Source organism: Paramisgurnus dabryanus, chromosome 4 (genome assembly GCF_030506205.2).
Source record: "Paramisgurnus dabryanus chromosome 4, PD_genome_1.1, whole genome shotgun sequence".
NCBI classification, from domain to species: domain Eukaryota; kingdom Metazoa; phylum Chordata; class Actinopteri; order Cypriniformes; family Cobitidae; genus Paramisgurnus; species Paramisgurnus dabryanus.
Window position 1 is genome coordinate 48,032,923 of NC_133340.1, and position 288,358 is coordinate 48,321,280.

Genomic DNA, 288,358 nt, shown 5'->3' on the forward strand with positions numbered 1-288,358 from the left:
GGGCCTCTATCAGACACAATGTCCAAGGGGAGACCGTGGATCTTAAAAACGTGATCCACCATAATCTGAGCTGTCTCCTTAGCAGATGGTAATTTAGGAAGCGGAATAAAATGGGCAGCCTTAGAAAAACGGTCCACGACAGTGAGAATAACCGTATTCCCAGCTGAGATGGGTAGACCGGTAACAAAATCCATCGCGATATGAGACCAAGGACGTGTGGGAATAGGAAGAGGTCTGAGAAAACCCGCCGGAGGGTTATTACTGGATTTAGTCTGGGCGCAAATGGAGCAAGCAGCGACAAACTGCCGGACGTCACGTTCACGAGTGGGCCACCAAAATCTCTGACGGATCGCGGCTAACGTACCTCTCACCCCCGGGTGAGCGACCAATTTAGAAGCATGACCCCAACGAAGGACTGACGGACGGACAGACTCCCCAGATAAAGTCCCCTTGGGAGAGGGAAGGGGTCTCCTGATTTGAGAGAGTGCTCGCTTAACCGTCCGCTCCACCCCCCAGACGGCTGCCCCGACCACACAGCTTGAGGTAAAATCCCCTCATGGGTCGGGACTCCCTCTGGGGGGTCGAACTGCTGGGAGAGAGCGTCGGGCTTCTGATTCTTCGAACCGGTTCTAAAGGAAATAGAAAAATCAAACCGGTCGAAGAATAACGCCCAGCGAGCCTGACGAGCGCTCAGGCGCTTAGCCGAACGAATATACTCCAAGTTGCGATGATCCGTCCAGACAATGAATGGAAAACTGGCTCCCTCGAGCCAATGTCGCCATTCACCGAGCGCAAGACGGATCGCCAAAAGCTCTCGGTTACCAACGTCATAGTTGCGTTGCGCGGGGGAAAGACGGTATGAATAAAAAGTGCAAGGGTGAATGCGATCGTCCTGGGGGGAGCGCTGCGACAAGACAGCCCCAACCCCAATATTAGAGGCATCGACCTCCACAATAAATTGACGCTTAGGATCCGGCGTGATCAGGATAGGAGCGGAGGTAAAAAGTCTTTTGAGATGATCGAACGCAAATTGAGCAGCCTCGGACCAAGAAAATAGGGTCTTGGATGAAGTGAAGGCAGTGAGGGGGGCGGCAACCTGACTAAAACCCAGAATAAAGCGCCAGTAAAAATTTGCAAACCCCAGAAATCTCTGAAGCGCAACTCGAGACTCGGGAACCGGCCAATTTAGAACCGCCTGGACCTTATCAGGATCCATATGAATCCCCTCAGCAGAAACAACCGAACCAAGAAACGTGACCGATTGAGCGTGAAAGACACACTTCTCAGCCTTAACAAAAAGGCGATTCTCTAGCAAGCGCTGTAAGACCCGGCGGACGTGTTGTACGTGTACCTGAGGAGACGGTGAGAAAATTAGAATGTCGTCTATATACACGAATACAAAGACGTTCAGCATGTCTCTCAGGACATCGTTAACTAAAGCCTGAAAGACGGAGGGGGCGTTTACGAGACCGAACGGTAGGACCCGGTATTCGAAGTGACCGACAGGGGTATTAAAAGCGGTTTTCCACTCGTCCCCCTCCCTAATGCGCACTAGATAGTAGGCGTTACGCAAATCCAATTTAGTAAAGATCTTTGCGCCCTGTAAGATCTCAAAGGCTGACGACATAAGAGGCAAAGGATAGCGATTCTTAACTGTTATCTCGTTCAGCCCTCGATAATCGATACACGGACGCAAAGACCCATCCTTCTTCTTGACAAAAAAGAAACCAGCATCGGCGGGTGATGAAGATGGGACAATAATCCCTGCGTCAAGAGACTCTGTGATATATTTCTCCAGAGCCTCTCGTTCGGGCGCAGAGAGAGAATAAAGTCTACCGCGGGGGGGCGTGGTGTTAGGATGGAGATCAATGGCGCAATCGTAAGGGCGGTGAGGCGGCAGAGAAGCCGCCCGGGAACGGCTGAAAACAGCTCGCAGATCATGGTACTCCTCCGGTACCCCAGACAAATCACCTGGTTCCTCCTGGAAAACAGAAACAGAGGTGACAGGAGACACAGCAGACACTAAACAATTAGAATGACAAGACAATTTCCATGAATGAATCCCCCCCTTAACCCAGTCTATCTGAGGATTATGAAGAACGAGCCAAGGATGTCCTAATACAATAGGGGTAAAGGGGGACTGAAAAATAAAAAAAGAAATAGTCTCTTGATGATTACCGGAAACAATAAGACTAACCGGACAGGTAGTACGGCCAACAGTGGTGAGCTCTCTGCCATCCAGAGCGAAGACTTAGGAGGCTTGAGGCAAATCGACCAATGGAATCTTGTTCCGACGAGCCCACCCCTCATCGACGAAATTGCCCTTGGCTCCCGAGTCAATGAGAGCGAGGCCAGCAGCGGAGCACCCAAACCAGCAGAGAGTAGCAGGGATCATTGTCCGGGACCGGGGGGTAGAGGAGATGACAGACGCGCTCACCAGTACTCCTCCGTCTACTGGCGAGCCCTGGCTTTTAAACTGCAGTTGGAGGCGAAATGCCCAGCGGTTCCACAATAGAGGCAGAGGCGGTTGATGATTCGGCGCTGACGTTCCTCCGGAGAGATGCGAACGCTGCCCAGCTGCATGGGCTCGGCGTCAGCCGGGTGACGGGAAGGGACAGCCGAAGATAAAGTGTCAACGACAGAACTCGGCATGCGAGTTCGTCTTCTCTGCTCAAAACACCGGTCCAGATGGATAGCCAGGTCAATCAACGGGTCGAGCTCGGCTGGAGCTCCTCGGGCATAAATCTCCTCCCTAAGCTCCAAACTCAGGCCCTCCGGGAAACGAGCGACCAGGGCAGGATTGTTCCATCCACTGGTAGAGGCAAGAGTACGAAACTCTATAGCAAAGTTGGCCACAGATCTCCTCCCCTGACGAAGAGTGGCGAGGAGACGGGAAGCTTCACTGCCAAACACGGACCGATCAAAAACCTTGGTCATCTCCTCCTTGAAAAGACTGTACTTGCTGCAGCATGGGGCATTCGCCTCCCACACAGATGTTCCCCACTCGCGTGCTCGACCCGTCAAGAGGGAGAGAACGAAGGCAACACGAGCTCGATCCTCCGCATATGTCTGAGGCTGAAGAGAAAAGACAACCTCATATTGGATGAGAAAAGCCCTGCATTCCGTGGGCTCACCGGCATAACTGGATGGGTTGTTAACCCTGGGCTCCGCGGGCTGGTGTCGATTAGATGGCACGGCCGCCTCCTGATGAAGATGGAGTCAACGGGCGGACAGATCGGCCACCTGAGCGGAGAGACTCCCCACAGCCTGATGCGCGGCGGCCAGTTGTTCCTCGTGCCTGCCAAGCATGGCCCCTTGTACTTCAACTGCTGAAAAAACTGATTTCTCCTCCGTAGGATCCATATTCTGGTCGGATTATTCTGTAATAAGTAAAAGAGTTCCAAAGGCAGATATCACAGGGAATGAGTCTTTAATTAAGGTAACAAAGGCAGTCTGGAGATATCACACAGTACTGGAATGTAACAAATGATACTTGAGTCCCGATCTGGGAAAACGACACAGAAATATTCCCTGGAGCTGGCCCGGAGCGCAGCAGAGGATAAATGAGGTACGTAGAACACTCCTCAGCTTCACACGCAGCTGAACATCAAGCACTTAGTGGAGGGACTGGACAGGACAGACAAGACAAGACTGGGTGAGTTTTTCCTAGACACGACACGACAAGGCTGTTGAGATACAGAGAACATGTGTAATTCAATAATCCGACAAAGGGACTGCCCAAAACAGCCACCAGATAAATGCTAAGGGCAGAGTGGGAACAGGTGTCAAAGCAATCAGCGCAAGCGCAGATTGCAATGACATACAGGTGAGCGGGGAGAGAGAGAGAATGATGTCCAACTAAAAATGAAGGGGTGTATGCGAGTGATAGCGTGTGTGTGTGTGTGTGTGTGTGTGTGACAAAAAGGCAGACAGAGAAAACCAAATTCATGACACTACCACCTCCCCTTGGCCTCACTCGGGGCACATTACGACATGCTGTGATTTGACAGTAATCAAATGTGCTGTGCTGTGTATTTATATTTACTGGGTTGATTTTATAGTGTGTATTTTGATATGGTTTGAGCTGACCAGCGTATGATATTTATTAGGAAAAGAGATATGTCAACAAGTGCTACTGAGCTGCTATTTTTGGAATAAAGTGATATTTTGCTAGTTGTGTTTGGCTGTGTGTTTGGCATTCTCCTCTCCCGGACCTGACCGGGTTATAATTTAAGGTGGTGGCAGTTTATTTAGCCTATATAAATTAAGGCTCCCCAGTACCTCAGGGACGAGGTTTATTACAGTATAGAGAGTTAGAGACCCAATAGTCTTTACCTTTCTCAATAGGAGCTCTAGCAAAAGGCTTTTTGTGCATTGTCTTTACCAGTGGCTTCCTCTATGAATGACAGCCATGCATGCCTCTCCTTTGCACTATACTTCTGTCGTGTGGTGTCACAGGAAACACCACAGATTGACTTTCTAATGATTTAGCCAACTGTGCTGAACTTGCATGATGACTCTTGACGAGATGTTAACTTCAGTAAAAGTCCAGGGGCCTCATTTATAAAAGTGCGACGTAGGAACTGTCCTACATTTCATCTAAGATCATTTCTGAAATGATCGTACGTGTGATTCAGAGAAAAGGAGTGTACGCACAAAAAAACGTGCGTAAGCCTCTTTTCCAGATGTGCGGTTTATAAATCACAAATGATCTTGAAATTGTGCGCAGCTGAATGCTCTTAGAACTCCGCCTTGTAAACGCCCCTAATTTAATTCATTAGCATATAAATAATCAATCATCAAAGGCTAATTTTCCGACTGCTACAATGGCAAGTGGTAAAAAAAAATGTCAGCGACGCAGAAATAGAAGTTCTCCTCGCCGAGGTGCAGATGCGGGCAGGAGTACTGTTTGGAAACCTCTCCAGTGGCATTTCCAACAAATCGAAATATGTGGCTTGGCAATGTGTTTGGCTGTGAATGAGGTCGGGGGGCAGCAAAGGTCCCTGAAGGAGGTAAAGAAGAAGTGGGCCGATTTAAAATTAAAATCTAAAAAACGTCTTGCACAACACAAGGCCAGTGTGCAGACCACGGGAGGTGGAAGGGGCAACACAAGCCTCACTCCAGAGGATGACCGGATCGGCTCAATAATTGGAGAGAGTGCTGTGATGGGAGTGTATGCAGAGGGCGACACGGATCTTTTGTCTGCTGCAGATTCAGATGGTACGTATGTGTGTTATAAATAAAGCCATTTTATTTTGCACAATTAAAAAAATTAAAAACATTACAATATTGTCGTAATTGTACACTTTATTTTCATACAGAAGAACCACCACTTCAAAGAAAAATAGCAGCACCGCATGGTCACACTCCCGGACCTCCCCAGCCTTCAGCAGCATCATCTTCGGGTTTCTCCGCACGGGTACCATCAGCACCGCAGGGCAGGGCCGTGCACAGACCTTTTGAGGGGCATGTGCTGAAACTGAAAAAGGGCACCCCCTCCAAATAAATATCACTTAATAATCATCTTAATAGCTGTATATTTATTCACTATTAATGATTGAAAAAAAATCACTATTAATGAATGAAAAATGACATTTTATGATAGCTTGGCATTATACAGTGCAAAGGATATCTGCCCTTGTAAGTTGGCTTTAACAATTTACATCCTGGGTGTTTGTCTGTATTAGGCCTATTTGTAGTCATGTGTTTGTGAAGTGCTCGTGTGTACTCGCTCTTATTTAATTGTAGAATATATTAATTTTAATTTTTTCCTCTGCTTACATAAATAAAGTTACATAAAAATATGTTTGAAGAAAAAAAAGTATTCTGTTTGGTTTTATAAGCTAATTTTTAATATTTGGTTAACATGTTTATGTATGTGATTGAGAAGAGGGGGAAATAGGATATTAAAGATCGAAATAGGATATTAAAGATCAAAATAGGAGATTATACCAACTATAGCCATACCATAAGCATATTCAACATGTATCTGCCTACCTGGTGCTGAGGACCAGGAACCTTTGTCTTTTGAAGGTGCAGATAACTGCATTACTAAAAAAATATACTAAATACTAAATAGACTTAACTCTATGCAGTTGATTTCAGAATAAAAAGTTATGAACCAAATAATCATACAACTCCCTTGACTAATTCAAGGCATAAGATACATGCATATACAATCAATTATATCCAGATTGCATACTGTAATGAGTGACAGGGCAATATAATGTACATACTTGTATCCTTTACACGTTTTTCGTCTCTATCCAGTTTTCCCAACTGGGCATCTGATGTCTAAGACCTTTCTAATCTGATATGTTTTTGGTGTTAATGTAGGCTAGACATTTACCCGCGCGGGCGCGTCTTCTCGCGTGAGATGTGTTGACTTTAGTTAAACGATTAATACGCGTCATGCAAAAAAAGCGGTAAAAACCCGACCGTGCATTCCGTATTGTTGTCACGGGTGCCCTTCACATGGGTGAACACTTGTTTAAAAACTCCTCGCGCTTTGTCAAAAACTCAATTTGGTCGCATTTTGCGCCAGCCCTTGCTTCAGTTTGGAGCCCTTAGTGCCCCCTGATTGCCCACTCGACCAATTCCGTCTATGGATAATTCGGCTCTGCTCAAATTTATAAAACATGCGCCGTTATATACATACTAGTGTTTCTTTCGTAATGAGACAGCATTGTACTCAAACAACAAGATACTTATTTACCGTTGCAAGACGTTCAGCTGCCTCTGACTGCTGTGAACTTCAGCTCGCTGCACTCAGGGGGCGGAGTTAAGAGGTTTGACAGACAGTTTGAGCGGATCCAAAAATATTTAGTTTTTTAATAATTTTATTTGATAAATATATTTGTAAAACACACAGACAGACGTAAATGTTTAACAATAGCATTAATTTATATATTTAAAAAAATAATAAAACACCTCCAAAAAAGGGCACTTCGCGAGTAAGGACAAAAAGGGCATGTGTTCTGCACAGGTTGAGCCCTATCTGTGCATGTGCCTGCCGCAGGGTCACACTCCCGGACCTCCCCAGCCTTCAGCAGCAGCAGCATCATCTTCGGGTTTCTCCGCACGGGTACTATCGGATGGCGTCCTACAGTCACAAAGAGACTTAAATAATTCTGTTGGGGAGGTCGTTGCCGAACTTCGGCTGGTACGACAGGTTCTGGCAAACATGAACCAAATGCTGTCCGCTCTGGTAGAGTGCATGCGCAAATAAATGTTTTTGTTGTGGAAATTAAAAAATGTGTAGTCTTCATTCTTATCACACTGCAAAAATGAGTCTTAGTATTTTTGTCTTGTATTAATAAAAATTCTTTAAACTTAAATTAAGATGTATTTTCTATATGAGCAAAATGACCGAGGAAAATAAGTCTAGGTTTTAGACAAAAATATAAACTTTAAGTAAATTAGGGCTTAAAACAAGCCAAAAATCTGCCAATGGAATAAGAACAATTTTCTTGACATACGTTTGCTTTTTTCATAAACACTTAATTTAAGAATTTCTTATTCCATTGGCAGATTTTTTTAAACTTGTTTGAAGCAGAAATTCGCTTAATTTTTTTTGTCTAAAACTACACTTATTTTCCTAGGTCATTTGCTCATCAAGAAACTAAATCTTAATTTAAGAATCTTTAGATATTTTTACTGAAAAAAGACAAAAATATAAAAGTCATTTTTGCAGTGTATCACATCTGTCATTCTTATAATTTAACAGAAACATTTACCTGTTGGTTTAGACGGTGAATCAACTCGCGTCGTCTTAGAGTAGTGGCATGGGTGTTCAATTCAGCAGGTAGCGGTGGGTGATCCTCTCCTCCGAGGTCCATGCGCATGTCCTCCTGTCGCATCTCAATACCATAGCTCAGAGATATGTTGTGCAGCACACAACAGGCCAAGATAATCTTGCACACCTTTTGGGGCTCATATAGCAGCTTCCCTCCAGATGCATCCAAACACCGCCACCTTCCCTTAAGCATACCGATAGTGCGTTCCACTACCGACCGCGCACCGGCATGGGCCGTGTTGAAATGGGCTTCTTTGGGTGTCTGTGGGTGCGCCACGGGGGTGAGAAGCCATGGCTTCAGAGGATAGCCTCTGTCACCTAATGGTGTAGAGGTAATTTGTTATATCTTTAAAGCAAGAAACGAGAAAGTAAAATATAAAAATTGTTTACCTAGAAGCCAACATTCTCTGCCTGCTCCAGCCTCTAGACGGTTCCCCACACGCGAATTGCGCAATATGAATGAGTCGTGGGTTGACCCTGGCCATTTATTTCTCAGTCTGCCACAAAATTTAAATTGGCCACCACAAATAGATGTTTGCACATCACGTTTATAACTACCTCTGTCTCACATGACAGTTTCTGTTCAAACACCCGACCCGTGTCGTCAGTCGACGGCACTCCGCTGAGCCTCATTCAAGTTGCATTTAAGCATATATAATGCGGACGTGCACGTCGCAAATGTGCCGCCACAAACTGCAAGTCTGGAAAAAACTGTTATGGTGTCCCGGATTCTCAACCTGCGGATGTTTTTCATCACTAAAAGGGTGTTTGGAAACTTATAGCAGAACACAGATAACAACATGTTTGCTTGAGACAGCTGTAAGACCTGTAAACCCTGACAAAAGGTATTTCTAAAAGCCAGCAGCAAATGGCTGAATCCACAGGGAACCACTTCCTAATTCCTGTTGAATTATCATCTGAAACCTTTCTCAAAGAATTCACATCTACCCCCCAAGACAGTTACCCCATGTGGTGAGACACCCTAGAGTCACACACCCTACCACACTTTCTCGTCCCCCTCTCCTCATGTTCTAAAAGCAAACTGTATACATTCTACATGCACAAAGAATCTGAAACTGGTCTTGTTTGGTGTTATATGAAGTGTTTTAATGCAAGTGGTAAATTTGGGTTTATTAACACTCTGGGGTCGGCTGCGGCGCGGGCGCCGCAAACTCTTTATTTTTCGATCACTCCCCAAAGAGACTTAAAGAGCACCAATTATGCTAATAAATTGGCACGTTAGCACGTTATTGCAATATCCCATAGTACATACATGTTATTAAAACTTGAACTAATGCATTGTGAGTCTTATAAATTGCTTACATACCTCACCGATTTCCCACTGTCTGGAAAACGCTCGGTTTAGTTCCTGTCTCCACCTCCCAAAATGTCTAGTGTAATCGGATTGGTCAGATGACTACTCAACTGTTATTGGTCAGCTGGGTTCGGCGTGTGTTTGAAAGGTTACGCCCCTGACTACGCGTGGGTTTTCCGGTTCTGACTGAGAGTCACAGGCAACGTAAACAAGCGCTATATTTCTCTATAAACGATGGTGTCTGTACTGCCTTACCACTTCGAGCTAGATCCAGAGAGTTCAGAAGGCCGTTACGATATAAACGATCTCCGTCAATGAATGCGATTGGATTTAACTTTTTTAGGTGTCCTTAGCTCTGCCAGAATGCTAAACGAAGACGAAAATGTGTTGCAAAGACATCCAAAAGGTAATTATAACGTACTACATAACTATATGGAAACACCAAATGTAGCACATAGAAAGTATTTGTTGAAATGATTATAAAACGATTTCACTTGGTAATTTCTACATTATTTTACTCTAGTAAAATTTATTATAAAATACTGCTTACATACTATTTTACTGTGCAAACTATATGGAAACACCAAATGTAGCACATATAAAGTATTTGTTGAAATGATTATAAAACGATTTCACTTGGTAATTTCTACATTATTTTACTATAGTAAACTTAATTATAAAATACTGCTTACATACTATTTTACTGTGCAAACTATATGGAAACACCAAATGTAGCACATAGAAAGTATTTGTTGAAATGATTATAAAACGATTTCACTTGGTAATTTCTACATTATTTTACTATAGTAAACTTAATTATAAAATACTGCTTACATACTATTTTACTGTGCAAACTATATGGAAACACCAAATGTAGCACATAGAAAGTATTTGTTGAAATGATTATAAAACGATTTCACTTGGTAATTTCTACATTATTTTACTATAGTAAACTTAATTATAAAATACTGCTTACATACTATTTTACTGTGCAAACTATATGGAAACACCAAATGTAGCACAAAGAAAGTATTAATTGAAATGAATGTTAGTTCTACATTATTTTACTATGGTAAACCTTATGATGAAAGACTGTGCTATGTTTTTACTTACTAGGTTTTAAGGAGATTGCAACAGGTTCCAGGGCCTCTTACCTGCGTGATTCATCATCCAGGTTTTGCACAAATTGTCTAAATCCCTACACACAGAACATTTATTGTACCGACTATAAGCCTTTGAGGTGCAGGACTAGAATAAGTTTTATTACATTTTTAAACCAATAACACTAAAGTATCATTATAGTAACAAAGTACCCAAAAGAACAAAATATGTAACTTTAAAGAAAATATAGTAGTCAGTCAAAAGTTTTTTATTTATTACAAATATATATTTAAGTGTTAAACAATATACAAATAAACATACTTTAGTAACCATATTGTGCTCTTCTTTCAAAAATTGTTCAATTCACTTCTTACAGCTATCTATTCAGATAAATGGCATATCAAAGCTTTGTCAGCTGATGCTATCTAAGATGACACTTTAGGGTTATCATCCTGTCGTGTGTTGTTCTCCAAATACGCTTGGAGCTTCCCGATCGGAATGTTGGCTTCCGACGACCCCTGCACTGAAGATGGCATGCAATCACGTCCTCCTTTGAAGGTCTCTCAAACTGTGATGCCAGGTCCATTGGAATCGGGGTTTCCTTCAGCTTATCTTCAAATACCTCAGCAAACACAAGCCTGATCACATCATCCACATAACTGTACAAATATTGCAGTCAATAAATCTTTTGTTTTGATAATTTATTTCCCTGCTTCATACATTAAGTTTTTAATTATGAATGTATTTGAAATAAAACATTACTGCTTACAGTATGTCACTTTTGTGTTTTGGGAACATAGCCTTGTACTTTCCCTCTCCTGCTTTTGTTACGGCTTGGTGACATTGTAATGGATGGCTGCAATATAAATAAGCAATACATTTATTTTAAAAGTAAATACTACCGTACTTTATTTAACACAGTTACTAAAATACTTAAATACCTGCACAGCATTCCAATAAATGGGAAAGTCACATTTTTTGCAGCAAATCTGAAATCTCAGGGTACGGACGGCAAAGGCATCCACTGATGATGGTGATGGAAACATTTTGAAACGATGCTACTGCGTGGGTTTCTATGATTATGCAGAGAAAAAAACTTTGTCATCATCAGTTATACATTTAAGACTGGTAGTGGTTTCACTGGCTAAATACATCATTTGTGTTACACACCTTTGCTCCTCATATGCCTGTCTGACTCCTTGTACTGTGTGTTATGATGTTGCATGTTTGCATACAGTGTTAGTTAGAAGGATGTGTCCAGCTGCGAATCTAGGATATAGACAAATAAAACAAACATGTATTCAGTCAAAAAGACATATTATAACAATAGAGTACAACGATTATAAATCGTTAGACTATTCATTAAAACGTTGATGTATTACATGGCCCAACATTAGCAACACACATTACGTGTTTACTTCGTTTCAAAATATAAGAACGCTTCAAGTAAATACAACAGTAAAATACATATAACGTTAAACAAATCATCTGTACTTAACGTTAGAGTTTCTTGACTTGAGTTTGATCATGAGAACAAACTTTACCGGTAACAGTTTAGCTGGAACAGCTTAGCAAGTTTGTAAACACATCTAAATAAACATCGATAAAAACGATAGTCTGCATAATTCAACATACACGTGTGTAAATATGGTACGTTGTTTATGAAATACATTATTACAACACAACACAATTAGCTTGCAAGCTTAGCTCTAGCTCTACACATAGATATATAATATATCTGAGCTCTACACATAATGTTAAGCTCCGGTTACCGGTAACATAACTTACAGTAAAGGCAAATAATAAACATGAATACTTACAGCCTGTGATCCAGAAGTGCACGGTAATCCAACTTTCAGGAGGAGACGTCGCGCAGCTTCGGTTCATGAGAAGCAGTTATTGTGAAAACTCCGTGAAGAACTTCTGACTGGATTTTTCCGGAACCGTATTAAACCTGATGTCCTCTGTGTAAGTCCATAAAGTGCTATTTTGCCCTTGCATCTAAAGAGACAGCGTCTACTCGAGAGATTTAATCACTTAAACAATGAAGCAAGAGTTTGCAAACACAGTCAAAGCAGGGACTCCCAACCTCCGCCATTTTAGCTCTCTTCTGACTCAGCGCTCTCCACCCCCGTCTTTGAGGGCGTACCCAAGCAAAGCAGAGAGGGCTGAACTATGATAATGTTGGTCTTATCTACGTCACCAATCCCAGGAAGTAAACTGTTGCCTACAATCCGAGTGTTTTTTGTAGTCTTCGAACGTTAGAGACGATAACTCGCGTCATCGTTTTCTTTGAGGTATGTACTTTTTGAATATCGTTAGCATGTACTAATACAAACTTACACACAAAAGGATGTTTAAAAACGTGTATCTCATAATAGGTGCTCTTTAAATAACTCTGCTGATTTTTGACATACAGATATGATTTATACATCATTTAAAACGTTAAATTGTCTAGTTTTTTTCTGTCCACTCCCAATAAAAACAGCATGTTGTGCTTTTCGCAAAATTAAGAAAATAAACATGATGCGCGTTTTGTTCTCTCTCCCTCAGTGAAGTCCTTTCAGAAACACGTCAGAAAAATTAACTCTAACTAAATGAATATTTGTCATATAAACAAAAGATAAATGTCTACATAATGCTTGGAATGTCTGCTTTTGGAAGATGTAAGTGAAATCGAAAACAAATATTGTAATTCGTTGTTAACTGTATTAGAAGAGAGAGATGTACCGTCTTTCTTCTGTTGCTTCATTATCTATAATGAGCCACGCCCCGCTCCATTGAAGAAAAGAGCAGAGATCATCCATATTCATTAGGCAACCCCACAGTCAATGGACATTCCATTCCGTCTCTGCAGCCATTCACTGCTGTGAATGAGTTTTAATCCGAGTGCTGGAAACATGACATATACTTGTTTACTCGTGACTGTAACTAAAGTTATCTCCAGACGCGAGTGTGACTCGATCGACGTCCAAACGCACACACAAACACACAATGCCTCATATTTGAAGCGCTTTGTGGTATCATTATAAAAGATGCGATTACACACATCACATACTTGTTTACTCGCGCCTAAATCTCCAGACAGACGCGAGTGTGTGTGCTTCGTCAGTGTGATGGGATCGATGTCCGACATATAAATCCTTATTTACTTGCGGATGTGTGTCAGTATCTCCAGACGCGAGTGTTTTCTTTGTCTTCCGTCAAACAGCTGAGGCGACGGGAACGCACATACACAAACACGCGAGTCAGGAAACTCGACGCGCTTTTTGGTATTCTTATAAAATACGCGATTGCAAACAGTACAATCCTTATTTAGTTGCGTCTAAGCGCATATCTCCGCACAGCAAGTTTATTAAACACAGGATCACTCGCATGTGCACACATTCACTGCTTTCATGATCAACACGTGAGGTAATGGCGGCGGCTGTAAACAAACATTGATAAGTTTATCACGCGTGTCCCTGGTTGTGTTTCTACTATAATGATTACAAAAACACAAATAGGAGTCCAGACAACGATAGGCAGTTGTTCTGTGTTCACTTTATGATGGCCAAACAGTACCTTTACCATGATTAGGCTACTATGGTTTTTAAAAGGTAACTTATAATTGTGATATTAATAGAAAATATTTCAATAGAAATATTGTGTGTGTGTGTGTGTGTGTGTTTACATTGTATTGAAAAGTAAACCTTATCATGGTTTTACTGAGGGTTACAGTCCTGTTGAACATCCCCACAAGGCTCATTAGTGGCTCATTATTCAACTCTTTTGTCTCTCAGCTGTCAATCACTGATTATTCAGGAGCTTTCCCGCCTCCACGCATACAGCCTTTCCCAAGCAAAAGTGTCTTAGAAATTGTAAATCAATGCATTGCTTTATGTGATTGAGTAGGCCATATGATTTTCACATCATTTTGAAGAATAAACTCTAGACTACTAGATCCTGTTTGGAAAGTCTTGGGGAAACATGTTTAGAATGAGTTTTGTGGAGTTATATCAGTGACTTAAAAATTTTGCTTTTTCAAAAACCACGCATAAACATTTTTCTCTCAAAAATACAAAGAACAGAAAAAGATCTGCACACTGTAAAAAGTCCCTTTATTAAAGTAGTTAAAACTGCAACGTTTCGGTCAAAGACCTTCGTCAGGCAAACACACACACACACACACACACACACACAAACAAGGATCATTATTAAACAGGAGTTCACATGTTCAAACAATTTCAATTAATGACACCTGTTAACAATCAAGGTCACTCAAGTAAGCAGCTAAAGTAGTCTCATTGAAGTAACATCTCAAAACATCATATAGCGCCCAAACATTCTCCCATCATCTTTTTGATATATTAAAAAAAAAAAAAAAAGATTAATCAATACTTAAATCACATGAAAAAAACAAAAACAAAAAAAAAAACCACCAACAACAACTCACTCTTAGGTACAAAAGATATCAATTAGAAACATGAATTAAAATCAAGTTCTAAATTCAATCCCTTAGGAGAAAGAGTAGTTAGTGTGTAAAAAGTAAAATACTCTTTCTCCTAAGGGATTGAATTTAGAACTTGATTTTAATTCATGTTTCTAATTGATATCTTTTGTACCTAAGAGTGAGTTGTTGTTGGTGTTTTTTTTTTTTTTTTCATGTGATTTAAGTATTGATTAATCTTTTTTTTTTTTTTTTTTTAATATATCAAAAAGATGATGGGAGAATGTTTGGGCACTATATGATGTTTTGAGATGTTACTTCAATGAGACTACTTTAGCTGCTTACTTGAGTGACCTTGATTGTTAACAGGTGTCATTAATTGAAATTGTTTGAACATGTGAACTCCTGTTTAATAATGATCCTTGTTTGTGTGTGTGTGTGTGTGTGTGTGTGTGTGTGTGTTTGCCTGACGAAGGTCTTTGACCGAAACGTTGCAGTTTTAACTACTTTAATAAAGGGACTTTTTACAGTGTGCAGATCTTTTTCTGTTCTTTGATTCATTTTTGATCTGGCACCTGGTCAAGACTTTTGGATGTGCGTATCCTGTTCTCTCTTCTCTCAAAAATACAAACATGTACATACATGTTGATTATATGATATTGTAGCCCAGTTTGTGATGAACACAGTGTTATGAGACTTTTGCCATTAATATGTTTTCAAGCAACTGAAAAAAGCACAAATGTCAGTGCATGTCAAAACTTCCCCAGGGCCCTAAAAACCCCTTAGACCCCAGAGGGTTAATATGACAACAGGATTCAATGTTAATCTGTGACAATAAATAAGTAAACTTAACCTAATGTTGGGAGACAACTCCTACCTTAGAGATGTTGACCAATCACCCACTGAATGTATATTAGGCAACACCCCTGAATTTTACAACAACCAATCAGTAGCAAACTCCTATATGCTTTGTCTCTCTGGATATTTGAGGGAATGATGTAAAATGGTTCAGCGGGTCTTTCTGTTCATGGAAGTTCACCCCCATGATGCTGTATCTTTGATACAGCATCATGTATTTTATTTTACTTTGAGAAATCTGTAACCAGATATTCATCATTTGCCAGGTATGCATTATTCTCAATTGATTATATTTGTTTTTTCTCGTATTTGAATTGGAATGTGAATTGGCTTCTGAATTATGTTTTACCTACCTGGTTAATAAATTGTTATATTTGATTTTATTCTGTGTTGCTCGGTAAATGTTGACACTGCAAGTAATATCGTTGTATCCGTAGTTACCGTAAGGACTGAAATCAGGCTAGGATCGGCCCAATCCCAGTTAGATAGTGAATAATACATCAGCTGAGGATTTGAGAGATACGACTAGCAATTGGCGTTAGTTTAAGTGTACTTAGAAGCGTGGAGGCTGTGTTTCCGTTTAGAGTAACATTTCTGATTACTCTAAATAGGGTCAGCCTCAACCTCTGTTTATTTCAATTTTATTCTATTTATTAATCTTGATTAGAAATAATAATTGTAATAATTAAGTGTCACCTCTAAGGGGACTAAATAAAGTATGTTTAAAGTTGAGCACGCAGAAGCGGCCGCTTAAGCGTATAGTCCAACCTCTGGCAGCGACCAACACTGATTCGCTTACGACCGTTGACCAGTATATTAATTATGAGGCCCGTACTAGGATCATATGCGACTGTGAGAACCGAATGAACGAGTGTAATACCAGAGCTTTATCAGAATAAATAAACAAACATCCATCTAAATTCTGTAAGCTTTAAAAGTAATAATCAATCAAATTTGTAATATAATATAAACTGAATCTTTGTCTTTGGAGTCAGATTAGAGATAAATATACCTAAATTACGTAATGCCAAAACGTCATCTGCAAAGCTCCGGAAAAGACCGAACGCGCTATCAATCCTTCCCATGCGGTTTGGACTTCGCCATTGGGCCAAACGGATGGATGGGGGATATAATATTTCACCCCCCTTACACAGCGCAAGCTAGCAGTAAGCTAAAGCTAATATTTACATTATAGCGATGACGTGACGATTCTCTCAGACCAATCAGTGATCTACAGTGTTTTCGCGTCACGTTTGGTATCAGCTCGGGTCGCTTGGAACCCCAACCGAGATGGTACGAAAAAAAGTATCGGGTACTACGTACTGCACCCAATGGAAAAGCTCCCAAAAGTAAGCTGACCCGACCCAAACTAAACTAAACCGTGGGGTACTATGCAATGGAAGAGCGCCAAAAGTGGCTCTTGGTAAGCGGTACCTGCTCATCAGCCATTCATCGCTATGTGCCAAGAAGTCGGCTCGGTCGCCAAAAATTCTCTCTCGCCTTATTGCGCGGTTGGCAATATCTTCTAACAATGCCAATGCTGCCATAGTTCCTCTCGCAAACCACGTCCCTATTGATCCTTTTATAGCATTAGATGGACCAAAATGTTTTACACGTGTGGACCTATTAGCTACATTAATTTCCTTCAATGATCAATTATATGAATGGTTTTTAGGAATGCGGGTTTGTGCTGACGTAAACTTAATTGATTAATAACTTGATTGTGCAAACCAAAATGTGGTCCGTCTGGCAATACACCTAAAATAGTAATACTACTAGTACTATTACTAATCAAAATGATAACAATAATAATATCACTTACAATACCATTACTACACTGTAAACCCAAATTCATAGTACTCAAAACTTTTGCAGAAACTGACTAGGCTACATTATAATTTTTGAGGTAAGTAAATTAATTTTTTTAAAGTAAGATTTTTTTAATTTTTTAAGTGCATTGTGCTTAAAAATATTGTTTAACATATGCAATTTTTTTATTCTCTAATTATGTTGATACAATGGTAACATTAAATAGAAATCGAATATCTCAAAAAGGCATATTATTAATACAGATGACGACGTGGAAACGGCTTGTTGACGTTGTAAAAGTTCCGAATACCTGCAATAATGCAATATTACCACAAGGAAACGTGCGTACGTCAAGTCGGAACCTGACGTGGAGGTAAGTACTTTTCCACGTCAAAGACGAGTTTTATAAATCTGAGCGTTAGAGTGGATTTGAGCGTACGCACGGTCTTAGATCAAATCTGTGGGTAAAAACGCTTTATAAATGAGGCCCCTGGAGATCGCAGAGAGCTTCCCACAAGTCAATCCTTTTTTAATTTTTGGATCACTTTCGTGACAGTGTTCAAACTTATTAGCAATGCTTAACTAATTATCTTGAAACCTTGACCATTTTGTGCTAATAAATTATTTTATTTCTCATGTCTTGAGACATTTCTTTACATTGTGGTGCTATTCTGTCACCATTACATGTGAGTGGATTTTCTCTCTTAAATTTCACTCTCAATTGCCAGTGATCCTGTGGCCACCTGTGTGATGATTAATTATATTCATCATTTCCTAGTGAATTCCTGTTAATTACACTTTATTTCATTTTTTGCAAACATATTCATCAGGGTGTACTTATTTTTGCATCACCCCATTTGATTAAAATTTGTTATTTTTTTGTGTCCTAAAGATGGTCAGTGACTTTTACTCTTTTGTTAATAAAAATAAATGTTTAATAAAACTGTTTTGTAAAAAAGAAATCAGATCTTAATTTTCAAAGGGAGTGTACTCATTATTATATATATATATATACATTGTCAAAGTGGATTTTAGGGAAACTCTTTGTTGTTATGTTTTAGGGACTCTTTGTTGTGATGTTTTTTGCATGAGTCTTGTGGGCTTGGATTACCACAACATTCACCCATCAATGTTAAACACTACATAATCTCAGGGTGACATCTTTCTGACCTGTTTATGTTTGGCAGACAAAAGAAACAGATGGTAATGTGACACTATATAACACTTCAAAGGTCAGTGATTGAACTAGCAATGAAAATACAATGATTATGTTCATTCACATTAAGTACACATGACCAGAAATGTATAAAATACGGCTTCTCAATTTTGTCCTTGGATTGACCTAAAAAGATTGCAATCTGTTAAGCTACTGCGTAGCACTTAGGCACACAAAACAAGAAAGGATCAACAGAGGCGATTCTAGGGTCTATGGGGGCCCCAAGCAGAAAATTCCCTGTGTGCAAGAAGTGTGCAAAACTTCTATACAATGTCCTTTGCTTAACCCACTATTCTACAGTGCAACAGTTATTGCGAAAGATACATATATACAAGTGTAATCTTCATCATACCTAAAATTATTAAAATGTTTGGATGCATAAATGGCATAACATGTTTGGAAATAATGACAGCAGAGAAATATTTTCTACATTATACAATGATAGCAATGATTAATAACTTATTTTTACAAGAATGTTTTAAGAAACCAGTCATTTTATGACTGCTATACTAAATAATCTCAGTCATAGTTACTGCTAACTGTTATGTAAGTTAGTGTCCTAGAGTTAAATATTAGTAAACTAAATATGAATTTCATATCTGAAAATACAGAACAGTATAACACATACATCTGTTCATTTTCTCAGCAACAATGCAATTCTATAGACTTGACAAGAGGTTTCCAGAGATTTGTTTGATAATGTTTGAGACCTGACAGGGTGAGGATGTAGTTTGTCTTACCTCCCTTAAACTCAACATCTCTCCTTTCTCCTTCTCTTTCCCTGCTTTGCACAAAACATTTCTGATGTCCATCTACAGAAGCCAATAGTGATCGAGTCAAAATAGGATTTGCATTATTTAGAAACTTCCTTTAGTCTCGTCATGTTTTCATAAGCTAACTTACTCGCGTGGCCTCTTTTGAATGCGGTTGTGCGCGAATGAACGCAAAGACGCGCGCGGACATGGATACGTGCGTGTACGCGTCATTGCGACTGCTTCGTTGCTTTTACAAGCGTAAATTGGTAACTACATTGCATATAGATCCGTTTTTGCCGCGATTGTCTTTGTAAAGGATTGCACTAGTTAACTGCTAAAATTTAAACTTGAGATTTACACTTGGGCACAAAAGATTTACACTTGGGCACGTGCCTGACTGGAACTGGACCGGACACATTAAACCACATGTGGGTACGAGGCTGCTCACTTTAGCACCTTTTTGCGGTTAAATTGTTTTAAATCACTTGAGTGTTAGCATTTGCAAGCCTTTGAAACACGTGCAAATGATAAACTTTTCCTATTTAAATTTGCGTATTAATCTGGCAATCGCAAGCCAAACCGTGGGTCGTGATCCGTACGGATCAACTGCGTCAGCATGACTGAATGATACAACGTCACCCATTCGCTACGTTCATTTTCGAAACTGGCAAGTTATCCACCTGGGTTGGATTTTGACTGGGCTAAGCCAATGTCAATCAACATTCCATCCAATCGGAATTTTGATATGCAGTCATGTTGAGTATCTATGTTCATCTACCGGGTGTAGCTGGCCATCCGAGAAACAAACTCGGGGGCCCTCTAGTGGCTCGGGGCTCCAAGCAGTTGCCTGCCTTGCCTGTTGACAAGGTGCGCCTCTGAGGATCAACCTACCTGCCATTCTGCGTCCAAATTTTTATCCTTCTGAATAACACTGGAAATCCCTTATTAAGATGAATGGAACAACAGCAATACAGTAGAAAGTGAGTTCTAAAAATAAATATTCAATGATTCAACACTTTTATGACAAGATTGCTAACAGAAGCACAAATTTGATCTACAACTGACAAGTAAAAAAGATCATTGATGTTAAAGTCAGGCAACAGTGGTCATTCAACCCCATTTATTTGGGTTAGGGTTAGTGCAACTGGACCCAAAACATGCACATAAGTGATAGTGAGATAATTTCCTTATTGGTAGAGGTGTAATCTAGTAATAAGTGTAAAGAAAACAAGTTAAACTTAATTGAACTAAATAACAACTAATATCAACCAAAATAAATTGACACTTTTTTGTAAATCTAGGAATGGCCAATTGCATTATTTTGTGGAAAACTAAAATATTTAAACAATTCAAAAATAAACAAAAAAAGGTTGCGAGTTTGTATTTAGGGGTTCACGTTAGTGAACTGTAAACTGAAATTTAAACCAGTAACAATGTATGCTAAATGCATTGAATGCAATTTAACAGTATATGAACTGCTTGAAAAATTATCAGTTCTTACTCTACCAGTATTTACAATAACAAAACAACACAATGGTTTTTACTTTAAATAAATAAAAATGTTGTCTAAAGCACAATGCCATGATTTTAAAGTAACTAGTAAGCAGTCCATACCATGTTATTTAGTTTAGCTGATGTCTTAAAACAAAATCACATTTTAGCCAGTGTTTATCACACCTATCATGTTCTTTTGTCTACCTGGGACATGCATTTTACATATATGTGCAATAATCTAATTCCTAGTAAAAGCATTTTTATATAACATGCCTAATGAACAAAGTCAAAAAAAGAGCTGGTGTTGCTTCCATGGTTCCACTGTAAAATGTCATTGTTGCAATTAATTTAAACTTTCTTGAGTAGTGAAGAGTTGCTTAGTTTATACAAATAAAATTGAAATAATTTAAGCTAATTCAACTTATTTTTTTTAAAGTAACAGCAACTCATGAAAACAAAAATGTCAAAATAAGATAAATCAGTTAGTTAAAAAAAGACAAAAATAAACTAAACAAAAAAAAACAATAATTCAAAAATGTTAAAAGCAGAAAAATCAATTCCAAAACAAAAAGTACAACACCCACACACATAAACACAAGGATTGTGAACACACTAAACTAAACAGCTTCTGACATACTGTTGTTTCTCCATAGGGTTAGACTCTTCATAGCTGTACATGATTCATATTTTTTTCATTTGGCATATCTGACTCCAAATTAGGATGAACTGAGCAGGTTGGAAAGAGCTTGGCGGGGGAAATAACAAATAAGGTCACATACTAAATATATAGTTAAGAATGGATAAAAATAATACCTTGAAAAATAATAAAAAAAAATCAGTAACAATTTAAAATAAGACTGTAAAATCACCCAATTAACAAAAATTATTTATTTTTATTATCTTTGTTAATGTTACTTGATACTAGTTCAGTTGTTTATGTTGGTTCATTGTGCATTACCTACTGTTAACAGATACAACTTAATAAATAAATAAATACAAAATGTAAATGCTGAAAAAACACAGTACATGCTGAAATTTACACGACTGACAATGAACAATACTATAACAGCATTTTTAAATCTTATTTCATGTCAGCTAATGCACTAATGTCAACACATACAACCCTTTTGTAGAGTTTTACCAAAAAGTCCTTATTTGTGTTAATAATGCTGAATTTAAATGCTTACCGTGATTATCAGAAGCACCACCATGTGGGTTTTTGCCACTCTCTGGGTCTTGTCCTGTAAGGAAAACCACAATTAATTTTATTTAATGAAATACATTTTTACACTCATCAAAATACTTTTAATTATATAAATGTTACTAATGTTGTCCCTACATCACTTTAACTTTTGGACAATGTAGTGCTAAATCAGTTTTTAACATATTTAATGTAGTTAAAAAAAACTCAACTCTGGTGGGCCTCGAACCCACACCCTTTGTATTACTTCTTCAATTATAGCTTAGAAGTCCAATGCACTATCTATTGCACCACAGAGCCACCTGTTGAGGCCTCGAGGGCTTTTGCAATACAAGCTTAGTTGTTGAGCTGCTTGCTACATCATGCACCCAACCCCCATTTTCTCTACATGAGCTGCTGTGCGGGTTGAGCTAACCAGTATACCATGAACTGTTGCTGTCAAATGTGTGCTGTATGTATAGTTTGTAAAACATTAAAGTTTAAATTACATTACATAATTACTTGGAAGAAAAATGCTGAGGAATGTAAAATCTAAAGCAAGTTAATGCTTATACAAAGAATCCAGGTCTTTTACCAGAAGGTGTCAAACTTACCGCCTTGTACTTTAAAACATAGTTTCTTCTTCTGATATGCAAAGTAACTTGAGGCAGCACCAAGAAGAGCAACGCCCACAGAGCTGATGATGGCAGCAAGGGCTCCGCCTCCCTCTGCATGAAATTAAGTTAAAGAGACAGAACACAAAAGATCATACCGGCTCAAGATTCAAATTTTTTAAGAATACGTAAACAAACTGAGTAAAATGGAAAAATACAAACTTCAAAATAAAATAATGTATTCTCAAAATTGCTACTCTCAGTTGGAATTGGAGGTTGCTGACAAATTACAGTAACAAAACTTACCATAAAGCCTTGCAAATACTTTATACTGCATATTGCCATTTAATGTTTGCAAGAGCAATATTACATTTACACATCTGTCAAACATTTACCCTGACTTACAGAGCAGTTGTGATATTATTTATCAATACTGTATGAATGTTCTTTAGAAACTGAATCCAATATGCTGCCATTAAAAGAGACACGCCCACACAATAAACAGAAACTGCAATGAGTACTGCTATAAAATTCTTTATAAAACGGTTGGTTCCAATCCTTGATTCTGATTGGTAATAGGTGTGCTTTATTCACAATAAAACACGGCTATGATCGCTTCACCCAACGGTTCTGTTTATCACTGCACCCTTAGCAACACCCTTAGCAACCACACATATCGGTTTGTTGTTTTTATTTGAGCTTTCATGCATATTACACATTGGAACACATTTTTGTTCATGGTCAGGGACTATTTTTTTCTAGCGGAAGGAATGCTTTTTATTGATTTAACTTCATGAAAGTTGCACTAATTTTTTTTACTTTAATATAACTGTTTTATAAAAGCAATAAGGTACTTGAGGCAAGTGCTGTATCGTGATTAAGTAACGCCCTTCAGCCGTTACTTATTCACGATACAGCACAGCCTCTCGTACCTTATTGCTTACATATTCTTCTTGTACATGTTAAAGGAATTCACTTTCATAGTATTCTGCTTTCCTACTTTAGAAGTGAATGGGGCTCACGAACGGTTTGGTTACAAACGTGAGTAAATTATGACAGAATTTTACTTTTTTCATTGATGTGGCCTTGAATAAGATGGTCCTATTTCAAAATCACCCACTCAGTCAATAATGATTTCAGAAAGTGACAGGTCAAAAATAGAAATTTATAATCAAAACATGTAATATGACATTAAGGTCATGTAATCTGACATTAAGGTCAATTCTGATTTATGTCTGTCTTGTTTTGTGTACGCTAGCTGGGTGTTGCCTGTATATGCCCATTTTATTTTTGTATGTGCAAGCAGTTTCTAAGTAGATTGTAAATAGAAGCATCTAGGGGGCCGTTCACACAGAGACGCATTTAGCTGTATACTTACAAATTTTGTATCGTATCGGCAGACGGATCCGGTCTTTTGGCAGCCTGAATCCGCAATTTTTTTACAGGGTCCCAGGGTGGAAAAATCTGAAACGTGTGTGCATTCAATCCATATATGTCCTATATATCCTTTTCTCACACAGATTATGGAAAATACACCAAAAAAATGTGTGTGTTTGTTTAAAAAAAAACAAAAATATTAACTAGAAATGCAATTCCCAAGGAATTACCAGTGCATGAAAATGCAAAAAAGTTGATTGACAGAAATGTAAAAGAAACTTAGTCTAGTAGTTTACCTGGCTGTTGACATGTTTTAGTGTGAAGCTAGCATGATTTAAAAAAGTTATCATGATGAAATATGAAGCTAGCATGAGTTAACATGATTTACCATGAAGTTAACATGATTTATCATGAAGCTAGCATGATTTATCATGAAGCTAACATGATTTAGCATGAAGCTAACATGATTTAACATGAAGCTAACATGACGTTAACATGATTTAGCATGATTTAGCATGAAGCTAGCATGATGTTAGCATGATTAGCATGAAGCTAACATGATTTAACATGAAGCTAACATGACGTTAACATGATTTAGCATGATTAGCATTAAGCTAGCATGATGCTAGCATGATTAGCATGAAGCTAGCATGATGTTAGCATGATTAGCATGAAGCTAGCATGATGCTAGCATGATTAGAATGAAGCTAGCATGATTAGCATGAAGCTAGCATGAAGCTAGCATGATTAGCATGATGGTAGCATGATTAGCATGAAGCTAGCATGATTAGCATGAAGCTAGCATGATGTTAGCATGATTAGCATGAAGCTAGCATGAAGTTAGCATGATTAGCATGAAGCTAGCATGATTAGCATGAAGCTAGCATGATGCTAGCATGATTAGCATGAAACTAGCATGATGCTAGCATGATTAGCATGAAGCTAGCATGATGTTAGCATGATTAGCATGAAGCTAACATGAAGCTAGCATGATTAGCACGAAGCTAGCATGATGCTAGCATGATTAGCACGAAGCTAGCATGATGCTAGCATGATAAGCATGAAGCTAGCATGATGCTAGCATAATTAGCACGAAGCTAGCATGAAGATAGCATGATTAGCACGAAGCTAGCATGATGCTAGCATGATTAGCATGAAGCTAGCATGATGCTTGCATAATTAGCACGAAGCTAGCATGATGCTAGCATGATTAACACGAAGCTAGCTTGATTAGCATGAAGCTAGCATGATGCTAGCATGATTAGCACAAAGCTAGCATAAAGCTAGCATGATTAGCACGAAGCTAGCATGAAGCTAGCATGATTAGCACGAAGCTAGCATGATGCTAGCATGATTAGCACGAAGTTAGCATGATGTTAGCATGATTAGCACAAAGCTAGCATGATGCTAGCATGATAAGCACGAAGCTAGCATGATGTTAGCATGATAAGCACGAAGCTAGCATGATGCTAGCATGATTAGCACGAAGCTAGCATGATGCTAGCATGATTAGCACAAAGCTAGCATGATGATAGCATGATTAGCACGAAGCTAGCATGATGCTAGCATGATTAGCATGAAGCTAGTATGATTAACATGATGTTAGCATGATTAGCATGAAGTTAGCATGATGTTAGCATGATTAGCATGAAGTTAGCATGATGTTAGCATGATTAGCATGAAGCTAGCATGATGTTAGCATGAAGCTAGCATGATGTTAGTAGGATTAGCATGAAGCTAGCATAATTTGCATGAAGCTAGCATGATGTTAGCATGATTACCATGAAGTTAGCATGAATTTAGCATGAAATTAACATGATGCTAGCATGATTAAGATGATGCTAGCATGATTAGCATGAAGCTAGCATGATTTAGCGTGAAGCTAACAAGATTTAACATGAAGTTAGCATGATTTAGCATCAAGTTAGCCAGATTTATTATGAAATTAGCATAAAGCTAGCATGAAACTAGCATGAAGCTAGTATGACTTAGCATGAAGCTAGCATGAAGCTAATATTACCCAAAGACCCAACCCCCATGTCTCTATGATGTTCGGATCCAGAGATATAAGGCTTTGTTTATTATGTTGCTAGGCTGCTCATATTTGGTTGCTAGGGGCGTGGCTTAATAGCTCAATAAGGATGGTGAGAGACAGATTGGATGCCTGAGTAAAATGAGCCCACCCCCATGTCTCTGTGACACTGTGCTGCAAAGATATCCATCTGGGCATTTTATAATGGCAGTCTATGGGAAATGTTGCTAGGGTGCCCAAAATGGTTGCTAGGGGCGTGGCTTAATAGCTCAATAAGGATCCTAAGGGACTGATTGGATGCCTGAGTAAAATGAGCCCACCCCCATGTCTCTACGACACTGCGCTGCAAAGATATCCCATCTGGGACGTTTTTATTACCTTATATGGGCATGATTCCTGCCCCATTATAAGTCTATGGGGAAATTTGGGGGCCTCTTACACCCCAGGGGTACAACTTACACCCCATTGTGAGGTATGTTCTTACAGAGCCTGCCAGCCTCTTCAAATGTGGCAAGTCACAAGTTTCTGTGAAATTTTAGGTCTGAGCTACGACTAGTCAAAGTTTGTCTCCATGTTAAGTCAATGGGATTTTTCGGCTGCTTTTTCGCCCCTGGGGCGAAGACCGTACCCCCGATCACTTATAAAAGTCATAGCACACTATTCCCGAATAGTCCGCACGTTTGAGAGTTTGAATGAAGTTTCTAAGTTAAGCGGTTCGAGCCGTATTAATTGCGGAAATTTGGTTGGAAGAATAATAATAATAACTAGATAGGTACATTTCCTGAAGAAAATGTGAGTGGTGCTTGCCGTGGCAAAATTCTGGGGACCATATATGATTATACTCCAAGCCAAAAGTTAAACGATCCAACTCCCGTGTCTGTACAATGTTCTGATGTGGAGATATAAGGCTTTGTTTATTCGGTTGCTAGGGTACTGTATTTGGTTGCTATGGAAAAATTTGGCATCCACTAGTGATTACACTCAGAGCCACGAGTTAAACGGTCCAACCCCCGTGTCTCTACGATGTTCTGATGCGGAGATATAAGGTTTTGTTTACTCTGTTGCTAGGGTACTGTATTTGGTTGCTAGGGAAAAAATTGGCACCCACTTGTGATTACACTCCAAGGCAGAAGTCAAACGGTCCAACCCCCGTGTCTGTACGATGTTCTGATGCGGAGATATAAGGCTTTGTTTACTCTGTTGCTAGGGTACTGTATTTGGTTGCTAGGGAAAAAATGGCACCCCATAATGATTACACTCTGAGCCACGAGTCAAACGGTCCAACCCCCGTGTCTCTACGATGTTCTGATGCGGAGATATAAGGCTTTGTTTACTCTGTTGCTAGGGTACTGTATTTGGTTGCTAGGGAAAAAATTGGCATCCCATAGTGATTACACTCCGAGTCACGAGTCAAACGGTCCAACCCCCGTGTCTCTACGATGTTCTGATGCGGAGATATAAGGCTTTGTTTACTCTGTTGCTAGGGTACTCTATTTGGTTGCTAGGGAAAAAAATGGCATCCCATAATGATTACACTCTGAGTCACGAGTCAAACGGTCCAACCCCCGTGTCTCTACGATGTTCTGATGCGGAGATATAAGGCTTTGTTTACTCTGTTGCTAGGGTACTGTATTTGGTTGCTAGGGAAAAAATTGGGATCCCATAATGATTACACTCCGAGTCACGAGTCAAATGGTCCAACCCCCGTGTCTCTACGATGTTCTGATGCGGAGATATAAGGCTTTGTTTACTCTGTTGCTAGGGTACTGTATTTGGTTGCTAGGGGAAAAAATGGCATCCCATAATGATTACCCTCCGAGTCACGAGTCAAACGGTCCAACCCCCGTGTCTCTACGATGTTCTGATGCGGAGATATAAGGCTTTGTTTACTCTGTTGCTAGGGTACTGTATTTGGTTGCTAGGGAAAAAAATTGCATCCACTAGTGATTACCCTCCGAGTCATGAGTCAAACGGTCCAACCCCCGTGTCTCTGCGATGTTCTGATGCGGAGATATAAGGCTTTGTGTACTCTGTTGCTAGGGTACTGTATTTGGTTGCTAGGGAAAAAAATGGCATCCACTAGTGATTACCCTCCGAGTCACGAGTCAAACGGTCCAAACCCCATGTCTCTACGATGTTCTGATGCGGAGATATAAGGCTTTGTTTACTCTGTTGCTAGGGTACTGTATTTGGTTGCTAGGGAAAAAAATGGCATCCCATAATGATTACACTCCGAGTCACGAGTCAAACGGTCCAACCCCCGTGTCTCTACGATGTTCTGATGCGGAGATATAAGGCTTTGTTTACTCTGTTGCTAGGGTACTGTATTTGGTTGCTAGGGAAAAAATTGGCAACCCATAATGATTACACTCCGAGTCACAAGTCAAACGGTCCAACCCCCGTGTCTCTACGATGTTCTGATGCGGAGATATAAGGCTTTGTTTACTCTGTTGCTAGGGTACTGTATTTGGTTGCTAGGGAAAAAATTGGCATCCCATAATGATTACACTCTGAGTCATGAGTCAAACGGTCCAACCCCCGTGTCTCTACGATGTTCTGATGCGGAGATATAAGCCTTTGTTTACTCTGTTGCTAGGGTACTGTATTTGGTTGCTAGGGAAAAAATGGCATCCCATAGTGATTACACTCTAAGTCATGAGTCAAACGGTCCAACCCCCGTGTCTCTATGATGTTCTATTGCGGAGATATAAGGCTTTGTTTACTCTGTTGCTAGGGTACTGTATTTGGTTGCTAGGGAAAAAAAATTACATCCCATAGTGATTACACTCTGAGTCATGAGTCAAACGGTCCAACCCCCGTGTCTCTACGATGTTCAGATGCCGAGATATAACTGTTTGAATTTTGTGTTGCTAGGGTGCTCAAAAGTGGTTGCTAGGGGCGTGGCTTATACCTATGTAAGTATCCTGAGAGACTGATTGGATGCCTGAGTAAAATGAGCCCACCCCCATGTCTCTATGACACTGTGGTGCAAAGATATCCATCTGGGCATTTTATAATGGCAGTCTATGGGAGATGTTGCTAGGGTGTCCAAAATTGTTGCTAGGGGCGTGGCTTAATAGCTCTGGGATGATCCTGAGAGACTGATTGGATGCCCGAGTAAAATGAGCCCACCCACTTATCTCTACGACACTGTAAAGCAAAGATATCCCATCTGGAACTGTTTTATTCCCTTATATGGACATGTTTCCTGCCCCATTATAAGTCAATGGGAATTTTCGGGTGCCTCTTACACCCCAGGGGTACAACTTACACCCCATTGTGATGTATGTTCTTACAGAGTCTACCCCCCTCTTCAAATGTTATAACCCACATGTTTCTACAAAATCCTCCAGCGGAGCTATGACCCGTCAAAGTTGGGCGCAATGTTAAGTCAATGGGATTTTTCGGGTGGTTTTTCGCCCCCCTTTCGGAAATCCTGCACCCGATCGCTTATAAAAGTCATAGCAGACGTGTCCTCAACAAGCCGGTCGTTTTGAGCCCTGTTTCATTGGTCTACGACAAACCGTGCGGGACGAGTTACGCGCCGAAAAAGTGTCCAGATATAAGAATAAATAAATAAATAATAATAAGTATGAGCAATAATAATAGTGATGCCTTGCATAAATGCAAGCACCACTAATAATAATAATAATAACTAGATAGGTACATTTCCTGAAGAAAATGTGAAGTGGTGCTTGCCGTGGCAAATTTCGGGGGACAATATATGATTATACTCCAAGCCAAAAGTAAAACAATTCAACCCACATGTCTCTACGATATTCTGATGCGAAGATATAAGGCTTTGTTTATTCGGTTGCTAGGGTACTGTATTTGGTTGCTAGGGAGAAAATTGGCATCCACTAGTGATTACACTCCAAGTCACGAGTCAAACGGTCAAACCCCCGTGTCTCTACGATGTTCTGATGCGGAGATATAAGGCTTTGTTTACTCTGTTGCTAGGGTACTGTATTTGGTTCTAGGGAAAAAATTGGCATCCACTAGTGATTACACTCCGAGATACGAGTCAAACGGTCCAACCCCCGTGCCTCTGCGATGTTCTGATGTGGAGATAAAAGGCTTTGTTTACTCTGTTGCTAGGGTAATGTATTTGGTTGCTAGGGAGAAAATTGGCATCCACTAGTGATTACACTCCGAGTCACGAGTCAAACGGTCCAAACCCCGTGTCTCTACGATGTTCTGATGCGGAGATATAAGGGTTTGTTTACTCTGTTGCTAGGGTACTGTATTTGGTTGCTAGGGAAAAAATGGCATCCACTAGTGATTACCCTCCAAGTCATGAGTCAAACGGTCCAACCCCCGTGTCTCTACGATGTTCTGATGCGGAGATATAAGGCTTTGTTTACTCTGTTGCTAGGGTACTGTATTTGGTTGCTAGGGAAAAAAATGGCATCCACTAGTGATTACCCTCCGAGTCACGAGTCAAACGGTCCAACCCCCGTGTCTCTACGATGTTCTGATGCGGAGATATAAGGCTTTGTTTACTCTGTTGCTAGGGTACTGTATTTGGTTGCTAGGGAAAAAAATGGCATCCACTAGTGATTACCCTCCGAGTCACGAGTCAAACGGTCCAAACCCCATGTCTCTACGATGTTCTGATGCGGAGATATAAGGCTTTGTTTACTCTGTTGCTAAGGTACTGTATTTGGTTGCTAGGGAAAAAAATTGCATCCACTAGTGATTACCATCCGAGTCACGAGTCAAACGGTCCAACCCCCATGTCTCTACGATGTTCTGATGTGGAGATATAAGGCTTTGTTTACTCTGTTGCTAGGGTACTGTATTTGGTTGCTAGGGGCGTGGCTTGGGAGTGGCCAATGATGTGCCCAGTGATTACACTCCGAGTCACAAGTAAAACTGTCCAACCCCCGTGTCTCTACGATATTCTGATGCGGAGATATAAGGCTTTGTTTACTCTGTTGCTAGGGTACTGTATTTGGTTGCTAGGGGCGTGGCTTGGGAGTGGCCAATTATGTGCCCAGTGATTACACTCCGAGTCACAAGTAAAACGGTCCAATCCCCGTGTCTCTACGATGTTCTGATGCGGAGATATAAGGCTTTGTTTACTCTGTTGCTAGGGTACTGTATTTGGTTGCTAGGGGCGTGGCTTGGGAGTGGCCAATGATGTGCCCAGTGATTACACTCCGAGTCACAAGTAAAACGGTCCAAACCCCGTGTCTCTACGATGTTCTGATGCGGAGATATAAGGCTTTGTTTACTCTGTTGCTAGGGTACTGTATTTGGTTGCTAGGGGCGTGGCTTGGGAGTGGCCAATTATGTGCACAGTGATTACACTCCGAGTCACAAGTAAAACGGTCCAACCCCCGTGTCTCTACGATGTTCTGATGCGGAGATATAAGGCTTTGTTTACTCTGTTGCTAGGGTACTGTATTTGGTTGCTAGGGGCGTGGCTTGGGAGTGGCCAATGATGTGCCCAGTGATTACACTCCGAGTCACAAGTAAAACGGTCCAAACCCCGTGTCTCTACGATGTTCTGATGCGGAGATATAAGGCTTTGTTTATTCGGTTGCTAGGGTGCTCAAATTTGGTTGCTAGGGGCGTGGCTTGGGAGTGGCCAATGATGTTCCCAATTGTTACACCCCTAGTCACAAGTAAAACGGTCCAACCCCCGTGTCTCTACGATGTTCTGATGCCGAGATATAACTGTTTGAATTTTATGTTGCTAGGGTGCTCAAAAGTGGTTGCTAGGGGCGTGGCTTAGTAAGTCTGTAAGGATCCTGAGAGACTGATTGGATGCCTGAGTAAAATGAGCCCACCCCCATGTCTCTGTGACACTGTGGTGCAAAGATATCCATCTGGGCATTTTATAATGGCAGTCTATGGGATAGGTTGCTAGGGTGCCCAAAATGGTTGCTAGGGTAACCTTACACCCCATTGTGGGGGACGTCCTGACAGAGTCTAGCACCCTCTTTAATTTTAGCAACCCACATGTTTCTACGAAATCCTCGCTCGTACCTATGACCCGTCAAAGTATTTGCAATGTTAAGTCTATGGGATTTTCGCCCCATTGACTTTTCATTGGGGCACTTTTGGGCGCCTCTTACACCCCAGGGGTACAACTTACACCCCAATGTGATATATGTTCTTACAGAGTTTACCACCCTCTCCAAATGTTGTAACCTACATGTTTCTACAAAATCCTCGAGCGGAGCTATGACTCGTCAAAGTTGGGCTCAATGTTAAGTCAATGGGATTTTTGGGGTGGTTTTTCGCCCCCCTTTCGAAAATCCTGCACCCGATCGTTTATAAAAGTCATAGCAGTCGTGTCCTTAATAAGCCCGTCGATTTGAGCCCTCTTTCATGGGTCTACGACAAACCGTGCGGGACGAGTTAGGTGCCGAAAAAACGTGCAGATGTAAGAATAAAATATAATAATAATTTACATTTCCTGTAATAATAGGTACATTTCCTGAAGAAAATGTGAGTGGTGCTTGCCGTAGCAAAATTCTGGAGATCATATATGATTATACTCCAAGCCAAAAGTAAAACGATCCAACTCCCGTGTCTCTACGATGTTCTGATGCGGAGATATAAGGCTTTGTTTACTCTGTTGCTAGGGTACTGTATTTGGTTGCTAGGGAAAAAAATGGCATCCACTAGTGATTACCCTCCGAGTCACGAGTCAAACGGTCCAAACCCCGTGTCTCTACGATGTTCTGATGCGGAGATATAAGGCTTTGTTTACTCTGTTGCTAGGGTACTGTATTTGGTTGCTAGGGGAAAAAATGGCATCCACTAGTGATTACCCTCCGAGTCACGAGTCAAACGGTCCAAACCCCGTGTCTCTACGATGTTCTGATGCGGAGACATAAGGCTTTGTTTACTCTGTTGCTAGGGTACTGTATTTGGTTGCTAGGGAAAAAAATGGCATCCACTAGTGATTACCCTCCGAGTCACGAGTCAAACGGTCCAACCCCCGTGTCTCTACGATGTTCTGATGCGGAGATATAAGGCTTTGTTTACTCTGTTGCTAGGGTACTGTATTTGGTTGCTAGGGAAAAAAATTCCATCCACTAGTGATTACCCTCCGAGTCATGAGTCAAACGGTCCAACCCCCGTGTCTCTACGATGTTCTGATGCGGAGATATAAGGCTTTGTTTACTCTGTTGCTAGGGTACTGTATTTGGTTGCTAGGGAAAAAAATGGCATCCACTAGTGATTACCCTCCGAGTCACGAGTCAAACAGTCCAAACCCCATGTCTCTACGATGTTCTGATGCGGAGATATAAGGCTTTGTTTACTCTGTTGCTAGGGTACTGTATTTGGTTGCTAGGGAAAAAAATTGCATCCACTAGTGATTACCCTCCGAGTCATGAGTCAAACGGTCCAACCCCCGTGTCTCTACGATGTTCTGATGCGGAGATATAAGGCTTTGTTTACTCTGTTGCTAGGGTACTGTATTTGGTTGCTAGGGAAAAAAATGGCATCCACTAGTGATTACCCTCCGAGTCATGAGTCAAACGGTCCAACCCCCGTGTCTCTACGATGTTCTGATGCGGAGATATAAGGCTTTGTTTACTCTGTTGCTAGGGTACTGTATTTGGTTGCTAGGGGCGTGGCTTGGGAGTGGCCAATGATGTGCCCAGTGATTACACTCCGAGTCACAAGTAAAACGGTCCAACCCCCGTGTCTCTACGATGTTCTGATGCGGAGATATAAGGCTTTGTTTACTCTGTTGCTAGGGTACTGTATTTGGTTGCTAGGGGCGTGGCTTGGGAGTGGCCAATGATGTGCCCAGTGATTACACTCCGAGTCACAAGTAAAACGGTCCAAACCCTGTGTCTCTACGATGTTCTGATGCGGAGATATAAGGCTTTGTTTATTCGGTTGCTAGGGTGCTCAAATTTGGTTGCTAGGGGCGTGGCTTGGGAGTGGCCAATGATGTGCCCAATTGTTACACCCCTAGTCACAAGTAAAACGGTCCAACCCCCGTGTCTCTACGATGTTCTGATGCCGAGATATAACTGTTTGTATTTTATGTTGCTAGGGTGCTCAAAAGTGGTTGCTAGGGGCGTGGCTTAGTAAGTCTGTAAGGATCCTGAGAGACTGATTGGATGCCTGAGTAAAATGAGCCCACCCCCATGTCTCTATGACACTGTGGTGCAAAGATATCCATCCGGGCATTTTATAATGGCAGTCTATGGTATAGGTTGCTAGGGTGCTCAAAAGTGGTTGCTAGGGGCGTGGCTTAATAGCTCTGAGATGATCCTGAGAGACTGATTGGATGCCCGAGTAAAATGAGCCCACCCACTTATCTCTACGACACTGTAAAGCAAAGATATCCCATCTGGAATGATTTTATTCCCTTATATGGGCGTGTTCCCTGCCCAATTATAAGTCAATGGGAAATTTCGGGTGCTTCTTACACCCCAGGGGTACAGCTTACACCCCATTGTGATGTATGCTCTTACAGAGCCTACCACCCTCTTCAAATGTTATAACCCACATGTTTCTACCAAATCCTCGAGCGGAGCTATGACCCGTCAAAGTTTGGCCCAATGTTAAATCAATGGGATTTTTCGGGTGGTTTTTCGCCCCCCTTTTGGAAATCCTGCACCCGATCTCTTATAAAAGTCATAGCACACCTCTCCTCAATAATCCGGTCAATTTGAGCCCTCTTTCGTGTGTCTACGACCAACCGTGTGGGACGAGTTACGCGCCGAAAAAGTGTGCAGACATAAGAATAATAAGATATAATAATAATAATAATAATAAGTATGAGCAATAATAATAGTGATGCCTTGCATAAATGCAAGCACCACTAATAATAACTAGATAGGTACATTTCCTGAAGAAAATGTGAGTGGTGCTTGCCGTGGCAAATTTCGGGGGACAATATATGATTATACTCCAAGCCAAAAGTAAAACAATTCAACCCACATGTCTCTACGATATTCTGATGCGAAGATATAAGGCTTTGTTTATTCGGTTGCTAGGGTACTGTATTTGGTTGCTAGGGAGAAAATTGGCATCCACTAGTGATTACACTCCGAGTCACGAGTCAAACGGTCAAACCCCCGTGTCTCTACGATGTTCTGATGCGGAGATATAAGGCTTTGTTTACTCTGTTGCTAGGGTACTGTATTTGGTTGCTAGGGAAAAAATGGCATCCACTAGTGATTACCCTCCGAGTCATGAGTCAAACGGTCCAACCCCCGTGTTTCTACGATGTTCTGATGCGGAGATATAAGGCTTTGTTTACTCTGTTGCTAGGGTACTGTATTTGGTTGCTAAGGAAAAAAATGGCATCCACTAGTGATTACACTCTCAGTCATGAGTCAAACGGTCCAACCCCCGTGTCTCTACGATGTTCTGATGCGGAGATATAAGGCTTTGTTTACTCTGTTGCTAGGGTACTGTATTTGGTTGCTAGGGAAAAAAATGGCATCCACTAGTGATTACCCTCCGAGTCACGAGTCAAACGGTCCAAACCCCGTGTCTCTACGATGTTCTGATGCGGAGATATAAGGCTTTGTGTACTCTGTTGCTAGGGTACTGTATTTGGTTGCTAGGGAAAAAAATGGCATCCACTAGTGATTACCCTCCGAGTCACGAGTCAAACGGTCCAACCCCCGTGTCTCTACGATGTTCTGATGCGGAGATATAAGGCTTTGTTTACTCTGTTGCTAGGGTACTGTATTTGGTTGCTAGGGAAAAAAATTGCATCCACTAGTGATTACCCTCCGAGTCATGAGTCAAACGGTCCAACCCCCGTGTCTCTACGATGTTCTGATGCGGAGATATAAGGCTTTGTTTACTCTGTTGCTAGGGTACTGTATTTGGTTGCTAGGGAAAAAAATGGCATCCACTAGTGATTACCCTCCGAGTCACGAGTCAAACGGTCCAAACCCCATGTCTCTACGATGTTCTGATGCGGAGATATAAGGCTTTGTTTACTCTGTTGCTAGGGTACTGTATTTGGTTGCTAGGGAAAAAAATGGCATCAACTAGTGTTTACCCTCCGAGTCACGAGTCAAACGGTCCAAACCCCGTGTCTCTACGATGTTCTGATGCGGAGATATAAGGCTTTGTTTACTCTGTTGCTAGGGTACTGTATTTGGTTGCTAGGGAAAAAAATGGCATCCACTAGTGATTACCCTCCGAGTCACGAGTCAAACGGTCCAACCCCCGTGTCTCTACGATGTTCTGATGCGGAGATATAAGGCTTTGTTTACTCTGTTGCTAGGGTACTGTATTTGGTTGCTAGGGAAAAAAATTGCATCCACTAGTGATTACCCTCCGAGTCATGAGTCAAACGGTCCAACCCCCGTGTCTCTACGATGTTCTGATGCGGAGATATAAGGCTTTGTTTACTCTGTTGCTAGGGTACTGTATTTGGTTGCTAGGGAAAAAAATGGCATCCACTAGTGATTACCCTCCGAGTCATGAGTCAAACGGTCCAACCCCCATGTCTCTACGATGTTCTGATGTGGAGATATAAGGCTTTGTTTACTCTGTTGCTAGGGTACTGTATTTGGTTGCTAGGGGCGTGGCTTGGGAGTGGCCAATTATGTGCCCAGTGATTACACTCCGAGTCACAAGTAAAACGGCCCAACCCCCGTGTCTCTACGATGTTCTGATGCGGAGATATAAGGCTTTGTTTACTCTGTTGCTAGGGTACTGTATTTGGTTGCTAGGGGCGTGGCTTGGGAGTGGCCAATGATGTGCCCAGTGATTACACTCCGAGTCACAAGTAAAACGGTCCAAACCCCGTGTCTCTACGATGTTCTGATGCGGAGATATAAGGCTTTGTTTATTCGGTTGCTAGGGTGCTCAAATTTGGTTGCTAGGGGCGTGGCTTGGGAGTGGCCAATGATGTGCCCAATTGTTACACCCCTAGTCACAAGTAAAACGGTCCAACCCCTGTGTCTCTACGATGTTCTGATGCCGAGATATAACTGTTTGTATTTTATGTTGCTAGGGTGCTCAAAAGTGGTTGCTAGGGGCGTGGCTTAGTAAGTCTGTAAGGATCCTGAGAGACTGATTGGATGCCTGAGTAAAATGAGCCCACCCCCATGTCTCTATGACACTGTGGTGCAAAGATATCCATCCAGGCATTTTATAATGGCAGTCTATGGTATAGGTTGCTAGGGTGCCCAAAATGGTTGCTATGGTAACCTTACACCCCATTGTGGGGGACGTCCTGACAGAGTCTAGCACCCTCTTCAAATGTAGTAATCCACATGTTTCTATGAAATCCTGGCTCGGACCTATGACCCGTCAAAATTTTTGCAATGGTAAGTCTATGGGATTTTGCCCCATTGACTTTTCATTGGGGCACTTTTGGGCACCTCTTACACCCCAGGGGTACAACTTACACCCCATTGTGATCCATGTTCTTAAAGAGCCTACCACCCTCTTCAAATGTTATAACCCACATGTTTCTACAAAATCCTCGAGCGGAGCTATGACTCGTCAAAGTTGGGCGCAATGTTAAGTCAATGGGATTTTTTGGGTGGTTTTTCGCCCCCCTTTCGGAAATCCTGCACCCGATCGCTTATAAAAGTCATAGCAGTCCTCTCCTCAATAAGCCGGTCGATTTGAGCCCTAATTTATCGGTCTACGACAAAGCGTGCGGGACGAGTTACGCGCCAAAAAAGTGTCCAGAAAAAGAAGAATAATAATAATAACTAGATAGGTACATTTCCTGAAGAAAATGTGAGTGGTGCTTGCCGTGGCAAAATTCTGGGGAACATACATGATTATACTCCAAGCCAAAAGTAAAACAATCCAACTCCCGTGTCTCTACGATGTTCTGATGCGAAGATATTAGGCTTTGTTTACTCTGTTGCTAGGGTACCGTATTTGGTTGCTAGGGAAAAAATTGGCATCCCATAGTGATTACACTCTGAGTCACGAGTCAAACGGTCCAACCCTCGTGTCTCTACGATGTTCTGATGCGGAGATATAAGGCTTTGTTTACTCTGTTGCTAGGGTACTGTATTTGGTTGCTAGGGAAAAAATTGCCATCCCATAGTGATTACACTCTGAGTCACGAGTCAAACGGTCCTACCCCTGTGTGTCTACGATGTTCTGATGCTGAGATATAAGGCTTTGTTTACTCTGTTGCTAGGGTACTGTATTTGGTTGCTAGGGAAAAAATTTGCATCCCATAGTGATTACACTCTGAGTCACGAGTCAAACGGTCCAACCCCCATGTCTCTACGATGTTCTGATGCTGAGATACAAGGCTTTGTTTACTCTGTTGCTAGGGTACTGTATTTGGTTGCTAGGGGCGGGGCTTGGGAGTGGCCAATGATGTGACCAGTTGCTACACTCTGAGTCACAAGTAAAACGGTCCAACCCCCATGTTTCTACGATGTTCTGATGCGAAGATATAAGGCTTTGTTTACTCTGTTGCTAGGGTACTGTATTTGGTTGCTAGGGGCGGGGCTTGGGAGTGGCCAATGATGTGACCAGTTGCTACACTCCGAGTCACAAGTAAAACGGTCCAACCCCCGTGTTTCTACGATGTTCTGATGCGAAGATATAAGGCTTTGTTTACTCTGTTGCTAGGGTACTGTATTTGGTTGCTAGGGGCGGGGTTTGGGAGTGGCCAATGATGTGACCAGTTGCTACACTCCGAGTCACAAGTAAAACGGTCCAACCCCCCTGTTTCTACGATGTTCTGATGCGAAGATATAAGGCTTTGTTTACTCTGTTGCTAGGGTGCTCACATTTGGTTGCTAGGGGCGTGGCTTGGGAGTGGCCAATGATGTGGCCAGTGATTACCCTCCGAGTCACGAGTAAAACGATCCAACCCCCGTTATTCTACGATGTTCTGATGCCTAGATATAACTGTTTGAATTTTATGTTGCTAGGGTGCTTAAAAGTGGTTGCTAGGGGCGTGGCTTAATAGCTCTGGGACTATCCTGATAAATTGATTGGATGTCTGAGTAAAATGAGCCCACCCCCATGTCTCTACGACATTGTAAAGCGAAGATATTCCATCTGGAACTTTTTTATTCCCTTATATGGGCATGTTTCCTGCCCCATTATAAGTCAATGGGAAATTTCGGGTGCCTCTTACACCCCAGGGGTACAACTAACACCCCAATGTGATGTATGTTCTTACAGAGCGTACCACCCTCTTCAAATGTTAGAACCCACATGTTTCTACAAAATCCTCGAGCGGAGCTATGACCCGTCAAAGTTCGGTCCAATGTTAAGTCAATGGGATTTTTGGGGTGGTTTTTCGCCCCCCTTTCGGAAATCCTGCACCCGATCGCTTATAAAAGTCATAGCACACCTCTCCTCAATAAACAGGTCAATTTGAGCCCTCATTCATGTGTCTACGACAAACCGTGCGGGACGAGTTACGCGCCGAAATTTTGTCCAGATATAAAAATAATAATAATAATAACTAGATAGGTACATTTCCTGAAGAAAATGTGAGTGGTGCTTGCCGTGGCAAATTTCGGGGGACAATTTATGATTATACTCCAAGCCAAAAGTAAAACAGTCCAACCCCTGTGTCTCTACGATGTTCTGATGCAGAGATATAAGGCTTTGTTTACTCTGTTGCTAGGGTACTGTATTTGGTTGCTAGGGAAAAAAATTGCATCCACTAGTGATTACCCTCCGAGTCACGAGTCAAACGGTCCAACCCCCGTGTCTCTACGATGTTCTGATGCAGAGATATAAGGCTTTGTTTACTCTGTTGCTAGGGTACTGTATTTGGTTGCTAGGGAAAAAAATGGCATCCACTAGTGATTACCCTCCGAGTCACGAGTCAAACAGTCCAAACCCCATGTCTCTACGATGTTCTGATGCGGAGATATAAGGCTTTGTTTACTCTGTTGCTAGGGTACTGTATTTGGTTGCTAGGGAAAAAAATGGCATCCACTAGTGATTACCCTCCGAGTAACGAGTCAAACGTCCAACCCCCGTGTCTCTACGATGTTCTGATGCGGAGATATAAGGCTTTGTTTACTCTGTTGCTAGGGTACTGTATTTGGTTGCTAGGGAAAAAAATTGCATCCACTAGTGATTACCCTCCGAGTCACGAGTCAAACGGTCCAACCCCCGTGTCTCTACGATGTTCTGATGCAGAGATATAAGGCTTTGTTTACTCTGTTGCTAGGGTACTGTATTTGGTTGCTAGGGAAAAAAATGGCATCCACTAGTGATTACCCTCCGAGTCACGAGTCAAACAGTCCAAACCCCATGTCTCTACGATGTTCTGATGCGGAGATATAAGGCTTTGTTTACCCTGTTGCTAGGGTACTGTATTTGGTTGCTAGGGAAAAAAATGGCATCCACTAGTGATTACCCTCCGAGTCATGAGTCAAACGGTCCAACCCCCATGTCTCTACGATGTTCTGATGTGGAGATATAAGGCTTTGTTTACTCTGTTGCTAGGGTACTGTATTTGGTTGCTAGGGGCGTGGCTTGGGAGTGGCCAATGATGTGCCCAGTGATTACACTCCGAGTCACAAGTAAAACGGTCCAACCCCCGTGTCTCTACGATGTTCTGATGCGGAGATATAAGGCTTTGTTTACTCTGTTGCTAGGGTACTGTATTTGGTTGCTAGGGCTGTGGCTTGGGAGTGGCCAATGATGTGCCCAGTGATTACACTCCGAGTCACAAGTAAAACGGTCCAACCCCCGTGTCTCTACGATGTTCTGATGCGGAGATATAAGGCTTTGTTTACTCTGTTGCTAGGGTACTGTATTTGGTTGCTAGGGGCGTGGCTTGGGAGTGGCCAATGATGTGCCCAGTGATTACACTCCGAGTCACAAGTAAAACGGTCCAAACCCCGTGTCTCTACGATGTTCTGATGCGGAGATATAAGGCTTTGTTTATTCGGTTGCTAGGGTGCTCAAATTTGTTTGCTAGGGGCGTGGCTTGGGAGTGGCCAATGATGTGCCCAATTGTTACACCCCTAGTCACAAGTAAAACGGTCCAACCCCCGTGTCTCTACGATGTTCTGATGCCGAGATATAACTGTTTGTATTTTATGTTGCTAGGGTGCTCAAAAGTGGTTGCTAGGGGCGTGGCTTAATATCTATGTAAGGATCCTGAGAGACTGATTGGATGCCTGAGTAAAATGAGCCCACCCCCATGTCTCTATGACACTGTGGTGCAAAGATATCCATCCGGGCATTTTATAATGGCAGTCTATGGTATAGGTTGCTAGGGTGCCCAAAATGGTTGCTATGGTAACCTTACACCCCATTGTGGGGGACGTCCTGACAGAGTCTAGCACCCTCTTCAAATTTAGTAACCCACATGTTTCTATGAAATCCTGGCTCGGACCTATGACCCGTCAAAATTTTTGCAATGGTAAGTCTATGGGATTTTGCCCCATTGACTTTTCATTGGGGTACTTTTGGGCACCTCTTACACCCCAGGGGTACAACTTACACCCCATTGTGATCCATGTTTTTACAGCGCCTACCACCCTCTTCAAATGTTGTAACCCACATGTTTCTACAAAATCCTCGAGCGGAGCTATGACTCGTCAAAGTTTGGCGCAATGTTAAGTCAATGGGATTTTTTGGGTGGTTTTTCGCCCCCCTTTCGGAAATCCTGCACCCGATCGCTTATAAAAGTCATAGCACACCTCTCCTCAATAAGCCGGTCGATTTGAGCCCTAATTTATGGGTCTACGACAAAGCGTGCGGGACGAGTTACGCGCCGAAAAAGTGTCCAGAAAAAGAAGAATAATAATAATAATAATAATAAGTATGCAAGATAGTAATAGTGATGCTTTGCATAAATGCAAGCACCACTAATAAGTATGAGCAATAGTAATAGTGATGCCTTGCATAAATGCAAGCACCACTAACTAGATAGGTACATTTCCTGAAGAAAATGTGAAGTGGTGCTTGCCGTGGCAAAATTCTCGGGACAATATATGATTATACTCCAACCCAAAAGTAAAACGTTCCAACCCCCGTGTCTCTATGAGGTTTTGATGCAGAGATATAAGGCTTTGTTTACTCTGTTGCTAGGGTACTGTATTTGGTTGCTAGGGAAAAAAATGGCATCCCATAATGATTACACTCTGAGTCACTAGTCAAACGGTCCAACCCCCGTGTCTCTACGATGTTCTGGTGCGGAGATATAAGGCTTTGTTTACTCTGTTGCTAGGGTACTGTATTTGGTTGCTAGGGAAAAAAATGGCATCCCATAATGATTACACTCCGAGTCACGAGTCAAACGGTCCAACCCCCGTGTCTCTACGATGTTCTGATGCGGAGATATAAGGCTTTGTTTACTCTGTTGCTAGGGTACTGTATTTGGTTGCTAGGGGCGTGGCTTGGGAGTGGCCAATTATGTGCCCAGTGATTACACTCCGAGTCACAAGTAAAACGGTCCAACCCCCGTGTCTCTACAATGTTCTGATGCGGAGATATAAGGCTTTGTTTACTCTGTTGCTAGGGTACTGTATTTGGTTGCTAGGGGCGTGGCTTGGGAGTGGCCAATGATGTGCCCAGTGATTACACTCCGAGTCACAAGTAAAACGGTCCAAACCCCGTGTCTCTACGATGTTCTGATGCGGAGATATAAGGCTTTGTTTATTCGGTTGCTAGGGTGCTCAAATTTGGTTGCTAGGGGCGTGGCTTGGGAGTGGCCAATGATGTGCCCAATTGTTACACCCCTAGTCACAAGTAAAACGGTCCAACCCCCGTGTCTCTACGATGTTCTGATGCCGAGATATAACTGTTTGTATTTTATGTTGCTAGGGTGCTCAAAAGTGGTTGCTAGGGGCGTGGCTTAGTAAGTCTGTAAGGATCCTGAGAGACTGATTGGATGCCTGAGTAAAATGAGCCCACCCCCATGTCTCTATGACACTGTGGTGCAAAGATATCCATCCGGGCATTTTATAATGGCAGTCTATGGTATAGGTTGCTAGGGTGCCCAAAATGGTTGCTATGGTAACCTTACACCCCATTGTGGGGGACGTCCTGACAGAGTCTAGCACCCTCTTCAAATTTAGTAACCCACATGTTTCTATGAAATCCTGGCTCGGACCTATGACCCGTCAAAATTTTTGCAATGGTAAGTCTATGGGATTTTGCCCCATTGACTTTTCATTGGGGCACTTTTGGGCACCTCTTACACCCCAGGGGTACAACTTACACCCCATTGTGATCCATGTTCTTACAGAGCCTACCACCCTCTTCAAATGTTGTAACCCACATGTTTCTACAAAATCCTCGAGCGGAGCTATGACTCGTCAAAGTTGGGCGCAATGTTAAGTCAATGGGATTTTTTGGGTGGTTTTTCGCCCCCCTTTCGGAAATCCTGCACCCGATCGCTTATAAAAGTCATAGCACACCTCTCCTCAATAAGCCGGTCGATTTGAGCCCTAATTTATGGGTCTACGACAAAGCGTGCGGGACGAGTTACGCGCCGAAAAAGTGTCCAGAAAAAGAAGAATAATAATAATAACTAGATAGGTACATTTCCTGAAGAAAATGTGAAGTGGTGCTTGCCGTGGCAAATTTCGGGGGACAATATATGATTATACTCCAAGCCAAAAGTAAAACAATTCAACCCACATGTCTCTACGATATTCTGATGCGAAGATATAAGGCTTTGTTTATTCGGTTGCTAGGGTACTGTATTTGGTTGCTAGGAAGAAAATTGGCATCCACTAGTGATTACCCTCCGAGTCACGAGTCAAATGGTCCAACCCCGTGTCTCTACGATGTTCTGATGCGGAGATATAAGGCTTTGTTTACTCTGTTGCTAGGGTACTGTATTTGGTTGCTAGGGAAAAAATTGGCATCCACTAGTGATTACACTCCGAGATACGAGTCAAACGGTCCAACCCCCGTGTCTCTACGATGTTCTGATGCGGAGATATAAGGCTTTGTTTACTCTGTTGCTAGGGTACTGTATTTGGTTGCTAGGAAAAAAATGGCATCCACTAGTGATTACCCTCCGAGTCACGAGTCAAACGGTCCAAACCCCATGTCTCTACGATGTTCTGATGCGGAGATATGAGGCTTTGTTTACTCTGTTGCTAGGGTACTGTATTTGGTTGCTAGGGAAAAAAATGGCATCCACTAGTGATTACCCTCCAAGTCACGAGTCAAACGGTCCAAACCCCGTGTCTCTACGATGTTCTGATGCTGAGATATAAGGCTTTGTTTACTCTGTTGCTAGGGTACTGTATTTGGTTGCTAGGGGAAAAAATGGCATCCACTAGTGATTACCCTCCGAGTCACGAGTCAAACGGTCCAAACCCCATGTCTCTACGATGTTCTGATGCGGAGATATAAGGCTTTGTTTACTCTGTTGCTAGGGTACTGTATTTGGTTGCTAGGGAAAAAAATGGCATCCACTAGTGATTACCCTCCGAGTCATGAGTCAAACGGTCCAACCCCCATGTCTCTACGATGTTCTGATGTGGAGATATAAGGCTTTGTTTACTCTGTTGCTAGGGTACTGTATTTGGTTGCTAGGGGCGTGGCTTGGGAGTGGCCAATGATGTGCCCAGTGATTACACTCCGAGTCACAAGTAAAACGGTCCAACCCCCGTGTCTCTACGATGTTCTGATGTGGAGATATAAGGCTTTGTTTACTCTGTTGCTAGGGTACTGTATTTGGTTGCTAGGGGCGTGGCTTGGGAGTGGCCAATTATGTGCCCAGTGATTACACTCCGAGTCACAAGTAAAACGGTCCAACCCCCGTGTCTCTACGATGTTCTGATGCGGAGATATAAGGCTTTGTTTACTCTGTTGCTAGGGTACTGTATTTGGTTGCTAGGGGCGTGGCTTGGGAGTGGCCAATGATGTGCCCAGTGATTACACTCCGCGTCACAAGTAAAACGGTCCAAACCCCGTGTCTCTACGATGTTCTGATGCGGAGATATAAGGCTTTGTTTATTCGGTTGCTAGGGTGCTCAAATTTGGTTGCTAGGGGCGTGGCTTGGGAGTGGCCAATGATGTGCCCAATTGTTACACCCCTAGTCACAAGTAAAACGGTCCAACCCCCGTGTCTCTACGATGTTCTGATGCCGAGATATAACTGTTTGTATTTTATGTTGCTAGGGTGCTCAAAAGTGGTTGCTAGGGGCGTGGCTTAGTAAGTCTGTAAGGATCCTGAGAGACTGATTGGATGCCTGAGTAAAATGAGCCCACCCCCATGTCTCTATGACACTGTGGTGCAAAGATATCCATCCAGGCATTTTATAATGGCAGTCTATGGTATAGGTTGCTAGGGTGCCCAAAATGGTTGCTATGGTAACCTTACACCGCATTGTGGGGGACGTCCTGACAGAGTCTAGCACCCTCTTCAAATGTAGTAACCCACATGTTTCTATGAAATCCTGGCTCGGACCTATGACCCGTCAAAATTTTTGCAATGGTAAGTCTATGGGATTTTGCCCCATTGACTTTTCATTGGGGCACTTTTGGGCACCTCTTACACCCCAGGGGTACAACTTACACCCCATTGTGATCCATGTTCTTAAAGAGCCTACCACCCTCTTCAAATGTTATAACCCACATTTTTCTACAAAATCCTCGAGCGGATCTATGACTCGTCAAAGTTGGGCGCAATGTTAAGTCAATGGGATTTTTTGGGTGGTTTTTCGCCCCCCTTTCGGAAATCCTGCACCCGATCGCTTATAAAAGTCATAGCAGTCCTCTCCTCAATAAGCCGGTCGATTTGAGCCCTAATTTATGGGTCTACGACAAAGCGTGCGGGACGAGTTACGCGCCAAAAAAGTGTCCAGAAAAAGAATAATAATAATAATAATAATAAGTATGCAAGATAGTAATAGTGATGCTTTGCATAAATGCAAGCACCACTAATAATAATAATAATAAGTATGCAAGATAGTAATAGTGATGCTTTGCATAAATGCAAGCACCACTAACTAGATAGGTACATTTCCTGAAGAAAATGTGAGTGGTGCTTGCCGTGGCAAAATTCTGGGGAACATATATGATCATACTCCAAACCAAAAGTAAAACGATCCAACTCCCGTGTCTCTACGATGTTCTGATGCGGAGATATAAGGCTGTGTTTACTCTGTTGCTAGGGTACTGTTTTTGGTTGCTAGGGAAAAAATTGCCATCCACTAGTGATTACCCGCCGAGTCACGAGTCAAACGGTCCAAATACCGTGTCTGTACAATGTTCTGATGCGGAGATATAAGGCTTTGTTTACTCTGTTGCTAGGGTACTGTATTTGGTTGCTAGGGGGAAAATTGGCATCCACTGGTCATTACACTCCAAGTCACAAGTCAAGTGGTCCAACCCCCGTGTCTCTACGATGTTCTGATGCGGCGATATAAGGCTTTGTTTACACTGTTGCTAGGGTACTGTATTTGGTTGCTAGGGGGAAAATTGGCATCCACTGGTGATTACCCTCTGAGTCACAAGTCAAATGGTCCAACCCCCGTGTCTCTACGATGTTCTGATGCGGAGATATAAGGCTTTGTTTACACTGTTGCTAGGGTACTGTATTTGGTTGCTAGGGACAAAAATGGCATCCACTAGTGATTACCCTCCGAGTCACGAGTCAAATGGTCCAACCCCCGTGTCTTTACGATGTTCTGATGCCGAGATATAACTGTTTGAATTTTATGTTGCTAGGGTGCTCAAAACTGGTTGCTAGGGGCGTGGCTTAATACCTCAATAAGGATCCTGAGAGACTGATTGGATGCCTGAGTAAAATGAGCCCACTCCCATGTCTCTGTGACACTGTGGTGCAAAGATATCCATCTGGGCATTTTATTATGACAGTCTATGGGATAGGTTGCTAGGGTGCCCAAAATGGTTGCTAGGGTAACCTTACACCCCATTGTGGGGGACGTCCTGACAGAGTCTAGCACCCTCTTTAATTTTAGCAACCCACATGTTTCTACGAAATCCTCGCTCGTACCTATGACCCGTCAAAGTATTTGCAATGTTAAGTCTATGGGATTTTCGCCCCATTGACTTTTCATTGGGGCACTTTTGGGCGCCTCTTACACCCCAGGGGTACAACTTACACCCCATTGTGATCCATGTTCTTACAGAGCCTACCACCCTCTCCAAATGTTGTAACCTACATGTTTCTACAAAATCCTCGAGCGGAGCTATGACTCGTCAAAGTTGGGCTCAATGTTAAGTCAATGGGATTTTTCGGGTGGTTTTTCGCCCCCCTTTCCAAAATCCTGCACCCGATCGCTTATAAAAGTCATAGCAGTCGTGTCCTTAATAAGCCCGTCGATTTGAGCCCTCTTTCATGGGTCTACGACAAACCGTGCGGGACGAGTTAGGTGCCGAAAAAACGTGCAGATGTAAGAATAAAATATAATAATAATAATAACTAGATAGGTACATTTCCTGAAGAAAATGTGAGTGGTGCTTGCCGTGGCAAAATTCTGGAGATCATATATGATTATACTCCAAGCCAAAAGTAAAACGATCCAACTCCCATGTCTCTACGATGTTCTGATGCGGAGATATAAGGCTTTGTTTACTCTGTTGCTAGGGTACTGTATTTGATTGCTAGGGAAAAAAATGGCATCCACTAGTGATTACCCTCCGAGTCACGAGTCAAACGGTCCAAACCCCGTGTCTCTACGATGTTCTGATGCGGAGATATAAGGCTTTGTTTACTCTGTTGCTAGGGTACTGTATTTGGTTGCTAGGGAAAAAATGGCATCCACTAGTGATTACCCTCCGAGTCACGAGTCAAACGGTCCAAACCCCGTGTCTCTACGATGTTCTGATGCGGAGATATAAGGCTTTGTTTACTCTGTTGCTAGGGTACTGTATTTGGTTGCTAGGGAAAAAAATGGCATCCACTAGTGATTACCCTCCGAGTCACAAGTCAAACGGTCCAACCCCCGTGTCTCTACGATGTTCTGATGCGGAGATATAAGGCTTTGTTTACTCTGTTGCTAGGGTACTGTATTTGGTTGCTAGGGAAAAAAATTGCATCCACTAGTGATTACCCTCCGAGTCACGAGTCAAACGGTCCAACCCCCGTGTCTCTACGATGTTCTGATGCGGAGATATAAGGCTTTGTTTACTCTGTTGCTAGGGTACTGTATTTGGTTGCTAGGGAAAAAAATGGCATCCACTAGTGATTACCCTCCGAGTCACGAGTCAAACGGTCAAACTAGCGGCGTGGCTTGGGAGTGGCCAATGATGGGCCCATTGATTACACTCCGAGTCACAAGTAAAACGGTCCAACCCCCGTGTCTCTACGATGTTCTGATGCGGAGATATAAGGCTTTGTTTACTCTGTTGCTAGGGTACTGTATTTGGTTGCTAGGGGCGTGGCTTGGGAGTGGCCAATTATGTGCCCAGTGATTACACTCCGAGTCACAAGTAAAACGGTCCAACCCCCGTGTCTCTACGATGTTCTGATGCGGAGATATAAGGCTTTGTTTACTCTGTTGCTAGGGTATTGTATTTGGTTGCTAGGGGCGTGGCTTGGGAGTGGCCAATGATGTGCCCAGTGATTACACCCCGAGTCACAAGTAAAACGGTCCAAACCCCGTGTCTCTACGATGTTCTGATGCGGAGATATAAGGCTTTGTTTATTCGGTTGCTAGGGTGCTCAAATTTGGTTGCTAGGGGCGTGGCTTGGGAGTGGCCAATGATGTGCCCAATTGTTACACCCCTAGTCACAAGTAAAACGGGTGGTTTTTGGGTGGTTTTTCGCCCCCCTTTCGGAAATCCTGCACCCGATCGCTTATAAAAGTCATAGCACACCTCTCCTCAATAAGCCGGTCGATTTGAGCCCTAATTTATGGGTCTACGACAAAGCGTGCGGGACGAGTTACGCGCCGAAAAAGTGTCCAGAAAAAGAAGAATAATAATAATAATAACTAGATAGGTACATTTCCTGAAGAAAATGTGAAGTGGTGCTTGCCGTGGCAAATTTCGGGGGACAATATATGATTATACTCCAAGCCAAAAGTAAAACAATTCAACCCACATGTCTCTACGATATTCTGATGCGAAGATATAAGGCTTTGTTTATTCGGTTGCTAGGGTACTGTATTTGGTTGGTAAGGAGAAAATTGGCATCCACCAGTGATTACACTCCGAGTCACGAGTCAAACGGTCAAACCCCCGTGTCTCTACGATGTTCTGATGCGGAGATATAAGGATTGGTTTACTCTGTTGCTAGGGTACTGTATTTGGTTGCTAGGGAAAAAATTGGCATCCACTAGTGATTACACTCCGAGATACGAGTCAAACGGTCCAACCCCCGTGTCTCTGCGATGTTCTGATGTGGAGATAAAAGGCTTTGTTTACTCTGTTGCTAGGGTAATGTATTTGGTTGCTAGGGAGAAAATTGGCATCCACTAGTGATTACACGCCGAGTCACGAGTCAAACGGTCCAAACCCTGTGTCTCTACGATGTTCTGATGCGGAGATATAAGGGTTTGTTTACTCTGTTGCTAGGGTACTGTATTTGGTTGCTAGGGAAAAAAATGGCATCCACTAGTGATTACCCTCCGAGTCATGAGTCAAACGGTCCAACCCCCGTGTCTCTACGATGTTCTGATGCGGAGATATAAGGCTTTGTTTACTCTGTTGCTAGGGTACTGTATTTGGTTGCTAGGGGAAAAAATGGCATCCACTAGTGATTACCCTCCGAGTCACGAGTCAAACGGTCCAAACCCCGTGTCTTTACGATGTTCTGATGCGGAGATATAAGGCTTTGTTTACTCTGTTGCTAGGGTACTGTATTTGGTTGCTAGGGAAAAAAATGGCATCCACTAGTGATTACCCTCCGAGTCACGAGTCAAACGGTCCAACCCCCGTGTCTCTACGATGTTCTGATGCGCAGATATAAGGCTTTGTTTACTCTGTTGCTAGGGTACTGTATTTGGTTGCTAGGGAAAAAAATTGCATCCACTAGTGATTACCCTCCGAGTCATGAGTCAAACGGTCCAACCCCCGTGTCTCTATGATGTTCTGATGCGGAGGTTTAAGGCTTTGTTTACTCTGTTGCTAGGGTACTGTTTTTGGTTGCTAGGGAAAAAAATGGGATCCACTAGTGATTACCCTCCGAGTCACGAGAAAACGGTCCAAACCCCATGTCTCTACGATGTTCTGATGCGGAGATATAAGGCTTTGTTTACTCTGTTGCTAGGGTACTGTATTTGGTTGCTAGGGAAAAAAATGGCATCCACTAGTGATTACCCTCCGAGTCATGAGTCAAACGGTCCAACCCCCATGTCTCTACGATGTTCTGATGCGGAGATATAAGGCTTTGTTTACTCTGTTGCTAGGGTACTGTATTTGGTTGCTAGGGGCGTGGCTTGGGAGTGGCCAATAATGAGCCCAGTGATTACACTCCGAGTCACAAGTAAAACGGTCCAACCCCCGTGTCTCTACGATGTTCTGATGCGTAGATATAAGGCTTTGTTTACTCTGTTGCTAGGGTACTGTATTTGGTTGCTAGGGAAAAAAATGGCATCCACTAGTGATTACCCTCCGAGTCATGAGTCAAACGGTCCAACCCCCATGTCTCTACGATGTTCTGATGCGGAGATATAAGGCTTTGTTTACTCTGTTGCTAGGGTACTGTATTTGGTTGCTAGGGGCGTGGCTTGGGAGTGGCCAATGATGAGCCCAGTGATTACACTCCGAGTCCCAAGTAAAATGGTCCAACCCCCGTGTCTCTACGATGTTCTGATGCGGAGATATAAGGCTTTGTTTACTCTGTTGCTAGGGTACTGTATTTGGTTGCTAGGGGCGTAGCTTGGGAGTGGCCAATGATGTGCCCAGTGATTACACTCCGAGTCACAAGTAAAACGGTCCAAACCCCGTGTCTCTACGATGTTCTGATGCGTAGATATAAGGCTTTGTTTACTCTGTTGCTAGGGTACTGTATTTGGTTGCTAGGGAAAAAAATGGCATCCACTAGTGATTACCCTCCGAGTCATGAGTCAAACGGTCCAACCCCCATGTCTCTACGATGTTCTGATGCGGAGATATAAGGCTTTGTTTACTCTGTTGCTAGGGTACTGTATTTGGTTGCTAGGGGTGTGGCTTGGGAGTGGCCAATGATGAGCCCAGTGATTACACTCCGAGTCACAAGTAAAACGGTCCAACCCCCGTGTCTCTACGATGTTCTGATGCGTAGATATAAGGCTTTGTTTACTCTGTTGCTAGGGTACTGTATTTGGTTGCTAGGGAAAAAAATGGCATCCACTAGTGATTACCCTCCGAGTCATGAGTCAAACGGTCCAACCCCCATGTCTCTACGATGTTCTGATGCGGAGATATAAGGCTTTGTTTACTCTGTTGCTAGGGTACTGTATTTGGTTGCTAGGGGCGTGGCTTGGGAGTGGCCAATGATGAGCCCAGTGATTACACTCCGAGTCACAAGTAAAACGGTCCAACCCCCGTGTCTCTACGATGTTCTGATGCGGAGATATAAGGCTTTGTTTACTCTGTTGCTAGGGTACTGTATTTGGTTGCTAGGGGCGTGGCTTGGGAGTGGCCAATGATGTGCCCAGTGATTACACTCCGAGTCACAAGTAAAACGGTCCAAACCCCGTGTCTCTACGATGTTCTGATGCGGAGATATAAGGCTTTGTTTATTCGGTTGCTAGGGTGCTCAAATTTGGTTGCTAGGGGCGTGGCTTGGGAGTGGCCAATGATGTGCCCAATTGTTACACCCCTAGTCACAAGTAAAACGGTCCAACCCCCGTGTCTCTACGATGTTCTGATGCCGAGATATAACTGTTTGTATTTTATGTTGCTAGGGTGCTCAAAAGTGGTTGCTAGGGGCGTGGCTTAGTAAGTCTGTAAGGATCCTGAGAGACTGATTGGATGCCTGAGTAAAATGAGCCCACCCCCATGTCTCTATGACACTGTGGTGCGAAGATATCCATCTAGGCATTTTATAATGGCAGTCAATGGTATAGGTTGCTAGGGTGCCCAAAATGGTTGCTATGGTAACCTTACACCCCATTGTGGGGTACGTCCTGACAGAGTCTAGCACCCTTTTCAAATTTAGTAACCCACATGTTTCTATGAAATCCTGGCTCGGACCTATGACCCGTCAAAATTTTTGCAATGGTAAGTCTATGGGATTTTGCCCCATTGACTTTTCATTGGGACACTTTTGGGCACCTCTTACACCCCAGGGGTACAACTTACACCCCATTGTGATCCATGTTTTAACAGAGCCTACCACCCTCTTCAAATGTTGTAACCCACATGTTTCTACAAAATCCACGAGCGGAGCTATGACCCATCAAAGTTGGGCCCAATGTTAAGTCAATGGGATTTTTGGGGTGGTTTTACGCACCCCTTTCGGAAATCCTGCACCCGATCCCTTATAAAAGTCATAGCACACCTCTCCTCAATAATCCGGTCGATTTGAGCCCTCTTTCATGGGTCTACAACAAAGCGTGCGGGACGAGTTAATTGCCGAAAAAAGTGTCCGGATGTAAGAATAAAATATAATAATAACTAGATAGGTACATTTCCTGAAGAAAATGTGTGTGGTGCTTGCCGTGGCAAATTTCGGGGGACAATATATGATTATACTCCAAGCCAAAAGTAAAACAATTCAACCCACATGTCTCTACGATATTCTGATGCGAAGATATAAGGCTTTGTTTATTCGGTTGCTAGGGTACTGTATTTGGTTGCTAGGGAGAAAATTGGCATCCACTAGTGATTACACTCCGAGTCACGAGTCAAACGGTCAAACCCCCGTGTCTCTACGATGTTCTGATGCGGAGATATAAGGCTTTGTTTACTCTGTTGCTAGGGTACTGTATTTGGTTGCTAGGGAAAAAATTGGCATCCACTAGTGATTACACTCCGAGATACGAGTCAAAAGGTCCAACCCCCGTGTCTCTGCGATGTTCTGATGTGGAGATAAAAGGCTTTGTTTACTCTGTTGCTAGGGTAATGTATTTGGTTGCTAGGGAGAAAATTGGCATCCACTAGTGATTACACTCCGAGTCACGAGTCAAACGGTCCAAACCCCGTGTCTCTACGATGTTCTGATGCGGAGATATAAGGGCTTGTTTACTCTGTTGCTAGGGTACTGTATTTGGTTGCTAGGGAAAAAATGGCATCCACTAGTGATTAACCTCCGAGTCATGAGTCAAACGGTCCAACCCCCGTGTCTCTACGATGTTCTGATGCGGAGATATAAGGCTTTGTTTACTCTGTTGCTAGGGTACTGTATTTGGTTGCTAAGGAAAAAAATGCCATCCACTAGTGATTACCCTCCGAGTCACGACTCAAACGATCCAACCCCCGTGTCTCTACGATGTTCTGATGCGGAGATATAAGGCTTTGTTTACTCTGTTGCTAGGGTACTGTATTTGGTTGCTAGGGAAAAAATGGCATCCACTAGTGATTACTCTCCGAGTCACGAGTCAAACGGTCCAAACCCCGTGTCTCTACGATGTTCTGATGCGGAGATATAAGGCTTTGTTTACTCTGTTGCTAGGGTACTGTATTTGGTTGCTAGGGGAAAAAATGGCATCCACTAGTGATTACCCTCCGAGTCACGAGTCAAACGGTCCAACCCCCGTGTCTCTACGATGTTCTGATGCGGAGATATAAGGCTTTGTTTACTCTGTTGCTAGGGTACTGTATTTGGTTGCTAGGGAAAAAAATGGCATCCACTAGTGATTACCCTCCGAGTCACGAGTCAAACGGTCCAACCCCCGTGTCTCTACGATGTTCTGCTGCGGAGATATAAGGCTTTGTTTACTCTGTTGCTAGGGTACTGTATTTGGTTGCTAGGGAAAAAAATTGCATCCACTAGTGATTACCCTCCGAGTCACGAGTCAAACGGTCCAAACCCCGTGTCTCTACGATGTTCTGATGCGGAGATATAAGGCTTTGTTTACTCTGTTGCTAGGGTACTGTATTTGGTTGCTAGGGGAAAAAATGGCATCCACTAGTGATTACCCTCCGAGTCACGAGTCAAACGGTCCAACCCCCGTGTCTCTACGATGTTCTGATGCGGAGATATAAGGCTTTGTTTACTCTGTTGCTAGGGTACTGTATTTGGTTGCTAGGGAAAAAAATGGCATCCACTAGTGATTACCCTCCGAGTCACGAGTCAAACGGTCCAACCCCCGTGTCTCTACGATGTTCTGATGCGGAGATATAAGGCTTTGTTTACTCTGTTGCTAGGGTACTGTATTTGGTTGCTAGGGAAAAAAATTGCATCCACTAGTGATTACCCTCCGAGTCACGAGTCAAACGGTCCAACCCCCGTGTCTCTACGATGTTCTGATGCGGAGATATAAGGCTTTGTTTACTCTGTTGCTAGGGTACTGTATTTGGTTGCTAGGGGAAAAAATGGCATCCACTAGTGATTACCCTCCGAGTCACGAGTCAAACGGTCCAAACCCCATGTCTCTACGATGTTCTGATGCGGAGATATAAGGCTTTGTTTACTCTGTTGCTAGGGTACTGTATTTGGTTGCTAGGGAAAAAAATGGCATCCCATAATGATTACACTCTGAGTCACGAGTCAAACGGTCCAACCCCCGTGTCTCTACGATGTTCTGATGCGGAGATATAAGGCTTTGTTTACTCTGTTGCTAGGGTACTGTATTTGGTTGCTAGGGAAAAAATTGGCATCCCATAATGATTACACTCTGAGTCACTAGTCAAACGGTCCAACCCCCGTGTCTCTACGATGTTCTGATGCGGAGATATAAGGCTTTGTTTACTCTGTTGCTAGGGTACTGTATTTGGTTGCTAGGGAAAAAATTGGCATCCCATAATGATTACACTCTGAGTCACTAGTCAAACGGTCCAACCCCCGTGTCTCTACGATGTTCTGGTGCGGAGATATAAGGCTTTGTTTACTCTGTTGCTAGGGTACTGTATTTGGTTGCTAGGGAAAAAAATGGCATCCCATAATGATTACACTCTGAGTCACAAGTCAAAAGGTCCAACCCCCGTGTCTCTACGATGTTCTGGTGCGGAGATATAAGGCTTTGTTTACTCTGTTGCTAGGGTACTGTATTTGGTTGCTAGGGAAAAAATTGGCATCCCATAATGATTACACTCTGAGTCATGAGTAAAACGGTCCAACCCCCGTGTCTCTACGACATTGTAAAGCGAAGATATCCCATCTGGAACTTTTTTATTCCCTTATATGGGCATGTTTCCTGCCCCATTATAAGTCAATGGGAATTTTCGGGTGTCGCTTACACCCCAGGGGTACAACTTACACCCCATTGTGATCCATGTTCTAACAGAGTCTACCACCCTCTTCAAATGTTGTAACCCACATGTTTCTACAAAATCCTTGAGCGGAGCTATGACCCATCAAAGTTGGGCGTAATGTTAAGTCAATGGGATTTTTTGGGTGGTTTTTCGCCCCCCTTTCGAAAACCTTGCACCCGATCGCTTATAAAAGTCATAGCAGACGTGTCCTCAATTAGCCGGTCGTTTTGAGCACTGTTTCATTGGTCTACGACAAACCGTGCGGGACGAGTTACGCGCCGAAAAAGTGTCCAGATATAAGAATAATAAATAAACTAGATAGTAAAGTTTGAAGACAAACTTTATGTTGGCTTGAGAAAGCGTAGCCTGAACGTTTAAAACGGTTTGACATAAGTTTAGTTTAGTAGGCTATCTGGCTGTTAGTATGTTTAAGTATGAAGGTAGCATGATTTACCATGAAGCTAGCATGATGTTAGCATGATTAGCATGAAGCTAGCATGATGCTAGCATGATTAGAATGAAGCTAGCTTGATGCTAGCATGATTAGCATGAAGCTAGCATGATAAGCATGAAGCTAGCATGATGCTAGCATGATTAGCATGAAGCTAGCATGATGCTAGCATGATTAGCATGAAGCTAGCATGATTAGCATGACGCTAGTATGATGCTAGCATGATGTTAGCATGATTAGCATGAAGCTAGCATGATGCTAGCATGATTAGCATGAAGCTAGCATGATGCTAGCATGATTAGCATGAAGCTAGCATGATGCTAGCATGATTTGCATGAAGCTAGCATGATTAGCATGAAGCTAGCATGATGCTAGCATGATTAGCATGAAGCTAGCTTGATGCTAGCATGATTAGCATGAAGTTAGCATGATGCTACCATGATTAGCATGAAGCTAGCATGATGCTAGCATGATTAGCATGAAGCTAGCATGATGCTAGCATGATTAGCATGAAGTTAGCATGAAGCTAGCATGATGCTAGTATGATTAGCATGAAGCTAGCATGATGCTAGCATGCTTAGCATGAAGCTAGCATGATGTTAGCATGATTAGCATGAAGCTAGCATGAAGTTAGCATGATTAGCATGAAGCTAGCATGAAGTTAGCATGATTAGCATGAAGCTAGCATGATGTTAGCATGATTAGCATGAAGCTAGCATGAAGCTAGCATGATTAGCAAGAAGCTAGCATGAAGCTAACATTTATTGCGTTGCTAGGGTACTAAGTTTGGTTGCTAGGGAGAAAATTGGCATCCCATAATGATCACCCTTCAAGCCACAAGTTAAACGGTCCAACCCCCGTGTCTCTACAATGTTCTGATGCGGAGATATAAGGCTTTGTTTATTCCGTTGCTAGGGTACTTAGTTTGGTTGCTAGGGAGAAAATTGGCATCCCATAATGATCACACTTCAAGCCACAAGTAAAACGGTCCAACCCCCGTGTCTCTATGATGTTCTGAAGCGGAGATATAAGGCTTTGTTTATTCCGTTGCTAGGGTACTAAGTTTGGTTGCTAGGGAAAAAATTGGCATCCCATAATGATTACACTTCAAGCCACAAGAAAAACGGTCCAACCCCTGTGTCTCTACGATGTTCAGATCCAGAGATATAAGGCTTTGTTTATTATGTTGCTAGGGTCTTCATTTTCTGTTGCTAGGGGCGTGGCTTAATACCTCAATAAGAATCCTAAGAGACTGATTGGATGCCTGAGTAAAATGAGCCCACCCCTATGTCTCTATGACACTCTGGTGCAAAGATATCCATCTGGGCTTTTTATAATGGTAGTCTATGGGAGATGTTGCTAGGGTACCCAAAATTGTTGCTAGGGGCGTGGCTTAATAGCTCTGGGGTGATCCTAAGAGACTGATTGGATGCTTGAGTAAAATGAGCCCACCCCCATGTCTCTAAGACACTCTAAAGTGAAGATATTCCATCTGGGACGCTTTTATTCCCTTTTATGGGCATGTTTCCTGCCCCATTATAAGTCAATGGGAAATTTTGGAGGCCTCTTACACCCCAGGGGTACAGCTTACACCCCATTGTGAGGTATGTTCTTACACAGCCTGTCAGCCTCCTTAAATGTGGTAAGCCACAAGTTTCTACAAGTTTCTCACTCGCAGCTATGACCCGTCAAAGTTTGTCTCAATGTTAAGTCAATGGAAATTTTGGGGTGTTTCAGCGCCCCGTTTAGGAATTCGGAAGGTCCCATCAGTTAGAAAAGATATAGCACACCTCGTCAGATCAGACCGAAAGTCTGTCCAAAGTTTGATGGCTGTAGCTTGAAAGCTCTAGGACGAGTTAGAGTTAGAAATTTTAGTCTCAGAAGAAAAAGAATAATAATAACTAGATAGTAAAGTTTGAAGACAAACTTTATGTTGGCTTGAGAAAGCGTAGCCTGAACGTTTAAAACGGTTTGACATAAGTTTAGTTTAGTAGGCTATCTGGCTGTTAGTATGTTTAAGTATGAAGGTAGCATGATTTACCATGAAGCTAGCATGATGTTAGCATGATTAGCATGAAGCTAGCATGATGCTAGCATGATTAGCATGAAGCTAGCATGATGCTAGCATGATTAGCATGAAGTTAGCATGATTAGCATGAAGCTAGCATGATTAGCATGATTAGCATGAAGCTAGCATGATGCTAGCATGATTAGCATGAAGCTAGCATGATGCTAGCATGATTAGCATGAAGCTAGCATGATGCTAGCATGATTAGCATGAAGCTAGCATGATGCTAGCATGATTAGCATGAAGCTAACATGATGCTTACATGATTAGCATGAAGCTAACATGATGCTAGCATGATTAGCATGAAGCTAGCATGATGTTAGCATGATTAGCATGAAGCTAACATGATGCTAGCATGATTAGCATGAAGCTAGCATGATGCTAGCATGATTAGCATGAAGCTAGCATGATGCTAGCATGATTAGCATGAAGCTAGCATGATGCTAGCATGATTAGCATGAAGCTAGCATGAAGCTATCATGATTAGCATGAAGTTAGCATGAAGCTAGCATGATGCTAGCATGATTAGCATGAAGCTAGCATGATGTTAGCATGATTAGCATGAAGCTAGCATGAAGCTAGCATGATTAGCAGGAAGCTAGCATGAAGCTAACATGTATTGCGTTGCTAGGGTACTAAGTTTGGTTGCTAGGGAGAAAATTGGCATCCCATAATGATCACCCTTCAAGCCACAAGTAAAACGGTCCACCCCCCGTGTCTCTACAATGTTCTGATGCGGAGATATAAGGCTTTGTTTATTCCGTTACTAGGGTACTAAGTTTGGTTGCTAGGGAGAAAATTGGCATCCCATAATGATCACACTTCAAGCCACAAGTAAAACGGTCCAACCCCAGTGTCTCTACAATTTTCTGATGCAGAGATATGAGGCTTTGTTTATTCCGTTGCTAGGGTACTAAGTTTGGTTGCTAGGGAGAAAATTGGCATCCCATAATGATCACACTTCAAGCCACAAGTAAAACGGTCCAACCCCCGTGTCTCTATGATGTTCTGAAGCGGAGATATAAGGCTTTGTTTATTCCGTTGCTAGGGTACTAAGTTTGGTTGCTAGGGAGAAAATTGGCATCCCATAATGATCACACTTCAAGCCACAAGTAAAACGGTCCAACCCCAGTGTCTCTACAATTTTCTGATGCAGAGATATGAGGCTTTGTTTATTCCGTTGCTAGGGTACTAAGTTTGGTTGCTAGGGAGATAATTGGCATCCCATAATGATCACACTTCAAGCCACAAGTAAAACGGTCCAACCCCCGTGTCTCTATGATGTTCTGAAGCGGAGATATAAGGCTTTGTTTATTCCGTTGCTAGGGTACTAAGTTTGGTTGCTAGGGAGAAAATTGGCATCCCATAATGATCACACTTCAAGCCACAAGTAAAACGGTCCAACCCCTGTGTCTCTACGATGTTCAGATCCAGAGATATAAGGCTTTGTTTATTATGTTGCTAGGGTCTTCATATTTTGTTGCTAGGGGCGTGGCTTAATACCTCAATAAGAATCCTAAGAGACTGATTGGATGCCTGAGTAAAATGAGCCCACCCCTATGTCTCTATGACACTCTGGTGCAAAGATATCCATCTGGGCTTTTTATAATGGTAGTCTATGGGAGATGTTGCTAGGGTACCCAAAATTGTTGCTAGGGGCGTGGCTTAATAGCTCTGGGGTGATCCTAAGAGACTGATTGGATGCTTGAGTAAAATGAGCCCACCCCCATGTCTCTAAGACACTCTAAAGTGAAGATATTCCATCTGGGACGCTTTTATTCCCTTTTATGGGCATGTTTCCTGCCCCATTATAAGTCAATGGGAAATTTTGGGGGCCTCTTACACCCCAGGGGTACAGCTTACACCCCATTGTGAGGTATGTTCTTACACAGCCTGTCAGCCTCCTTAAATGTGGTAAGCCACAAGTTTCTACAAGTTTCTCACTCGCAGCTATGACCCGTCAAAGTTTGTCTCAATGTTAAGTCAATGGAAATTTTGGGGTGTTTCAGCGCCCCGTTTAGGAATTCGGAAGGTCCCATCAGTTAGAAAAGATATAGCACACCTCGTCAGATCAGACCGAAAGTCTGTCCAAAGTTTGATGGCTGTAGCTTGAAAGCTCTAGGACGAGTTAGAGTTAGAAATTTTAGTCTCAGAAGAAAAAGAATAATAATAATAACTAGATAGTAAAGTTTGAAGACAAACTTTATGTTGGCTTGAGAAAGCGTAGCCTGAACGTTTAAAACGGTTTGACATAAGTTTAGTTTAGTAGGCTATCTGGCTGTTAGTATGTTTAAGTATGAAGGTAGCATGATTTACCATGAAGCTAGCATGATGTTAGCATGATTAGCATGAAGCTAGCATGATGCTAGCATGATTTACCATGAAGCTAGCATGATGTTAGCATGATTAGCATGAAGCTAGCATGATGCTAGCATGATTAGCATGAAGCTAGCATGATGCTAGCATGATTAGCATGAAGCTAGCATGATGCTAGCATGATTAGCATGAAGCTAGCATAATGCTAGCATGATTAGCATGAAGCTAGCATAATGCTAGCATGATTAGCATGAAGCTAGCATGATTAGCATGAAGCTAGTATGATGCTAGCATGATTAGCATGAAGCTAGCATGATGCTAGCCTGATTAGCATGAAGCTAGCATGATGCTAGCATGATTAGCATGAAGCTAGCATGATGTTAGCATGATTAGCATGAAGCTAGCATGATGCTAACATGATTAGCATGAAGCTAGCATGATGCTAGCATGATAAGCATGAAGCTAGCATGATGTTAGCATGATTAGCATGAAGCTAGCATGAAGTTAGCATAATTAGCATGAAGCTAGCATGAAGTTAGCATGATTAGCATGAAGCTAGCATGATGTTAGCATGATTAGCATGAAGCTAGCATGAAGCTAGCATTATTAGCAGGAAGCTAGCATGAAGCTAACATTTATTGCGTTGCTAGGGTACTAAGTTTGGTTGCTAGGGAGAAAATTGGCATCCCATAATGATCACCCTTCAAGCCACAAGTAAAACGGTCCAACCCCCGTGTCTCTACAATGTTCTGATGCGGAGATATAAGGCTTTGTTTATTCCGTTGCTAGGGTACTAAGTTTGGTTGCTAGGGAGAAAATTGGCATCCCATAATGATCACCCTTCAAGCCACAAGTAAAACGGTCCAACCCCCGTGTTTCTACAATGTTCTGATGCGGAGATATAAGGCTTTGTTTATTCCGTTGCTAGGGTACTAAGTTTGGTTGCTAGGGAGAAAATTGGCATCCCATAATGATCACCCTTCAAGCCACAAGTAAAACGGTCCAACCCCCGTGTCTCTACAATGTTCTGATGCGGAGATATAAGGCTTTGTTTATTCCGTTGCTAGGGTACTAAGTTTGGTTGCTAGGGAGAAAATTGGCATCCCATAATGATCACACTTCAAGCCACAAGTAAAACGGTCCAACCCCCGTGTCTCTATGATGTTCTGAAGCGGAGATATAAGGCTTTGTTTATTCCGTTGCTAGGGTACTAAGTTTGGTTGCTAGGGAGAAAATTGGCATCCCATAATGATTACACGTCAAACCACAAGAAAAACGGTCCAACCCCTGTGTCTCTACGATGTTCAGATCCAGAGATATAAGGCTTTGTTTATTATGTTGCTAGGGTCTTCATATTTTGTTGCTAGGGGCGTGGCTTAATACCTCAATAAGAATCCTAAGAGACTGATTGGATGCCTGAGTAAAATGAGCCCACCCCTATGTCTCTATGACACTCTGGTGCAAAGATATCCATCTGGGCTTTTTATAATGGTAGTCTATGGGAGATGTTGCTAGGGTACCCAAAATTGTTGCTAGGGGCGTGGCTTAATAGCTCTGGGGTGATCCTAAGAGACTGATTGGATGCTTGAGTAAAATGAGCCCACCCCCATGTCTCTAAGACCCTCTAAAGTGAAGATATTCCATCTGGGACGCTTTTATTCCCTTTTATGGGCATGTTCCCTGCCCCATTATAAGTCAATGGGAAATTTTGGGGGCCTCTTACACCCCAGGGGTACAGCTTACACCCCATTGTGAGGTATGTTCTTACACAGCCTGTCAGCCTCCTTTAATGTGGTAAGCCACAAGTTTCTACAAGTTTCTCACTCGCAGCTTTGACCCGTCAAAGTTTGTCTCAATGTTAAGTCAATGGAAATTTTGGGGTGTTTCAGCGCCCCGTTTAGGAATTCGGAAGGTCCCATCAGTTAGAAAAGATATAGCACACCTCGTCAGATCAGACCGAAAGTCTGTCCAAAGTTTGATGGCTGTAGCTTGAAAGCTCTAGGACGAGTTAGAGTTAGAAATTTTAGTCTCAGAAGAAAAGAAGAGGGAATAATAATAATAAGTTTAAGTGCAACAACAGTATGTTGGCTTTCTCAAGCCAACATAATAAGTTTAAGTGCAACAACAGTATGTTGGCTTTCTCAAGCCAACATAATAATAAGTTTAAGTGCAACAACAGTGTGTTGGCTTTCTCAAGCCAACATAATAATAATAATAAGTTTAAGTGCAACAACAGTATGTTGGCTTTCTCAAGCCAACATAATAATAATAATAAGTTTAAATACAATATCAGTATGTTGGCTTTGTCAAGCCAACATAATAATAATAATAAGTTTAAATACAATATCAGTATGTTGGCTTTGTCAAGCCAACATAATAAGTATGCAAGATAGTAATAGTGATGCTTTGCATAAATGCAAGCACCACTAATAATAAAAAGCCCAGTAAGAACAGTACAGCGCATTTTCAATGCACTGTAATAATAAAAAGCCCAGTAAGAACAGTACAGCGCATTTTCAATGCACTGTAATTAAGGGAAGCTTTTTGTGGATATAGCCTAAACTAAAGTCTCAGAGTAATGCAGATTTCCTAAGGCAACTTTATAAGCCTTAGACCCTGTTTACATAAATGCGTTTACTTTTTAAAATACATTATTCTGCCATGTTTAATCCTATCATCCAGAGTCATTAATAAAGGCTGCAGACCCTGTTAAATGAGAAAACAGAAAATCCCTTATTACAATGCTAAGAGAGATCTTCTCTGCACACATGACTGATACATTCTCAAAGTGCCATTGTTGAAGTTGTGAACCCAGACGGATCTACATGACAAATGACAACTACGATCAGTTATGCATAAGGGTGTCATGATTTCGATTTTAAATCTAAATCGATCGAAATTAAGTCACAACTTTGAACTTCAAATAAAAAAATGGAATCGTCGATGCTGCCACGCCCCCATGTCACATCCGATCGGCTTGCAAGTGGGAAAATAACACGTGTTGAGTGTTGCGAGTCAACCTCCTTTAAATTAGCCAGCTACAGCCAGTCAAAAGATAACATGGCATGGCATGCAGGAGACACCACGCAAGCTGCTCATGTAAAGCAAAAAAGCAAGCGCCTCTCGCCTTCAGCTGAACTCTATCAGAGGGCGCGACCGCTTGTGCACAGCAGAACAGCGTCTGACAGGACAGCTTGTTTCTCTGAACTGAGACCCGTTTAAATAAAACAACTAATTTCAGTTGATTAAGAGTTATGAAAACAGCATTTAAACACGACTTATTGGGGTATAGTCTCACAATCTCGTCTCACGGTAATAAAAGCGTGTTTTTAAAGTGTAAAGTACTGACAGGAATGTTCATCTGACAGGAAGTTTTGTTTTATCAGGTATGTGCGTGTATCATATTTTTCCACTGGCAGCACGACTAACATGGCAGGGCATCTCCGGGTTCAAGGTCAGATATTATATTTTGACCCCCCTAGTTAGGCGTGACTCGGACATGAACCAAAGAGAAAATTATCTTCATTTAAAGGTAGCACAGGAAAATGTAGCTTATTCTATGCTAACATCATTGAAATTAATTTAGCTCAGACAAATAGCCACCTTGGTGAAAAAATAACCTCAAGAGTCAAAGAGAAAATCTCAGCCCAAAAACAAGAAGACAGTCAAGAACCAATGCAGCTTACTTGAGAAAAAATACTTAGAAAAATTGTTGAAGGCATATTTTGTAGGACATAAAGAGTTAAATTTTCACCAGAAACATTCAGACGTTTAATAAAATAACAACATGATACTGATTGGTTTCTCCAAAGTGAGTTTATACTATAAAGATATACATGACTGCTGTGTGTTATGGCTCTGTCACTTTTAACCCATTTTTAGTAAAACCATGAAAGTTCCATGCTATGACAAGTGTCTAGATTTACAAACATCCACCTGTTTAAAACCTGAGTTTTTAGCAAAGTGTTTAGCAGAGACATAGACATGTATGAACCTTATAAGATTTTTAGACTCTTCTGATATAAAATTCAAATAGGCAACATGTTTGATAACTCATTGGTTTTATATAAAAAAGAGTGAACCATTGCACCCATAAAAAGTAAATGCAGTATGAACACAAACTTTAATGTTCAATAAGGCCTTGGCGTTAATGCACCATACCATAAAAAACATATAAAACCCTTGTTCTAATTTGAAAATATGCCATGCAAACATAATGTCAGTCTGCTAGCACAAATCAGAAGCCCTTTTCACACAGACATAACGAGAAAAAAATACACGGAAAATGCATCCAGGATTTGTCCAGGATTGTTTGATTTTTGGACACTGCCAATGAATTTCCGGAATCTGTGTGTGCGTTAACAAAGATACCGTAAAGATCCTGTAAAGACACGTGACATGTTTAAAGTCCTGCACTTAGTTGTTTTTCTCCGGAATGTCTGAAGTATGCTTATTATCTGTGATTCTTCTCTCGAGAAACTACGCATGTGTATTAAAGTATATAACAAGATCATAAGGAGCGCTGTTCTGTCATGCTGGTAAATGATCTCAGCTTAAGTCTAGTTTTCCAACATTTCTCGTCATGAATGTTAATCTGTATTAAATCTCTCATTTTAAAGAGCTAAACCATAACTTTATGTTGCCAGGACACACGTATCCTCACTCAGGCACATCTCTTACAACATTGTTTCTGCGTTTCATTCACACAGAGGGCTTTCTGGGTATGTTACTGCAATGTTCCTAGGTTCTCTATACGGTAGCGATCCTAGAACATTTAGTAGATGTGTTCACACAGAAGCTTGTCTGCCAATTTTAGGGGTATTTTCTGGGACCAAAGTGCTGTGTGAATAAGGTTAGAGTGCCTCTAGCAACTCTACAGTATGTGTAAAAATAACGGGAACAATTTTAAAAGGCAGGAAGCCATAAATGTCCTGAGGAAGAGGGAGAAGGAATAAGATAAAGCCCCTTCTGTTCACTTAAAATGTAATATTAAATAAAGTACAAGGTTTTCACAGCTAGAAATAAGCCCAACATAACACACTTCAGTAAACAACTATAAGTGGCCTCCACCTTCATTCTTATAGACCTACTCCAATCTGTTCCAACACTAAAACATCAAACCCCTCACAATAAAATCAGATCAATCAGTTAATCACTACCAAATTGGCATCCTAGGAAAAAACCTGATCACCATCAGTAACAAAGTATAAATCGCAAACCATGTAAACAACTGTTGTAAACCATTTTTAAGCCCAAACAGAAGCAGGTTATTTCTATTCAAGGAATTTAAAGCTCAGTCTTTTCATCGGCTACACTCTGTAGTTCCATAACCCGCTCTAGAAGGGGCACTAATATTTCTTTCAAGTTGGAAATCCAGACACTGAGGCCTTCTGGCATTTTATCGGCTAGAATCTTGATAAGATGGATCCAATTCAGGTTTAGATCTGCAACAACAGGCAATTGAAGCAGAGATTTAGGGCACAGCCATGAGCAGTCAAATCTATTAGCCTTCAGAAATAAAAAGCACTCCATTTCAACACAAAAGGAACCCAACCCCCTACTGAAAACTTTAGCATTTACTTCTGACAATAATTGTTTTGCTCTGTTGTTATGCAAGAATTGTGGGATAGTTTAGTCATAAGATCAACTCAGTTGTCAAAAGCTGATTCAGTCTATAAGTTAAAATGCTTAAGCTTGTGTGTTCAGACATAAAATGTAATTCATAATTACTTGGGGAAAAACTGTAGCTCTTATTTAAGAGCAAGGATAAACCAACTTGACTGCGAAACTCCATTCCACTTTTAGGCAATAGGGATGGGAAGATTCCCAGATTAGCTTAGTGCATTGGCAAAAAAAGTTTATAAACTGTGCATCGGACACTAATTAGCAGTTGCATCGTGTCTAACATATTGCATCATTAAAAAACTGATTTATTTACGTATAATAATTAGTAGATGCGCTTTACTTTTTATTTAGAAATATTTTAAGATTGTTTTCCCCTCTCCAAACTGTTGCTACGTCCTGCTGGTGTATCACAACAATACAAAAACCGAGGTGTGTCATGAAAGTCACAGAGCATAAAAAACACGAAATGGAGTTTAAATGATATGGATTCTAAATATACAGTCTATGCTCTAAATGAGTCAAGTGGAATGGATTTGAGGAAGCAGCCATGGGAAGGTCAAGGCTGTAGCTAAAATGCGTAATGGAGTTTAATTTATTAGGGCATTTCTATCTAGTGAAATGGATTTGACTGATGCTGCTCTGACAAGTAATCAGACATATGCGCTTAATTAGAGAAAAAGTGAGTGGAACCAATATCCTTTCTTTAAGGGTCTTAAAAAGTGGTCTTATAAGGATTCAGACACCCATGTATATATCCAATGTGTGGAAACTATCTGTACACTCTAAGAAAGTATGTGTTAATTTTTTACACATTGTTTTGTGTTTAACACATACCGGAAAGGGATTAGCTACAAACAGAACTAGGCCTTAGTTTAATTAGGAAATATAACTAGTTTTAACAAACATGTCTTACTAAAAACATTACTGGCGTGCATTTTGAGGCAAAACAAAGGGCATCAATGTATTTTAAGATATGTCAGTGCAAGTTGTGTTCAGTTTGGACAGCTCTTACATTTATATGTGTCATATGTGTCATTGTGTGTTGATTTTTTGTTAAAATAAATAAATATGACATGGCAAGATGTGTTTAAACAACAAAAAATGTGTTGTTCCAATAATAACACAGAGATGTGTCTAGTTAGGGACAACATAAATGTGTTTGAGGAAGCAGCCATGGGAAGGTCAAGGCTGTAGCTAAAATGCGTAATGGAGTTTAATTTATTAGGGCATTTCTATCTAGTGAAATAGATTTGACTGATGCTGCTCTGACAAGTAATCAGACATATGCGCTTAACTAGACACAAAATGTGTTGTTTTATCACAACCGTTTTAAGAGTGTACCATATTATATGGCATAGCATTATATTTTTTCATTGCATCAGACCCCATTGCATCGTAAAGGGGGGAATACGTCTCGGTTACTATCGTAACCTCGGTTCCCTATCGAGAGCGGTCTCTCGACATTGCGTCCGCTGACGCTATGGGGAAACTCCTCCCTCTTCCGGTTGTTTTGGTGAAGTGGGAGGAGTTAACCCATAGCGTCAGCGGACGCAATGTCGAGAGACCGCTCTCGATAGGGAACGTCTCGGTTACTATCGTAACCTCGGTTCCCTGAGAGACGGGAACAAGACATTGCGTCTGCTGACGCTATGGGTTAACTCCTCCCACTTCACCAAAACAACCGGAATAGGGAGGAGTTTCCCCATAGCGTCAGCCAACGCAAAGTGGAGTGACCACTCTCGAAAGGGAAGCATCGTATTGCATCGGTAGCTGCTTCATATGTATCTTTAATGTATCGCATCGTAGGCTATGCATCGGGATCAGTTATGGAGATGCACATCCCTAATAGGCAAATAACCAAGCTTAGAGGAAAGACAAACAACTTAAGACAGAAAGAGTCAAAGACAGACTTCACCTGGGCTGCTTTGTAAGGCCAAAAACACTCATTAGAATTATGTATGTTGTTTATATGCCACCTTACACTTTCACGATTAAACTACGCTAATTTTGTCTTTGGTATTTTTCTAAACAATAAAGAATAAAGGAAGAAACTACTTTACAGTACAAATCTGAACTTACTTAATAATAACTAAATAAAATATATACCTTGAGGTTGGTCAGAGGCACCACCTATGAAAAAATATACAAAAATTATCATCCAGTAAAAGAAAAAAATCTAAATTTAACTGAATAAAGAATTGGTTAAATGACTAATTACATACACAATACACATTTTTATAGAGTGTATAAATGTACTGTATACACTTAAACAACAAGTGATGCTAAACATTTGACTGGTGATGTACTGTATATTGAAAAATACCTTCATAACCAGGGCCTGATCCACGCCCTAAAAAAACAAACAAAAAATAAGTCACATTCAAAGACACAATTATATAATTTTACTTGTACAGTCTACTACATAATCTAAGGGTGTTTTCAGACCTGTAGATCAATTGCTTTGTTCCAAAACCGGGGATTAAATTGCTTCAATGTTGCAATTTTATGTTGGTTTCGCATTCACAAGGCAATATTTTAAAACAAACCAGACTTTGTTAATACAAGTCACATGTGAGTAAACTTTCTCTTAATCCATCAGAGTGCATCTGTTTACTTTCTGTGATTCCGCTTAAAGTTGTCCATCAGGATTGACAGCTTTGTAGGATTATTGTGTGGCTTTTTTGGTAATTGCGGTTATATTACTAAATTATTGTAAGCAGGAATCAAAACTTAGGTGGGACAACATTCTTACTAGGGGTGTAACTATCGGACAGTTCATTATGATTTGAAACATCAAAAACTTCTTCCATGCAATTCAATTAATGAATTAATAAATATATTGGTATTCCGTGCCTATGTAAGCAGTTACAATTTTACTTACAAATGCAAACAAAATATATAACATGAACTTTTATTAAACTCTTTGAAAATGGCACAATCTCTGTCCCAATTGTAACCTTTACAACAACAACAATGAACAAAAATACACTTTTTTTAAAATAAAGAAATATGAATAATGAGGGGCAAAATGTCACATAAAATCAAGCTTATGAAGGCAACAGTCAAAGTCTTTCAGTATCTTGTGCCAATATGTGCAATAGTGACAATACAGTTAGACATTTCTGTAATTTTTACAGTTATTCAGTGTACACCACATAGTATAGTACTGTAAACTATTTATACAGTATAAATAACTGCAGGGCTCCAGACTAACATTTGAGAGAGGTGGCACTGGCGCCACCAAGTTTTACAGCCGGTGGCGCTGGGCCTCATTTTGGTGGCACCAGTCACTGGGTAGTGTAAAAACAAAAACATCAACACTAAAACCAAGTCCAAACATGTCCAAACATTTATAAATTCATTAATAAATAGATAATTTTCTTTTTTTATGTACATATTTTTTATTTTATTTTACCATACTCTTAACATATATTTGCCTTACTGTAAACCATTAAACTTTCAATCCACTTTTCTTACTTTGTTGTAAAAGCTTTAAGCTACTTTAAGGCCTAGTCCACATGGACACAGGTATTTTTATAACCGGAGTTTTTCCTCCTGCGGTTAAAAAAAATCTACGCCTACATGAACACACAAAACACGTGATCACGCGCTGTCAAGAGCATGCTACACCAGCAAGCGGTGATATAACTCAAATTGTAAAGCCACATTTGCCAATCAGAAGCCTAACAAAAGTGACGTTGCAAGTCAAAAACCCTGGTTTTACTGTCTACATGACAACACCGCAACCAACATTTCTTAAAATACTCACCCTGGCAGGGGTTTTTAAATATGTTCTGTTTCATGTGATACTGCGTGTCCGTGTGGATGAACAGCTGAACCACATAAAAAGTCACGGTTATAAAAATACCCATGTTCGTATGGACAAGGCCTAAGACAGACTTGAGTAAAGAAATCACATTCTTGTGCTGTAATCAACACAAAATGTCTATATGCACTTTGGAGATAAAATTTGGCCAGGACTTGTAAACTCTAATCTGAGGTACTGAGCACAATGTTGTACATCTTTTCTGACTTCTGGCATGAACACAAAGTGTACAGCGCTAACTTTACATCGGTTTCACAGCACAGGTGTGAGCAGCGCGTAAGTGGCTCATGTTTTTTTCGGCGCCCATGTAAACAAGTTAAAGCATGCACAACACACGCATGAGCAGTGATGCAATAATTTCAGCGTCGGCTCCATTTTTGCTGTGCTGCTAACGCTCAATTAAAGTGACAGTGCATTGTTTATGGTTTAAATGGTCATGGCCAATGTCGGCTGACTCCCCGGGGTTGAAAAACCAACATTAAGCCTAGGAGGGAAAAAACCCTTGGGAGATATATAGATCGACTGTGTGTATATATATCAGCTGATATATATGGGATGTAAACGGTATGTAAACGGATAAGGACATTAAATGGGTTTCGTCGGTGGTCGTTGGTCAGGCATCGGCTGGGCATCACGTTTAAGGACAGCCAGTAGATCAGTAATGTGTTGACCTCCACAGCAGCCGGAACTGGGTCTGTTTGTCTCAATGTCCTCGGGTTAAAGTAAGAGACAGGGAGAGAGAAACAAAATCCTATTAGCGTAGGAGATTGAATGTAATGCAAGTGTCACACAGTGTTGTGATTTAATATCTGCTCGGTTCCAGACAGGCTAGCTATTGCGGCATAAGTATATTACCCAGACGAGTTATGTTAATGCTTTGTTTCATACAGGCTAACTACTGCGAGATAAGTACATTTACTAGACACATATGAATGCTTTGTTAAAGAGAAAAGTCTTAAGTTTAAATTTAAAGTAATAGACTGTGTCTGATTCTTGGAGATCAGTTGGCATATCATTTCAGAGCTTAGGGGCTAAGTAGGACAAGGATCTACCACCTTTAGACACTTTTGATACTCTAGGGATAGTTAAGTGTAACGACGGGGAAGGAGTTATAGGTCTTGAATTTAACGCGTGCATTAGGCTTGCTAAAAAACAAACAAATGTATTGTCCATATCTTAGGATGAAGTTGAATATGCCTGTCCGTTTATTATTATGGCACATAAATCAAATAAAGACAAATAAAATACTTTACAAAACTTCAACCTTCATAACACATAAACAAAATACTAACTTAACATTAGCACAACCGATTCACACGGTCAAAAAACTTTGACAGTCCATTCCTCACCACCTGCGGCTCATTAACACAAACTTAAACACATCAGAAAGGCTAATGGCGCCCTCTAGTGTCAAACAAAGAAACTCAATATGTAATGGCTCCAACAGTTAAAGGATAATCAACAAACACCACAAACCACTCGGTGAGTAGCACAGTTTTGAAAATGAACGTTAAGTGTTGTTTTAATGACATGTTTGTGCATGGTCATTGACTTCCATTCTGAAGCAGTCAAGAGACCCTTCTAAACGAGTCAAAAAGTCAAGACACGACCCCATTGTCAAAATTTTAGTGTTCATCACTGTAGTTCATCCAAAACAAACCAGAAATGAGACTCAAAGTGTTAAATACCGGAATTATCCTTTAAGAGAGCAGAATTCAGTTAGTAGTATTTTAAATTGTATGCGATATTTGACTGGTGTAAAGATGCCAGAATTGGGCTTATGTGGTCACACCCACCGACAGAGGGGGGCAAACGGGTCTGTTGTCCCGGGCCCAGGGTGGGGGGGCCCAGAACTGGAACCTAGTGTTTCCCATACATTGATTTATCTGTGGCGGGCCGCCTCAAGAGCGTGCACGCGCCCCTCCCCTCTCTCTCATTTTGCATGCAGCGCGCCTTTATCACATAACAGTGAAAAGTATTTTAACTCGGCGTTCCTCCGTGTACTTTCTTTTGCGCGTAAACATCAATGGTCACAGATGTCACTGACAGAGAAGTCGGCTGATCGAGTTCATCATGAGTGACTTAACAAAAGGTTAGCATTACCACACATACCCGTTCTGGTGTGAGTCTGTGTTTTCGAGCTCTTTCCCTACCTACGATGCAGTATGCCCGTGCACAGCATAGTAACAGCAACCGTGTATTCTCTCATATTTCTGAATTTGCAACAAATTGCGCTATACGCGATATACAATAAAACTACCACTCGTGTTTAAGATAAAAAGCATAACACTGATGAGAAGAGCAACATCAGTACAGCCTCAATGTAAATGTACAATGATTTTGTCAGATAAAAAAAGCAGTTAAAGAAAGAGCTGATTGGATTAAACAAGGAGTTACTTGGTCGTGGGTCGTTACTGGGTCCTGTTTAGTCACTATTTTATAGACAACAGAACAAATAGGGCCCTATCTTGCACCCAGCGCAATTGACTTTGTCAGTGACGCATGTATCATTCGTATTTTGCGCCGGCGCACAGCGGGGTTTTTCCCTCCACAGACGCACGTCAGCAAACTAGGGAATGAACTTGCGCTCCCTGGGTGGTTCAGCGCAAAAAGGAGGCGTGTTGCGGCGCAAACCATCTCTTATGCTATTTTGCAGTTTCAAAAAACAATTGCGCTACTAACCAAAAAAAACTAGTCTAAAGTCAGTGGCGCGTTGCGCGTGGTTCATTATGCTATTTTAAGGGCGCATGCTTGACCATAATGTATAGCGTGCACAACGCGCATACACTTTGCTTATCTAATCTACACAGATGCAACAGTTATTTTTGCAAATCATAAATTGTTACACTTAAAAATATTAATACACGAGATAAGGGGAATCATAGTGGTGAGCATTGTGGTGATAGTTTTTATTTATTCTCATGCAAATAACGATTAAAATATTTTCATAACTTTGTTGTGTGGCTGTATTACGTTTATTTTATGTAAATAATAGTTAAAATGTTTTCATAAGAAACCTTAATGTATATGAACTTGATTTGTAAGAGTACTTTGGGGTTGGACCTTGCTTGCGTTTCTTGGGTCCGATTTCAAAGCCCCCAAACCCTTTCAGCGGTGAGGGTGGACGCAGCGATGTCCTCTGCTGGCGTCAAGTCCTGAGGCAGATCCACCTCCCGTTACACGGCGTGCCCGATTTATGCTGGCAAGCGTGGGATTCCCCCGTACAAGGACGTCGGTCTCCTCGGCTGTGAACCGCTCCTGGCGTGCGCCTGGTAAATCCATCATAATAATAGCAACCCGCCATGGAACTTGCGCCCTTGCGTTTAAAGGGAATGTTGGCTAGCGTTCTGATTGGTTTATTTGACGTTACGCCCAAACCACACCTATGCATAATGAACCTACTTCAGACCAACCCCTTATTGATTTGCGCCCGGCGCAAGAGTTATTTCTCACGCCGGGAAAATAGCAACAGAGCCCAAGATCCGCCCACAAACTCACTTGCGCGTTGCGCTTCGCACTTGCGTTTCAGATCATTAAAATAGAGCCCATGATATGTAAAAATAGCATTCCCAGATAGCAGACAAACAGTGAATCAACATTGAAATTATGTTAATCCATCAACCAAATTATCATTGAATTAACATTGAAATTTTACATTGATTTTTCATCAGGTTTGCACCCTGGAATAATGTTATTTCATGATGCAAAATCAATCAAAAAGTGTTAAAAAACCATTCTTTCTTCAACATAAATTCAATCACTCAAGGTAGCAGACCAACAGTGAATCAACATAGAGTTGATGTTGATGCCATTAACCAAATTATCATTGAAACAACGTTGACATTTTTCGTTGATTTTTCATCAGGTTTGCACCCTAGAATAATGTTATTTCAATGATGGAAAATCAATCAAGATGGATATAAAATCAATGTTTATTGAACATCATTTCAATAGTTTAATTAACAATATAGCAACAATATAAAAAAAACAAGCTTTATCTACTGCAGGATTCAATGTTACTAAATCAAGTCTGTTTTGACTAGTTTTAAAATCAGAGACCATGTAGGGCTACAATTAACATACTTTAAAAGCAAAAAGTCACTAACTTGCAATACACCCAAGGCCGCCTTAATGCACGGGCTTACCTGGGCTGAAGCCCAGGGGCCTCTCAAGTTCAGGGGCCTCCCAAGTTCACGTTAATATTGTTTTGTAACTCGTCAGGTTATCTGTCAATCACTCTAATTGCACGTTACATGGCTGCTGATTGGTCCGTGGTAACTTACCGTGAAATAAAATATCAGACGTAACAGATTTTTCTATTCCGCGTAATGTGCGCGTTTTCAACTTGGCATTCCTACATGTTAGGCTGAGTGTGACAGAGAAACGGGAAATTATCCACCAACAAATGAAAGAGTAATTTCTGAAATTTCATAATAAGCACTGAGGTGCAGGTCTCTCTCTCTTTGCGCGCGCGCTCGCTCTCTCTGTGCTCGTGCTTTCTCTGGCATGCAGAAGTCTCTCCAACTGTGCGCAAGATACTGTGCCGCCAAATAAAGAAAGGAGTACCCGAACATATTAATGCTGTTCGTTGTTATAAAGTTTAAGTTTACTTGCGTTTATATCAGTGACGCGTGTGCAGCTGTTGCGATGTAGTTTGACGCGATGTTAGCTCACATCTGTTGGTTTAGAAAGACGACGCAACGGTAAATGTGCAAGTCAAAGCGCGACAGGACCATCTCTAATGATCATCCCCTGATCGCACCATTCATATTTATAATGTCCTTATCTATCTTATATACATGTATGTTCCCTGTCTGTTTTGTGCATATTCATACGTGTTCGTTTTACATGCGTAGTATGCATAAATACTAAATACAATGCATACCATATCTTCAATAGCCTACAAAATAAATAACTAATTAAAAAACAAGATTCCGTCTATAAGACTTATCTTTTGTTAACATTAATGCATTTTCACTTTAAAACTAACTTTAACTTCTTATATTTTTAAAACTGTGCTGAGCATTTAGTTAGTGAGTGGCACTTTTCTGCAAATTTGTATATTCTAAAAACTATATAAACATAAAGCTTATAAACATATATACTCTCACACATTTTGGTTTTATTTTCACCACAAGTTGCTGTGTGTGGTTGTTAAATAAACTGTCTTGTGTTTATGCTCAAGTGGGCTCAGTGATATGTTAATAATGATATTATGGTGTTTTCTGGGTCAAAGAGGAAAAACTCACTGTTGTATGTATTGAAAGAAACTAATGCATTTTGTGATGTAGATTACCTAGATATTAAATTTTTTTTAATGAGACTATAAATTGAGGCTATGGGGGGCCTCCAAAACCTCTCAGCCCCAGGGCCTCACATTAGGTTAAGGCGGCCCTGAATACACCCACACAGTTTAAACAGGATATCACGCTCAAGAAATTAAATACCACGAGCAAATTTAAACGTATATCGTAAAATACAATTGTATGATTCAAATTTTTTGCCATAAAATACAAAAGTACAAATTAAAATTATAAATATTATTGCCACTAGAGGACTCTGGAAAATTGAGACAACATCATAAACATACATCAGCAAAATGAATTTGGAAAAGCAATTCAATTTCAATTCAATTCAATTTTTGAAAGACCACATACAGGTACCATACAAAACTCAAAGACAAACACAACTGTACTTCTTGAAACATTTAGTAATTGAAACATTACCACAGTTCATTGTTTAGGACTATTCAGTAACTGAAGCTCCTCCTCTGATGCAAATGCGATGGATTTTCTTCACATTAAACAGAGACACTGTTGAATGCAGGCCCTTTTAAACACCAATCCGTTCACGCCACGGGCATAACATAGCTGTTTTTGCACAGTCACAGCAAGGACATCCTCTGAGGTCTCCCAGATTTCATTGGTTCTTGTGAGACATTCTAAAGAATTAAAAACAAGCAGGAAGTTAGAACTGCATACTGTGGCTACATGGAAAAAATATTTCCTAGACAACATAGTATTGTGTATTGAAGAGTGTGGTTCAAAATGAGATATATCACAGTATGTGTGTGTTTCAGCTTTATGTTTATATTGTTTTTGGAATACAAATTTGCCACTCACTAATTAGATTTTAACTAAATGCTCACCACAGTTTTAAAAATATAAGTTAAAGTTAGTGTTAAAGGGAAAATGCAAAAAATAAATAAAAGATAAGTCTTAATAGACAGAATCTCGTTTTTGAATCAGTTATTTTTTTGTAGGCTTTTAAAGATATACTAAGCATTGGAGATGCACCAAAAGTAAAATTCTTGTCCGAAGCTGACAATTTAAAAAAATATATTTTTCTAATTATTTTGCCAATTTTCTCACCATGATTGCACAATTAAAATTTTCAAAATGTCCTTTTTACTATATTTAGTTTACATTATTTAAAACATTTTTTTACATTACAGCAGTCATTAAATGTCCCTTTTACACCTGGCCACTTCTCTGATCAGATTCATTTGGTCACATAAATGAGTTAATGTTAAAGAGTTAATCCGATCTACTATTCTGCACAAAGTGCAAATAACATTTTCCCTTAGGAAACATTGTACTGTATGTTGAGCAGCGGACGCCGCTGGAGCGATGTAGTTTGACGTGCCATTTGCTCACAGGACAACAACTTTTATCAGAATGACAAAAGAAGAGACTGAACAGTTAAGGTGCAAGTCAAAGAAAGTAAAAAGCGACAAGACCACTTCGAAACAGACTCCATGATCCTTACCTCATAGCACCTTCATATTTATAATCTCCAGATTTAAAGATCTCATATACAGGTATTTTCCCTGTCTGGTTTTTGCATATTCATACTTGTTTGTATGCCTATTTTTAATGTAATGTATTGCATAAATATAAAATACAATGCATACTATACTTCAATAGCCTAGAAAATAAATAACTGATTTAAAAACAAGATTCTGTCTATCAAGCCTTAATCTTTTGTTATCTTTAGTGAATTCTCACGTTAACACTAACTTGAACTTAATACATTTGAAAAACTGTGATGAGCATTTAGTTTAAAGCTAATTAGTGAGTGGCAAATTTGTATATTCCAAATACAATATAAACATAAAGCTTAAACATCTATACCGTTACCATGAAATAAAATGACAAATATTTTTTTATACCACCTGCATTCACGGCATTTCTGCAACTTAAATCAGGCTCAGCAGAGCGTGTCGACTGCCACAGGTGTTTGTACAAAAACTATCATGCGAGACAGAGGTAGTGACAATAACGCCCCATTCAGACAGCCAACGACCAGCAGTAGCAGAGCGACGTGATCTCATTCATTTCAAAGGAAACATGGCGACTTCCGGTGGCACGAGCGAAAGCGAACATTGGCGGGCGTGTCCAGCGACGCGAGATAAAAAAAGTTTAACTTTATGCAAATGTTGAGTGAATTTCAAGAGCGACTACCAATGAGAATGAAGCAGTGGAGTTCACGTCATCCTTCTCTCGGCAGTTACTGGAGTGGATGGTACATATTTGTTTATGATAACCAGATTTAAACACGCCTCATTGAAAGAGACGGGCAAGACACAGCGATAACGTCGCTGGCTGTCTGAATGAGGGGTAATTCAATGTCGATATATGTTGCGGTATACATTTTTTCAATGATATGGCTTCTTAACACATTTCCGATATTTCGATATACATAACTGCGTCCCGTGGCCGTTCACATGTCACTTCCCACATTCAGACAGCCAGCGACGTTATCGCTGTGTGTCACCAGTCTCTTTCAATGAGGCATGTTTAAATCTGGTAGTCATAAACAATTGAGTACCATCCACTCCAGTAACTGACGAGAGAAGGATGATGTGAACTCCACTGCTTCGTTCTCATTGGTAGTCGTTTTACAAAAACAGTTTAACTTTTCTAAACTTTCTTGCTACACTGGACACGCCGAAACAGTCGCCAACGGTTACTTTTACTCGTGTCGCCGGAAGTCGTCAGATTTCCATTGAAATGAATGAGATTTACTGCTGGTCGCTGTCTGTCTGAATGGGGCGTAAAAACACGTGTTAAATGCCTGTCAATGCGGTTCTTTCTTTAAACACAGGGCGTCTTTTGCAGCTAAGCAACCATGAGCCGTGCATTCCAGAAAACGTAATACTTGATCGAATTTAAATCTCTCATCTGTTCCTCGCATCAAATCATATCATTGTTATTATGCGATCAATGAATCTGCTGTTCTCCCAGAGAAGAGCTATCACTCAGAATATGAGAAGGAGGTGCGGGGTTAGTTCCCGTCAAGTCACAGCTTCCAATGGTGACACCATATAGGGAGGGAGAACAGGAGATGTAATTCAACACAAACTGAACTACGGATGAGAAAAATCAGGTTCACGTGTTAAAAAGGGGGAAAGAAACGTGCAATAGATAAAAGTATGTAGGCAGCTATTGTTCTCGTTATGAGTATATGTATATGAAGTAGTATGCTAGTATCCAATATATGATTATGCAGCTTGCTATGCAATTACAAATAGAGCTTTGATATAAATGTTTCTGTCCAACTATCTTATCCCCTTGTATCATTAAATAGCCTACTACCATTCAAAAGTTTTAGGGTCACTTACACTCAGGCTATTTAATAATATTTTTCCACATATTACTACAATAGTAAATTGATCAAAATGATGGCACTATGAAAGTTAATACTGTGACTGAAGAATTTGTTATTAAAATTATCCATTAGTTTGAGAGCCCTGCATTACAGCATTTATCACTGACTGAACCTTATTAATATTAAAGGTGAAGCCCTAAAGTCTGATTATTTGACAGTGAGTTTACATTTAATTTTGTATGAAGGCTAAATACAAATAAGAAATGAATATCAATTTATTTATACAATTTTTATTTTTGTAAATATTATATAGTTTTATAGGAGGAGGCTTCATAGACTTGGTAAATTCAATTGTTTAGAACAGGGGTAGGGAACCTTTTTATCCAGAAGAGCCAAACAAACAAAACATTTGAGAGAAAATTTTCAAAAGAGCCACAGCAAAGTTTACACTCGTGTATTAGAAATGTTTGCACATTTTTATGTAATAACAACAGCAGTAATATACAACTTACACTGGTAGTTGTTCTGGAAGTTTTATACAACACCAGTAGGTGTCAATAACGCAGTTATTTTTAACTCATTTACACTCAAGCTAACTGTAGGGTACTACAAACAATACTACATTAAAGCACTATATTTTGTTCACTGACATAGTGCTGGTTTCTTCTAGCACTCCTAAGACACCACAAAAATTAGAAACAGGCATCATAAACAAGTTATTAACAAGAAGTGCATTGCACCCTGCTTACATTAATGAGATTTTTGTTGCTGCATCATTTTACTGAGTGCTTTGTAGTTGGGGTCATAACTGGTGAGATTCAGCTTCATGCAGGCATTCAGGCTTTCATCCGTTAACCTTGAGCGCAGGTTGTTTTTTATGTTGTTCAGATGTGAGAAGGACTGCTCGCATGTATATGTTGAGCCAAACATTGTCAGCAGAGCAACACTGACATGATGCATTGTGCTGAAAGTGGCTGGAAGTTCGTTCCAGGTTTTCAGGATGAGATTGTCTTCGTGTTGTAGTTTTCTCATATCTGCCCACTTATGTTGCTTTGCCAGTTCTGCCCACTGACGAGCGAGGCTTTCTAGTTCGGAAATCAAATTGATAAATTTTGACACCCACATATCTGACACCTTCAGTTCAGCAGCTTCCAGCTCAAAATCTCCAATGGAGATGCCAGGGATGACACTCAGGTTTTGTGGGTCCACGGTGCACATATGTGGATGACTTTGAACAAATCGGCATTTCTGCGAAAGTCCGCAAAACGTGATTTGAATGACATCAGTAAATCAGACGTAAAGGCTGCGAGCTGCCTGAGGTCGAAATGATGAGCGGGGTCCCTCGCTAAGCAATCCTCTCTGTATGCTCGCAATGCTTCGAAGTGCAGGAGACGGCCACTTTCAATGTCCCTGATAAACAGTTCCAGCTTTGTTTCAAATGCAAACACTGCCTGTTGAAGGGACAAGATTGTGTTTCCAATGCCTTGCATTTTCACATTGAGGTGGTTCATATGACTTGTATTATCAACCAGGTAGTGAAACTTCAGAAGCCACTTAATGTCAGTGAGCTCGGGATGAACATTTCCTTTCATTTCCATAAATGCCCTCACTTCATTTAAACAGGCAGCAAAGCGGGCGAGCACTTTTCCCCTGGATAACCAACGCACATTGCTGTGCAGTAGCAGCCCTGGATAATTACTCCCCACTTCATCCAGCAGGGCCTTAAACTGGCGATCATTCAAAGCTCGGGCCACAATGAAGTTCACAATGCGAACGACCAATGACATCACTTCGTGAAGATCCTCTCCACACGACTGAGCGCACAGTGCCTCTTGATGCACAATGCAATGAAAGCTTAAGATGGGACGCTTCTCTTGCTCACACAGAAGTGCAACGAATCCTTTATGTTTTCCTAACATACTGGGTGCTCCATCAGTACACACAGATATAAGTTTATTCAGTGGTAGCTTTTTCTCTGCAGCAAAATCCATCAGAGATTTTAACACATCCTCGCCTCTTGTTGTATCTTTCATCGGCAAAACAGCAATACTCTCTTCAAGCAATGTATCACCCGTCACATACCACCCGACTATGCTTAACTGTGCTATATTACTCACATCCGTAGACTCATCCAGGGAAAGAGAAAAGTAACTACCTGAACTGATGTCGTTGATCTGCATCTCCTCTATCTGGCGAGCCATCACGAGTGCACGATCATGAACAGTTCTTGCTGACAAAGGCATGTCTTCGATCTTTAGGATAATTTTATCCTTGTTTGGGAGGTCGTTAAACAGTTCTTTAGCCACACTGAGCATGCAACCCTTAATGTAGGCTCCGTCTGTAAATGGTTTCCCACTCCGCACAATCTCCAGAGCGCCAGCAAAGCTCGCAGAATTCAAATTCCCGCTTTTGTTGGTCCATGCAAGCAGCTGCTGCTGTCCCGTTTCCATTCTCTGCTAAAGCTCAGTGCAAGCTTTTTTCCTGCAATCCCCATCGGGATATTTTGCAACGAATGCTGCATGGTGCATCTCAAAATGTCTCTTAACATTTGACTTTTTGAGCGACGCAATACGTTCATTGCAAATGAGACACACTGCGGACCCCGACTTCTCCACAAATGCAAATTGATCCGTCCATTCGGGCTGGAATGAACGGTAATTATCGTCTTTTTTTCTTTTCGCCATCTTGCTCTCGTTGATGATGATTTTTAATTTTTAGTTAGGTTGTTGTTTAACTTGATGTGGACATGACACAGGCACGTCGTCCAATTAAAATTCAGCTCTCTGACAGGTAGGCTAGCTACAGGCCAAACGCCGCTGTCAATCATGTTAAGCTGCGAGTGTCTTACCTAAATATTTTAAACATATTTTATTTTATTTTACACATTCATAATTATACATTAATGGAGTATGCTAATAGTTTAAAAATAATTTTGTCATCTTGTTCGAGGGTGTCTTTTAAGTCAACATTTGAAAATAGGAGAGCCATATAAAATCAGGAAGAGAGCCATTTATGGCTCGCGAGCCATAGGTTCCCGACTCCTGGTTTAGAAGTTTGTATGTACAGACATTCGTTTTGGGCATTCTTTGCAGTTTATCCCAAGGCTTTTTTAACATTCATACCGATATCGGATTTATACCGTATCGACCGAAATTAACAAAGTATACCGGCAATAAACATTTTTGACCATATTGTCCAGCCTTATAAACACGATGTGCAAACATCGATTTTGTGGCAGACTGAGAAATGAATTAATGTATGGGAACGTATAGCATTCCAACACTGCTCTCACTTGTATGATGTCACAGCAGTAGGCAGCGCAAATATAACAACATGCCTATAATCTCTCCCAATTTGAAGTGTTACTAAACTCGATGGAAAATCTAACAAAGCCTAAGTGAAGTGAGCTGACTCGACCTGACCCTGGAGTAACATGCAATGGAAAGGTGCAAAACCCCTTTTAAACATAAAACGGCTAAAATGACGTGCTGTTATATCTACAACATAAAAACTTAAGATTTACATTACCATTCCATCTTCTCTCTGAAGAATCACTCTGAAGATTCACTCAGCTGCTTCTATCTTTGGCAAGTCTTTTAGAAAGAGTGATAGAGGTAATGTGATAGAGATTAGTTGCTAGCAAATACACTTCAGTTTATACATTTTGTACATTACTTAATTACTTGAGATTTACCTTTCATTATGTACTGTGACTGGATAATCCATTCGCTGACCTTTAATAAAAAAAACATAAAGATAAACTAAGTAATAATTAACAACACCTGTCACATCATGTATCAATTGGCAGAAATTCACTCTTACCATGTGTGAGAGAACTCAGGAAATCACTCTGATGGGCCTACAAAAAGAGAAATAATAAAAGGGAAAAAACTCCCATTAGGCAAGTTTTGAGCCAAACATTGGTTGTAATTTTGGTGAGTTATTGACTTCAGCCATGTCAAGCTATAAATGCTTAGCCTGCTGCAGTGTCTGCTTAAACACAAACATAACCCTCTTGCTAAAATATCTCAAAAAAGATAAAACACATATAATATATATATATATATATATATATATATATATATATATATATATATATATATATATATATATATACATACATATATATATATATATATATATATACACACATATATATATATATACTTTATTTATATATATATATATATATATATATATATATATATATATATATATATATTATTTATATATGTATATATATATATATATATATATATATATATATATATATATAAATAATATATATATATATATATATATATATTATTTATATATGTATATATATATACACACTTTATTTATATATATATATAATTTTTAATGGGTCGCAATTCGCAAATGTGCTACCTAATGTTTTAGACAATATGCTATGATTTTTCATTTTAAGAATACATTTTATAACGTGCTTTGAGCCTTCAACACATTGGCTTCATTTTGCGTGAAAGCACGTCGTGTCTCTCCCTATGAATGTGCGTTCGCGTGCTCAGCTGTTTCTCAATGAATTGGGTGGGACGCGAAGCAAGCGCAGTGTCTTCCATGTTTCTGAACTTGAGCAGAGGTCTTTCTTCACTGAGGACACGGGACCCGTATGGTTCCGGGTTTATATTTTAAATGGTTTGTCGGGTCAGGTTAGGTCCTAGTTTAATTACTTTTGGGTCCCAAGTCTGATTAATATTGTGTTTATAACCCGAGTCGATCGGAAAACGGCCATGAGCGCTACCGCGCTAAAGCTCGGGTGCGGTTTCAGCGTGCCTCCGGTTAATGGCGATGGTTCTTGTTACGACCACACGCTGCATTTTCTTTCTCACATTTTTTTAAATAATCTTATTATTAATAAACCATATCTTTTCTAAAACCATATCCATATTAAGTTTGCACAGAGATTGTAGCAAAATGGCAGTGCTAATGTCAAGCCCATTTTGCTGAACGAGCAAAGCAATGTAAAGTCTGTCACCGGGACAGCAAGTAGACTTTTAAATCTGAAATAATGAGTGGATTAAGCTTTTTAAATCGGCAAGAGAGAAATAGAAAGATAGGCACTTTTACTGCTTCTGCTCTATCTAATAGAAATTATTACCATGATAACATCAGTCATAACATCAGTCGCATTTATAATCTATAGACCTGCACTGTCTATTAATATACTATACATAGTATTGTATTATATTGAGTTTGATAAAAGGGGTCTAATTGCTTCATATATCAGTGCAAAAACATTAAGTGTTTTCGTGGTGCTTTGACAAACAGTGTCAGCTTTGTTAATGGCAAAGAAAGTTTGGGGTGGTTAGATTAATGAAATATAATGTAAAATTAATATTAATTTTCAATAAATCAAAATATTGTGTTGTGTCACACACTATTAGTTCTACGTCACATGTATAGTAGACCATTATTTGTCAGTGGGTAATGATTGCCCTTTTCACCGGGTTCAACACTGCAACGTTTAAAAAAACTAGAAGGCATGTGGTTTAAAAGATGGCAAGTAAAATAAAAAGCATCTGTATGCAATAGTTTCATTATTGTTCATTATTATCCAGAGCGCCTTAATATAACTTGAAAAAAATATGTGCGACCAAATCATATTTTGCGCCAGTAACTGAAAAAGTTGGTAGCGTAAGTGCCACCAGTGGAAAAGGTTAGTGTAGTTCCCTGTACATCGACTACATTCATTTCCAAATGTTTGATGTTTTTGTTTTGATAAGTTTCTTTGTGTTTCTGGCAAGTTTCTTTTTGTTTTGATAAGTTTCTTTTTGTTAAATGTTACTTTGACTATTTGATTTATTATGTGATTGTTATGATCAGGCTTTGCTGAAAGAAAGCTGCAAGTTCATCAAGCTCCTCTGAATAAGTATGGTTGATTAACTAAGGTCATAATCTCTGAGGTTAATGCATGTGTGAGGACTATACATGGCATTGCATTTATTCTACTTTATCGTCAACTCATGATCTGATTCAATAGGTTGTGTTAGTAAACTGAGGTTAATACACAGATGAGGTTAATACATGGTTTTGTTTTTTGTTTGCATAAAACACTGTGAATAAAACAATGCATGGTGCTTATATTCAGGAAATTACTATATATTGGGCCCTTAGAATGGTCCATCAGCCTCCTGTCTGTCATAAGAATTTTGCTTTGGCTAATATTCACATGTTTATTATCTAGGTCAGGTGTAACAAATAATCATCTTTGAGCTTACCTGCTTTAAGATATAACGCAAGGCTGCATTTTAAACTTCTCACATTTGATTTACTGTCTGTTAATGAAGTAATTTTAGTAAAAGTTGTTCAGGAAATCTAAATTCCATAATCAACCTTAAACTTACTTCAATAGAAGAGCTCAACACTAAGATTTTTTGACAAAAAAAGTAATTTATTTAAAATTAAATATGGATTAATCCTTTTTTTTTTACAAAGTTACAGAAGTTACAGACAAGAAAAGTGAGTGATTTTCTCTTCTTTTGTTTATGACTTCAAAATGGATAGTGTTTATTAGGCAGGCTTTAGACAGAATGCAATAAAATGTTTACATTCGGTTAAGACATAATCAGTTGTTTACCATGATACTCATTAAGACAGCTACATTCACAAATGTTATGTGAATTTGTCCGTTTAAGCAAAAAGAAGAACATGGGCTTATTTAAGCGTTGTGCCGCGCACAATGCGTCGGATTTACAAGTTCAAGGCTGTGAATCTAATCATTAAACAGCTGTATAATAGTCAGTGTTTCACTAGTTCGCCTGCGTATTCAGGTCTTAATGATTAATGGTAAACAAACTTGGCTTGCTGTCCTCGAAGGGAGCTCTGTACCTGAGCTCTGAACCTTCAGAGAGAGCGAACCTGAGGCTGGGGCTCGAGCCACAAGTTCAACCCCCTGCAACGGAACTGCAAAGAGGAAGAAAGAGAGAGTGAAGGAGGAGATGGGGAGGAGGAGGGATGTCGGAAAAGAAAGCAGCTGGACAGGAAGGCCTGAAGGCTGCCTTATATACGCCCATGATGATGATGATTGACAGGCCTGAATGTTTAGGCTCCTCCCGAACCTACGTTTAGAACTGCATTTCACTAGTTCGCCTGCGCATTCAGGTCTTAATGATTAATGGTAAACAAACTTGGCTTGCTGTTCTCGAAGGGAGCTCTGTACCTGAGCTCTGAACCTTCAGAGAGAGCAAACCTGAGGCTGGGGCTCGAGCCACAAGTTCAACCCCCAAAAGAGTGTTTGATGGACAGCAAGTTGAGCAGGAGCCTGTGAGTAATTAAGGTCTGTAAGGTTCATCCTCTCTCTCCCCCCCAAAAATGGGTAGAATATCATCAAACCATTTCTTCTTCCTCTTACAGAATTACTACTGCGGTAGTAAGAGCGAAGATGAAATCACGAAAGAATTGTACAGAAAAAGATGTGCAAAGTTTCAGCTTAAGACTCCTGCGGGAGTCAATGGGAAGCAAGCGGCCTGGGGCTCCTGCGGGAGCAAGGCTGAATCACTACTGTGGTAGTGCGAGCGTTATGAAATCACTGCTGCGGCAGTGAGCAAAGTTATACAGAAAAGCGGTGCGAATTTTTTTGGCTTAAGACTCCTGCGGGAGTTACTGGGAAGCGCACGGACTGGGGCTCCTGCGGGAGCAAGGCTGAATCACTACTGCAGTACTGCGAGCGTTATGAAATCACTGCTGTGGCAGTGAGCAAAGTTATACAGAAAAAGCTGTGCGAAAATTTTTTTGGCTTCAGACTCCTGCGGGAGTTACTGGGAAGCGAACGGACTGGGTCTCCTGCGGGAGCAAGGCTGAATCACTACTGCGGGAGTGCAAGCGTTATGAAATCACTGCTGCGGCAGTGAGCAAAGTTATACAGAAAAGGTGTGCGAAATTTGGGCTTATTTTAGCTCTAGCTATAAACTCTATATGCTACGCATCAGTTACAGGCTATGTATTGTAACTATGTTTGCTTGTATGGTCCCTGTCAAATAAACAAATAAATAAATAACTCCTGCAGGAGTAGGAAATGCGCTGTCTGGGGCTTCGGAGCGAGCGGGATAAGATCACTACTAAGGCAGTGAGAAAAAAGGTTGCGGCAACTGTTAAATAAGAGAGCGATCGGATGGGATCAATACTGTGGTAGTATGAGCTGGACAAAATCACTGCTGAAATCAATTTGTATCGAGCGAAAGCTTGTTAGAGGCTGATTGTGGTTGATAATTAGCCAACATGTTCATTAGATTTTTTGTTGACAAAAAACTGCGCAAAAAACAAACGAACATTGGAAACAATCGTGAACACGTTTTTTGGAGCAACGGAATATATTAATTTAGGATAAATTTCTATAGGAGGAAAAACGCAAAATAAGAACATCTTGTGACTATTTTGTGGGCTCGTCCGCTTACTTTAGAGAACTGCGTTAAGAGGTTGGTATCCGGTGGGACCAGCGGGACCCAACTCGAACCTTGTGGGAGCATGCAGCTTACCTTTGCTGCGGGTGGGACTGGGCAGATAAAGAAAGCTAGTGGTCCCGGGGTCTTTTGTTGATATAAGTGTCAACAAATAATAAAATTAAAACTGGAACGGAAGACTGACATTATTTGTTACATTTTTTGTTACATCGCCTCGCAGAGCCATCTGCATGAATAGAAAAAGCGTGAGAATATGTATAGAAAATATATGGATGTTATAGAATATGCATCTGCGGCCAGTCAGTTTATGGGAAAAAGCAGTGTTTCTGGATTGTTATAATACGTAGGCAACGCTGTGAGATCAAAGTCCAAAGACGTGATCCATTTAGCTTTGCAGCTAGCACGGCACTGTTTAAAGGCGCTCTAAGCGAATAATGTGCGACGTCACTTCCTGTTGATGTTTGAACTGTTTTCAAACAGACAGAGCGTAGCTAACTCCCCCTCCCCCTCCCTTCCGTGCTTTCATGAACGCGCCCAACCCCCACCCCCAAATCCTTCTTGTCGTTTATTGGCTGGAACACTTTGTTATGGTTTCTGTTTGTAGGTTTGGCCATTTGTTGATATTGCCGTTTGTGAAGTCTGGGCTGTCTACAGAGATCGCGTTTTTTTACAGTTTGATCAGCGGACAGGCAGCAAGCAGATAGTGAGGAGATGTTTCCGGTATGTAACAAAAAATGTTTTATGGTCTAAAACGCTTCAATTCGCTTAGAGCACCTTTAATCCCAGATAGCACAGGTACGACTGTAAGATGTCTGATAAAGATCTGGAGAACTGGAATACATTTGGTGTGTAAAAACATCTTATAAAGGTCTTAGAAAGAGCTGCTTTACATACATTATAAATCAAAAACATCTTTAATATGTCTATGACATCTTTTAGGAAATGTCCCAGAGACGTATTGCAGATGAGCAAACAATCTAAATAATGTGTCTTGCAGATGTAAACACAGACATCAAATAGACATCTTCGAGATGTATGTGTGCTATCAGGGATGCGTTTGAAATAACACCTCTGGACACCTAGAAAGCACGGGTACGACTGAAAAAGCATTATAAGGATCTGGAGCTCTGGGAAAAAAAAAATCTGGGTGAGTAAACATCTCATAAAAACCTGGAATAAAATTTCTCGGCAGCCTGCCGCCCAATTGGCCTGCTGCCAGCCGCTTGCTTTTATGAACCAAAGTCAAACTTTCCGAATTTGGCATTCAATAGAAAAATCGTCGATCGTCGATCATTCGCGTCGCGCACGCACCATATCTCTGCAGCGCGTATAGTGAGAATTACATCTTGCAGGTGAAAATGTAGCGTAGACATCAAATAGACGTGTATGTGTGCTATCAGCAATGTAGAAGCACTCTCGTATGAAAAAATGATTACAAACGCAAGAGCAAAGGGCTCGTTGCCGGCTATCGACCGGTACACGGAGACGCACGCACATACATGAATAGTGCGGCTCATCCATTGTTATAAGTTTGACTGTGCCCTGGATTGCAAACGTAAGGTGCTCTCGTTTTGTGAAAAATTTATCTTTAATCTGTGATCAATTCTCAAAAGTAAAGTTTAGCTAAACAAAAATCCAAGAACGGAGCTAGAAGTTCATAAATTATATTTAAGACTGTCGATGACAGCGGAAAGTTCCCTCTCACCCCTGACACTTTTTAAATTAAAGCTTATTGAAAACTGGCCGTGAGGACGAAGGCCAGGATCTGCTGTGGTAAAGAGAAATAAAAATTCTGACAAATTATAGTGAAGTAAGCAGCCGAAATCACTGCTACGGCAATGAAGTAAAATTAATTTAAAAGTTGGGTGTGGTGACGAAAATCTGGACCACTGATATAGTAGAGAAAATAATTTTTTGACAATTATTGTGGGAGAAGCGGCTTGAAATCATTGCTGCGGCAATGAAGTAAAATTTATTTAAAAGCTGGGTGCAAGGACGAAAACAGGAATCAAGGCTGCAGTAGAGAAATACATTTTTTTTCCGAGAATTACAAAAAGCAGCCGAATCATTGCTGTGACAATGAAGTAAAATTATTTTAAAAGCTGGGTGCGAGGACATAAACAGGACATAAACAGGAACCACGGCTGGGTAGAGAAATATATATATTTTTTACAGATTATCGTGAAAAAGCAGCCGAAACATTGCTGCGGTAATTAAATAAAATTCATTTAAAAGTTGGGTGCAAGGACGAAAACAGAAATCGCTGCTGTGGTAGAGAAATTTAAACATTTTCTAAAAAATTATTGTGAAAAAGCAGACGAAATCATTGCTGCGGCAATGAAGTAAAAAAAATTTAAAAGCTTGGTGCGAAGACAAAAACAGGAATCATTGCTGCGGTAGAGAAATATAAAAAATTTCTCTGACAAATTATCGTGAAAGCAGCCGCCGAAATCATTGCTGCGGCAATGAAGTAAAATTCATTTAAAAGCTGGGTCTGAGGACGCCAACAGGAATCACTTCTTCGGGAGAGAAAAATAGAACAGTTTCTGACAGACTATTGTGAAAAACCAGTCAAAAAAAATAAATAAATGCTGCGGCCATGAAGTAAAATTAATTTGGAAACTGGGTGTGAGGACGAAAACAGGAGTCACTGCTGCGGTAGAGAAATATAAAAATGATCTTTGACAAATGATCGTAAAAGAAGCAGCCAAAATCATTGCTGCGGCAATGAAGTAAAAATAATTTAATAAGCTGGGTGTGATGAAGAAAACCTGGATCACTGCTGTGGTAGAAAAAAAAGTTATTTTCTCTGACAATTATCGAGGGAGAAGCAGCCGAAATAATTGCTGCGGTAATTAAGTAAAATAAATTTAAAGTTGGGTGTTAGGATGGAGGCCGGATCACTACTGTGGAAGAAAAATTGTATATTTTCTCTGACGACTTATTGTGAAAGAAGTGGCCGAATTCATTGCTGAAGCAATGAAGTAAAATTAATTTAAAAGCTGGGTGAGAGGACGAAACCAGGATCACAACTGCAAATAGAAAAAATTGACAATTTTCTCTGACAAAGTATCGTGAGAGGACGAAATTACTGAGGTGGAGAAATATCAAGTTTAACTGGGGCTGGTGAATAATCGGAGTCCGAGAACACTGCTGCGGCAGTGAGAAATGGATTTTAACTGGCGCTATTGCGGTTGGTCAGATAACTGCTGTGGCCTTGAGATTGAAAATGAAATCAATTGCGGGAGCGGTGTTTGTGGTTGCTGCTGCGGCTGAGGGAATTAACTTTAGGAGAGCCAGGTGGAGTTTATTCGATGATAAAGGCTAATTATGTGCGCTTCTAGTAGAAACCGGCGTTTAGGGATGAAGTCCTGCCGTTGGTTACGAGGTGAGTTAATACAGACAAATCTTCTTTAGTCCATAAAGTCTATAAAGTTTATCGCCATAACTCCGCGGCGTAATATTTAATGACCTGATATCAATTTAATGGTGCGGCGATGAGAGACAATACCGAAGAACGATTTCAAATTGCGAAGCGTGTTTAAATGTTTTAATGAACACTGTGGTTTGGCTGTTGGACAAACATTGTGAATAGCAATGAGACGAGGGTTAGGTCGCCTGTTAATTAAGCACTAAGCATCAACCGAACCGCGTTTTTTGAGATGGTCTAATCAATTGTGAATAATATTGAAAGCAATGAAGAGGCAATATATTTAACGAATAAACATTATATGCTTATTAGGTTGATGAAAGTGGACTAGCTTACCGTGATAGTGCGAGCGGCGGTTCTGTAACGGAGAGAAAATTGATAATAATAGGATAAATGTGAACTGAGATCCCTACTGCGGTAGAGATTAAGCGACAGAAAGATCAGCTTTAAATAATACTTAACCGGACTCGTGGCGAGCCTGTGTGGGCAAGCCTGCAACAAATCTCTTTGATTGATCCATGCAATACAATCCTATTTAATGTATATGCGTCTTTACTATGAAGTATAGAAACTTGCCATTTAAAACACGAGATAGGCTATCTTATATTTATATAGAATGTACCCTGGATGAGGAAATAACTACAATCCGATTTCTGCATTGCTTGAAAAGTAAAAACGTAAATGAAATGAAAGTTTAATAAAGACATTTATGAGATTGTTATTTTGTTCATGTTCTTATGTGTCAAGTTTTTTGTGTTACAACAATAGGGTTGTTCCGACAAACGACTTTTCTATCCTTAGCTTTGTGTTGGGTTTTTTGAACTCAATTGCTCAATGCTGTCGGTTCAAAGAAAAGTGCAACAGTTAGCGCGTCATGCCTTTCGTTTGAGACGTGTGCGCAAAAAGCGGAGGCTCGTTGTAGACCATTGCGTGGGCATCCTCGCCCGTCCGTGGAGACCGTCATATCATGTATGCATGCGGGGCCAGTGGAATGCGGTGTTGCCTTGGATGGAAGAACGCGGGAGCGTGTAGCGAATTCTTCTACAGAGCTGTGAAAAAAAATACAAATAAACTATCGAGAAGAATGAAAAAACAAGCAGTTTGATTGAATTGGTAAGGTAGGTTTCACTACAATTAACTCTGGATTATAAAGCTCCAATAATTGTTAGCTTTGGTGGAAAAGGGATTAATAAACGCGAAAACAAGCAACACAGTCCTGTAGGCCGCCATTGTTGTTTTGGTCGATCGCGCATGCGTAGACAGAATTAACAGAAGCGCATGATGTCACGTCGCCGTTGTCAAACAGCGTTTGCAATCGAGCATGCGGTTGTCGTGTAAAAGAACATCCGAAATGCAAAAATAATGAGCAAAGCCCCTGACATCAACTACGGCGGTAGTGAGAGCGGGTACTAAAATATAGCTGCTGCATTGTTATTTAAAAATATATTTCCCAAGTTAGTAGGAGCCTGGAGCTCCTTGTGTAGACGTGATTCCGGAAAAGGGCGGGGCCAAAATCCGGAAAAGAAAGCAGCTGGACAGGAAGGCCTGAAGGCTGCCTTATATACGCCCATGATGATGATGATTGACAGGCCTGAATGTTTAGGCTCCTCCCGAACCTACGTTTAGAACTGCATTTAATTACTTACATCTTTCTTGCACTTTCACTCTGAGGAATCGCGCAGCTGTCCTCCTTTGAGTTGCACCTCTGTCTGTGATTTGATTCGTCATTTGGGAGTCAATTTGACTGTTTCTTACTTTATGGGGCGCAGACCTGTTGGCTTGTGACATCATATGACCGCGAGATCGATTTAAATGCATACTGAGTCATTAGGTGTGTTCAGTGGTGTAGTGCAGGGTATACGCAGGTATAAGGAGTATACCCACCTCTTTATTTGATAGAAGGGGGTATACCCACTTCTACTGGGGGCATACATTAAGAGTATACCCACTTCTACTGGGGCATAAATTAAGAGTATACCCACTTCTCCAGACACCACTACACCACTGGGTGTGTTCGACTTCATGCGCCGCTGCGCAGACCGATCGGTGGCTGACTTGAAGCAGTGCATTCCGGTTAGTAATCTTGTCCGACTTCAGCTGGCGCTGCAGGCACGTGACTGTGTCATATGGTTTTTAAGTACCGCGAGAGCGTTTCGAGAGTAGCCGGCTAGCTCAGCCGGTGCAGCTTCTCCAGAGCGGCTGCACGGAGTTGTGATGACGACACAGCTTTACGTGATTGGTCGCCTCACTGATGACAACGATCACGTGCGTTTCAAGTTTAATCCAACCTTTAGTTCCACTAATAAACATTATAAATGCATGTTTTAAAACAGGAAAAAACACTTTAATATGCTTAAATATGTTATATTGTGTTGTGTAATAAAATAAAAATAACAAACTCTATTGGTATTTTAATAATATAGGCTTGTTTCCCGTTATTTTCGGGTATACAGTATAAGCAGCAATTAAAATATTCGATATAAAATGTTTCTGGTTGCAACATTTTATTAAAAGGTTTGTTTTTATCAAATTCAGCATCTAATTCACTTCATTTGCGATTAAAAACAAGGAAACACGGCGCACACGTCACTACGGCAAGCAGCAGGTGTCCGGCTTGACGGCTCCGTCTTCAGTTCCTCCCTCGACTGCAAGCGGCAAACCTCGCCGATCGGTCTGCGCAGCGCCAGATGATCTCGAACACACTTAAGGTGCGTTCCATTCGATCGTAAGTGGACTGCGAAGTGGACTTCACAGGGTATTCCGCCATCTTAAGTGAGATTCCAATCCAAAGGGAGCGAACATGTTCAGTTCGAAGGGCACTGCGCACGGCATAGGGAATCAGGGAACATCGATACATCACTTCACAGGAAGTGGAGAGCGATAATCACCCAACTGTCATTGCGCGCATCAAGTGATCACCAGTCAGAATGGTCAGACCGCTATGCAATTATGAGACAATCGTTTAAAAACACATATATACACGTAGTTAACCAAATAAAAGTTTTCTTTCATATTTGCATGACAGTTACAGCAAGGCTTCAATTCTTTTAATAGTCAAATAATAGCAGCAATAGTCAATTAAAGTGTATAATTAACATAAGTTTTTCATTACGTAGTACTCAATGTTTTTTAATTGTATAGTGTACATATTTTAAATGTGACTGTAAATAAAAATTAAAATATGAATGTAGTCCTATGTATATTTATGTTATATCAATCTGCGCGACCCCGTCGTTGACTTTCTTTGATGACGTTTGCAGGCCGTTCCAAATGAGCGGTTATTGTCCGTGAAGTCCACTTCAACTGATATACCGTGCTCAGGGAGTAGGGAGCAGTGAACACTCCATAGGGACCCTGTCGAATGGAACGCTCCTCTAGTTACTGTTGAATCGGTCTCGCGGTGCTGAGACGCCACATGCAGATCGGTCTGCGTGGCGGTGCAAGAAGCTAAACGAGTGAAAAACAATACAGCAGAGAAGAATGTCTATTTAGCGTGAGATTTCTTTTTTGAGCGTGAGATTGAGGCTGAATGCGTGAGTCTCACGCCAGATGCGTGAGAGTTGGCAACCCTCCAATGTCTGTACATGTTCTTTTTCTACAATTATTTTTTAAGTTGGCTAAATAAACTATTCAAATCATTACTGTTCCTAAAACAACAACAGGCTTCATAAGGTTAGCCATAATAATATAAATAAACTGAACAGTTCTGTGCGATAACATTAAATGAAGACATATTTACAGAAACACCCACAAAAAATTAAGCATTAACAAACCATTGTAAACCGCAATGTAATGCTACCACACCATTACTACAACATAAACTTGCAAACCTCCCCTAACAGTAATTACTAACTAAGCTGTAACAAACAAGACAGCAATAAACTTTTGCAAAACTGAATAAATATTTTTAACTTACCTCTAAAACCCCACTGGCACTGTCGTTGTCCTTTCGCGGCCAAACTTGACGTTCTTCTGCTCTGCGCTTCTAAACTGAGTGGCGGTTGGCAACTGAAGGGTCATTACCGCCACCTACTGGACTGGGTGTGGCGCATTTAATAGTCAGTGGGGGAATTTTTTATTATATACTGTGTTCTTTGGGCTATTAATTATTAATTGAGCAATAAATGAAAATAAAAGTTAATTTAAATTTCACACGATTTTTTTTCTATAACACTTTACAATATTATATGCACATTTGCTAGACAAACACTATAAGATATATAAAAGCAACAAAATAATGTTAGGTTATTTATTTCATACCAATTCCTGCAAAAATAAATTGAAATAAAAAAATAAAAAAATAAAATAAACATTATAATGTCATTGATTTGTGATTATTAATAATATCAGTTTTGACTTGATATTTTAATAATATCAGTTTTGACTATGATTGTTATTTGTTAATATACACTTAGTTGGCCGTTTTCTGACGATGGTAAACTAAGGCATTTCTGTCTAAGGCATTTAAGTCATTTTTGTTAAACATATTTAAAATAGCTGTTGATTCCCCAAAATTATCATACATTTGAAATCTTCTTGAAGACTCACATATTTAGAGATGATCTGACCAGATAATTTTTACTTGCTGTATAAAAGCAAAAAACTTGTCTGATGGTGGTCCTGGGGGGAAAGGTGTTTAGGTCACAAAATAAACAGGACTTTATAGGATCGTAAATATGTTCACTAAATTACACAAAAATTCACCCAATTTGATTTGTTTTAAAGTGTGCAGATTAAGCTGACCAAAAATCAACATTGAGTTAATGTTTGGCTTTTCAACATTGAAAAATAAATGTATTATAAACATTGATTCAATGTTTGGATTTTCAACATTGAGAAAGCAATACATTAGCAACATTGATTCAATATTTTTAGCATTGAAATTTCAAACTTGACCATAATGATGATTCTGATGGAATTTCAACATTTAATCAATATCACCTTGCTATCTGGGTTCAGTTGTGTTAAAATGCAATATAATGTGACAGATTAAAATAAGATGACAATAAACTCAGTTGGGATTATATATGGTCTATCTGTGTTCTTCCAGTCATGTTGGGTATTTTAATAACCAATACAGTATATTTATTATAATGCAACGCTTATAAACATAGCCTTTAGCACTGTGGAATACAATAACTTTATATTATAGTTTCATTTTATGATCCAAAGCCACATCAGCTCACGTATGGTTATTTAAAACACTTGAATTCTGTTATAAAGTGAGTTTAGCAAAAACATGGTTTTAATCCCACTATTTGTTGTGTTTTGATGGTTCTAAGCTTATGCTTTTAGTGCAAAGGCTTCATGAACTGTCTTCTAATTTTTTTGGGTATGACTTTTTTGGGGTTTTCAAAAGAGGGGGTTGACGTTATATAAATAAAAGTTATTTTGTGTCAGTATATAGTGTCAGTACTACATTTTACTACTAAAGTAGGGGGGGACGGGTAGGGGGGACGGGGGGCCCTCAGCTGGCCTGTATGTGGTCATACTTCTTAGAACAAGTAAGCACTCTTGCAGCGGCGTTTTGAACTAGCTGAAGCTCGTTTACCTGATTTGCATGGCATCCCCCAGTAACGAGTTACAATAGTCTAATCTAGAGGTCATAAAAGCGTGGATAAGCTTCTCTGCATCTGATGCAGACAGCATATGGCGTATTTTTGAGATATTTCTAAGACGGAAGAATGTTGTGCGGTAGACGTTGGGAGCTATGACTATCGAAGGATAAATTGTTGTCGAACACTACACCTAAGTTCCGTGGAAGATGGCACCACAGTGCAGCAATCTATGGGCAACTTGTAATCTGACATATTTTGTTTTGAGCGATTTGGTTCAATAATAATTATCTCTGTCTTATTGGAGTTTAGCATAAGGAAGTTATGTGTCATCCAGTCACTTATATCGCTAATACAGTCTGTTAGTTTACAGAACTGGTGTGTTTCGCTAGGATAAGAGGAGATGTAAAGCTGGGTATCATCCGCGCAGTTGAAAACTTTCGACGGTTACTGCCCTGAATATTTCTAGGGGATGGTCTATAGGCGAGTTGCTAAAACACGAGCTGGAAAAAAGAGGCGTGCAGTAATATTAATCAAATCCATCAAACTATTCAGTTTTATTAAATTATACTGTCTATAATTCAAGTTTATGTATTTCAAATTCAAAACGTTTTGTCATAATCCTAGCTCCATTGGCCCCCAAATACATATCAGTCGGGCTCTACAATGTATTCCATGTGCTTGTGGTTTTTATTGTTGAAAACTAACAGCAGTCTGCATGTCAACATTTGGACAATTTTTTTAATGAAAGTTGCGTTGCAACGTTTCGATCAACTGATCTTCATCAGGCCACTAGTTGCCTGATTAAGATCAGTTGATCGAAACGTTGCAACGCAACTTTCATTAAAAAAAAATTCAGCAAGCAGATAGTGTGCGGGAATTGTTCTTTGTATATTTTGAGACTTTTTGTCGTCTTATCCTACGCACCTATCCATTGACTTCAGGTGTGCGACGCTAATTACCGTAAAACTTCAAATAATAGCCCGGGCTTTTATTTTCCCAAACCTATCATCACACCAGGCGTCTAAAAGAGACAGGCGTCTATAAGAGACAGGCTTTTAATTTAATTGTTCCAGCATGACAGCAGGAGGTTACCACATATTACGTTTTATTTTTAATTTGAATGTGTTTAACAAATTAGTTTGTGTAATAACAACAGTCTTAAATTATTGGCAGTATAAATATAGCAAACAAGGATATGTTTTTTTATTGGTTGTTGCGTGAAATCTTACCCAGATACAACAGTGCTATTTTCTGATTGGCTATTGTGTAGCCTCTTTCTCTTTTTTTGTATTGGCTCGCTCGACTAGAACTCTAGGGAAGACGGGCTTGATAGAGAGAGAGAGAGCAGTGCGGCCAGATACATTTTGGCGCTGCAGCATATTAAATATGATAAATGGTGTTTCCGCGCGAGAAATACAATGTGTGGCGGGAGTGCATGCATGACAAAAGACTGAAAGCCCGGCTATTATCAGCGGCCTCAAAACACTACCGGCCCACAGGGAAAAGTCCCGACTCCCGATTGCCTCTTCGCTACTGTCATCATCACCTCAATCCTGGCGACGAAGCTCGTTGTGTTGTCATAGTGATGAGTAACGGAACGACTGCGTCTGTTACGTGACATCTACAGGTAATCAAAACTTTAGCGTGTGTAATCTGCACCATAGAACTGTCTTAAACAGACTATCTGACGGGTTTTAGAAGATTAAATACAACCCGAAACTAAAAAACAGACCAGGCCTTTATTTGAGACAGGCGTTTATTTACCCAAACCTGTCGTCACACCAGGCGTCTAAAAGAGACAGGCGTCTATTTGGGACCCGGCTATTATTTGAAGTTTTACGGTAGTTTGAACATTTGGACAATAAAAAACACCTCAAAAACTTTTGCATTCGTTTTTTTAACAGTTCCAAGAAGGGATGTAACAGTATCAAAAATTCATAGTAAGATGCTATTTCGGTGTGATACCCACGGTAAAGTATTTATTGACCCATTTACAGGAAGGACAAAAAAAATGAAGACTTGGAAAAACTGCCATAAGCGTTTATTGCAGTTGGACCTCGAGCTGAGTTATGTCAGCTCACTTACTGATACAGGACGTTTCTCAAATGGAAGGCTTCAGCCCCCGTATGTCGCATTTGTAGGCTGCATACGTCATGATGACCATCTTATTTCAGAATATAACTTTGACTATTATTCTTATTTAATCATATATTGTTGTAATATGCTTATGACTTGTTCCGTTAACATAAATAAACAAGGCTTAATGACGTATGCAGCCAAAGAAAGCTGCAGCCTTTCAATTGAGAAGCGGCATACACATTCTCCTCATTCATGGATTCACTCACACTCACTTTTGTATGTCCGTCACCTTTTGTCCTTTCTCGTTTCTTGTCACAGCGAATCTAAAATTTTTCCACACTTCCAATTTAAAATTTGCGTTTCTTTTCCTTCGCCACTGGCCGCATCCGCCATTGTCTGCCATAGTCTCTTAGAGAGGCATCAGAGTGGCATGCATGGATTAAGGGAATTGTAGTTCCCGCGTCTCCCTCTGCTCGCTACACTTGGTCAAAAAAAAAAAAAACTACACTTGTTGCCGGGAAGACCTAACGTTTTATCGAATCATGTGACCACAATAATTCATTGAAAATTTGATACCGGAATACCACGAAATTTATAATACCGTTACATCCCTAGTTCCAAGGTCTTTGTGACCCTGTCTGTAAAATCATGTATCATACAGTATAAACAATATATGGTTCAAACCTCCACTTTGGCCTCCATCTGGCTTGTAGTCACCATTATTCAAATCAAACAGGTCTTTGTCATCCAAATCTCTACCACCTCATAAAAAAAATGCAAGACTGAGACTAACAGCAGCAAAGCAAAGCAAATAAGAAGCTTTTGGAGGTTTCTGAGATATACAATGTACAAGTGGTGAAATAGAATCTGAAAGTTGGAAAGTACACATACCAGTTCCACTGTCCTGGGGTGGTTTCACCACAGGTTTTTTAGGTTCAGTGTCTGCAAAAGATCAATCAAAATTACTGATACATTATTTATATTATTTACTGTTTACCGGTAATTACAAAAAAAACATGCCATAATCGGTCACTTATTTTAAAACATCTCAGATATGATTTTTTAAATAGGCAACACAACAATAAGCAAAACACCAACAGAAAAACCTCAAGCATTGGAAATCAAGTCAATCAACACCAAAAAGTAGTAAGCAAAAGCAACAGGTAACAATTCAAATAAAAGTGCTGAAAACTTGGACAAAGTATATTTTGCTAAGAGAGTATATTTTGTCCAGAGTACAAAATGTTTGCAATGCAGTAAATTCAAGGTGTCTCTGAGATGCAATGCAAATTGCAAGAAAGGCCCGATTTATAGTCGTGCGTTAGCTCTACGCCGTAGCAATGCCGTAGGTTATAGTTATTTCCGTTCGGGATGGTGAAAACAAAGATGAGCCAAGTTGAAGAGTGATTTAACTCAAACTGCAACAAAAGTCACTGTTTATTTACTTCCATCATTGCTGGTCTTCTCAAATCATACACAAGAAGTTGATGTTTCTTCTTCGTTTGTGGGTTAATTCGCCAACCTTCTTCTTCGTTGATGGTCACGCTGCTACTGGGGTTACATGCGTGGATACTGCCTACCAGCGGTCTGCGCGTGTGTTTGCGACGCAAAAGTATAAATGAAAACCGACGCAGAACCTACGCTGTCGCGGCTACGCATTAGGACCTACGCACAACTATAACGAGCCCTTAAGAATAAAGATGCAACAATGTATCGACCACTATTATTTACTTTATCTGCCAATAGTTGATCAATTAAAACCAGCAGCATATCGACTATAGCATAAAAACGGCAGATAACAAATTACTTTAATGATGGATGGATGGATGGATGTGCTTTTTTCAAGGCCATTACATAGCCGATGTAAAAAGAGCCATGATATCATTTAATATAATTCTTACTGTGTTTGGCTGAAGAAAGCAAGTCATATACACGAAGGATAAAGGCAAGTAAATTATGCTATAAAGGCAAGTAAATTATTGGGTAACTTTCATTTTTGGGTGAACGATTCCTTAACGGCGTAAAGGCACTAAGGGCTAGATTTAATAAACAGGTCAAATTGGTATAACAGCATAATTCCAAAAAATTTTCAATAGGAATGGAAAATTCTGCAGGTGATTTACTGACAAGGTGCACATTAAAGAACACTGGCAATCTATCAAGAGCAGCTGTACCTTTTTTCATCTACCTTTTTAAGGCATTAAATAATGGCACAAATACCAGTAAAATTATGAGAGCAACCTTAGTACACTCAAAGAAAAAGATTCATTGGATTAACTCAAATTGAGGGCAGGATATCCATCCAATATGAATGTGTACCCCTTACTCATAAAAAACTGCTGTACACAATAAAAACATAATGAATTTTTCCAACTCAATTTAAAGTAAATGGCAGTACTCAATTAAGTGTAGTCGCCTTAACTCAATTTAGTGTAGTTTGAATAACTCAATTAAGTGTAGTTTGACAGAGTCATTACAGAGTCTTAACCCACTTTTTATTGTTACAATGGTGGAAAAGATGTTAATGAACAATGCTTACTCTTACGGTAAATGTACACTTTAATTATTTTGTTACTGAACTTTGATAAATTAAATAGTGATTTATTTAAGTGAATGACCAATTGACACATTACCATTATCGACCAAAGGTGTTTGTTAAAATTGGTATCAGCAAAAAATCTTTCTTAAAAAGGATTGTGAGAGAATTAACCAAGATTCAGACTTCTGTGCTAGATCAAATAGCATTGCAACAAACACAATAGAAACTGCAAACAAGACAGAAGTGGAAATTACAAACAACCCAGACAGGCCCAAGGAAAAAACACATACTCCTGTTTTTACCTGGACCCAATGCATCAGATAAATCAAAGCCATCTGTTAATGCAAGTCACAGTGTCATGGGTTGACATTAACTATTGACATTATAGTGTTCTGATATAAAAAATATTTTCAAATCAAACAAAAAGTTTAATAATTCACCTCCAGATGTTTTTTTTGGATCTGCAAAGAATACAAAAATTAATGCAAATGGTTACCAAAATATCATTCACATATCAAATTCATTTGTGCCACCCGTGATCAAAATCTCACAGTGGGTTATCACCTGGCAAATATCAATATACATCAATTTGGATGGTAATGACATTAACTTAGTCATAGGCATAGTCTTTTGATATAAAACTAATAAAAAACTGATTTGAAAATAGAATTAAGCTACAATCAATACTTCACCTCCAGATGGGTTCTTTGGATCTGCAAACAATACAAAAATGAATGAAATAGGTTACGAGTTTTAAAATCATACACATATCAAATAATAAATTAATCAAAAACCTAAAGAAGGAATTACACTGACTACTTTACATGTAGGGGAGAGCGGGGCACAACCTGACGCTTTTTGACTTTGGCTCTATCATTAAACAAATATTTAAGTTAGATTAATATTTTTTTAAACAATCAACAAACATCTCTGCTATATATATATATATATATATACATATACATATACATATATAAACATACATATATGGGTCCGAAATTAACACCCGCCAAGCGCCAAATGCGGGTGGATTTTCCGTTTGGCGACTAAATTCAAAATTTTCATACCAAAATATTAATGCAATATAAAGTGTTTGCCAGGAACTATTCTGGGAATGAGGTGAGCTAGCCACAGAACGTCTCTACGCTCCAAGTCTCGCACTAGAGACGGTCTGTTGCTAGCTAGTACTGCAGGTAACTTGCGGTCTGCAGCTATCTGCTGCATATTAGCTATCAAAATGCATCCCCGCCATGCCCGTCGGGCTATCTTGACTTATAGGGAGGAAAAAATATATTTAAATGATTATGCATTCTTTCACAGATTTTGATGGGTAATAATGGTGTATAAAATTCAGGCTCGCCTGAAAAATCCGCTCCCCTTCTCCCTCTCATAATGGGAGAGGGAGAGTGTTACTGCGCCGAGTCGGAGTACTCCCAAAAGTGCTGTTCCGCCATACAATATAGTTCCTCTTTTAAATCCGCTTAGAAAAGCGCTACGTTTTATTTTGTACCACCAAACTTGCTCGTATAACTACTCGTCTTAAATAGGAAAAACGTTGATGTGTTTGGTCACTTCTAACTTTATCTCTGAGTGGTACCATTGAATGAATGAGGCTAAGCTAAATGCTATCGAAGTGAAGCAGTGCGCTCCAGCGCTTACGTGTACGCACTAAGATGATAGAGAAATGTATCAACTCTTCTTAGTTAAGGTAATAACATATTTTAATATTGAAAATGAGTAGGCTATTCCTTTAATGGTCTACGTCATTTCCAACTGTATTTGATTCTTTGGAAAACAGCAGAGATGGGACCAAGTCACACATGTGCAAGTCTCAAGTAAGTCTCAAGTCTGAACCTTCAAGTCTCAAGTAAGTCCCAAGTATTTTTTTTCTTGGGCAAGTCAAGTCAAGTCGAGTCACAGGCTATGTCAAGTCAAGTCAAGTCAAGTCAAGTAATGTAGTAGGTCAAGTCAAGTCCAAGTCAAGTCACCTTATTATTGTAATTTTACCTGCAAAATCTGATCTTAATAAAGTGACAAGATATACAGTAAGTAACTATCAGTAAATTACAATAATTTGGATTTGCATTGTAAATACTCATGTTCAATAAAATAGATCATGGAATCAAACAAAATTGTAACTTCATAAATTATTTATTTTTCACTTCTGCCAACCGTGTTTGAAATTTTCCACATTGAGTCCATACTGTAAAACAAATAACAGCTTAACATCCAACAGACCCCTCTCTGAACACCTAATTTACGTACAACATTAAACTTTGTTACATTTCTCCCCTCTTTCTCTCTCTCTCTCTCTCTTTCTCTCTCAAACATGCGGCCAGAAAAAACGAGCGCGTCGCACCTCTTCCGTTCGCGTGCCTTAATTTGAAATAACTAACTTGAGCGTGCAAAAGACGCGACATGTGAACCGCCCCTAACATTGTAGAATCAAGTAATTTTTCTCTGTATGTGTGTTCAGGTGGCAAACTTGAAAAAGAAGTATTAAAAAATAAAAATAAGTATTTTAAAAAATAAATCAAAATTATTTTGCCCACATTTGTCCCCAACACGGTATGATGAGGGCTACATTAGCTATTATTACATTAGCTAACTACCAACTAACCAGATATTAACAAATTGACAAGCACTTACTGGGCATAATGGCTCTTTAAATGACGAACGAAATTGGAGGTTGTCGTCTGGCTGCCCGTAATTTTAATGTTGCATGTCTTGCAACGCACTGTTCGTCTTTTGCCATCTTGTTGAAGCCGAAAGCGATGACCCTCGGTACCCCTCCGGCTGACATGTTGATATCTGATCTAAGTTGGCGTGGTGTGCGTAAGGTACGAGAGGGCATGACTGATAATATGTGATTCAGTCATGACAACGCCATTCTCAGCCTGCGCTCCAGCTCGGTCGACTTTATTTGTTTTAATAATTTATATATTTTATATTCAAACTGAAAACATGATGTGATTAACACTCAAGTCATTCAAGTCATCATGTCCCAAGTCAAGTCAAGTCCCGAGTCTTTAACTTCCAAGTCCGAGTCAAGTCTCAAGTATTTTATTTTTTGTCAAGTCAAGTCACAAAAATAGCGACTCGAGTCGACTCGAGTCCAAGTCACCAAGTCACAAGTCCCCATGTCTGGAAAACAGCATAAGTGAGATGTGCAGATGACTTATGAACATGGAGAATATATCAGGTCAGTTGACCGTTCGCAAAGACCCGACACCCTTAGTTACTGTTTCTATGTCCGACAAGATACGCCACTCTCACGTCCCATCATGTTCTCGCGCTCGGAAGAACGTCTGAACCGCGCCAATTGGGAATCGTAAATATTCAAGATGTTGAATCTTTACGATCAGAAATCCTGATGTGTGTGGGGAATCCCAAGGACAAACGCGAGCACGCTATTGAGATTATCACGTGAAACTAAACCATATCCAATCAGAAAGTGAGATGAAGGAAGACGGAAGCAGTCATGGCGCAGCACATTTCCAGGCTGCATATACGTCTTCAAGACGTCTTATTTCAGAATATTAACAGTTATAAAATTGACTATTATTCCTATTTTATCGTATATAGTTGTAATATACTTATGAGCGAATGTAATGCTCAGTTAACTTGCATAAACCAGGTTTCATGACGTATGCAGCCTGCATATGTGACCTCTGCAGGCTACAGCTTTCGAATTGAGAAACGGCCAAAGTGAAGTTGATGTGTACAGCAGAGATGGAGGATCAGCTTGTTGATTTGTGGCAACAGCACAAATGTTTATACAACGTGGCTTGTAAAAATTATTCCAAGCAATATCATTGAAATGTCTTCCTGCATATCGTCAACCATGCTTATTCTGAAGTCTCGCAAGATTTTGTGGGTTCCTGATTTCCTGTGTTCACAGTCGAGACTCTGGTTAAAAATCTGTATGTGTGTGGTGTGCTGTCTTTAACACATAATGGCACACCACACACTATAGGAGCAAAACGGTTAAATCAAGGATTTTTTATTCTCATGTTTGTGGTCTATCACATTTTTAAAATCTTACAAGACGTAAAAAATCTTTTGGTGTGTACCCAGCCTAACTTTCCTGACTGCTTTGGATGGCGAAGTATGATTGGTCAGATCACCTGTCAATCAAGTTCCCTGGGAAGGGTCATTTGTTTTAAATGATGGGTTATGCTACGTACACACCAAACGCGGGGCATCATGTTACTCGCAGGATTTAACTTTGTGTCAATTTTTCAAACGAGTTCAATATTTTCAACTTGGGCGAAGACGCGTTTGAGGCAAATAGTGCGTGTTTTTGCGGTAAATGCGTCGCCCATATCGCGTCATTCGCATCGCACAAAATGTCCCCAATGAGATTTGGACGTACTACATCCACCATGTTGCTACATCACGTGACATACGTCGTCATCACGTCATGTCATTCCAGCACGAAAACAGCCGCATGCCTCTTCTTCTTCGTTGGATAACACCTCTCCCGGGGGATCATGGGATAGTGAAGTGTCCATCGTATGCACACTGCAAAATCTAACTGGAAGTCGTAGGTAATCCAGGTACTTCTCACATACTGTTTTTTTTAATACTATGTATTCGGACATACTACTCGCCTCGCCTACTGCTTTTCGCAAACTATATAGTATGAAGTAGGCGGTTTCGGACACAGTATGTAAAATGAAGGCGGTAGACGAGAAAGTAATGGCGGTGACTGGATCATTGATTGGAACATTTACTTACAAAAAAACTTGGCTGTAGCGTGTAAGATGAGGTAAAACTTTATTTCAGCTAGCATGGACAAACTGATAATGGAGGAAGGCTCCGATGTTTTGGAGATCGATAAAGGTGTAAAAGACCAATGGAGATTGACTTGGCTTAGTGAAATGATGAAGATTGGCAAGCCTTTCAGTTCGTGGGATAAGAAAACCAAACAGCCAGGTAACTTACGTGTCTTTGCACAGTATAGGTGTCCTGTATTTTGTGGTTAATGATTTCTCTCGTACGTGATTACTTGCGTCCCGTTTTTGACTGCTATGTTGATCTAACCAGTGGCTGATACAACGGGTTTGTTAAACTCTTGAGTACACTTCATGTGGCAAGAACCAAGAGGCAGATGACATCCAAATCCTGTGAGAACAGTTCGACAAATCATAACAGAAGACTGCTTCCGAAATGCTCTTGCGGCACTTTGATGTCACTTTTTTGCACAAAAAAGCCCTGCCATTAATATTGGACTGTTAAACTTTTGGTAAATAATCTTCCTGATGCACTTTATTTCCTTAGCATATTACTTAGGTTATTTTTGTTGATTTGTTATGGCCATTTTTGAACAGTGAAAATAGTGTAATAAAAAAGAGTTTTTGAACTTTAATGTCACTAATGCTGATTATTAACGGATTCATCAAATAGAAATTTGTAATACTTTCACAACAAAAATTATGTATGCGATTAATTTAGATTAATTAATCACAGAGTATGTAATTAATTAGATTAAAAATTGTAATCGATTGACAGCCCTAATATATATATATATATATATATATATATATATATATATATATAGTAGGGCTGTCAAAATGGCTGAACAAGTACATTCGAAATTCGTCCTTGAAAAATAATAAAATTCGAATTATATTCGAATTATAAAGACCTACTTTATCTTGGAGAAAATACTCCTAAAAGCCCACAAGAGGGCGCAGCACAAAGCCCCAATAATATAAGCAAATCATGCACAGCATATCTTTGTTAAAACGAATGTTATAAACACTAATGAATTAAACATAATTTCTTAAATTCATATGCAAAGGAACAAAAGTGCACATAGATATCTGGAAGTGCAAAATGCCTCAACAGCCAGCGTGTGTAGGCTATTAACACAAACATAGTCAAGAAACTATCCATGTATACATTTACAAATTATTTTATGTACCATACATTAATTAAATTTACAAAAAATGTTCAGAGCCTCAGTCAATACAGAACACAACGGTGTCTTAATGAAATCAAAATTAGCCAGTATATTTGTGCATTTGTAAATGTACAAAACGAATCCCATGCATAGACAACGCATATTAATATAGGGCATTTTATATAATATATAAGTAGATAAATTTACGTGTTTCTAATAGTATGAAAAAAGTATGAAAGTTTTAAAGTATGAAGTATTAAAGTATGAAAACGAATGAATCTTTATTTAAGCCAAAATAAGTGGGAAAGATCATTAGTCATTTAAATTTTGTCAAGCTTAAACGCTATTCACAACAAATTATATTTTGTGTGTTCCTTGGTTGAAAATATGTAGAAATATAAGCGACTAATAAAGTACAGAACAGAAATGTTTAACTTACGCGCAGAGTGAAGCCGTTAATAAAGCAGACTCTCCGTAATTAATAGAGGACGTGCTGAAACAGTCGAGTTGGCAGATGATCATCATGTTTATATTTCACGCAGATAATGTTGATGAAAAACTTGCATATCAAATGTCCAGGTGAAAGTCAAGTTTCCAGTCAGTTATAAAAATAAAGCCACCGCGGCGTTACATTGCAACTCTCTCATATGCGGTGTGGACTCTGTAGATGCACATATGGTTTTAATGTTGCTAAACAAGCAGCTGTATTATGGCACTTTCGTGTTGATCAGTTATTTTAAACTTTAAAACTGCATTTAGAAGCAGACAACACTGTCATCTCAGCTAGTTTCACTTTGCGGATGAATTCCAGTTGATGCTCCAAAAACCAAAGAAGCAGCCCTTTTAATATGTATTCTGTCCGACTCGTAATCCCCACTGTCTAGTCTTGCTATTTTTCAAATGAATAACGCTGGCTTGCTCCGCATAGTTGGCTGAGCCGCTACCGCTCTGTATAACAATTCGCGTCATTTTCGTCATCATCACGTTGCGTGAGCTTCCTGACACAGGTAAAATTCGAATGCAAAGTTTTACGTTCGAATATGCATATTTTTTTTACATTCGACGAATATTCGAAATTCGAATTAAAATTTGACAGCCCTAATATATATATAGAGAGAGAGAGAGAGAGAGAGAGAGAGAGAGAGAGAGAGAGAGAGAGAGAGAGAGAGAGAGAGAGAGAGAGAGAGAGAGAGAGAGAGAGAGAGATACATACATACATACATACATACATAAGCTTTACAAAACAGAATTTGTTAAAACACTGCACAGGATTTTAATTTCTTGTATAGTTCATGTATGTAATGTCCAATGTAATAAAATCACAATTCTGCATCCTGTTAACAATCTATCTAAATAATGTATAAGATAGGGGTCAACAGATTATCGATCTGCCTGATTATTGACGTTGATATTAAACAGTTTGCTGATCATCGACATCGGTCATTTAAAAAAGCCGATTTAAAGTAATGAAATTGTATTTTGTCTGTCTCTGATGCATCAAAGGAGAGCTGTCGTAACACAGAACAGGGCCGTCTCCCAGCAAACACAGAACGTTCCCTTAATGTTTTTGGTTATTTTTGGGGAACCACATAATAATGTTCTGGTAACGTGCGCACATCTGCATGCAAGTCTTACGCCGCACTTTTCACAAGTACTCGCTTTCTCTTGTGCTCAGCAAAAAGTAATTTACAAAAATAACAGTCATTTCATTTTTACTTCAGAGGCTAACAAAATCTGTTAACCTAAAGTGAATTAAATGTTTATTTATTTTCAATAAATATCTATTTTAAGTCTTTTTTATTGTGTTGAAGTCAATAGTTATTTATATATTTGATAAAATACAATGTAATACAATGTGTGATGTGTTGAGGTATTTCTATTTAAAATAACCTGTGTTATAATACATTCATATAATATTTAAAAAGAAATTTTTTCCAGTAATAGAATAATTTAATAATTATAGATGTAACGTGGGGTGCTTTAAACAAAGCAAAGGAGAGTTTAATCCATGTGCAAAAGAGGTTTATTTATAAATTCCACATAGGCAAGCAAAACACATCCAAAAATGGGCAATCCAAAAGAGTATCCAAATAACAGGCAATAGGTCAGTGCAGGCAGCAAACAAACAATATCCAAAACAACAGGCACGGGTCAAAAACAGGCAAACCCAAAACAGGAAACAGGATACAGGATAACAGGTAAGTAGACAGGCTAACAAACAATAATCAACGGGGAGTGAACAGATCTGACCGGTTAAATACTTATACACAGGAAGTGGGAAGTGAAGTATGACATGACCAGATATCAAAATAAAAGCCAGAACAGAACAGGGTGTCAAAATAAAAGACCTTATAACAAAACAAACAGTACACAAGACAAAAACCCTTACAATAGATTTTGTATGAAATATATTGTTTTAATATCCTTATATGAAAATGTGTTTAATTTATTTTAGACAGATATGATAGATAAAAACACAACATGGAATGTACTAATAGATGTGCCATACTTTAGTAAGCCATACTTCTTCACCAGTGATGGGAATAACGGTGTTATAAGTGATCGGCGGTACTAACGGCGATATTTTTAGTAATCAAATAAATTACGGCTTCCTCCATTATAATGCCATTACCGTTACTGACAATAAATGCTGCACGTTACTATATTAATCTCACTGAAGCGATTTTCACCAGAGTAGGTTCTCTCATCCAGACAGGCAATGTTTTTCTCTAGTGTGTGTGTGTATGTGTGTGTGTGTGTGTGTGTGTGTGTGTGTGTGTGTGTGTGTGTGTGTGTGTGTGTGTGTGTGTGTGTGTGTGTGTGTGTGTGTGTGTGTGTGTTGGAGGGTGAGAGACACATAACTGATGTTGATTGGTGTGTGTGTCATAGAGAGGGTGGGGGACAACCACATAACCTGATGATTGGCTTAATTTCCATCGTTAGCCAACCAGAAGCAGGCAGAGTTCATACACAAACACATGCACAGTCAGAGCAGTGCAGTGTTGCCAACTTTGTCGCTAGTTTTAACAACTTTCTAAACCCCTTTAATGACATTAAAAAAGTGACTATGACAAATCTAGCGATCTTATCTGGCGTGGTTGGAGACTGACTCGAGAACATATATCGCTCTCTCTTCTCAACAAGCAGCGGGAGAGCAACCACAGAGCGATGGCAAGTACAACAAACTCAGGTAGCAGTCGCAAACACAAAGTATAATAGGCACTACTTTTCCATCGTTGAGGTGAAAGGCAAGATGTTTATGTAAGATGCAACGGTAACACTTTACAGTAAGGTTCATTAGTTAAAATTAGTTAACTACATTAGTTAACATGAACTAATAATGACCTGCACTTATACAGCATGTATTAATCTTTGTTAATGTTAATTTCAACAATTACTAATACTTTATAAAAATCTTGTTAATGTTAGTTAATGCACCGTGAACTAACATGAACAAAAAATTAAAAGCTTTATTTCTATTAACTAACATTAACAAAGATGAATAAACACTGTAACAAAGGGTTTGTTCATGTTAGTTAATACATTAACTAATGTTAACTAATGAACCTTATTGTAAAGTGTTACCGATGCAACTTATGCTGACAGAGTAAGAAATAGTCTCTCCACGTTTGTAATTCTGATCTAATAAAGCACCTCACATCATCACATGCTGCCACAAAATTAGTGGTTTCTCTATAGTGTCCAGTTAATTCATTTAACAAAGGTAATATTAGGGGCATCCAAATTATTTCAAATATTTGAACTTTTTTTAAGTAACACAATAGTTACTTTTCCTGGTAATTAGTTACTTTTATAATGATGTAACGCAGTTAATAACTCAGTTACTATTTTTGAGAAGTAACTAGTAACTATAACTAATTACTTTTTTAAAGTAACTTTCCTAACATTGTTCTTCACTGCGGCTGGAGTCTTGAGCTCTGTCAACTGTGCATACTCCAAGCTCCCTTTTTGTTTCTCAAAACGTTCCCCTAATGTTAGTTTTTGCTTCCCACAACATTATTTTCCAAGGTATGTTTTTGTTTAGCCTAACGTTAGGGGAACATTAAACTAACCTAAAAAAAAAAAATTCCTAACGTTATGAGAACGTTATTATTGGGAATCAAAAAATGTGAGCTGGGCTAGAGCAATGCTCGCCCACCGCCCATCTGATTTGTTGGAAGAGTCCGGCCATGGGTAAATAAATGTTAAATAAAATAAGAAATACATAAAAAGCACAAGTCACAGATGGACGTATTGTAATACAGTGTCCAGCTTGCTTGCAGAGAGAAATTATTGCAAAGCAGCTCCATTTAGCAAGCGCTTTCAGTGTGTAAGAGTACAAAACAAATGCCTTCAGAGGCGCTTGCTAAATGGAGCTGCTTTGCAATAATTTCTCTCTGCAAGCAAGCTGGACACTGTATTACAATACGTCCATCTGTGACTTGTGCTTTTTATGTATTTCTTATTTTATTTAACATTTATTTACCCATGAATATTTAAATGAGATTCAAATCTTTTACAACTGCGTTCTGTAAAATTAGCGCCATAGGGGGTACACAAACAGTTAACAAATTTTTTTCTTTGCAAAAAGTCCCGTCTCAGTAACTCAAGTCACTAATAGGATTGGCTTTGCCTTTCTTGAGTCCCGCCTCTTTAACCCACGTCACTTTATGATTGGCTTTATCTTTACTTGCTGTCTGATGTAGGCAGCATTTAAAAGTATGAAATTCTTAAGCTTTGTGTCAACAAGACGCGATGTGTCATGATTATGCAGGCTAGCGGTGGTGAGGAAAAAAAATTATACCAACAGTTTTATGCACAAAATATGTGTCACATATTGATTACAGCACATGTTTTCTCCCAATACATGACAATCCTATATTAAACAGATGAGTTGTGTCAGAATCCTGCCAGATCCTTGTTTGTATTTAGATCTAGTCAGCATGGCAGGGTTCTAACAGTACAATGTTTTATGTGGAAGATGCATGGTTTTAGTATTGGTCTATTATGACCACGCATTTCCCGGGTCTCATCACTTTTTCCCCGATCCCTTACTCATGATTCTTTACAGGTGTGTGTCATTAAGTTTTCCCTATTTAAAGTCCTTTGCTGCGTCCGAAACAGCCTACTTCATACTATATAGTATTCGAAAAACAGTATGCGAAAAATACCCGGATGACCTACTACTTCCGGTTAGATTTTGCAGTGTGCATACGATGGACACTTCACTATCCCATGATGCCCCGGGAGAGGAGTTATCCAAAGAAGAAGAAGAGGCATGCGGCTGTTTTCGCCATAGATATGTATATAAAGGCTAGATGGCTCGTCCGCGCTGAAGGCCAATTGAGTGGAACGTCCGCATTTTGGCGGCCATCTTAGGACAGGGCGCTCGCTCACTCGTAGCATTGAGTTTTAATGATGCAGGTACTTTTAAATGACCATAACTTGCTTAATTTTTTACCGATTTTCAAACGGATTGGTTTGTTATAAACGTCAAAGATGTACCTATGACACTGAATACGTATACTAAAAATAAATAAAAAATTCATGAAACATGTTAAAGCATCCAGAATTATAGCCACGTTAATAACGTTTGTAAAAAACCAAACCGTTTGTAAATCCGTCAAGAATTCAGCAAGTTACGAGCATTTTAGTTGGCGTATGTCACTCACCTTCCGTCCACAGCAGCAGGGAGCAGCACTATGGCAGCACTGACCTAAGATGGCCGCCAAGTGACGACACAGCTGACTCCGCCTTGAGCCATCTAGCCTTTATATACATATCTATGGTTTTCGCGCTGAAATGACGTGAGGATGACGCATGTTACGTGATGTAGAAACATGGCGGATGTAGTACATCCGAATCTCATTCATACTACCAGGATTCATACTATACAGTACCTACTGTTTAAACGCCAAGTAAGTAGGTACTTCATCTTATTCAGTACCTACTATACAGTATGCGGTCTCGGACGCAGCCCTTGTGTTTGGTGTCTTGTACGGGTTCGTTTTGTACCGTTTCCCTGTGAGTAAAGGGTCGAGTTTTTGCCAAGTTAAGCCTAGTCTAGTTTCCTTTGTTTTTGTGAAGTTAGTCTAGTCTAGTCATTTGTTATATCTTGTTTTGTCTTGTTTACCCCATCGTGGGTGTTTGTTTTTCTGTTATTAAATAAAGTCTTTAGTGTTTTTGTATCCGTGTCTGGGTTTGGGTTCATCCTCCTACCAATTCCTGACAAGTTGCAAATTTAAAGAGTGTATGTCTGGACTTGTTTACAGTTTCAGTTTTTAACTTACCATGCCAGAATTTTTACTGGCACCACACAAAAAGCAAGAAAATAAAATAAAATAGAACTATTGTATATTTGTTGTTTTTGGCCTGTAACCTTAATAACAAAAATACTTTTTTAACTATTGTTCAAGTAAACAGCGCTAACCTTTGTGACAATGAAGACAATTTTATATATTACCCCATCAATGTCAAAATCAAACTTATGCCCTTGGCTGGATGTAAAGATACAATTTCATTTAAAAAGAAACTTGTGGTTTAAGGAAACACTTCAGTTTTCTTTGTGAGGTGAAATTTATTTTAAACCTAGCAGTGTTGATGCAGTGAATTTCATGAAATCCTATTGGTTTTTGCAATGTTGCTGTTTTGTTTTTATTTACTTAATTTTAGGTAAATATGTTTTAAATTCATAAAGAGTGATTTTGTTTTATTCAGTGTGTTACTCTCATTTGACACAAATAGCAAAGTAAAACAGTGTAAGTATTGTGAAGTATTAACTGTCCGTACATTGCACTTTAAAAATTATTTTTTAAGGCTCTTGTTGGTGAAATAGAATTGAACATATGTTCCCCCTCTTTATATATTTGAATATCAAATAACATTTTTCAAAAGTAATCTAAATGTAATCCAAAAGTAGTCAGATTACTTTACCAACGATGTGTAATCTTAGAGATTATATTACTGACTACACATTTTGTCATGTAATTCGAAATCAGTAACGGATTACAATTCATAAGTAATCTACCCAGCTCTGCATATAGTTAAGGAAAAGGCTATTGAACCAACTAAGAGTGATTGTAATATGGTATAAATGTTATAGTTTCATGAAAACATTTCTTTTCTACAACATACACAATGAAGCTATTAAGGCAATGCAATTATTTGCCCTTTATATAAATTAAAATTGTTTAGTTAATTGTTATCCAAAGAATAGTTAATTCATTTATCTTCAAGATGATTATCTGAATAGTTCTACTATTGTATGCAACACTTAAATCATCAGAAAGTAATTCATTTATTAATTATTAATTTATTATTTATTTAAATTAAAAAAATTGATAGTTTTTATGTATAGTTTATTGGTGCTTCTTGCTCTTTTTTGTTATTATTAATATGTTGTTATAATTAACATTTGTCAGAGTCAGAATTAAAAATGTTTCAAAGCATTATACGTTTTTGTCAGAGGCAATGTCTTAATTTTTACATAAATTTTCATTTTTACACCAGATATATCTGTTCAAAATATTGGTTACCGGTCTACTTGATCTACATCAGCCCTGAAAAACACATATCGGTCAACCTCTAGTATAAGATATGAACTGGCATTTCTAAGATATGAACATGTAATCTTACTTTACATGACTATCATCTGTCAGCAAGATTTACAAGATTAAGTTGCATACATTTAAAAAGTTGAATTTAACTAAAACGGTTATGAGTAGACATGTTTCATTTAAGCTTAGAATTTGTTAAAACAGTACACAGGTTTTTACTTGTATAGTTCATGTATGTAAGGTCCAAGTCCACAGAAATCCAATTACAATTATGCATCCTGTTTGCAATCTAATTCTAAATGATGTATAAGATATGAACTGACATTTATAAGATGTGAACATGTATCTTACTTTACATTACTATCATCTGTTAGCAAGATTAACAAGATTAAGTTAAATCCAGTGTTCAAATTGAAGGGGGTCTGGGGGGGTCCCGGACCTCCTATAAGCCTTAAGGGACCCCCCATAAAGCACAAAAATATAAATTAGGGGGGTCCCCTGGTTTTTATTAAAATACTACATAAATTTAAAATCCTCATTTTGCGTGTCACAAAGCGATACTGTCCATTATTTGTCCCAATTTCGCAATAAAATAATTCAAATGACTTCTGTCCGAAATAAAGAAACTCGCAAGTGCGCCTCATGCTGTTTTCTGGTGGAATTGACAGACGAGTTAATGGGCTCTATCTTGCACCCAGCGCAATTGACTTTGTCAGTGACGCATGTATCATTCGTATTTTGCACCGGCGCACAGCGGGTTTTTCCCTCCACAGACGCACGTCAACAAACTAGGGAATGAACTTGCGCTCCCTGGGTGGTTCAGCGCAAAAAGGAGGCGTGTTGCGGCGCAAACCATCTCATATGCTATTTTGCAGTTTCAAAAAACAATTGCGCTACTAACCAAAAAAAACTAGTCTAAAGTCAGTGGCGCGTTGCGCGTTGTTCATTATGCTATTTTAAGGGCGCATGCTTGACCATAATGTATAGTGTGCACAACGCGCATACACTTTGCATCTAATCTACACAGATGCAACAGTTATTTTTGCAAATCATAAATTGTTACACTTAAAAATATTAATTCACGAGATAAGGGAAATCATAGTGGTGAGCATTGTGGTGATAGTTTTTATTTATTGTGTGGCTGCGTTAAAAAATTATCATGCAAATAACGATTAAAATATTTTCATAAGTTTATTGTGTGGCTGTATAACGTTTATTTTATGTAAATAATAATTAAAATGTTTTCACAAGAAACCTTAATGTATGTGAGCTTGATTTGTAAGAGTACTTTGGGGTTGGACCTTGCTTGCGTTTCTTGGGTCCGATTTCAAAGCCCCCAAACCCTTTCAGGGGTGAGGGTGGATGCAGCGATGTCCTCTGCTGGCGTCAGGTCATGTGTAGGCAGATCCACCTCCCGTTACACGGCGTGCCCGATTTATGCTGGCAAGCTTGGGATTTACAAGAACGTCGGTCTCCTCGGCTGTGAACCGCTCCTGGCGTGTGCCTGGTAAATCCGTTATAATAATAGCAACCCGCCATGGAACTTGCGCCCTTGCGTTTAAAGGGAATGTTGGATAGCGTTCTGATTGGTTTATTTGACGTTACGCCCAAACCACACCTATGAATAATGAACCTACTTCAGACCAACCCCTTATTGATTTGCGCCCGGCGCATGAGTTATTTCTCATGCCGGGAAAATAGCAACAGCGCCCAAGATCCGCCCACAAACTCACTTGCGCGTTGCGCTTAGCACTTGCGTTTCAGATCGTTAAAATAGGGCCCAATGTCTCTATCTGCGTGTGGAGTATTTTTTACCTCAGTTGCGGTAAGAATCTTTAGTAATCTTTAGGTTTAAGGTTTTTTTTTTAAATCTTCTCAAACAATTATTTCATAACAGTGGCAAAGCTATCCACTCAGACTGACGGCTGGTCAACCCAGTTACACAAAATATTTTATTAGGAAAGCAGAAGAAATCACGCTTAAATGATAATAAATGATAGTCTCTTTAATACTTAGCCTATCGCTCAACTATGCATCTTTCAGAAATAAATAATTATTTGTAGAAAGTATCTTTTGCATGTGTTTTTTTAAACCTTGGGAAAATGTAACATGCAGGGCCGAAGTGGGACTCATTTTCAGCCCTGGAGTTTCATGTCTTAGACCGGCCCACTTTAGTTCACCACTGACTATATTAAAATAATATAATTAAATCCTCAGTGCACTATTCTTTGCAGCCTTGCAATTAATATATTTTCCAAAAATATCGTTTCCAATTCAATGCAAATAGTCTAAAAACAGTTACGATTTTGCCATAATCATGCAGCCCTACCATAAGGTATTTTAATATTATTCAATTAAACTTATTCAAAAACTGCTGAAAAGGATCAAATGTTTTCCCCTATATTTTTTCCCCTAGCGTTTTGCATGAAATAGATGAAGAATAACTATTAATAGATTAATCATTGTTACATATAACTTACCGGTAGATATAAAAAATACGACATGTACCTTTTATCAAGTTATCAACTGCTGAAAAGGATCAAATGTTTTCCCCTATATTTTTTCCCCTAGCGTTTGCATGAAATAGATGAAGAATAACTATTAATAGATTAATCATTGTTACATATATAACTTACTGGTAGATTTTTACCTTTTTTTTACATTTACATTTACCTTTTATCAAGGTATCAAGTTGCGCTCAAGTTTATTTTAAATCTAAACGTGCAGCAAGTGCACTCAAATAGACGCGTCTAAAACAAAACTCGTGTTCACAGGCGACCGCTTTGAAAAGCAGAAGGCGGCGGCGCGTCATGCGTTGTACATGCGTTTTAAATGAATATGGACCCTAATTATGATTATGAACGCAAGAATTACTTCGTGGTCGGAAGTTGGGGCACAATCAACTTGGTCATAAAGCGGTGGGGACGTATACCACCCGCAAATTACGCAAATGGGGCTGCTGTGAGTGCTGGGGACAGCAACCTTCAACCTGGTGGCATGATAACTATCTTTAAAATTATGTATCTTTAAAAAGATTAATTATATGTAATTTATACAGTGAAGAAGACAGTGTTATTATTCATTTGATTCTATTTATGTACCTAAATACTACTGTTAGATCTTGCTTTATTTGTAACTTTGTTCTTTTCTATTTTTATATGCTCATCATTTCCAGTTTTGCTGATCAGAAAATTATTCAATCTATGACTCAAAAAACGCAATGTAATCATCCATTTAATCACTACTATATAGTAAAATTATGTAATTTAAGAATGAGTCCACCCTATTTCACCCCTATTCTGTTTAAAAGTTCTGCCCTTGCCAGTGTTTCACACTAATTTGAGAGGTAAACTTTTTTTAGAGTTTGAGTTAAGGGTAATTTGGGGTTTCTTTGATTAAAACCAGGATCAGATGATTGTTGATCAAGGACGATCACATCTTACGTTGTGAAATCACAGCGACCCTATAATGAGGGGGGTGGAGCTTGGCCGGGGGGTGGGGCTTAGCTAGGGGACCCCCCCATAAGCTTTGACATAATTCGAACACTGGTTAAATCTAGAATCAACTCAAATGTTAAACAAATCTCGCATAATAGTCCAGTTAGTCTTACCGTTATCGAATGCATCTAATAGATCGAACCCTTCTAGAAAAGCAAAGAAAAGCAGGTAAAACAAATTAAATTATAGTCCATGCATAAAATGTTACTTTATGCATTCTGTGAAAATGTTTTTGTGCATAGAGTTTAAAAATGTTACCTGTATTTGTGTTTTTGGGTGGGACAGGTTTCAATGGTGGTTTTGTAGGGGCTAATAAAGGATTAGATAAATTATTGTACTTAGGGCACATACAGTAATATAAATAGACATCTAAACAAATAATGAATATAATTCACATTTGATGGCAACAATATTAAAGGCAATACAAAATAGACATGTTGTAAGCATTTAACTAACATATCAACATACAGAGTACCATAAATGGTTATCTTACGCTTCTCATCATCAAGGGCATCAAAGAGGTCCAAATCTGTAAGGAGAAAGGTGTTCTTTTAAATATACAAATTGCAAGCTACAAACATATGTACTGTATATGTCCATAATTGTAATCCATATTGCAAACACAATGAGCCTCAGTTATTAATCTAACATAGAAACAAGTGTAGATCCATTATCAAATATCATCTTACAACACAGGTTCACATGAGTTTCAAGAAACATTTGTATGATGCCAATCTCATTGTAGGAATGATCGGACGTACATTAATAAATGTGGTGGATAAAAACTTAATTTGAATATCAATTGCATTTAAATAAAGCCTCACCCCTTAAGTTTACCACATGAAGAAACGCAACCCGGCTATGCAGAGCAACTTCTCCAGGCATCAACTAAATACTTGGTGTTTCGAGTCTGTTTACATATGTCATAATTTATGTTAATCCCCCAAACTACAAGTTCTTTGTTGGTCGGGTATATTAATATGTTTCTTTAAAGGGCCAATCACACCAAATGCGCTTATGGCATGTTGCAGGCACATTTTTGAATGATATATGTGTGTGTGTGTGTGTGTGTGTGTTTTTATATGTGTGCGTGTGTGTGTGTGTGTGTGTGTGTGTGTGTGTACCTGGTAATTATCACGTTGTGGGGACCAATTGTCCCCACAAAGATAGGAATACCAGTGTTTTTGTGACCTTGTGGGGACATTTTGATGTCCCCATGAGGAAACAAGCTTATAAATCAAACAGAATGATGTTTATTGAAAATCTAAGGTACAAGAAAGGTTTTTGTGATGGTTGGGGTTAGGGAATGGGGCAGGTAAGGGGAATAGAATATACAGTTTGTATGGTATAAAATGCATTACGTCTATGGAATGTCCCCACAAAACATGGAAACCAGAATGTGTGTGTGTGTGTGTGTGTGTGTGTGTGTGTGTGTGTGTGTGTGTGTGTGTGTGCAATTGATGATTTTAAACATGAATCCTCCCGCTTTTATGCGGTATTCCTCGATTTTCAAGATGCCTTCGGCTCTTTACCTCATAGCATAATTCTTCATTCTCTAGATGAAATAAAACTCAAGAATGTATATGATAATTCATTTCTACAAGTGATTTGCAGACATCAACTAACAAAACCGGTTAAACTTGAAGTTGGGATTAAGACAGGGTGTCCTTGGAGCGCTGTGAACTTCATACTAGCCTTAAACCACTGGCTGAAATGGTTATGTCTTTTTGCTCAGCCTGACATCACAACTCCAAACCCAGTTCAGGCTTTTGCCGATGGATGTCCTCATAGTATCAAGAGAGGAGAACGTCATTACCAACATGCTGTCATACACCGATCGATTCCTGTAATGGTCTGGACTTAAAGTTAAGAACAACAAATGTGCGGTGTTCTATGAACAACGTAGCAGTGGAAATAGATGGTGTAGGGCCAAGTATGATCAGCCTCTATCATTTACAAAAGCTGGAAGCACAATCAGAGTTTATTCAAGTCATGAATCATACAATTATCTAGGACACATATTCAATGTGGCAGGAAAATGGCAAGAGCAAGCGAGCGATATTTGTAAGGAATACTTCAGCAGACTAGACTTGATAGACCAGTGTCCCCTACTGACCTGCATGAAACTCCAAGCAGTTCGAGATATAGCTCTATCCAAGATCCATCATCTGTTTGCCAATGTCCACATTGCTAAAAAACATCTGAAGGAGCTAAATGATAAGACCATGCAGCTGGTAAGAAAGTAGTTAAGTCTTAATACACACACAACAAAAAGTATTCTCTTTATGAACAAATCAGAAGGGGTTCTGGGAATTCCTAACATTGAATGGGTATATACAGCTACTATAGAGTAAAGCATCTATTGCATCTGCTGAATAATGATGACCTCACAGTTCGCGAAGTTGCCGGCGCTCACTGATGCTGGACCAAAGTAAACGCAAGGTCCCCTATGCTGCAGATTGAGAACCAGGTTTCCTCGGTTACCAAAAGAAACCTATTGGAAAGCTGGATACCAGGGCTACAGGAGAATAAGAGTACGCTCGGATTTAGTTAACCAGCGCCTTGTTGCATGCCTGCCGTGCGCAGATCATACATGCTCACACTCTGCGTTACAAAATTCAGCTGTTAACTCTTTCCCCGCCATTGACGAGATATCTCGTCAATTAAGAGAAAACGCTTCCCCGCCAATGACGAGATTTTCCGTCTTTCCGCAATACCGCTATTATCCACCAGGTGGCGCCCTTCCGCAACTTTTTAAAACCGGAAGTATTGCCCTATGGCAAGCTGCTGCATGTCCGTGTCTGTTTTAAAGATCGCTCTGAATGGGATCTCTATGAAAAATCCGTCATAAAAATGGAATTATCTCTGCTTTTTGCTCAAAATATGGTGTTTTTGCAAAAACCTACCCATATTCAAAAGCTGATTGCAAAAGAACCACTAAAGGTAGGATGAAACGGTTTTTTTTGTTTGAAAGCAGAGGGTCTGTTCTTTCATTTGGTATATTGTATGTTTATATATTTAAAGAAGAACATTTTCTGGAAGGCATTAAACTTTGGTGAAAATCATGAAAAACGCTGGCGCTGGCTGGCAACTTTTTTTAAAAATGCTGGCGGTGAAAGAGTTAATGAAGGTATCCTAAGATTTGTTATTAAAGCTCGGCTGCAAAGTCTCCCGACCAAATACAACCTCTTCCTGTGGTTTCCTAAACATCACGAACAATTCTGCTTACTACACAGCGATAAGACAATGGAATCTACAGCGCACATAATGAACAGGTGCCCTGCGTTTAAATTATTTACATCGCACGCCACAATCGCATCATAAACATAACAGCTCAAGAACTAAGCAAAGTTTCTGGACAAAGTGCAATACATATATACCGTTTCATCGGACGCACATGCAGTGACGCGATATGCGTCTGGTCCGAACTTCCGGTTTAAGTTGTTTTAATGGTCTGACTAGTTGCTAAACTGAAATCTTGAACAAATACATCGTCGAAAATAACAAATGTTCTGGTTTCCTAGGTAATCTACGTGTTGTTTATTTTGCTTGTTATATTTACATTTACATTTTGTCATTTAGCAGACGCTTTTGTCCAAAGCGACTTACAAGTGAGGTAAACAATAGAAGCAATTATGGCAACACAAGAACAGAAATCTCATCAAGTTCAACACATAAGCCAAGGGTATGTTAGTATTTTTTTTTATAGATAAAGAGGAAGGTAAATAGAGAAAGAGATAAAGAGAAAGATAACTAAAGAAAGATGGTAAGTCTGTAATTAGGAAGTGAGGTAATGGCGGAAGAGATGGGTTTTTAGCCGAGTCTTAAAGGCCGCTACAGTGTCAGCAGACCGTGTCACGACCGGCAGATCATTCCACAGTTGTGGAACAGTTCCTGAGAAGGTATGCCATAGTGTTTCCTTCCCTTTTTGAGATGGCACCACAAGCCGAGCGCAGTGATCGAGAGGGTACGTACACTACAAAAAATGACTTTCTTACTTAGTATTTTTGTCTTGTTTTCAGTAGAAATATCTAAAAATTCTTAAATTAAGATGCTTTATCTTGATGAGCAAAATGACCTTAGTAAATAAGTCTAATTTTAAGACAAATAATATACAATTTAAGTGAAATTGTCCTTAAAACAAGCAAAAGTATCTGCCAATGGGGTGAGGAAAAGTTGTGGTTGTGCTGCATCTTTGGTTCAGATGATATGACAAGCAGTTCTGTCTTCGCAAGGTTAAGCTGGAGATGGTGATCCTTCATCCAGAGTGAGATGTCCCTCAGGCATGCCGAGATGCGTACAGAAACCGTGGGATCATCAGGGTGGAACGACAAGTGCAGTTGAGTGTCGTCTGCATAGCAGTGGTAGGAAAAGCCATGTTTTCGAATGACAGAGCCCAGGGATGTCATGTATATCGAAAAGAGCAGCGGTCCAAGCACAGAGCCTTGAGGCACCCCGGTATCAAGACATTGGGGTTTGGAGACGTCACCTCTCCAGGATACTCGACTTAAACCATAGAAGCGCTGTGTCAGAGACACCCATAGACATGAGGGTCGACCGGAGGATGCGGTGATTGACCGTGTCAAAAGCTGCAGATAGATCCAGTTAGATCAGCACAGATGATTTGGAGGCTGCCCTTGCCTGCTTTAGGGCTTCAATGACTGAGAGCAGCGCAGTCTCAGTGGAGTGACCACTTTTGAAACCAGACTGATTGCTATCCAGGAGGTTATTTTGTGTGAAGAAAGAGGAGAGCTGGTTGAACAAAACATGTTCAAGAGTCTTGGCAATGAAGGGAAAAAGAGAAACGGGTCTGTAGTTCTCAAGCATAGCAGGATTGAGTGTGGGTTTCTTCAGCAGCGGGGTTATCCGAGCCTCTTTAAATGCTATGTGGAAGGTGCCAGTGGAAAGGGATGAATTGATAATGTGAGTGAGAGCAGGGATAACAGACGGAGAGATGGTCTGAAGGAGATGGGTGGGTATGGGATCTAGCGGGCAGGTAGTCGGATGGTTAGAAGCCAAGACCTTGGAAACATCTGCTTCGGATAGGAGAGAGAAGGAGGGAAGGGAGCATGTCTCAGGGGTTTGAGCATGTGCAAGAAGCGGCGGCTAGGAGAACTGACTGCTAATAGTTTTCGTTTTCTTCACAAAGAAGGCAGCAAAATCATCAGCCGTTAGATTGAATGAAGGTGGAGGGGCAGGGGGACAAAGAAGGGTAGAGAAGGTCTTGAAGAGAGTGTGAGAGTCGAGTAGTAAATCTTTGAAAGGTAGTATAGGGTCTTAGCAGAGGAGACATCCTTGGAGAAGGAGGCAAGAAGAGACTGATAGAGGCAGAGATCAGAAGGATCATTCGATCTGCGCCACTTCCTCTCTGCAGCCCTTAGTGTGGAGCGATGCTCACTGAGAACCTCAGTTAGCCAAGGAGCAGGTGGTGTGACCCGGGTTGTTGGAGAGGGCAGCCGGAGTGGCAGTGTCCTCTGGTTTAATCCATGTCTCAGTAAGTGCTAAAACAGAAAGGCCAGAATGTGAAGCAATGGCAGTAATGAAATCTGCTTTGTTGACAGCAGATTGGCAGTTCCATAAGCCAATGGGAAAAGTGAGTGAGGCAATAGTGGAAGGAGGGAGAGTGCGGAGGTTATTAAGATTTCGCCCGCGGCAACGTGATACAACAGATTTACTAGTTGTAATGACAGTAGAGATTTGAAAACACATAGTAAAATGTAAGAATAGGAAATGTAAAGAGAGGAAAAAAGAGTGCTAAATAGATAAATATAAAAAGTTAGAACAAAAAGTGCAATACTCAAGTGCCCTGTTGGTGTCCCTGCTCGGTGGAGTCACGCAGGTAGAGTCGATAGGCTTTACACTCTTCGGTCTTCACGCAACGAGGGCTGCACGCGACCGCTGCCGTGGTGGACTGACTGCTTTGATAAGTGCTTCAATTGTGGACTGAACTCAGCAGGCCACGCCCGAAAACAATCAACAAGTTAATGGCCGAAACTACTATTGTAATTACTGTAATACACTAACGCACGCGAGGACACACGAGAACAAATGCGAATTGCAGCACGTGAGACAAAGGTAAACCAGTGAGCGTTTCTTAGCAATGACACTCTGCTAAAACTTCACAAGTCTAAAATCAAATACACTTACACGTTTCTGTAGACTCCTGTTGATAACTGCTTCACCTGAAGACTGAACTGTTTACTGCTGTTTAAATACTCTCCTGGCGTTGGCCACGCCCGAAAACAATCGACAACAAGTTAATGGCCGAAACTACTACTGTAATTACTGTAATACACTAATGCACGCGAGGACACACGAGAACAAACGCGAATTGCAGCACGTGAGACAAAGGTAAACAAGAGAGCGTTTCTTAGCAACGACACTGTGCTAAAACTTCACAAGTCAAAAATCAAATACACTTACACGTTTCTGTAGACTCCTGTTGATAACTGCTTCGCCTTATATAAATAAACTATGTTTAAAGTACTTCGTTGTTATTTATTCTTAGGGGAGTTTAGGCATAAAAAAAAGTTTGGTTCTGGTTGGTCCAAGGATTATCTCTTTTTAATGCAGTGTATAATGTATTATGCCTGAATCTAATGGTCAACACTTCTTGAAGTATAGTTATTCTTATTTATTACTAGTATATTATTTACTAGAGACAAATAAAAACTGCAAATAATTTAAAGATCAGATGGTGGAATAGTATTCATCTATCAAAGATGAGTATCAATCGATCAACGTTTGATTTGAGTAATTAAAATACATTATTTTATTAAACTATACAATGAGTTATATTCAGTGTTATCCAGTTAACATACTGTAATTAGACACTTATCTAGAATTATACATGACATACATACTTTAGTTCTTAACACGTTTCTAGTCTTCTATTAAGTTTTCTCTGTAAGGCAGCAGGCCCAGACGGCTTTCCGAATGATTTCTACAAAAGTTTTGCCAAACAATTGGCACCTTTATTATTAGACATGTATAAAGATTCTTTAGTCAATGGCTCTCTTCCCTTAACCCTCACTCAGGCTTCAATTTCACATATACTTAAACGTGATAAGAATCCGGATGAATGTGGCAATTGAAGGCCCATTACAGTTGAAAGAAAAAGTATGTGAACACATTTTTTATTGAACACAACATGTAACGTTGTGTTTTATTGAACACAACATGTAATATCTCTGTTAAGATCTGGAGGCAATTTAGACAACATTTTAAGCTTGCTAATGCCTGTCTTTATGGACCTATCTGCAATAATCATCTATTTGTCCCCTCAACCTTAAGATTCTGTATTCGTTTCATGGAAAATTAAAGGCCTTGGGTAAGTTTTGAATATTCCACTTGAACCGTGTCCTCTGATTGCTATTTTCGGTGTCCCATCCTCGACATGGGCACCATTCTTACCTCTCTCTCTCTCTCTCTCTCTCTCTCTCTCTCTCTCTCTCTCTCTCTCTCTCTCTCACACACACACACACACACACACACACACACACCACTACAATGTCAAATGATCCTGCGTGCGCGTTCTTGAAGTTCTGAGTTTTTGCTTGAGTTGCATATTTTCAACTTTTGCGAAGACGGGTTTAAAGGGAAAAGCGCCCAATTCACGTCATTTGCGTGGACGCAATTGCGTTAACGTTGCCTTTCCATCGGTAATATGTCATTTTTCTTAATGGCTAATCATTATTGATAATAATTATAGATCTGTTGCTTACTACCAAGAGAGTTAATGTTACTCATTTTTTATAAGTAATTAGTTATGAGAAATATTAGGTAGACCTTACCTCATTTTTTTTGTTTGTCATAGTTGTTAAATTTAGGTACTCTTTCCTCAAATATATCCACCTGTTTCTCGCACACGGAATGTGACGTATTACCTTTCCCGTCCAAGACATCCATTTTAATTGCCAGCCGGTAGAGGGGCGTAGTGGAAGCACGCATAAAACATGATTTAAACCGTTAATATTTACCTGCCATGTATGAACCAGTGTGAGGATGAAATTAAGAAGTGGCTTGATGTATAAAGATATATTCAATCATTTTGTGTTGTTGATCGTAGGTGACGGGTCTTCAATGCGCAAATATAAAAGCAGAGACATACCAGTATCTTTACAATGGGAACGTCAGTCAAGTGTTTGTACATCGATTTAACAAAGATTTTGTGTTTTTTACTTTTCAAGGGCTGGTTTAAAATGTCACAACTGTCCCTCTGCTGTGAGTTTTTTTTTACGGCATTTTTTAATGGACTTGTTTATTGAGACCCGTCAAGCTTCTCGCGGTCCGACACAGTCAGTAGTATCTTTCTCATTCAACACATTGTAAGTTATTTGAACAAACCCTAATAAACATGTTAAACTACTCCATGTATTGAGTATTGTTTTCGTTTTATAAAAATATTATTACATCGCTAACGGAGGTGGAGACATTAGCTTATGAACTTATTTGCTTACTTTTTAAAGTATTTGCTTTTTGCTTTAAAACATAACAAAAGTACGCTCAAACACATTACGAACTATTATAAACATTAACTAAGCAGATTATGTAGTATATATTCTATACTGTAATCACATTTTTGTAATAATATAGAGTAGCAGAATAAATAAATCAGCTTAATCAGCATTTTTATGAGCATAATATTAGTTGTTTTTAAACAATTATTGTATTTATTGTTTACTGGTAGTTTCTATAAAATGTTTTACTGGATGGATTTGTAAATACAGATGAGTGCATGTGTGACAATACACATTCAGCTCTTGCATGGGGTTAAAATAAATGTTTTGTAGAGATTAACTGCGTTTGTATTAGCTATTATGGCAACCCCTAACTGCACAAATTAGGTCAGTCTTCCTGGATTTCATAATAAACATTAAACAGCCAGTCAAAACGGCACACTTGTGACCTTTGCAAAAGACTACCATTAGCTTTAGTGGTTCACCGGAAGTCATAAGCTGGAAAGCTCAAAGATGGTGTCGGCGGCCCCCGCATTCACCTCAAGAAACAGGTGGATAGGATAGAATCTAACAAAGTGAGTGCAAATTGTTACAACAATTTTATTGAGTAAATTCTAAAGGTTGATTTTTGCAGTGCAATATAACAATCACACACTCACAGTAATTTATTTTACATACATTTATGGGCATTGGCGAGGCTACATATGGGCCAGGGTGGCATTGACCCACTCTGATTGACGGCTGGCTCACACAATCAGAAGAGACACAAAATATTTTTGTGGAAAAGCAGAATAAATCACGCAAATATTATGTTAATCTCTTTAATAATAGTAATTAAAATATGCATCATTCAGAAATAAATAACTATTTAAATAGAAAGTTTATCATTTGCATGTGTTTATAAACCTTGCAAATGTTAACATTCATTTAAACAATTTGAGTGCAAGATATCAGTGAGCTGTTCACTGTGCGCAGAGACGCACACAAATACTCAATTCCTTTGCGTCATTATTTTAATCAAATAACAGAAAACAAAAGGAAAATCACTTTTGTAGGTTTCAAAAGCTGAATTATATTTAATTTATAGAATAAAGAAGACACTGTTATTCATTTGATTATAGTTTTGTCCTTAACTCTTTCACCGCCAGCGTTTTTTAAAAAAGTTGCCAGCCAGCGCCAGCGTTTTTCATGATTTTCACCAAAGTTTAATGCCTTCCAGAAAATGTTCTTCTTTAAATATATAAACATACAATATACCAATATACAGACCCTTCGCTTTCAAACAAAAAAAAAAACGTTTCATCCTACCTTCAGTGGTTCTTTTGTAATCAGCTTTTGAATATGGGTAGGTTTCTGCAAAAACACCACATTTTGAGCAAAAATCAGAGATAATTCCATTTTTGTGACAGACTTTTCATAGAGATCCCATTCAGAGCGATCTTTAAAACAGACACGGACATGCAGCCGCTTGCCATAGGGCAATACTTCCGGGTTTAAAAAGTTGCGGAAGGGCACCACCTGGTGGATAATAGCGGAATTGCGGAAAGACGGAAAATCTCGTCATTGGCGGGGAAGCGTTTTCTCTTAATTGACAAGATATCTCGTCAATGGCGGTGAAAGAGTTAAACACTACCGTTAAACTTTATTTGTAACCTTGTTCTTTTCTATTTTCATATGCTTATAATTTCTAGAATTCCTATTTTATTTTCCTTATTTTCATTTTTTTGCTGATCTGAAAATTATTCGACCCATGACTCAAAATAAACGTTATGTAATTTTAACCACTATTGTAAAATTATGTAATTGGCATTGAGGGCCACCCTATTTCACTGAGGTCTACTCTCAGTTTAGAATGTCTGGGCTCGCCACTGGTGCAGGATCTCTTTAGGATGCTTATTTGACTGTCAGTTCATAAATGTGATTTGTTTGATCCGCAATGTTTTCGTGCTTTTCGTGTCCGTGTAATACATTATAGAAAAGCCCATTACACTTTATCCGTTGCTCTAGATGTAGATGAGGGATAATAACTCAATTATTGATAGCATGATATGCAATCGTGTTCACCTTCAACAATATAATAAAGTAAGCATCTCTGTTTATTTGAGGAAGAAATAGGATTAATTCAGTGAGTGTACAGTAGAATTAATGCTGTGTATTTGTGATAAAAAAAATATTTCATGACTAGATGAATCTTCAGTTTAAGTTAGGTTTGTATTATAGATAATTTAAACATGCATTTGTTGTTTGGGCAAAAAGAACTCCTGGCAACAGTGTTTTGGGATATTTGCCTTGTTTAAAAATTGTTAAAAGCAATGCTAAAACAAAACACACTAGATAAAATGTTATGTACTTTGACGTTTCGCGTCAATCCATGCTTGTCTGCTTCTGCTTTGCTCATGCATGCTAGAGTATAAATGCAAACTTGATATGGTTTGAAAAAATTTGCCCTGCTCAGGCATGCGGTGTGAAACCAATCAATTAGCAACTGATATTGATCATATACAGCATGTGATTGTTATATTGGTAGTACACAAACTGCCAAACACACAAAGTTAGGCTAAACGCATCGCTTACGCGTGTGGATCCCGCGTCGATCAGTAGCAATAGTTCTTAAAAAGTCAGCCAAAAGGACTGTATGTATGTAGCCGAGCAGCCGAGCTGCAGTAGTGGAGCCACACCCCTAACGATCCTTTTTCACCAATTCATGCATTGAGAGAGTTTGGGACCGCCTACCTTATTAACATACGGACACAGAAATAAATAAATGTAGAAATGCATAAATACACGTAGAAATACAAAAATAAATTTAGAAATAAATGTAGTTGTGCAAAAATAATCAAATTAAAAGTTGATACTTTTGACAAAACAATATATTTATTTGTTTATGTCTGCATTTACTTCTACAGTCAATTAATCACTTATTTGTTTCTGCATTTATGTATTTATTCATTTATTTATGTATTTCTACATTTATTTATTTTTGCATTTATTTATTTATTCATTTACTTATGTATTTCTACCTTTATTTATTTCTGCATTTAATTAATTACTTATTTATTCCTGCATTTATTTATTTATTTATTCATTTATTTATTTCTGTATTTCTGTATTTCTACATTTATTTATTTATGCATTTATGTATTTATTCATTTATTTATTTATATACACTTAAGTAATTTTTCCTCCTCCATACATTACAGGTGAGCGCTTACTGAAAGCGTTTGGTTGAATGCTGTGTTAATAGACCAATTTCGAGTAGACGTCACAGTTACGCCACTGCAAGCTGCGCGCGCAATGTGGTTGCAGAAAAACAGTGGAAATGAATTAGACACGAGTGAAACGAGCAAGATAACTCACTAGAAAATGTCCTTTTGTGCTGTTAAGTGTCAGAATAGGAATGCCAAAAAAGATGGATTTCATTTTTATAGAATACAATCGTCGAATACACCATTTAAAGATAAACGTAGGTGTTTATGTTTGCAATAGGCCCTTAAACGAACAGACTGGAGTGATGAAATCATCTGAATATCTATTAATAATTAGAATAGAAAATAAGTAGAGCCCAGTGTTCTGTCGAAGTCTGTCCCTCTTTGTGTTTTTATAGCGTTTTTATCACCTTATGCTTATAATTTATTTAGAATAATTTATTTAACAATAATAATCAAAAAAATTTATATTTCATAACTTTTTCATTTTATATTATTTCTTTTTATTGTCTTATATCTTAGCTTATGTCTTCTTCCTGTTTGTTCTAAAATTATTATATTTACATACTTAATAAATATATAAATATAGCCCACACACACAATGTGAAGTGTTATTTATATATGAACAGACCTTTTTAATTTGTGTGTAAACATAATAATACTTTTATAATAGTTTTAGAACAAACACGTAGGCTATAAAAATAAGGAAGAATTAATAGAAAACAGGATAGTATTTCTTTATATGTACTTTAGCGATTCAGACTGTAAAAATAATTGATTTAGCAAAAAAGAACAATACAGACATTACATACATGCATATCAATAACCAAGCTATTTAAACTTTTTATTTATCGTTATAAATAAACGTATAACGTGATTAAAAAACTATAAGAAACATAGGGGAATCAGACCTGAACAGAACATCGGATCCATAAAAATCACGGTTTAATGCTAAAACCACAAACACTTCTCACCGCTACTGAGGAGCTGTCACTTTCTGCAACCAGTTTGGCTCCGCCCACAAAAAACATCATCTCTGTTTGCAAACACGAAAGTGTTCTATATGTGGAGCTGCTGTAAGCGAATTTCTCCAGCTCGGGATAAAAAAAGTCTTATTATCTTTGTGATGGCTAAGGCCACACTCAGGGCCGCCTTAACCTAATGTGAGGCCCTGGGGCTGAGAGGTTTTGGAGGCCCCCCATCCCCTAAATTTATAGTCTCATTTAAAAAAAAAGTGTAATATCTAGGTAATCTACATCACAAAATGCATTAGTTTCTTTCAATACTTTTCAATAGTTTTCCCTCTTTGACCCAGAACACACCATAATATCATTATTAACATATCACTGAGCCCACTTGATCATAAACACAAGACACTTTATTTAACAACCACACACAGCAACTTGTGGTGAAAATAAAAACAAAATGTATGAGAGTGTTTATAAGCTTTATGCTTATATAGTTTTTGGAATATACAAATTTGCAGAAAATTGCCACTCACTATCTAAATGCTCACCACAGTTTTAAAAATATAAGAAGTTAAAGTTAGTTTTAAAGTGAAAATGCGTTAATGTTAACAAAAGATAAGTCTTTATAGACAGAATCTTGTTTTTTAATCAGTTAATTATTTTGTAGGCTATTGAAGATATAGTATGCATTGTATTTAGTATTTATGCATAAGTTACGCATGTAAAACGAACACGTATGAATATGCACAAAACAGACAGGGAACATACCTGTATATAAGATCTTTAGATAAGGAGATTATAAATATGAATGGTGGGATCAGGGGATGATCATTTGAGATGGTCTTGTCGCGCTTTCACTTGCACATTTGCCGTTCCGTCGTCTTTCTAAACCAACAGATGTGTGTACTGTGAGCTTACATCGCGTCAAACTACATCGCTCCAGCTGTGCACGCGTCACTGATATAAACGCGAGTAAACTTAAACTTTATAACAACGAACAGCATTAATATGTTCGGGAACTCCTTTCTTTATTTGGCGGCCGCGGCACAGTATCTTGCGCACAGTTGGAGAGACTTCTGCATGCCAGAGACTCAGCTGCACGAGCACAGAGAGAGCGAGCGCCCGCGCGAAAGACAGAGAGACCTGCACCTCAGTGCTTATTATGAAATTTCATAAATTACTCTTTCATTTGATGGTGGATTATTTCCTGTTTCTCTGTCACACTCAGTCTAACATACAGGAATGCCAAGTTGACAACGCGCACTTAATTACATTGCGCGGAATAGACAAATCTGTTACGTCTGATATTTTATTTCACGGATAGTTACCACGGACCAATCAGCAGCCATGTAACGTGCAGTTAGAGTGATTGACAGATAACCTGACAAGTTGCAAAACAATATGAACGTGAACTTGGGAGGCCCCTGAACTTGGGAGGCCCCTGGGCTTCAGCCCAGGTAAGCCCGTGCATTACTTATCGTAAGTATTAAGGGTCAAAATAAACTTAATAAATACACAGCATCCTTTTATATAAAGCAAATTCGTAAACAAAATCGTGCCAACACAAAACACTCTACAAAATAAAACAATTATATATATACATTTTCTTGCTAGAGTGCACGCTAGTAATGGAAAGAAAACAATAAGATTTGGGTCTATGTTTATTTATTTATTTATTTTTTGTGCCACGTTCATGACTGCAACGTGAGTCGGAGGTCGATAATTTAAAAGCTTTTCTTTTAAGGTTTGAGATATGTAGTTTTTCTATAATTTGTATTTCTTTTTGTAAATACATAATTACTTTTCTTTTTTTCTTTTTTTTCATTTGATGAATATTTGGTGTTGATTTATTTTTTTTAGTTTTGAATTTTGTGTTTACCCTATTCAGAATGGTTTGGTCGGCCAATTAGCACAGGCATAAGCTGCAGACCATTAGGGAATTGTTTGTGAGACCCTGGGAAAGCAACGCAACCAGGGTCTGAGCGTTGATAGATTCCCCTGTTTTTCTAATTTGTGGGAATCTTTTTTTGATCGAAAAGGCAGAAAAAAATTGAAGTCCAAACAGGACATTTAATATAAGCAGTGGCTCCTGTGTTTAATGGGCGAGAATCCTCACAATCTTCTTGATTATGTAAATAATGGACAGCAGAAATTGAAAGCATTGATGGTTTTTTACGGAATGATGAAATAGGCTATTTCGTTTTAAACATACTAACAATAATAAAATTAAATAATATCTATTTTCGATATCTTTTGAGTTTAATATGAATTATGAAACAGTTTTTGTCATTGTTTGTGTAACCAATTTTTTGTAAAATAAATTATTCAACATTTCAACAAGTTGCGTTTGAAGATGTGCGTTTCTATCCACAGACAGTTAATCGAAAAACAAATGTCTAAAAAAGTAAGAATCAAGGTTTTGCACAACCCACCAGAAACAATGTTAAACTCTGCATGTTCTTTCTACAGCTTATTTATGATGTTATTCTATCAAATGTTTTGTATCAAAATGGGTTATAAATGAAGACATAAAAGTTCTATAATTAGGGGTCAAGCACCGAAGGTGCTGAGACACCTATTGTAATTGTTAGTATTATTATTATTATTAGGGGCCAAGCACCTATGGTGCTGTGGCACCTATTGTTTCTGTTAGTATTATTATTATTATTTTTCCGCTTCCCCAATGGGAGTCTATGGCAGCCCTATGAACCGTATGTAGGAAAATGATGAAATTTGGCACAGTTGTAGTGGTGGTCATAAATAGTCATTTGGCCAAAAATGGGGTCTCTAGCAGTAACTCTATAGCGCCACCATCATCTCAAAAATTCAATATTCAAATGGTTATAACTCATGATCCATTTGCTCTATGAAAATTCTACTTAGTACACGTGATTGCTCTCCTCATGCTTATTGTTTTTGATACCTTACAGTAAGACTCCACCCATTACAGTAGCGGCCATTTTGAAATGTACAGTATTTCGTTTTTTCGCTACTCCTCCTTCAAATTTGGTTCAATTCTTATGAGATTTGGCACATGTGATCTTTGGAGTGAGCCGCATAGAAATGACTGAACAGAATTTTGATATTTTTCTTTATTTAAAAGTAATTAATGCGTGAACTTAACGAGATTGACGCAAAATTGGTTCTGAAGCTGTATCTCGGTCATTCTTTGATCAATCGAGATGAAATTTGGTACGCTTCATGTCGACCATGAACTGGGGGTCCATGCCAAATTTGGTGACAGCGCCACCTATGGGTCATGAGATAGGAAAAAAGGCTATTTTTGCGCATAACTTCTGAATCGTTTGTCAGAAAATTATGATCTTGGTGTCTACGGATTCCTTGGCTCATGCCGCATCTGTCGATGTGTATTATGCCGGGATTGACCGAACCGTCTGTCCGCCATTTTGAAATTTGTGATAATTTGCTATAACTTTTGAAGTATCGGATATATCGGCGCAAACATCGGTAGGGAGCTTCGGCATGATGTCCTGAGGAAATCAGAGTACAGCGCCACCTAGGGGTTATAAACTATAACAGTTCTTATCGAATTGCTTATAACTTCTGAATTCTTTGGCATGTACGCTCTTTTCTGCTGACCCTTGAGCTGTGTCTACTGAGTGGCGCATCTGTTAAGTCGTATGCATAGAGATCCTGAGTTCATGGGTTCGAATCCAGCCTGAGGCAGGTGTTAATTTCTTCTATTAAAGTTTTGTTCTTTCCCACCTATTCTTTCTGACCTGTCTGTAGTTCACATATGTTCTATTTTTGTCATGTTTTCTGTTGCTGCTCTGCACTGCGGTGGTTCTGCTCTGTCATTGCAACGCTTTGGGTACTTGCTGCGCTTTGTGTTCTTGATGCACCTTGGGTGGTCAGTGAGCATTGGGTTATTGATACCTTCTATGTTGCTTGCTGTGCTTTGGGTGCTCATTGCGCTAAAGGTGCTTGGCCCCGAATCGCTGCTTGCAGCTATATTTATTATTATTATTCTGCTTCTTCTTCTTCTTAGCCATAGGTGTCTATGGCAGCCCTATGAACCGTACATAGGAAAATGATGAAATTTGGCACAGTTGTAGTGGTGGTCTTAAAAAGTCATGTGACCAAAAATGGGGTCTCTAGTACTAACTCTATAGCGCCACCAGCAGTGCAAAAATTCAATGTTCAAAGGGTTATAACTTCTTATCCGCTTGATCTATGAAAATTCTACTTAGTACACGTGATTGCTCTCCTCATGCTTGTTGCTTTTAATACCTTACAGTAAAACTCCACCCATTACAGTAGCGGCCATTTTGAAATGTACAGTATTCCATTTTTTCGCTACTCCTCCTTCAAATGTTGTTCAATTCTTATGAGATTTGGCACAGATGATCTTTGGAGTAAGCCGCATAGAAATGACTGAACAGAATTTTGAAATTTATCTTTGTTCAAAAGTAATAAATGCGCAAACTTAACGAGGTTGACGCACAAATGGTTCTGAAGCTGTAGCTCAGTCATTCTTTGATCAATTGAAATGAAATTTGGTACACTTCATGTGGACCATGAACTTGGGGTCCATGCCAAATTTGGTGACAGCGCCACCTATGGGTCATGAGATAATAAAATAGGCTATTTTTGCCCATAACTTCTGAACTGTTTGTCAGAAAATTATGATCTTGATGTCTATGGATTGCTTACCTCATGCCGCATCTGTCGATGTGTATTATGCCGGGTTTGACCACACACATCTGTCCGACATTTTGAAATTTGTCATAAATTGTTATAACTTTTGAACTATTGGACATATCCGTGCAAAAATCAGTAGGGAGATTCAGCATGATGTCTTGAAGGTACCTTGGAAGTCAGAGTACAGCGCCACCTAGGGGTTATAAACTATAACAGTTCTTATGGAACTGCTTATAACTTCTGAATACTTTGTCTGATATTATATTTTTGCCATCTTTACTGTTGTTGCTCCGCACTGCAGTGGTTCTGCTCTGCATTTGCTTTGCTTCGGGTTCGGGCTCTGTATTGCGCGCTTTCTGCGCTTTGCGCATTTGCTGCGTCGTGCCGTTTTTGCTGTGCTTTGGGTGCTCATTGCGCTGAAGGTGCTTGACCCCGTATCGCTGCTTGCAGCTATATTTCCTATTAAGGTTGTAACGGTATTATATTTCCATGGTATGATAATCATCTCAGAAACTACCACGTTTTCGCTGTTTGCCGGTATAAAACACTCATGAGGGGGTCAAGCCCTGAAGGGGCGAAGACCCCTATTGTATCTGTTAGTTTTCTTTTTAATAATCATTATTCTTCTTCCTCCGCCATTGCGGTCTATGGCAGTCCATAAAAGCGTACGTAGGAAAGTTATGAAATTTGGCACACTGATAGAGGACCGTCCAAAGAATTTTCACAGCAAATTCGGTGTCTCTATCTCAAACCCGCCAGCGCCACCAACAGTCCAAATTTGCACTTACGTTTTAGCTTATATAACTTCCAGGGTTTCCCGCAGCACTTTTCAGTTCGGGCGACCCACCTAACCTGGGATACCCTACCACCTTAACTAGGTCGTCCAAAAAAAATGGCCACATGGCCGAAATGGGAGAAAGACATGGTCCGTCACTGTCTGGAGGAAAACTAGCCTGTTGATAAACAGTTTTAATTCATTAATAATCTAGTATGTGTTCATTTTCTGTCAGAGTTTCTTCAAAATTGAGTTTTATTTCAGTGTTATTTTCATCATGACGCGTACACCCCGCCCACCTGTACAACCCTACCACCTTAACTAACAAATTTTCTGCGGGAAACCCTGACTTCTGATCTGTAAATCCTGGAAACGGAACTCTTGTTTCTCAAGACGATTCGAATGGACCCTATGATGTCATTTTCCGTCATGAAAATTTTTTCGCCATTTTGAATTATTCGTAAAACCTATTTTTGCGAACTCGTCCTAGAGATTTTGCCAGATTGCCACGAAAATCGGTGTGCAGCATCTAGAGACACTCAAGGCAAAAAGTTATTAAAAGAATTTCGATAAACCAATCCGTTGCCATATTGCGTGTCAACAAATTTTACGTAGAGCGCAATAAAACAGGTTTTAGTCTGCATCTTCAGCAATTTTATGCCTATTTACACGACACTTGGTAGTTGTGATGCCAGTCAAGAACTGAGTGTGCATGCACCGTTTCGTCGCAGCGCCACCTAGTGGTCAGACTTATGCTTTACATGCCTATAACTTTGGCTCCGATCTACGTTTTTTCACGGGACTTGTTTCATTGAAGTCCTGAATAGTTGCCGAGTCCAACGATACCAAACATGCCAGATTTCGCCTTACGGTTAGCACTGCGCAGCAAAACAGCACTTAAATAACACGCGCGAATATCTCAGCGAGCGTAATTCCGATCGACTCGAAAACACCATAGGAAGAACATTACATTACCTTCTGAACAAAAACTTCTATTGGCGTTATATTAAAATTTTCATCAGAAATGACCGAAAATTGCAAAAACCTAAAAATTACCTTTACATTTATAATGGTTATTACTTCGCAATGAAAAGAGATTTTTTCACCAAATTTGATACACTGATATACGACCACAGTCTGAGGGCTACACAAAAAGAATTGTATGCTTGCACCACTAGTTGGCCTAATAATTGAACAAAACCTTTGAAATCTAGCAATCCTATGGTCATACAACTGTTTCTTCACCTAACTAAAGTGTCTAGTCATGAAACTAGCTAGATGTAACAGAGTTATGACCTGAGGTTGCATGTAAAATTTTGTTACTGCGCCACCTAGTGGTTTTGAGATAGAAATGTATTTTTTTGCCTAAAACTACTATAACAGTACTAAACCCTTGAGTCTTATAGATTATTCCTTTCATGGTTTTGGAGTATAATCATTGGTGGTTGCCAATTAACTCCCTAGCAACCAATTAGAATACCTTATCAACCATTTTTGCAAAAGCTATATCTCTGCATCAGAACATCGTAGAGACATGGGGGGGGGCTCTTTTGACTCATTAACAACACTGTAACATTTTGTGAGCTGAGTATTGAAACTGCAAGCACCACTCACATTTTCTTCAGTCTTCTAGTTGTTCCTCGAGAAGTGAGGGAGAGATTTCACTGAATGAGAACACAGCTTTTTTGCTGATAACTGTTGTATTAATTTGTCTGAGATCAAGAGGTTTTGCTAGGTTTTTTAAACTGCTCATCGGGACTCAACTTTACTTACTAATGTGCCCTTTTTGGCCTGACCCCGGTAATTGCTGCTTGCAGCTATATTTATTATTATAATCATTAGCTTCAATGACCCTTAAATTAATAAAAAACAGATAGGGTTTTTGGGTTGAACATATGGTTAATTATATCAAACATTTTCAGGAAAGACCCATAACGTAACGACAATTTCTAACAGATTCGATCCCCTAAGGAGTATACCAGCTGAAACACCTTTTAAAAGTGCCCTGGTCATTGGAGATTCTATACTCAGGAACACTAACATTGAGGCACCAAACACCATAGTCGACTGTATACCGGGAGCCAGAACGTCTGACATTAGATCCAAACTTAAAGTGCTGGCTAATGCTAAGCGGAAGTTTTCTAAGATTGTTATTCACGCCGGCACGAATGACACCAGCCTCCGCCAGACGGAAATCACCAAAGATAATATTAAGGAGATGTGTGAAATTGCAAAAACAATGTCAGACAATGTAATATGCTCTGGTCCCCTCCCCGCCTACCGGGGAGATGAAACACATAGTAGATTAGTGTCTCTCAATGGATGGATGTCAAAGTGGTGCCCTCAGCATAACGTAGGGTTTATAGACAATTGGAAGCATTTCTGGGGAAGACCATTCCTCCTAACCCGAGATGGCCTTCATCCGTCATCGGAAGGAAGTGCTATACTCACTAGAAATCTGATCAATAGTCTTAATTCTGATATAGTCTGACTATCCAGGGCCCAGGTCAGGAAACAGACGGATCGGCTTAACCGTCCATCTGTTAGCTGCCGTGATATGTCAAGACCACTTATATCCCAGCACTTCGAGTCAATCTTACCGAAATATCAGCACATTTCAACTGTATCTGTTCCCCGAACAAATAAATACAGGGCACCGCTTGTTACATCAGGTACAAATCTGATTAATATAAAATTAAAAAACAATACATTAACAGATGAATCTCGAATGTTAAAATTCGGCCTTCTTAACATTAGATCGCTTACCAATAAAGAACCTATTGTCAATGAAATAATTACAGACCAAAACTTAGATGCACTCTGTTTAACAGAAACCTGGCTTAAAGCAGACGACTACATTAGTTTAAATGAATCCACCCCACAAGACTATTATTATAAACACGAACCTCGATTAAAGCAGACATATCATGCTTTTAAATCTGTCCTTTTTACATATAAATCATCTATTTGTGGTCTATGTAAAGCGAAACTGCAATGCTTGGGTCTGAATTCCTCATTATTATAGCCCCACAGGCCCCCTTTCTACCCCTTTTCTGATGTGCATCTGAGAGCAACTCGTTTTGGTACTGTCTTTTTAAATGCACGTCATACCCTGCCCCCTCTCCAGGTTGCAGAGGTGACACTCGGTTAAACTCCACCCCGTTCGGCCATTTTTGTAGTTTTATAGCAGAGATACGATTATCTAGCTGCACAGAAACTTTTTATTTACTCGTTATTCACAACATGTCAACAAAGGAAGACTTGTCCATCCAGCCTTATATGTTTGCGCCAGAGTCGGAAATGGAGCGAGATGAAAATGAAGACGACGAACCTGCAGAACAACGTCTTCATATGGAGGTATCGCAATGGTGTGAGGCTGCAGCCTCTGGAGGTCGCATATCTAGGCTGCATACGTCATCAAGACGGTCTTATTTCAGAATATTAACAATTATAAAGTTTACTATTATTCTTAGTTAATCGTAAGTTGTTGTAATATGCTCATGACTTGCAAATGTAATGCTCAGTTAACTTAAACCAGGCTTGATGCCCAAAAGCGATCTCCGCAGGCTGCAGCCTTCGGAGTGAGAAACAGCTCTGCTAAACTATGACCACCGTGTACTTTACTTTTTTACTTTAAGTTATAAAATGCTTACCGAAGTGCTCTGCTCGTTGTCTCCAAAGATAGAAGTAATTGACCCCTCAATCAGACGAAGTCTATCGGCAATTCCTTCTTTATACTGGCGGAGATTGGTGAATTAGTTATCCTTGAAGAGTTCGGGCACACAAAAAAGACTTTACACACAGATGTGAGTACATTTCTTAAGCTCTCGTAACTTCTGCATCCTTGAGCTTGGACTACAATATCGCAGCGAGAAATATAAAATGGCGGTAGTGTTGGGCTGGAAGTCGATGTCCTTATTTAGCAGTTCCGCTGCAAATACTGTGACGTAATTGTTCAAAAAACGTAATAGATAATAGAAAAATCAGAACCGGTTGGAAAATATGACCAAAACAGAATATAAAGATATCAACATAGCACCTGAAGAGACTAATTTCAACTTTGATGTACTTATAAACACTACAAATATACAACAAAATGCATTTAAGAGCCAAGAAAGTGGATTTAGCATGATATGTCTCCTTTAAAGGGGAGAGGGGGTGGTGTAGCTACAATATACAACAAAATATTTAAAGCAAACCAAAAATCTGAGCTAAATTTTAAATCATTTGAACTAATGTTGTTAAATATGGAAATAACTGATCGTAACCACAAACAGTTTTCTTTTGCCTTAGCGACAATCTATAGACCACCGGGCCACCATGCAGATTTCCTTAAAGAAATAGCAGATTTCCTGTCTGAGCTTGTAGTCACTGTAGATAAAGCTCTTATTGTTGGTGATTTTAATGTCCATGTGGATAACCCAAAAGACGCATTAGGACGTGCGTTTATAGATGTTCTAAATTCTCTCAATATTAGACAAAACGTGACAGGGCCTACGCATACTCGTAAGCACACATTAGACTTAATTCTTAATTAGACTCAATATTAATGATTACCTTGTGTCATACACTGTACTTCTAGATAGGATCACTCAATCCACAACATGTTCTAAATATCTTTAACTCATCGCTAGAAATAGGATACGTTCCAACAGCTTTCAAACTAGCAGTTATTAAACCGCTGATTAAAAAAACCACAGCTTGACCAAGGAGAACTTAACTTTAGACCAATCTCAAATCTCCCTTTTCTTTCGAAAATATGCGAAAAGGTAGTGGCAAGCCAGTTACGCACATTCTTGACAAATAATAGTACATATGAAAAGTTCCAATCAGGATTAAGGCCCCACCATAGCACAGAGACAGCGCTGCTTAGAGTTACAAATGACCTCCTATTAACATCCGATCGTGGTGAAATCTCAATTCTTATATTACTAGACCTTAGTGCAGCCTTTGACACAATAGATCACACAATCTTACTCAATAGACTAGAAAACTATGTTGGTATCAGTGGTCAGGCGCTAGCCTGGTTTAGGTCATATCTAACCAATCGCTATCACTTTGTTTATGTAAATGAGGAAGAGTCATATCACTCCCTGGTTAAATACGGTGTACCGCAGGGATCAGTTTTAGGTCCTCCTATCCTGTTCTCGTTATACATGTTACCCCTAGGAGACATTATCAGGAAACATAACATAAGTTTTCACTGCTATGCGGATGATACCCAGCTTTACATCTCCTCGCATCCCAGCGAAACACACACGTTTTCTAAGCTAAAAGACTGCATTAGCGATGTTAGTGACTGGATGGCACATAACTTTCTTAAGCTCAACTCCAATAAGACAGAGATACTTATTATTGAACCAAATCGCTACAAACATAACATGTCAGATTAAAAATTGCACATAGATGGCTGTACTGTGGTGCCATCTTCCACGGTTAGGAACTTAGGTGTGATGTTCGACAGCAACTTATCCTTTGATAGTCATATCGCCAACGTCTGCCGCACAGCATTCTTCCATCTTAGAAATATCTCAAAAATACGCCATATACTGTCTACATCTGATGCAGAGAAGCTTATTCATGCTTTTATGACCTCTAGAATAGACTATTGTAACTCGCTACTCGGGGGATGCCATTCAAATCAGGTCAACAAGCTTCAGCTAGTTCAAAACTTTAGACTTAAAACTTTTCTCTTCAACAAAGCATTCGCGTAATTTGTCTAGTAAAGGTTCTTAACTCGCAATAGTTATTTTCACGGAACAAAGCACTCATGGTCATAACACAGACCAACCAAATAAATAAATAAAACCTTTTCTGCATGAACACTTAAAATGAATTGCATTAAATAGTTCGCCACCGTTTGCCACTGAACCTGCATTAACGACGACAGTGGGGCTTCCGGCCTTAGTTAAACGGTTTGGCACGTATGGTTGGGTTGCGATTTTGGTGCTTTCGTGTGTCTTGTGAATAGTATGCCATACCGACCCGTTTGCCACTGAACCTGCATTAACGACGACAGTGGGGCCTCCAGCCTTAGTCAAACGGGTTGGCACGTATGGTCGGGTTGCGATTTTGGCGCTATCGTAAGTCTTGTGAATAGTATGCCATACAGACCCGTTTGCCACTGAAACTGCATTAACGACGACAGTGGGGCCTCCAGCCTTAGTCAAACGGGTTGGTATGTATGGTCGGGTTGCGTTTTTCGCGCTTTCGTGTGTCTTGTGAATAGTATGCCATACAGACCCGTTTGCCACTGAACCTGCATTAACGACGACAGTGGGGCCTCCAGCCTTAGTCAAACGGGTTGGTATGTATGGTCGGGTTGCATTTTTCGCGCTTTCGTGTGTCTTGTGAATAGTATGCCATACAGACCCGTTTGCCACTGAACCTGCATTAACGACGACAGTGGGGCCTCCAGCCTTAGTCAAACGGGTTGGTATGTATGATCGGGTTGCGTTTTTCGCGCTTTCGTGTGTCTTGTGAATAGTATGCCATACAGACCCGTTTGCCACTGAACCTGCATTAACGACGACAGTGGGGCCTCCAGCCTTAGTCAAACGGGTTGGTATGTATGGTCGGGTTGCGATGTTTTTGGCGTTTTCTCCTGGTCCTGTAAATGGTATACAATATAGACCCGTTTGCCACTGAACCTGCATTAACGACGACAGTGGGGCTTTAGGCCTTAGTCAAACGGGTCGTCAGGTTTCATTTTCTCTTAAAGATCGGAAGGTGACCCTTATTTACCATATATACCCTCGCATTGGGCCCCCAATTTGCTAAATCCTCAACTGTGGATAATATAATTATGCCGCAATAGTTAGTCTGTCTGGAACTAAGCTGAGTTAAACCACATCACTGTGTGACACTTCAATACATATGAACGGCCGCTACGCTAATACGATTTTGTTTTTCTCTCCCTGTCTCGTCCTCGACCCGAGGACAACGAGACAAACAGACCCAGTCCCGGTAGATGTGAAAGTCGGCACACCTCTGATCTACTGGCCGTCCTTCAACGTGATGCCCAGCTGATGCCTGACCAACGATCACCGGCAGAACCGCTTAATCTCTGCTAAATCTCCTTATCCGTTCTCTCAAGGGTTTTTCCTTCCTAGGACTTATTTTTCCGCGGATAAAAGCCCGGGGTTTTTTTTCTCCTAGGGGGTTTTTCACCCCGGGGAGGCAGCCTTTTTGGGCTTTACCTAGCTTCCTCTTCTATACGTTGCTTTAGTAATACGTGCACTTATAATATTGAGTCATAGCCGCAGCAAATTTAACTGCTCATGCTATCATGTATTTTGTTGTGCTATCTGTCGTTTTTCTGTGCTTTTCACTGCTTCTATTTATGTAAAGCTGCTTTGAAACAATTGACTTTTGTGAAAAGCGCTATATAAATAAAATTGAATTGAATTGAATTGAAAAAAAAATCTTTAAAAAATGTAATAAACTTTGATTCTTTTCATTTTCATTTGATACTATTTTCATTTTATTCTATTAAATTAAATTATAAAATACTCATTAAATTCTCTCTGGATATATTCATTTGTTCACATCGTCAAATAGTGAGTGAAATGTATAGTTTTTATAATATGGCCTAAGTATAATCAACTTAAATTGATCCAGGGAGCTACACTGCGACCAAAATGGTCGCATATGCGACCTTTTGAACTGCCGTTGCGACCCTAATTTTTAATGGGTCGCAAATGTGCTACCTAATGTTTTAGACAATATGCTATGATTTACTATGAGCATTTATTAAAACAGAAATGTGGATTTTAAGAATACGTTTTATAACATGCTCTGAGCCATCAACACGTTGGCTTCATTTTGCGTGAAAGCACGTCGTGTCTATCCCTATCAGTGTGCGTTTGCGTGCTCAGCTGTTTCTCAATGAATTAGGTGCGACGCGACGCAAGCGCAGTGTCTTCCATGTTTCTGAACTTGAGCAGAGGTCTTTCTTCACTGAGGACGCGGGACCCGTATGGTTCCGGGTTTATATTTTAAATGGTCTGTCGGGTCCCAAGTCTGATTAATGTTGTGTTTATAACCCGAGTCGATCGGAAAACGGCCATGAGCGCTACCGCGCTAAAGCTCGAGTGCAGATTCAGCGTGCCTTCGGTTTCTATGGTGATGGTTCTTGTTACGACCACGCGCTGCATTTGCTTTCTCACATTTTTTTAATGATCTTATTATTAATAAACCATATCATTTCTAAAACCATATCCATATTAAGTTTGGACAGAGATTGTAGCAAAAAGCAATGCTAATGTCAAGCCAATTGCACTGAACGAGCAAAGCAATGTAAAGTTTGTCACCGGGACAGCAAGTAGACTTTTAAATCTGAAATAATGAGTGGATTAAGCTTTTTAAATCGGCAAGAGAGAAATAGAAAGATAGAGCAAAAGCAGTAAAAGTGCCTATCTAATAGAAATTATTACCATTATAACATCAGTCATAACATGAGTCACATTTATAATCTATAGACCTGCACTGTCAATTAATATACTATACATAGTATTGTATTATATTGAGTTTGATAAAAGGGGTCTAATTGCTTCATATATCAGTGCAAAAACAGTAAGTGTTTTCGTGGTGCTTTGACAAACAGTGTCAGCTTTGTTAATGGCAAAGAAAGTTTGGGGTGGTTAGATTGATGAAATATAATGTGAAATTAATATTAATTTTCAATGAATCAAAGTATTGTGTTGTGTCACACATTATTAGTTCTACGTCACATGTATAGTAGACCATTATTTGTCAGGGGGTAATAATTGCCCTTTTCACCGGCTACCACCACCAAGTACATTTCAGATCTGTGGGAAACACTGCAACGTTTAAGAAAACAAGGCGGCATGTGGTTTAAAAGATGGCAAGTAAAATAAAAAGCATATCTGTATGCAATACAGTTTCATTATTGTTCATTTTTATCCAGAGCACCTTAATATAACTTGAAAAAAATATGTGCGACCAAATCATATTTTGCGCCAGTAACTGAAAAAGTTGGTAGCGCAAGTGCCACCAGTGGAAAAGTTTAGTGAAGTTCCCTGTGATCTGTAATATAAATCACTTAAATGGGCTTTAGTGCCTCCTTTTGAAGCCACTCTTCGTCCACATTTCTTGCAAACTGAATATCCATCTTCAAGAAAACCCCGCATTCGTTTTTCGGATATCCCAAACAGGGCTTTGAACCAGATTTTTTTCCCACTTTGTTCGTTCCGAACAGAAACAGTATTTTAACGTTTCCAGTTTTTGGTTCAACCCTAAAATTGACGTTCCTGAACCGGTTAGAACAAAAAAATTAAGTTCCTGAACCGGTTAATAACGTTCCATGTCAGCTGTGGGACATACAAATAAGTAGGCTGATCATTAGGACATTAAACTTAAATTATTAGTTCACATAATTTTCCTTAAGTCTCTATCTTGTCTTCAAACATTAAAAAAGACTACATTATGTAAATGGCATAACTGTAATTCTGACATGCTTACACTTTAATGCACGCACACACACAGACGGAGGATGAAAGCCGATTCTGGAAGAAGCTGCAGCATAAACAGTCGCTCCACATAAGGTGAAAATTAGGTTGTTTTTCAGTGCTTTATGTACATGTATTTTAATGGACTACAGTATGAGACACAGTAGCGCAACTCTCTCTCAAGTTTATACATCAAGAGTTCAGGGTAGGGTTGCACCAGTCGTTCTTAAGTTCTAACTTAAACTGGGACGTAAAATCCAAACTTAGGCTTAGTAACTACTAGCTAGTTTATAACTAACTCTGTACTTTATTCGGTTGCACAATTTGTTCTTAACACTAGAAGCGCCAGAATTCCAAGACTACTAGAACAGCCGTTAGCGGTCATTCTGACCGCTAGATTATAAACTCTATTATCTCTAATGATAAATTCCCCAAATGAGAGATTAATGTATTAATTGAGTGAGGATATATTTAAAAAAACCAAATAACCCCAACATCTATATTTTTTTTAGTTAAAAAGATAATTATACATTTATAAATATTCACACCATCTCATAAAGTAAAATTTAATTATTGCATACGCTATATTCAGTATTTCTCTGTATTTATTTAACATAACTCGGAACAACAAAATAACAAATTAAAGGATCTATTTGACTATGAAAAAATGTGTTTTAACATTTATCATACACTTATAACACAGAACATAAACGGAAAAGCTGAAAACAAGCTGCTATAAAGTAAACAAAAAGAGCCACTACGAAGTTTAGAACCATAAAACAATTAGGCTACAAATTTTATATTAAATAAACAGATCAATACCGTGCTCGGCTATTTAAGCTTCACAGTCAACACAAGTTACTTTTTGTTCTCCTCGCACAATTTCCGCACAAGGGTTTGTGGCATCGTCAAACAAACACAGAAAGGCTGTGAGCGCATCTTCGATGTTGCGCTTCGTGTGCGCGGTGGAGCCAGCAGCTTCAGTCAGGACAAGGCTCTGCCTTCTCCCTGGACGTTCAGTTGACTGAAAGACGGTCCTAATAATAATTATAATAGTAATATTCTAATAATAATAATATGACCAGCAGAACTAGTGAATATAACTTGCGCAGAGCAGCAGTCTCGATAGGACAGCGGTGCATAGCGGAGAGCAGGGCAGCCGCAAGCTTGTCAGATGTGAATGAAACATCTGGATCCCTAATCTCCGATGAAGGTAGCCGCATCTTTTTCCTCGGTAAGGACTCTGACTCATTTTTTGATGAGGATGAACTGTTGTCTCTCACCCAGGAAAGGTCACTGTAACAGCAGTCATATTTCTCTTCATTTTATTATTATCACATTTCTAAAACGCTCCCTATAAACTCTTTATAAACCTATTTTTTAAAAGGCAATAATAATTTGTTTTCCAATAATTTGCATTTGTAAGCAAACAAGCATATGCTAATAGTACTGGAGACGCTGACAGAGAAAATAAACCGCAGGAAAAGACAATAGAATTGCGCGAAATTTAGAGCGGTCAATATGACCGCTATGGCTGAAATAGGTAGAAATGGTAAAATTTTCTTTGCCTTTAGTGTAATTTATATAAAATCTATTGTAAGTAAAAATACAAACACTTTTAGGAAAAGTCACAAACCAGCAAGATTGTATTTTTTTAATTAACAAAGTTATTGTAAATATAAATTTCAAAACGGTCATTTTGACCGTCATGGCTGTTCTAGTGTTAAGGCAGAACGTAGCTAGTAGATCGTAAGCTCTCCGTAAAGTAATGCGTTGTCGCATAGAATGACGTCTATTTTTCTTAACCCAATCACAAGCCTTATAATGGGTAAACAGGAAATAGTCTGAACAGCACGTAATTTCAAACACATTCTTGACATGCCTAAACTGAAAGTTAAAAAGACATTAAAGCCAACGTTATTGACCTCAGAACAGTACACGCAAAAACATTAAGTAGTGCGTAAGTTGTAACTTAGTGCCCATTTACGTCGTAACTAGGGTACGTTGTAACTAACGCACAGCTGGTGCAACCGGCCCCAGATCTTTGCAGGTCATAGATATAATCACGTTTAATAGGAGTTGGACCGGACACATTCAACCCGCATGTGCGTCTGTGCGTACAGAAAATTGCTCACTTTAGCGCCTTTTTGTGGTTAAATTGTTTAAAATCACTTAAGTGTTAACATTTTCAAGCCTTTGAAACACGTGCAAATTATCAACTTTCACCCTATTTAAATTCGCGTATTAATCTGCAAATCACATGCGAGCTGAACTGTGGGTCGTGATCTGTAAGGATCACGGATCAATTGAGATCCATTATACCACTAATTAATATAAAAAAACATCTTGAGATACTTGGTAGCCAACAATATTTACCTCTTATGATTGAGCATTAGAGACTTGGGCTTGAGTAGGCTACATGCTGGTGGCAAGCTTCTCATTTCTCTGATGAGGCAACGACGACCGAATAGTCATATTGGACAGAAATCTTGTCAAATAACAAAAAAAATAACGGTATTAACCGGTTACCATTATTTTAAATAAACGTTTCTGTTCCAGAGCATATAAAACATCAAAAGTTTCTGGTTTTCGTTCTTTGAACCGGTTCAAAGCCTTGATCCCAAAGTATTTCCATACTGTAGATTTTAACTTTTTTTTCTGGTCGGGGATAGAGGTTAGAAGAATTTGTAGTCTTTGGCTCTGAAATTTTCTCTGCTGTACATAAACGAGTGGTGTCTAGCAGAATGCCAAATGAAGTTGAATCTGCATGGTAGCGCAGGTGAGATCTGCTTTATTATTTTTTCCCAAAACTGTGGATAAGCAAATGTTTACAGTATGATAGTAGTGAAAGTTAATATCATGCTATACCACCATACCGGTATACCGTTACAACCCTTAATTCCTATTATATTCAAAAGATATAAAAATATATCACAGGGGCCGTGGCAATCAAAGGGGCATTTCATAATGAAAATGAAAATATTTGTATTAAAAACATTAAACACAAAAATTTTGAAGAAACTATGACAGAAAATGAACACATACTAGATTATTAATGAATTAAATGTTTTTAACAGATACCTCTAACGGGAATAGCTGTGTGATGAAGTGAAATAAAGGGTCAATAAACACAAACTGAAGCAGATGTTGTAGAACGTCTGGCGAATGATGATAGATCAAAGATTGTAAAAACTGATTATTTCCCACTATTATTTACATTATCTTAGAGCATACATGGGCAACATACGGCCCGGGGGCCGGATCCGGCCCGCATAGGGCTTCAATCCGGCCCTCGCGATGCACTCGCAATTTCGATGAAACTGTCATGGTTGCAGTGTTTCCATACATTGATTTATCAGTGACAGAATCAACACTGGGTGCCACATAGATTTTTCATGATTCCCATTTACACTTTTTTTTTACCATTTAAAACGTCTTAATTCATTGCAGCCAGCGCTCAGCGTGCCTCGTCTCTCTCTCTTTCTCTCTCTCCTTACGTGCAGCGCCTCAACAGCGCGCGCGCGCCCCCGCCCCCTCCCCTCTCTCATGTTGCATGCAGCGCAGCTTTCTCACATAACAGTGAAAAGTATTTTAACTCCACGTTCCTGCGTGTACTTTCTTTTTCGCGTTATTAACGTCAACAGTCACGGATGTTATAACAGAGAAGACGGATGATCATATTCATCATGACTTAACAAAAGGTTAGCAGTATTGTTTCCCACATATCCCCCTTCGGGTGTGAGTCTGTGTCCGAGCTCTCTCCCCACCTATGATGCGGTATGCCCGTGCACATGTTCTGTAGTAACAGCAACCGTGTATTTTCTCATATTTTTGAATTTGCAACAAATTGTCTGCGATATAGAATAAAACTACCACTCGTATTTAAAATAAAAAAGCGCTCATAACACAACAACACTGATGAGAAGAGCAACATAAGTACAGCCTCAATGTAAATGTATGATGATTTTTTCAGACGATGTCGCGTTTTTAGCAGCAGTTAAAGAAAGAGCTGGTTTGATTAAACAAAAAGAGTTACTGGGTCCTGTTTAGTCACTATTTTATAGACAACAGAACAGATAATATGTAAAAAAAATAGCATTCAGTTGTGTTAAAATGCAATATAATGTGACAAATCAAAGAGTAAAACACAACGCAATGATGTCACATATATGCTAATCGGGGTGTGACGTCATCACCGCCACAGTCTCTCAAAATCCTGTGGGAAACACTGTGGTTGTCAATATAAAATATAAAAGAAATAATAATAAATCGTGTGTGTGTGTGTGTGTGTGTGTGTGTGTGTCTGTTGCTGTAGTAACCATGTTTTTATTGTGGTAAAAGTGTAGTAACCATGTTTTTTTGGTCAATTGATTACTATGAGCAAAACCATGGTTTTACTACAGTAACAATGGTTTTTTGGTCTTAACTGTAGTAAAACCATGGTTTATTTTCGTAAGGACAATATGCAGGGTAGGAAATGAATCCTTGAAATTTAATCCAGTTATTGTAATGTTAGAGTAGCCTAGGTCAGACAGGCCTAGCAAAATTAAATTTCAGGCCTTGAAATAGGCTGTCAAAGTAACTGTAGAGGAGCCTTAATTAATTAATTTTTACCAATTAGTCATGTAACTATGTCTAATTGCAGTTTTCCCAAGTGTGGCCCTCCGCTTACTTTGGCAAAGTAAATGTGGCCCTCAGTCTAAAACTGTTGCCCACCCCTGTCTTAGAGTGTAACTACTGTTGCATGTAAATAATGCACATAAATAACATGGGCAAGAACGCTTAACAACTATATTGAATCAACAGGCATGTGCAACCTAGCTAGCAGGTTGCTCAAACAACAAAATCACCAGCTAACTTACTTTAAATTTGCAAGAACTATAGGCTAATATAATAACAGGCTTAAAAAACACACAAAAGTCCACTTACAGTTCTCACAGACATGCACTTGACGGCCTTTTGTGCAGCAGATTTATTTTTGGGGCGATCTAGTTAAGGCAGTAGGGTTTCCCAGCTTAGGCGGACCGCCCGAACTGCAAGTGTTGCGGGAAACCCTGTGATATGCCAGTCCTTTTACAGAATTTGGCATATGTATTGCACAATAATCACACTGTGTGCTTTGTTTATGCATTTGATGAGAATGACTGACGCCTCACCGGATCAAAATACGCACATACATAACAGCGGACCAGACACTTTTTAGTGTTTGTTCCTCCTTTGAAATGTAAACAGTGCATGTGAATCTCATCCACGCGTCAGCTTGTACAGTCTAAATGTTGTTCACAGCCCATGCACAGAGGGTAGACGTTAGATGCACATTTCACCATGACAGCAAGACCCGGCACTCGTGGGCCACTACAAGCGACACAGTAGCCTATCTTTACAGATGTGAAGGCTAAGATTCATCCAAACAGTTGCTAGGTTTGTCTAAATGGGTCTAAAAGTTGCTAAATGTAGCAACAAAGTCGCTTAATTGGCAACACAGTCGCTAAGTTGGCCACACTGCTTCAGCCGATCCCCTTTTTTTGAGCAAGTAAACACCACCAGTGAATCACATCAGTGGATTAACATTGAATTTGCATACAAGTTGAAAATGAAAAACAATAAATAAAAGTGAACATAAAATTTAAATTGAACTTTATATTTTTATTTTATTTGTCACTATTATTGCGTGAGCATTAAAGGTGTAAAAAGAGGATGTTTGTTTTATACATTTTTGCAATATTACTTGAAACTGTCTTTACTAACCGATAAAAGACTAATAATATTAATATACGTCATCTGTGCACAAGGTAGGGCCTTAAAAACATCAGCCAATAGTTTACGCGATCACCGTGTAAATGATTGTCCCTCTGGCTTGTCAATCACTGCCATTACGTTCCTTGTGAGAGATGTGCGCGCTCCGGAAACTTTACACAGTTTGTTTTCATTGTCACTCCTGCTTTCCTTCTCGAATTTGCATCATGGAAGAGAAGAAACCCAAAGGAGGACGCAATTGAAAGACTTTTTTTGAAGTCGCTGAGAAGGGGAGAAAATTGTCAGAAGAACGTAATCTAACCAGAGTCGTTCTTGGAGAAACATTTCAACGCTGAAGAGCAATGAAGGAACAGAGAGGTGTCAAGACAGAGGCACAGTTCGCAAAAATTCTTCTCGACAGGTAACCGTGATTATTCTTTCTTTGTGAAATAATTATTGAGGTACTGTTATTCAGGTTCTTGTACTGTAGTTGTAAGGCAGTGACCAGTCTGCTACATGCTAGTTGAAATGGGAGTAGCATCGACTGAGCTCACATCTTATGTTTTTATCATCATATAATTTCACATAATGAATCCACTGATGCGACACAGCATATGCCGGTGGTAAACAAGTTTTGACAGGCAGTCCCTAGAAAAGAGCTGTGAAGGAGAGGGGCTGTTCTTATGCATGCGCTCATATCAAAAACTCGGTAACAGTCTTTGGATTCTCAGTCAGCAAAAACATCCTCTTTTTTTGCGCCTTTAATAAAATGCCTTTTTAAAATGTATGAGTTTTTTTTCACATTTGCCTTTTCATTTTAATATTGGCACTGCAGTCTTGCCACACATGGTTATGAAATTGTATTGAAATTGTCAAATGTCAAATCATAAATATAATAATTTAAATGTTATGTTTAATTTTTTAATTTTAGCATTTCATTTTCAAATTTGGGACATTTTTGCAATTTTATTTTAGCATTTAATTAATTAATTTAAAATTGGCTTAAAATACCTTCCATACTGTATCACATTTTATGCTTCCATGTTTCTGAACTTGAGCAGAGTTTTACCATGTGGGGGCGTGCACACCAAAACTTTTAAACGCGGCTGAAAACGCCTGGAGGATGCCGAATGGCAGCTGTTTTTCAACTGATTGCCAGCTTTCTTCAGCTGAGCGCTTTGATAGCTCTGATACTTCAGCTGTGAGCCGGTTGGTTGCTTTGGTAAAGTCCCACCCCTCCTCCACTTTGATTGGAAGGCCGTGTGAGAACTGACATTGACGAGCGGAACTTTTCACCCAAAGTTGAATATTTTTCAACTGTAGGCGCTCAGCGCGGAAAAACCGCCAACCGCCGGTTTTCAGCGCGGAAGAAAACCGCTAGCTTCTGTTTTTTTTTAAAAACGCCAAGCTTCAATTGAAAACATGCGCCGGCAGCAGGCGTAAAAGCTTGAGGTCTTCACGGAGGACATGGGACCCAAACAGTTCCGGGATTATATTTTAACTTTTTCACCGCCAGCGTTTTAAAAAAAAGTTGCCAGCCAGCGCCAGCGTTTTTCATGATTTTCACCAAAGTTTAATGCCTTCCAGAAAATGTTCTTCTTTAAATATATAAACAAACAATATACAGGCAGCCGCTTGCTATAGGGCAATACTTCCGGGTTTAAAAAGTTGCGGAAGGGCAAAAATAGCGGTATTGCGGAAAGACGGAAAATCTCGTCATTGGCGGGGAAGCGTTTTCTCTTAATTGACGAGATATCTCATCAATGGCGGTGAAAGAGTTAAATGGTCAGTCGCGTCAGCCGTCAGGATCAGTCCTAGTTAAATTACTTTGGGTCCCAAGTCTGATTAATATTGTGTGTAAAACCAGAGTCGATTATAGAACTGCCGTGAGCTCTACCGCACTCAAGCTCATGTTCAGTTTCAGCATTCACCGGTTTCTATGGCGATAACAACCGGCTTGTTTAGAAAGTCACGACAATGCGCTGCATTTCTTTCTCCCCTTCTTTTATAATAATATTATTAATAAACCATATATTTTCTAAAATCTAAAAAGTTTGCACAGAGATAGTAGGCTAGCAAAAAAGCAATGCTAATGTATTGCACTGAACGAGCAAAGCTCAAGCTGAATTCAAGATATATAAAACGCAAAGCTGTAATGTAAAGTCACCTGTCACCAGACAGCAATAGATCGAAATAGAATAATCTGAAATAATGAGTGGATTAAGTTTTTTAAATTGGCAAGAGAAAAATAGAGCAGAAGCAGTAAAAGTGCCTCTCTTTCTATCTAACAGAAATATAACCATTATAACACCAGTCTCATTTATAATCTATAGACCTGAACTGTCTATCATTAATATACTATACATATTATTGTACTATTATTTGATAAAAGGGGTCATCTAATTACTTCATATATCGGTGCAAAAACAGTAAAGTGTTTTTGTGGTGCTTTGACAAAAGCTTTGTTTATGGCAAAGAATGTTTGGGGTGGTTGGATTAATGAACTATGATGTTAAATTAATATAAATGTTCAATAAATCAAAGTATTCTGTTGTGTCACACATTACTAGTAGAGTTCTTTGTCACATGTAGTAGACCATTTTTTGTTGGTGGGTAATGATTGCTCTTTTCACCAGCTACCACCACAAGTACATTTTAGATCTGTGGAAAACACTGAACTGTAATCAGTTTTTTGCTTAGTCGAACTGTAAACATTTTTTCAGGTGGATACATAACACAACAAAGAGTATTAAGGGATTTAAAATGTTTGAAATATAGCTGGTGCCTACCATTCTTAACGTATCCACCCAATGAGCTGATGAGTCATGCAAACTGTATGTGGAAAATGAGTCAAGCTAGCTTAATTTCATCAACAGTGTTTGGTAGCCTACTGCAACTCTAACATTTTAACCACCCTTGGCAGTCATATTGTGGGAAGATAACTTTGCCCTAGACAACCATACTAAATCTTCTGACATTACTGCAAGAAAATGATTAAAAATAGCAACAGCGTTGGAGCCGATGGTGTAGTAAACTGTGCTCTGACCCATGGTGCAGACGCACTTCTGGCAACCTGAGTTTGAATCCTGGCTTGAGGTCCTTTGCCAATCCCATACCCCTCTTGTCACCCTACACTGTCAGAAATAAAGGTACAAAACTGTACCTTTTCTGTCACTGGGGCTGTACCCTAAGTTTCCGTTTGGTACCTTTACAGGAATACAAAACTGAATACAATTTTGGGTAGATAACCATACCTTAAGGACCTACATTGATAGAAAAAAGTCAAAATATGTACCCTAGCTGTCAGTGGGGCAGCACCCTTTAAAAAGGTAATTGTATGGACCATTAGGTACAGATTTGTAAACATTTAGTACCAATATGTACCTTTGAGTTACTAATATGTATTTTTGAGGTACTTATAAGCTCTCTTTGGTCCCAGTATGTACCTACGAGGTACTAAAATGAAATCCTTATGGCGCTTTTCCATTGCATAGTACCCCACGGTTTAGTTTAGTTTGGGTCGGGTCAGCTTACTTTTGGGAGCTTTTCCATTGGGTGCAGTACGTAGTACCCGATACTTTTTTTCGTACCACCTCGGTTGGGGTTCCAAGCGACCCGAGCTGATACCAAACGTGATGCGAAAACACTGTAGATCACTGATTGGTCTGAGAGAATCGTCACGTCATCGCTATAATGTAAATATTAGCTTTAGCTTACTGCTAGCTTGCGCTGTCTCAAGCAAACATGTTGTTATCTGTGTTCTGCTATAAGTTTCCAAACCCCCTTTTAGCGATGAAAAACATTTGCAGGTTGAGAATCCGGGACACCATAACAGTTTTTTTTCCAGACTTGCAGTTTGTGGCGGCACATTCGCGACGTGCACGTCCGCATTATATATGCTTAAATGCAACTTGAATGAGGCTCAGCGGAGCGCCGTCGACTGACGCCACGGGTCGGGTGTTTGAACAGAAACTGTCATGTGAGACAGAGGTAGTTATAAACGCGATGTGCAAACATCTATTTGTGGTGGCCAATTTTAATTTTGTGGCAGACTGAGAAATAAATGAATGTATGGGAATGTACAACAACGCTCTCACGTGTATGATGTCACAGCAGTAGGCAGCGTAAATATAACGACACGCCTATAATCCCTCCCACTCCGAAGTGATACTAAACTCGATGGAAAAGCTAACCACGCCAAAGTGAGGTGAGCTGACCCGACCCAAACTAAACTAAACCGTGGGGTACTATGCAATGGAAAAGCGCCATTAGATGCAAAGCTGTACTTTTTGAAAGGGTACAGCCCCAGTGACAGAAAAGGTACAGTTTTGTACCTTTATTTCTGAGAGTGTATACTTTCCTGTCGTCTCCTTAATTACTATCTATCCAATAAAAGGCAAAATGGCCCAAAAAATAACTTTAAAAAAATAGCAACAGCTTTTAACCATGAACAGTCTAACTCGATATCTGTTTGCCCTGCTCGATGGTGTTATATTAGTGATCTTAGCGTCTCATTATATGGACAGTTAAAAATCGAGTGGGTAATTCACCCTACCTTGCGCTTTTGTTGCCACAAGATTTGCCAGAAGTACAATCCACAAGTATGAAGTCATATTGCTATGAAAAAACATAAAACGTTATAAAACGTAAAAATTTGTAGTAACGCGTGGTCATTCGCGTGTTTACAGCCTCAGAAAACTCAGAAACAAAAATTATTTCTAGAAAAGAATATTGCGCAAAAACTAAAGTTGCCCACTCTTTGAGTGATCCAAGTGTGATCCAATTGCAACTCAGCAGTTTAGCCTGTACTTAAAATCATGATTCAAAACACGAGCCTGCCACACCCTACTTGTCCTTTATGGGCGCGTGTGAGTCAACTGCAATTTACAAGGTCCACATCACTATTAAATACAAGAAACTGTTTTCTCAGAATTACTTCAAAGTATTAATCCTATAAGCATTATAATGAATCGAAGTATGATCAGTAAATTGCTGTACAGAAAGCCTTATTGAGAGCCTTTCCTCTAGTACAATTTCAAATGAACCCTAAAAAAACCCCTAAAAATATTTTATAAGAAAACAATACATAAAACCAAAAAGATGGCAGTTTTAAGTAAACTGGAAGGACTGGTGTATCATATGCATGTATTGCACAACTTTTAACACTGCATGCTATTTATACGCACTTCATGAGAATGTGTTGAAGTAACCCATCACATTCAGTTTAAAAAAAATACACTAAACTAAGATGCTCGACATCTAAGAACTTATGTTATGTGAAGTATTTACACCACAGGTATTAAGTTTAATATACACAGTGCAGGTCAGAGAGTTTTCAAAACGTTAACCATTGAAATAAAAAAAAAACTGTTCTCAAACATACATATATTCTTCATTAAAAAACATGTGATAGTGAGTATGGAGCTGTGTCTGCCACATGAAACACCCTAGTGTGGGCTGTTTCCTTTGGGTTGCCATGGTGATGCAGTATATTGTTTTTATTATGGTCTACCAATTTGCCATGGTGACTACAGTAGCTAAGTAAGAACTGAAACCAAGGAGTGATTCTTTTATCTTGTGTAGCTTTTCTAATCATTCAACTCTTTAGCCCACAATCCTACAAGAAACATTTAGAGTAATAGTGTGGGCAAACTTTAAAAGATTAAAAACTAATCTTTACAATGCAGCCCATAATAAACTGGCTTGCTAGACTGCAGATCCATAAGCACATGATCATTTTGGTATTGTGATGAGACCTGAACAAACCAGACACAGCATGTTTTTTTTTTGTTAGCTTTAAAAATATATCAAGAAAACAGTATAAGCAAGCACACAGAAATTATGATTCTCAGGCTCTCTGGACATGCTGATGTAATGTTTCATAACCAAATTCCTAATAAAGACTACTGAAAAACAGAAAACAAAACTCAGGGCAACTCAGAACAGAATTTGTTCAAGTTAAAAAGTCGTTTTGTGATCTTCAGGGTCTAAACGGAGATATTAAAAGTTGTGGTGAGCTGTGCTTTTCACTCACTGTTGGAAGATACAGAGATGTTTTCTGTTCTTTTCACTAACTTGTTAACTTAAAGGGGACATTTCATAAGAGTTTTTAAGATGTCAAATAAATCCTTGGTGTCCCCAGAGTGTGAATGTGGAGTTCTAGCTCAAAAAACAATATAGATTTATTATAGCATGTTAAAAATGCCACTTTGTAGTCCTTTTAAATGCAAATGAGTTGATCTCAACTAAATGGCAGTGCCATTGCTGCATAGTTGTTCTTTTCACATTTTCTAGGTTGATACAAGCAATGAAAACCCAATTATAGCACTTAAACTTAAAACATTGAGGTGCTTACTTATTGCTGTTTGGCACATACATTGCATTTTTTACTTAAAAAGCCTACATTCAAATTTTAAATAAGCGTTATATTCAAATACATTACACAACAGCTGGCACACCTGCTAAGGCACAGTGCGGTTTGTTAAAAAACTCAAATAGTTAAAATTGTGAGCTGTGCTGTAACATATTTAAAGGGGAGACATTGCAGCCAACATATGTAAATGATTGTGAAATAAGGTTTTCTTACTCTATTTTCCAGTTAATGACATCTTAAACCATTTTTATTGGTCAAAAAACATTTTAGGTTAACTGAACAGGAAACAAAGTAAAATAACTCGTTTTTTGCTCATACTCGCCTGATTAATTTGTATCATACCTTAAATAGTATAGGGGATTTAAAATGTTTGAAATATAGCTGGTGCCTACCATTCTTAAAGCTCACGTAACACACGCTGTTTCTGCATTTCTGATGTTAATCTGGAGTACCTATAGAATAGTACAGCATCCTTTTTTATCTCCGAAGAGTCTTTAGTTAAATTAGATTTATAAAAGAAAGATTAGCTTTACAGAATCTTTCCGATTACGTACGAAAAAATGAAGAAGGAGGAGTTATACCGCGGGAGGAGGGAGTACGAGTCATGCAACACTATACAACACTGTTTTCACTTATGATTCACTACATGTTCGTGTCATTTATATAATATGCACGCGCCTATTTCCAACATAAGACAGAAGTCTTACTTACCGCATGCAACTCATGACCCGGTTGGGAAAATTCAGCGCATCAAACACACACGCAAAACTCCGCTGCTACCCCGGATAATAAACTATATCCATTGTTTCCATAAGGCTGACTTTCTTCTCCTTACATCCAAAAACACACTTCTTCTTTCATGCTATTGTTGAGTTTTGAAATTAAACAAAGCTGTGTCGCTTGATAAGATGTTTGCAAGTTCTAGCGTCTCCTGCTGATTGACGAGTGGGCGGGGTTTTCCGGGGGAAGTGCCCATATAAAGAAGTGATACGTATAGAAAACCCCTGAAACCTCAGCTGCACCTGTAATAAAAAAAAACTTTCCGAAACTTGTACGAACCCTGGCGAAGTGCATTCGGCACAGAAATACTCTGTAACATGCCCAACTGTTTTTTTGACACGTTGCCTACGTTTAGCATGAGGAAACAACTCTATTCACCTTATTTTTCATGACAACAAGGGCGGCCCATTGCGCTCATTTTGTCAACGTACTTCCGCCTGATGAGCAGCTGAGGCAGTGGCTGAAAGCGTTAACCTTAAAAAGCTCACTCAAGCGCCCTTACATTTGTTTCTTATCAATTTTAATGGACGGGAAGGCGAGTGAGGAACACCCTTATCCCGAGTTCCGGTAACTTGAAGCCACTCCTGGTGTTGAAAAGGTGGTCAGTTTCAGGTAAGCTAACTTGGCTAACTACGCGCTTGTCGCCTAACGTTAGATTTGTGAAGTCCGTTTTACGAATACACTTGAGATCAGTAAGGTTAGCTAATAAAATGCAACTATTTTGAATGATTTTCATTGCCCACCTATATTTTTATATTTACGATATCTTATCTTAGAAGTCATTTTTAATGATAGGGTATGTCTCTTGTAAAAAATAGATTTAGGATACAGATATTTTTCAATTAATTGAATTAGAAACACTGCAAAAAATGACTTTCTTATTAGTATTTTGCTCTTGTTTTTAGTACAAATATATAAAAATTCTTAAGTCGAGATTCATTTTCTTGATGGGCAAAATGACCTAAGAATATAAGTCTAATTTTTAGACCAAAATATCAAATTTGTGCTTAAAACAACAAAAAATAATAATCTACCACAACTTAATTCAAGTTCATAACTTTTTTTGCATGTTTTAAGCACAAATTCACTTACATTTTTTCTTAAAGCTAGATTTTTCTTAGGGGATTTTGCTTATCAAGCAAATGTATCTTGATTTAAGATTTTTTTGATATTTGAACTGAAAATACGCCAAAAATACTATTAAGTAAGAAGTAAGTCATTTTTGCAGTGAACCCACAACAATAAAAAGAAGAAAACTTTCAAAAAACATTTTGTCCCCATTTTGTAATTCATAGATAACAACAAATGAGATTGTAATGATATTTTGACCATTTAACTAGGAAATGTCCCCGGTTTTCATTTTAAAAATCTGGTCACCTTAGCATAAGTACTTTAATAATTTTCAATGCTGCTCTATCAACTCCTGACACGACGAGGCATAGGTGTCATTTACACTGGGGACGCTGGGGACATGTCCCCACCACTTTTTGAAATGGCTGATTTTGTCCCCACCACTTTTTGAAAGCATTTGCTTAAAACAATACCTGTGCGACTTACACTGCAAAAATGACTTTCTTAGTATTTTTGTCTTGTTTTCAGTAGAAATTTCTAAAAATTCTTAAATTAAAAAGCTTTTTCTTGATGAGCAAAATGACCTAAGAAAATAAGTCTAGTTTTTAGAGCAAAAACTATACAATTTAAGTGAATTTGTGATTAAAACAAGCAAAAAAATCTGCCAATGGGGTGAGAAAAAAAATCTAAAAATAAGATTTCTTTTTTCTTAAACACTTAATTTAAGCAAAAAATGTTCACCCCATTGGCAGATATTTTTGCTTGTTTTAAGCCCAAATTAACTTAAATTGTAGAGTTTTTGTCTAAAAATTTAACTTAGTTTATTAGGTAATTTTGCTCATCAAGAAAGTACATCTTGATTTAAGAATTTTTAGATATTTTCTATATCTGAAAACAAGTCAAAAAAACTAAGAAAAAAGTCAGATTTTCAAGAAATTTTTTTTAAGTAATTTTGTCTTGTTTTCAATAAAAATATAAAAAAATCTTAAATTCAGATGCTTTTTCTTGATGAGCAAAAATCTAGTTTTTAGACCAACGATATCAAATTTAAGTGATTTTGTGCATAAAACAAGCAAAAAATCTGCCAACGGGGTAAGCAATTTTTTCTTGAATTTTTCTTGAATTTAGTGATTTTTTTGCTTACCCCATTAGCAGATTTTTTATGCACAAAATCACTTACATTTGATATTTTTGCTCTAAAAACTAGACTTATTTTCTTAGGTCATTTTGCTCATCAAGAAAAAACATCTTAATTTAAGAATTTTTAGATATTTTTACTGAAAACAAGACAAAAATACAAAGAAAATGTTTTCTTGAAATTTTTTATTGCAGTGTACGACTGGTTTTTTGGTCCAGGGTCACATATGTTGCGTTGTGTGCTTATGGTGTGTTTTCTTTTACAAATTTAATGAATTTCTTTGTAATCATTTACTTAACGTGCTGCTGTTTTCTATAGTATGATGCCTTGGTGATGCTTTGTTTGGTTGAGCTGGTGTTGCAGGGACTGTTTCATGTGCAGTCAACATTGTTGAGGGTTTTATGCTGAGTATTTTTGTGTTGTTGACTGGCCTACGCTATGCCCATTTTTGATGTGCCATTATTCAATAATTTTCCCGTCCTGCTGTAATTTTTATTCATCTGATCTTTTGTCCCCACCACTTTTCAACACAAACTGACGCCCCTGCGACGAGGTAATTAAATATGTCCCATAGGTTACTTGCTGCGGCCGCTTCATATCGTCTAACCACGTGACGATTAAGGGACAAAATTAGACTATCCTGGCATCATATGAAGTTTTCTCCGTGCTCCTAATAGGGATGGGCGATATGGCCTAAAATCCATATTGCGTTATACATTGCAGCCTCTTGCGATAGCGATATGTATTGCGATATAATAATTTCAATAGACTCGTTTCAGAACAGGTTATATAGACCCTTACAAAAGCCAGATTAGTCTTGTTACCTCTCTTAGCTGGAACTTTTGCCTGATACACAGTATATAATATACTACATGTTTCACAATTACTAGACCATAATGCCAATTTTGCGTGTGGAGCAGCAGTTAACTTATGTAACTTATGGCTTAAATCCAAATAATAGATGTTGCATCGGTCTTTTTCACGAGTTCCGATGTTTCGCTGACGCTTTTATCCATGTTTATTCGGCTGCAGCTCGTGGCTCTAAAGTTCGCGGGTAGATTGTGTCATCAACACGCATTATCGCGATAGTGCAATAGATTTAAAATCTCTATCGTATGCCAATTTTCTATCGTTTATATTGCATATCGTTTATATTGCCCATCCCTAGCTCCTAATTTAAAACATTTACAGCAGTAGCGTTATTTGTCATTTCGCTAAAGTTGTAGTGAACTACAAACAATCTTCTAACCATCAAACTAGCTACCAAATGCGCTGTGCCATGTTAGCAGCGGAAGTCGGTTGACAAAATGCGGAAGAGCGAAGAATTAAACAAGGGGCGTGGCGGAATAAGGTTAATAACTGTGTTAATAAGTCAGAATGCTTGAAATACCATTGAACCACCCCTTTAACGTATCCACCCAAAGAGCTGATGATTCATGCAAGCTGTATGTGGAAAATGAGTCAAACAAACTCAATTATATCAGTGTTTGTTAGCCTACTGCAATATTTTAACCAACCTGGCAGTATTATTGTGGGAAGATAACTTTGCCCTAGACAACCATATTAAATGTTCTGACATACTGCGCGAGAATTATTAAAAATAGCGACAGCTTTTAGCCGTGACCAGTCTGACTCGACATCTGTTTGCCATGCTCGATGGTGTTTATCATAATGATATTTGTGATCTTAGCGTCTCATTATATGGACAATTACAAAACGGAGCGGGTAATTCACCCTACCTTGCGCTTTTGTTGCCACAAGACTTGCCAGAAGTACAATCCACAAGTATGAAGTCATCTTGCAATGAAAAAACATAAAACCGGTCTCTATGAAAAGAAAACAAACTATAATAAATCGTAGAAAACTGTAGTAGCCTAACGCGTGATCATTCGCCTGTTTACAGCCTCGAAAAACTCAGAAACAAAACTCGTTTCTAGAAAGGAATATTGCGCAAGTCGCCACCCCTTGGAGTGATCCAATTGCTACTCGGCAGTTCAGCCTGTCTTTAAAATCATGATTCAAAACACGAGCCTGCCACACCCTAGTACATGCCCTTTAGCGCGTGTGAGTCAACAGGTTAGCAAACACAGAACGTTCCCCTAACGTCCACATATGGTTCCGAATTGGTTGTTTTGTTTTGATAACCAAATACGTTTTGGGAACGTTCCTTGCAGGTTATATTTATAATAACCTAAAGTTCTCAAAACGTCCCCTTGCCATTTTTTGTTGTTGTTGTTTTATTTTATAAACTAAAGAAAACGTGCCCAGAAAGTTCCCCGTAGGTTCTTTTTAGTTTTTATTTTAGAGAGAATGTTTCCAGAACATCTCCTGTAGTTTTTTTAAGATAGGTATATAAACTTTTATAATGGATGGTAAGAGCAGCGAATTAAAAGCCCACTGCTCCGTGCATGTTCACTACTGCTGCTATTCATCTGATTTTTTTAAGGAAATTAACTGAAAAGATCTTTAAATCCATTGTATTCCTATAGTGCGCAAGTCTGATGTGCGCGCTCCACTGCTGCACCACGCGCTTCTCTGCTCCGTCCTTCCAGCACTCGCTTGCGAACTCGCGTCACTCTCTGTCATTTAGTTTTACCTAAGAGACAAACATAATATTACTGATTTCTTTTCTTTCTTTCGTCTTTTACCCAGTTAACAATTTTTAATTCACAAAACGTTTTCCTAAAGTTTTTGGTTCTAAAAACGTTCCTTTAACGTTAGTTTTTGGTTCCCATAACGTTATTTCCAAGGTTTGGTTTTGGTTAGCCAGAAAAGATTTCTTTACAAAAATATAATTATTTTTTAGGTTAGTTTAACGTTGGAATAATGTTCTCATAACTTTAGAATAAGGGAGAAACGTTATTTTTAGGTTAATTTAGCGGAACGTTAAACTAACCTAAAAATAACATTCTATTTTTTGTAGGCTAAAGAAAACTTTCCTGACTAAACAAATACAAACACTGCATGAAAAGAGCTGTATCCGGACAAATATAGGATGGGAAATCCCTGCTAAACTTTTGGTTTGCTAGATTTTTGAGGCAGAGTGCTTGTAAATGTAATACACAGAAATAAACTTGTGAAACTTTACGTATGTGTATGTATATAGGAACTGGTGGAGGTTTCCAGGAATTCTTCCAGCTGGTTGTGAGGAGTGGTGGGAGGTGTGATGCTTTTTATTAATGATCCACAAGGAGAGGTGCTGTCTCTGTTTTCAGAACTGGGAGGCTTGAATTAACGTCTCTTCAAGACAGCACATATTGTTGTACCCTACATAAAAACTGTATAAAGCACCACATATTTAAAAGTGTTTTTACTAAACACGTTTATCATTAATATAATCAAGAGGAATGCAACAAATGTTATTTGTGAATATAGATTTCAGACACTCTGAAAATATGTCTTAGATACTTGCACAACTTCCTGACATGGGGCACTCACTCAATAACGCATACATCCTATGATAGCTCTGGGTATTTTGTTTCAAAAACTTCATGTAACACATTTTTTGCTAGCTAATTCAGTAAATTCAGTACCATATTCATAAGTCAATATAACGTAAAGCTGGTTGTTTTTGCTGATGTCTCATGATTTGAAATTCACTGTTTCTTTTGTTATGATTCTGTCCTAACACTTCATTAAATATTTTAAAAGAGAATCACCAAAATGAATAGACAGATACATAATCTAAAAGAGAGTCTTTTACATGTGAATAGAAAAACATATTAGGTGATACAGACTGACATAAAAATATCTGCAGATACCTGTAAGCTACTTCTAGTCTATCAATGGAGATAATATGATAATACATGCTTGTACAAAGTCAGACCACATATTATCAGTGTTGGGGGTAAAGCATTACAAGTAATGCTTATTACGTAATAATATTACTTTTCTGAAGTAACGAGAAAAGTAAAGCATTACTTTATAAATGTACACATAAGTATTTGAGTTACTTTTTTAAAAAAGTAATGCGAGTTACTTTTCAGTTTAATTAATTCAATTTAAAAATAAAATAATGTACTGAATTAAATTGAACGTATTAATGTTGAATTACGCACTCTGTGCGACTGAGCGGGAACAGTTTGAGTCAGAAATGACTCATAATATGGCAGGCCAGATCTTGAAATTTTTGCGATCATATAAAACACCTGCAAGGCCTGAAAGAGATCAAGCCTCAGCCAAGTCAAAAAAGTAACGCAAAAGTAACTTAAGTAACGTAAGCATTACTTTCCATGAAAAGAAACTAAGTAATGCAATTAGTTACTTTTTTGGACAGTAACTTAATATTGTAATGCATTACTTTTAAAAGTAACTTTCGCCAACACTGCATATTATAATGTTTGTCTTCAATAAATTCCTTAAACAAAAGAGATAAAGGTTAGACTTTATAATAAAGGTCCATATATTATAATGAAATAAGACATACATGTATTTTTACTTAAACATGAACTAATGCTGAGGTAGGCATGTACTAATGAAGAGTCATCATTAACTACAACATGACATGTTTGTCATTGTTAGTTTATCTATTAATTTACAGTGAATTTGAGTTCCCCAGAAGTCCATACATACCTTTCTCATCTCCGTGGGTGCTGTAACTCTGTCTGACGCAGCCCCCGCTAGCTTAGCTTAGCACAAAGAATGGAAGTGAATGGCTCCACATAGCAAACTGCTCCCAATAAGTGACAAAATAACGCGAACATTTTCCTATTTATGTGTTGTGATTTGTATACTCACACCATGTACAAATAACAAGGTCATATGAGACACAGCCATCTTTTAACCGTATACATACTGGGAACTATATTCTCAGAAGCGATGCATTGCTACTTGGGCGGAGTGATTGCCTTCTGAGAATATAGTTCCCAGTACGTATACTGTTAAAAGATGGCAGTGTCTCATATGACCTTGTTATTTGTACACAGTGTTATTTCAAGGCTCCTCTTTGCAGCAGGTAACGCAAATTATAGGTACGGTAAACCGTCTCATTTCAGTTCTCTTCGCGAATTTTTAAGGCTGCCACCTCGAAAGACCGAGTGCTCACCATTTAAGGTTGCATGCTTAGAAGGTCGCAGCCCTTGAATTGGTACAGAGCTAAAGTCACGTGCCTTCAGTGCCAGCTCAAGTCGGACAAAATTACTAACCGGCATGCACTGCTTCAAGTCAACCGCCGATCGGTCTGCGCAGCACCGCATGAAGTCGAACACATCTATTGTCTTCTTGCTAACTAGTAAGTTTGATTTAACTCCTTTGTCTACATCGCGCTGACCGGTTCCCTATTTGTTCATATTCTGTTATTTACTGTGATTCATTTTTGCTTTATGCTAGAACATGGTGAAAAGAACCCTTGTGAAGCACCGGCTTTCCCCTCAACTGTATCGCAAAAAGGTTCATTACTCGAAGCTTTTCAACACGTGCACACTAATGACATCTTGTGGTCAAAAGGTAAACAGTTGCTTGTGCCAGATGACCTATTTTTTGTTTCATGAAAACCACAAAAGCAATGTGGTTTTGAACAAAATGTTTCTTCATGTGTTAATATAGTAGGCTACTTCATATGTGAACAAATGATTAATGAATTTAAGAAAAAAATAAATAAATGGGATAAATTAACTTGTATAGGAACATTATCATGAATATGCTTTAATCTATTCACCTTATTCCTCCCCGCCCATTTTTTATTCTTCGCTCTTCCGCATTCTGTCAACCGACTTCTGCTAACGTGGCACAGCGCATCCAGTAGCTAGTTTAGTGGTTAGAAGACTGTTTGTAGTTCACTATAACTTTTGCTAAATGACAAATAACGCTAATCCTGTAAATGTTTTAAGTTGGTAGCACGGAGAAAATTACATCCAATGCTCGGATAGTCCCAGTCGTTACTCGGGTAGACAATATGAAGTGGATTTGGCCGCAGCAGGTAATTACCTCGTCTTGTCAGAAGGAGTCGATGAAGCAGCATTAAAAGTTATTAAAGTACTTATGCCTACCAATATTTACACAGTGTGTCGTGTACTGTTACACAGTGATTTTCGTAAGTGTGCAGCCCAGCCAGTCCAATAAATCACCAATTCATTTGTAATGTACCACGCTAGAATTAATTTACAAACTTGCCAAGACTTATTCCTTCAAATCAGGAGAGTTAAATCCTTTTAAGGGGAATATACAGAGCTCACATATGGTTTAAAAAATTCCTGACAGATAACATCTGATCACATTGCAAAGGTTTAATATTACTGCATGGCAGGTAACATCTGATCACATAGTAAAGGTTTAATATAACTGAATGACAGGTAATATCTGATCACATAGTAAAGGTTTAATATAAGTGCACAACATCTGATCACATTGTAAAGGTTTAATATAACTGCATGGCAGGTAACATCTGATCACATAGTAAAGGTTTATAAAAATAACTATGGACTAAGAAACGGCTAACTTTTCAGCAAGACCACCCTGCAATAAATTAAGAGGTAGCTTGAAGCAGTTTCTCGGATAGGGTTTACAGCAGGGCTTAAGTTTTCCAGCACCGTGCCGGACTTCCGGCGTACGGCGTTGACTGCAAATTATTAAGCTGCGTTCCAGGCAACCTGTAACCCGTAAATCATGACTTTAAAACCACGACTCACGACTCAGAACTGGGAGTACGTCGATCTAGTAAGAGTTCACTGGAGGGAAGTCACGGGGTTGACTGCCGTTCCAGTGCACTTTCATAGGTAGAAGGTTGTAAAAACACGGGTTACAGGCTGCCTGGAATGCATACTCCCAGTTCAGAGTCGTAAATCGTGGTTTTGAAGTCGTAATTCACGTGCTCAAAGGCGTGCCTGGAACGCAGCATAATTTTTTAGTTCGAGTTCATATGCGTTCGCCTACAAATAGTATGTGAGGAACACTCAAACAAACAAACAAACAAACTAGCCAATCAAAATTAGAATGGGGCAGGTCTTTAAAAGTGTGGTTGAGATCAGCTGCAGATGCCGAACGGAGACCGGTGACAAAGAGTACAAGAGAGGAAACTCAATAGAACGTTCCATTGCAACACCAGCGCCCAGCAGCAGCCCCACGAATCCGCCATTTTGGAATGAAAGCGAATCGGGAGTCAACTAGAAGTAATGGCAATATCAGCTACTTTGTACATTAAAAGATCAAATTCAAACTGAATGATGATTACACAGAATAACATACAATCAGACCAGTTATCATTAATCCCTTTTTACAGCTTGTTTTCAGATATTTAGACAAGTCTTCCATAATTTTACATAGGACATAAACTCATCCAGACATAATATTTTGGCTCCATATACATACACATATACACACATATACATCTGAATTGCTCGAAATGGATTAAGTAAAAAAAAAACAGCCAAAGTGGCAATTATACTGTAGGATACCAGACAGAATAATGCATGTTCTATAAGATTATAATGTTTGTAGCGGGATCCAGGGGATTAATATGTACAAAATATATTTCATACCTAGTGGAGTTGGTAACTAATAATAGTAGTAAATGTGTAAAGTAGCATAAAATAGAATTACATAATAAATAGTTTCCCCTCTTGTACTTCTATACTCTTTGCCGGTGATGTCACATTGCAAGTAAACGTCCGCAGGATGGAAAGCAAGTTTATAAAGCATAGGAAAGATATGACCTAATTGATTAAGGACTTATAACAGTGGCGCTGGGCATGGATAGAAGGAAGCCAGAGACGTGCAGCATTTCAGCTGGTGTAAGAAATTAAGAGAAGCAGGTGCTGCTTTGACAAAACTGTCATAGCGGTTAGATAATTACATATGTTGACTGACAACCAATCAGAGTAAGAGGGGTGGGACTTGAATGTAGTAGTCTGAGACTGAGAGATTGAGACGGTGTCTGTAACGCTCTGTTTAATAAATAAGTTCTAAGCAATAAAGTCGTTGTAAGAGAGACTTATTTGACATGGTGTCAGAAGTTGTGGAGAAGTAGAAATGCCGAAATTTGCTCCACCCACGAACTTCACCTTTGATAGACCTCAGGAATGGGCCGCATGGCGACAGCGCTTCACGCGGTATAGGATAGCCTCGAAGCTGAAGGAGGAGGATGGCGAAGTACAAGTGAGTACCCTCATATATGCCATGGGACCTGAGGCAGAAAACATATTCAGCTCGTTCACGTTTGAGAGAGACGAGCAGAAGAAAGATTTTGACGCCGTGCTGAACAAGTTTAATGACTATTTCATCACGAAAAAGAACATCATCCACGAGAGGGCGTGTTTTTACCAACGCATACAAAGGCCGGGGGAAAAGGCAGAGATGTTCATCCGTGCACTCTACGAATTAGCAGAGAGTTGTGATTTCAGTGCACAGAAAACAGAGAACATCAGAGATAAGCTTGTTGTTGGCATCAAAGATAAAGAGCTTTCAAGAAAGTTGCAGCTGATGACTGACCTTACCTTAGATACAGCGGTGCTGATGGTGAGGCAGGCGGAGGACATCGCACAGCAGGTGAGCCAACAAGAGGAAGGTGCGACAAGCAGTGTTCAGGAGGTTACACGCAGACGACCTGAAAGGAGAGTCAGACACATGCAAAATATGACAGCCCAGGTGGAAGGATAAATTGTTTAGGACAATTTGAAACGACCACGGAGTACAAAGATAAAAAGTTCAAGTTCACAATACACGTCATGGAGGGCGACACCTGAACAATCTTCTAATTTTTTTTTTTTTGATTGATTTATTTATAGATTGCCAAACATACATAATCCAAAGGATAACATGTTAAAGTGTAAACACTTATTTCCAACATGGTCCTTGGTGGTAAAACATTTCACACAAAAAAACAAACAAAGACCTATTATAGGTCAAAGACATAAACATTTACACAAATCATCCAAATTCACCAATATCCTAAAATCAAAGAATCATAAATCACCTAAATTAATCAACTCCACACTAGTTATAAAAGAGATCAGCTACTCTATTCCATAAAAGGGCCTTAACCTGATATTTAAAAGACCCTCTGGTATTTACCATCTTGAGGGAAATTGGCAAATTGTTCCATAACATGATAAAAAAAAGAACTTCCAGCTGCATTGTTGACTCTGGGCACTTTACAAGAACGGACACTGGCCCTAGTATTATGGTAATGCTGTGTATGAACCATTTTTATACTGGAGTGTAGATATTTGGGATCAGAACCATTTATGACATTATACATATGATTCAACTTTAGCTGCTCCACCCTAACCTGCACTGGCAATAGTCCTACTCTTTTAAAAGCATCTCTGCCAATATGAGTCCTAGGGGGTGCATTTAACAAGTAACGGATAACATTATTTTGCATCACTTGCAGTCTGTTTTTAAGTTTAACTGATAATCCACAGTACCAAGCTGAGCATGCATAATCGAAATGACATTGAATTAACGATACAACCAGTAATTTCTTAATAGAAAAATCTAAAAGCCTTGTTTTACGATACAAAAATTTCAATTTACCTGCACACTTGGATAGTATTTTTTCAGCAATGGATGAACAGGTTAATGATTGGTCTAATGCTATCCCCAAGTATGTAACACATTTCTGAGACACTATTTCAGTCCCATTACATTTGATCTTAAGTGATTTTACTTTAGACAACTTCTTTTTTGTTCCAAATAAAATGGACTCAGTTTTTCCCAGATGTATTGACAGCCTGTTGTCTATAAGCCATTTGCTGACACTATTTAATTCGTTACCCAGAGTCCTCTCAATCTCGCTGATGTCATCCCCAGAGACCAACAATGCAGAATCATCAGCATATAAAAGCAGCTTACATTTCACGGCAGCTGGCATATCATTAATATAAATTAAAAATAAAAGGGGGCCAAGGATTGAACCTTGAGGCACCCCACAAGTAATATCTCGAGAATCTGATATGGCCCCCTCAACATCACAAGATTGAGTTCTTCCAGTGAGGTAAGAGGTGAACCATTTCACCGCAGTATTTCTGAAACCTATGCTTTGCAGCTTTGATAATAAAATTGCATGATTTACAGTATCAAAGGCTTTTTGTAAATCAAGAAGAATCATACCCACATACTTTCCTTCATCAAAGTTTTGTCGGATATAATCACATAAATGAATAAGACAGGTTTCAGTCGAATATGCTGCTCTAAATCCAGACTGAAATTCATACAGCAGATCATGTTTGACAAGGTACACTTCCACCTGCTCATACACAAGACGCTCAAACACCTTTGATATGGCTGTCAGAATTGATACAGGCCTATAATTGCCAACATCTGATCTACTATTTTTCTTAAAAAGGGGGACTACTCGAGCCATTTTCATATCAGCTGGAAAGGTACCCTGAATTAAAGACAAATTTATTATATGGGTGAGCACCCTAGAAATTGCATCGGCACTATCGCGCAAAAATCTGGGTGGAATAAGGTCCTGTCCAGTAGCTTTGTTAATTGACAAAGTGGATAGACACAATCTCACCCTTTCCTCTGAGACAGGATCAATTTCAAAAACATCAGAAGTGACATGTTTGTTTTTATAAAAAGAGTTTACAAATGACGGGCCATATCTACCTGACACCTTCGGCAGCTTATCGACCAAACTGGCAGCAACTGTTGTAAAAAAAGTATTAAAAACGCAAGCAACCTGCCGTTTATCAGAAATCATTTTATCCTCAATAATTAACCCAATATTGCCAGACTTTGATTTAGATTTTCCTTTAACGGCTATATCAGTGAGAACTTTCCATAGCTTTTTTGGCTGATATGAATTAGCCGTAATTGCATCAACATAAAATTCAGACTTTGTTTTCTGTACCTTGTAACTAGCCTGATTACGAAAATATGTATATTTATCATAATCACAAGACAGAGTTGACCTCTTAAACTTTCTGAACCATTTATCCCGTTGTCTAATAAGATCCAAAATGTCAGAAGTCATCCAAATTGCACTTCTCTGTTTAATTCTGGTTTCCTTCATTGGTGCAACATTATCAAGAGTTTCTAAAAAGTTAAAGGTTATATGACAAGTCATTCCTTATAAATAGGCACACTCCTCCTCCATTTCTGTTCCGATCGTGCCTGTAAATGGAATAATCCGCAATCTCGACTTCAACATCCTGTATTGATCCATCAAGCCAGGTTTCTGACACAGCAATCACAGCAGCCTTAGAGGTCCTTGCAAGTTGACTGACCTCCTCAAGTTTAGGCAGCAAGCTCCTTGCATTAACATGAATAAAGTGAAGCCCTTTCCGATTAAAGACAACCTCACAGTCATTCCTTGCATCGACCAAAATATCGTCAGAACACTGCATCTCTAACTCCTCCAAGCAGTCAATGACGTTCACGTGACACATTTCATTCATGCAACACCTGTTACATGCTAACGGAATGTCAGAATTACTCCTTACGGCCAAATCATAGATTTTAGGTGCAATATTTCCACACTTAATGTGAACAAAAACATCGCAAAAGTCACAAGCGACCGCTTTAGCATTACTCCTCACAACCTTACCGCAGTTAGGACAGTCACTGTTACGACTCATCTTTGGCCGGCGTTTCATTTGCAAGCTGTTTGGCCCCGGACACTGATGTATATCTCCGGCAAGCAGCAGACAGATAGATAAAATCGTGCCAAAAGCGTCAGCCCCCTGCCTTCCACGAGCTCTGTTCCTGACAACGAAGTGGATCTGCGTGGTAATCAAAGCAGAACTGCCATATCCAAAAAGTTTGTTATCTGCGTTCACCGAAAATCCACAGACTTTATAAACGGGCTCCCGTGTATATACGTTAACTCCATTTTGCTCGCGACTATGTTCAAATCTAAAACCTACAACATTCAAAAACAACATAATAAAAATGCAGCCAGTATTCCACAAGCACCTGCACCTGACGCCATCTTGTTTTTCTAAGCAGAGAACAAGCAGTTGAAATGGGCTTAGTTAAAAGAATCTAGCAGGTCAGCGCAGCTTTCGGTGAACAGGGATTAATGAGAACAGAACCTGTTAAAATAAATCTAAAAGAGAACGTAGAGCCTTACGCAGTCCACACCGCGAGAAGAGTGCCGTTACCATTACTCCCCAAAGTTAAAGCTGAACTTCAGAGAATGGAGGAGAATGGAGTCATTGAAAAGATAACGAAACCTACGGACTGGTGCGCGCAGATGAACAGTTACAACTAGTGAGTAAGTTCATAAAGCAGGGATGGCCAGAGCACATAAGAAAAGTACCGGAAGGTATTAGAGACTATTTTTCAGTGAAAGATGCGCTGTCAATAAGTGAAGGACTGATAATTCTGGGCAGATGCATTTGTATTCCAAGGGAACTGAGACAGGACATCCTTGAGCGCATCCACGAAGGCCATCTAGGGTTGACTAAATGCAGGGAATGTGCAGCTTCATCTGTATGGTGGCCTGGTATATCATGGACATAAATAACAAAATTGACTTGTGTATGTTCTGTCATGAAAACAGGAAGACGCAAAGAAAAGAGCCACTTAAGTCAACTCCGCTACCGGAGAGACCGTGGCAGCGCGTGGCTATTGACATTTGCGAGAACAAGGGCCAGATGTATTTGATTGTTTCGGATTATTACTCACGTTTCATAGAGATCCTTCATCTGCCAAAGATAACGACGGCGCAGGTGATTAACAGACTGCAAGCTACATTTGCGAGATTTGGAATTCCGGAGCAGATCATGAGTGATAACGGTCCGCAGTTTACTAGTGAGGCATGGACTTTATTTAAAGAAAAATATGACTTTGAACATGTTACTTCGAGCCCGCACAACCCGCAAGCAAATGGGCATGCTGAGCGTGCGGCCCAAGTTGCCAAACGCATCCTCAGACAGGACCACCCGCACCTTGCTTTGATGTGTTACCGCGCAACACCACATTCATCTACAGGGGTAAGCCCCGGCGAATTGTTGATGGGCAGGAAAATCGTACGACCCTGCCTATGTTAAAGAAAAACCTACAGCCAAAATGGCCAAATAGACTGTTGGTGAGAAAAAGAGATGCTTTGTCTAAAAGACAACAGGCCTTTTACTTTAATCGGAGACACGGGGTGCGTGACTTACCTGAGTTGCAGCCGGGTGATGCAGTGCTGATGAAACTGGACGGAGAAAAGTCGTGGAAAGGTCCAGTGCAGGTCAGAACGCAAAAGAGCACACCGCGCTCAAGGGGAAGGTGAGATGAGGCGGAATCGCAGACACCTACAGAAAGTGCCTGCGGAATGTCTAAATGCTGATAATGACTGTGAAACGACGGCAAAGAGCCCGCTGAATGTTGAAAAACTGTACATCAGTAATGCGGATCAGCCAGTGTCGCAGTCACCGTGTGAAACACAAGGAGTGACTGTGACCAGGTCCGGCAGAGTAATAAAACCTACGGTTAAACTAAATTTATAGTTAAGTAAATAGAAAATCTATGCATGTTTAATGTGTAGTGGATGTGAGTTATGCATCTTAAATGGCTGCTATGTTAAGTGTTCATTTGAAAAAGGAAACTGTTAAATGTTGAAATGTTCGTTATAGTTAAAATGAATAAGGGTAAGTGCTTGAACGTAAACAAAGATTTACAGTTACAATAATCTGTTTCTTTTGGAAACTTTAAAGGGGGAGGTGTCATAGCGGTTAGATAATTACATATGTTGACTGACAACCAATCAGAGTAAGATGGGGCGGGACTTGAATGTAGTAGTCTGAGACTGAGAGATTGAGACGGTGTCTGTAATGCTCTGTTAAATAAATAAGTTCTAAGCAATAAAGTCGTTGTAAGAGAGACTTATTTTTACAAAAACTGTCAATTTCAAATGCTGTCTCTCGATATCAGTATAAATTTGCGTTTGTGTCAAAACGTTTTGCTTGCATTATAACATTATGTAATCGCATGGGTTCGCATCCACGTGAACCAGATCCGACTTCATCCTGACGAACACACGCATTCGCTGATGGTTCGTGAATCGGGTTTGCGTGTGTGTTTTAACGCATGCGATTACAGAATAATATAATGACAAACACACACACACACACGCACGCACAAACGCACGCACGCACGCACGCACGCACACACACACACGTAGATCTGGTTTGCCTGCATGTGTGTGTGAAACGTGTAGCTCTTGACTAAAAGAAGAACAATGCAAAAGACGAATTCACTTGACTAAATTCCTAAGTGTCTGAAAAGTCAAACATAATTTGAATTATGTAACTTTAATGTTAGAGTATCCACTTCAAATTTAGGGTGCAAAGGTTGCCTTGTGTTCAGTAATAAATCTGTATTAAATGCCATCACTATTTTTCCCCATAGTAATAAATCTGTATTAAATGCCATCACTTATTTTTACTCTCAAATTGCACCACATTGATGTATTTACCTTTAAATGCACAAAGTGACTGAATTTGTTCAGTCTGATCATGGTTAACTTTGTGGCATATAGTAAAAGATGACAAAAAAGTTTAACAAAAAGTTTTTAGCTTGCGCCATATTTTAGTTAGAAACCTTTATATTGGTATTTCAAATAGCCCATCATAATCTGTAGTTTGAGCCTGTCAGGTGCTAATGGCAATGGCAGATACATTACTAGTTAGTTTCAACAATGTTTTCAACGTGTCTGCCCTCCAAAATTTTCAGGCTCAGGATTTGTTTTTTGCTTTAACCCCTGGTTTACAGGACTAGGCCTTAATTATATTAGGACATTTTTAGAAACAAACCCTACAAAAAACAAGACTGGTGCACTCATTTGTTGAGTACAAGGTGTTTATTGTAACTCAAATATGCATTTTAGCCTTGGACCAGGATAAGCCCTAGCCTGGCTCCGCCCTCCTACGTGCTTCCGCTTAATTTTCATTTCGCTTCAGCAGTACGTCTGGGATTGCTCTGTAGAGTTTCGTTTTCTCCTGCAAAAACCTGCAGGTCCAATCAGCGAACAGAGGGGGGTGGCTAAAAATGATGACGTTGAGGTTGTGCGTCAGTTTGAGTTGTAGTTCAGTAATGGCAGCGGAGAAAGATGTGAGGAAAGCTATTCGGTCCGTTGTTGCAAAGCTGCCGAATATACAGAAGTTAAAGCCGGAGCAAGAACCAGGTTTGCTAAGTTTTGTTGGTCTGATTATGTCACGGGGTGACGATCTTTCAGGGCGGAACCAAAAGTTGAGGAAGTTTTGGTTCCGCCCGGATGTTTCCGTCCAGACCGGAAAGACGGGAACACCGGACATCCGGCAGATTCGCGGAGGCTGTAATCAGCCGATTGGGCACAGCTGTGCCTAGTTGAAGAGATCGCCGGGCAATTGGATGATTGAGGAACAGAGAGGAGTATATAAAGCACAGTTAGAACACAGTTAGGGGTGCTTAGTGTGTGCTGGGAAACGGAGCTGTGCTCATTGTTGGACGTGGTGGCTGTTTGTGTTTCTCTCTCTCCCTCTCTCTCGTTGTAAATCTTTATTGTGGACCTGCTGGAGTGAACAGGAAAACCCTATGGGTAGGAAGGAACGCTGTTTTAACCAATACTGAAGGAGTAAAGCAGGAAGAAAAATTGACCTTCTGGTACAACGTAAACAAAGGCTATTCGCCGTGAGTATACCCTTTCTGTGTGGAGTAACTGGCAAAAATTAACTTGTGTAACTATTGGAAACCTCCAGGAGAAGGAGGGCGGCCCTACCCCTATAAGAGTGTGGTGGGCGAGCCGTGAGAAGTCCAACTTCAAACAGCCGCCGCAACGAGACTTATTGTGGTCGTATTTCCCATCGCCTTATCGTAGCCCAAGCGCAGTGGAGGACACCGGGCGCTTCCTTTGTTGTGGTGCACTTATAGTGTGGTGAGTGAGACTGTGTAATAAATCTTTTTCACGTTTGGAGTGGTGCTGTGTATTGCTGTGGGTTGCTGTGTGTCTTGTAGACGAAGCCCCGCATCATCCATTTTCTTCCACTGGGCAGAGGACGGCGAGGCCAACGACTACAGAAATCACTGTTACTATACGCAGTGTGCTGTTTGGAGTACGAAGGGCAGACTAAGAGCTGTCCGTGACCGTGAGTAAACCATTGGAAATATTCGTGGTGTGAACTTACCTGTGTCTGTTTTGTCGCAGAGTCAGAGGCGAAAGGGTCCGCCGCCCCGTGGTCTCTACGAAAAGGGCGCCCCCGTCTAGGAATCGATCGGCCTATGGGCATTGGAGATAGGGCAGCGCTCGACCCGGTGAGGTGGTGTGTGACCTTCGCCCCTCTGCTGACCTACGGAGGAGAAACCATACCTACCCAGAAAGCTGTAAACAGCAGAGCCGGTGAGAAAGACTCGAAGTCTCAGTAACAGTGTCTTTGTGTTCTAGCGGCCACCTGTGGAGAGAGAGCAGAACGAGAGTGAATTATTGAAGAGCAAACTGTGAACGTGATACCTACCCAGAAAGCTGTAAGCAGCAGAGCCGGTGAGAATTACTCGAAGTCTCAGCAACAGTGCCTTTGTGTTCTAGCGGCCACCTGTGGAGAGAGGGCAGAACGAGAGTGAATTATTGAAGAGCAAACTGTGAACGTGATACCTACCCAGAAAGCTGTAAGCAGCAGAGCCGGCGAGAATTACTCGAAGTCTCAGCAACAGTGCCTTTGTGTTCTAGCGGCCACCTGTGGAGAGAGAACAGAACGAGAGTGAATCATTGAAGAGCAAACTGTGAACGTGATACCTACCCAGAGTGCTGTAAGCAGCAGAGCCGGTGAGCAATACCCGAAGCCCAAGTAACAGTGTCATTTGTGTCCTAGTGGCCGCCTGTGGAAAACGAGAAGGAACATGAGGAGAATGGACTGTGTGAAGATACAGTGGTGGTGGAGGAGAGCCTAGAGTGGCCATTGTTTTAAGTCCCCCGTTTCCCCTTCCCTATTTAATATTTTTAAGTAATTTAATAAAGGATATTTTAATTTTATGCTTACCTTGTGTGTCTGGTCATTGGGGTGGCTTTGGGAATCTCCTCGAGGTGGAGAAAGGGGCGTGACCTTATTTACACCTGGGTCCACCCCTACCTGTGACAGATTTTGGCGTAGTCGGCAGGGCCCCACCTCGAGTTGAGTAACCAAGGTCACCCAATGACTGACAACGCGGGGCCTGCAGCCCCACCCCGTGCCACATCTATTATCATGGGAAGCCCATGGATCCAGAAATATGGAGGAGCAGAGTCGGAGGTACGACTGACCGAATGGAAGGCCCAATTAGAGTACTTGGCCGACTTGCAGGGCCTTAGCGCCGCTCAGCGGCTCCAGTTTGTGCTGAACTCCCTAGAGGGAGAAGCACGGCGAGAGGTACAAGCCGCCCCCGAAGCAATCCGAGCCACCGCCCAGACTGTGTTCCAGTTCCTTACTGAACAATATGGCGACCATACCCCCGTAGCTGTCCTCCGTTCACAATTTTTTAATTGTAAGCAAGGCCCCCGACAACCTATTAGAGCTTTTGCCCTCAGGCTGCGAGAGCAGTTCACTCGCCTGCAGGCCCGACGAGACCATGGGCTAGGAGACGGAGAGACCTTGTTACGCGACCAGTTCCTCCTGGGGATGAAAGAGGGCCCCGTGAGACAAAGTCTGAGGGTCCAGTTTCGACGGGACTCCGGGCTCACCTTTGAGGACCTAAAGAAGGAGGCGCTGGCCTTGGAAGGTGATGAGGTCGAAGTAAGTGAAACCCCTGTATGTGCAGCCGTAAGTGGGAACACCGCAGCACCACCTGAACACGCAGATTGGAAGCAAGCCCTCAGAGTAGAATTGTTGAAAGATGTCCGAGAGCAGATGTCGGAACTATCTAAGACTCTTCTGGGAGAACTTCGTCAAGGTAGGGCGCAAGAGGAACTGAGGCCGGCACCCCGAGAGCGAGTCTACTCTGAGAGGGGCCGAGAGCCACCGGGGCGCCCAAACCGTTTTAACCGGCCCCGCTTTGAGTGGGATGACCAAGGGCGGCCAATCTGCAATCGTTGTGGAGAACCAGGGCATTATAGCCGTCAGTGTGGGCCTCGCAGGGCATCGGAAGGGGGTTTTTAGGACGACCGGCCACAGTGGGTCGTGTGGCCGGGACCCCTCGAGGAGACCCGGGAAGACGTGATAACTCAAGAGACCAGATGGTTGGGCATAGCCCAATGGCGGAAGTGAAGGTATGTGGCAAGACAGTACAGTGCCTGGTAGATACGGGCTCTCAAGTGACTTTGTTTGCCGAAAGTCTCTCGCAGGAAGTATTCGGGAAGCAGAGAACCCAAGGAGGAGAGGCCCCCTGGCTGACGTTGCGGGGCGCCAACGGCTTAGAGATTCCTTACATTGGCTATCGGCTGACGGACTTAGAAGTTCACGGGGTGTTAGTTCCCCAAAAAGGGGTAATCATCGTGGAAGACAGGTGTTTGGGTGTCCATCGAGCCCTATTAGGGATGAACGTGCTCTCCGAGTGTTGGGAGGAGTTATTTCGGGCTAAGCCCGGCCCTAGGATCTCCCCTGTTGAGAGGCCCCTATGGGAGCGAGTAGTCGCCGACTGTCGTCGGGTCCAGATGACCCAGGTCCGCAGAGGCCGGGAAGAGGTAGGGAGAGTGATGTGTCGCTATGCTCTATCTATCCCCCCTAGGAGTGAGGCCATGGTGTGGGTGAGAGTGGCCCCCCGAGGAGTTGGCCCCGAAGAGTGGGTATTGGTTGAACCCCACGCTGATTGCCCCCAAGTGGAAGTAGCACGAGGCCTAGCGGCGGTCCACCGGGGGAGGGTCCCTGTAAAGGTTCGAAATGACCACCCCTACCCAGTACACTTACACCGACACCAGCGGCTGGCCCGACTAACGGGGGTTGCGCCCCATCAGGTGAGGGAGGAGAGAGATGTTAGTTTCCGTCAGGTGTGCCCCACTGTCATCGAGGTGGCCCTGACGCAGATGGAAGCCCCTTCGAACAACGGGGAGAGGGACGTGCCGAGACACCTGGCAGGTGAGTCCCTGCAAGGGGAAAAACTGGAACAGGCGCAGACACAAAGACTCCAAGCCCTCCTTCAGAAATGGCAACATGTGTTTGCAAGACACGAGGAGGATTACGGATGCACTAAGGTAGTAGAACATCATATTCCGACTGGAGATGCAGGACCCAGTAGAGAGAGGTACCGGCCGATCCCACCCACTTTGTATACAGAGGTACGCTCACTATTGCAGGGCATGCTGGGGCGGGGCATCGTCCGGGAGAGCAGTAGCCCATGGGCAGCCCCCATCGTACTTGTGCAGAAGAAGTCGGGAGCTTGGAGGTTTTGTGTGGACTATCGTAAGCTCAACCTGGTGACCAAGAAAGACGCTTTTCCCCTGCCCCGGATCGAAGACTCTCTTGCGGGTCTCACGCGGTCTGTATGGTACTCCACTCTGGATCTGGCCAGTGGGTATTGGCAGGTGCCAGTGGCCGAGGCCGATAGGGAGAAGACCGCTTTCACGACCCCGTTTGGATTATTCGAGTGGGAACGGATGCCCTTCGGGCTCTGCAACGCCCCAGCCACGTTCCAACGCCTGATGCAGCGCTGTCTGGGAGGTCAGTTAATGGAGTCAGTCTTGGTATATCTAGATGATGTAATTGTGTACTCCCCAGATTTCGATTCCCACCTCCGGCACCTCGAAGAGGTTTTCCAGGCAATGGAGAAATATGGGCTGAAGTTGCAACCCGATAAATGCCATCTGCTGAGGCGAGAGGTCCAGTTCCTGGGTCACGTGGTCAGCGCTGCTGGGGTGGCTGTAGACCCTGGGAAAGTCTCTGCAGTAAGAGATTGGAGTGCACCCAAGACTGTGAGGCAAGTGCGTTCATTTCTAGGGTTTGTGGGATACTACAGACGGTTTATTAAAGATTTTTCCAAGATCGCTAAGCCACTTAACCAGCTGCTGGTCGGTACAGGGCGGAACCGGGGACGGGGATCACCCCCTATTGACTGGGATGAGTCCTGTGAGGGGGCATTTCAGAGATTAAAACAGGAATTGTTACAGGCTCCTATCTTGGCCTATGCAGATTTTACTCAACCATTTATCTTGTATACAGACGCTAGCAACCTGGGGTTGGGAGCGGTCTTGGCCCAACGACAAGCGGGAACAGAGCGGGTGATTGCCTACGCAAGCCGAAGCCTCCACCCAGCTGAGAGGAACGATGCAAACTACAGCTCATTTAAACTGGAACTGCTGGCCCTGAAGTGGGCCCTGAGCGAGAAGTTTAAGGACTACCTCTGGGGTGCTAAGGTAACGGTGATTACGGACAATAATCCTTTGGTGCACTTACAGACAGCGAAGTTGGGAGCTGTGGAGCAGCGCTGGGTGGCACAACTGGCCAATTTCGAGTACCAACTGCAGTATCGGCCGGGGCGAGAACACACGAACGCTGACGTCTTGTCCCGATTGCCAGAGGCGGATAACCCCGGTTGCCGGGAAGGCCAGGAAGAAGAAAGCCAAAGGGAAGGCTATCTGATAGGGGCCGTGGAGGCACCAGGAGGCCAGCAGGAGGCGGTGCCGGAGAATTGGGGCTGGGACCCCTGTCGGTGGAAAGCGAGGCAGGCCCAGGATCAGGATGTGTGCCAGGTAAAGATGTGGGTGGAGCAGGGCCGACGGCCAACATCGTCTGAAAGGCTGACCCAAACAGAGACGGGAAAAAGACTGCTGGGACAGTGGGACAAGCTGGAACTCCAGGAAGGGGTGCTGTGCCGGAAGGTTAGTGACCCGAAGCTGGACGAAGAGGTGCGCCAGATCGTGGTGCCCGCTGATCAAGCAGCCGCCTTGGTGTCCGCCTACCATGATCAGCTGGGGCACCAGGGACAGGAACGGACAGTATCGCTGCTGCGCAGGTTTTTCTACTGGCCGGGGCTAGAAGCATCAGTACGCAGCTTGGTCCAAGCTTGCCCCAGGTGTATGTTGTTTAAATCTCGACGAGAGGCTCGAGCACCGATGGTGCCCATACATGCCAAAGCCCCCCTCCACATCATGGCGATGGATTTCCTGACACTGGGCCGGCCACAGGACCGCTATCCGAACATCTTAGTAATCACCGACCTGTTTACAAAGTACGCATGGGCAGTTCCCACCCTCGATCAGACGGCAAACACCACCGCAACGGCCCTATGGCGGCACGTCTTCCAAACATTCGGATGTCCAGAGTTCCTGCACTCAGACCAAGGGGCCAATTTCGAATCAAAGGTGATCCGAGAATTATGCCAGCTGTACGGGTGCACGAAGACCCATACGACGTCGTATCACCCTCAAGGAAATGGCTGTTGTGAGAGGTTTAATCAGACCCTGTTGGGGCTCCTAGGGACCCTGGACCAACGGAAGCAGAGCGATTGGGTGAGTGCTCTACCGAACCTTTTACAAGCTTATAATAATAGCGTTCATAGTACGACGGGGTATGCCCCCACTTATCTGATGTTCGGTAGACATGTGCGGATGCCCACGGACCTGGTCTTGGGAGTGGCCGCTGGCCAAGAGGAAGGGAGCGTGACGGAATGGGTGGGGCGCCACCACCAACGGCTGCACTTTGCTTACGAACAGGTATCCCAGAAGATACGGGCTACAGGGGAAAAGAACAAGCGGTTGTACGACCGGACGGCCCGGGACGCCCCCTTGTTACCAGGAGAGAGAGTCTTGGTACGAGACAATCGGCGGCAAGGCAAAGGAAAGCTGAGTGACCGTTGGGAGACCATCCCGTACGTAGTCTGCAGCCAACAGAGGCCGGGACAGCCGGTGTACACCATCCGGCCGGAAGGAAAAGCCGGCCCTGAACGTGTGGTACACCGAAACATGATTCGCCCTTGCCCAAATTATCCCGAGGTCGCGAAGGAGGTAGTGGCGGAGCCGGCACCGACGGCCCCCTGGATGGAAGGATGGGCTGTGGTACCAGGCCTACCCGTGGTGGCACCACCCCCGGCCGCCCCAGGAGAGCCAGAGCTAGCACCTGAGCCAGTTGAACCCCCGGCCGCCCAGAGGCAACCAGAGCCAGTACCAGAGACAGCCGAACCCCCGGCCGCCCAAAGACAACCTGAGGTTGTGCCCGAGCCCGCTGAACCTGATTCCCCTGTGAGGCGCTCCCAACGGGAGAATCAAGGCCGACCCCCTTCCCGTTACGGTGAGTGGACTACTCAAAAGCATTCCAGGGACTAGAATGCATTGGCGGGGGAGGATGTCACGGGGTGACGATCTTTCAGGGCGGAACCAAAAGTTGAGGAAGTTTTGGTTCCGCCCGGATGTTTCCGTCCAGACCGGAAAGACGGGAACACCGGACATCCGGCAGATTCGCGGAGGCTGTAATCAGCCGATTGGGCACAGCTGTGCCTAGTTGAAGAGATCGCCGGGCAATTGGATGATTGAGGAACAGAGAGGAGTATATAAAGCACAGTTAGAACACAGTTAGGGGTGCTTAGTGTGTGCTGGGAAACGGAGCTGTGCTCATTGTTGGACGTGGTGGCTGTTTGTGTTTCTCTCTCTCCCTCTCTCTCGTTGTAAATCTTTATTGTGGACCTGCTGGAGTGAACAGGAAAACCCTATGGGTAGGAAGGAACGCTGTTTTAACCAATACTGAAGGAGTAAAGCAGGAAGAAAAATTGACCTTCTGGTACAACGTAAACAAAGGCTATTCGCCGTGAGTATACCCTTTCTGTGTGGAGTAACTGGCAAAAATTAACTTGTGTAACTATTGGAAACCTCCAGGAGAAGGAGGGCGGCCCTACCCCTATAAGAGTGTGGTGGGCGAGCCGTGAGAAGTCCAACTTCAAACAGCCGCCGCAACGAGACTTATTGTGGTCGTATTTCCCATCGCCTTATCGTAGCCCAAGCGCAGTGGAGGACACCGGGCGCTTCCTTTGTTGTGGTGCACTTATAGTGTGGTGAGTGAGACTGTGTAATAAATCTTTTTCACGTTTGGAGTGGTGCTGTGTATTGCTGTGGGTTGCTGTGTGTCTTGTAGACGAAGCCCCGCATCATCCATTTTCTTCCACTGGGCAGAGGACGGCGAGGCCAACGACTACAGAAATCACTGTTACTATACGCAGTGTGCTGTTTGGAGTACGAAGGGCAGACTAAGAGCTGTCCGTGACCGTGAGTAAACCATTGGAAATATTCGTGGTGTGAACTTACCTGTGTCTGTTTTGTCGCAGAGTCAGAGGCGAAAGGGTCCGCCGCCCCGTGGTCTCTACGAAAAGGGCGCCCCCGTCTAGGAATCGATCGGCCTATGGGCATTGGAGATAGGGCAGCGCTCGACCCGGTGAGGTGGTGTGTGACCTTCGCCCCTCTGCTGACCTACGGAGGAGAAACCATACCTACCCAGAAAGCTGTAAACAGCAGAGCCGGTGAGAAAGACTCGAAGTCTCAGTAACAGTGTCTTTGTGTTCTAGCGGCCACCTGTGGAGAGAGAGCAGAACGAGAGTGAATTATTGAAGAGCAAACTGTGAACGTGATACCTACCCAGAAAGCTGTAAGCAGCAGAGCCGGTGAGAATTACTCGAAGTCTCAGCAACAGTGCCTTTGTGTTCTAGCGGCCACCTGTGGAGAGAGGGCAGAACGAGAGTGAATTATTGAAGAGCAAACTGTGAACGTGATACCTACCCAGAAAGCTGTAAGCAGCAGAGCCGGCGAGAATTACTCGAAGTCTCAGCAACAGTGCCTTTGTGTTCTAGCGGCCACCTGTGGAGAGAGAACAGAACGAGAGTGAATCATTGAAGAGCAAACTGTGAACGTGATACCTACCCAGAGTGCTGTAAGCAGCAGAGCCGGTGAGCAATACCCGAAGCCCAAGTAACAGTGTCATTTGTGTCCTAGTGGCCGCCTGTGGAAAACGAGAAGGAACATGAGGAGAATGGACTGTGTGAAGATACAGTGGTGGTGGAGGAGAGCCTAGAGTGGCCATTGTTTTAAGTCCCCCGTTTCCCCTTCCCTATTTAATATTTTTAAGTAATTTAATAAAGGATATTTTAATTTTATGCTTACCTTGTGTGTCTGGTCATTGGGGTGGCTTTGGGAATCTCCTCGAGGTGGAGAAAGGGGCGTGACCTTATTTACACCTGGGTCCACCCCTACCTGTGACAATTATTCGTACTTGTGTCTTTATCTATTATTTCTTTAAATTGTACAGAGGGCTACGAAACATTCTTAAGCGTAAAGCAGTTTTTCTTTATCTCAAAAGTCTCAACACAGATTTTTGCTTTCTACAAGAATCTCATTCAACCGTAGAAGATATCAAATTATGGAGATCACAATGGGGATTAGAACTTTGGATGTCTCATGGAAATATACACTCTGCTGGAGTTTGCATTTTAAAAAATCGCTTTGGTGGAAAGATTCTGGCCACTGACTGTGACATTTATGGTCATTACCTTATAATAGCACTTCAGTTAGTAAATCTGACGTGTATTATTACTAATGTTTATGGATATAATTCTCCAAAAGATAACAAGATATTTATAGAAAAATTAGAAAAGCGTATCATTCAAATGTTATCTAAATTTCCCAATTCTTTTTTAGTTTTTGGTGGTGATTTTAATGTAGTTTTGAATAGCACATTGGACAGATGGCCCCCCAAACCCAGTAATACCAATTCTGATTATTTAATAACCTTTATGCAAACATTTTCTGTTGTTGATGTGTGGCGAGATACTCATCCCTTGCAAAGAGTATTCACCTGGAATAATAATTCACTTTCTAGTCAATCCGACTTGACTTTTGGCTGACCTCTGTAGAACTATCCAATATTCAGACTGACATACTTCCCTCACCCTTTTCTGACCATAAGGCCATTTCTATATGTATTCCATTTATTTCTTCTGCCTCTTTGAGTAAAAAAATATACATATTGGAAACCAGGGCTGGACTGGGACAAAAATTCGGCCCTGGCATTTTGGCCCAAACCGGCCCACACTACATACACTGCAAAAAATGATTTTCAAGAAAAAAATTCTTAGTATATTTGTCTTGTTTTCAGTAAAAATATCTAAAAATTCTAAAATTAAGATGCTTTTTCTTGATGAACAAAACAACCCAAGAGGGGTAAGCAAAAATGTCTTGAACATTTTTCTTAAACACTAAATGCAAGAAAAATTTGCTTACCCCATTGGCAGATTTTTTTGCTTGTTTTATGCACAAAATCACTTAAATTTAAATTTTTGGTCTAAAAACTAGACTTATTTTTTTGGGTCATTTTGCTAATCAAGAAAAACCATCTTATTTTAAGAATGTTTAGATATTTTTACTGAAAACAAGACAAAAATACTAAGAATTTTTTTTCTTGAAAATCATTTTTTGCAGTGTATAATTACAAATATACGACGGCGTTTTAGTGCCATCTAGAAAAAAAATATATACATACAATTTCGAGAATAAAGTCAAAATTATGAGAATAAAGTCGAAATATTTCGAGAATAAAGTCAAAATTACGAGAATAAAGTCGAAATATTTCGAGAATAAAGTCAAAATTACGAGAATAAAGTCGAAACATTTCGAGAATAAAGTCAAAATTATGAGAAAAAAAGTCGAAATATTTGGAGAATAAAGTCAAAATTATGAGAAAAAAGTTGAAACATAATTTGAGCATTGAGTGACGAGAGCATGCGCCGAACTTGAGAAGGGGAACCACCATCCACACACACTTTGTCATCTATTAAAAGGTAGATTTTCTATTTTTAAACTCTTTTGATTAATGTTTACGCATTTGGGTAAATGTATCTTGATAGATTCCCTCTGCAAACGATGGCGTTGTCGTTATAAGCAGCATACACGCGCACTTACAGTCGCGCTGTGTAGGATATCTGTAGTAAACAAGTAACCAGGACATAACATTGAACTATAAAACATATCTGTCAAGTTAGCTGAACTGTACGAGTGTGTGAAGGTTTACGTTTTCAACGTGTGTGTGTGTGTGTGTGTGTGTGTGTGTGCGTGCGCGCGCGCGTGCCTGCGTGAGAGAGAGAGAGAGAGAGAGAGAGAGAGAGAGAGAGAGAGAGAGAGAGAGATGTGCAACATGTGCAAACCCTATTTTTTACAATCTGTGCAAACGTTCCTATCTATAACCTAAAAGGATCACAGCCGCAGACCAAGCTGCGCCCAGACCGATCTGCTGATCAGTGCAATTTAGCTTTTATGTGGTCAAAAACAACACTATGCATTTGGTTCATGTGGTTACAATATGTGACTTAAGTAGTAAGAGATAAATTCATCTAATTTTTTAATTAAATTCTTTTCGTATTAAAATATTTAAACGCCTTTATTTTTCCTCTATTTCCCAGTATCTTTACACTATATTTAATTTGATTACTCTTATTTTAAATCAACACTTCTGTATACTTTGCAGCCCCATGATGGAGGATAATACTGATGCTCTTAATGTTTTCAAATTCCTGCGAAGTCGGGGCATCTCTGAGGAGGCAGTCACGGTAATGGAACAGCAAAAGGTATTGTTTAATTTAATAAAGCATGCTGAATATGGATTCTGAATATGGACTAATAGAATGGTTAACATCATAAAAATAATAACACCAGTCTTTATGTTTTCAATCTTTCTGTTGAAAGACCAGACGCTGTTAGGTAAACAATAAAATAGCTTTCTATACTTTTGTAATATCACTTATAAGCATGCACCTATAACTTTATAATTTGAGTGGCCAGATTTTACTTTTAGTGGTCCTCAGTAACATGTTCTTTTTCAGCTGTAATGACTTTTAGGCACCAAAAGTTAACATGCTTGTCTCTTTCCTTTCACAGATTGACAGAGAAGTCATCCTGCTTATGGAAGATGCGAACTGGCAAAGTACCTGCCCTCATATGGAGACAGAATTGCACTGATACATTTCTGCAGGCATCAGACACCATCTGTAAAGCGAAAGCTGGGTCTTTTTAACAAACTAAAAGAGAAAATGAAGCTTAGAAAAGAGGAAAATGAGGATGAGCCACAAACTTTAAACAAAAAGGCAAACTGCAAAACAAAACCATGCACACGAACCATTGAAATTGGATGGCTTCACAAAGAAAGTGAAGTAGTAAAGCAGGTTCGGGCAAGACAAGGTGGGGGGACTAGAAAAATACAGATAAGTGTTCAGGCAGGATATGACGAAATACTTAAGGAAGGAAAGGCATTATTCTTTCCCAACGGAAGCTCCACCAAAGGTCCTGAATCTGATTTTGAATTTGAAGTTTGGGACTTTAAGCAAAATCCTCTTCCCAAGAACCTGTCAGTCGGAATGATTTACAATACTGTCAAGCTCCCCATGCTACGATTCTATATAGCAACTTGTCCAAAAATGAATCTGACAGAAGAGTCTAGTGATGAACCTGACCAGGCTACTGATGCCTCTGATTTGGATCTGAATAAAGGTGATGGCGGGTCTACTCAGAATGGATATGAGCAACTAGACTTAAATGAGCCTCAGGACACCCTACCGGATGTGTTCTTTATTTCTGCAGAAGACATTAGTGTAAATTCCTCCGGAGACCATCTTGCAAGCCTGATGTTCAATGTCAGCAGTGACCCTGAGATTACATTTGGTCCACAAGAGCACAGTGACAGAGATTCCCTTAATGACACATTGGCCCATGAGCCTTGTGAACAAAGTGCTCCAAATGCTTTGCCTGACAGGATTTTAACCATACACTACTCAAATAGCTTCAATGACATGATAGAGGCATTTTCAGACAACAAAATTGTCACCCAGTCCTTATCAGTGCAACGTATACTTCCCAATAACTCAGAGGAAGCAGGTAGTGGTCCAGGTGTCCTTCGTGATGTGTACAGTAGCTTTTGGTCTGATTTCTATGAACACTGCACTGTTGGAACATCTGTAAAAGTGCCTTTCCTCAGGCATGACTTCAGCACTGACAAATGGAAAGCTGTGGGGCGAGTCCTTCTTAAAGGGTTTAAAGACTGCAAATACATGCCCATCAAACTTGCTGCACCATTTCTGGAGGAGATGCTGTTTGGGGTTGTATATACAGACCTAAAGGAAACATTCCTTAATTTTGTGAGCTGCCAGGAGCGAGATGTTCTCAAACAAGCGCTAAATGATTTTCCTCTGTTGACATGGATGACCTTTTGGACATCATGAACACTTATGAGTGCCGGAGGAAGGTCACTGCTTCATCTCTATCTGCAATAGTTGATGAAATTGCTCATAAAGAGCTCATACAGAAACCAATGTTCGTAATTGACTGTTGGAAGGAGGTCACAAATGGCCAGATCTCTCTAAGTCATGAAAATATTGAACAACTATACAAAGATTTAGAGCCTACACCGAAAAAGGTGATTGGGTTTTTGAAGTTCCCTCCAGGAATGTCAAATAATCAAGCAGAAGTTGCCAACCACCTAAAGAGGTATATCAGGGAAATTGATGAAGACAAGCTCAGGAGATTTTTGAGATTCTGTACTGGTTCTGATTTGATGGTTGCAGATGCTATTCAGGTGCAGTTCACTTTCCAGACAGATTTTACTAGACGGCCAATTGGACGTACCTGTGGATCGGTCCTAGAACTCTCAGACTCCTATGACAATTTCCCACAGTTTCGTGCTGAATTTAACTGTGTTTTGGAAAGTAACATCTGGGTCATGGACATTGTGTAGCTGGAATATTTTTGTATCACATACACACTTACAAACTTCATAAATGCCCATAAGTAAAAAAGAAGAAAGTTGATTCATAAAAATATCAAAGTGCAGAACACTGCACTGTTTCACAGTGTTCAAGACTTTGCACGTGGTAACTGTGCGAATACGTTGGATATGTTGTGCTTATCTTATGTTTGATGCAAATTTATATGCTCATTCAATGTTGAATTCTGAAGAAAAACAGGTTTTTATTTAAGTTGTGCAATGCAGAAAACATACACTGTTCGGGGCCTTGCACATCTGTTAACATTGTGTTTGTTTACTTATTAATTAGTATTCATATACTCCAATTGAATGTTGTAAAATGTTAAGGTAGAAAGTAAACTTTCTCTGTTTAGAGAATAACACTTCAAAAAAAGATACATGAGTTATCAGCAGCTTTCTAAAATGCTTCATGCAGTCACTGTGAGGTTTGCATATATTTACTGTTTATAGATGTCTGATTTTTTTGTTGGTAGAGGTTAAATCTTAAATGTGCATTTTTGTTAAACATTTTGCATGTATTACCTCTACTGGTTCACTACCAGTTAATGTTTATTAATGTTGATTACTGGTATACTGTACTTTTATGTTTAAAACATATTACAATGCAGGTACATTAGCATAACACATTTTCTGAAACAGTCTGAGTCTTAAGATCAGAGCTCAAGTTTAAAACATTAAAAGTTTTTCTTTCTAGATATTTTCTAGTATCTCATTTCTTAACAGAATGTACACTTCAGCTGCATGGTATGGGTCTGTAGGAGCAGTTAATCCTTTTTCTTCCATAAGAAGTGTGCAGAGCTCAAACACAGTCTTGTCACAGGGGTATGGCCCTTTTGGGGTGCTCTCCTCTTTGCAAACCGCCACTTCCTCAGGGTCAACACATTTGAGTTTGTCCTCCCCTGCACCATAAATTTCTGGCATAGAAAACATCAAAGCAGGCCGTAGTCCGTGCATTCCCTGGCCTGGTCTTGGTCTTATTTGGTGGGTGTTCCATGTTCTCACAACTTCATCTAATTCATCCTGTATGAAAATAAAGAAATTAATGACAGAAAATGAATGTAGACTAAGCCACAGAACTATCACCATGAAAACTGCAGATATGCAATGTGATAATTATTTGTTAATAATTCAGCTTAATGTCTTGTTACTTAATTTTATTTTGACACTAAAAATATCATGCTTACTGTATGATATGCCCTGTCACTGTAAAAATATCACAGTACCAGCATAAACAACACTTTATAGTTTACTAATAATAATGGTTAAACCCATATGTTTATCTATAGATACATCCATCAAATTGGATATGATTGTTTGATTGGCATAAAGTAAAACTGTAATCGACTTTGATTCCCAATCTACAGGCTATAGCATATTAAGTACAATACATTGGTTATACAGTACTACATACTGTACCTGGATAAGGTTAAGAAAGCAGAACTGTATTAGATTTTTGTCCAAGAAATCACCAGAGAAATGCCCGTCGTCTCTGAGGGTCTGAAAGATGTCCATCCAAAGCTGTCCACTTTGTTTACGCAAGATACCCCACCATGCTTCTATGCGCTGATTTGCCGTGCTGCATCCATACATGAAACTTTTCTCGCCTGCATAGCCGTCTGTGTGGTTTCTCCGCAGGAAAACTTGCATGTCTTTGACATGTCCATTTTCCGTCCCAGGGTCGGCACGCAACCGCTCGGGACAACCCCCAATGCCTGTTACAGTGGAAATATAGTAGGCTGCTATTACTTTGGGGTCACTGTTAGTATTGTACGCTTCCATCCATAACACAAACCGACTAAAGCCGTCAATGCAACCATTAATTGCAATGCCGTACGGTTTGAGTTTATCATATTAATCCATATGCCACAACGCGTTCGGACCTCGGCTGAAGTACTGGCGACGCCGGAGACGTCGAGCGCGCCGGTGTTCCACTCCTTCAGGGTCTATTGCTTTAATTATCATCCTCATATTCTCTTGAGAAACAACGTATCCTCTTCGAATAGCACGCAGATGTAACCATCGATATCCTTGGAGTCGACCACTGGTTGCCATTTCAGATTGCACGAAAGAGGCAATTTCTTGAAATTCTGTCTGGTTCTTTCTTCTGAATAAATTCAATTTTCTGCATAACCGCTGCAGTGTCCGGATGCTTATAATAACTCCATGTTGATGTGCTAAGAGATGGAGGATCTCTTTATTACAAAATCCCATCCTAAAATAGGATTTAATGAAATCCTCCACGTCCATGTCTAACAGAAGCTACAACGTTTCGGTGCAGGCTACTTAAAAATAACATGACTTTATTCTCGAAATGTTTCGACTTTATTCTCGAAATGTTTTGGCTTTATTCTCGAAATGTTTCGACTTTATTCTCATAATTTTTACTTTATTCTCAATATATTTCGATTTTATTCTCATAATTTTGACTTTATTCTCGAAATATTTCGACTTTATTCTCATAATTTTTACTTTATTCTCAATATATTTCGATTTTATTCTCATAATTTTGAATTTATTTTCAAAAGGTTTTGACTTTATTCTCGAAATTGAATTTATTTATTTTTTTCAAGATGGCACTAAAACGCCGTCGTACAAATACCACCCATCTTTGCACGCCTTTAAATATGTATAGCAATAGCAACTCCAATTCCATAAAAGCACTAAACCCAATTAATAGCAGGTAGAAAAGAGTAAGGATTGACACAACAAACACTTCTAGAACCTGTTATTTATTAATGCAATAAAACTGTATAATCCACACTTATGAATACTAAAACAAGCTTCATGCAATTGGCAAAATTTGCCATTGGATTGCTGACATATTACAAAATACAAGTGCTGCTTACATTAATATTGAAAACTGATTATTACTTGCAGTACTTACAGGAAAGTATTCACTACATTCACTGAAGAAAACTTGTGTGATTACAGTAATAGAGATTTTTAACATTATCTGTCAAGTGTGTTGTGTTATATACAATAAACATATCTTTTCTTTAAGCAGATCTCCTGGATTGTTTGATTTTGCTTGAAGAGAAATTATACGTTTTGAAACAGACAATCAACGAAAAATCTACGAATCAGATACACTCTCGTAGTCACAGAGCAAAGAGTGCAATTATTTTATTGCAGCTTTATCACCATATTTTGTGTTTTTGACTCAGTTTTATCAAGGGGTATCCATCTAAACTTGTGTTTTAAAGCAGTTCTGCTTACCCCAGTCATACACTCACTTCTCCCTCGTCTCTCTCCCTCTCCTCACTGACACTTTGCGTGCTGGTGCTGCCAGTGCCACCACCGCCACCATCATCATCATCACCAGCGATGCGAGTTGATGGTCCTGCTGCCGCAGAAAACATTTGTGTTTTTTAACACATTTTGCAGCGTCTGCCTGAAGAGCCTGCTTCTTTTTGTCACGCAGTTTTTCTGCGCCTCCCTTGCGTTTTTTTCTCCATCTCTCTCTCTCTCTATTTTGACACGTGAACTGACCATAGGAACTGACCGACGATGCACGCGCGCTTGCACAGAGACCAAAGCGGTGATTGGGCCAGCTTAATGTCATTCAAAAAAATAACCAATGGGCTGCTGCTTAAATGTGAGTGGGGCGGTCTATCTAGGAAAAGAAAGGACGATGACTGTGCTGGTCAGTCATTGGGCCAGCTTAATGTTGTTTAAAAAAAAATAACCAATGGGCTGCTGCTTAAATGTCAGTGGGCCGGTCTGTTTAGAAAAAAAGACGCTAACTGGGCTGCTTAGACAAATATAGTATGAGATGTATCGGCCCAAAAAGTAAGTCGGCCCACCGGGAAACTGCCCGGTTTGCCAGATGGCCAGTCCGCCCCTGTTGGAAACTTAATACCTCCATTCTTAAACACAACAAGGTTCTCACTGAAATAGATAACTTAATTTCTTTTTACTGGGATAAAGCTAATAAAGAGGGTTTATATGGCAATAATTGGGAACTACTTAAATATGAAATTGGAAAGTACTGTCGGAAATACTGTAGTTCATTAATGAAATCAAAAAGAAATAAACAAGGTCAAATTATGGCTAAGATTACTGCTTTATCCAATAAAAATGTGGAGGACCTAACAGAATCAGAAAAATCTGAGCTTACTGCTCTGAAACATAACTTGGAGGATATATATAAACAGATGGCTAAAAGTGCTTTTATCAGATCTCGACGAAAATGGATAGAGGAGGGTGAGCAGAACTCTGCGTATTTCTTTAGGTTAGAAAGGCAGAGAGTTAAAAGCTCCATTCAGCAACTGAGTATTGAGGGAAATGTGACTGATGATTGTAAGGTAATTGCTGACTATTGTGCTAAATTTTATAGTAACTTATATTCTTCTAAGTTTTGTCAGCAATCCACAAATAATTTCTTTAACTCTTTATCTCACATAAACCAAATCAATAAAGAAGACTAGCTTATGTGATGCCCCAATTAGTCTTTCTGAAATTATTGAATCAATAAATAATTTAAAAAGTAACAAATCCCCAGGTGTTGATGGGCTATCTGCCAAGCTATATAAAGTATTTGATCAAAAATTGGCACCCTTTTTACATAAAATGTTTCTAGAAAGTATTGAGAAAACAACACTCCCTCCTTCTTTATGCCAAGGGTTAATAACTTTAATTCCCAAGCCCAATAAAGATCATCTTTTAATAGAGAATTGGCGCCCAATTTGTTTATTGAACTCCGACTATAAAGTTATTGCTTTAATTTTAGCAAAGAGGCTAAGGGCCAGATTTACTAAACAGGGCAAATTAGCGCATGAGCGCAATTCCAAAAATGCGCTGATGGGAGTGGTGATATCTGCGGGTTATTTACTAAAAAAGCGCTAATTAAATAACACAGGCGCAACAGCTGATTTCCATAATGACCAACCAATCTACTAAGAGCAGCGCAAATTAGCGCATGGTTGCAAATAAGCAGAGATGATGCTCCTGCAGGTGCATGTGATATACAGGCCGATAAATAAAGGCAGAGAGACGCGTGAACTTATCTGGTAAAATGATCCTGGAAATCCTCTCCCTTCTACCATGCAGTCTCTGATTTCTGCGATGTCTCCTCCTAGCAACAACAATTGCAGCCATTTCGAGCGCAAAATGATTTAAGACATGCTTTTTTTCGGCGTTAAATAGTCGCGCAAATGCCATACATAACACATGCGCAAACATTAGTAAATCGCGTTGCGTGAATCATTTAAATAGTCTCCTCCCAAAATGTTTGCGTCTGAAAGGGAAACTCCTAGAAATGCATATGCAATCAGGTCAGTCGCAAAAAGAACTAGACCACACCTTTTCAGCGCTAATGATCCACTGCGCGTCTTTAGTAAATTCCGACATCGCTATTTACCGCCAAAATGATGGTTTACGCTGGCGCAAGCGCTTAGTAAATCTGGCCCTAAAACTTATACTTAACAATATTATAGATGAATGCCAATCAGGTTTTATACAGCAGAGACATATCTCAAATAATATACGTTTGATTCTCGATATATTAGATTATTCAGATCTTATTCCCACTGACAGCTTTATTCTCTTTCTTGACTATTATAAAGCTTTTGATTGTTTAGAACACCAATTTATGTTACAAGCCCTCGAAAGAATTGGTTTTGGTAATTTTGTTTGCAAAATGCTCTACTGTAATGGGAATAGTTCCATTCAACTCAATAATGGCACTTCTCCTAGATTTTCATTAAAGCGTGGCGTAAGACAAGGTTGTCCCATTTCCCCCTCTCTTTCTAATAGCTACACAATTTTTAAATCTTTATATTAAAGAAAGTCCTGTAAAAGGTATCTCTGTAGCTGGTACAGAATTAGTTATTAGCCAACTGGCAGACGATACAGCATTGTTCCTAAGAGATGCTCCTCAGATCTCAGTTGCTCTCTCTTCCCTTCTATCCTTTTCAAATGCTTCTGGCCTTCTGCTCAATATTAATAAATGTGAGTTACTTCCAAGAAAAAATGTGCTGTTTCCTCTATCTGCAATATTCCCGTTAAAGAGATATTTTAGGAATTAAAATAATTAAAGATGCTAAATTAAGATGCCAAGTGAACTTTAATCCAATTATTGAAAAAACACAAAAAAAATGAATATTTGGTTATTAAGAGATTTATCCTTGAAAGGCAGAACTTTGCTTACTAAAGCAGAAGGCATCTCCAGATTGTCTTATGCTGCCCAGTCTCTATTTGTGAATAAGCCTACTTCCAAGTTAATTGATGCAATGTTACTTAAATTTCTCTGGAAGAACAAGACTCACTATATTAGAAAATCTGTTATTTTAAATTCCTATAGTAAGGGTGGCTTAAATTTCATTGACTTTGACTCCCTTAATAATACATAAAAAATTAATTGGCTTAAACGCTTCCTCCACAATCAGCCTACTATTTGGAATGTAATCCCACAATATGTTTTTTCCCAATTAGGAGGCATACATTTCCTTTTAATGTGTAATTACTCTATTAGCAAACGTCCTATCAAACTTTCCCACTTCCATCAACAAATGCTTCTATCTTGGAAACTAATATATAAACATAACTTCTCGCCACACAGTTTTTTTATTTGGAACAACTGTAATATTGTACATAAGAGAAAATCCTTATTTCTTAAAACTGGTTTAGTAATGGAGTGATGTTAGTGAACCAATTGTTTGATAATGATGGTAATTTATTTACATACAATGACTTTAGTTTAAAATATCAGTTTTCAATATCTAAGAAAGAATTTAATATAGTATTTAAGGCAATCTCTTGGGAAATTTGTATGCTCTTTAAAAACAATAATAATGGTTCATTGATTTCTGTTTGTCCCCCCACTCCTGAATCCACTATGATTGGTTCAGTTTGTTTCTCTCCAAAAACATCGAATCAGAGAATAAGGTCATTATTCTTAGATCTGATTACTTCTATACCATCCACTATTTCATATTGGAACAATATATTTGATGATATACAGTGGACATATGTATGGTCACTTCCCCAAACATTTTTCTTAACAAATAAAGTTAAAGAGATATCTTATAAAATTATCCACAGATTTTATCCCGTCAAACACTTTTTACAAAAATTTAGAAATGACATTTATACATCCTGCTCATTTTGTCAAGTTTCTTCTGAAACTATAAATCATCTGTATTGGGACTGTCCTTTAACTAAGTCTTTCTGGAGTGATATTGAATTTCTAATTGTTCAAAATATTCTTCCAAACTTTTCTTTGGAAGAATAAGACACTATTCAATGCAAGCTTTTGTAGCAATCTTATTTTAATTACTGGAAAGTTTCATATCCATAAATGTAAATGTACAAAAAATAATCCCCACTTCAATGTCTTCAAACAAGAATTTAGTTTATATTTGGATACAATTTCGACATCTGTTAATAAGAAAGCTGTAAAAACTACCAAAATTTGTATGTTATTCAATCTTTTACTTTAATTTGATTGTAAATTGCCCTCTCTATCATTTTTTTTATTTATTTATTATTTGTATATTTTTTCCCTTCATGATCTTAATGTGAATTTCATCAAAACTCCATGTACTTATCTTATCTGATGATTTCTTATGTTTATTACTTGAAATTGACTATATGTCGCTGTATCTTTCTTTTTGATTGCAATAAAAAAAAAAATATTCGTACTTGTTGTTTCCGTCCGGTTTCGGCGCATGATATACGTCACGACCACACGTTAGCGACTGCGTATGGCAGATCCTGAGTGACTCTGCGCAGATCCAATAGTTTTAAACTTCAACAGAGGACCCTCCTTAATGGAAGTAACGCTTTGCAATGGAGCGTGGCCAGACTCTCTGTACAAATGAAATGAATGTACGGGAGTCTGGTTGGACCAGGCTAGATAAGCCCTGTCCAGGAAACCGCACCATTGTTTTCCCATATCAGATGTAGGTTGCTGTCAAGGATTTTAAAAATGAACCCAAGTGCAGACGGCAGCAGAAAAAAACAATGTACACTTTTTTACAAAAAACAGCAAAACAAAAACCCACGATGGGGCAAACAACAAGAAACAAGGTTTAAATACAAAAGACTAACAGGACGAGACTAAACTTGACACTAAACTAAACACTTGACACTAAACTAGACAAGGCTTAAATTGGTCACAATACTCACAGGAAGGACAAACGCACAAGCAAAGAATATCAAACACAAGGACTTTAAATAGGGACAAAATAAATTACATACACCTGGAAATCATTACAAGTAAGGGACCGGGGAAAAAGTGACGAGACCCGGGAAATGCGTGGTCAGAATAAACCAATACTAAAACCACGCATCTCCCACATAAAACATGGTACTGCCAGGACCCTGTCACAAAGACTAGATATAATTCAAGACATGATTCTGACAGGATCCTGACAGTTGCTTCAGGTTGAGTTGCGATTTTAAAGTGTAGTTGTGGTCAGAGACGGATGGATCCTCCCATTGTGTTTCTGCATCACAGTTTAGGAACATGTTGATTGTATCATTCTCACAGTTGTCCACTGCATCACTGACCACAAGCATCAATGTATCTGTGAAAATAATATAACCATAAACATTTTTATATTAGCATTTAAAATAAACTTGCATCATGAGAATTAGGCTAATATATAAATGGCACCCATACTTAAAGAGAACAGTGTGTGACAGAGAGATGCATAAAAAAAGAGACCGTAACATTACACACACTACCACTAACTTTATTGTTAAATAATATGTCATTTAATAGGTCATTATCAATATTTGAAAGAGAAATGAACTGACCTCCTAGCATCTGAAATCTCGGTAACTTGTAGGAATCACGTGAGCTACTGTAAGAATGTAATATCTCGGATGTAACGATTCAATCGCGTATCCCATTAGAAATGCCTGTCTGAACTCGATTCTGAATCGCAAGGCTGCGGTTTTTTGTTTCATGCACAGCTTGTGCGTGTACTACGGCTCTGTGATCAGTAGGAAGTCCTTATCAATCTAAAATCATTATGAGTCTGAGTCGTTTATAACGTGAAATTAAAAAAGCAACACTCGTTTAATAAAAATCATTCAAAATATTCTTTATTATCATGAAAATACCTGAACCAATTTGAAGAACAGCGTATAAATACTCCTGTAGACATTTCCTGGAATAGCGTTTGTAATACTACTTCTTCTGTGGCACAAAGGGAGTTTCTGCACAAGAGCGCCCCTGGCGTTCGGATGTGCCCGGATTTCACCGTAATTCATTCAAATTCATTCATTGAGAAAACGCGCATTTGCACGGTTAATCATTACACCCCTACTCGTTGGACTATCGTAAATATAAAAATAAAGGTGGGCAATGAAAATCATTTAAATAGTTGCATTTTATTAACTAGCTTTACTGATCTTAAGTGTATTCGTAGGACGGATTCCCTAAATTTAATGTTAGTCGAACACTAAGTAAGCTTACCTGAAACTGACCACCTTTTCAACACCCGGCGTGGCTTTAAGTTACCGGAACATTATAGCCGAACCACTACTCGGGATAAGGGTGTTCCTCAGTCAGCTTCCTGTCCATTAAAATTGGTAAGAAACAAACATAAAGGCACTTGAGTGAGCTTTTTAAGTTTAACGCCTTTAGCCACTGCCTTGGCTGCTCATCATCTTTATGCGGCCGGAAGTAGGTTGACAAAATGAGCGTAATGGCACCGCCCTTGTTGTCGTTGTTATATGTTAGGTGTTATAACTAAGAATGACCAGTAGAGGTCAGTGGTGGTGTATATATGAGTATGTCATGCACTAGCAAAGAAGTATACAGTGTGTATGTTAAAGACTGCACGAGCTGTGCGGGTCTATGTTGTGTTGCTCTTACTTATATAAAGATAAGTTATAAACGAAATGACGTCTCTGTTCTTGAATATAAGATACAACATATGGCGACGAGGATGAAGTTGGGACTGACATTCGTTCCTGTGTGTGAATTAGCTGGATTTTGAGGTGGAACCACATATTTGCTGTTAGCTGTCGGCTACCACGAGAGAGGACTGGATGATAAAATGGCTGGCATGGTGGGAGCCGTGGCCCCGTTTGATAGTAAGTCGCAGTCGTGGGAGGAATATTGTGAGATTTTGAATCATTTCTTCGTGGCAAATGATGTGGAAGAACTAGGAAAAAAACGTGCCATATTGCTGAGTTGTGTCGGAGCACAGACATACACGATCATGAGGAATCTGCTGAGTCCTGAGAAACCAGGATCAAAGACTTATGATGAACTGGTGAGTTTATTGACTAAGCACTTTAATCCGAGACCTAGTGAAATAGTCCAGAGATGGAAGTTTATTTCACGGAACAGGCGCTTGGATGAAAGTATAGCAGATTATGTGGCTGAGGTTAGGAAGCTAGCACAGGACTGTAACTTTGGCGACACGCTCACTGTCATGCTGAGAGACCGGTTAGTGTGCGGAGTCAACGATGATAGCATACAGCGGAGATTATTAGCGGAGGATGGTCTGACGTTTGAGACGGCTTTGCGAAAAGCACAGGCTATTGAAGCGGCTAATAAGGATATGGCAGATTTGAACAGAGAGAGAGGACACATGCACGGTACCACTGTTTTCAAGATGGATGCGAGAGAAAAGTGCGCGTCAGGTGGTACAGGAACATGCTACCGTTGTGGTGGAAATAACCACGGACCGAAGGAATGTAAGTTTGCAGGGGAAAAATGTTACAATTGTGGCAAGATCGGACATTTGAAAAGAGTGTGTAGGATGAAATTTCGTGACTCTAAAGTTGATAAGGGTAAGAAAAATTCAAAATGGGGGAGGGGAAAATTGCAAAAGAGAGCAAATTATCTCCAAGACCAAGAAGAAGAGGAGCCTGGAGAGGAAGTATTCACCATGTACAGTATGGAGTCAGATATACCCCATGTATATCTTATCACACAAATGTTGTCCGTAAATGAATGCTTAGTGAAATTTGAGATTGACACAGGTTGCAGTGTGACAGTTTTATCACAAGCAGAACATGCCAAATTGAATGCTAAAAAGAAACTGCCTCTGATTATAAGCAAGGTCAACCTTAAAACTTACACAGGACAGCCAGTGAACATTCTGGGTACCACAAAAGTCAAAGTAAAATACAAAGGTATTACCAAAGAACTAACGGCAATCGTGGTGGCTGGAGCAGGACCAAATCTGCTGGGACGCGCATGGCTCACAGAGTTAAAACTCAGCTGGGAGAACATCAACAAAATAGAAAATAGTTCTAAGAGGTTACAAGACATTCTGAAGGCACATGAAACAGTTTTCAAAGAGGAACTGGGAACACTAAAAGGAACCAAGGCAAAAAATTCATGTTTCCAGTGAGGCAAAACCCCGTTTTTTCAAGCCAAGGTCGTTGCCGTTTGCAATGAAAGAAAAGGTTGAAGTCGAGTTGGATTGCCTGATAAAGGAAAACATAATAGCAGAGATGGGACCAAGTCACACATGTGCAAGTCTCAAGTAAGTCTCAAGTCTGAACCTTCAAGTCTCAAGTAAGTCCCAAGTATTTTTTTTCTTGGGCAAGTCAAGTCAAGTCGAGTCACAGGCTATGTCAAGTCAAGTCAAGTCAAGTCAAGTAATGTAGTAGGTCAAGTCAAGTCCAAGTCAAGTCACCTTATTATTGTAATTTTACCTGCAGAATCTGATCTTAATAAAGTGACAAGATATACAGTAAGTAACTATCAGTAAATTACAATAATTTGGATTTGCATTGTAAATACTCATGTTCAATAAAATAGATCATGGAATCAAACAAAATTGTAACTTCATAAATTATTTATTTTTCACTTCTGCCATCCGTGTTTGAAATTTTCCACATTGAGTCCATACTGTAAAACAAATAACAGCTTAACATCCAACAGACCCCTCTCTGAACACCTAATTTACGTACAACATTAAACTTTGTTACATTTCTCCCCTCTTTCTCTCTCTCTCTCTCTCTCTCTCTCTCTCTCTCTCTCTCTCTCTCAAACATGCGGCCAGAAAAAACGAGCGCGTCGCACCTCTTCCGTTCGCGTGCCTTAATTTGAAATAACGAACTTGAGCGTGCAAAAGACGCGACATGTGAACCGCCCCTAACATTGTAGAATCAAGTAATTTTTCTCTGTATGTGTGTTCAGGTGGCAAACTTGAAAAAGAAGTATTAAATAATAAAAATAAGTATTTTAAAAAAATAAATCAAAATTATTTTGCCCACATTTGTCCCCAACACGGTATGATGAGGGCTACATTAGCTATTATTACATTAGCTAACTACCAACTAACCAGATATTAACAAATTGACAAGCACTTACTGGGCATAATGGCTCTTTAAATGACGAACAAAATTGGAGGTTGTCGTCTGGCTGCCCGTAATTTTAATGTTGCATGTCTTGCAACGCACTGTTCGTCTTTTGCCATCTTGTTGAAGCCGAAAGCGATGACCCTCGGTACCCCTCCGGCTGACAGGTTGATATCTGATCTAAGTGGGCTTGGTGTGCGTAAGGTACGAGAGGGCATGACTGATAATAGTGTCGTGATTCAGTCATGACAACACCATTCTCAGCCTGCGCTCCAGCTCGGTCGACTTTATATGTTTTAATAATTTATATATTTTATATTCAAACTGAAAACATGATGTGATTAACACTCAAGTCATTCAAGTCATCATGTCTCAAGTCAAGTCAAGTCCCGAGTCTTTAACTTCCAAGTCCGAGTCAAGTCTCAAATATTTTATTTTTTATCAAGTCAAGTCAGAAGTCACAAAAATAGCGACTCAAGTCGACTCGAGTCCAAGTCACCAAGTCACAAGTCCCCATGTCTGCATAATAGTGCCTGTGAAATTTTCAGACTGGGCAGCTCCAGTTGTGCCAGTATTGAAGCCAGATGGTTCCGTGAGATTGTGTGGAGATTATAAAGTGACCATAAACAGAGAGTCTTCACTGGAACAGTATCCCATTCCAAGAGTGGAGGATATGTTTGCAGTTTTGTCGGGAGGAGACAAATTCAGCAAATTAGATATGAGTCATGCATATGAGCAAATTGTTTTGGATGAAGAGTCAAAACAGTATGTGACAGTAAATACTCACAAAGGTCTGTTTACCTACACCAGATTACCTTTTGGTGTCAGCTCAAGCCAGTGATGGGGACTCGAGTTTGAGACTCGGACTCGAGTGCTACTTAAGTCGCACACACAGAGACTTCAGACTCGACTCGAGCCGCGCGACTCGTGAACAATGTTTATTTTTAGGAAACGTCTGATGAGCTTGCTGTCATACCCCTCCCTACCTGTCTACCTACAACTTGCCCACGACGTAACACGTGACGTATCTGCTCCGCGCGCGCGGCCGCGAACATACATGTCGACTGCACCGGCTGCTACTATGCCATTCATCTGAAGCTTTGGGTAGTGCTGTGACGGATCCGCGGTTCGGCTCGCATGCGATTCGCGGATTAATATGCAATTTAAATAGGGTAAGTTTATCATTCACGTGTTTCTAAGGCTTGCAATTGTTTAAATGGTTAAACAATTTAACCGCAAAAAGGCGCTCAAGTGAGCAGATTTCTGTACGCACATGCGTTTAAATGTGTCCGGTCCAGAGTTGCGCTACTTTGAGTCATACTGTAATGTAGTCCATTAACATACATTGGGCTCTATCTTGCACCCAGCGCAATTGACTTTGTCAGTGACGCATGTATCATTCGTATTTTGCCCCAGCGCACAACGGGTTTTTCCCGTCACAGAAGCACCTCGGCAAACTAGGGAATGAACTTGCGCTCCCTGGGTGGTTCAGCGCAAAAAAAGAGGCGTGTTCCGGCGCAAACCATCCCTGATGCTATTTTGCAGTTTCAAAAAACAATTGCGCCACTGACCAGAAAAAAAAACTTTAAAGTCAGTGGCGCGTTGCGCGTTGTTCATTATGCTATTTTAAGGGCGCATGCTTGACCATAATGTATAGCGTGCACAATGCGCATACACTTTGCTTATCTAATCTACACAGATGCAACAGTTATTTTTGCAAATCATAAATTGTTACACTTAAAAATATTAATACACGAGATAAGGGGAATCATAGTGGTGAGCATTGTGGTGATAGTTTTTATTTATTCTCATGCAAATAACGATTAAAATATTCTCATAACTTTGTTGTGTGGCTGTATTACGTTTATTTTATGTAAATAATAATTTAAATGTTTTCATAAGAAACCTTAATGTATATGAACTTGATTTGTAAGAGTACTTTGGGGTTGGACCTTGCTTGCGTTTCTTGGGTCCGATTTCAAAGCCCCAAAACCTTTTCAGCGGTGAGGGTGGACGCAGCAATGTCCTCTGCTGGCGTCTGTGTAGAGACAGATCCACCTCCCGTTACACGGCGTGCCCGATTTATGCTGGCGCAACGATGGGGATGCCAGCTGATGAGACAATTGTGGCTATTTCCTCTCACGCCTGTTTAACCTACGCTGATTTGGGCGGCAGGGCCGTGCAGAGACCTTTTGAGAGGCATGTGCTGAAACTGAAAGAGGGCACCCCCTCCAAATAAATATCACTTAATAATCATCTTAATAGCTTTATATTTATTCACTATTAATTGAAGAAAAATGACATTTTATGATAGCTTGGCATTATACAGTGCAAAGGATATCTGCCCTTGTAAGTTGGCTTTAACAATTTACATCCTGGGTGTTTGTCTGTATTAGGCCTATTTGTAGTCATGTGTTTGTGAAGTGCTCTTGTGTGCTCGCTCTTATTTAATTGTAGAATATATTAATTTTTATTTTTTCCTCTGCTTACATACATAAATTTACATAAAAATATGTTTGAAGAAAAAAAGGTATTCTGTTTGGTTTTATAAGCTAATTTTTATTATTTGGTTAACATGTTTATGTATGTGATTGAGAAGAGGGGGAAATAGGATATTAAAGATCAAAATATGAGATTATACTATACTATAGCCATACCATAAGCATATTCAACATGTATCTGCCTACCTGGTGCTGAGGACCAGGAACCTTGGTCTTTTGAAGGTGCAAATAACTGCATTACTAAAAAAATATACTAAATACTAAATAGACTTAACTCTATGCAGTTGATTTCAGAATAAAAAGTTATGAACCAAATAATCATACAACTCCCTTGACTAATTCAAGGCATAAGATACATGCATATACAATAAATTATATCCAGATTGCATACTGTAATGAGTGACAGGGCAATATAATGTACATACTTGTATCCTTTACACGTTTTTCGTCTCTATCCAGTTTTCCCAACTGGGCTTTGATGTCTAAGACCTTTCTAATCTGATATGTTTTTGGTGTTAATGTAGGCTAGACATTTACCCGCACGGGCGCGTCTTCTCGCGTGAGATGTGTTGACTTTAGTTAAACGATTAATACGCGTCATGCAAAAAAGCGGTAAAAACCCGACCATGCATTCCGTATACTTGTTTAAAAACTGCTCAAAAACTCAATTTGGTCGCATTTTGCGCCAGCCCTTGCTGAGTTTGGAGCCCTTAGTGCCCCCTGATTGCCCACTCGACCAATCCCGTCTATGGATAAATCGGCTCTGCTCAAATTTATAAAACATGCGCCGTTATATACATACTAGTGTTTCTTTCGTAATGAGACAGCATTGTACTCAAACAACAAGATACTTATTTACCGTTGCAAGACGTTCAGCTGCCTCTCTGACTGCTGTGGAACTTCAGCTCGCTGCACTCAGGGGGCGGAGTTAAGAGGTTTGGCAGACAGTTTGAGCGGATCCAAAAATATTTAGTTTTTGAATAATTTTATTTGATAAGTATATTTGTAAAACACACAGACAGGCGTAAATGTTTAACAATAGCATTAATTTGTATATTTAAAAAAATTATAAAACACCTCCAAAAAAGGGCACTTCGGATTGTAAGGACAAAAAGGGCATGTGTTCTGCACAGGTTGAGCCCTATCTGTGCACGTGCCTGTTGGGCGGGTTTCTCCTATCCCCATACAAAACAACTTCTCTGTCTTTGACGTGGGTCTCCTCGGCTGTGAACCGCTCCTGGCGTACGCCTGGTAAATCCGTCATAATAATAGCAACCCGCCATGGAACTTGCGCCCTTGCGTTTAAAGGGAATGTTGGATAGCGTTCTGATTGGTTTATTTGACGTTACGCCCAAACCACACCTATGAATAATGAACCGACTTCAGACCAACCTCTTATTGATTTGCGCCCGGCGCAAGAGTTATTTCTCACGCCGGGAAAATAGCAACAGCGCCCAAGATCTGCCCAAAAACTCACTTGCGCGTTGCGCTTCGCACTTGCATTTCAGATCGTTAAAATAGGGCCCATTGTCTGAATAGAGCAATGAAAAACAACGTAAAGTTTTTATGTGAAGAAATGCTGCATCTTCTTCCTGAAGCGCTGTTTGGAATTCGCACTCTGCCTGTGTTTGAGCACGCGTTTAAGTGCCCTCAGTAGTGCACATACAGAGAGAAGTGTTTCAAAAGTTAAGCCAACATAAAATCTTTCTTTTCTTGACAGGGCACATACACACAAAATGATCTCACAGTATTATTTTTCTAATAAAAACATTTTTGTTTATGTCTTAAGAAATCAGTCAGAAACCAGTCTGGGCTTATTTGTTCTTAAAGGAATATTCAATTTTCAAAAATTCAGATAATTTACTCACCACAATGTCATCCAAAATGTTGATGTCTTTCTTTGTTCAGTCGAGATGAAATTATGTTTTTTGAGGAAAACATTGCAGGATTTTTCTCATTTTAATGGACTTTAATAGACACCAACAATTAACACTTAATTCAACACTTAACAGTTTTTTTCAACGGAGTTTCAAAGGACTATAAACAATCCCAAACGAGGCATAAGGGTCTTATCTAGCAAAACGATTGTCATTTTTGACAAGAAAAATAACAAATATACACTTTTAAAGCACAACCTTTCGTTTAGGTCCGGTCCAGCGCGACCTAACGTAAATGCGTAGTGACGTAGGGAGGTCACGTGTTACATATATAAAACGCACATTTGCGGACCATTTTAAACAATAAACTGATACAAAGACATTAATTAGTATCAGTTGACATACAACAACGTAGGAACGGTCCTCTTTCACCACATTTGTAAACACTGGGGCAGAGTTTCGCGTTCGTTCTCTGTGACCTCTTGACGTGATGACGTAGTGCGTCGGGTGACGCTAGCGCATGACGACCGGATCTTAACGAGAAGTTGTGCTTTAAAAGTGGATATTTGTTATTTTTATTGTCAAAAATGACAATCGTTTTGCTAGATAAGACCCTTATGCCTCGTTTGGGATCGTTTATAGTCCTTTGAAACTCCGTTGAAAAAACTGTTAAGTGTTGAGTTAAGTGTTAAGTGGTGGTGTCCATTTAAGTCCATTAAAATGAGAAAAATCCTGCAATGTTTTCCTCAAAAAACATAATTTCTTCTCAACTGATCAAAGAAAGACATCAACATTTTGGATGACATGGTGGTGAGTGAATTATCTGGATTTTTCTTTTAAGAAAATGGAATATTCCTTTAATAAAGAGACAGTAACCTCAATTAACCTACTTAAATCTGTGTCATTTATGTTAATCAAACAACCCAAGACAAACAGAAAATCCCTTCTATTGCTCAAATAATAATAATAATAATAATAATAATAATATTTCATTTGTACAATAAAGACAGTGTTATTATCCATTTAATTAAATTTCTGTACCTAATGCTAATTTAAGACCTTACTTAATGTACAACTTTGTTCTTTTTTATAAATGTTTATAATTTCTTTATTTGTTATTAGAGTTTTACTTGTTACAACGAGACTTGAGACTTGACTTGGACTCGAGCCCATGAGACTTCAGACTTGACTCGGACTCGAGCTCAAAGACTTCAGACTTGACTCGGACTCGAGCTCAGAGACTTGTGAGCATCTCTGGCTCAAGCCCAGCAATCTTTCAGAGGACCATGGAAGCCGTACTAAAAGACATTCCTAAAGTTGTGGTATACCTGGATGATATTTTTCTTACTGGGAAGGACGATGTGGAGCATTTGAGGACGCTAGACCAAGTGTTGCATCGGCTGGAGGAGGCCGGTCTAAGGTTAAAACGGGGAAAGTGCAACTTCATGGAAAAGGAAGTCACATTTCTTGGACATAGAGTGGATGCCACAGGGATTCATCCTGTCCCTGAAAAAGTGCAGGCAGTTAAAGATGCACCAACACCAACTTCAGTAACAGAGCTTAAAGCTTACCTGGGACTGTTGAATTATTATAACCGTTTTCTGCCAAATCTCTCAACACTTCTAGCACCTCTGCACCAACTGTTAAAGAAAGATGTCCCCTGGTGTTGGAAAGAGGAACAAGAGACAGCTTTTCAGCAATCTAAAGAGTTACTGCAGTCAAATCAAGTTCTGGTACACTTTGATGCACAAAAAGAACTGATACTTGCCTGTGACGCTTTACCGTTTGGACTAGGAGCGGTGTTGGCACACCGGATGCCAGATGGAACAGAACGACCCATAGGGTTTGTTTCACGAACACTTTCAAAGGCTGAAAAAAAATACTCGCAGCTCGATAAAGAGGGACTTGCTGTAGTGTTTGGAGTAAAAAGGTTCCATAAGTACTTGTATGGACACAAATTTGTAATTTGTACAGATCATAAGCCTCTAATCAGTCTCTTAAATGAGCTCAGATCGGTGCCACAAATGGCCTCGCAACGCATAATGAGATGGGCCGTGCTGTAAGGTGCTTATGAATATGTGATTACATACAGAGCTGGAAAAGATAACGGAAATGCGGATGCTCTCAGCCGATTTCCCCTTCCAGAAAACCATGAGAAACTAAGTAAGCAGGAGCAAGTTTTCATGCTGGAAAAAGAGGTGAGCTCAATCACGACATCAGAAAACATCAAGTATTGGACTGCCAGAGATCCTGTACTGTCTAGAGTTCGTGAGTATGTTTTGAAAGGATGGCCTGATCACAGTGATTTACCTGATTTTGCACCTTATAAGAAAAGACAGCAGGAGCTTAGTGTGCAAGATGGTTGTGTACTGTGGGGAGCACGTCTTATCATTCCTGAGAAAGGACGTGCAGTGATGTTAGACCAACTACATCAGTGTCATCCAGGGATGTCGAGGATGAAAGGCCTGGCGAGGAGCTACCTGTGGTGGCCTAACATGGATGCGCACATAGAATCTAAAGTCCGAAGTTGCAAAATATGCCAGGAACAGAGGAAAGCTCCTGTATGTGCACCACTTCATCCGTGGGAGTGGCCAAGGAAACCCTGGAGACGGGTGCATATGGATTATGCTGGGCCCTTTATGGGTAAAATGTTTCTCATCTTAATAGGTGCACATTCTAAGTGGATAGATGCATACCCCCTGAATTCAGCAACGACAGCTGTCACTCTCGAGTGTCTGAGGAATAGTTTTGGCATTCCTGAAGTCATGGTGTCAGACAATGCTCAGTGTTTCATGAGTGAGGCATGTAAAGAATTTATGTCCAGGAACGGAATAACACATGTGACTGCTGCTCCGTATCATCCGTCATTGCTTGGCTGAGCGAGCTGTACAGACTCTGAAGCACCTTTTAAAAAAATGCTCAGGGGAAACCTTTGAGACCAAGTTACATCGGGCCCTGTTCAGTTATCGAATAACACCTCAGTCTACAACAGGTTTATCACCTGCTGAATTGATGATGGGCAGAAAGTTGAGATGCACACTCGACAGAATACATCCTGATCTCAACAACAAAATTGAAATAAAGCAACAGAGTCAGAAAGAGCATCATGATAAACATGCTAAGTCCAGATGTTTTGAAGTGGGAGACGCTGTGTATACCAGGAATTTTGGTTATGGACCAAAATGGGTGCAGGGAGAAATTACAGAGATCACAGGACCTGTATCCAGTGCTGGGCAGTAGCTTCACTACAAGTAGCGAAGCTAGTAGTTTAACTACATTTTTCAGTAGCTTGGCGGTAGCTTAGCTGCTTTCTAAATCAAATAGCTTTTCAGTAGCTAAGCTCTTTTTTTGACCAAGTAGTGAGGTAGCTTCCACACAAGCTACAATTTTCCAAACATTTCTGAAGTCGTCCTGAATTTGAGAATAAGCGCGTCATTTTGAATCGACACAGGATGTCGTTTGTACGGTGTTTTCGAGTTGTGCAGCCTTCATTCATACAAAACATTACCACTCGCGTTCTGTGAAGACTCGTGCTCTTCCTCTGACTGGGTTATGTCAGCAAGCCAAGCTAATATAAAAACATGTAATAAATATTTCAATTGAAACTATTAATAGAATGTGCTTTGGCGGGCACCTCACAGACTTTGTGCAGGCTACCTGCTGCCTGCGGGCCCACGTTGGAGACCCTTGTGTTAAGATATGTCAGGGCCAGGGGTTTTTGAATAAAGGCAGCTCAAACATGCATTTTATTCTGGGAGTAGGATAAGTCCAGCAAACAGCCCCAAAATGTGAAGTACCTAGGCCTACATTATGCTTGTATAGCTATAATTACCAAAATGCTCAATTAAAACTGAATAAAAAATTACATAATAAAACTGGTTAAAAATAAAAAAGTAGCTTGGATGTAGCAAGCTACTATTGATGTAGCTTAGCTTGCTACATTTCCCAGGGGAGTAGCTTCAGTGTAGTGAAGCTTCATTTAATGTGAAGTAACTGGTAGCTTAGCTCACTACATTTTCCAAGTAGCTTGCCCAGCACTGCCTGTATCATACAGAGTGAGTTTGGAAAATGCTCAAGTAGTACGTCGTCATGTCGACCAGTTGTTCAGTCGGCAACAGGAAGAGGTTTCAAATTCTGAAAGTGTTTCCCAAGCTGATATTCTGGATCCGCCGCAAGAGCTGGTAGACACTGTACATTCTGATGCCATAGTCTCAGAACCAATAATTACAAAAGTAATTGGTTGATATTGGACAGACAAAGCAGCCTGAAAGTTCACAAACAGGATGTGTAAGACGTTCAGTCAGAGAAAGAAAAGCACCGCAATATCTCAAAAACTTTGTGAAAGCATAACACAAAAAAAATGAACACATGAAAACATTTCAACATACGGTGTTAAGTTGTGTCATAAAGTTTTATTAATGTTGTTTATAATACGTTTATATATATATATATATATATATATATATATATATATATATATATATATATATATATATATATGTTGGAAATTATTTTAGTGGATGTTTTCATGTTAAGGGGGGAATGATGTTATATGTTAGGTGTAATAACTAAGATTGACCAGTAGAGGTCAGTGGTGGTGTATGTATGAGTATGTCATGCACTAGCAAAGAAGTATACAGTGTGTATGTTAAAGACTGCACGAGCTGTGCGGGTCTATGTTGTGTTGCTCTTACTTATATAAAGATAAGTTATAAACGAAATGACGTCTCTGTTCTTGAATATAAGATACAACAGTCGGGAAAAATAAAGGTGAATAGGTAAGTGCTTTGATTAGACGTGATGCATGCTGGATGGTAAATCATTTTTATTAGAAGCTCGTTGATGTTAATAAATATAGATATGGGTTGTATGATTTTTTTATTTGTTCATTTAAAATCCTGTAATTTAATAAATCTGACGTCATCGAATGAGACGATCCCCTTGTCCATTGTGATCCACTCGGTAAGTTGAGATGGAGATAATTCTTACATTTACCCAGCAAAAAAAAAAAATGTAATCATGACAATAAGTTGTGTTTGGAACATTCAAATATATGTAGCAATCTTAGGACGGTAAATAATATAAGTCATTAAACAAATAACTGTTGCACCACATGTGCAGTAGACTACCCTGCTGAAAAAAAACAGCATACCAGCAAGACCAGCATATGTTGTGTTTTGGTGCTGGTTTGCTAGTGAACAACAGCTAAACCAGCATCAGCACCAGCATTAGCACCAGCTAAACCAGCATTAGCACCAGCATCCCATGCTGGTCATACCAGCATACGTTGTGTTTTGGTGCTGGTATGCTGGTGACCACCAGCTAAACCAGCATAGACCAGCATAAATCCCATGCTGGTCCATGCTGGTTTGATGCTGTTTTTTTCAGCAGGGTAATATAAAAATTTGCTAACTTAATTCAATTCATTTTGTCGCGTATAAGTTAATCATGCAGCAAGATACAGGGAAATGCATGATTTTTAGTAGTGCTATGTTACCTATATTACACTAGCTCTCAACTAAGTTATTATGTTGACTTAGCCAACATGATCAGAGAAAGAACAGTCATTCCCGTTTGGATTGTTTTCCAGCCCAGTAATTATTTAAAATCCACTCAAAATTATACAATAATATACAACTTAATTCATAACACCGTTATTGTGGCTCATCATGTTTTAATATGAAATAATTAAAGCCAATTTTAACACAATCATTATAAATTATATAAATTTAATTGTATAAAATCAATATCATATAGATTTGACCCAAACTCCCAACACAGAAGGAAAGAATAGTGATGTAATGTGTGTGTGTGTGTGTGTGTGTGTGTGTGTGTGTGTGTGTGTGTGTGTTTGTGTGTGTACCTGGTAATTATCACGTTGTGGGGACCAATTGTCCCCACAAAGATAGTAATACCAGTGTTTTTGTGACCTTGTGGGGACATTTTGATGTCCCCATGAGGAAACAAGCTTATAAATCTAACAAGATGATGTTTATTGAAAATCTAAGGTACAAGAAAGGTTTTTGTGATGGTTGGGGTTAGGGAATGGGGCAGGTAAAGGGAATAGAATATACAGTTTGTATGGTATAAAATGCATTTCGTCTATGGAATGTCCCCACAAAACATGGAAACCAGACTGTGTGTGTGTGTGTGTGTGTGTGTGTGTGTGTGTGTGTGTGTGTGTGTGTGTGTGTGTGTGTGTGTGTGTGTGTGTGTGTGTGTGTGTGTGTGTGTGTATAGGGGTGTAACGGTACGCAAAAATCATGGTCCGGTGCGTACCTTGGTTTTGAAGCCATTTTCGGTATAGTAAGGGAAAAATGCAAACATTAAACTGCAGGTTGTTTATTACTATAAACTTTTTTTAACAATTTGTTTACACTTTTTTTAAACACTTTTTATTACAATATAATAAATAAAATATATATAAAATAAAAAAGAATAATAAATAAAATACTGCTGTAAAGTTCTCAACTAAATAACATACTTTTTACCTTATTTTATAACAGTGGGTAAATCTTTTCTTAACGTTTCTCTTAAACTTTTTCTACTAAAACCTTGCACTAAACTAACAAATTCAATTCCTGAATACATTAATGAACTATTAGTCTACATTTCTGCCACCAAAAAAATGTTTCTGTTTTGATTTATTTTGGATTTTTCACAGTATTGAATTGGTTATGTACCATCTCTGTATAAAAATAATATTACTGCTCTATGTGTAACTTCATAGCAAGCAACATGATGATATACTTATTATACACTCATATTGAGATGAGTGAGTTGCATACATAGCCATCTTTTATCTTTTGCACGTTTGCCTGATCTTTGCTTGTGTCGCCAATGTAAGCTGTGACTCACCCTACAGTCACATTAGCTACAAAAGTGAGCGACCCAAGCGACACGCACTCACTTGATGGGCGTTCCTTGGCTAGTATCTAAAAGTGGTATCAAAAGTTCTTTTTCAATACGGTTCACTTCGCATTGCGTCAGTTGCTGACGCTATGGGGGAAACTCCTGTTAACTCCGCAATTGAAGCCTATTGGTTAACGTCTGTAGAAAATACAGACCAATGAGGTTTGAGCCCGCGCGGGGCGTGGCACACGTCCTTATATAAGTCCGGGATCAAGCGTCAAGAGCTCACTATTTTTCTCCTTCAGCGCGAACCTTCTCGCTGCTTCGAAGAAGAAGCCCTTACTCGCCGTCGATCTGAGCATTGCAGCAGACTACTACACACCAGCGTGTTCCCCTGCCGCTTTCCGGTTAAGTATAAAAGAGCGAATTCCATTCTAAAAGAGCAGAAGCCCGTTGAGATAATGCCACTTCGGCACTGTGGCTCATGCCGAGCCCCTTTGCCTGTGATACCTTTAAGAGGAAGGCTTCCCGTGCACTCCCGCCTTAACAGCAGCGGAGCTGTGAAGTCGAGAGGCGCCCCAAGGCCGAGTCCACGTTGGCTCATCCCCCGCGTGCTCCGTCTCCCCGCCTTCGTCCTGTCACCTTTGTCCATGAGGACCAATGCCCCCTGCCAAGTGCTAGTGGCATGGTTTCCTTTGGGTCAGGTGACACCGTGGAGATGATGTTATGAAGGTATATTTGGTGCAAAACAACTGCACACCTGTGACAGTGGAATTTGTATTTGTAGAGATTATCCACACATGTGTATCAGTAAATTTGAAGTCACAGATGAAGAGTTGCAAACTTGTAGATTTTTTTTCTTTCCCTCAAATACAACACAACAGTTACACATTCACAAATCCTTCAGTGCAGCTGCACAAATCCCATTTTACAAATCACAGATTAAGAAACTCACAAGCTCACGTTTTTTGCTACAATTGCTGCAGTAAATATGGTGCATTACCCACTTGAACACCTGCATCAAAATCACACACAAATTTGTACATTCGCAAATCAGTTTGTGCATCTGTGCGATGAGAGTTGCATTTGTGTACAATTGTTTTTTTCACAAATATTTTTTATTTTTGTAAATATTTTCTAGCACAAACACAAGTACATAAATACAACTGCTTGAATCTGCTGCTACGAGTTTCAAACACTCTATTTCGTGTGCTCTCTGTTTTGCACCAAATATCTCTGAGATAAATGGTGCGAAAGTGATTTGTATACCTGTAGGCTATGGCGATTACTGTTCAGCACTGCCCACCAGGTGGCGCCTGACACTCACTGAAGCAGAGTTTATTAATTATGTTTCAGCAAGGTAAATCAAGGTATTATTTTCACCAAGTGGAGAACAATACAAATGGGAGTGCTAATTATACACAGATGAAGGTAATTACATACAATATTCCAATGATTCATTAGTAAACAAAACATAAGTTCCTTAAATCTCAAACCATCAATATAAGTAGATTAAAAAATACAAGCAGCAAATACACACATAGGCCTACATATAAATAAGATACCAAATGATGTAAGTCCCATTCATTTTTAATATCATAATACCTATAAAAACAACCCAAATCAAAATCTACTTTTAAACCAAGTGTGGCCAATGTTCGCATTTAATATACCTAAAAGGCCTCCTGTCTGAGTAAAATTTGGTCCAACTCACCTCACCTTCTAGATGGAAATACCCTGTCAATTCCTATCTGGACACCCATCTGGCTCAGCTGCAGTAATGTTTCTTGTCCTATCACCTTGACAGTCACTGCGGTTTCATATTTCTCATCATTAAACTGCTATATGATAGCCAGCTTTTGACTAACCCTAAACCGAAGCGACAATGGTAAGAAAATAGGATAAAACAGATGATTAACCAATCCATGAGAATGCCACGGAAAAGAAAGTCTGTGGCAGGGCCACGGACATATGCGGGGATCCATGAGAATGCCATGGAAAAATTAGCAAAAAATTCTGTGACTATGCCACAGAAATGCGTGAGATCAGGTTGAACAAAATTCAATGCCACCCTTTAATTCTTGAAGAGATCTTTTACTGTATATTGATTAGATTCACTGTATTGTACTTGTCTGCTGCCTTGAACTTGAAAACACGACACATCATGTGTGCGGCACAACGCTTCATCCACAGGTAGAGTCTAAATGAGCCCATGTTCGGCTTGGCTTAAACTGACAAATTCACATTATTTGTGAATTTAGCTGTTTTAGTGAGTATCATAGTAAACTACTGATTATGTCTTAATATGTCTTTCGAATGTAAACATTTTATTGCATTCTGTCTTAAAGCCTAATAAACATTACCTGTTGAAGTCATTAAAGTTACTTAAATAACAAAAGAAGAGAAAATCACTCACTGGTCCTGACTGTAACTTCTTAAAAAAAAAAACATATTTACTTTTAAATAAATACCTTTTTTTGCCAACAATCCTTAATGTTGAGCCCTGCTCTTTGAAGTAAGTTGGTTTATTATTGGTTTATTATGCAAATTCAGCCTTGCATTATGTTTGTATCTTACAGTTAGTATAATGCATGTAATGAATTCAGGGCAAGAAGAATATTTATCTAATATGGGGTAATGTGAAGTATTATAATAATTACATTTCGTTTTCTTTATATGGACCTCCTAAAAAAGCCTTGGACACCCCATTTATAAAATTCTATTTCTGCCACTGCATTATTGATGTTGTATTTCAGCATATTAATTGTATAATGAGTGTGTGCATATGGTGAATGAATTTAATAAACAAATTCTTTATAGCCTTTAGTTAATTCACTAAAATTATCCTATAATTAGTTAGCCTATGTGTACTTTACTGACACAGCAGTGTGCCCAGGATGGTAAAATAATTATTTCAATGTATTACTAATAAACAACACAAGTCTTGTGCATACTGACATCTATATTTATTTGATTGTTTTTTTCTGATGTGTTAGAAGTCATATATGTAGAGCAGAGAAATAAGAATTTTTTTCCTGAGGTGCATGCCCTAGAAAAATACATATGGACCTTGGTATTTATAAAATCCTGCGTACGATCCTGCTCATGACAATAAGAATCCACTCTCAATAGTGTATTACGAGCTGAAGGTTTTTTAATCGGATCCCTATATAAAAAATTACGAGCTACCCACAAGTCTAAAAAGCTGATTTGATTTGGGTTAGCTTCCAAAGTAAATGTTAAGAAATCAGAACAACTGTTTAGATAATAATAAAAAGAATTTAGTTGTTCAGTAACCCGATTCAAAAAGACAGAAATAATCATCCAAATTAGTATATTAGAAGAAAAAGCATGTATCTTATTTAAATGTAGGCCTATGTGTGTATTTGCTGCTTGTATTTTTTAATCTACTTATATTGATGGTTTGAAATTTATGGAACTTATATTTTGTTTACTAATGAATCTTTGGAATATTGTATGTAATTAACTTCATGTGTGTATAATTAGCACTCCCATTTATATTGTTATCCACTTGGTGAAAATAATACCTTGATAAAGGAGATTTACCTTGCTGAAACATTGGTGGTAATTAATAAACTCTGCTTCAGTGAGTGTCGGGCGCCACCTGGTGGGCAGTGCTGAACAGTGCTAGCCATAGCCTACAGGTATACAAATCACTTTCGCACCATTTATCTCGAGATATTTGGTGCAAAACAGAGAGCACACGAAAAAGAGTGTTTGAAACTCGTAGCAGCAGATTCAAGCAGTTGTATTTATGTACTTGTGTTTGTGCTAGAAAATATTAAAAAAATTTAAAAATATTTATGAAAAAAAAATTGTATACACATGCAACTCTTATCGCACAGATGCACAAACTGATTTGCGAATGTACAAAATTTGTGTGTGACTTCACATATTTTGATGCAGGTGTTCAAGTAGGTTATGCACCATATTTAAATATACCTTCATATGATGTCATCCTCTGAGGAGTAAGAGGATTGGGCGGCTTCGCGTCAACACGACTCTGAGCTTGTCCGCATCCTGACTAAAGCTATAGCTGACCTCAAAATTCAGTGGCCGCCGCAGTCAGAGCCTTAACTCAGCCGTCTGGATGATTGGTTTCTGGTGACCGGGCGCCGTCAACCATCCCGCCAGCAGCAGGCGCCGTTCTTCCCGGAGGTTTACCAGGAGCTCACTAAGTCCTGGCGCGCTCCTCACTCCACCCGAGCTCAGAGCGCTGTCTCCCACGTCTTCTCCGTAGTGAACGGCGCAGACGAACACGGCTACATCAAGCTGCCGCCGCTGCCGGCGGTTGGAGGGCAAAGATGAACCACCCTTCAAAGCCCTGCCGTCTGACATCAACCCTGGCATCGAAATCCTACACCGCAGATGGCCGACGCTACATCTGCTCTCCACACGATAGCAGTGCTGCAAGTATTCCAGGCAAAACTCCTCCGTGATATGAATGAGGCAGGCCCTGACCCGTCATCCTTTAAGGACCTGCGCAGTGGGACTGACCTGGCCCTCTGCGCTACCAAAGTCGCCACTCAGGCTGTGGGAAGAGCCATGGCTAGCCTGTTGTTCTGGAGAGACATCTGTGGCTGAACTTGACGGAGATCAAGGACACGGATCGGGTTGCCATTCTTGACTCGCCCGTGTCGCCGTCAGGGCTCTTTGGCTCTGCTGTGGAGGGGTTTACCCAGCGCTTCACTGAGGCACAGAAATCGTTGCAGGCTATGCGGGATTTCCTACCAAAACGATCTACCTCAGCGTCTGAAACCGGCCGCCCAAAACCGCCACCAGCTCAGCGCCCTAAGCCAGCACCAGCTCAACCCCAGCAGAGAGCTGAACCAGAGGTTAAGCGCAAGCGTCCTGCATGACCGGCTGGTCCACCTCGACGCCGTGGTCCCCATCCTAGGATCACGCTGGACCCGGCGCCACCTCCCTGAAGAGAGTCTGAGGAGGAAAAGAGGCTCTGGTCCCGCTTTGGCCGGCACGCCCTCGATAGTTCTGCGTGTTTCAGTCCCCTCGGGTGATGGACACACCCTCGCTGTAACAGCGAAAAACTATTTGTTTACTTTTCACAAAAAGAGCAAATTTCCTCCTCTGTACACACACATGGCTCACCGTCCATAAGCATATCGACGCTCGCCGTCAAACTTCACGTTTGGCAATCCACCCCCGGTATGCTGGGCTGGATTCTAAACGTGATCCAACATGGTTATTCACTTCAATTCGCTCGGAGACCACCCCGGTTTCGCGGCGTTCTCTACACCACTGTCCCAGACGATCGCATGCAGATCCTCATGGAAGAAGTGCGTTCTTTATTATTAAAAGACGCGATAGAGACGGTCCCGGCGGATCTAAGTGAAATAGGCTTTTACAGTCGTTATTTTCTCGTTCCAAAGAAAGACAGCGGCCTCAGACCAATATTGGATCTACGCGTTTTGAATCACGCTCTTGTCAAACGGCCATTAAAAATGCTTACAGCCAGACAAATCATGGCGTTAATTCGACCGGGCGATTGGTTCATATCTGTGGATCTGAAAGACGCTTACTTTCACATTACGATAGCACCTCGTCATAGGCCGTTTCTAAGATTCGCGTTCGATGGTACAGCATACCAATACAAAGTTCTGCCCTGCAGATTAACTCTGGCACCATGCACGTTTACCAAATGTGAGGATGCGGCGCTCGCCCCTCTCAGACAGAGTGGCATCTGCATATTGAATTACCTCGACGACTGGCTTATTCTAGCCCAGTCAGAGAGGGAAATTATCGTGCACAAGACCGTTATACTCCAGCATTTGGAGAATTTAGGGTTCAAAATCAACCTCCAGAAGAGTTTGCTCAACTCCACGCAGCGGATCGCGTTCTTAGGCATGACGCTCGACTCGATAAAGACGCAAGCATGGCTTACACCGGAATGCGCGCTCACGGTCAGACGCGAGGCAGCGTCGTTCAGAGCGGGTTCACATCTCCCTCTCAAACGATTCCAAAAAAATGCTGGGTCTGATGGAAGCAGCATCCCCACTAATACCGTTGGGAATGCTGTTCATGAGACCGCTTCAGTTTTGGTTGAAAGCTAAAGTTCCACCCCATGCTTGGTTGTCGGGCCGCTTATTAATCAAAATCATGTACAGCTGCGTGGAAGCGCTTTCGATATGGACATCCCCTCACCCTTTCCTCTCGGGCACGGAGCTCGGCTCCGTGAGCAGGAGGAAAGAGGTGACCACGGATGCGTCTGCGACGGGTTGGGGCGCGCACTGTAACGGCGAACCCGACTTCGGTACGTGGAACAACCAATTATCTCAGCTACATATCAACCACCTCGAGTGTGGGCGGTTATCCTAGCGCTACGACACTTTCGACCGAAACTCCAACATCAGCACGTTCTAGTACGGTCGGAAAGTATAACGGTGGTCCACTATGAAGGGCTGAAATCTCGCTCCCTGTTCAGGCTGGCGAAGCGGCTTTTATTATGGGCTCACGTGAACGTACGTTCGTTGAAAGGGACTCACGTACCAGGTATAGCCAATACGGGTGCAGACATTCTCTCGCGCAACGGTCCACCGCCGGGAGAATGGAGACTGCATCCTCTGACGGTCAAGAAAATATGGACCGTCTTCGGCAGAGAGGAGATCGATCTGTTTGCATCAGACGAGAACGTGCATTGCCCGATCTTCTTCTCGAGACACCACGATGCACTGTCGCATACATGACCGGCGTGTCTTCTATACTCTTTTCCTCCGGTGGCTCTGTTACCACAGGTCCTTCAGAGGATAAGAGAGACAAGATGCGCGATAATTCTGATCGCCCCGTTTTGGCACAATCAACCATGGCTCCTGACCTATGGCAGCTGAAATCGTCAGCACCATGCCCAGTACCTCTGAGAAAAGACCTCCTCTCTCAGGCGGGAGGGACGATATGGCATCCACAGCCGGAGCTATGGAATCTACACGTTTGGTCTCTGAACGGCAACTGTCACGCCTTTCAGGACGAGAGTTAAATATTCTAACGGAAGCTAGGGCCCCATCTACCAGGCGCCTTTACGCTCAAAAGTGGTCTATTTTTTCTGACTGGTGCACAAAGAAAAACTTAACCTCTCGACGCGCACTAGCTTGGGGGCGGAAAGACGTCAGTTTTTTTAATGCTGCTAACAATATCTATATAGCCTACTGTCTACAAACAACAATAATAATAACATTACTATACATTGTTTAAAAGGACTATGGGTTTAGCATCAGTGTATGGTCTCTGTTTTGAGATACAGATGCTCTAGCATCATAAATATTGTATTTTGTTACAGAAGTCCAGATGACAACATGCAAAATATAAACGAGACTCCTTACCTTTGTGTTGGTATAACAATCGCAAATCGAATCCACTCTGTTTCAGATGTGTGAATAACCCATAAAAACTCTCCAATAAAGTGCATCCAATGACCATTTTTGTCCACAAGTGCGTATAATCCGTGAAATATAGATACATTGTCCATTGTTTACATCAGATTTCACATGCACGTCTTGTAATAGATTATAATATACAATCTGAGGACTATTTACATAGTAACACTTGTATATGAGATTACACTTGCGTTCGAAACCAGCGGTCAAACTTGTTTGTAAAAGTAGGCGGGAGTATAATACATAATATCCTAACAGCCCTGTCAAATATCGTGACGTCATCTGACTCGCTCGTTCCTCCAATGACTTCATGGAAAATATTGATAGACAGAACGTGTAGCCAATTAGATAACGAATCCAACGATCTTTGTATGACGCTTTATTTCCTGGTGTGGATACGGCATTTTATACGCTTATATAAGGATAAACAATAAAAAGAACAAACATGTATGCATGTAAACAAAAGACTTTTATTTTGTGGCTGACTGGCACTTAAAAAAGGCACTAGTCTTACAAAAACTCTTGCAAGAACCTCATTTTTGGGCCTATTGACTTCAAACGTAAAATATAAATTCTTTAGACTTGTGGCTTTGGCATTATTGCATTTCTAGGTTTCACACACATATTTATCATTAAGATTTTTAGTGTTAAAAAGATGTTATGCAAAAAAAAATTATTAAATAAAACTAGAAATGCAATTCCCAAGGAATTACCAGTGCATGAAAATGCAAAAAAGTTGATTGACAGAAATGTAACATGATGCCAGTGTCACAGGCTGGGGCGGACCCAAGATAGCTGAAGGGCCACGCCCCTCTCTAATTCCCACCTCGAGGAGGTTCCCAAGACCACCCCAATGACCAGACAGACGAGTATACTACAATTAAAATAAACTTTATTTAAATATTTAAAAGAAGGGGGGAAGGGGGGAAAGGGTAATCTAAAACAATCTTCTTCTCGCCTCCAGGACGAGTGGGACCGGGGAACGGGGGCTGGGAAACTCTTCCAGTAATGTTCTTCAATCCGTGGCGCCCTCCGCTTCCTCCTAGAGGCAAAACAGTGAGAACACAATTAACAGCTTGGCCCAGTACCGAGTTGCTGCTTGCCTGACCATCACTTCTCTCTCTCTCTCTCTCCCTCTCCCTCTCGCCCTTAGGTCTCTCCTTTTGGACTTCGCTAGGCACTTGGGGAGTCTCTCTCCGAGGCGTTGCTGTAGGCACACGTAGGTTACGCACTACACAGGTGAGTTACTCACAAGACTTGGGCCTTTCGTTCACTCCAGGGCATACGTTGGGGCAGAGGTAAGAGGTTCTCACTACTGACACTGTTCGGTCCTCTTCGAGGCGTGGCTGTAAACACAGGTAGGTTACACACTTCACAGGTAAGTTACTCACAAGACTTGGGCCTTTTGTTCACTCCAGGGCATATGTTGGGGCAGAGGTAAGAGGTTCTCACTACTGACACTGTTCGGTCCTCTTCGAGGCGTGGCTGTAAACACAGGTAGGTTACACACTTCACAGGTAAGTTACTCACAAGACTTGGGCCTTTTGTTCACTCCAGGGCATACGTTGGGGCAGAGGTAAGAGGTTCTCACTACTGACACTGTTCGGTCCTCTTCGAGGCGTTGCTGTACACACAGGTAAGTTACACACTTCACAGGTAGGTTACTCACAAGACTTGGGCCTTTTATTCACTCCAGGGCATACGTTGGGGCAGAGGTAAGAGGTTCTCACTACTGACACTGTTCGGTCCTCTTCGAGGCGTGGCTGTAAACACAGGTAGGTTACACACTTCACAGGTAAGTTACTCACAAGACTTGGGCCTTTGATTCACTCCAGGGCATACGTTGGGGCAGAGGTAAGTGGTTCTCACTACTGACACTGTTCGGTCGTCTTCGAGGAGTTGCTGTAAGCACAGGTAAGTTACACACTACACAGGTAAGTTACTCACAAGACTCGGGCCTTTTGTTCACTCCTCCAGGCAGCGGGCACACCGTATACCTTCACCTGTCTGCCAACGCTTCGTAGGTGTCGTAGGGACTGATGGGTCGGGTGACGCAGAGCCGAACGCTTCCCAAGCTCCCCCTCCTGGTCGATGACAGGGGTCTTCAGCTGGGGCGAACTCTCGACAAGGCTCCGCGCACACACAGGGTTTTTCTAAACAAACCAGATCACAACCACGATCCCCCAGTCCATACAGTGTACATTCTCCGTTACTCACTCCGACTTACAGCTGGACCATACCACTGCCTGCTTTCCAGGTTGACGCGAGCTCTAGCCCACACACAGGGATTTATAGTTTTAGTTGCCTCTCGTATGGCTCGGGCCTCAACGTGCTGTTAACTGCTCACGATCTGTACGGGGCCGGAGCGGCTTCTGTTACTGCAAGCACAGCACACACACACACACACAGCAAGCTTTAGTGAAAAAAAAACACACGATGAAAGTCACAACTCACCCAACACTCGGCACACACACTCCACGTGATTTTAGGATTCGGCCGGCCGGGCCTAGGCTCCCCGTGAGGCTGGTTGGGCGTTGTTCTTGCCACAGAGAGGAAAGGTTTGCACGTAAATATATTCAGCAACACCCCTGTATGTTTACCTGGTTACCTCTTCGGCTCACCTACGTTTCTTCTATCCGCAGGGCCAGAGCTACGAATGATGGAGAGTTTCGTCAACAGATCTCCTGGCTCGTGTTCCTCGATATCCACACGGCACGCCCACGTTTCTCTTCGTATTGGGGCCGGTAACCTAACACACACACAAAACACAACAGGTAACTCTTCTTCGGAGCAGCTTATACACACACTTCAACTACTACTCACGCTTCGTGGTCAGCATATCTCTTCACTAATGCATCCGATGATTTCGTGTTCAGCCCTCACAACGGTCAGTGTCACACAATATCCTCTTCGCCCAGTCGTTTCCAACCTTTTATTTTCCCCAAGGGATCGATGGGAACCAACGCAGCCGATCTGCACAGCCGCAACGAAGCGTAAACAAAGTACTCACAAAGCACACCAACAGCACACCATCTGATGTCTTCAAAGGTCTTTTTATACTCTGCTTTCTCTCCTTATCGACCTATCAGCGATCGCTGTGTTAATCGCCCTCACCTGTACGTAATAGGACTTGATTTGGTGTTCGGGGAAACCCCGATAATTTCGGTCTTCGGAGTCAGGCGTCCAGGCGGAACCCGTCTTCCACACTTTTGGTTCCGCCCTCACAGATCGTCACCTGGTGACACTAGCATGATTAGCATGAAGCTAACATGATGTTAGCATGATTAGCATGAAGCTAGCATGATGCTAGCATGATTAACATGAAGCTAGCAAGATGTTAGCATGATTAGCATGAAGCTAACATGATTAGCATTGAAGCTAGCATGATGTTAGCATGATTAGCATGAAGCTTACATGATTAGCATTGAAGCTAGCATGATGCTAGCATGATTAGCATGAAGCTAGCATGATGTTAGCATGATGAGCATATAGCTAACATGATGTTAGCATGATTAGCATGAAGCTAACATGATTACCATTGAAGCAAGCATGATGCTAGTATGATTAGCATGAAGCTACCATGATGCTAACATGATTAGCATGAAGCTAGCATGATGTTAGCATGATTAGCATGAAGCTAGCATGATGGTAGCATGATTAGCATGAAGCTAGCATGATGTTAGCATGATTAGGATGAAGCTAACATGATTAGCATTGAAGCTAGCATGATGCTAGCATGATTAGCATGAAGCTAACATAATTAGCATGAAGCTAGCATGATGCTAGCATGATTAGCATGAAGCTAGCATGATGTTAGCATGATTAGCATGAAGCTAGCATGATGCTAGCATGATTAGCATGAAGCTAGCATAATTTGCATGAAGCTAGCATGATGTTAGCATGATTACCATGAAGTTAGCATGAATTTAGCATGAATTTAGCATGACATTAGCATGATCCTAGCATTTTTAGCATGATGCTAGCATGATTACCATGAAGTTAGCATGCATTTTGCATTAAATTAGCATGATCCTAGCATTATAAGCATGATGCTAGCATGATTAAGATGATGCTAGCATGATTAGCATGAAGCTAGCATGATTTAGCATGAAGCTAACAAGATTTAACATGAAGCTATCATGATTTAGCATTAAGTTTGCAAGAATTATTATGAAATTAGCATAAAGCTAGCATGAAACTAGCACGAAGCTAGTATGACTTAGCATGAAGCTAGCATGAAGCTAATATGACCCAAAGACTCAACCCCCATGTCTCTATGATGTTCGGATCCAGAGATATAAGGCTTTGTTTATTATGTTGCTAGGCTGCTCATATTTGGTTGCTAGGGGCGTGGCTTAATACCTCAATAAGGATGGTGAGAGACTGATTGGATGCCTGAGTTAAATGAGCCCACCCCCATGTCTCTATGACACTGTGCTGCAAAGATATCCATCTGGGCATTTTATAATGGCAGTCTATGGGAGATGTTGCTAGGGTGCCCAAAATGGTTGCTGGGGCGTGGCTTGATAGCTCAATAAGGATCCTAAGGGACTGATTGGATTCCTGAGTAAAATGAGCCCACCCCCATGTCTCTATGACACTGCGCTGCAAAGATATCCCATCCGGGACGTTTTTAGTTCCTTATATGGGCATGATTCCTGCCCCATTATAAGTCTATGGGGAAATTTGGGGACCTCTTACACCCCAGGGGTACAACTTACACCCCATTGTGAGATATGTTCTTACAGAGCCTGCCAGCCTCTACAAATGTGGCAAGTCACAAGTTTCTGTGAAATCCTAGGTCTGAGCTATGACTCGTCAAAGTTTGTCGCAATGTTAAGTCTATGGGATTTATCGGCTGCTTTTTCGCCCCTGGGGCGAAGACCGTACCCCCGATCGCTTATAAAAGTCATAGCACACTATTGCATGATTAGCATGAAGCTAGCATGATGCTAGCATGATTAGCATGAAGCTAACATGATGTTAGCATGATTAACATGAAGCTAGCATGATGCTAGCATGATTAGCATGAAGCTAACATGATGTTAGCATGATTAGCATGAAGCTAGCATAATGCTAGCATGATTAGCATGAAGCTAACAAGATGTTAGCATGATTAGCATGAAGCTAACATGATTAGCATTGAAGCTAGCATGATGCTAGCATGATTAGCATGAAGCTAACATGATTAGCATTGAAACTAGCATGATGCTAGCATGATTAACATGAAGTTAACATGATGCTAGCATGATGAGCATGAAGCTAGCATGATGCTAGCATGATTAACATGAAGCTAACATGATTAGCATTGAAGCTAGCATGATGCTAGCATGATTAACATGAAGTTAACATGATGCTAGCATGATGAGCATGAAGCTAACATGATGTTAGCATGATTAGCATGAATTTAGCATGAAATTGGCATGATCCTAGCATTATTAGCATGATGCTAGCATGATTATCATGAAGTTAGCATGAATTTTGCATTAAATTAGCATGATCCTAGCATTATTAGCATGATGCTAACATGATTAAGATGATGCTAGCATGATTAGCATGAAGCTAGCATGATTAGCATGAAGCTAGCATGATTTAGCATGAAGCTAACAAGATTTAACATGAAGCTAGCATGATTTAGCATTAAGTTAGCAAGATTTATTATGAAATTAGCATAAAGCTAGCATGAAACTAGCACAAAGCTAGTATGACTTAGCATGAAGCTAGCATGAAGCTAATATGACCCAAAGACCCAACCCCAATGTCTCTATGATGTTCGGATCCAGAGATATAAGGCTTTGTTTATTATGTTGCTAGGCTGCTCATATTTGGTTGCTAGGGGCGTGGCTTGATAGCTCAGTAAGGATCCTAAGGGACTGATTGGATTCCTGAGTAAAATGAGCCCACCCCCATGTCTCTATGACACTGCGCTGCAAAGATATCCCATCCGGGACGTTTTTAGTTCCTTATATGGGCATGATTCCTGCCCCATTATAAGTCTATGGGGAAATTTGGGGACCTCTTACACCCCAGGGGTACAACTTACACCCCATTGTGAGGTATGTTCTTACAGAGCCTGCCAGCGTCTTCAAATTTGGCAAGTCACAAGTTTCTGTGAAATCCTAGGTCTGAGCTACAACTCGTCAAAGTTTGTCGCAATGTTAAGTCTATGGGATTTTTCGGCTGCTTTTTTGCCCCTGGGGCGAAGACCGTACCCCCGATCGCTTATAAAAGTCATAGCACACTATTCCCGAATAGTCTGCACATTTGAGAGTTTGAATGAAGTTTCTACGTTAAACGGTTCGAGCCGTATTCATTGCGGAAATTTGGTTGGAATAATAATAATAACTAGATAGGTACATTTCCTGAAGAAAATGTGAAGTGGTGCTTGCCGTGGCAAATTTCGGGGGACAATATATGATTATACTCCAAGCCAAAAGTAAAACAACTCAACCCACATGTCTCTACGATATTCTGATGCGAAGATATAAGGCTTTGTTTATTCGGTTGCTAGGGTACTGTATTTGGTTGCTAGGGAGAAAATTGGCATCCACTAGTGATTACACTCCGAGTCACGAGTCAGACGGTCAAACCCCCGTGTCTCTACGATGTTCTGATGCGGAGATATAAGGCTTTGTTTACTCTGTTGCTGAGTAATGTATTTGGTTGCTAGGGAGAAAATTGGCATCCACTAGTGATTACACTCCGAGTCACGAGTCAAACGGTCCAACCCCCGTGTCTCTACGATGTTCTGATGCGGAGATATAAGGGTTTGTTTACTCTGTTGCTAGGGTACTGTATTTGGTTGCTAGGGAAAAAATGGCATCCACTAGTGATTACCCTCTGAGTCATGAGTCAAACGGTCCAACCCCCGTGTCTCTACGATGTTCTGATGCGGAGATATAAGGCTTTGTTTACTCTGTTGCTAGGGTACTATATTTGGTTGCTAAGGAAAAAAATGGCATCCACTAGTGATTACCCTCCGAGTCACGAGTCAAACGATCCAACCCCGTGTCTCTACGATGTTCTGATGCGGAGATATAAGGCTTTGTTTACTCTGTTGCTAGGGTACTGTATTTGGTTGCTAGGGAAAAAAATGGCATCCACTAGTGATTACCCTCCGAGTCATGAGTCAAACGGTCCAACCCCCATGTCTCTACGATGTTCTGACTCGTCAAAGTTGGGCGCAATGTTAAGTCAATGGGATTTTTTGGGTGGTTTTTCGCCCCCCTTTCGGAAATCCTGCACCCGATCGCTTATAAAAGTCATAGCACACCTCTCCACAATAAGCCGGTCGATTTGAGCCCTAATTTATGGGTCTACGACAAAGCGTGCGGGACGAGTTACGCGCCGAAAAAGTGTCCAGAAAAAGAATAATAATAACTAGATAGGTACATTTCCTGAAGAAAATGTGAGTGGTGCTTGCCGTGGCAAAATTCTGGGGACCATATATGATTATACTCCAAGCCAAAAGTTAAACGATCCAACTCCCGTGTCTGTACGATGTTCTGATGTGGAGATATAAGGCTGTGTTTATCCGGTTGCTAGCGTACTGTATTTGGTTGCTAGGGAAAATTTTGACATCCCATAGTGATTACCCTCCGAGTCATGAGTCAAACGGTCCAACCCCCATGTCTCTACGATGTTCTGATGTGGAGATATAAGGCTTTGTTTACTCTGTTGCTAGGGTACTGTATTTGGTTGCTAGGGGCGTGGCTTGGGAGTGGCCAATGATGTGCCCAGTGATTACACTCCGAGTCACAAGTAAAACGGTCCAACCCCCGTGTCTCTACGATGTTCTGATGCGGAGATATAAGGCTTTGTTTACTCTGTTGCTAGGGTACTGTATTTGGTTGCTAGGGGCGTGGCTTGGGAGTGGCCAATTATGTGCCCAGTGATTACGCTCCGAGTCACAAGTAAAACGGTCCAACCCCCGTGTCTCTACGATGTTCTGATGCGGAGATATAAGGCTTTGTTTACTCTGTTGCTAGGGTACTGTATTTGGTTGCTAGGGAAAAAAATGGCATCCACTAGTGATTACCCTCCGAGTCACGAGTCAAACGGTCCAAACCCCATGTCTCTACGATGTTCTGATGCGGAGATATAAGGCTTTGTTTACTCTGTTGCTAGGGTACTGTATTTGGTTGCTAGGGAAAAAAATGGCATCCACTAGTGATTACCCTCCGAGTCACGAGTCAAACGGTCCAAACCCCATGTCTCTACGATGTTCTGATGCGGAGATATAAGGCTTTGTTTACTCTGTTGCTAGGGTACTGTATTTGGTTGCTAGGGAAAAAAATGGCATCCACTAGTGATTACCCTCCGAGTCATGAGTCAAACGGTCCAACCCCCGTGTCTCTACGATGTTCTGATGCGGAGATATAAAGCTTTGTTTACTCTGTTGCTAGGGTACTGTATTTGGTTGCTAGGGGAAAAAAATGGCATCCACTAGTGATTACCCTCCGAGTCATGAGTCAAACGGTCCAACCCCCATGTCTCTACGATGTTCTGATGTGGAGATATAAGGCTTTGTTTACTCTGTTGCTAGGGTACTGTATTTGGTTGCTAGGGGCGTGGCTTGGGAGTGGCCAATGATGTGCCCAGTGATTACACTCCGAGTCACAAGTAAAACGGTCCAACCCCCGTGTCTCTACGGTGTTCTGATGCGGAGATATAAGGCTTTGTTTACTCTGTTGCTAGGGTACTGTATTTGGTTGCTAGGGGCGTGGCTTGGGAGTGGCCAATGATGTGCCCAGTGATTACACTCCGAGTCACAAGTAAAACGATCCAAACCCCGTGTCTCTACGATGTTCTGATGCGGAGATATAAGGCTTTGTTTATTCGGTTGCTAGGGTGCTCAAATTTGGTTGCTAGGGGCGTGGCTTGGGAGTGGCCAATGATGTGCCCAATTGTTACACCCCTAGTCACAAGTAAAACGGTCCAACCCCCGTGTCTCTACGATGTTCTGATGCCGAGATATAACTGTTTGTATTTTATGTTGCTAGGGTGCTGAAAAGTGGTTGCTAGGGGCGTGGCTTAGTAAGTCTGTAAGGATCCTGAGAGACTGATTGGATGCCTGAGTAAAATGAGCCCACCCCCATGTCTCTATGACACTGTGGTGCAAAGATATCCATCCGGGCATTTTATAATGGCAGTCTATGGTATAGGTTGCTAGGGTGCCCAAAATGGTTGCTATGGTAACCTTACACCCCATTGTGGGGGACGTCCTGACAGAGTCTAGCACCCTCTTCAAATTTAGTAACCCACATGTTTCTATGAAATCCTGGCTCGGACCTATGACCCGTCAACATTTTTGCAATGGTAAGTCTATGGGATTTTGCCCCATTGACTTTTCATTGGGGCACTTTTGGGCACCTCTTACACCCCAGGGGTACAACTTACACCCCATTGTGATCCATGTTCTTACAGAGCCTACCACCCTCTTCAAATGTTGTAACCCACATGTTTCTACAAAATCCTCGAGCGGAGCTATGACTCGTCAAAGTTGGGCGCAATGTTAAGTCAATGGGATTTTTTGGGTGGTTTTTCGCCCCCCTTTCGGAAATCCTGCACCCGATCGCTTATAAAAGTCATAGCACACCTCTCCACAATAAGCCGGTCGATTTGAGCCCTAATTTATGGGTCTACGACAAAGCGTGCGGGACGAGTTACGCGCCGAAAAAGTGTCCAGAAAAAGAATAATAATAACTAGATAGGTACATTTCCTGAAGAAAATGTGAGTGGTGCTTGCCGTGGCATGTTTCAAGGGACAATTTATGATTATACTCCAAGCCAAAAGTCAAACGATCCAACCCCCGTGTCTCTACGATGTTCTGATGCGGAGATATAAGGATTTGTTTACTCTGTTGCTAGGGTACTGTATATGGTTGCTAGGGAAAAAATTGGCATCCACTAGTGATTACACTTCCAGTCACGAGTCAAACGGTCCAACCCCCATGTCTCTACGATGTTCTGATGCAGAGATATAAGGCTTTGTTTACTCTGTTGCTAGGGTACTGTATTTGGTTGCTAGGGAAAAAAATGGCATCCACTAGTGATTACCCTTTGAGTCACGAGTCAAACGGTCCAAACCCCGTGTCTCTACGATGTTCTGATGCGGAGATATAAGGCTTTGTTTACTCTGTTGCTAGGGTACTGTATTTGGTTGCTAGGGGAAACAATGGCATCCACTAGTGATTACCCTCCGAGTCACGAGTCAAACGGTCCAAACCCCGTGTCTCTACGATGTTCTGATGCGGAGATATAAGGCTTTGTTTACTCTGTTGCTAGGGTACTGTATTTGGTTGCTAGGGAAAAAAATGGCATCCACTAGTGATTACCCTCCGAGTCACGAGTCAAACGGTCCAAACCCCGTGTCTCTACGATGTTCTGATGCGGAGATATAAGGCTTTGTTTACTCTGTTGCTAGGGTACTGTATTTGGTTGCTAGGGAAAAAAATGGCATCCACTAGTGATTACCCTCCGAGTCACGAGTCAAACGGTCCAACCCCCGTGTCTCTACGATGTTCTGATGCGGAGATATAAGGCTTTGTTTACTCTGTTGCTAGGGTACTGTATTTGGTTGCTAGGGAAAAAAATTGCATCCACTAGTGATTACCCTCCGAGTCATGAGTCAAACGGTCCAACCCCCGTGTCTCTACGATGTTCTGATGTGGAGATATAAGGCTTTGTTTACTCTGTTGCTAAGGTACTGTATTTGGTTGCTAGGGGCGTGGCTTGGGAGTGGCCAATGATGTGCCCAGTGATTACACTCCGAGTCACAAGTAAAACGGTCCAACCCCCGTGTCTCTACGATGTTCTGATGCGGAGATATAAGGCTTTGTTTACTCTGTTGCTAGGGTACTGTATTTGGTTGCTAGGGGCGTGGCTTGGGAGTGGCCAATTATGTGCCCAGTGATTACACTCCGAGTCACAAGTAAAACGGTCCAAACCCCGTGTCTCTACGATGTTCTGATGCTGAGATATAAGGCTTTGTTTATTCGGTTGCTAGGGTGCTCAAATTTGGTTGCTAGGGGCGTGGCTTGGGAGTGGCCAATGATGTGCCCAATTGTTACACCCCTAGTCACAAGTAAAACGGTCCAACCCCCGTGTCTCTACGATGTTCTGATGCCGAGATATAACTGTTTGTATTTTATGTTGCTAGGGTGCTCAAAAGTGGTTGCTAGGGGCGTGGCTTAGTAAGTCTGTAAGGATCCTGAGAGACTGATTGGATGCCTGAGTAAAATGAGCCCACCCCCATGTCTCTATGACACTGTGGTGCAAAGATATCCATCCGGGCATTTTATAATGGCAGTCTATGGTATAGGTTGCTAGGGTGCCCAAAATGGTTGCTATGGTAACCTTACACCCCATTGTGGGGGACGTCCTGACAGAGTCTAGCACCCTCTTCAAATTTAGTAACCCACATGTTTCTATGAAATCCTGGCTCGGACCTATGACCCGTCAAAATTTTTGCAATGTAAGTCTATGGGATTTTGCCCCATTGACTTTTCATTGGGGCACTTTTGGGCACCTCTTACACCCCAGGGGTACAACTTACACCCCATTGTGATCCATGTTCTTACAGAGCCTACCACCCTCTTCAAATGTTGTAACCCACATGTTTCTACAAAATCCTCGAGCGGAGCTATGACTCGTCAAAGTTGGGCGCAATGTTAAGTCAATGGGATTTTTTGGGTGGTTTTTCGCCCCCCTTTCGGAAATCCTGCACCCGATCGCTTATAAAAGTCATAGCACACCTCTCCTCAATAAGCCGGTCGATTTGAGCCCTAATTTATGGGTCTACGACAAAGCGTGCGGGACGAGTTACGCGCCGAAAAAGTGTCCAGAAAAAGAAGAATAATAATAATATCTTTGAGCAATAATAATAGTGATGCTTTGCATAAATGCAAGCACCACTAACTAGATAGGTACATTTCCTGAAGAAAATGTGAGTGGTGCTTGCCGTGGCAAAATTCTGGGGACCATATATGATTATACTCCAAGCCAAAAGTTAAACGATCCAACTCCCGTGTCTGTACGATGTTCTGATGTGGAGATATAAGGCTGTGTTTATCCGGTTGCTAGCGTACTGTATTTGGTTGCTAGGGAAAATTTTGACATCCCATAGTGATTACCCTCCGAGTCATGAGTCAAACGGTCCAACCCCCGTGTCTCTACGATGTTCTGATGCGGAGATATAAGGCTTTGTTTACTCTGTTGCTAGGGTACTGTATTTGGTTGCTAGGGAAAAAAATGGCATCCACTAGTGATTACCCTCCGAGTCATGAGTCAAACGGTCCAACCCCCGTGTCTCTACGATGTTCTGATGCGGAGATATAAAGCTTTGTTTACTCTGTTGCTAGGGTACTGTATTTGGTTGCTAGGGGAAAAAAATGGCATCCACTAGTGATTACCCTCCGAGTCATGAGTCAAACGGTCCAACCCCCGTGTCTCTACGATGTTCTGATGCGGAGATATAAAGCTTTGTTTACTCTGTTGCTAGGGTACTGTATTTGGTTGCTAGGGGAAAAAAATGGCATCCACTAGTGATTACCCTCCGAGTCATGAGTCAAACGGTCCAACCCCCATGTCTCTACGATGTTCTGATGTGGAGATATAAGGCTTTGTTTACTCTGTTGCTAGGGTACTGTATTTGGTTGCTAGGGGCGTGGCTTGGGAGTGGCCAATGATGTGCCCAGTGATTACACTCCGAGTCACAAGTAAAACGGTCCAACCCCCGTGTCTCTACGGTGTTCTGATGCGGAGATATAAGGCTTTGTTTACTCTGTTGCTAGGGTACTGTATTTGGTTGCTAGGGGCGTGGCTTGGGAGTGGCCAATGATGTGCCCAGTGATTACACTCCGAGTCACAAGTAAAACGATCCAAACCCCGTGTCTCTACGATGTTCTGATGCGGAGATATAAGGCTTTGTTTATTCGGTTGCTAGGGTGCTCAAATTTGGTTGCTAGGGGCGTGGCTTGGGAGTGGCCAATGATGTGCCCAATTGTTACACCCCTAGTCACAAGTAAAACGGTCCAACCCCCGTGTCTCTACGATGTTCTGATGCCGAGATATAACTGTTTGTATTTTATGTTGCTAGGGTGCTCAAAAGTGGTTGCTAGGGGCGTGGCTTAGTAAGTCTGTAAGGATCCTGAGAGACTGATTGGATGCCTGAGTAAAATGAGCCCACCCCCATGTCTCTATGACACTGTGGTGCAAAGATATCCATCCGGGCATTTTATAATGGCAGTCTATGGTATAGGTTGCTAGGGTGCCCAAAATGGTTGCTATGGTAACCTTACACCCCATTGTGGGGGACGTCCTGACAGAGTCTAGCACCCTCTTCAAATTTAGTAACCCACATGTTTCTATGAAATCCTGGCTCGGACCTATGACCCGTCAACATTTTTGCAATGGTAAGTCTATGGGATTTTGCCCCATTGACTTTTCATTGGGGCACTTTTGGGCACCTCTTACACCCCAGGGGTACAACTTACACCCCATTGTGATCCATGTTCTTACAGAGCCTACCACCCTCTTCAAATGTTGTAACCCACATGTTTCTACAAAATCCTCGAGCGGAGCTATGACTCGTCAAAGTTGGGCGCAATGTTAAGTCAATGGGATTTTTTGGGTGGTTTTTCGCCCCCCTTTCGGAAATCCTGCACCCGATCGCTTATAAAAGTCATAGCACACCTCTCCACAATAAGCCGGTCGATTTGAGCCCTAATTTATGGGTCTACGACAAAGCGTGCGGGACGAGTTACGCGCCGAAAAAGTGTCCAGAAAAAGAATAATAATAACTAGATAGGTACATTTCCTGAAGAAAATGTGAGTGGTGCTTGCCGTGGCAAAATTCTGGGGACCATATATGATTATACTCCAAGCCAAAAGTTAAACGATCCAACTCCCGTGTCTGTACGATGTTCTGATGTGGAGATATAAGGCTGTGTTTATCCGGTTGCTAGCGTACTGTATTTGGTTGCTAGGGAAAATTTTGACATCCCATAGTGATTACCCTCCGAGTCATGAGTCAAACGGTCCAACCCCCGTGTCTCTACGATGTTCTGATGCGGAGATATAAGGCTTTGTTTACTCTGTTGCTAGGGTACTGTATTTGGTTGCTAGGGAAAAAATTGGCATCCCATAGTGATTACCCGCCGAGTCACGAGTCAAACGGTCCAACCCCCGTGTCTCTACGATGTTCTGATGCGGAGATATAAGGCTTTGTTTACTCTGTTGCTAGGGTACTGTATTTGGTTGCTAGGGAAAAAAATTGGCATCCCATAATGATTACACTCTGAGTCACGAGTCAAACGGTCCAACCCCCATGTCTCTACGATGTTCTGATGCGGAGATATAAGGCTTTGTTTACTCTGTTGCTAGGGTACTGTATTTGGTTGCTAGGGAAAAAATTGGCATCCCATAATGATTACACTCTGAGTCACGAGTCAAACGGTCCAACCCCCATGTCTCTACGATGTTCTGATGCGGAGATATAAGGCTTTGTTTACTCTGTTGCTAGGGTACTGTATTTGGTTGCTAGGGAAAAAATTGGCATCCCATAATGATTACACTCTGAGTCACGAGTCAAACGGTCCAACCCCCATGTCTCTACGATGTTCTGATGCGGAGATATAAGGCTTTGTTTACTCTGTTGCTAGGGTACTGTATTTGGTTGCTAAGGAAAAAATTGGCATCCCATAATGATTACACTCTGAGTCACGAGTCAAACGGTCCAACCCCCATGTCTCTACGATGTTCTGATGCGGAGATATAAGGCTTTGTTTACTCTGTTGCTAGGGTACTGTATTTGGTTGCTAGGGAAAAAATTGGCATCCCATAATGATTACACTCAGAGTCACGAGTCAAACGGTCCAACCCCCGTGTCTCTACAATGTTCTGATGCGGAGATATAAGGCTTTGTTTACTCTGTTGCTAGGGTACTGTATTTGGTTGCTAGGGAAAAAATTGGCATCCCATAATGATTACACTCTGAGTCACGAGTCAAACGGTCCAACCCCCGTGTCTCTACGATGTTCGGATGCTGAGATATAACTGTTTGAATTTTATGTTGCTAGGGTGCTGAAAAGTGGTTGCTAGGGGCGTGGCTTAGTAAGTCTTTAAGGATCCTGAGAAACTGATTGGATGCCTGAGTAAAATGAGCCCACCCCCATGTCTCTATGACACTCAGGTGCAAAGATATCCATCTGGGCATTTTATAATGGCAGTCTATGGGAGATGTTGCTAGGGTGGCCAAAATTGTTGCTAGGGGCGTGGCTTAATAGCTCTGAGATGATCCTGAGAGACTGATTGGATGCCGGAGTGAATGAGCCCACCCACTTGTCTGTAGGACATTGTAAAGCGAAGATATCCCAGCTGGAACTTTTTTATTTCCTTATATGGGCATGTTTCCTGCCCCATTATAAGTCAATGGGAATTTTTGGGTGCCTCTTACACCCCAGGGGTACAACTTACACCCCATTGTGATCCATGTTCTTACAGAGCCTACCACCCTCTTCAAATGTTGTAACCCACATGTTTCTATAAAATCCTCTAGCGGAGCTATGACCTGTCAAAGTTGGGCGCAATGTTAAGTCAATGGGATTTTTCGGGTGGTTTTTTGCCCCCCTTTCAGAAATCCTGCACCCGATCCCTTATAAAAGTCATAGCACACCTCTCCTCAATAATCCGGTCGATTTGAGCCCTCTTTCGTGGGACTACGTTAAACCGTGCGGGACGAGTTACGCGCCGAAAAAGTGTCCAGAAAAAGAAGAATAATAATTATAAACTAGATAGGTACATTTCCTGAAGAAAATGTGAAGTGGTGCTTGCCGTGGCAAATTTCGGGGGACAATATATGATTATACTCCAAGCCAAAAGTAAAACAATTCAACCCACATGTCTCTACGATATTCTGATGCGAAGATATAAGGCTTTGTTTATTCGGTTGCTAGGGTACTGTATTTGGTTGCTAGGGAGAAAATTGGCATCCACTAGTGATTACACTCCGAGTCACGAGTCAAACGGTCAAACCCCCGTGTCTCTACGATGTTCTGATGCGGAGATATAAGGCTTTGTTTACTCTGTTGCTAGGGTACTGTATTTGGTTGCTAGGGAAAAAAATTGCATCCACTAGTGATTACCCTCCGAGTCATGAGTCAAACGGTCCAACCCCCGTGTCTCTACGATGTTCTGATGCGGATATATAAGGCTTTGTTTACTCTGTTGCTAGGGTACTGTATTTGGTTGCTAGGGAAAAAAATGGCATCCACTAGTGATTACCCTCCGAGTCACGAGTCAAACGGTCCAAACCCCATGTCTCTACGATGTTCTGATGCGGAGATATAAGGCTTTGTTTACTCTGTTGCTAGGGTACTGTATTTGGTTGCTAGGGAAAAAAATGGCATCCACTAGTGATTACCCTCCGAGTCAAAAGTAAAACGGTCCAACCCCCATGTCTCTACGATGTTCTGATGTGGAGATATAAGGCTTTGTTTACTCTGTTGCTAGGGTACTGTATTTGGTTGCTAGGGGCGTGGCTTGGGAGTGGCCAATGATGTGCCCAGTGATTACACTCCGAGTCACAAGTAAAACGGTCCAACCCCCGTGTCTCTACGATGTTCTGATGCGGAGATATAAGGCTTTGTTTACTCTGTTGCTAGGGTACTGTATTTGGTTGCTAGGGGCGTGGCTTGGGAGTGGCCAATGATGTGCCCAGTGATTACACTCCGAGTCACAAGTAAAACGATCCAAACCCCGTGTCTCTACGATGTTCTGATGCGGAGATATAAGGCTTTTTTTATTCGGTTGCTAGGGTGCTCAAATTTGGTTGCTAGGGGCGTGGCTTGGGAGTGGCCAATGATGTGCCCAATTGTTACACCCCTAGTCACAAGTAAAACGGTCCAACCCCCGTGTCTCTACGATGTTCTGATGCCGAGATATAACTGTTTGTATTTTATGTTGCTAGGGTGCTGAAAAGTGGTTGCTAGGGGCGTGGCTTAGTAAGTCTGTAAGGATCCTGAGAGACTGATTGGATGCCTGAGTAAAATGAGCCCACCCCCATGTCTCTATGACACTGTGGTGCAAAGATATCCATCCGGGCATTTTATAATGGCAGTCTATGGTATAGGTTGCTAGGGTGCCCAAAATGGTTGCTATGGTAACCTTACACCCCATTGTGGGGGACGTCCTGACAGAGTCTTGCACCCTCTTCAAATTTAGTATCCCACATGTTTCTATGAAATCCTGGCTCGGACCTATGACCCGTCAACATTTTTGCAATGGTAAGTCTATGGGATTTTGCCCCATTGACTTTTCATTGGGGCACTTTTGGGCACCTCTTACACCCCAGGGGTACAACTTACACCCCATTGTGATCCATGTTCTTACAGAGCCTACCACCCTCTTCAAATGTTGTAACCCACATGTTTCTACAAAATCCTCGAGCGGAGCTATGATGTCAATGGGATTTTTTGGGTGGTTTTTCGCCCCCCTTTCGGAAATCCTGCACCCGATCGCTTATAAAAGTCATAGCACACCTCTCCTCAATAATCCGGTCGATTTGAGCCCTAATTTATGGGTCTACGACAAAGCGTGCGGGACGAGTTACGCGCCGAAAAAGTGTCCAGAAAAAGAAGAATAATAACTAGATAGAAAAGTTTGAAGACAAACTTTATGTTGGCTTGACAAAGCCTAGCCTGAACGTTTAAAACAGATTGAGAGAAATTTAAAACAAGTTTAGTTTAGGATTATAACTTTCCGTAAACATTATACCAAAAGTTACCATGTTAGCATGTTTAGCACTAAGTTAGCATGATGCTAACATGAATTAGCATGAAGCTAGCATGATGCAAACATGAATTAGCATGAAGCTAACATGATGCTAACATGAATTAGCATGAAGCTAACATGATGCTAACATGAATTAGCATGAAGCTAGCATGATGCTAACATGAATTAGCATGAAGCTAGCATGAAGCTAACATAAAGTAGCATGAAGCTAGCCTGATGCTAACTTGAATTAGCATGAAGCTAGCATGATGCTAACATGAATTAGCATGAAGCTAGCATGATGCTAACATGAATTAGCATGAAGCTAGCATGATGTTAACATGAATTAGCATGAAGCTAGCCTGATGCTAACATGAATTAGCATGAAGCTAGCATGATGCTAACATGAATTAGCATGAAGCTAGCATGATGCTAACATGAATTAGCATGAAGCTAGCATGATGCTAACATGAATTAGCATGAAGCTAGCATGATGCTAACGTGAATTAGCATGAAGCAAGCATGATGTTAACATGAATTAGCATGAAGCTAGCATGATGCTAACATGAATTAGCATTGTGCTAACATGAATTAACATGAAGCTAGCATGATGCTAACATGAATTAGCATGATGCTAACATGAATTAGCATGAAGCTAGCATGATGGTAACATGAATTAGCATGAAGCTAGCATGATGCTAACATGAATTAGCATGAAGCTAGCATGATGGTAACATGAATTAGCATGAAGCTAGCATGATGTTAACATGAATTAGCATGAAGCTAGCATGATGCTAACATGAATTAGCATGAAGCTAGCATGATGCTAACATGAATTAGCATGAAGCTAGCATGATGCTAATATGAATTAGCATGAAGCTAGCACGACGCTAACATGAATTAGCATGAAGCTAGCACGACGTTAACATGAATTAATATGAAGCTAGCACGACGCTAACATGAATTAGCATGAAGCTAGCACGATGCTAACATGAATTAGCATGAAGCTAGCACAACGTTAACATGAATTAGCATGAAGCTAGCACGATGCTAACATGAATTAGCATGAAGCTAGCATGAAGCTAACATGAATTAGCATGAAGCTAGCATGATGCTAACATTAATTAGCATGAAGCTAACATGATGCTAACATTAATTAGCATGAAGCTAGCATGATGTTAACATTAATTAGCATGAAGCTAGTATGACTTAGCATGAAGCTAGCATGAAGCTAACATGACCAAACGACCCAACCACCATGTCTCTATGATGTTCGGATCCAGAGATATAAGGCTTTGTTTATTATGTTGCTAGGGTGCTCATATTTGGTTGCTAGGGGCGTGGCTTAATAGCTCAATAAGAATCCTAAGAGACTGATTGGATGCCTGAGTAAAATAAGCCCACCCCCATGTCTCTATGACAGTGTGATGCAAAGATATCCATCTGGGCATTTTATAATGGCAGTCTATGGGATATGTTGCTAGGGTGCCCAAAAATGGTTGCTAGGGGCGTGGCTAATTAGCTTTGGGATGATCCTGAGAGTCTGATTGGATGCCCGAGTAAAATGAGCCTACCCCCATGTCTCTATGACACTGTAAAGCGAAGATATTCCATCTGGAATGTTTTTATTCCCTTATATGGGCATGTTTCCTGTCCCGTTATAAGTCAATGGGGAATTTTGGGTGCCTCTTGCGCCCCAAGGGTGAAACTTACACCCCAATGTAATGTATGTTCTTACAGAGCCTGCCAGCCTCTTCAAATGTGGTAACCCACAAGTTTCTACAAAATTCTCGCTCGCAGCTAGAAGCCGTCAAAGTTTGTCCAATGTTAAGTCAATGGGACTTTCGGAATTTTAATGTCCCGTTTTAGGAATTCTGTAAGTCGGATCCCTTCAAAAAGATATAGCACACTTCTTCAGACCAGTCAGAAAGTCCGTGGAAAATTTGGTGAATGTAGCTTGAAAGCTGTCAGACGAGTTAGCTGCGGAAATTTTAGTCTCAGAAGAAGAAAAAGAATAATAATAATAATAATAATAATAAGTTTAAATACAATATCAGTATGTTGGCTTTGTCAAGCCAACATAATAATAACTAGATAGGTACATTTCCTGAAGAAAATGTGAGTGGTGCTTGCCGTGGCAAGTTTCGTGGGACAATTTATGATTATACTCCAAGCCAAAAGTCAAACGATCCAACCCCCGTGTCTCTACGATGTTCTGATGCGGAGATATAAGGCTTTGTTTACTCTGTTGCTAGGGTACTGTATTTGGTTGCTAGGGAAAAAATGGCATCCACTAGTGATTACCCTCCGAGTCACGAGTCAAACGGTCCAACCCCCGTGTCTCTACGATGTTCTGATGCGGAGATATAAGGCTTTGTTTACTCTGTTGCTAGGGTACTGTATTTGGTTGCTAGGGAAAAAAATTGCATCCACTAGTGATTACCCTCCGAGTCATGAGTCAAACGGTCCAACCCCCGTGTCTCTACGATGTTCTGATGCGGAGATATAAGGCTTTGTTTACTCTGTTGCTAGGGTACTGTATTTGGTTGCTAGGGAAAAAAATGGGATCCACTAGTGATTACCCTCCGAGTCACGAGTCAAACGGTCCAAACCCCATGTCTCTACGATGTTCTGATGCAGAGATATAAGGCTTTGTTTACTCTGTTGCTAGGGTACTGTATTTGGTTGCTAGGGGCGTGGCTTAGGAGTGGCCAATGATGTGCCCAGTGATTACACTCCGAGTCACAAGTAAAACGGTCCAACCCCCGTGTCTCGACGATGTTCTGATGCGGAGATATAAGGCTTTGTTTACTCTGTTGCTAGGGTACTGTATTTGGTTGCTAGGGGCGTGGCTTGGGAGTGGCCAATGATGTGCCCAGTGATTACACTCCGAGTCACAAATAAAACAGTCCAACCCCCGTGTCTCTACGATGTTCTGATGTGGAGATATAAGGCTTTGTTTACTCTGTTGCTAGGGTACTGTATTTGGTTGCTAGGGGCGTGGCTTGGGAGTGGCCAATGATGTGCCCAGTGATTACACTCCGAGTCACAAGTAAAACGGTCCAAACCCCGTGTCTCTACGATGTTCTGATGCGGAGATATAAGGCTTTGTTTATTCGGTTGCTAGGGTGCTCAAATTTGGTTGCTAGGGGCGTGGCTTGGGAGTGGCCAATGATGTGCCCAATTGTTACACCCCTAGTCACAAGTAAAACGGTCCAACCCCCGTGTCTCTAAGATGTTCTGATGCCGAGATATAACTGTTGGTATTTTATGTTGCTAGGATGCTCAAAAGTGGTTGCTAGGGGCGTGGCTTAGTAAGTCTGTAAGTATCCTGAGAGACTGATTGGATGCCTGAGTAAAATGAGCCCACCCCCATGTCTCTATGACACTGTGGTGCAAAGATATCCATCCGGGCATTTTATAATGGCAGTCTATGGTATAGGTTGCTAGGGTGCCCAAAATGGTTGCTATGGTAACCTTACACCCCATTGTGGGGGACGTCCTGACAGAGTCTAGCACCCTCTTCAAATTTAGTAACCCACATGTTTCTATGAAATCCTGGCTCGGACCTATGACCCGTCAAAATTTTTGCAATGGTAAGTCTATGGGATTTTGCCCCATTGACTTTTCATTGGGGCACTTTTGGGCACCTCTTACACCCCAGGGGTACAACTTACACCCCATTGTGATCCATGTTCTTACAGAGCCTACCACCCTCTTCAAATGTTGTAACCCACATGTTTCTACAAAATCCTCGAGCGGAGCTATGACTCGTCAAAGTTGGGCGCAATGTTAAGTCAATGGGATTTTTTGGGTGGTTTTTCGCCCCCCTTTCGGAAATCCTGCACCCGATCGCTTATAAAAGTCATAGCACACCTCTCCTCAATAAGCCGGTCGATTTGAGCCCTAATTTATGGGTCTACGACAAAGCGTGCGGGACGAGTTACGCGCCGAAAAAGTGTCCAGAAAAAGAAGAATAATAATAACTAGATAGGTACATTTCCTGAAGAAAATGTGAGTGGTGCTTGCCGTGGCAAATTTCAGGGGACAATTTATGATTATACTCCAAGCCAAAAGTAAAACGGTCCAACCCCCGTGTCTCTACGATGTTCTGAAGCAGAGATATAAGGCTTTGTTTACTCTGTTGCTAGGGTACTGTATTTGGTTGCTAGGGGAAAAAATGGCATCCACTAGTGATTACCCTCCGAGTCACGAGTCAAACGGTCCAACCCCCATGTCTTTACGATGTTCTGATGCGGAGTTATAAGGCTTTGTTTACTCTGTTGCTAGGGTACTGTATTTGGTTGCTAGGGGCGTGGCTTGGGAGTGGCCAATGATGTGCCTAGTGATTACACTCCGAGTCACAAGTAAAACGGTCCAACCCCCGTGTCTCTACGATGTTCTGATGTGGAGATATAAGGCTTTGTTTACTCTGTTGCTAGGGTACTGTATTTGGTTGCTAGGGGCGTGGCTTGGGAGTGGCCAATGATGTGCCTAGTGATTACACTCCGAGTCACAAGTAAAACGGTTCAACCCCCGTGTCTCTACGATGTTCTGATGCGGAGATATAAGGCTTTGTTTACTCTGTTGCTAGGGTACTGTATTTGGTTGCTAGGGGCGTGGCTTGGGAGTGGCCAATTATGTGCCCAGTGATTACACTCCGAGTCACAAGTAAAACGGTCCAAACCCCGTGTCTCTACGATGTTCTGATGCGGAGATATAAGGCTTTGTTTATTCGGTTGCTAGGGTGCTCAAATTTGGTTGCTAGGGGCGTGGCTTGGGAGTGGCCAATTATGTGCCCAATTGTTACACCCCTAGTCACAAGTAAAACGGTCCAACCCCCGTGTCTCTACGATGTTCTGATGCCGAGATATAACTGTTTGTATTTTATGTTGCTAGGGTGCTCAAAAGTGGTTGCTAGGGGCGTGGCTTAGTAAGTCTGTAAGGATCCTGTGAGACTGATTGGATGTCTGAGTAAAATGAGCCCACCCCCATGTCTCTATGACACTGTGGTGCAAAGATATCCATCCGGGCATTTTATAATGGCAGTCTATGGTATAGGTTGCTAGGGTGCCCAAAATGGTTGCTATGGTAACCTTACACCCCATTGTGGGGGACGTCCTGACAGAGTCTAGCACCCTCTTCAAATTTAGTAACCCACATGTTTCTATGAAATCCTGGCTCGGACCTATGACCCGTCAAAATTTTTGCAATGTTAAGTCTATGGGATTTTGCCCCATTGACTTTTCATTGGGGCACTTTTGGGCACCTCTTACACCCCAGGGGTACAACTTACACCCCATTGTGATCCATGTTCTTACAGAGCCTACCACCCTCTTCAAATGTTGTAACCCACATGTTTCTACAAAATCCTCGAGCGGAGCTATGACTCGTCAAAGTTGGGCGCAATGTTAAGTCAATGGGATTTTTTGGGTGGTTTTTCGCCCCCCTTTCGGAAATCCTGCACCCGATCGCTTATAAAAGTCATAGCACACCTCTCCTCAATAAGCCGGTCGATTTGAGCCCTAATTTATGGGTCTACGACAAAGCGTGCGGGACGAGTTACGCGCCGAAAAAGTGTCCAGAAAAAGAAGAATAATAATAACTAGATAGGTACATTTCCTGAAGAAAATGTGAAGTGGTGCTTGCCGTGGCAAATTTCGGGGGACAATATATGATTATACTCCAAGCCAAAAGTAAAACAATTCAACCCACATGTCTCTACGATATTCTGATGCGAAGATATAAGGCTTTGTTTATCCGGTTGCTAGGGTACTGCATTTGGTTGCTAGGGAGAAAATTGGCATCCACTAGTGATTACCCTCCGAGTCACGAGTCAAACAGTCCAACCCCCGTGTCTCTACGATGTTCTGATGCGGAGATATAAGGCTTTGTTTACTCTGTTGCTAGGGTACTGTATTTGGTTGCTAGGGAAAAAATTGGCATCCACTAGTGATTACACTCCGAGATACGAGTCAAACGGTCCAACCCCCGTGTCTCTACGATGTTCTGATGCGGAGATATAAGGCTTTGTTTACTCTGTTGCTAGGGTACTGTATTTGGTTGCTAGGGAAAAAAATGGCATCCACTAGTGATTACCCTCCGAGTCACGAGTCAAACAGGTCCAAACCCCGTGTCTCTACGATGTTCTGATGCTGAGATATAAGGCTTTGTTTACTCTGTTGCTAGGGTACTGTATTTGGTTGCTAGGGAAAAAAATGGCATCCACTAGTGATTACCCTCCGAGTCACGAGTCAAACGGTCCAACCCCCGTGTCTCTACGATGTTCTGATGCTGAGATATAAGGCTTTGTTTACTCTGTTGCTAGGGTACTGTATTTGGTTGCTAGGGAAAAAAATTGCATCCACTAGTGATTACCCTCCGAGTCATGAGTCAAACGGTCCAACCCCCATGTCTCTACGATGTTCTGATGTGGAGATATAAGGCTTTGTTTACTCTGTTGCTAGGGTACTGTATTTGGTTGCTAGGGGCGTGGCTTGGGAGTGGCCAATGATGTGCCCAGTGATTACACTCCGAGTCACAAGTAAAACGGTCCAACCCCCGTGTCTCTACGATGTTCTGATGTGGAGATATAAGGCTTTGTTTACTCTGTTGCTAGGGTACTGTATTTGGTTGCTAGGGGCGTGGCTTGGGAGTGGCCAATTATGTGCCCAGTGATTACACTCCGAGTCACAAGTAAAACGGTCCAACCCCCGTGTCTCTACGATGTTCTGATGTGGAGATATAAGGCTTTGTTTACTCTGTTGCTAGGGTACTGTATTTGGTTGCTAGGGGCGTGGCTTGGGAGTGGCCAATTATGTGCCCAGTGATTACACTCCGAGTCACAAGTAAAACGGTCCAACCCCCGTGTCTCTACGATGTTCTGATGCGGAGATATAACTGTTTGTATTTTATGTTGCTAGGGTACTGTATTTGGTTGCTAGGGGCGTGGCTTGGGAGTGGCCAATTATGTGCCCAGTGATTACACTCCGAGTCACAAGTAAAACGGTCCAACCCCCGTGTCTCTACGATGTTCTGATGCGGAGATATAAGGCTTTGTTTACTCTGTTGCTAGGGTACTGTATTTGGTTGCTAGGGGCGTGGCTTGGGAGTGGCCAATGATGTGTCCAGTGATTACACTCCGAGTCACAAGTAAAACGGTCCAAACCCCGTGTCTCTACGATGTTCTGATGCGGAGATATAAGGCTTTGTTTATTCGGTTGCTAGGGTGCTCAAATTTGGTTGCTAGGGGCGTGGCTTGGGAGTGGCCAATGATGTGCCCAATTTTTACACCCCTAGTCACAAGTAAAACGGTCCAACCCCCGTGTCTCTACGATGTTCTGATGCCGAGATATAACTGTTTGTATTTTATGTTGCTAGGGTGCTCAAAAGTGGTTGCTAGGGGCGTGGCTTAGTAAGTCTGTAAGGATCCTGAGAGACTGATTGGATGCCTGAGTAAAATGAGCCCACCCCCATGTCTCTATGACACTGTGGTGCAAAGATATCCATCCAGGCATTTTATAATGGCAGTCTATGGTATAGGTTGCTAGGGTGCCCAAAATGGTTGCTATGGTAACCTTACACCCCATTGTGGGGGACGTCCTGACAGAGTCTAGCACCCTCTTCAAATTTAGTAACCCACATGTTTCTATGAAATCCTGGCTCGGACCTATGACCCGTCAAAATTTTTGCAATGGTAAGTCTATGGGATTTTGCCCCATTGACTTTTCATTGGGGCACTTTTGGGCACCTCTTACACCCCAGGGGTACAACTTACACCCCATTGTGATCCATGTTCTTAAAGAGCCTACCACCCTCTTCAAATGTTATAACCCACATGTTTCTACAAAATCCTCGAGCGGAGCTATGACTCGTCAAAGTTGGGCGCAATGTTAAGTCAATGGGATTTTTTGGGTGGTTTTTCGCCCCCCTTTCGGAAATCCTGCACCCGATCGCTTATAAAAGTCATAGCAGTCCTCTCCTCAATAAGCCGGTCGATTTGAGCCCTAATTTATGGGTCTACGACAAAGCGTGCGGGACGAGTTACGCGCCAAAAAAGTGTCCAGAAAAAGAATAATAATAATAATAATAATAAGTATGCAAGATAGTAATAGTGATGCTTTGCATAAATGCAAGCACCACTAATAACTAGATAGGTACATTTCCTGAAGAAAATGTGAGTGGTGCTTGCCGTGGCAAATTTCAGGGGACAATTTATGATTATACTCCAAGCCAAAAGTAAAACAATCCAACCCCCGTGTCTCTACGATGTTCTGATGCAGAGATATAAGGCTTTGTTTACTCTGTTGCTAGGGTACTGTATTTGGTTGCTAGGGAAAAAATTGGCATCCACTAGTGATTACACTCCGAGATACGAGTCAAACGGTCCAACCCCCGTGTCTCTGCGATGTTCTGATGTGGAGATAAAAGGCTTTGTTTACTCTGTTGCTAGGGTAATGTATTTGGTTGCTAGGGAGAAAATTGGCATCCACTAGTGATTACACTCCGAGTCACGAGTCAAACGGTCCAAACCCCGTGTCTCTACGATGTTCTGATGCGGAGATATAAGGCTTTGTTTACTCTGTTGCTAGGGTACTGTATTTGGTTGCTAGGGAAAAAATGGCATCCACTAGTGATTACCCTCCGAGTCACGAGTCAAACGGTCCAACCCCCGTGTCTCTACGATGTTCTGATGCGGAGATATAAGGCTTTGTTTACTCTGTTGCTAGGGTACTGTATTTGGTTGCTAGGGAAAAAAATTGCATCCACTAGTGATTACCCTCCGAGTCATTAGTCAAACGGTCCAACCCCCGTGTCTCTACGATGTTCTGATGCGGAGATATAAGGCTTTGTTTACTCTGTTGCTAGGGTACTGTATTTGGTTGCTAGGGGAAAAAATGGCATCCACTAGTGATTACCCTCCGAGTCACGAGTCAAACGGTCCAAACCCCATGTCTCTACGATGTTCTGATGCGGAGATATAAGGCTTTGTTTACTCTGTTGCTAGGGTACTGTATTTGGTTGCTAGGGAAAAAAATGGCATCCACTAGTGATTACCCTCCGAGTCATGAGTCAAACGGTCCAACCCCCGTGTCTCTACGATGTTCTGATGTGGAGATATAAGGCTTTGTTTACTCTGTTGCTAGGGTACTGTATTTGGTTGCTAGGGGCGTGGCTTGGGAGTGGCCAATGATGTGCCCAGTGATTACACTCCGAGTCACAAGTAAAACGGTCCAACCCCCGTGTCTCTACGATGTTCTGATGCGGAGATATAAGGCTTTGTTTACTCTGTTGCTAGGGTACTGTATTTGGTTGCTAGGGGCGTGGCTTGGGAGTGGCCAATTATGTGCCCAGTGATTACACTCCGAGTCACAAGTAAAACGGTCCAAACCCCGTGTCTCTACGATGTTCTGATGCGGAGATATAAGGCTTTGTTTACTCTGTTGCTAGGGTACTGTATTTGGTTGCTAGGGGCGTGGCTTGGGAGTGGCCAATGATGTGCCCAGTGATTACACTCCGAGTCACAAGTAAAACGGTCCAAACCCCGTGTCTCTACGATGTTCTGATGCGGAGATATAAGGCTTTGTTTATTCGGTTGCTAGGGTGCTCAAATTTGGTTGCTAGGGGCGTGGCTTGGGAGTGGTCAATGATGTGCCCAATTGTTACACCCCTAGTCACAAGTAAAACGGTCCAAACCCCGTGTCTCTACGATGTTCTGATGCCGAGATATAACTGTTTGTATTTTATGTTGCTAGGGTGCTCAAAAGTGGTTGCTAGGGGCGTGGCTTAGTAAGTCTGTAAGGATCCTGAGAGACTGATTGGATGCCTGAGTAAAATGAGCCCACCCCCATGTCTCTATGACACTGTGGTGCAAAGATATCCATCCGGGCATTTTATAATGGCAGTCTATGGTATAGGTTGCTAGGGTGCCCAAAATGGTTGCTATGGTAACCTTACACCCCATTGTGGGGGACGTCCTGACAGAGTCTAGCACCCTCTTCAAATTTAGTAACCCACATGTTTCTATGAAATCCTGGCTCGGACCTATGACCCGTCAAAATTTTTGCAATGGTAAGTCTATGGGATTTTGCCCCATTGACTTTTCATTGGGGCACTTTTGGGCACCTCTTACACCCCAGGGGTACAACTTACACCCCATTGTGATCCATGTTTTTACAGAGCCTACCACCCTCTTCAAATGTTGTAAACCACATGTTTCTACAAAATCCTCGAGCGGAGCTATGACTCGTCAAAGTTTGGCGCAATGTTATGTCAATGGGATTTTTTGGGTGGTTTTTCGCCCCCCTTTCGGAAATCCTGCACCCGATCGCTTATAAAAGTCATAGCACACCTCTCCTCAATAAGCCGGTCGATTTGAGCCCTAATTTATGGGTCTACGACAAAGCGTGCGGGACGAGTTACGCGCCGAAAAAGTGTCCAGAAAAAGAATAATAATAACTAGATAGAAAAGTTTGAAGACAAACTTTATGTTGGCTTGACAAAGCCTAGCCTGAACGTTTAAAACAGATTGAGAGAAATTTAAAACAAGTTTAGTTTAGTATTATAACTTTCCGTAAACATGATACCAAAAGTTACCATGTTAGCATGTTTAGCACTAAGTTAGCATGATGTTAACATGAATTAGCATGAAGCTAGCATGATGTTAACATGAATTAGCATGAAGCTAGCATGATGCTAACATAAATTAGCATGACGCTAACATGAATTAGCATGAAGCTAACATGATGCTAACATGAATTAGCATGAAGCTAGCATGATGCTAACATGAATTAGCATGAAGCTAGCATGATGCTAACATGAATTAGCATAAAGCTAACATGAATTAGCATGAAGCTAACATGATGCTAACATGAATTAGCATGAAGCTAGCATGATGCTAACATGAATTATTATGAAGCTAGCATGATGCTAACATGAATTAGCATGAAGCTAGCATGATGCTAACTTGAATTAGCATGAAGCTAACATGAATTAGCATGAAGCTAACATGATGCTAACATGAATTAACATGAAGCTAGCATGATGCTAACATGAATTAACATGAAGCTAGCATGATGCTAACATGAATTAGCATGAAGCTAGCATGATGCTAACATGAATTAGCATGAAGCTAGCATGATGCTAACATGAATTAGCATGAAGCTAGCATGATGCTAACATGAATTAGCATGAAGCTAGCATGATGCTAGCATGATTAGCATGAAGCTAGCATGATGTTAGCATGATTAGCAGGAAGCTAGCATGATGTTAGCATGATTAGCATGAAGCTAACATGAATTAGCATGAAGCTAGCACGATGCTAACATGAATTAGCATGAAGCTAGCACGATGCTAACATGAATTAGCATGAAGCTAGCACAATGCTAACATGAATTAGCATGAAGCTAGCACGAAGCTAACATAAATTAGCATGAAGCTAGCACAATGCTAACATGAATTAGCATAAAGCTAGCACGATGCTAACAAGAATTAGCATGAAGCTAGCACGATGCTAACATGAATTGGCATGAAGCTAGCACGATGCTAACATGAATTAGCATGAAGCTAGCACAATGCTAACATGAATTAGCATGAAGCTAGCACGATGCTAACATGAATTAGCATGAAGCTAGCACGATGCTAACATGAATTAGCATGAAGCTAGCACGATGCTAACATGAATTAGCATGAAGCTAGCACGATGCTAACATGAATTAGCATGAAGCTAGCACGATGCTAACATGAATTAGCATGAAGCTAGCACGATGCTAACATGAATTAGCATGAAGCTAGCATGAAGCTAACATGAATTAGCATGAAGCTAGCACTATGCTAACATAAATTAGCATGAAGCTAGCATGAAGCTAACATGAATTAGCATGAAGTTAGCATGATGCTAACATGAATTAGTATGAAGCTAGTATGATGCTAACATGATTAGCATGAAGTTAGCAAGATTTATTATGAAATTAGCATAAAGCTAGCACGAAACTAGCATGAAGCTAGTATGACTTAGCATGGAGCTAGCATAAGGCTAACATGACCAAAAGACCCAACCCCCATGTCTCTATGATGTTCGGATCCAGAGATATAAGGCTTTGTTTATTATGTTGCTAGGGTGCTCATATTTGGTTGCTAGGGGCGTGGCTTAATACCTCAATAAGAATCCTCCGAGACTGATTGGATGCCTGAGTAAAATGAGCCCACCCCCATGTCTCTGTGACACTGTGCTGCAAAGATATCCATCTGGGCATTTTATAATGGCAGTCTATGGGATATGTTGCTAGGGTGCCCAAAAATGGTTGCTAGGGGCGTGGCTTAATAGCTATGGGGCGATCCTGAGAGACTGATTGGATGCCTGACTAAATTGAGCCCACCCCCATGTCTCTACGACACTCTAAAGTGAAGATATTCCATCTGGGACGCTTTTATTCCCTTATATGGACATGTTCCCTGCCCCATTATAAGTCAATGGGGAAATTTGGGTGCCCCTTACACCCCAGGGGTGAAACTTACACCCCAATGTGAGGCATGTTCTTACAGAGCCTGCCAGCCTCTTCAAATGTGGTAACCCAGAAGTTTCTACAAATTTCTCGCTCGCAGCTATGACCCGTCAAAGTTTGTCGCAATGTTAAGTCAATGGAAAATTTGGGGTGTTTGAGCGCCCCGTTTAGGAATTCGGTAGGTCCCATCAGTTAGAAAAGTCATAGCACGCTAAGTCAGACCAGTCTGAAGACTTTTGGAAAGTTTGGTGAATGTAGCTTGAAAGCTCTAGGAGGAGTAAGGACTTCTAGTGGGTTGGTGTCAAAAATGCCATTCATTTAGTCTGCCACCGTAACCATAGTTGGGGCGAGGGATCGTACGCCTTTTATGTCAACCATGGACGCGTTAAACCGGTTACAGAATGTACACTTTTAAAATTTCAAAGATTTTACCTGCAAGGCAGATTCTACCAGGAAATGGACACCTCTAGGGGTGCCATTGAGTTGCTGGACCACCCCCCTCGACCCCCCCTCGACCCCCAGTGACACGGACCCACTATTTGTCCACTTGCCCATTATTGGTCCGGATTTAGCGCCACACCCCTCGGGACCCTCGGGCACGCCCCCCAGGACACGCCCCCCCTGACACGGACCCACTATTTGTCCATTTGCCCATTATTGGTGCGGATTGACCCCCTGACCCCTCCTGACCACCCCCCCGACCCCCCCCCGTGACACGGACCCACTATTTGTCCATTTGCCCATTATTGTTGCGGATTGACCCCCTGACCCCTCCTGACCACCCCCCCGACCCCCCCCCCCATGACACGGACCCATTATTTGTCCATTTGCCCATTATTGGTGGGGATCGACCCCCTGACCCCTCCTGACCACCCCCCCGACCCCCCCCCATGACACGGACCCACTATTTGTCCATTTGCCCGTAAGTTGCGCGGGTCGACCAACTGACCCCACCGGACCGCACCCCCGACCCCCCCCCATGACACAGACCCACTATTTGTACATTTGCAGACTACTTTTTTGGTAAAAGGTCCAAACCCCAAACGGACGTCACGGGCCCTGCTTTCGTCCCCTCACGCGCCCTGTAGCGCAGAGTTCGACGCGAAAATGTCGTTCCTGTCCGTTTTTGCTCAATTTGGACCCTAGCTCTACCGAACCACCCCTACCCCCTCCTCCTCCATCGGCTGTAAGCTTGCCAGTCGTCCGTTTCGAGATCCGGCCCGTCTCGGGGTCCTGGGGACGTGGTGACACGAACCAGGTACGAAAAATAACATTGCTTTAATGGAGACGTGTCAGTGCCGTCACGCGGCCCCGTAAGGGCGCGCGGCTTCGAAACGCACGTGGTATCCCCTTGCCGACGGCCCAGCTGAGGAATCCGGCGGCCTGCTCCCCGAGAACCTTTCGTGACCCTACTTGCCAACCCTAACCCTAGGCGTTTTGTGATTGCACTGGGAGGCACACCGAGGGCACTATGGGCACGGCTTACGCCGAATGCGCGTGGGATTTGGAGAAGTCGTGCGAGGGCCCTCTACTGGACCACACGCCCAATTTCGGGCACCTAGTCCTTTTCCCGGCCTCACGGGAGCACTGACAGTTTCCCGCTAAAACTGCGGGTTCGCGGACGGTGTCCGATCGGGTCGAAATTCGGCACCCGCGTGCTTGGGGGCCCCGCCGTACGGGCCCCCGAAGCGCAGACCCCTGGGACCTTCAGAAAAAAAATTAGCGAAACGGAGCTCAAATGGCAAACAACATTGACTGGTGGTCTAGGCCATCAAGAGGATCATGATGAGTGATTTTGAGAACATTTGGACAACCTTGTCTTATTTTGGAGCTACGTTCTCCAGATTCGGATATGTCGATCGGGGGCCCCCTAGAGGTCATATGACACCGCGCGGGGTCACGAGGAGCGCGTCCGCAAACCCATTACAAAAAATAACATTGGTTTAATGGAAAAGTGTCGCGACCCCCGCGCGGTCCCCTAACGTCGCACGGCCCCGATACGCCCGTCGTAACATCCCACGTGGGGCCCGGCCGGGGACTCCGAAGCACGCGGCGGAGAGCCTATAGCGAGCCGAGTTACGAACCCTAAAACTGGGATTTCGCGGCGCTCCTGTGCGCACGCGGTGCGGCGTTGGCGCGCGTGTTTCGGATATGTCGGGCCAGAGCCGTCCGGCAGACCGCGTGCCGAATTTGGAGAGCTTACGACTTTTCCCGTCCTCGCGGGAGACCCGACAGTTTCCCGCGTTTCGGTACGCGGGTTCGTGTCGGCTTCCGATCGGGCCGAAACTCGGCACGCGCGCACTCTGGCGTCCCAAACGACGGAACCCGGAAGCGCAGACTCGAGCGAAGTTCGGAAGAAGAGCTATAGGGCCGTATCTCGCGCGGGGGTCGCACTTTGCGGTGGGTTTACGCGGTCGCGAAGACTCCGATTCGACCGGGGCGCACGCGGGTCTGCTAGTCCGGACGTCCTCTCCGCGGAACGCCGAGCGTCGCGGCCGAGACCCCTTCGCGACTCGACCTTCCAGCCCTAGTTTTAAGGTTTTCGGCAGGGCGTAGCGCGCGCGCCTTACGCCGTCGGCGCGCCGGTTCCGGATATGTCGCATTAGAGCTCTCCGGCAGCCCGCGCACCGATTTCTGCGACCTTTCGACTTTTCCCAGCTTAGCGGGAGACCTGACGGTTTCCCGCTACCGGCCGTGGGTTCGTGCCGGAGTCCGATCGGGTCAAAAATCGGCACGCTCTATGTCGGAGTTCTCCCGAGACGGACCCCCGAAGCGCGGGCCGCTGCGGCGTTCCAGAAAAAATAGATTCCAAAAAAGCAACGAAAACTTGAGGCCTGAGGCCTATGGGAATTATAATGGGGGAATTTGATGTTTTCGGACGGCGGCCAAATTTTTTCTTTCGCGCCACGACGCCCGTCTTCGGATATGTCGTAGAGGGGCACTCTGTGAGTCAGGGCCCCGAATTTGGGGCACCTAGGCCCTTCCGGGGCCCTTCTGTGAGGCTGCGAAAATCCTCATTTTTTCACGTTTTTTGTATGGGACGTGAAAATTTGTCACCAGGGAACAAGTTTTCTAGGCGTTTCAGACGACGCTGATTCACCTGGTAACATTTCTGTGAGAAGGATTTTTGAGTTTGGACTTGTGTGTTTTTTTGTGTGAAAAAGGGTGAAAAAAAGCTCAATTTGGGGCTTCATTGCTCAGTCCAGGAAGGTCGTAGGGACACGAATGAGGGTTCGTTGGAAAGTCCCGGACACGACCTTTACAAAGAGACCAGAGTCGAGGGTGTGGCCCATTCAAGGGCGGAGCTAGAGGCATTTAAAAATCAGAAAAGTGTGAAAAAGCTCAAGTTTAGGGCTCTGTTTCTCGGCCCAGGAAGGTCGCAGAGACTCGAGTGAGGGTTCGTTGGAAAGGCCCGGACCAGGCCTTTTCAACGAGCCCAAGGTCGAGGGCGTGGCCCTCTTTAGGGCGGAGCTAGGGGCTTTTGAATTTAAAAGCTCGTTTTTTATATCTCCGGCAGGGAAGGTCCTAGAGACTCGAGGGTGGGCGCGTTTTAAATGGCTCGGAGAGACCTTTCGACCGACACCAGCCTCGAGTCTCTACGACGTTCCCTCGCCGAGATATGGTTTTCCACTTTTGAAAATTTATGAAAAAGGCTTGTTTTCAGGGCTCGTTTGCTCGGCCCAGGAAGGTCCTAGGGACTCGCTTGAGGGTGCTTTGGAAAGGCCCGGACTAGGCCTTTCCAAAGAGCCCAGGGTCGAGGGTGTGGCCCGTTCAGGGGCGGAGCTAGGGGCGTTTAAATATCAGAAAAATGTGAAAAATCTCAAGTTTAGGGCTCTGTTTCTCGGCCCAGGAAGGTCGTAGAGACTCGAGTGAGGGTTCGTTGGAAAGGCCCGGACGAGGCCTTTACAACGAACCCGAGATCTAGGGCGTGGCTCATTCAAGGGCGGAGCTATGCGCTTTTGAAAAGGCGTTTTGAAAACGATGGTGTTTCGGAAAGGGGCGGGGCCATAGAGACTTGGGGTTGGGGGCGTGTCTGAGGGGGTGGCGAGACCTTTCAAACGACACCACCCCCAAGTCTCTACGACATTCCTTGGCCGAGATAGATTTTTTTTTTTTTTGGTGAAATGTTCAAAAAAGACTTTCTTGAAGATTTGCCTCAATATCTTTTCTGTGCGAAAATGTGTAAAAAATGCTGATTTTCAGGGCTCTGTTTGTCGGCCCGAGAAGGTCGTAGACGCTCCATTTCGGATTCCTTAAAAAGCCCCTGGGGAGACCTTTCGAAGGAGCCCGAGTTCGGGGGCGTGGCCTTCTAGGGGGCGGAGCTACGTGCATTTGAAAAAATAGCCAAATTTCGTATATCTCCGGACCGGAAGGTCATAGGGACATGGGGGTGGGGGCGTTTGAAAGGTGGCGGAAAGCCCTTTCCAACGAGCCCAAGGTCGAGGGCGTGGCACTCTTTGGGGCGGAGCTAGGGGCGTTTAAAAATAAAAGCTCGTTTTTCATATCTCCGGAAGGGAAGGTCCTAGAGACTCGTGGGTGGGGGCGTTTTGAAGGTCTCGGAGAGACCTTTCGAACGACACCAGCCCCGAGTCTCTACGACGTTCCCTCGCCGAGATATGGTTTTCCACTTCTGAAAATTTATGAAAAAGGCTTGTTTTCAGAGCTCGTTTGCTCGGCCCAGGGAGGCCTTAGGGACTCGAATGAGAGTGCTTTGGAAAGGCCCGGACTAGGCCTTTCGAAAGAGCCCAAGGTCGAGGGTGTGGCCCGTTCAGGGGCGGAGCTAGGGGCGTTTAAATATCAGAAAAATGTGGAAAATCTCAAGTTTAGGCCTCTGTTTCTCGGCCAAGGAAGGTTGTAGAGACTCGAGTGAGGGTTCGTTGGAAAGGCCCGCACTAGCCCTTTCCAACGAGTCCAAGCTCGAGGGTGTAGCCTAATAAGAGGCGGAGCTACGGTCATTTGAAAATGTAAAAAAAAAAAGCTTGTACTTATGTTTTTTTTTTTTTTTTTTTGTGAAAAAGGCTAAGGTTTAGTGCTCTGTTTCTCAGCCGAGCAAGGTCGGACACACTTGAGCTCGGGTTCGTTGGAAAGCCCTTGAACAGTACTTTCCAACAGTGTCAATGGCAAGGGCGTGGCCCTCTTGAAGGCTAAGCTACGGGCATTCAAATTGGGAAAAAAAGGCCGAAATTCATTGCCTGAGACAAAAAAATTCCCGGATTTACTTCAAACTCGCACCCCGCGTAGAGGGTGTCGAGACTAAGACAGGAACGTGTGTACCACGTTCCTAGCTCATTCCTGCGCCGAGATAGAGGCCTGACACTCGCATGTAAATAGTCTGCCAATGGACGAATAATGGGTTCGTGTCAGTTTTTTCCTTTAGAGCCTCAGCGATTTCGACCGCATGACTGCGACACGGACGAAGCGCGGATAGCGTCAAAGTCACTTGCGCGCGCGTACGACAACGTGCGGTCAAGAACACGTCGTACGTACGCGCAAGTGACCTAGACGCTCTCCGCGCTTCGTCCGCGTAGCGGTAGCGCGGTCGAAATCGGTGAGGCTCTTAAGGAAAGCAGTGACACTAACCCATTATTTGTCCATTGGCAGACTATTTGCACGCAGGTGTCAGGGCTCTATCTCGGCACAGGAACGAGCTAGGAGGGTGGGACCCGCGCACCCGTCTTAGTCTCGGCACGGTCGACGCGTGGTGCGAGTTTGGTGAAGATCGGAGGAGGTCGAAAATTTGGTCAAAAAAAGACCAAAGGGGTACCCCTTACGTCATTTTTTTGGACCAAATTTTAAAGTTTGCCGGATTTAGCTCAAACCTCTCACGCGTGACGAGGAGGTCGCGCCGTGCTCGGGAAGGCGCGTTTGGGGGCGGTGACTCGTTGTGGGGCGGAGCTACGGCACTGACACGTGTCATCGATTCCATTCAAAAATAAATAGTGGGTTCGTGTACATGTCGAATTTGCGCGAATGTCACCTCGACGCGATCGGGGCGTCGTCCGCGTCGAATCCGCGCGGGTCGAAATCGCCGAGGCCCTTGAGGAAAAAACTGACACGAACCCATTACGCGTCCATTGGCAGACTATTTACATGAGAGTGTCAGGCCTCTATCTCGGCACAGGAACGAGCTAGGAGGGTGGTACCCCGCGCACCCGTCTCAGTCTCGGCAAGCTCTACGCGTGGTGCGAATTTGGTCATGATCCGGCAAGGTCAAAATGTTCGCTCGGGAATAGACGACCGGGGTACGCCTTAACGTATTAATCTAGGCGCGCGTTACGCGTGGTGCGAATTTGGTGCAGATCGGGAGAGGTCAAAAATTTGGTCCAAATTTTTGACTAAGTCCCGTCCGGTCTTCAGTATGGGGTCCGAAATTTTGTCACCGGGGACCAAGTTTTCTAGGCGTTTCAGACGACGCTGATTCACCTGGTAACATTTCTGTGAGAAGGATTTTTGAGTTCGGACTTAGTGTTTTTTGTGAAAAAGGTGAAAAAAAGCCTTATTTGGGGCTTTATTTCTCGGTCCAGGAAGGTCGTAGAGACTCGATTGAGGGTTCTTTGGAAAGGCCCTGACGAGACCTTTCCGACGAGCCCTAGTTCGAAGGCGTGACCTTCTCCGGGGCGGAGCTAGAAGCATTCAAATATAGAAATTGTGTGAAAATGGCAAAAGTTTATGGCTTTATTCCTCGGCCCAGGAAGGTCCTAGAGACTCGAGTCGTGGTTCTTTGGAAAGGCCTTGACGAGACCTTTCCGACGAACCCAAGTGCGAGGGCGTGACTCACTCAGGGGCGGAGCTAGGGGCATTTGAATAAAATAACTCACATTTTATATCTCCGGAAGGGAAGGTCCTAGAGACTTGAGAGTGGGGGCGTTGTGAAGGGTGCGGCGACGTGGTACGACAGGGTACGCCTTACGTAATTTTTTTGGAACGACATTTTTTACGTCCCCGGATTTTGTTCAAACCTGCTTACGCGTGAAGAGGGGGTCGGGCCGTGCGCGGGAACGCGGGTCTCGAAGCGGTGACTGGTTGCGGAGCGGAGATACGGCACTGACACGTGTCATCGATTCCATTCAAAAAAAATAACGGGTTCGTGTACATGTCGTACGTGCGCGCAAGTGACCTCGACGCTCCCCGCGCTTCGTCCGCGTAGCGGTGGTGCGGTTGAAATCAGTGAGGCTCTTAAGGAAAGCAGTGACACTAACCCATTATTTGTCCATTGGCAGACTATTTACACGCACGTGTCAGGGCTCTATCTCGGCACAGGAACGAGCTAGGAGGGTGGGACCTGCACCCCTGTCTTAGTCTCGGCACGGTCGACGCGTGGTGCGAGTTTGGTGAAGATCGGAGGAGGTCGAAAATTTGGTCAAAAAAAGACCAAAGGGGTACGTACCCCTTACGTCATTTTTTTGGACAAAATTTTAAAGTTTGCCGGATTTAGCTCACACCTCTCACGCGTGACGAGGAGGTCGCGCCGTGCTCGGGAAGGCGCGTTTGGGGGCGGTGACTCGTTGTGGGGCGGAGCTACGGCACTGACACGTGTCATCGATTCCATTCAAAAATAAATAGTGGGTTCGTGTACATGTCGAATTTGCGCGAATGTCACCTCGACGCGGTCCGGGCGTCGTCCGCGTCGAATCCGCGCGGTCGAAATCCCCGAGGCCCTTGAGGAAAAAACTGACACGAACCCTTTACGCGTCCATTGGCAGACTATTTACATGAGAGTGTCAGGCCTCTATCTCGGCACAGGAACGAGCTAGGAGGGTGGGACCCCGCGCACCCGTCTCAGTCTCGGCAAGCTCTACGCGTGGTGCGAATTTGGCGATGATCCGGCAAGGTCAAAATGACCGGTCGGGAACAGACGACCGGGGTACGCCTTAACGCGTTCATCTCGGCGCGCTCTACGCGTGGTGCGAATTTGGTGCAGATCCGCGCAACTAACGGGCAAATGGACAAATAGTGGGTCTGTGGCATGGGGGGGGGGCGGTCAGGAGGGGTCAGGGGGTCGACCCGCGCAACTAACTGGCAAATGGACAAATAGTGGGTACGTGTCATGGGGGGGGGTCGGGGGGGGGGGGGCGGGGGGGCGGTCAGGAGGGGTCAGGGGGTCAATCCGCACCAATAGTGGGCAAATGGACAGATAGTGGGTCCGTGTCATGGGGGGGGGGGGGTCGGGGGGCGGTCAGGTCGGGGTCAGGGGTCAATCCGCACAGATAATGGGCAAATGGACAAATAGTGGGTCCGTGGACGTTTGGGGTGGTCCCGGGGGGCGTGTCCGACCGTAAAGGGCAATCGGACGAATAGTGGGTCCGTGGACGGGGGTAGAGTCTCCCCCTGGTGGCCGAGCGCCGAACGACATCAGAAATCCCTAATCCCCGTGGAAAACCAAGTCGGCCATCTTTTGGGGGAGGGGCGCGAAAACTGCGCAGGCGCAACCTTCCGGCCATACGGGGACCCCCTGAGGCGTCCGCTCGTCCGTGAAAAATTTTGGGCGCGCGGCGCGCAGCTGACAGTTTCCCCTTCCCGCTCGCCTCTATTTTAGTCTACGGATGTCAGCTTACCTAACTTGGTTCCCTAGGGCGAGTTACAGTCAAAAATTTTGGGGATCAGAAGAATAATAATAATAATAATAACTAGATAGGTACATTTCCTGAAGAAAATGTGAGTGGTGCTTGCCGTGGCAAATTTCGGGGGACAATTTATGATTATACTCCAAGCCAAAAGTAAAACGGTCCAACCCCTGTGTCTCTACGATGTTCTGATGCAGAGATATAAGGCTTTGTTTACTCTGTTGCTAGGGTACTGTATTTGGTTGCTAGGGAAAAAAATTGCATCCACTAGTGATTACCCTCCGAGTCACGAGTCAAACGGTCCAACCCCCGTGTCTCTACGATGTTCTGATGCAGAGATATAAGGCTTTGTTTACTCTGTTGCTAGGGTACTGTATTTGGTTGCTAGGGAAAAAAATGGCATCCACTAGTGATTACCCTCCGAGTCACGAGTCAAACAGTCCAAACCCCATGTCTCTACGATGTTCTGATGCGGAGATATAAGGCTTTGTTTACTCTGTTGCTAGGGTACTGTATTTGGTTGCTAGGGAAAAAAATGGCATCCACTAGTGATTACCCTCCGAGTAACGAGTCAAACGGTCCAACCCCCGTGTCTCTACGATGTTCTGATGCGGAGATATAAGGCTTTGTTTACTCTGTTGCTAGGGTACTGTATTTGGTTGCTAGGGAAAAAAATTGCATCCACTAGTGATTACCCTCCGAGTCACGAGTCAAACGGTCCAACCCCCGTGTCTCTACGATGTTCTGATGCAGAGATATAAGGCTTTGTTTACTCTGTTGCTAGGGTACTGTATTTGGTTGCTAGGGAAAAAAATGGCATCCACTAGTGATTACCCTCCGAGTCACGAGTCAAACAGTCCAAACCCCATGTCTCTACGATGTTCTGATGCGGAGATATAAGGCTTTGTTTACTCTGTTGCTAGGGTACTGTATTTGGTTGCTAGGGAAAAAAATGGCATCCACTAGTGATTACCCTCCGAGTCATGAGTCAAACGGTCCAACCCCCATGTCTCTACGATGTTCTGATGTGGAGATATAAGGCTTTGTTTACTCTGTTGCTAGGGTACTGTATTTGGTTGCTAGGGGCGTGGCTTGGGAGTGGCCAATGATGTGCCCAGTGATTACACTCCGAGTCACAAGTAAAACGGTCCAACCCCCGTGTCTCTACGATGTTCTGATGCGGAGATATAAGGCTTTGTTTACTCTGTTGCTAGGGTACTGTATTTGGTTGCTAGGGGCGTGGCTTGGGAGTGGCCAATGATGTGCCCAGTGATTACACTCCGAGTCACAAGTAAAACGGTCCAACCCCCGTGTCTCTACGATGTTCTGATGCGGAGATATAAGGCTTTGTTTACTCTGTTGCTAGGGTACTGTATTTGGTTGCTAGGGGCGTGGCTTGGGAGTGGCCAATGATGTGCCCAGTGATTACACTCCGAGTCACAAGTAAAACGGTCCAAACCCCGTGTCTCTACGATGTTCTGATGCGGAGATATAAGGCTTTGTTTATTCGGTTGCTAGGGTGCTCAAATTTGGTTGCTAGGGGCGTGGCTTGGGAGTGGCCAATGATGTGCCCAATTGTTACACCCCTAGTCACAAGTAAAACGGTCCAACCCCCGTGTCTCTACGATGTTCTGATGCCGAGATATAACTGTTTGTATTTTATGTTGCTAGGGTGCTCAAAAGTGGTTGCTAGGGGCGTGGCTTAATATCTATGTAAGGATCCTGAGAGACTGATTGGATGCCTGAGTAAAATGAGCCCACCCCCATGTCTCTATGACACTGTGGTGCAAAGATATCCATCCGGGCATTTTATAATGGCAGTCTATGGTATAGGTTGCTAGGGTGCCCAAAATGGTTGCTATGGTAACCTTACACCCCATTGTGGGGGACGTCCTGACAGAGTCTAGCACCCTCTTCAAATTTAGTAACCCACATGTTTCTATGAAATCCTGGCTCGGACCTATGACCCGTCAAAATTTTTGCAATGGTAAGTCTATGGGATTTTGCCCCATTGACTTTTCATTGGGGCACTTTTGGGCACCTCTTACACCCCAGGGGTACAACTTACACCCCATTGTGATCCATGTTTTTACAGCGCCTACCACCCTCTTCAAATGTTGTAACCCACATGTTTCTACAAAATCCTCGAGCGGAGCTATGACTCGTCAAAGTTTGGCGCAATGTTAAGTCAATGGGATTTTTTGGGTGGTTTTTCGCCCCCCCTTTCGGAAATCCTGCACCCGATCGCTTATAAAAGTCATAGCACACCTCTCCTCAATAAGCCGGTCGATTTGAGCCCTAATTTATGGGTCTACGACAAAGCGTGCGGGACGAGTTACGCGCCGAAAAAGTGTCCAGAAAAAGAAGAATAATAATAATAACTAGATAGGTACATTTCCTGAAGAAAATGTGAGTGGTGCTTGCCGTGGCAAAATTCTGGGGACCATACATGATTATACTCCAAGCCAAAAGTCAAACGATCCAACCCCCGTGTCTCTACGATGTTCTGATGCGGAGATATAAGGCTTTGTTTACTCTGTTGCTAGGGTACTGTATTTGGTTGCTAGGGAAAAAATGGCATCCACTAGTGATTACCCTCGCCTAAGGGAACCAGTAAGTACTACGTGACTTGTAGCTAGTACGTACATTGGGCGACGTACTCTGAAACTGGCCGCTGCGCGCCGGCCCCCCAAAATTTTTCCCAGACCCCGGGGTGGGTCCCATCTCGCCCGAGGGCCGTCCCGGTCGCGTGAGGCGCGTCCCGTCGCCCAGGACCCCAGGGGGGCGGAGCTAGCCGGGGTCAAAAACATGGGGTTTCTCTTGCAGTTCGGGCCTCGGCCACCGTGCGGCAGCACGCCCGGGCGTCCACGGGACCCCTAAACTGACAGTTGCAATTTAGGAAGTGCAATTCATCGGGCGACGCCCCCGGACCCCCCCCCATGACACGGACCCACTATTTGTCCATTTGCCCATTATTGGTGCGGATTGACCCCCTGACCCCTCCTGACCACCCCCCGACCCCCCCCCCCACTGACACGAACCCACTATTTGTCCATTTGCCCATTATTGGTGCGGATTGACCCCCTGACCCCTCCTGACCACCCCCCCGACCCCCCCCCACTGACACGAACCCACTATTTGTCCATTTGCCCGTTATTTGCGCGGGATGACCCCCTGACCCCACCTGACCACCCCCCCGACCCCCCCCCATGACACGAACCCACTATTTGTACATTTGCCCATTATTTGCGCGGGATGACCCCCTGACCCCACCTGACCACCCCCCCGACCCCCCCCCCCATGACACGAACCCACTATTTGTACATTTGCCCATTATTTGTGCGGGATGACCCCCTGACCCCACCTGACCACCCCCCCGACCCCCCCCATGACACGAACCCACTATTTGTCCATTTGCCCATTATTCGCCCGATCTTCACCAAATTCGCACCACGCGTAGAGCGTGCCGAGACTAAGACGTTAAGGCGTACCCCGGTCGTATATTCCTGACCGATCATTTTGACCTTGCCCGATCTTCACCAAACTCGCACCACGCGTAGAGCGTGCCGAGACTAAGACGATGGCGCAGGTCCCACCTTCCTAGCTCGTTCCTGTCCCGAGATAGAGGCCTGACACGTACTTGCAAATAGTCTGCCAATGGACGGATAATGGGTTCGTGTCATTTTTTTCCTTTAGAGCCTCAGCTATTCCGACCGCGTGGATTCGACGCGGACGACGCCCGGATGGCGTCGAGGTAACTTTTGCGCAATTTCGACATGTACACGAACCCACTATTTTTTTTTGAATGGAATCGCTGACACGTGTCAGTGGCGTAGCTCCGCCCCACGGCGATTCATCGCCCCGAGACGCGCGTTCCCGAGCACGGCTCGACCCCCTCGTCACGCGTGAGCGGTTTGAGCCAAATCCGGCAAAGTTTAAAATTTTGTCCAAAAAAAAGACGTAAGGGGTACCCCTGTCGTCTTTTTTGGACCAAATTTTCGACCTCCTCCGATCTTCACCAAACTCGCACCACGCGTCAAGCGTGCCGAGACTAAGACAGGGGTGCAGGTCCCAACCTCCTAGCTCGTTCCTGTGCCGAGATAGAGGCCTGACACGTACATACAAATAGTCTGCCAATGGACGAATAATGGGTTCGTGTCAGTTTTTTCCTTTAGAGCCTCAGTGATTTCGACCGGGTTTGCGCGACACGGACGAAGCGCGGAGAGCGTCGAGGTCACTTGCGCGCACGTACGACATGTACACGAACCCATTATTTTTTTTTGAATGGAATCGCTGACACGTGTCAGTGGCGTAGCTCCGCCCCACGGCGAGTCACCGCCCCGAGACGCGCGTTCCCGAGCACGGCTCGACCCCCTCGTCACGCGTGAGCGGTTTGAGCCAAATCCGGCAAAGTTTAAAATTTTGTCCAAAAAAATGACGTAAGGGGTACCCCTTTGGTGTTTTTTTGACCAAATTTTCGACCTCCTCCGATCTTCACCAAACTCGCACCACGCGTCGAGCGTGCCGAGACTAAGACGGGTGCGCGGGTCCCGCCCTCCTAGCTCGTTCCTGTGCCGAGATAGAGCCCTGACACCTGCGTGCAAATAGTCTGCCAATGGACAAATAATGGGTTAGTGTCACTGCTTTCCTTAAGAGCCTCACTGATTTCAACCGCACCACCGCTACGCGGACGAAGCGCGGGGAGCGTCGAGGTCACTTGCGCGCACGTACGACATGTACACGAACCCGTTATTTTTTTTGAATGGAATCGATGACACGTGTCAGTGCCGTATCTCCGCTCCGCAACCAGTCACCGCTTCGAGACCCACGTTCCCGCGCACGGCCCGACCCCCTCTTCACGCGTAAGCAGGTTTGAACAAAATCCGGGGACGTAAAAAATGTCGTTCCAAAAAAATGACGTAAGGCGTACCCTGTCGTACCACGTCGCCGCACCCTTCACAACGCCCCCACTCTCAAGTCTCTAGGACCTTCCCTTCCGGAGATATAAAATGTGAGTTATTTTATTCAAATGCCCCTAGCTCCGCCCCTGAGTGAGTCACGCCCTCGCACTTGGGTTCGTCGGAAAGGTCTCGTCAAGGCCTTTCCAAAGAACCACGACTCGAGTCTCTAGGACCTTCCTGGGCCGAGGAATAAAGCCCTAAACTTTTGCCATTTTCACACAATTTCTATATTTGAATGCTTCTAGCTCCGCCCCGGAGAGGGTCACGCCTTCGAACTAGGGCTCGTCGGAAAGGTCTCGTCAGGGCCTTTCCAAAGAACCCTCAATCGAGTCTCTAGGACCTTCCTGGACCGAGAAATAAAGCCCCAAATAAGGCTTTTTTTCACCTTTTTCACAAAAAAACACTAAGTCCGAACTCAAAAATCCTTCTCACAGAAATATTACCAGGTGAATCAGCGTCGTCTGAAACGCCTAGAAAACTTGGTCCCTGGTGACAAAATTTCGGACCCCATACTGAAGAACGGACGGGACTTAGTAAAAAATTTGGACCAAATTTTTGACCTCTCCCGATCTGCACCAAATTCGCACCACGCGTAGAGCTTGCCGAGACTGAGACATTGGCGCGGGTCCCACCATCCTAGCTCGTTCCTGTGGCGAGATAGAGGCCTGACACTCACGTGTAAATAGTCTGCCAATGGACGAATAATGGGTTCGTGTCAGTTTTCCCCTTTAGAGCCTCGGTGATTTCGACCGGGTTAGCGCGACACGGACGAAGCGCGGAGAGCGTCGAGGTCACTTGCGCGCACGTACGACATGTACACGAACCCACTATTTATTTTTGAATGGAATCGATGACACGTGTCAGGGCCGTAGCTCCGCCCCACAACGAGTCACCGCCCCCAGACGCGCCTTCCCGAGCACGGCGCGACCTCCTCGTCACGCGTGAGAGGTTTGAGCTAAATCCGGCAAACTTTAAAATTTTGTCCAAAAAAATGACGTAAGGGGTACCCCTTTGGTGTTTTTTTGACCAAATTTTCGACCTCCTCCGATCTTCACCAAACTCGCACCACGCGTCGAGCGTGCCGAGACTAAGACGGGTGCGCGGGTCCCGCCCTCCTAGCTCGTTCCTGTGCCGAGATAGAGCCCTGACACCTGCGTGCAAATAGTCTGCCAATGGACAAATAATGGGTTAGTGTCACTGCTTTCCTTAAGAGCCTCACTGATTTCGACCGCACTACCGCTACGCGGACGATGCGCGGAGAGCGTCGAGGTCACTTGCGCGTACGTACGACATGTTCTTGACCGCACGTTGTCGTACGCGCGCGCAAGTGACTTTGACGCTATCCGTGCTTCGTCCGCGTCGCAGTCATGCGGTCGAAATCGCTGAGGCTCCAAAGGAAAAAACTGACACGAACCCATTATTCGTCCATTGGCAGACTATTTACATGCGAGTGTCAGGCCTCTATCTCGGCGCAGGAATGAGCTATGAACGTGGTACACACATTCATGTCTTAGTCTCGGCACCCTCTACGCGCGGTGCGAGTTTGAAGTAAATCCGGGAATTTTTTTGTCTCAGGCAATGAATTTCGGCCTTTTTTTCCCAATTTGAATGCCCGTAGCTTAGCCTTCAAGAGGGCCACGCCCTTGCCATTGACACTGTTGGAAAGTACTGTTCCAGAGCTTTCCAACGAACCCAAGCTCAAGTGTCTCCGACCTTGCTCGGCTGAGAAAAAGAGCACTAAACCTTAGCCTTTTTCAAAAAAAAAAAAAAAAAAAACATAAGTACAAGCTTTTTTTTTACATTTTCAAATGACCGTAGCTCCGCCTCTTATTAGGCTACACCCTCGTGCTTGGACTCGTTGGAAAGGGCTAGTGCGGGCCTTTCCAACGAACCCTCACTCGAGTCTCTACGACCTTTCTGGGCCGAGAAACAGAGCCCTAAACTTGAGATTTTTCACATTTTTCTGATATTTAAATGCCCCTAGCTCCGCTCCTGAATGGGCCACACCCTCGACCCTGGGCTCTTTGGAAAGGCCTAGTCCGGGCCTTTCCAAAGCAGCCTCAATCGAGTCCCTAAGACCTTTCTGGGCCGAGCAAACGAGCTCTGAAAACAAGCCTTTTTCATAAATTTTCAAAAGTGGAAAGCCATATCTCGGCGACGGAACGTCGTAGAGACTCGAGGCTGGTGTCGTTCGAAAGGTCTCTCCGAGACCTTCAAAACGCCCCCACCCACGAGTCTCTAGGACCTTCCCTTCCGGAGATATGAAAATCGAGCTTTTATTTTTAAACGCCCCTAGCTCCGCCCCAAAGAGTGCCACGCCCTCGACCTTGGGCTCGTTGGAAAGGGCTTTCCGCCACCTTTCAAACGCCCCCACCCCCATGTCCCTACGACCTTCCGGTCCAGAGATATACGAATTTTGGCTATTTTTTCAAATGCACGTTGCTCCGCCCCCTAGAAGGCCACGCCCTCGAACTCGGATTCCTTCGAAAGGTCTCCCCAGGGGCTTTTTAAGGAATCCGAAATGGAGCGTCTACGACCTTCTCGGGCCGACAAACAGAGCCCTGAAAATCAGCATTTTTTACAAATTTTCACACAGAAAAGAAATTGAGGCAAATCTTCAAGAAAGTCTTTTTTGAACATTTCATCCAAAAAAAAAAAAAATCTATCTCGGCCAAGGAATGTCGTAGAGACTTGGGGGTGGTGTCGTTTGAAAGGTCTCGCTGCCCCCTCAGACACGCCCCCAACCCCAAGTCTCTATGGCCCCGCCCCTTTCCGAAAAACCATTGTTTTCAAAACGCCTTTTCAAAAGCGCATAGCTCTGCCCTTGAAAGAGCCACGACCTCAACCTCGGGTTCGTTGAAAAGGCCTCGTCCGGGCCTTTCCAACGAACCCTCACTCGAGTCCCTAAGACCTTCTTTGGCCGAGAAACAGAGCCCTAAACTTGAGATTTTTCACATTTTTCTGATATTTAAATGCCCCTAGCTCCGCCCCTGAATGGGCCACACCCTCGACCATGGGCTCTTTGGAAAGGCCTAGTCCGGGCCTTTCCAAAGCACCCTCAATCGAGTCCCTAGGACCTTCCTGGGCCGAGCAAACGAGCCCTGAAAACAAGCCTTTTTCATAAATTTTCAAAAGTGGAAAACCATATCTCGGCGAGGGAACGTCGTAGAGACTCGAAGCTGGTGTCGTTCGAAAGGTCTCTCCGAGCCCTTCAAAACGCGCCCACCCTCGAGTCTCTAGGACCTTCCCTGCCGGAGATATAAAAAACGAGCTTTTAAATTCAAAAGCCCCTAGCTCCGCCCATGAATAGGCCACACCCTCAACCTTGGGCTCGTTGGAAAGGCCCGGTCCGGGCCTTTCCAACGAACCCTCACTCGAGTCTCTGCGACCTTCCTGGGCCGAGAAACAGAGCCCTAAACTTGAGCTTTTTCACACTTTTCTGATTTTTACATGCCTCTAGCTCCGCCCCTGAATGGGCCACACCCTCGACTCTGAGCTCTTTGTAAAGGTCGTGTCCGGGCCTTTCCAAAGAACCCTCATTCGAGTCCCTAAGACCTTCCTGGGCTGAGCAATGAAGCCTCAAATTGAGCTTTTTTTCACCCTTTTTCACAAAAAAAAAACACAAGTCCAAACTCAAAAATCCTTCTCACAGAAATTTTAACAGGTGAATCAGCGTCGTCTGAAACGCCTAGAAAACTTGTTCCCTGGTGACAAATTTTCGCGTCCCATACAAAAAACATGAAAAAATGAGGATTTTCGCAGCCTCACCGAAGGGCCCCGGAAGGGCCTAGGTGCCCCAAATTCGGGGCCCTGGCTCACAGAGTGCCCCTCTACGACATATCCAAAGATGGGTGTCGTGGCGCGAAAGAATAAATTTGGCCGCCGTCCGAAAACATCAAATTCCCCCATTATAATTCGCATAGGCCTCAGGCCTTGCTTTTGCGTTGCTTTTTTTGAATCTATTCTTTCAGGAACGCCGCAGCGGCACGCGCTTCGGGGGTCCGTCTCGGGAGAACTCCGACATAGAGCGTGCCGATTTTTGACCCGATCCGACTCCGGCACGAACCCACGGCCAGTAGCGGGAAACTGTCAGGTCTCCCGCGAGGCGGGGAAAAGTCGAAAGGTCGCCGAAATCGGTGCGCGAGCTGCCGGAGAGCTCTAGCGAGACATATCCCGAACCCGCGTGCCGACGGCGTAAGGCGCGCGCGCTACGCCCTGCCGAAAACCTTAAAACTAGGGCAGGCAAGTCGAGTCGCGAAGGGGTCTCGGCCGCGACGCTCGGTGTTCCGCGGAGAGGACGTCCGGACTAGCAGACCCGCGCGCGTCCCGGTCGAATCGGAGTCTTCGCGACCGCGTAAACCCACCGCAAAGTGCGACCCCCGCGCGAGATACGGCCCTATAGCTCTTCTTCCGAACGTCGCTCGAGTCTGCGCTTCCGGGTTCCGTCGTTTGGGACCCCAGAGTGCGCGCGTGCCGAGTTTCGGCCCGATCGAAAGCCGACACGAACCCGCGTGCCGAAACGCGGGAAACTGTCGGGTCTCCCGCGAGGACGAGAAAAGTCGTAAGCTCGCCAAATTCGGTGCGCGGTCTGCCGGACGGCTCTAGCCCGACATATCCGAAACCCGCGCGCCAACGGCGCACCGCGTGCGCACAGGAGCGGCGCGAAATCCCAGTTTTAGGGCTCGTAACTCGGCTCGCGTAAGGCTCTCTGCCGCGTCCTTCGGAGTCCCCAGCCGGGCCCCCTGTGGGATGTTACGACGGGCGTATCGGGGCCGCGCGACGTTCGGGGACCGCGCGGGGGTCGCGACACTTTTCCATTAAACCAATGTTATTTTCCGTAATGGGTTTGTGGACGCGCTCCTCGTGACCCCGCGCGGTGTCATATGACCTCTGGGGGGCCCCCGATCAACATATCCGAATCTGGAGAACGTAGCTCCAAAATAAGACAAGGTTGTCCAAATGTTCTCAAAATCACTCATCATGATCCTCTTGATGGCCTAGACCACCACACCATGTTGTTTGCCATTTGAGCTCCGTTTCGCAAATTTTTTTTCTACAGGTCCCAGGGGTCTGCGCTTCGGGGGCCCGTACGGCGGGGCCCCCAAGCACGCGGGTGCCGAATTTCGACCCGATCGGACACCGTCCGCGAACCCGCAGTTTTAGCGGGAAACTGTCAGTGCTCCCGCGAGGCCGGGAAAAGGACTAGGTGCTCGAAATTCGGCGTGCAGTCCAGTAGAGGGCCCGCGCACAACGTCTCCGAAGCCCGCGCGCATTCGGCGTACGCCGTGCCCACAGCGCCCTCGCTGTGCCTCCCAGTTCGATCGCAAAACGCCTAGGGTTAGGGTTGGCAAGTAGGGTCACGAAAGGTTCGCGGCGGGTGGGCCAGCGGATACCTCAGCGGGGCCGTCCGCGCTGCACTACCACGTGCGTTTCGAAGCCGTGCGCCCTTACGGGGCCGCGTGACGGCACTGACACGTCTCCATTAAAGCAATGTTATTTTTCGTACCTGGTTCGTGTCACTACGTCCCCAGGACCCCGAGACGGGCCGGATCTCGAAACTGACGACTGGCAAGCTAACAGCCGATGGAGGAGGAGGGGGTAGGGGTGGTTTGGTGGAGCTAGGGTCCAAATTGAGCAAAAACGGACAGGGACGACATTTTCGCGTCGAACTCTGCGCTACAGGGCATGTGAGGGGACGTAAGCCGGGCCCGTGACGTCCGTTTGGGGTTCGGACCGTTTCCCCAAAAAATAGTCTGCAAATGGACAAATAGTGGGTCCGTGTCATGGGGGGGGTCGGGGGGGTGGTCAGGTGGGGTCAGGGGGTCATCCCGCACAAATAATGGGCAAATGGACATATAGTGGGTCCGTGTCATGGGGGGGGTCGGGGGGGTGGTCAGGAGGGGTCAGGGGGTCAATCCGCACCAATAATGGGCAAATGGACAAATAGTGGGTTCGTGTCAGTGGGGGGGGTCGGGGGGGTGGTCAGGAGGGGTCAGGGGGTCAATCCGCACCAATAATGGGCAAATGGACAAATAGTGGGTTCGTGTCAGTGGGGGGGGGGTCGGGGGGGTGGTCAGGAGGGGTCAGGGGGTCAATCCGCACCAATAATGGGCAAATGGACAAATAGTGGGTTCGTGTCAGTGGGGGCGTGTCCTGGGGGGCGTGCCCGGGGGTCAGGAGGGGTGTGGAACTAAATCCGCACCAATAATGGGCAAATGGACAAATAATGGGTCTGTGGCCTGGGGGGGTTGGGGGGGGCACCCCCGTGGCTCAAGTACGCCCCTAGAGGCGTCCGATTGGCCAGTATGCTCCTTGCCTCCCACGGGGGGCCGGTAATGCAAAAGTGCCAGATCGGCTAATAACTACATTGCCCACGGCTGCCAAATAAAGTGTACGGTCCCTCGCCCAGAGTATGCGACCTTCGGCAATGTATTTGAATGGGATTTCTGACGGAAACCATGTACGTGCCCTTACTCCGAGTCACGAGTCAAACGGTCCAACCCCCGTGTCTCTACGATGTTCTGATGCGGAGATATAAGGCTTTGTTTACTCTGTTGCTAGGGTACTGTATTTGGTTGCTAGGGAAAAAAATTGCATCCACTAGTGATTACCCTCCGAGTCATGAGTCAAACGGTCCAACCCCCGTGTCTCTACGATGTTCTGATGCGGAGATATAAGGCTTTGTTTACTCTGTTGCTAGGGTACTGTATTTGGTTGCTAGGGAAAAAAATGGGATCCACTAGTGATTACCCTCCGAGTCACGAGTCAAACGGTCCAAACCCCATGTCTCTACGATGTTCTGATGCAGAGATATAAGGCTTTGTTTACTCTGTTGCTAGGGTACTGTATTTGGTTGCTAGGGAAAAAAATGGCATCCACTAGTGATTACCCTCCGAGTTATGAGTCAAACGGTCCGACCCCCATGTCTCTACGATGTTCTGATGCGGAGATATAAGGCTTTGTTTACTCTGTTGCTAGGGTACTGTATTTGGTTGCTAGGGGCGTGGCTTGGGAGTGGCCAATGATGAGCCCAGTGATTACACTCTGAGTCACAAGTAAAACGGTCCAACCCCCGTGTCTCTACGATGTTCTGATGCGGAGATATAAGGCTTTGTTTACTCTGTTGCTAGGGTACTGTATTTGGTTGCTAGGGGCGTGGCTTGGGAGTGGCCAATGATGTGCCCAGTGATTACACTCCGAGTCACAAGTAAAACGGTCCAACCCCCGTGTCTCTATGATGTTCTGATGTGGAGATATAAGGCTTTGTTTACTCTGTTGCTAGGGTACTGTATTTGGTTGCTAGGGGCGTGGCTTGGGAGTGGCCAATGATGAGCCCAGTGATTACACTCCGAGTCACAAGTAAAACGGTCCAAACCCTGTGTCTCTATGATGTTCTGATGTGGAGATATAAGGCTTTGTTTACTCTGTTGCTAGGGTACTGTATTTGGTTGCTAGGGGCGTGGCTTGGGAGTGGCCAATGATGAGCCCAGTGATTACACTCCGAGTCACAAGTAAAACGGTCCAACCCCCGTGTCTCTACGATGTTCTGATGCGGAGATATAAGGCTTTGTTTACTCTGTTGCTAGGGTACTGTATTTGGTTGCTAGGGGCGTGGCTTGGGAGTGGCCAATGATGTGCCCAGTGATTACACTCCGAGTCACAAGTAAAACGGTCCAAACCCTGTGTCTCTACGATGTTCTGATGCGGAGATATAAGGCTTTGTTTATTCGGTTGCTAGGGTGCTCAAATTTGGTTGCTAGGGGCGTGGCTTGGGAGTGGCCAATGATGTGCCCAATTGTTACACCCCTAGTCACAAGTAAAACGGTCCAACCCCCGTGTCTCTAAGATGTTCTGATGCGGAGATATAACTGTTTGTATTTTATGTTGCTAGGGTGCTCAAAAGTGGTTGCTAGGGGCGTGGCTTAGTAAGTCTGTAAGGATCCTGAGAGACTGATTGGATGCCTGAGTAAAATGAGCCCACCCCCATGTCTCTATGACACTGTGGTGCGAAGATATCCATCTAGGCATTTTATAATGGCAGTCAATGGTATAGGTTGCTAGGGTGCCCAAAATGGTTGCTATGGTAACCTTACACCCCATTGTGGGGTACGTCCTGACAGAGTCTAGCACCCTCTTCAATTTTAGTAACCCACATGTTTCTATGAAATCCTCACTTGGACCTGTGACCTGTCAAATTTTTTTGGCAATGTTAGTCTATGGGATTTTCGCCCCATTGACTTTCCATTAGGGCACTTTTGGGCACCTCTTACACCCCAGGGGTACAACTTACACCCCAATGTGATCCATGTTCTTACAGAGCCTACCACCCTCTTCAAATGCTGTAACCCACATGTTTCTACAAAATCCTAGAGTGGAGCTATGACCTGCCAAAGTTCGACGCAATGTAAAGTCAATGGGACGTTTTCGGGAGGTTTTTCGCGCCCCTTTCGGAAATCCTGCAACCGATCGATTATAAAAGTCATAGCACACCTCTCCTCAATAATCCGGTCGATTTGAGCCCTCTTTCATGGCACTACGCCAAACCGTGCGAGACGAGTTACGCGCCGAAAAAGTGTCCAGAAAAAGAATAATAATAACTAGATAGGTACATTTCCTGAAGAAAATGTGAGTGGTGCTTGCCGTGGCAAATTTTGGGGGACAATATATGATTATACTCCAAGCCAAAAGTAAAACAATTCAACCCACATGTCTCTACGATATTCTGATGCGAAGATATAAGGCTTTGTTTATTCGGTTGCTAGGGTACTGTATTTGGTTGCTAGGGAGAAAATTGGCATCCACTAGTGATTACACTCCGAGTCACGAGTCAAACGGTCAAACCCCCGTGTCTCTACGATGTTCTGATGCGGAGATATAAGGCTTTGTTTACTCTGTTGCTAGGGTACTGTATTTGGTTGCTAGGGAAAAAATTGGCATCCACTAGTGATTACACTCCGAGATACGAGTCAAACGGTCCAACCCCCGTGTCTCTGCGATGTTCTGATGTGGAGATAAAAGGCTTTGTTTACTCTGTTGCTAGGGTAATGTATTTGGTTGCTAGGGAGAAAATTGGCATCCACTAGTGATTACACTCCGAGTCACGAGTCAAACGGTCCAAACCCCGTGTCTCTACGATGTTCTGATGCGGAGATATAAGGCTTTGTTTACTCTGTTGCTAGGGTAATGTATTTGGTTGCTAGGGAAAAAATTGGCATCCACTAGTGATTACACTCCGAGATACAAGTCAAACGGTCCAACCCCCGTGTCTCTGCGATGTTCTGATGTGGAGATAAAAGGCTTTGTTTACTCTGTTGCTAGGGTAATGTATTTGGTTGCTAGGGAGAAAATTGGCATCCACTAGTGATTACACTCCGAGTCACGAGTCAAACGGTCCAAACCCCGTGTCTCTACGATGTTCTGATGCGGAGATATAAGGCTTTGTTTACTCTGTTGCTAGGGTACTGTATTTGGTTGCTAAGGAAAAAAAATGGCATCCACTAGTGATTACCCTCCGAGTCACGAGTCAAACGATCCAACCCCCGTGTCTCTACGATGTTCTGATGCGGAGATATAAGGCTTTGTTTACTCTGTTGCTAGGGTACTGTATTTGGTTGCTAGGGAAAAAAATGGCATCCACTAGTGATTACCCTCCGAGTCACGAGTCAAACGGTCCAACCCCCGTGTCTCTACGATGTTCTGATGCGGAGATATAAGGCTTTGTTTACTCTGTTGCTAGGGTACTGTATTTGGTTGCTAGGGAAAAAATTTGCATCCACTAGTGATTACCATCCGAGTCATGAGTCAAACGGTCCAACCCCCGTGTCTCTACGATGTTCTGATGCGGAGATATAAGGCTTTGTTTACTCTGTTGCTAGGGTACTGTATTTGGTTGCTAGGGGCGTGGCTTGGGAGTGGCCAATGATGTGCCCAGTGATTACACTCCGAGTCACAAGTAAAACGGTCCAAACCCTGTGTCTCTACGATGTTCTGATGCGGAGATATAAGGCTTTGTTTATTCGGTTGCTAGGGTGCTCAAATTTGGTTGCTAGGGGCGTGGCTTGGGAGTGGCCAATGATGTGCCCAATTGTTACACCCCTAGTCACAAGTAAAACGGTCCAACCCCCGTGTCTCTAAGATGTTCTGATGCGGAGATATAACTGTTTGTATTTTATGTTGCTAGGGTGCTCAAAAGTGGTTGCTAGGGGCGTGGCTTAGTAAGTCTGTAAGGATCCTGAGAGACTGATTGGATGCCTGAGTAAAATGAGCCCACCCCCATGTCTCTATGACACTGTGGTGCGAAGATATCCATCTAGGCATTTTATAATGGCAGTCAATGGTATAGGTTGCTAGGGTGCCCAAAATGGTTGCTATGGTAACCTTACACCCCATTGTGGGGTACGTCCTGACAGAGTCTAGCACCCTCTTCAATTTTAGTAACCCACATGTTTCTATGAAATCCTCACTTGGACCTGTGACCTGTCAAATTTTTTTGGCAATGTTAGTCTATGGGATTTTCGCCCCATTGACTTTCCATTAGGGCACTTTTGGGCACCTCTTACACCCCAGGGGTACAACTTACACCCCAATGTGATCCATGTTCTTACAGAGCCTACCACCCTCTTCAAATGCTGTAACCCACATGTTTCTACAAAATCCTAGAGTGGAGCTATGACCTGCCAAAGTTCGACGCAATGTAAAGTCAATGGGACGTTTTCGGGAGGTTTTTCGCGCCCCTTTCGGAAATCCTGCAACCGATCGATTATAAAAGTCATAGCACACCTCTCCTCAATAATCCGGTCGATTTGAGCCCTCTTTCATGGCACTACGCCAAACCGTGCGAGACGAGTTACGCGCCGAAAAAGTGTCCAGAAAAAGAATAATAATAACTAGATAGGTACATTTCCTGAAGAAAATGTGAGTGGTGCTTGCCGTGGCAAATTTTGGGGGACAATATATGATTATACTCCAAGCCAAAAGTAAAACAATTCAACCCACATGTCTCTACGATATTCTGATGCGAAGATATAAGGCTTTGTTTATTCGGTTGCTAGGGTACTGTATTTGGTTGCTAGGGAGAAAATTGGCATCCACTAGTGATTACACTCCGAGTCACGAGTCAAACGGTCAAACCCCCGTGTCTCTACGATGTTCTGATGCGGAGATATAAGGCTTTGTTTACTCTGTTGCTAGGGTACTGTATTTGGTTGCTAGGGAAAAAATTGGCATCCACTAGTGATTACACTCCGAGATACGAGTCAAACGGTCCAACCCCCGTGTCTCTGCGATGTTCTGATGTGGAGATAAAAGGCTTTGTTTACTCTGTTGCTAGGGTAATGTATTTGGTTGCTAGGGAGAAAATTGGCATCCACTAGTGATTACACTCCGAGTCACGAGTCAAACGGTCCAAACCCCGTGTCTCTACGATGTTCTGATGCGGAGATATAAGGCTTTGTTTACTCTGTTGCTAGGGTAATGTATTTGGTTGCTAGGGAAAAAATTGGCATCCACTAGTGATTACACTCCGAGATACAAGTCAAACGGTCCAACCCCCGTGTCTCTGCGATGTTCTGATGTGGAGATAAAAGGCTTTGTTTACTCTGTTGCTAGGGTAATGTATTTGGTTGCTAGGGAGAAAATTGGCATCCACTAGTGATTACACTCCGAGTCACGAGTCAAACGGTCCAAACCCCGTGTCTCTACGATGTTCTGATGCGGAGATATAAGGCTTTGTTTACTCTGTTGCTAGGGTACTGTATTTGGTTGCTAAGGAAAAAAAATGGCATCCACTAGTGATTACCCTCCGAGTCACGAGTCAAACGATCCAACCCCCGTGTCTCTACGATGTTCTGATGCGGAGATATAAGGCTTTGTTTACTCTGTTGCTAGGGTACTGTATTTGGTTGCTAGGGAAAAAAATGGCATCCACTAGTGATTACCCTCCGAGTCACGAGTCAAACGGTCCAACCCCCGTGTCTCTACGATGTTCTGATGCGGAGATATAAGGCTTTGTTTACTCTGTTGCTAGGGTACTGTATTTGGTTGCTAGGGAAAAAATTTGCATCCACTAGTGATTACCATCCGAGTCATGAGTCAAACGGTCCAACCCCCGTGTCTCTACGATGTTCTGATGCGGAGATATAAGGCTTTGTTTACTCTGTTGCTAGGGTACTGTATTTGGTTGCTAGGGGAAAAAATGGCATCCACTAGTGATTACCCTCCGAGTCACGAGTCAAACGGTCCAAACCCCATGTCTCTACGATGTTCTGATGCGGAGATATAAGGCTTTGTTTACTCTGTTGCTAGGGTACTGTATTTGGTTGCTAGGGGCGTGGCTTGGGAGTGGCCAATGATGTGCCCAGTGATTACACTCCGAGTCACAAGTAAAACGGTCCAACCCCCGTGTCTCTACGATGTTCTGATGCGGAGATATAAGGCTTTGTTTACTCTGTTGCTAGGGTACTGTATTTGGTTGCTAGGGGCGTGGCTTGGGAGTGGCCAATGATGTGCCCAGTGATTACACTCCGAGTCACAAGTAAAACGGTCCAACCCCCGTGTCTCTACGATGTTCTGATGCGGAGATATAAGGCTTTGTTTACTCTGTTGCTAGGGTACTGTATTTGGTTGCTAGGGGCGTGGCTTGGGAGTGGCCAATGATGTGCCCAGTGATTACACTCCGAGTCACAAGTAAAACGGTCCAACCCCCGTGTCTCTACGATGTTCTGATGCGGAGATATAAGGCTTTGTTTACTCTGTTGCTAGGGTACTGTATTTGGTTGCTAGGGGCGTGGCTTGGGAGTGGCCAATTATGTGCCCAGTGATTACACTCCGAGTCACAAGTAAAACGGTCCAACCCCCGTGTCTCTACGATGTTCTGATGCGGAGATATAAGGCTTTGTTTACTCTGTTGCTAGGGTACTGTATTTGGTTGCTAGGGGCGTGGCTTGGGAGTGGCCAATTATGTGCCCAGTGATTACACTCCGAGTCACAAGTAAAACGGTCCAACCCCCGTGTCTCTACGATGTTCTGATGCGGAGATATAAGGCTTTGTTTACTCTGTTGCTAGGGTACTGTATTTGGTTGCTAGGGGCGTGGCTTGGGAGTGGCCAATGATGTGCCCAGTGATTACACTCCGAGTCACAAGTAAAACGGTCCAAACCCCGTGTCTCTACGATGTTCTGATGCGGAGATATAAGGCTTTGTTTATTCGGTTGCTAGGGTGCTCAAATTTGGTTGCTAGGGGCGTGGCTTGGGAGTGGCCAATGATGTGCCCAATTGTTTCACCCCTAGTCACAAGTAAAACGGTCCAACCCCCGTGTCTCTACGATGTTCTGATGCCGAGATATAACTGTTTGTATTTTATGTTGCTAGGGTGCTCAAAAGTGGTTGCTAGGGGCGTGGCTTAGTAAGTCTGTAAGGATCCTGAGAGACTGATTGGATGCCTGAGTAAAATGAGCCCACCCCCATGTCTCTATGACACTGTGGTGCAAAGATATCCATCCAGGCATTTTATAATGGCAGTCTATGGTATAGGTTGCTAGGGTGCCCAAAATGGTTGCTATGGTAACCTTACACCCCATTGTGGGGGACGTCCTGACAGAGTCTAGCACCCTCTTCAAATGTAGTAACCCACATGTTTCTATGAAATCCTGGCTCGGACCTATGACCCGTCAAAATTTTTGCAATGGTAAGTCTATGGGATTTTGCCCCATTGACTTTTCATTGGGGCACTTTTGGGCACCTCTTACACCCCAGGGGTACAACTTACACCCCATTGTGATCCATGTTCTTAAAGAGCCTACCACCCTCTTCAAATGTTATAACCCACATGTTTCTACAAAATCCTCGAGCGGAGCTATGACTCGTCAAAGTTGGGCGCAATGTTAAGTCAATGGGATTTTTTGGGTGGTTTTTCGCCCCCCTTTCGGAAATCCTGCACCCGATCGCTTATAAAAGTCATAGCAGTCCTCTCCTCAATAAGCCGGTCGTTTTGAGCCCTAATTTATGGGTCTACGACAAAGCGTGCGGGACGAGTTACGCGCCAAAAAAGTGTCCAGAAAAAGAAGAATAATAATAATAATAATAAGTATGCAAGATAGTAATAGTGATGCTTTGCATAAATGCAAGCACCACTAATAATAATATCTTTGAGGAATAGTAATAGTGATGCTTTGCATAAATGCAAGCACCACTAACTAGATAGGTACATTTCCTGAAGAAAATGTGAAGTGGTGCTTGCCGTGGCAAAATTCTCGGGACAATATATGATTATACTCCAACCCAAAAGTAAAACGTTCCAACCCACTATCCACTAGTGATTACACTCAGAGTCACGAGTTAAACGGTCCAACCCCCGTGTCTCTACGATGTTCTGATGCGGAGATATAAGGCTTTGTTTACACTGTTGCTAGGGTACTGTATTTGGTTGCTAGGGAAAAAATTGGCATCCACTGGTGATTACACTCTAAGTCACAAGTCAAACGGTCCAACCCCCGTGTCTCTACGATGTTCTGATGCGGAGATATAAGGGTTTGTTTACACTGTTGCTAGGGTACTGTATTTGGTTGCTAGGGAAAAAATTGGCATCCACTAGTGATTACATGCCGAGTCACGAGTAAAACGGTCCAACCCCCGTGTCTCTACGATGTTCTGATGCAGAGATATAAGGCTTTGTTTACACTGTTGCTAGGGTACTGTATTTGGTTGCTAGGGAAAAAAATTGGCATCCACTAGTGATTACATGCCGAGTCACGAGTGAAACGGTCCAACCCCCGTGTCTCTACGATGTTCTGATGCTGAGTTATAAGGCTTTGTTTACACTGTTGCTAGGGTACTGTATTTGGTTGCTAGGGAAAAAATTGGCATCCACTAGTGATTACATGCCGATTCACGGGTAAAACGGTCCAACCCCCGTGTCTCTACGATGTTCTGATGCGGAGATATAAGGCTTTGTTTACACTGTTGCTAGGGTACTGTATTTGGTTGCTAGGGAAAAAATTGGCATCCACTAGTGATTACACTCTGATTCACGAGTCAAACGGTCCAACCCCCGTGTTTCTACGATGTTCTGATGCGGAGATATAAGGCTTTGTTTACTCTGTTGCTAGGGTACTGTATTTGGTTGCTAGGGGAAAAAATGGCATCCCATAATGATTACACTCTGAGTCACGAGTCAAACGGTCCAACCCCCGTGTCTCTACGATGTTCTGATGCGGAGATATAAGGCTTTGTTTACTCTGTTGCTAGGGTACTGTATTTGGTTGCTAGGGAAAAATTGGCATCCCATAATGATTACACTCTGAGTCACGAGTCAAACGGTCCAACCCCCGTGTCTCTACGATGTTCTGATGCGGAGATATAAGGTTTTGTTTACTCTGTTGCTAGGGTACTGTATTTGGTTGCTAGGGAAAAAATTGGCATCCCATAATGATTACACTCTGAGTCACAAGTCAAACGGTCCAACCCCCGTGTCTCTACGATGTTCTGATGCGGAGATATAAGGTTTTGTTTACTCTGTTGCTAGGGTACTGTATTTGGTTGCTAGGGAAAAAATTGGCATCCACTAGTGATTACACTCTGATTCACGAGTCAAACGGTCCAACCCCCGTGTTTCTACGATGTTCTGATGCGGAGATATAAGGCTTTGTTTACTCTGTTGCTAGGGTACTGTATTTGGTTGCTAGGGAAAAAAATGGCATCCCATAATGATTACACTCTGAGTCACGAGTCAAACGGTCCAACCCCCGTGTCTCTACGATGTTCTGATGCGGAGATATAAGGCTTTGTTTACTCTGTTGCTAGGGTACTGTATTTGGTTGCTAGGGAAAAATTGGCATCCCATAATGATTACACTCTGAGTCACGAGTCAAACGGTCCAACCCCCGTGTCTCTACGATGTTCTGATGCGGAGATATAAGGTTTTGTTTACTCTGTTGCTAGGGTACTGTATTTGGTTGCTAGGGAAAGAATTGGCATCCCATAATGATTACACTCTGAGTCACAAGTCAAACGGTCCAACCCCCGTGTCTCTACGATGTTCTGATGCGGAGATATAAGGTTTTGTTTACTCTGTTGCTAGGGTACTGTATTTGGTTGCTAGGGAAAAAATTGGCATCCCATAATGATTACACTCCGAGTCACGAGTCAAACGGTCCAACCCCCGTGTCTCTACGATGTTCTGATGCGGAGATATAAGGCTTTGTTTACTCTGTTGCTAGGGTACTGTATTTGGTTGCTAGGGAAAAAATTGGCATCCCATAATGATTACACTCTGAGTCACTAGTCAAACGGTCCAACCCCCGTGTCTCTACGATGTTCTGGTGCGGAGATATAAGGCTTTGTTTACTCTGTTGCTAGGGTACTGTATTTGGTTGCTAGGGAAAAAAATGGCATCCCATAATGATTACACTCCGAGTCACAAGTCAAAAGGTCCAACCCCCGTGTCTCTACGATGTTCTGGTGCGGAGATATAAGGCTTTGTTTACTCTGTTGCTAGGGTACTGTATTTGGTTGCTAGGGAAAAAATTGGCATCCCATAATGATTACACTCTGAGTCATGAGTAAAACGGTCCAACCCCCGTGTCTCTACGACATTGTAAAGCGAAGATATCCCATCTGGAACTTTTTATTCCCTTATATGGGCATGTTTCCTGCCCCATTATAAGTCAATGGGAATTTTTGGGTGCCTCTTACACCCCAGGGGTACAACTTACACCCCAATGTCATGTATGTTCTTACATAGCCTACCACCCTCTTCAAATAATGTAACCCACATGTTTCTATGAAATCCTCACTCGTACCTATGACGCGTCAAAATTTTTCCAATGTTAAGTCTATGGGATTTTGCCCCATTGACTTTTCATTGGGCATTTTTGGGCACCTCTTACACCCCAGGGGTACAACTTACACCCCATTGTGATCCATGTTGTTACAGAGTCTACCACCCTCTTCAAATGTTGTAACCCACATGTTTCTATAAAATCCTTGAGCGGAGCTATGACTCGTCAAAGTTGGGCGCAATGTTAAGTCAATGGGATTTTTCGGGTGGTTTTTCGCCCCCCTTTCGGAAATCCTGCACCCGATCCCTTATAAAAGTCATAGCAGACGTGTCCTCAATAAGCCGGTCATTTTGAGCCCTGTTTTATTGGTCTACGACAAACCGTGTGGGACGAGTTACGCGCCGAAAAAGTGTCCAGATATAAGAATAATAAATAAAGATATAAATAAATAATAAGTATGAGCAATAGTAATAGTGATGCCTTGCATAAATGCAAGCACCACTAATAATAATAACTAGATAGGTACATTTCCTGAAGAAAATGTGAGTGGTGCTTGCCGTGGCAAATTTCAGGGGACAATTTATGATTATACTCCAAGCCAAAAGTAAAATGGTCCAACCCCCGTGTCTCTACGATGTTCTGAAGCAGAGATATAAGGCTTTGTTTACTCTGTTGCTAGGATACTGTATTTGGTTGCTAGGGGAAAAAATGGCATCCACTAGTGATTACCCTCCGAGTCACGAGTCAAACGTTCCAACCCCCATGTCTCTACGATGTTCTGATGTGGAGATATAAGGCTTTGTTTACTCTGTTGCTAGGGTACTGTATTTGGTTGCTAGGGGCGTGGCTTGGGAGTGGCCAATGATGTGCCTAGTGATTACACTCCGAGTCACAAGTAAAACGGTTCAACCCCCGTGTCTCTACGATGTTCTGATGCGGAGATATAAGGCTTTGTTTACTCTGTTGCTAGGGTACTGTATTTGGTTGCTAGGGGCGTGGCTTGGGAGTGGCCAATTATGTGCCCAGTGATTACACTCCGAGTCACAAGTAAAACGGTCCAACCCCCGTGTCTCTACGATGTTCTGATGCGGAGATATAAGGCTTTGTTTACTCTGTTGCTAGGGTACTGTATTTGGTTGCTAGGGGCGTGGCTTGGGAGTGGCCAATGATGTGCCCAGTGATTACACTCCGAGTCACAAGTAAAACGGTCCAAACCCCGTGTCTCTACGATGTTCTGATGCGGAGATATAAGGCTTTGTTTTATTCGGTTGCTAGGGTGCTCAAATTTGGTTGCTAGGGGCGTGGCTTGGGAGTGGCCAATGATGTGCCCAATTGTTACACCCCTAGTCACAAGTAAAACGGTCCAACCCCCGTGTCTCTACGATGTTCTGATGCCGAGATATAACTGTTTGTATTTTATGTTGCTAGGGTGCTCAAAAGTGGTTGCTAGGGGCGTGGCTTAGTAAGTCTGTAAGGATCCTGTGAGACTGATTGGATGCCTGAGTAAAATGAGCCCACCCCCATGTCTCTATGACACTGTGGTGCAAAGATATCCATCCGGGCATTTTATAATGGCAGTCTATGGTATAGGTTGCTAGGGTGCCCAAAATGGTTGCTATGGTAACCTTACACCCCATTGTGGGGGACGTCCTGACAGAGTCTAGCACCCTCTTCAAATTTAGTAACCCACATGTTTCTATGAAATCCTGGCTCGGACCTATGACCCGTCAAAATTTTTGCAATGTTAAGTCTATGGGATTTTGCCCCATTGACTTTTCATTGGGGCACTTTTGGGCACCTCTTACACCCCAGGGGTACAACTTACACCCCATTGTGATCCATGTTCTTACAGAGCCTACCACCCTCTTCAAATGTTGTAACCCACATGTTTCTACAAAATCCTCGAGCGGAGCTATGACTCGTCAAAGTTGGGCGCAATGTTAAGTCAATGGGATTTTTTGGGTGGTTTTTCGCCCCCCTTTCGGAAATCCTGCACCCGATCGCTTATAAAAGTCATAGCACACCTCTCCTCAATAAGCCGGTCGATTTGAGCCCTAATTTATGGGTCTACGACAAAGCGTGCGGGACGAGTTACGCGCCGAAAAAGTGTCCAGAAAAAGAAGAATAATAATAATAATAATAATAATAAGTATGCAAGATAGTAATAGTGATGCTTTGCATAAATGCAAGCACCACTAATAATAATAAGTATGCAAGATAGTAATAGTGATGCTTTGCATAAATGCAAGCACCACTAATAATAACTAGATAGGTACATTTCCTGAAGAAAATGTGAGTGGTGCTTGCCGTGGCAAAATTCTGGGGACCATATATGATTATACTCCAAGCCAAAAGTTAAACGATCCAACTCCCGTGTCTGTACGATGTTCTGATGTGGAGATATAAGGCTGTGTTTATCCGGTTGCTAGGGTACTGTATTTGGTTGCTAGGGAAAAATTTGGCATCCCATAATGATTACACTCTGAGTCACGAGTCATACGGTCCAACCCCCGTGTCTCAACGATGTTCTGGTGCAGAGATATAAGGCTTTGTTTATTCGGTTGCTAGGGTACTGTATTTGGTTGCTAGGGAAAAAATTGGCATCCCATAATGATTACACTCTGAGTCACGAGTCAAACGGTCCAACCCCCATGTCTCTACGATGTTCTGATGCGGAGATATAAGGCTTTGTTTACCCTGTTGCTAGGGTACTGTATTTGGTTGCTAGGGAAAAAATTGGCATCCCATAATGATTACACTCTGAGTCACGAGTCAAACGGTCCAACCCCCATGTCTCTACGATGTTCTGATGCTGAGATATAAGGCTTTGTTTACTCTGTTGCTAGGGTACTATATTTGGTTGCTAGGGAAAAAATTGGCATCCCATAATGATTACAATCTGAGTCACGAGTCAAACGGTCCAACCCCCGTGTCTCTACGATGTTCTGATGCTGAGATATAAGGCTTTGTTTACTCTGTTGCTAGGGTACTATATTTGGTTGCTAGGGAAAAAATTGGCAGACCATAATGATTACACCCTGAGTCACGAGTCAAACGGTCCAACCCCCATGTCTCTACGATGTTCTGATGCGGAGATATAAGGCTTTGTTTACTCTGTTGCTAGGGTACTGTATTTGGTTGCTAGGGAAAAAATTGGCATCTCATAGTGATTACCCGCCGAGTCACGAGTCAAACGGTCCAACCCCCGTGTCTCTACGATGTTCTGATGCGGAGATATAAGGCTTTGTTTACTCTGTTGCTAGGGTACTGTATTTGGTTGTTAGGGAAAAATTGGCATCCCATAATGATTACACTCTGAGTCACGAGTCAAACGGTCCAACCCCCATGTCTCTACGATGTTCTGATGCGGAGATATAAGGCTTTGTTTACTCTGTTGCTAGGGTACTGTATTTGGTTGCTAGGGGCGTGGCTTGGGAGTGGCCAATGATGTGCCCAGTGATTACACTCCGAGTCACAAGTAAAACGGTCCAACCCCCGTGTCTCTACGATGTTCTGATGCGGAGATATAAGGCTTTGTTTACTCTGTTGCTAGGGTACTGTATTTGGTTGCTAGGGGCGTGGCTTGGGAGTAGCCAATTATGTGCCCAGTGATTACACTCCGAGTCACAAGTAAAACGGTCCAACCCCCGTGTCTCTACGATGTTCTGATGCGGAGATATAAGGCTTTGTTTACTCTGTTGCTAGGGTACTGTATTTGGTTGCTAGGGGCGTGGCTTGGGAGTGGCCAATGATGTGCCCAGTGATTACACTCCGAGTCACAAGTAAAACGGTCCAAACCCCGTGTCTCTACGATGTTCTGATGCGGAGATATAAGGCTTTGTTTATTCGGTTGCTAGGGTGCTCAAATTTGGTTGCTAGGGGCGTGGCTTCGGAGTGGCCAATGATGTGCCCAATTGTTACACCCCTAGTCACAAGTAAAATGGTCCAACCCCCGTGTCTCTACGATGTTCTGATGCCGAGATATAACTGTTTGTATTTTATGTTGCTAGGGTGCTCAAAAGTGGTTGCTAGGGGCGTGGCTTAGTAAGTCTGTAAGGATCCTGAGAGACTGATTGGATGCCTGAGTAAAATGAGCCCACCCCCATGTCTCTATGACACTGTGGTGCAAAGATATCCATCCGGGCATTTTATAATGGCAGTCTATGGTATAGGTTGCTAGGGTGCCCAAAATGGTTGCTATGGTAACCTTACACCCCATTGTGGGGGACGTCCTGACAGAGTCTAGCACCCTCTTCAAATTTAGTAACCCACATGTTTCTATGAAATCCTGGCTCGGACCTATGACCCGTCAAAATTTTTGCAATGGTAAGTCTATGGGATTTTGCCCCATTGACTTTTCATTGGGGCACTTTTGGGCACCTCTTACACCCCAGGGGTACAACTTACACCCCATTGTGATCTATGTTTTTACAGAGCCTACCACCCTCTTCAAATGTTGTAACCCACATGTTTCTACAAAATCCACGAGCGTAGCTATGACCCATCAAAGTTGGGCCCAATGTTAAGTCAATGGGATTTTTGGGGTGGTTTTACGCCCCCCTTTCGGAAATCCTGCACCCGATCCCTTATAAAAGTCATAGCACACCTCTCCTCAATAATCCGGTCGATTTGAGCCCTCTTTCATGGGTCTACAACAAAGCGTGCGGGACGAGTTAATCGCCGAAAAAAGTGTCCGGATGTAAGAATAAAATATAATAACTAGATATTAAAGTTTGAGGACAAACTTTATGTTGGCTTGAAAAAGCGTAGCCTGAACATTTAAAATGGTTTGACAGAAGTTTATTTTAGTAGGCTATCTGGCTGTTAGCATGATTAGCATGAAGTTAGCATGATTAGCATGAAGCTAGCATGATTAGCATGAAGCTAGCATGATGTTAGCATGATCAGTATGAAGCTAGCATGAAGCTAACATGATTAGCATGAAGCTAACATGAAGCTAACATGATTAGCATGAAGCCAGCATGATGCTAGCATGATTAGCATGAAGCTAGCATGAAGCTAACATGATTAGCATGAAGCTAGAATGAAGCTAACATTTATTCCATTGCTAGGGTACTCAGTTTGGTTGCTAGGGAGAAAATTGGCATCCCATAATGATCAACCTTCAAGCCACAAGTAAAACGGTCTAACCCCCGTGTCTCTATGATGTTCTGAAGCGGAGATATAAGGCTTTGTTTATTCCGTTGCTAGGGTACTAAGTTTGGTTGCTAGGGAGAAAATTGGCATCCCATAATGATCAACCTTCAAGCCACAAGTAAAACGGTCCAACCCCCATGTCTCTATGATGTTCTGAAGCGGAGATATAAGGCTTTGTTTTTTCCGTTGCTAGGGTACTAAGTTTGGTTGCTAGGGAGAAAATTGGCATCCCATAATGATCAACCTTCAAGCCACAAGTAAAACGGTCCAACCCCCGTGTCTCTATGATGTTCTGAAGCGGAGATATAAGGCTTTGTTTATTCCGTTGCTAGGGTACTAAGTTTGGTTGCTAGGGAGAAAATTGGCATCCCATAATGATCAACCTTCAAGCCACAAGTAAAACGGTCAAACCCCCGTGTCTCTAAGATGTTCTGAAGCGGAGATAAAAGGCTTTGTTTATTCCGTTGCTAGGGTACTAAGTTTGGTTGCTAGGGAGAAAATTGGCATACCATAATGATCAACCTTCAAGCCACAAGTAAAACAGTCTAACCCCCATGTCTCTATGATGTTCTGAAGCGGAGATATAAGGCTTTGTTTATTCCGTTGCTAGGGTACTAAGTTTGGTTGCTAGGGAGAAAACTGGCATCCCATAATGGTCAACCTTCAAGCCACAAGTAAAACGGTCCAACCCCCGTGTCTCTACAATGTTCTGATGCTGAGATATAAGGCTTTGTTTATTCCGTTGCTAGGGTACTAAGTTTGGTTGCTAGGGAGGAAATTGGCATCCCATAATAATCAACCTTCAAGCCACAAGTAAAACGGTCCAACCCCCGTGTCTCTAAGATGTTCTGAAGCGGAGAAATAAGGCTTTGTTTATTCCGTTGCTAGGGTACTAAGTTTGGTTGCTAGGGAGAAAAATGGCATCCCATAATGATCAACCTTCAAGCCACAAGTAAAACGGTCCAACCCCCGTGTCTCTATGATGTTCTGAAGCGGAGATATAAGGCTTTGTTTATTCCGTTGCTAGGGTACTAAGTTTGGTTGCTAGGCAGAAAATTGGCATCCCATAATGATCAACCTTCAAGCCACAAGTAAAACGGTCAAACCCCCGTGTCTCTAAGATGTTCTGAAGCGGAGATAAAAGGCTCTGTTTATTCCGTTGCTAGGGTACTAAGTTTGGTTGCTAGGGAGAAAATTGGCATCCCATAATGATCAACCTTCAAGCCACAAGTAAAACGGTCCAACCCCCGTGTCTCTATGATGTTCTGAAGCGGAGATATAAGGCTTTGTTTATTCCGTTGCTAGGGTACTAAGTTTGGTTGCTAGGGAGAAAAATGGCATCCCATAATGATCACACTTAAAGCCACAAGTAAAACGGTCCAACCCCCGTGTCTCTACAATGTTCTGATGCTGAGATATAAGGCTTTGTTTATTCCGTTGCTAGGGTACTAAGTTTGGTTGCTAGGGAGGAAATTGGCATCCCATAATAATCAACCTTCAAGCCACAAGTAAAACGGTCCAACCCCCGTGTCTCTAAGATGTTCTGAAGCGGAGAAATAAGGCTTTGTTTATTCCGTTGCTAGGGTACTAAGTTTGGTTGCTAGGGAGAAAAATGGCATCCCATAATGATCAACCTTCAAGCCACAAGTAAAACGGTCCAACCCCCGTGTCTCTATGATGTTCTGAAGCGGAGATATAAGGCTTTGTTTATTTTGTTGCTAGGGTACTAAGTTTGGTTGCTAGGGAGAAAATTGGCATCCCATAATGATCAACCTTCAAGCCACAAGTAAAACGGTCCAACCCCCGTGTCTCTATGATGTTCTGAAGCGGAGATATAAGGCTTTGTTTATTCCGTTGCTAGGGTACTAAGTTTGGTTGCTAGGGAGAAAATTGGCATCCCATAATGATCAACCTTCAAGCCACAAGTAAAACGGTCCAACCCCCGTGTCTCTATGATGTTCTGAAGCGGAGATATAAGGCTTTGTTTATTCCGTTGCTAGGGTACTAAGTTTGGTTGCTAGGGAGAAAAATGGCATCCCATAATGATCAACCTTCAAGCCACAAGTAAAACGGTCCAACCCCCGTGTCTCTATGATGTTCTGAAGCGGAGATATAAGGCTTTGTTTATTCCGTTGCTAGGGTACTAAGTTTGGTTGCTAGGGAGAAAAATGGCATCCCATAATGATCAACCTTCAAGCCACAAGTAAAACGGTCCAACCCCCATGTCTCTACGACACTCTAAAGTGAAGATATTCCATCTGGGACGCTTTTATTCCTTTATATGGGCATGTTTCCTGCCCCATTATAAGTCAATGGGAAATTTTGGGGGCCTCTTACACCCCAGGGGTACAGCTTACACCCCATTGTGATGTATGTTCTTACAGAGCCTGTCAGCCTCCTTAAATGTGGTAACCCACAAGTTTCTACAAGTTTCTCACTCGCAGCTATGACTCGTCAAAGTTTGTCTCAATGTTAAGTCAATGGAAATTTTGGGGTGTTTGAGCCCCCCGTTTAGGAATTCGGAAGGTCCCATCAGTTAGAAAAGTCATAGCATAAATCTACGGACCAGTCTTAAAAGTTTTGTAAAGTTTTGTGGGTGTAGCTTGAAAGCTCTAGGAGGAGTTACAGACAGAAAAAGTAGGGATCAGAAGAAGAATAATAATAATAACTAGATAGGTACATTTCCTGAAGAAAATGTGAAGTGGTGCTTGCCGTGGCAAATTTCGAGGGACAATTTATGATTATACTCCAAGCCAAAAGTAAAACGGTCCACCCCAGTGTCTCTATGATGTTCTGATGCGGAGATATAAGGCTTTGTTTACTCTGTTGCCAGGGTACTGTATTTGGTTGCTAGGGAGAAAATTGGCATCCACCAGTGATAACACTCCAAGTCACGAGTAAAACGGTCCAACCCCCGTGTCTCTACGATTTTCTGATGTGGAGATATAATGATTTGTTTATTCGGTTGCTAGGGTGCTCATATTTGGTTGCTAGGGGCGTGGCTTAATACCTCTTGGCATCCACTACTGATTTCCCTCTGAGTCACGAGTAAAACGGTCCAACCCCCGTGTCTCTACGATTTTCTGATGCGGAGATATAAGGCTTTGTTTATTCGGTTGCTAGGGTGCTCATATTTGGTTGCTAGGGGCGTGGCTTAATACCTCTTGGCATCCACTAATGATTACCCTCTGAGTCACGAGTAAAACGGTCCAACCCCCGTGTCTCTACGATTTTCTGATGCAGAGATATAACGATTTGTTTGTTCCGTTGCTAGGGTGCTCATATTTGGTTGCTATGGGCGTGGCTTAATACAACTTGGCATCCACTAGTGATTACCCTCTGAGTCATGAGTAAAACGGTCCAACCCCCGTGTCTCTACGATTTTCTGATGCGGAGATATAAGGCTTTGTTTATTCGGTTGCTAGGGTGCTCATATTTGGTTGCTAGGGGCGTGGCTTAATACCTCTTGGCATCCACTAATGATTACCCTCTGAGTCACGAG

The 288,358-nt window shown here is 41.8% G+C and overlaps 2 protein-coding genes and 2 long non-coding RNA genes across 18 annotated transcripts; 1 reads left to right on the plus strand and 3 right to left on the minus strand.

Moving 5' to 3' along the window:
• Positions 1–10,531: 10,531 nt before the first annotated feature.
• Positions 10,532–14,710, minus strand: LOC135736098 (uncharacterized). Its single transcript, XR_010527784.2, has 5 exons — positions 12,032–14,710; positions 11,382–11,480; positions 11,153–11,284; positions 10,981–11,067; positions 10,532–10,870 (listed from the first exon to the last, which is right to left on the minus strand). It is a non-coding gene; the product is annotated as an uncharacterized lncRNA (long non-coding RNA).
• Positions 14,711–20,383: 5,673 nt separating this feature from the next.
• Positions 20,384–161,703, minus strand: cd99 (CD99 molecule). 15 transcript variants are annotated; one of them, XM_065254879.2, is made up of 14 exons: positions 161,414–161,684; positions 117,530–117,565; positions 117,295–117,345; positions 117,150–117,182; positions 100,768–100,788; positions 100,516–100,536; positions 100,366–100,410; positions 98,428–98,478; positions 98,221–98,298; positions 67,937–67,963; positions 67,720–67,743; positions 22,567–22,680; positions 21,960–22,013; positions 20,384–21,517 (listed from the first exon to the last, which is right to left on the minus strand). In XM_065254879.2, the coding sequence occupies exons 1-14, from the start codon at positions 161,487–161,489 to the stop codon at positions 21,489–21,491; spliced, it is 660 nt and encodes a 219-aa protein (XP_065110951.2). In that variant the 5' UTR covers positions 161,490–161,684; the 3' UTR covers positions 20,384–21,488. The 15 variants fall into 15 exon arrangements, with proteins under 15 accessions (XP_065110951.2, XP_065110954.2, XP_065110952.2 ...); XM_065254882.2 differs by having other exon boundaries at positions 100,378–100,410; positions 161,414–161,682; XM_065254880.2 differs by lacking the exon at positions 161,414–161,684 and adding an exon at positions 154,868–154,975.
• Positions 161,704–174,461: 12,758 nt separating this feature from the next.
• LOC135735573 (uncharacterized) lies at positions 174,462–186,402 on the plus strand. Its single transcript, XR_010527658.2, has 3 exons — positions 174,462–174,732; positions 185,927–186,026; positions 186,337–186,402. It is a non-coding gene; the product is annotated as an uncharacterized lncRNA (long non-coding RNA).
• A 1,912-nt stretch (positions 186,403–188,314) lies between these two features.
• On the minus strand, positions 188,315–189,994 carry LOC135735549 (uncharacterized). The gene is made up of 2 exons (XM_065253969.2): positions 189,632–189,994; positions 188,315–189,235 (listed from the first exon to the last, which is right to left on the minus strand). The coding sequence occupies exons 1-2, from the start codon at positions 189,992–189,994 to the stop codon at positions 188,906–188,908; spliced, it is 693 nt and encodes a 230-aa protein (XP_065110041.1). The 3' UTR covers positions 188,315–188,905.
• Positions 189,995–288,358: the final 98,364 nt, after the last annotated feature.

Bases quoted from the DNA above. Each gene is read 5' to 3' on its own strand.
- cd99 (XM_065254879.2), bottom strand. From the start codon at position 161,489: ATGTTTTTTCATTGCAAGATGACTTCATACTTGTGGATTGTACTTCTG. The intron at 100,537-100,767 runs GTGAAGTATTGA...TATTCTTTGCAG, and splicing joins TCCAAAGAACCCATCTGGAG to ATCCAAAAAAAACATCTGGA. The intron at 22,014-22,566 runs GTAAGTTTGACA...TTTTCCTTACAG, and splicing joins ATGTTTTAAAGTACAAGGCG to GACAAGACCCAGAGAGTGGC.
- LOC135735549 (XM_065253969.2), bottom strand. From the start codon at position 189,994: ATGGAAGCGTACAATACTAACAGTGACCCCAAAGTAATAGCAGCCTAC. The intron at 189,236-189,631 runs GTACAGTATGTA...ATTTTCATACAG, and splicing joins GCTTTCTTAACCTTATCCAG to GATGAATTAGATGAAGTTGT.